General features: G+C 31.9%; 22 protein-coding genes, 6 long non-coding RNA genes and 1 other non-coding gene across 43 annotated transcripts; 8 read left to right on the top strand and 21 right to left on the bottom strand.

Annotated features, from left to right (window-relative positions):
• Positions 1 to 12,282: 12,282 nt before the first annotated feature.
• LOC126265751 (uncharacterized) lies at positions 12,283 to 20,606 on the bottom strand. The gene is made up of 3 exons (XR_007548226.1): positions 20,494 to 20,606; positions 14,311 to 14,526; positions 12,283 to 13,415 (listed from the first exon to the last, which is right to left on the bottom strand). It is a non-coding gene; the product is annotated as an uncharacterized LOC126265751 (long non-coding RNA).
• Positions 20,607 to 26,029: 5,423 nt separating this feature from the next.
• On the bottom strand, positions 26,030 to 43,778 carry LOC126265748 (uncharacterized). Of its 4 annotated transcripts, none has more exons than XR_007548221.1 (6): positions 43,716 to 43,778; positions 43,602 to 43,664; positions 39,021 to 39,217; positions 38,644 to 38,842; positions 36,230 to 38,588; positions 26,030 to 28,247 (listed from the first exon to the last, which is right to left on the bottom strand). It is a non-coding gene; the product is annotated as an uncharacterized LOC126265748 (long non-coding RNA). The 4 variants fall into 4 exon arrangements; XR_007548222.1 differs by having other exon boundaries at positions 26,030 to 28,445; positions 36,428 to 38,588; XR_007548219.1 differs by lacking the exon at positions 26,030 to 28,247 and having other exon boundaries at positions 36,083 to 38,588.
• A 163-nt stretch (positions 43,779 to 43,941) lies between these two features.
• Positions 43,942 to 45,382, bottom strand: LOC126265566 (E3 ubiquitin-protein ligase SIAH1A-like). The gene is made up of 2 exons (XM_049967406.1): positions 44,886 to 45,382; positions 43,942 to 43,987 (listed from the first exon to the last, which is right to left on the bottom strand). The coding sequence occupies exons 1-2, from the start codon at positions 45,380 to 45,382 to the stop codon at positions 43,942 to 43,944; spliced, it is 543 nt and encodes a 180-aa protein (XP_049823363.1).
• Positions 45,383 to 48,322: 2,940 nt separating this feature from the next.
• LOC109608206 (uncharacterized) lies at positions 48,323 to 51,455 on the top strand. 2 transcript variants are annotated; one of them, XR_002192275.2, is made up of 5 exons: positions 48,323 to 48,543; positions 48,596 to 48,677; positions 48,744 to 48,814; positions 50,394 to 50,579; positions 51,019 to 51,455. It is a non-coding gene; the product is annotated as an uncharacterized LOC109608206 (long non-coding RNA). The 2 variants fall into 2 exon arrangements; XR_007548218.1 differs by having other exon boundaries at positions 48,731 to 48,814.
• Positions 51,456 to 54,188: 2,733 nt separating this feature from the next.
• LOC109607458 (uncharacterized) lies at positions 54,189 to 55,466 on the bottom strand. The gene has a single exon (XM_049967404.1). The coding sequence runs from the start codon at positions 55,464 to 55,466 to the stop codon at positions 54,189 to 54,191; it is 1,278 nt and encodes a 425-aa protein (XP_049823361.1).
• A 4,386-nt stretch (positions 55,467 to 59,852) lies between these two features.
• On the top strand, positions 59,853 to 62,058 carry LOC126265564 (uncharacterized). The gene is made up of 3 exons (XM_049967401.1): positions 59,853 to 60,098; positions 60,912 to 61,507; positions 61,569 to 62,058. The coding sequence occupies exons 1-3, from the start codon at positions 59,853 to 59,855 to the stop codon at positions 62,056 to 62,058; spliced, it is 1,332 nt and encodes a 443-aa protein (XP_049823358.1).
• A 10,886-nt stretch (positions 62,059 to 72,944) lies between these two features.
• LOC109600325 (probable serine/threonine-protein kinase DDB_G0283337) lies at positions 72,945 to 75,881 on the top strand. Of its 3 annotated transcripts, XM_049967830.1 has the most exons (9): positions 72,945 to 73,182; positions 73,256 to 73,461; positions 73,524 to 73,606; positions 73,671 to 74,328; positions 74,392 to 74,685; positions 74,740 to 75,249; positions 75,300 to 75,463; positions 75,515 to 75,611; positions 75,664 to 75,881. In XM_049967830.1, exons 1-6 carry the CDS (start codon positions 73,073 to 73,075, stop codon positions 74,763 to 74,765), a joined length of 1,377 nt encoding a protein of 458 aa, XP_049823787.1. In that variant the 5' UTR covers positions 72,945 to 73,072; the 3' UTR covers positions 74,766 to 75,249; positions 75,300 to 75,463; positions 75,515 to 75,611; positions 75,664 to 75,881. The 3 variants fall into 3 exon arrangements, 1 of the variants encoding a protein (XP_049823787.1); XR_007548156.1 differs by having other exon boundaries at positions 73,524 to 73,553; positions 74,392 to 75,249; XR_007548155.1 differs by having other exon boundaries at positions 73,256 to 73,553; positions 74,392 to 75,249.
• LOC109600324 (uncharacterized MFS-type transporter C09D4.1) lies at positions 75,815 to 78,132 on the bottom strand. Its single transcript, XM_020016464.2, has 9 exons — positions 77,975 to 78,132; positions 77,511 to 77,691; positions 77,351 to 77,453; positions 77,062 to 77,290; positions 76,876 to 77,010; positions 76,621 to 76,826; positions 76,394 to 76,500; positions 76,233 to 76,343; positions 75,815 to 76,182 (listed from the first exon to the last, which is right to left on the bottom strand). Exons 2-9 carry the CDS (start codon positions 77,663 to 77,665, stop codon positions 75,894 to 75,896), a joined length of 1,335 nt encoding a protein of 444 aa, XP_019872023.1. The 5' UTR covers positions 77,666 to 77,691; positions 77,975 to 78,132; the 3' UTR covers positions 75,815 to 75,893.
• Positions 78,133 to 79,081: 949 nt separating this feature from the next.
• On the bottom strand, positions 79,082 to 87,607 carry LOC109600326 (uncharacterized). Its single transcript, XM_020016466.2, has 4 exons — positions 87,021 to 87,607; positions 85,768 to 85,996; positions 81,679 to 82,160; positions 79,082 to 79,734 (listed from the first exon to the last, which is right to left on the bottom strand). Exons 3-4 carry the CDS (start codon positions 82,105 to 82,107, stop codon positions 79,108 to 79,110), a joined length of 1,056 nt encoding a protein of 351 aa, XP_019872025.1. The 5' UTR covers positions 82,108 to 82,160; positions 85,768 to 85,996; positions 87,021 to 87,607; the 3' UTR covers positions 79,082 to 79,107.
• Positions 87,608 to 88,903: 1,296 nt separating this feature from the next.
• LOC109606134 (X-box-binding protein 1) lies at positions 88,904 to 91,096 on the bottom strand. Of its 2 annotated transcripts, XM_049967719.1 has the most exons (4): positions 90,803 to 91,096; positions 89,924 to 90,406; positions 89,717 to 89,761; positions 88,904 to 89,509 (listed from the first exon to the last, which is right to left on the bottom strand). In XM_049967719.1, exons 1-4 carry the CDS (start codon positions 90,940 to 90,942, stop codon positions 89,428 to 89,430), a joined length of 750 nt encoding a protein of 249 aa, XP_049823676.1. In that variant the 5' UTR covers positions 90,943 to 91,096; the 3' UTR covers positions 88,904 to 89,427. The 2 variants fall into 2 exon arrangements, with proteins under 2 accessions (XP_049823676.1, XP_019878263.1); XM_020022704.2 differs by lacking the exon at positions 89,717 to 89,761 and having other exon boundaries at positions 90,803 to 91,085.
• A 529-nt stretch (positions 91,097 to 91,625) lies between these two features.
• Positions 91,626 to 91,697, bottom strand: Trnac-gca (transfer RNA cysteine (anticodon GCA)). Its single transcript has one exon. It is a non-coding gene; the product is annotated as a tRNA-Cys (tRNA).
• A 195-nt stretch (positions 91,698 to 91,892) lies between these two features.
• Positions 91,893 to 93,440, top strand: LOC109606137 (uncharacterized). 2 transcript variants are annotated; one of them, XM_049967724.1, is made up of 4 exons: positions 91,893 to 92,354; positions 92,424 to 92,652; positions 92,710 to 93,123; positions 93,183 to 93,440. In XM_049967724.1, exons 1-4 carry the CDS (start codon positions 92,053 to 92,055, stop codon positions 93,330 to 93,332), a joined length of 1,095 nt encoding a protein of 364 aa, XP_049823681.1. In that variant the 5' UTR covers positions 91,893 to 92,052; the 3' UTR covers positions 93,333 to 93,440. The 2 variants fall into 2 exon arrangements, with proteins under 2 accessions (XP_049823681.1, XP_019878266.2); XM_020022707.2 differs by having other exon boundaries at positions 91,894 to 92,354; positions 92,406 to 92,652.
• A 40-nt stretch (positions 93,441 to 93,480) lies between these two features.
• Positions 93,481 to 94,923, bottom strand: LOC109600323 (probable nuclear transport factor 2). Of its 2 annotated transcripts, XM_020016462.2 has the most exons (5): positions 94,703 to 94,923; positions 94,577 to 94,648; positions 94,392 to 94,490; positions 94,209 to 94,335; positions 93,481 to 93,727 (listed from the first exon to the last, which is right to left on the bottom strand). In XM_020016462.2, exons 1-4 carry the CDS (start codon positions 94,808 to 94,810, stop codon positions 94,222 to 94,224), a joined length of 393 nt encoding a protein of 130 aa, XP_019872021.1. In that variant the 5' UTR covers positions 94,811 to 94,923; the 3' UTR covers positions 93,481 to 93,727; positions 94,209 to 94,221. The 2 variants fall into 2 exon arrangements, with proteins under 2 accessions (XP_019872021.1, XP_019872020.1); XM_020016461.2 differs by lacking the exon at positions 94,209 to 94,335 and having other exon boundaries at positions 94,703 to 94,919.
• Positions 94,924 to 95,375: 452 nt separating this feature from the next.
• On the bottom strand, positions 95,376 to 99,047 carry LOC109606142 (CD63 antigen-like). Its single transcript, XM_020022712.2, has 5 exons — positions 98,893 to 99,047; positions 97,567 to 97,755; positions 97,194 to 97,364; positions 96,030 to 96,257; positions 95,376 to 95,975 (listed from the first exon to the last, which is right to left on the bottom strand). The coding sequence occupies exons 1-5, from the start codon at positions 98,953 to 98,955 to the stop codon at positions 95,910 to 95,912; spliced, it is 717 nt and encodes a 238-aa protein (XP_019878271.1). The 5' UTR covers positions 98,956 to 99,047; the 3' UTR covers positions 95,376 to 95,909.
• An 8,446-nt stretch (positions 99,048 to 107,493) lies between these two features.
• LOC126265646 (tetraspanin-9-like) lies at positions 107,494 to 108,493 on the bottom strand. The gene is made up of 5 exons (XM_049967727.1): positions 108,431 to 108,493; positions 108,137 to 108,325; positions 107,904 to 108,083; positions 107,681 to 107,851; positions 107,494 to 107,623 (listed from the first exon to the last, which is right to left on the bottom strand). The coding sequence occupies exons 1-5, from the start codon at positions 108,491 to 108,493 to the stop codon at positions 107,558 to 107,560; spliced, it is 669 nt and encodes a 222-aa protein (XP_049823684.1). The 3' UTR covers positions 107,494 to 107,557.
• Positions 108,494 to 108,848: 355 nt separating this feature from the next.
• On the bottom strand, positions 108,849 to 109,992 carry LOC109600319 (23 kDa integral membrane protein). The gene is made up of 5 exons (XM_049967728.1): positions 109,873 to 109,992; positions 109,628 to 109,816; positions 109,408 to 109,569; positions 109,196 to 109,357; positions 108,849 to 109,138 (listed from the first exon to the last, which is right to left on the bottom strand). The coding sequence occupies exons 1-5, from the start codon at positions 109,933 to 109,935 to the stop codon at positions 109,073 to 109,075; spliced, it is 642 nt and encodes a 213-aa protein (XP_049823685.1). The 5' UTR covers positions 109,936 to 109,992; the 3' UTR covers positions 108,849 to 109,072.
• Positions 109,993 to 110,156: 164 nt separating this feature from the next.
• On the bottom strand, positions 110,157 to 112,672 carry LOC109608246 (CD63 antigen-like). The gene is made up of 5 exons (XM_020024659.2): positions 112,489 to 112,672; positions 111,922 to 112,110; positions 111,557 to 111,727; positions 110,508 to 110,741; positions 110,157 to 110,455 (listed from the first exon to the last, which is right to left on the bottom strand). The coding sequence occupies exons 1-5, from the start codon at positions 112,549 to 112,551 to the stop codon at positions 110,399 to 110,401; spliced, it is 714 nt and encodes a 237-aa protein (XP_019880218.1). The 5' UTR covers positions 112,552 to 112,672; the 3' UTR covers positions 110,157 to 110,398.
• Positions 112,673 to 113,332: 660 nt separating this feature from the next.
• Positions 113,333 to 114,927, bottom strand: LOC109600320 (transmembrane protein 120 homolog). The gene is made up of 2 exons (XM_020016457.2): positions 114,597 to 114,927; positions 113,333 to 114,539 (listed from the first exon to the last, which is right to left on the bottom strand). Exons 1-2 carry the CDS (start codon positions 114,692 to 114,694, stop codon positions 113,405 to 113,407), a joined length of 1,233 nt encoding a protein of 410 aa, XP_019872016.1. The 5' UTR covers positions 114,695 to 114,927; the 3' UTR covers positions 113,333 to 113,404.
• Positions 114,928 to 116,203: 1,276 nt separating this feature from the next.
• On the bottom strand, positions 116,204 to 119,823 carry LOC109600335 (extracellular superoxide dismutase [Cu-Zn] 3). Its single transcript, XM_020016475.2, has 7 exons — positions 119,607 to 119,823; positions 117,785 to 117,840; positions 117,527 to 117,730; positions 117,227 to 117,471; positions 116,865 to 117,069; positions 116,541 to 116,785; positions 116,204 to 116,399 (listed from the first exon to the last, which is right to left on the bottom strand). Exons 2-7 carry the CDS (start codon positions 117,833 to 117,835, stop codon positions 116,312 to 116,314), a joined length of 1,038 nt encoding a protein of 345 aa, XP_019872034.2. The 5' UTR covers positions 117,836 to 117,840; positions 119,607 to 119,823; the 3' UTR covers positions 116,204 to 116,311.
• Positions 119,824 to 120,979: 1,156 nt separating this feature from the next.
• LOC126265623 (superoxide dismutase [Cu-Zn]-like) lies at positions 120,980 to 122,733 on the bottom strand. Its single transcript, XM_049967668.1, has 3 exons — positions 122,527 to 122,733; positions 121,351 to 121,572; positions 120,980 to 121,295 (listed from the first exon to the last, which is right to left on the bottom strand). The coding sequence occupies exons 1-3, from the start codon at positions 122,731 to 122,733 to the stop codon at positions 121,035 to 121,037; spliced, it is 690 nt and encodes a 229-aa protein (XP_049823625.1). The 3' UTR covers positions 120,980 to 121,034.
• Positions 122,734 to 122,752: 19 nt separating this feature from the next.
• LOC109600334 (thyroid receptor-interacting protein 11) lies at positions 122,753 to 127,598 on the top strand. Of its 2 annotated transcripts, none has more exons than XM_020016474.2 (11): positions 122,753 to 122,830; positions 124,413 to 124,507; positions 124,570 to 124,682; positions 124,793 to 124,890; positions 124,945 to 125,750; positions 125,804 to 126,078; positions 126,133 to 126,346; positions 126,401 to 126,555; positions 126,608 to 126,851; positions 126,909 to 127,244; positions 127,296 to 127,598. In XM_020016474.2, the coding sequence occupies exons 2-11, from the start codon at positions 124,499 to 124,501 to the stop codon at positions 127,470 to 127,472; spliced, it is 2,427 nt and encodes an 808-aa protein (XP_019872033.2). In that variant the 5' UTR covers positions 122,753 to 122,830; positions 124,413 to 124,498; the 3' UTR covers positions 127,473 to 127,598. The 2 variants fall into 2 exon arrangements, with proteins under 2 accessions (XP_019872033.2, XP_019872032.2); XM_020016473.2 differs by having other exon boundaries at positions 124,742 to 124,890.
• Positions 127,599 to 127,801: 203 nt separating this feature from the next.
• Positions 127,802 to 128,485, top strand: LOC109600331 (uncharacterized). The gene is made up of 3 exons (XR_002191612.2): positions 127,802 to 128,083; positions 128,139 to 128,224; positions 128,280 to 128,485. It is a non-coding gene; the product is annotated as an uncharacterized LOC109600331 (long non-coding RNA).
• Positions 128,486 to 128,781: 296 nt separating this feature from the next.
• LOC109600322 (hydroxyacyl-coenzyme A dehydrogenase, mitochondrial) lies at positions 128,782 to 130,176 on the top strand. Its single transcript, XM_020016460.2, has 4 exons — positions 128,782 to 128,971; positions 129,208 to 129,535; positions 129,591 to 129,839; positions 129,895 to 130,176. Exons 1-4 carry the CDS (start codon positions 128,861 to 128,863, stop codon positions 130,131 to 130,133), a joined length of 927 nt encoding a protein of 308 aa, XP_019872019.1. The 5' UTR covers positions 128,782 to 128,860; the 3' UTR covers positions 130,134 to 130,176.
• A 340-nt stretch (positions 130,177 to 130,516) lies between these two features.
• LOC109600333 (COA8 family protein CG14806, mitochondrial) lies at positions 130,517 to 131,404 on the top strand. The gene is made up of 3 exons (XM_020016472.2): positions 130,517 to 130,692; positions 130,762 to 131,019; positions 131,074 to 131,404. Exons 1-3 carry the CDS (start codon positions 130,630 to 130,632, stop codon positions 131,284 to 131,286), a joined length of 534 nt encoding a protein of 177 aa, XP_019872031.1. The 5' UTR covers positions 130,517 to 130,629; the 3' UTR covers positions 131,287 to 131,404.
• Positions 131,350 to 133,128, bottom strand: LOC126265556 (uncharacterized). The gene is made up of 2 exons (XM_049967364.1): positions 132,838 to 133,128; positions 131,350 to 132,782 (listed from the first exon to the last, which is right to left on the bottom strand). Exons 1-2 carry the CDS (start codon positions 132,908 to 132,910, stop codon positions 131,452 to 131,454), a joined length of 1,404 nt encoding a protein of 467 aa, XP_049823321.1. The 5' UTR covers positions 132,911 to 133,128; the 3' UTR covers positions 131,350 to 131,451.
• Positions 133,129 to 133,269: 141 nt separating this feature from the next.
• On the bottom strand, positions 133,270 to 145,903 carry LOC109600318 (formin-2-like). 5 transcript variants are annotated; one of them, XM_049967359.1, is made up of 11 exons: positions 142,685 to 143,414; positions 141,529 to 141,809; positions 140,375 to 140,560; positions 137,477 to 137,652; positions 136,302 to 137,418; positions 135,517 to 135,543; positions 134,868 to 135,241; positions 134,204 to 134,413; positions 133,825 to 134,152; positions 133,475 to 133,772; positions 133,270 to 133,415 (listed from the first exon to the last, which is right to left on the bottom strand). In XM_049967359.1, the coding sequence occupies exons 1-11, from the start codon at positions 143,131 to 143,133 to the stop codon at positions 133,295 to 133,297; spliced, it is 3,567 nt and encodes a 1,188-aa protein (XP_049823316.1). In that variant the 5' UTR covers positions 143,134 to 143,414; the 3' UTR covers positions 133,270 to 133,294. The 5 variants fall into 5 exon arrangements, with proteins under 5 accessions (XP_049823316.1, XP_049823318.1, XP_049823319.1 ...); XM_049967361.1 differs by lacking the exon at positions 142,685 to 143,414 and adding an exon at positions 142,187 to 142,318; XM_049967362.1 differs by lacking the exons at positions 141,529 to 141,809; positions 142,685 to 143,414 and adding an exon at positions 145,785 to 145,903.
• Positions 145,904 to 147,798: 1,895 nt separating this feature from the next.
• On the bottom strand, positions 147,799 to 204,221 carry LOC109600332 (hemicentin-1). Its single transcript, XM_020016471.2, has 10 exons — positions 203,846 to 204,221; positions 160,138 to 160,312; positions 157,509 to 157,783; positions 154,028 to 154,210; positions 150,600 to 151,754; positions 149,543 to 150,111; positions 149,065 to 149,479; positions 148,627 to 148,998; positions 148,214 to 148,567; positions 147,799 to 148,145 (listed from the first exon to the last, which is right to left on the bottom strand). Exons 1-10 carry the CDS (start codon positions 203,895 to 203,897, stop codon positions 147,979 to 147,981), a joined length of 3,717 nt encoding a protein of 1,238 aa, XP_019872030.1. The 5' UTR covers positions 203,898 to 204,221; the 3' UTR covers positions 147,799 to 147,978.
• Positions 204,222 to 238,354: 34,133 nt separating this feature from the next.
• LOC126265558 (uncharacterized) lies at positions 238,355 to 269,232 on the bottom strand. Its single transcript, XR_007548043.1, has 3 exons — positions 268,322 to 269,232; positions 267,902 to 268,092; positions 238,355 to 238,415 (listed from the first exon to the last, which is right to left on the bottom strand). It is a non-coding gene; the product is annotated as an uncharacterized LOC126265558 (long non-coding RNA).
• Positions 265,743 to 267,743, bottom strand: LOC126265559 (uncharacterized). The gene is made up of 2 exons (XR_007548044.1): positions 266,544 to 267,743; positions 265,743 to 266,014 (listed from the first exon to the last, which is right to left on the bottom strand). It is a non-coding gene; the product is annotated as an uncharacterized LOC126265559 (long non-coding RNA).
• Positions 269,233 to 288,358: the final 19,126 nt, after the last annotated feature.

Genomic DNA, 288,358 nt, shown 5'->3' with positions numbered 1-288,358 from the left:
TTCGTTCTATTAGTTTTATAGAATACTTAAGATCTCTGTTCCAACTTTAATCTGTGTCAGTTTCATCACATTAAGATTGATTTAAACATGACAAAGACACAAAATTGTGAAGTGTGTAAAATTTCTAACAGAAAAATTGCTTTATTTTTCTTCTATTAGTGGTAAAAATTTCTTTTCTTAATATTTCATAATTTTTAATATTAAACGTTGTAGGTTATTATATTATGGTAGGTATGTTTTTTGGGAAGGATTTAGTTGTTTGTGTTATACATTTAAAAAGTATTCTACAACTTCTAACTTTGTTGCTTTAACAATATTAGGATATGTGAATAAAACTCTTTTTTTATTTAATATATTTATTGATATAGTCTATATACATTTACAATTATACTTCATTGTATTTAGAATAAACATATGTGAACGTTTTAAACTATTTCATAACTATAATAAAAATATAATTATTCTTTCGCTTGTTTTTTCCACATTCCCTAACATCCAAGCATTTTGGCCAAAAAAGCATATTTTTCTATTTTTATTAAAGCTGTAACGGAAACTAAATCAAATAAAACAATGCCCCCTTTTTTATACATTTTAATAGTTCATATTTTCAATTTAAAATACAATAATTTAATTGTTATTATGTTATAAAATCATAGAGAATGAATAATGAAATAATAAAATCATTTAATTTTAAAAACTATGAATTTTCAATTAATCAATTCATTTAATTTGTTTATTATAAATAGTTTGAAAAGATTTTTTATTGAATATGTAATTCAGAAATAAAATTTTTAGTAACTATATAACCAATAATTAATTGTTCTATATTGATTTTAATGAAATATATACAAATTCATTTTGATTATTAATTAAACTTTAGGTGATACCAAAACAATACTTGAATTGTTATTACATAAAAATCAATATCAAATTTTATGATATATATTTTATTTCTCTGTGCACAATATTATTTCTGAATTTACTTTAATTCACTACTTGTCAGATTTCAAATCTCAATCATGACATGAAATGTTATTTTAGTTTCTTCTGTTTAACTGTATATATTTTGGCAAAATAACAATTGTTATTATATCATAACAATCTTTTTAAAATTTAGAATTATTTTTTAAGTGACAACTTGTTTAGCCGTGTTCGGCACTTTTTGGTAGGGGAAAATATTAAGGGTTCGCGTCACCGACATGCTAATGACTGGCATGATAATTTTAATTCAAATTTCAAATTGTAATACTAGGTTCCAAGTTTTCACTTCTATCGACAGTCTCTATAACTATAACTGCCAATTTTTTTATAATTATCAATTGATGATATTAATCATCAAATATATTTATAAAATAAACATTTGAGTTTTATATATATTACATTTTTACAACCCAAAATGCTGCGAAAATTACAAATTACAAACTTTTCCATGATCCGATTGTACAAATTTTATTAATATATTTTCATAGGTAAACACACAACAAAAAACATAAAACCTGAACCAATGAAACAATTTTTTTCCATTTTCTTTTGCTGATAGATTTGTCCCTTAAAGTCCTGTTAAGTTCTTTAATGCGGAACATTTTTTACGTTTACCGGATTTCCTTTCAAACCCTTATTATATGCCAGGGTGTTGTCGCACCGTGGTTTCGAAGATTAAATGGACGGATTTTTTTATGTCTTATGTAGAATTATTAAATAAAATATTCTTAAATTAAATTAAATTAAACTAATTAAAAGACTTAATAAATTACCCTCACTTGAAATATTAGAGAATTGTTGAATGAATTGAAAACCGTTAATAAATGACTATATTTTTATTGAGTTAAAACATAATTTCTAATAATTGAAGTGTTTTATAATTTACGGAATTTATATGTTGGAACACATGTTTTGATTCTAGTAAAAAGGAAATATATAGTTTGTACCGCAGGTAGTACGGTACGCAATGTGCCGACCCTACAGGTAAAACGTGTTAAAAATTAAAAAACAAAATAATCACTTTTGCGGTAATGTTTATTTTGAATATTCATTAAAATAATTTATATGCGTCTTGAATCTTTATTAAAGGAATAACAGGCAATTTATAAGTTCGTAAATTATAGAGAAAAGGAGACAGATATATCAAATTGTATATTTATTTCAGGTGCACATCTAGCCTTGGGTTACTAAATATATATTAAATATATATATATATATATATATATATATATATATATATATATATTTATAACCTTAATAATTTGTTTGTTTCAGGTTGTTTAATTAATATTTTATTTCAGTGAATATTTGTATCTGATTGGGTTATATATATATATATATATATATATATATATATATATATATATATATTGTTTGTATTGTCGTTATGATATTATCTGTCGTCTGTCTCCTAACATCTTAAAAAATTCAATTTTTGGCGTATTTACATGTACTAGCGTTTTTTTTTTATTGCGTAAGGTCATTAGTAAAATATCTAGCGAAAATCTACCAAAGTAACAATTTCTGAAGCAAAGAGGATTGATTTTCCATTGTACTCTCTTTGTCAACTTAGATAAGTTGAAGGAGATAAGTGAGCAAAGCGAGTTCCTGTTGTAGGTCTTGAACAGCTTGAATATCTTCTAGTTTCGTTTGTTTCATTTTTTTTAAAAGAATGGCTACAGATAGAAACTCAATTCACTATCATGAAGATCCCAATACACCCATAAATTCCGATGATAATCCACCACACAGTTCAACTCATTTAAATCCTATAACAGAACCAAATGCAGATACAACAGCTGCTATCGAATCATTAAATGTATTTGTTTCGAAATTAAATATAGATAGATAGATGGCAGATAGAAGTACATCCAAGAGATAAGGAAAAGACAGCTTTTTCTGTTCCTTGGGGTCATTATAAATGTAATAGAATGCCATTTGGATTAGTCAATGCACCATCAACATGGCAAAGATTAATGTATTCTGTTCTGACTGGATTACATGGAACCCATTGTTTTGTATATCTCGATGATATAATTGTATTCTCCAAAAACAACATAAAAGAGCACATTGGAAAATTGCAGCTTGTTTTCGACAGACTACGAGATGCAGGATTGATATTAAATAGGGACAAATGAGAATTTTTGAAAACAGAAATTAAGTATCTTGGTCACATAATAACTAGTGCTGGATTTAAACCGGATCCAGAAAAAATTAATTGTGTTAAAAATTTTCCGGTACCGAAAAATGTCACTGAAATAAAATCATTTTTGGGATTGGCAGGGTATTATAGACGATTCATTAATAATTTCGCAGCCACAGCACTTCCATTAACTTCACTAACAAAAAAGGAAGTTAAATTCAACTGGACTCAACAACATCAAAAGGCTTTTGAATCTTTAAAGAATTGTTTAATTAAGGAACCGATACTACAGTATCCGGATCTTAAGAAGAAATTTATTTTATTGACAGACGCGTCACCTTTTGCATTGGGAGCTATTTTATGTCAAATGCATGATCGAAAAGAACTTCCAATTACATATGCTTCTAGACAAATGTCTAAGGCGGAATGTAATTATTCAACAACCGAGAGAGAATGTTTAGCATTACTTTGGGGAATAAAATATTTCAGAACATATTTATATGGAACAAAATTTGTAGTTTATTGTGATCATCAACCCCTTAAATCAACCCCTTAAAGATCCGAGCAATAGATTAATGCGGTGGTCATTAGCATTGTCTGAGTAACTTCACAATTGAATACAGACCAGGAAAAAAACATTTAAATGTCGACGCACTGTCAAGGATAAGAGTTCTTCGTAATATAAATACTAAAGAAATTTGGGAACCAGTATGGGATAGAGAACGGATTAAACAATATCAACATGAAGATCCTAAATTAAAATCAATTTTCCAGAAGATCAGGAAAAATCAACAAAAAGATTTTTATTACGATATTGATGGAGTACTATACAAAAGAAATGAAAATAATAGATTTGATGATCTGTTGGTTGTACCATCAATAATGATACCATCCATACTGAACATTTATCATGACTTACCTATTTCAGGACATGTTGGAATAGATAAGACAATTGACAGGATAAGAAAAAAGTTTTATTGGCCACAATTGATAAAAGATATCAATACGTATGTAAATGCATGTGTACCGTGTGCTAAAAGAAAAACTTCGTCACATTTAAAACCTACAATTTTGCAAAAATTTAGTATTCCCCCTAGACCGTTCTACAGAATAGCAATGGATGTTGTGGGACCTTTGCCTACTACATTTAAAGCTTTTCCAATGTCTGATTAGAAAGCAGACACAGTAGCAAGAACATTTGTGACGGGTGTTATTCTAAGACATGGAACACCTAGACAATTACTTATCGACTTAGGTGCCAATTTTACTTCAAAACTATTTGAAAAAGTCTGTGAAGTTTTACAAATTAAACATCTCAAAACGACGTCATATCGACCACAATGCAATGGAGCCCTAGAAAGATTTCATAGGACATTGAAGGATTTACTTTCTCATTACATCAGAGATGATCAGAAAGATTGGGATGATTGGTTACCATTTGCCCTTGCCTCTTATAGTTCCATGACACACACTGCCACAGGGGAAAGTCCATTTTATTTGTCATTTGGACGGGATATGGATTACCCGTACGATGAAATATTCAAACCTCTGCGAGTGAGGTATGATTACGATGACAACTATGTTTCAGAGTTTCTAGCTAGAATGAAAGTCGCGCACAGAAATGCCATGGAGAATATTAGTAAGAGTACTGAAAGAGCACATAATGTGTTTAATAAAAAAGCAGTAGAACATACATTTAAAGTTGGCGATAGAATATATGTGTATGATCCTTCAGATAAGGAAGGATTAAGTAGAACTAATGAAAAGATGGAAAGGACCTTACAGGATCACGGATCTTAAGGATGTTACGGCTCATATTCAAGAAATACATGGAAGAAAAACAGACAAAGTGCATGTGAATCGACTGAAGTTATGCCTAGCAAGAGAAGATAAGATAGATCAACTGGCTAATATTCCAAAGAAGACCAAGAAAAAAATGAATCTGATGATTTTTTCCTTTTAAAAAGTACTCATTCAATAAGTCATCCTAACATCAATAGTGATTGTCAATCATCTGATTCTTGTATCAAATCTCATTTTTCTAAGGTTTCTCGCAGTTCATTAATTACTGAAACCATGCGTAACTCGTCACAATCAAACCCAATCACAACCCAATCAGATATTTTAGGTAAATCCATCGAGACTGGAACGAGTGGAAGAACCATTAATGAAGAAAGTAGCCAACGGAATGCTCAAAGTCATGGGATGGTTACTAGAAGCAAAGGTTCTGTTCCAGATTTACCATGGGTGTCATCAAAAAGGATTTAGGTAAATGAGATACGAATAATTAATATTGTGTTTTAGATGGTTTTGTACATTTGGCTATTGATTACCCTCGCAAGGATTACCAGTGGAGACATTATAGCATATGATTGCCAGGACCAATCGACGGAATTAACGAAGGTCTCTCTAATAGACGTAAAACCATGTGTGGACCCAAAGAAAAATTCATTCGAGGAACCAAAACGAATTCAACTATTACAAAGGAGAAAATATACGTCCGTCCATGTGTACACGTGCCTCGTTGTAGTTAGACAAATAGTGCAACACTGCGGAATGTTTTCTCATACCCAGTATTGTTGACGAAGGATTTGGGAAACAAGTACATCTAGTTGGGCATGAAAACTGCATCAAGGCCCATTGTTTCCGTATACTGGACTTAATCGGGATTGGAGCAGGAGTTTTGTCACAACTGCTGTTAAACGGAACAACTGAAGTATCAGTCACTCTTCGAGGGAGTGATTGCATCAGTACCGAAAGAGGAGGACATTTTTTTGGAAAAACATCATCCAGCGATTCCAACCAATGAACCTCATGTCTACCCTCATCTGCCAGGACAACCATCCAAAAGACTGTGTAGTTAAGTGAATGATGTTGTGCATTAGTTTTAAGATTTTGTAAAATTATATAATAAGGTCGAGTTATACTTATTGTTTTGATAAAACCAATTCATTAACGTTGTCATTTAAAGAATTGCTTTTCTCTAAAGGGGGGAGTAATGTAATAAGAGCAAGAAAACCGTTAATAAATGACTTCGTGGGAGAATTTTTAGACCACCACTTTGTTTAGATTCTCACGAATTTTTTCATATTTTTATGGGTTTTCTTAAAACTAATCTTACATTTGGTAGTCGTAAAATACAAAATTTATTTTTTAAATTACTTATCTTAATCTAAACGTTCGTTGATTTTTTTAACACATATGTTCTTTTCGTACCCTTGTAACAGAGCTAGAAAACCGTTAATAAATGACTTCGTGGGAGAATTTTTAGACCACCACTTTGTTTAGATTCTTACGAATTTTTTCATATTTTTATGGGTTTTCTTAAAATTAATCTTACATTTGGTAATCGTAAAATAGTCGTAAAATACAAAATTTATTTTAAAAATTACTTATCTTAATCTAAACGTTCGTTGATTTTTTTTTAACACATGTGTTCTTTTCGAACCCTTATCTAGTGTCAGGGTGTGGTCGCACAGTGGGTTCGAAGTTTAAATAGTGATATTTCTATGTAGAACTTATTCAGTAATTAAATTAAATTAATTAAAGGAAAATGTAATAATTTACCCCAACAGGAAATTTTAGAAAATTGTAACTTTGTTCTTTTATTTTGTCTTATTTAAGTTAATGAATTGATTTTTAAAAAAGATTGAAAATGTTTGTAAGTACAATGGTTTTTCCTTATGCAAATAACATCAGAATTGTAATATTATTGAAACAATGAATTGTATTGTATTTTGAATTGCATTAAGGTTTTTTAGACCAAGTACATTATTATTATTTAGATTAGGGTTTCATATAGAAAAACTCTTAAATTAATTTGGCAACAATGTTGAGAAAAGGAACATTTGTTTAGTTCATCTGATTGGTTGAAGTAGGATCGTTGTTGGAGACATTCAGATTCTTAAGGGTCTTAAGTCACCACCTACTTCACCCCTTCCTAGAATCCGAGTTTATAAAACTCTGGGATTCATTTATTTCGGTAGATTTTTACCCGAATTTTTCAAGTGTCGAGATCGAAGTTCTTTTAGTTGTTTTTACTTACTGTTTGTCAAAGTTCAACCTTTTTGCCAAGAATTTAAGTAAATTTAAATTATTCAATTTTTTTTCTATTTATATTTATTTGTTTTTGTTTTTCTTATATTTATTTTGTTAATATAGTTAGGTTAATTAAAATTGAGTTTTAATTAATTCCGAACTAGAAATTAAAGAACAATAAAACAGTGAGTAGAAACTATCTAATATTTCGGTTTGGTGAAAGGTGTGAGTATTGAGTGTAATACATCACCTTAGTTGAAGAAGATCTGTTCAACAAAAACAAAGGTTAGTGATATTGAGATTAATTATGGAGTAAGAATTGTATAGTCTAACCTCATAAATATTTTGTGTAAAATTAAATCGCTCCCTTTAACCTGTTGTAACGAGTCTTTCAAAAAGACTTTGGTTATACCAACTGAATTATCATCGGTAACCCGTTACACCCTTATCTAGTATCAGGGTGTGGTCGCACAGTGGGTTCGAAGTTTAAATAGTGATATTTCTACGTAGAACTTATTCAGTAATTAAATTAAATTAATTAAAGGAAAATGTAATAATTAACCCCAACATGAAATTTTAGAGAATTGTAACTTTGTTCTTTTTTTGTCTTATTTAAGTTAATGAATTGATTTTTAAAAGATTGAAAATGTTTGTAAGTACAATGGTTTTTCCTTATACAAGCAACATCAGAATTGTAGTTGTATTGGAATAATGTATCGTATTGAATTATGAATTGCATAAGGTTTTTTAGACCAAGTACATGAAAGTTAGAGTAGGGACATGAAAGGGAAACATGTCGATCAATTTGGCAACAATGTTGTTCAGGACTGAAAAGTATGTTTTTAACAAACAACCCTATTGGTTGGAATAGAATCTCTGTAGGGGAGATTTCAGTACTTCGGTACCACCCTTTTCTCACCCCACTTAATTCTGAAATTATAAAACCTTAAGTTTCAGTAGTTTCAGTAGATTTTATTAGAAACTTTCAACACGGTATTTTCTGTCCGTTTACGTACAGTAATTACTTGTGATTGTTTTGTGTTTTACTTTGTGTGGTGCATACTTACGTAAGTCCTACTGTTTATTTCTCCTGTTAAGGTTTAAATTCAAATCAAACAGCCTTTTTGCCAAATTTCGATTAACGAAATTTATTCATTTACAATTAAACTTTTATTTGTTCTTTCCTTTCTCTTTATTTTCCTTGTTATATTTGTTGTTTATAAATAGATAGTTTATTTTTGTTAATTCGAGTTTTATTGCTATTTTCTATAAGTACATAAACAGTAAGACAAGTAAGTATATTTGCATTATCCGGGCTCGGTATGCGAACGTGAGTTTGTGTGTGTATATCATTTTACACAGTTCCCAGCTCACCAAGAAGTACAACAATAACAAAGGTTAGTGACACTATAGTTTAAACTATTATAAAAATGTATAGTCAGTCATGTGCAAAAATATAGGATAAAATCGCTCGCTTTTAACCTGAAGTAACAAGATCACAAAGTTAGAAGTAAGTTGAAGAATCAGTTTTGTTATACGTGTGGTCAAAAAGGTCATTATAGACTTAATTATCGTTTCAGTCACTGTAAAATGTGTATCAGTACAAGAATGTAAAAGATGTACATGTATAATTCAAGAAAATTGAAAGGAAAAACCAATAAATGAAAGAAGAATTAAGGGTTTGTAAAATTTAAGAAGAAACACTGAAAATTTCTATTTTCATAAGTGGTATTAAACGTAGCATTGTTTACAAAAAGAACTTTGATATTGTAATTCTCATTCATGAGCCATTACAGAAGAAGTGGGCAAAGATGAAAACAGAAGGAAGAGCCACATTTTTATTTTCTTTTTGCAGATAAACTCAAAGTTTAAAAGGATTTTAAAATATGTGTTCATAGAATAGAATTAATTATTGTATGTTTTAGTTATTTTGCCCACCAAGCTTTTAAGTGTTGAAAAAATCATCAGCATCGAGATGACGGATCTATCAACATCAATGATCCATTATCCCAAAATATCATTTCCAAGGATAAAAAGGAAGACCAGACGAGTTCAACAGGTTTAGAAGTGTAGAAATCCTGATACCATGGAAGGAAACAGAAGAAATTTATCTGGATGGTTGTTTCATGAGGGTCCCAGACAGACAGAAGAGGAGGAATATTTGGATTTCCTTAATTCCAAGAAGTTGTTTATGACTTGTGGTTACTGCTACACCACATTTTGTAAAACATTCAACTTTATTTTCTTCTGAAAATAGAATATATTTACAAAAATTTGCATATAAATTTTTATTGGGCTCAACGATACTAAAATATATACCTAAAATCCGCATATCTGAATTAAACGAAGTGAAATGTGACTTTGAAGGAAATAATAAAATAAATTTTATTATCACAGGATTCGATAGCTCCGATAATACTCGATTTGTGCATAAAACTTCCTCTTCTACAAAATTCTTACCAAGAATAAGGATATATTATTTTTTATTTTGCAAAGAATTAAAATTACGAAAAATGTTTACAGGAAAAAGATAAGTTTGGTCGAAACGCTTTGCATATTGCATTATCATAATTGCATTAAATAATTCATTACAGTTTCATGTAAATAAATTTTACTTAGACTTCACTATTCCAGAAAAAATATTAATTTAAAAAATTGTTAAGCACAGTGAAAAGTAAAAACATTAAATTTTCCGAAGACAACAGGAATAAATTCCCTTTAGATTACGAACACCTTTTCTTCTATTTCCCTCAATGTTTTCCATGGTCAAATGAAAGAAAAATAAACGAATTGTTAATTATTTCTGCGATTTGTGGTTATGGAACTATATATAAAAATATATTTGAATATAAATCATATATATTTTTTAATATTTTTAAAAAAAAATAAAATTTAATAACTTTATCAGAACCAAAGATTTTGAAAAAGAAGTATCAACTTCCTTAAATTTTAAGAATAAATACGAAAAGTATTCTCTTATAAATTTCTGTGCACGAAATGGAAGTCAAAAAATAGTAAAAATACTTTTAGAAAAGCAACTATTTAACATAAATGTATGTTACAACACAGAAATATCTAAATTAACTATTTTAGAAACATCTGTTGATGAATATCTTTCGTTAATTTCAATATTGATTAAGAATGGAGCTAAAGATATTTGTAAAAAAATCTGTGAAGAAAATATCCTACACAAGTTTGCCCCAAAAATCGGTTATGATTTCAACAATTTAATCATTTCAAATTTCCGTCGTTACACAATCAAAGTTTATATTAATGCCTCAAAATTGATGGAGCAACGCCTTTAATATTGGCAGTAAAATACGGACATTTAGAATCATCACAACTATATTAAACATAAACGTACTTAAAAAAAATACCTAAAAATGGATCAAATAAAATTAGTGAGACCGAAATGATTCAACAGATTTCAACACAAATCCACAAAAAAACAAAAGAGGACAAAATATTTGACAGTATTTAATTTATAATACAAATCTAAACAACGAAGCAATAAAAAATGTCACTAATGTTGTCCTTTTTTGATGATATTACAAATAAAATAGATGAGGTAGATGAAGATGGGGATTCCCTTTTGATGATTGCTGTTTGTCGGAAATGATTCAATAGAATTTAATATTTCATTTACTGAGCTCAAATTTACAATATAAATAAAATCGGCCAAAATAGTAAATTATTTAGGCTTTAATGTAAAACTACACAATGAAGGAATGAAAAATGTTAATGTTAACAAATGAGATAGATGGAAATTCAAATTCACCGTTAATGATTGTTGCTATTAAAGCTAGAAATGATTCAATAGATTTAATACAATATTTAATCGATCACGGGACACAAATTCATAAAATACTGTTTGAAAACATCCCTGCATAACTCATGCAACTATGGATAAGTCGTTAAAAATTTTATAGTGGAAATTTGTCACTATAGATTTCACACTTGAACGTGGGGTTTTAACAGTGTTGTTTATTTTATATAAAAATTCCAAACAATATCGTCCACAGAATCCAATGAATCATTATATCATTGTAAATATGCACTGTCATGTATTTACCCTCAAGTTGCTGAAGAAACAAGACTTATGTTCCGAAATGGTACGGCAAACAGAGGATAATCGAGTTTTGGTTCTATTTAGAGATTTATAACCGTGAGATTTACTATAAACCATCTGATAATTTAAGCAAAAATCTGTATATGTTGTTACAATATCTCAGTAAAATGCTATATTTAGAACTGGCATTTTTTGAGAAGCATTTCTGAGTTAGTCTACGAAAGCATAGTCCAGAGGAGCCGTCTTAGGGAGAAGCTCTTAAAAAAATATAATAATTACTGTTGCATTACAAATACCTCATGTTCAGGATATCGATGACACTCATCATGACATCGGTATGGAACCGAATTCGGTTGCAAACCTCTACTTCCTCCAAATTTCTTCATCGTTAATAAATGGATTGAAATGACACCAAGAATCCAGAAGACTGATCCGGCTTTTGTCCTTAGTTCCAACGAAGAAATGAGTGGCGTCACACCGATAAGTTCCAATGGTATATATACGAAAGAAGAGATGCAGATGTTCCAACAAACACTTTTATATTCAAACAAAATGAAGGCCAACACGATTGTAGGGAAAATTATTGGGAAGCAAACTTCAGACAGCTTCTACATGTCTATAATGTGTTTACGCCACATGAATTCAAGAATCTAGCCAGATCTGCAGCAGAAGAAGTCGGGGGATTTTTATCATGGATGGGAAATATATTTTCAACTTGTGGTTTCTGTTAAACCGCATTTTGCATAATATTCATTATAAATGTAATCCAAAAATTACATAGCCAGCGTGTTTTACCCAACTATAGGATTACGGTATCACAGCCACAACAGTGTTGTGAGTTGGTTCATCATCCGGACAAAAGTATCAACTTCCTTACACTTATTAACAAGGACACTCTACTTGTAGAAATTATATAAACTCTTTTTTTCTTTTTATCTGTTTAGAAGAGACGGATTTGAGTCAAATGAACACAGTCACCGTCCAAAATAAGAAGCTGGAAGGAAAAAAATAGAGTGTACGCATTGTCATCGTTACTTCAGGAGCTGGAAATGTATGGAAAATCATCTACGTATTAAGAAGAAAGCATGAGTGTGGTGAATTTTTTTGTAAAATCTGTAAAATACACCATTCGATTAATCAGCAGTGTTATATTCAGCCAACCACAAAGGAGGCCAACCTTACCGATTTATTATTCATCTTTTACAATTTGGAAACACGTGCTGTTCCAGTAGTTTAGATACAGATGTGGAATTCTGTGGAAAATACGGGGTAAGGACCCACGTAATTATCAACAACCGTATTGAAAATTTTATGAACTTTGTGCTGAATCAAAGGAAGGTTTTCAAAAGAGTGACTGTGATTGTGACGGCCCTTCCTTTTTCCACGTAGTCTTTTATACGAGGACGGAGAATGACTCGTAATTGGCTAAACATTATCTGTTAATGTAATACACAACAATAATCAGCGTTGGGAAACGTGGGAAAGTCACATCACTCCAAATTTTTTCAAAACAATCGGTCTTGTAACAAGACTGTCATGAAACTACTAAAGCACAAACTCATTTCTATTATCCATTCCAAAACAACTGGATGAGAGAAAATGATTGTTGATGTAAATGAGTCTAACACAGAAAAATTTGGAAAATACATTTCTCCATTAGATAATCACTCGTTAATATAAGAGAAGGCAATTTCAGTTATCAACAAATTTATCTTTGATCCAAAAACTGTAACAAAACTCTGAACAACTGTTGGAAACCACAACAATATTACATACTGTGAGACAACAATGTAGAATTGTAGATGTATATATTCTCTATTTAAAGAAAACACAATGTCGACGAAATTGTCAAACTTATCAGCACCAATGTTTTTGGTACAGCAGGTATTAACCTTTATAAGACAATTATGAAGTTCATGTGTTTAATATGATGTGAATTTTATGTGAATATGATGTGATGTGATCTCATGTGGTATGGTGTATTGTAATGTGGTGTGGTGTGATGTGAAAGAACATATTCTTTCCTTAATATCTCGACGACTGTTCATATAAAATTGCGGTGTGCAGTAATCAACACTTTAGAAAAATAAATAAATTTTTCTGTTAGGAACTGGAAGTATCTTCTTCATCGGTGGTAGATTTCGAGTTGCCCACTCACGTCTTTATTGGATGTTTTCGAATCAGCTGAAACATAGGTTAGATTAGACAAGTTAAAAGAGTAAGAGAAATCAATGGTTACTTTGGTAAATTTTATCGTTTACTTATATAAATCGATATAACTCTTGGTAAATCTCTTTAAATTAAAATTTAAAAAAAAATTAACATATGACATAAATAGTAAAAGACAATTATATTCTTGTTACATCTGTTTTTGAAATGAAAAAACATTAAACAAGAACTATTAATTATAATTAATTAAAAGATACCATTCAAGTATTTCTATTAAATTATAAGTTGAGGTGATAAATTATATTGATAACGGAATGGTGTTTCATTTTTAATAAAATCATATGAAGAAATTTATTGTTTTTTCATATTAGAGTCACACAATTAAAATACCTCGATATAATTTAAAAGTTACTTGTAAAAAATTATCATAATCTTTCCCAAATAACATTAAAAGAATAAATATCTGTAATTATAAACATACAAACAACATGTTTGTTTATGTTTATAAATTTTCTCTTATACTTTCTTTAATAAAAGTTTCCATATATTTTGTTAAAGTTCATCATTTCTAAAAATTTCATTCTACGTAAAAGTGTATCTTTACTAATTTTCATTGTGTAAGAAAGTTTATTCATTGTTTCAGAAATATTTAGTTATACTAAGTTAAATTACCAGAAAATTAGTTAATTTGAGATATATTATAAAATTCTCAAATAAATTAATGTGTATTTGTATTAATTTGTATAATGTGCAAAGTATTTTAGATTTTAGTGGTACATTTGAGAGGCTTAAGAAATGCCTAATAAAAAAATTAATAATTTTTTTAAAAAATGACCCACATTAAATGTGAAATTACAAGAATGCGACAACAATAAACGATAAACTAAGCATAAAATAAAAATATTCTTACCCATTTTAATTCGGTATATTATTCACTTCCATAACAAAAGAACCGAAACCGATGAGTTATCTGTTTTGCATTTCTTCTGAATGATATTCTATGTGATCTTGGATTCATTTTGTGTTGTTTTCTTACTATTTGATAGCGATCCACTCTTCATTATAACTGAGTTATAAAATGAAAGGTTTAGAAGGATTTCCATTTTAAATATCGCCATTGCACTCCCTGTATAAACAAAAATACAAAATTATTACATTTTTTACATATTTATTAGTACGTATTACACTGTTCATACTACTTTAAAATATGTGGTTTATAAATAATATCAGTATATTAATATATTTATACAAAATGATGTGTGTATATGAAATACGCCAGTTTAAATTATAAATGATATCATTTATTTCAATTTAAGTTTTTTTGCAATATATTCAATATTGATTAGAATAATTGCATAATAATTTTTAAAGAGATTACAACATAATTTATTGAGACTATTCTAAAAATATGTGTTTATTCGTTAAAATTTTATATATTTTAACTTTAGATAATTATTACTCATATTCTAGTTTATAAAATGTTGTTGACTGTTGTTCTTTCTTTTTTGGTAAAATAAATACGTATAATTTATAGAAAACATTAATAAAATAACATTTTATTATAATTTAAATATGTTGTTTGTTTTTTGTTAACTAAAACAACGTCAAACTAGTTACTTATTAATTTTCAGATAATATCAGTTAAATATTATTAGAAACATTATATGAAATAAATAAAGTAAAACTAATAGTTACACTTTCAGTTGTTTTTATAAAATATTTGTTGGCTAACAAGTAAAAATATAACTTTTATTTATTTTTTGGTAAAATAAATATGTACATTCTTCAAAATATTGAGTTACTTTTGTTGTACATGTACATAAATATTATAGTAATTTATGTTGTTAAAAAAATAAATATAAACAAAACGACTTAATCACCTAAAAATATTAAATTGTGTGAAAATATAAAAAATAAGAAAATTGATACTTCAATCTACTTTTGCATATAATAAGTTGATTGTATTAATAATTAGAATTAAATGTTATTATAAATATTCATTAGAATAATTGCATAATAATTTTTAAAGAGATTTACAACATAATTTATTGAGACTATTCTAAAAATATGTGTTTATTCATTAAAATTTTATATATTTTAAATTTAGCTAATTATTACTCATATTCTAGTTTATAAAATGTTGTTGACTGTTGTTCTTTCTTTTTGGTAAAATAAACATATAGAATTTATAGAAAACATTAATAAAATAGCATTTTGGATTTTATATTTAAATATATTGTTTGTTTTCTGTTAACTGAAACAGTGTTAGACTCGTTACTTGTTAAGTTTCAGATAGTATCAATTAAATATTATTAGAAACACTTTCTGAAATAAATAAAATAAGGCTAATAGTTACACTTTCAGTTGTTTTTATAAAATATTTGTTGGCTAACAAGTAAAAATATAACTTTTATTTATTTTTTGGTAAAATAAATATGTACATTCTTCAAAATATTGAGTTACTTTTGTTGTACATGTACATAAATATTATGGTAATTTATGTTGTTAAAAAAATAAATGCATGACGTAATCACGTAAAAATTCTTATTTCATGTTAATTCCAACTCTTGAAATATAAATATAGTTTTAAAGCAAATAGTGTTATCTAATAATACGTTAAATAAACATGAATTGGTACTATGACCAAACTGAGAGGAATAAACATTCATTCCATTGATATTTAAACATAATTTGTCTATTTGTAAAGTCAATTATAAATAAAATTTAATATATATTTATTAATATATCTGATCAGAAAGGATCAAATTTTTATGTACAAAATTTAATTTTATATAATGTATGAATTAAAATATTCTTGATTGTGTTTATAGTGAAAATATTTAAAAAATAAATTTTATAATTTGAAATTATATTTAAATATACTAAAACAATTCAATTTCCTTTATCTGTACAAACACCTGCTTTATCCATGTCTAGATATTTATGTAATGGGCATTGTATTATAGGTTATAATTGAACAAAACATAAGAGATCATTTATTAGGTTATATAATATACAATTCTTAAGAATAAATAAGAAATAAACTAGATACCCTCTAAAGAATGATTTGTTTCAGTCACCACTGTAATGAAAAATGATCAAAATAAAGTCCAAGACTATAAAATTAACACTAAAGAACATACCATAAACAACACAAGTGGTTAAATAATATTTTATGAGTAACAGAACTTAGTATTATAATTAAACAAAAATATGGTAGATAAAAATAACAGAAATTCTATTTATTATAGATGTGAACAGTCTAACCTCGCCTATTACTATAAATTGAATAAGTACTAAGTTACTATGCTGACAAACCTTTGAATTTGTTGACCTATTAGGTAATCTAAGATGTCGTCTGTTGGTATGAATTGGTTTTTTCACACACTCACAACTTTGTCTTAATAAAACGTGCACTATATTAATAAATCTGGTATGTTTCCACGATGTTCGTTCAAAGCTTCGATGGAATCTGTCGAAGTAACTGAAACTTGTGACCTTGAATAAGAGAAGGGACAAAGCGGTTTGTCCAATGAGAATGGAACGTTCGCACCCCACTCAACATAGTTGTCAGTTCGGGTAGTTTACGAATTAAATTTAATACAAAATTTTTGTTTTAATCATTTTTTGTTAATTATAAATATTTTATTATACAATAATCTTGATTTTTTTCTTCAAATGTATTATTTATATTATCATACCGCGGATCAATCAATATTTAAGTGAATTATAATAGTTTAAGGTTACTGTAAAAACACTAATTTATAGTAAATTATTTAATTTTTAATTAATTGATTAATATTAATAAACATGTTATTCTTAATTTAATTGAATTTACTAATTACTAATGGTACCTGTTTCTGTTACTGATTATAAATTTATTTTATAAGGCAAACAATAATATTGGAAACTCTTTTTTTAATATATTTAAATTTTTATAAAATTAGGTTCACATCAACAAAATGGGAGAGATTATTATTATTAATGCCATATCGCATTTTTTTACTTTGAACAAGTCATATTTTTTGTATAATTTCGAAGAAAAAAAAAGTTTTCTTCATTAATTTTGATTTACATAACTGTTTTTAACATATTTCAGTTTTACATTAAAAGTGAAATATATAATATTAATCAAGCACGTTAATAAATATTAAACAATATAACTATCTGATAAGTTAATTTGAACTGTGAAAAATATAACAATAGTTTTTTTTTTACTTATTATCATATTATTACTCGATATTCAATATAAATTCATTTAAAAGTAAATTTAAGAATTTCTATTAATATCTAATATACTAATTTTCAATTTTTACTGTAAATTTGTACTTTTTCAGAAACCTTTAACTAATTCAGTAGCTAGAAACACATTTTTTAAATATATTTAAATTATTATGTCGGATTTTTTTAATTTAGTTTCACATCGCATGATCCGTATCTAATTTCTTTTATTTGTTTGAGCATGATTAGAAATATGAAAAAAATATTAATCTGACTGATTAAATTGATTTTTGAAAAAAAAAATAGTTTATTATTATTATTATATGATTTATTATTATTTAACATTTAAAATAGATTTATAATCAGTACTAAGTAACAGAAATCATTAGAAAATTGAATTATTGAATTATGATTCATAAATATCAATCTAATACGTCAATTATATTTTTGGAACAAATTTATATTTTTTTTAATTTATTATTACTATTGTCATATTACTTGTTATTATTTGCAATTTAAAATAAATTTATAATCAGTACTAGATAACAGAAATAATTAGAAAATTCAATTAGAGTAAAATTAAGAATTACATTTTTATTAATATGACTCATAAATGTTACTCAATTAATTAAAAATTTTGTTAATATTTGAAGCATAAAATTAAATAATTTACTATAAATTTGTGTTTTTACAATAACCTTTAATTAATTCAATAGCTGGAAATACTTTTGTCTTTTTTAATATATTTAAATTATTATATCCGATCTTTTAAAATTAGGTTCACATCACAAGATCCGGATCTAATTTCTTTTTATTAGATTAAACACGTACAGATGTATTAATAAAAATCTTTGGAATAAATTTACATTTTTTTAATTTATTATTACTATTATTTGTTATTTTTGCCATTTAAAATAAATTTATAATTAGTACTAAGTAACAGAAATAATTAGACAATCCAATTAAAGTAAAATTATGAATTAAATAATAAGACCCTAAAGTTAATAAATATTAAACAATATAACAATTTGATAAGTTAATTTGAACTTTGGAAAATATAACAATAGTTTTTTTTACTTAATATTATTATTATTATATTGATTGATATTCAATATAAATTCATTTAAAAGTAAATTTAAGAATTTCTATTAATATCTACGCTAATTTTCAATTTTTACTATAAATTTGTATTTTTTCAGAAACCTTTAAGTAATTCAGTAGTTAGAAACACATTTTTTTAATATATTCAAATTATGTCGGATTGTTTTAAATTAATTGCACATTGCATGATCCGGATCTAATTTTTGTTATTTGTTTAAACACGATCAGAAATATGAACATAAATATTAATCAGACACCTTAAAATGATTTAAAAAAAAATAGTTTATTATTAATATTATTATATGATTTATTATTGTTTACCATTTAAAATAAATTTATAAACAAATTTATAATATGTAACAGAAATAATTAGAAAATGGAATTATTGAATCATAAATATCAATCTGATACGTTATTATATTTTTGGAATTTATATTTTTTTAATTTATTATTGCTATATTATTTGTTATTGTTTGCAATTTAAAATAAATTTATAATCAGTACTAGATAACAGAAATGATTAGAAAATTCAATTAGAGTAAAATTAAGAATTACATTGAATTGAAGCATAAAATTAAATAATTTACTATAAATTTGATGAATTCTGATCTTTTAAAATTAGGTTCACATCACAAGAATCGGATCCAATTTCTTTTTATTAGATTAAACACGTCCAGATGTATTAATAAAAATATCTTTGGAATAAATTTATATTTTTTTAATTTATTATTACTATTATTTGTTATTGTTTACCATTTAAAATAAATTTATAATTAATACTAGGTAACAGAAATAATTAGACGATCCAATTAAAGTAAAATTAAGAATTAAATAATTAATAGTAATTAACATTAATTACAATGTTAATTTTTTCTCAGTTAATTAAAATTCTGTTAATATTTGAAACTTAAAATTAAATTATTATTGTTTACCATTTAAAATAAATTTTTAATCATGTTCTTCAAAGAACTATTTATTGTCACGTTTCGGAGACCCCATAAAAGTCAACCCTCTGCTCCCACATAATGCACCAACAAACTACCCAAGTAGAATTTCAGGTAACTGTTTGTATACCACGATTTTAAAAGGAAAAATTTTATATAATAATTTTTTTTCCATATTGTTAAAAATTTCTACACCACTAAATCCTTTTTTAAACAAAGGTGCTCTTGATTTTTTTGGGTAACACAACTGTATTTCACAACACAACGAGTTTTAATACTTAAAGAATATTAAAGTAACCATTAAAACTGAAATATCTCATGTTAATCTATCTCCTTGTTAATTAATTAACAAACAAAATTGATCAAAATCACTTCTAAATTGTAATAATTAGACCAAACTTAAATAGCTTTGATAATCAAATTTATATGATCGAGAACGAAAACTTAATATATCATTTTTATTATAATTATTTCTAGAATGGCTTTTAAATCATCAATTTAAATTTTAATTGTAATAAACATACTAAAAGGTATTGAATACTATAATATACTTTAAATTTATGAAATATGCATAAAGTTATCTTACTTTTTTTATTTATTTATTAATTAAACTTACATATTTTAACAATTCAACAAATACGAAGTTTTTACTTATGTTAGATAGATAGACAAATAAATACTATTGAAGTATTTTAAAATAATTTTTTAAATATTAAATATTCACATTTGTTGATGCTCAATAGAATTTCTTGTATAAGTATATAAAAATGTTTGTTACCATTAAAATAAATATGACTTTTGTTAGTAAATGTCTAAAAGGGACTCACCTTAATTAGCCAGTTCGTGAAACGCAGTTTAACCCTTCTTTAAGGATACCCTGAAACATAAGACAACAAAATTACCCCCACAGAAATATGCGACAATTTTCTGTTAAAAATTCAAACAAAAGTGACTGTCATGAAACGTCGCGAGAAAAAAGTCAATAAAAAATGTCAAATACAATACTGGACAGACATGAAATTTTGTAATTTATTTATATAAAGTTCTCACTTAAATTGTTAAAATAATTTTATGTATAACGATCCAAATTTAATTAAATAATTTATGTTTCACTATTAATTATTAAAATAAAATTTTATTTATTAATTTTATTAGAAAAATAATATACAAAATTGTTAACAAATATATATTAATAGATAAAATCAAACAGACGTAACAACTGAAATTAGTAAAGTTGTGTGTTTAATAATTTTTTTTCAATTAAATTTACTTTCAACAAAAACATCTTTTAATTTTTTTTATGTAGACAAAATAAAATACTAAAATTAATTGAATGACTGAAATTATTAATTAAGTTAATAAAGTTTATTATATAATTTTAAATTCAAAGTAGTAAATTAAAAATAGTTTCTTAATTTAACTTTATATATAGGTAACAACCAATTTTAACATAAGGTCAAATTTTAGAACACCCAGAATTATTTTACATGAGAATCTGAGAATACAAGTCTATGTGCACCGGAAATTGTGGTACCTAAACCAAGTTTATTTGAGATGTTAAATTATTAAAAGGTCCACTTGCCCAGATGGCTTTCTGTAACGGGGACACATTGGTGACATTTGGGCACCAGATAAGAAAGGGACAGATGGTAACCTTTTTAGGTTGTATTTTTTATTAAATGTATACAATATATATTATATAAAAAAATTAGGGTGTTCCGGAATACCACATACTCACTTTTACATAATAAATCAATTTATCAAAAAAATATTTCTCTTTTCCTGATGGACTTTTATGTGAATCAAAGTAAATTAGGAAATAATATTGGACAAGTTATAAAATTTGGTATTAATTATTATATAATAACAATTTAAATTACCCCAATGGAATAAAATGGAATTAATAATCAAAATGAATTTGTATGTATTTAATTAAAATAAATTTGGTATAAGAAACAATTCTTTATTGGTTTTAAATTTCCTAAAAATTTAATTTACGAATTTTACATTCAATAAAAAATCTTTTCAATTTTTTATCTATACATAATAAACATAAAATTCATTAAGTTTTAATATTATTCTATTTTTCATTCTCTATAATTTTATATGATAAAAATTGAGACAGTTGAACAGAAGAAAATAACATTTCATTAAAACATTTTGAGTTAAGATAAGGCTTTCGCTATTACTAATGGCTGAGATCTTCAGAAGTCTGATTTGGTACGTGTCACTTTGACATTTGATTGACAACTAAATGATAACTTAGACAACTGATGTTCTTGAAATTTCATTATGATCATTGGCCGTTCTTATCTGTCGTACACAGTTACTTTTACATGTCAATTTATCAAAAAAAAATCTCGTTTTCCGTTGGACTTTTATGCAACAGTGAGTATGTGATAAAAATTTGTCGGATAAATTATGAAACTCGCTGTATAATATACTACATTACTATTTAATTCAATTACATTCTTCATATAAGAATTGAAGAACTTTAAAACACATCACTTTTAAGAAAAAACCTTTTTTTAATCCTAATTATTATTTCAGAAATCGACATCGAAGTGTTTTGGAATATCACTTTCTTTTTAAATACACAGCTACAAAGGAACTGTGTGTGTTATTTTTTAATATTATAACCAATTTATCAATATTATTTTATTTTGTTATGATGGAAAACATATTTGTGCATCTTCACCATTTCTATAATTGACTGATTTTTTATCACTTCATTTTAGTTTTTCGCTAATTTCAATATATTTTCAGGATAATTTGCATAATAATTTATTTATTTTCAATAAGATATTCAGTATATACTTTATTAGTCATACGAAATATTTATTACTATGTATCTCTGACTGACTACATACAGTAAATTATTGTTAATATTCAATATTATAATCATTTTTCGTATACAGTACATATTTTAAAGTAAAATTAAAATGCTTAACCTGTAATTTAAGTGACAATCGAATACACGACTTGGCTGTCTACTTTTATGAGAGGTGACTTAGACAACAATAATAAATGGTTACAATTCTTATAAAGAAAATAATAAATATTCTAAGGGTTCATCTATTAAAGGAACAAAGAAAAATATTTAAAAACTGCACCCTAAAGATAACATAAAATAAGGATAATATAAACTGTCCGCCTGGAGCCTAAATCTCATAAAAAATATCCCGAACCTTCCTAATTCCGTCGTCTTCCAAATTCTTCTGCCCCAGGTATCCATTTATAATTTGGGTAATGTAAAGGTTACATACAGCTTTTGTCACCATTGTTTAAGTCTCTTTATTTGTTCGGATTTGTATTTCTCCATTAATTGTCCAAGTTGTTAGTCAGATGTCAAAGAGGCACGAACCAGAACAAACATAGGCACTATTATTTATAAAAAATATTTCACACGTTGATAGTTCAGAGGTGTCGAAAATCATTTATTTTAAACTGAGCTATGATAGAAAACAAGTCAAATATAACAATTTCGCCTTCTTTAATGATCTTAAATATCAAATTGAGTTTAATAAAATATATACAAATTCATTTTGATTATCAATTCCAGTTTATGTGAAAACAAAATAAGAAATGAAGCCTTGGGGTAATTTAAATTGTTATTACATGATAATCAGTACCAAATATTATAATTTATTTTATTGAAATATTATTTTTGTGCCTCTTTTAAGCTATATATACTTTTGAAAACTAACAATTGTTATCATAACATAATAGAGAATGAAATAATAGAATAATAAAACCATTTAATATTAAAACTTTATGAATTTTAATAATTTCAAATAGTTATATTTGAATAATTTAAATTGATATTTCATAAAAATCAATACCAAATTTCCTGATTTATTTCTCTATGTCCAATACTATTTCTCAATATACTTTGATTCACTATTTGGCAGCTTTCAAATCTTAATTATAACAAAATTTTCAAAAATAAAATATTTTAATGAAATGTTATTTTCATTTTCTTATGTTGAACTGTACACAAATTAACAATTGCGATCATATCATAAATCATAGAGAATAAAATAATGAATAATTTATGCATTTTAATAATATCATTCATTCAATTAGTTTTATATGCTTATTATATACAGATAAAGAATTTGAAATCATTATTTTTTGGTAAAATATATGTAAAACCAACAACTAATTGATTTTAAATACCACATTGAGTTTAATGAAATATATACAAATTCATTTTGATTATTAATTTCAGTTTATGTGAAATCAAAATAAGAAATGAACTATTGGGGTAATTGGGACTTAGTTTATTGAAATATTATTCTTGTGCTTCTTTTAAGTTATATATAATTTTGTAAACTATCATATCATTGTTATCATAACATAATAGAGAATGAAATAATGGAATAATAAAACCACTTAATATTAAAACTTTATTAATTTTAATAATTTCAAATAGTTATATTTGAATAATTTAAATTGTTATTACATAAGAATCAATACCAAATTTTATGATATATTTCTCTATGCTCAATATTATTTCCCAATTTACTTTGATTCACTATTTGTCAATTTTCAAATTTCAACAATAACAAAATTTTCAAACAATACAAGATATTTTAATGAAATGTTGTTTTCGGTTTCAAGTTTTATATAGTAATAAAAGTTTCTAATAATTAATATTTAATTTGACCATTTATCTAGGGCCAAACGTTTCATATTTTAAAGATAATAATTAATAATTTGGGTATTCTTTAATAAAATATTAAAAAATAGCAAAATCTGCATAGCATCTGTTAAATATAAATTATATATTTTGATAACACAAATTGTTTCCCTTATCCTAAATCTTCAAATCAAAATAACAAACGAAATATCGAAATGCTTTCCAACAAATAGTTAAAACTAACTCTTCTAGAAGTTCTTCTAGTACTGATGTAGCAAAAGCCACAATTTTAGACACGAAGGCTAATAAGAACTTTATATAAAGATCGAGGATTCCAAAATCATTGTTTGAGTAACAATGGTTCAGCACAATCGAATCAAACTGTCCACTTGGCCGTTTGACTCGATTACGAAAGAAAACCTTCGAAAACAATCGAAACAATCGGGTAAACATTATTATTAAAAATGGCGAATGCGCCAGTTTGATCAATATCTTAACTTTAATAACTCTTTAACGGATATAAATTATTGAATTATTTAATAATTAATATTAATTATTGAAGTTTAATTTTTAAAATACCATGTAATATGGGTGTTGAAAATGAAAGAAATAAAAAAAAACTGTTGATTCATTCAACCATGTTCTTCATTCATTTCCTTTTTAGAAGCAGAGTTTATAAAAAATCTGACTTTTTATTGTTTTATCAGATTTTCCCTAATTTATATTTTCCTATTATCTATCTATAAATATATTCAGACTTTAAGGAAATTTGTGAAAGATGTGTATATTATGTGTTAAAAATTCAATGATCTACCCAAGAAAAGCTACGAAAGTTTAGGTATATTAAATTCAAGATATTAGGTAGAAATTTTATAATCGTACATCATTGGTAATTTAAGAAAAAGCATTTCACTTAATCTGTCCTCTCAAAACGATTTTAATGATTTAACGTTTATTGTATTAAAAATACCACAGGTAAAAAGTTCAAAGTTTGAACTACTCCCACCTAACTGATAATTCATGAAGAACTAAAAGAAAATTGTTAGTTTTTCTTATTTGTACATACACATACCATAGAATATAAAATTATGTATTAAAAGAGCTAATTATACTTTATTTCAAAAATAGAGAATGTACCCATTTATTCGTTAATTCATAGAGAACTAAAATATGAAATTATAATACAAGGTATTTAAATTGTTAGTTTTTCATATTTTACTTAAGAGAAATTTATAAATTGTAATTTTTTACATACCTTAGAAAATTTACTCCCAGACTATTACTATTTAATAATGGTAAATCCGTCCATTTATTTGGTATGTTGTAACCGAAACTGTGTTGTTTAATTGATTGTATTACTCTACAACTCCCTGCCTTTATAATTTTAATTTTTTATTTATAGTATTTGTAAATTAATAGTGAGTACATGAAAGATATTAGAAGGTAAACAAAGCACAATATTTAAATTCTTAACTTCCAACTTGTTAAAATGTAAAAAAAATAAATTGATCAATTACTAAAATTTTGTTGTTGTGTAAATATTGATTAGCATTGTTCGTTTTAAAAGAGAATGTCAAGACTGATGATACGGTTATTTTATGATTCAGAAGATAAAGAATAATTTAAATTATATATGGATCATTAAAGCATAAATGATCACAAATAAGAATCTATGAGCAATTTGAAATGTTAAAGCATAAATAAATAAAACAAAACAGAAATACTATGAACAATTTTATTTTTATTTTAAAATACTTTGTGTACAGTACATTTGACAACGGCAACAACGGCATTAAGTAGCCCAAATCGGGGCCCTAATTGAAGATGGCATATATTAAAAATATTTCTTTTATATTTAAAATAGCTTCTAGTTTCTTCTTGTAGGGTTGTATTAGATAGGATTTATCTATCATCTACTTCGGGGATGACCAAATGGGAGAGTGAATCAAATATTGTAATGGCCAAAACAAAAAAGTTGGAGGAACTACACAAAATAAAATTGATGATAAGCTCATGCTACTTTTTAACCAGCCATTTTCGGTGGTAGAAGATCATGGATTTCAATTGTTTGTACAGACACTTAATCCATCATACCGATTACCTAATAGAAAAACAAATTACAAGTACCGTACTTCCGGCTAAATATGAAAAAATATATAATAAAACTAAAGAAGCAATGAACAACGTAAATATAGTTACTCTTACAACTGATTGTTGGACATCATCTGCAACAGACAATCTTATGGGAGTTTTTGCACATTTTCTAAATAATAATGTAACTTAGAAATTAAACATGCAGTACTAGGATGCGAAGTTTTTGGTGAAAGACATACTAGTGTCAATCTTGCCAAGTTTATTAAAAATATTATTGAAGATTGGAATTTAAAAATTATAATTTTAATGATTATTTCAGGAAAAACACTCCTAATATTAATAGAGCAATAAAAGAAGAACTTCAGTTACAGCATTTTGGATGTTATGCACATACCTTGAACCTTATTGCTCAGAATTCTTTAAAATACGCTGAAAAAAATTAAAGGGATTATAGCATTTTTTAAAAGAAGTTCATCTGCCATGACACTATTTTTTAAACAGCAGAAACAATTAAATATGAACTAGCGAAGACTCATACAAAACGTACGTACCAAACTTGAAAATCCCATTAGTACCATTGGTAAAAGAACACCAACCAAACATAATGTGCCTCCAAGAAATTCATTTGCTGGAATCTAAGGAATATATATTAAAACATTTTAACGTATACAGTAAAAGCAGAACAAACCACAGAAGAGCAAATGGCGGTCAACCCATATTGAACGATGGACAAACTCTCATAGAAATGAGACTCCAAGAAGTGACCTTGACAGACCAGGAGACGAAACAATCGGTGAAACCACTAATGGACATTCAACTGGAGTGAGAGCTTCGCCTCGGGGAAACCATTAGTTGAGTACCTACCACCCAGGACAAAATGGCGTCGAAGAAGTAGGTCATTCTTACCCCGACAGTTGAATTGTATGCAGTTATGGCGTTAGGAAACCAAGAAATGAAACAGTCGGAGAAACCACTAATGGACATCCAATTGAAGTGGAAGCTTCGCCTCGGGGAAACCATTAGTTGAGCCTCATCCACAAGATGAAAACATACGGATACGGCGACAACCTAACAAAATTATAGCTCAATACACCGACGACACTGCACTTCTAACAAGCCACAGGAACACAGGAATTATCCAAAGACTCCTATAGACAGCCATGGAAGACACACTCAAATGGTGTCGCAAATGGAAAATCCAAATAAACCCAAAAAAGAAGATCACCAACCCCAGACAGCGTAATCATCGAAGGAAATAAGGTAGAATGGGCCAACGAGGCCAAATATTTAGGAATCCAACTGGACTCTAAGCTGACCAGGAAGAGGAACACCGAGGAACTCTGGAAGAAGACAAAAGTGGCCATAGGAAAACTATATCTATTATTATGTAGAAACAGTAAAACAGATGATGAAGTAACTGTTTGGTGGGATTTTAAAGGAATCGTTTTTTTGAGTTTTTACCGGATAAAACAACGATTAATTCGGACGTCTACTGTCATCAGCTGGACCAAATGATAGATTTCAACAGAAAAGGCCAGAACTAATAATGTTCCGGTCACTCAAAGATTTTTTGAGACGGTAAAACGTTCACCTCAAATGAGGTCAAAAACCACCTCGATCAGCAAAGACCAAAAATTTTATTTTTACCAGAAAGATGGCAAAAGGTGTTGGACCAGAACGGCTAATATATAATTTAATAAAGTATTCGTTTATTATACGAAAACTCAAGAAGAACACAAGGTACCATCGCTTGTGGAAATTGTAATGGTTTGTATTTTACTCCATTATGTTTTGCTAATTGTCTTATGAAAATTAAGACATTTAAAAAATCCCTCCTGAGGGTACCTTTGAAGATAGTACACGTTGTTGATCTGTTCCCTCACATAAACGACTTTCTCATAAATAACAATGAAATTGACATTTTATTTCTTTAAGAAAGCATTTAAATTTCGGAAAAACTGGGTTTGATAATTACAATAACCCTCGATTTGTACATAAAACATATGCTGAATTTTTATGTGCATACTATTTAACAGATACAACCTGATATTCTCGAAGTATTATTGACACTGGTGGATTTGTTAAAAGTGATAAAAGTATTCACAAAAAAAAAAAATAAATTAGGACGAAATATTTGACATCATTGAAGTTTAAATAGACTTCTTAAGAGCGGAAATATAGCTTTAACAACAATTTCTCCTCCCTATATATATACGGAATAAGGATAGAAGACAGTTGAAGATGGCTATGATTTAATCGAACACGGTGTGTATTTTTAAGAAAAATAAACGAGGGCAAAATATTTGGCACTACTTATGTACTTAAATCATCTCTGGATAAAGGTAAAATAAGTGGAATTGATGAAGATAAAAATGGAAATACACCATTAATGACTGCTATTAAAAAATCCACTAATGTAAGAAGTAATTTAGCAGATTTCACAAGAAAGATAAATTTGGGCAAAATATTTGGCATTACTTAAGCTAAAACTTGGAAAATCATTAGGAGTGGATGACTCAACAGTTTCCAAACGTTTGAAAGCATTAGGAATGAATTCGACAAGGCATTCATTTGCTGCCAGAAAGATGGGAAAAAGTAGTGTCTTGTGATGGGCTGTACTTTGAGTGACGTGTTGTGCACCACATTGCGTAAATAAAGCATTGATTTTCACAAAAAAAACAGCGAGAACTTATTCAAGCACCTTATATAATAGTATTTTTGGAATTCTAGGTTTTGCAGCTTCTGAACATATGTAGGAAAGGAGGAAAGCTGCATTAAACAGCAAAACAGAAACTACATGGCTCTACTACAAGCTCTGAAGCCACGCCCAACTTAGATTACTACGACAAAATTTAATCTGGTTGGGGAAAGTGCAATTACACAAGCTTGGATTTTGACGACTGATATATGCATTACGTATAATGCCCACAGGAGGTGGTTTCCTGATAGATTTGAAGGGTCAAGCATCTTCTTGGTTATCGAAAATCACCTATTCGGGGATTATATGAATAGAATTCAGATAAATTTTTGTGGTAATAACGACGACTGATCTAAATCTTCACACCAAAAGACGACAAACGCTGGTCCACCCATATTTAACCCGGCGAGAATGTGGTGGGGTGTATCATACCCCACAGAGTATTTGCACCGCTGTATTTTTTTATTTTTGAATGCGTCATTTTAGCGGCTTCGTGTAGCTGGAGGTAAGGTGTTGCGGGAGGGGATAGTGGCGTGATCGCAGTGTTGCGTCAGCCGGCGTCCAGGATAAACGTGCGCAAACGTCAGTGGGGCAAGTCACACCCCGCCACATAGCTTATGTTTCTTTTTCGTGACAAATTAAACAGGTATTTATTATGATTTTGTTGACTAAATTTGGCTTTTTTTTTTAGATTTTACGTAAAATATGGCATTGGAAAGTGAAGAAAGGCGGCTCACGTCGTTACTGTATGACGTATTGGAAAATTCTTCAGATGAGTCAAGCTCATCGGAAACATCAAATCATCTTAGTGAACACCAAGTAGAATCTGACACTCAAGATATTAGTAACGATCGTATTGAAAGCGAGAGCGAGTGGGATTCTGACGACAATATCCCTCTTTCGGTTCGGAAGGCACGTCGCTTATCTACGCAAGTCCATGCTCCTCACTGTAAATCTAAAGATGGCCAAATGTGGTATAAGCAAGCTTCACGAACGAATGTACGGACTCGTTCGGAAAACATAATTGTTGAACAGCCGGGAGTCAAAGGTGTAGCAAAAGATGCTAAAACTGAAATCGAATGCTGGCAACTTTTTTTACAGAAGAAATGAGATGTTCTATATTGATACACACAAATGAAGAAATTTTGAGGCGACAAGTAAATTGCAAAAATCCTACACAACTGTATTACATGAAAGAAACAACATCTACTGAACTTGAAGCATTCATTGGATTATTATACATTGCTGGTCTGAATAAATCAAGTCGTCAAAGTTTGAAAGATTTGTGGAGGACAGATGGTACAGGCGTAGATATATTTCGCACTACGATGTCATTGCAACGATTTTATTTTTTGCAAAATTGTATTCGCTTTGACAACAAATTGACGAGGGAGGAGCGAAAGAAAGTCGACAACATGACTCACATTAGAGTGCTCTTTAGCCAATTTGTACAGTGCTGCTTGCAATCCTATACACCTCATGAGTACATGACAATTGACGAGATGCTGTTGGCATTTAGAGGACGTTGTCCATTTCGTGTTTATATACCTAGTAAGCCCGCTAAGTATGGCATAAAAATTCAAGCACTTGTAGACGCTCGATCTTACTACATTATTAATTTAGAGGTCTATGCAGGGAAGCAGCCCGCAGGTATGTACGATGTCAGTAACAGCGCAAGTCCTGTAGTGGCGCATTCCGCGTAACAGGTGGCATGCACACGCGACCCCAAAAACTCGTATCTGTGGTAACGGTACTTCGTGCCCCCTTTTCTCCCCCACAGCTCAACTAATTACACACGAATAGACACACAGATAGAGCAAAAAGGACGCGTCAGCGCATTCCGCGTAACACGTGGCCTGCGCACGCGACCCCAAAAAACTCGTATCTGTGGTAACGGTACTTCGTGCCCCCTTTTCTCCCTCACAGCTCAACAAACGACACAAGGACAACACGTCGCCACAGAAAGAAACAGTGTGGCACAAGCCACACCCCAGTGAAAGTGAAAAAACAGTGCTCATAACCCCAAAAAAGTCCGCCACGTGGTTCAACCACGTGGCAACCTCAAACGTCAAACCGAGGCTAACCTCATTCTAAAACATGAGCAGCCTCAAAAAACTCTTTGCGCAAGCAGAAAAGACAAAAGCGGAAAGAAAGCTTGAGCGACAAATAGCCAAGCTGAGAAAAGAGTATGAGGAGGCTCTCGTCGATAAACAGAAGCAAATCGACGTACTCCTCGAAAAGGTCAAGGAGCTTCAAACAGCGCAACAGGAGGTGCAAAAAGCTCCAGCCAAACCAACCTGGGAAAACGTGGAAACCCAAAATAAGGACACCCCAAAGGCGACAACCTCTTCGTACGCCAAAGTGGCAGCCACGCCTGCATACCAGGTAAAAATTCCCCCAATTGTCATAGAAAATAGTGAAGACTGGAATAAAACCAGATCACTAATTAAAGATAATCAAATCGCAGTGGAGAAGGCCAAAAACATTGGCCAAACCACGAACATATATGTCAAGAGCGCGGAGGACTACAGGAAACTGACAAAAGTCCTCCAAAGCAAAGGCAAATCATTCTACTCCTACAGGCTCCCGGAGGAGAAACAAGTTTATGCAGTCGTCAGAGGACTGCCGACCAACGCAAACACTGAAGAAATTACAGACGACAGTATCTCTTCTAACAAAGACGTGTGTACAATTTTCTAAATCTTGTGGAACAAAAATTTTTGTTTGAGCACGTTCCGTTTGCATTGGACTTAACATACTCATTTTTTCTTTAAGTTTTGTGACAAAGGTTGCAGGATCTGCTGTGGTAGATGTTGGATTTAAAAATTCTCCTGGTAGCGTTATTGTTGCGCCAAGCAAGGCGTCGAAACCACCTCTGTCACAAGGATGACAAATAAGAAAACCCAAGCCCCAATGCCGCTGATCCTCGTTAAAGCGAGTAACACGCAAATCTTCAATGTAAACAGGCTCCTCGACCTTGTGGTTAAGGTCGAGGCTAAAAACAAAACCACAGCACCCAACCAATGCTACCGGTGCCAAAAATTCGGACACACCCAGTCCAAATGCACATTTCCGCAAAAATGCGTGAAATGCGCAGGCGACCACCCATCTAGCAACTGCAAGATGGAGGAAGAATCCGAGGGCAGAAATGCAAAATGCATTAACTGTGGCCAGACCGGACACCCGGCAAGCTACAGGGGTTGCCCGAAATACCCCCTCAATATGAGGAAAGCCACCCCAAAAGAAAAGGGGAACAGGAAAGCTTCAACTTCATCCCCCAAAGTCACACAAAAGAGAGGACAAGAACTTCTCAAGACTAAACAAACCAGGCAGCCCAGCCAGCCTAAAGAAAACGAACAGCTAGATATGGAAGCCAACGTAGCTGAAATAACAGAAGAGATTCTACCGGTTATCCAGAACGCAATCCGGCAAGCCCTGGCCATAAGACTCCGAAATGGAAAATAGGCCGGGACATCAAATGGACCAAATACCAGGAGCACATAAAAGAGAAAGCCACCAAGTTCTATGCACTAGGAGAAATGCATACGAACAGCCTAATCAGGTCAGCAGCAAACCCGGACCCGGAGGCAGAAAGAAGAATAAATCGGCACACACGCCACAGGAGACCGAAGGACATCCTCCAATAATGAGTAAGTATCCAGGTAAGGAATAATTAACCCAAACACAGTAGTTAGATCCAAATAAAATATCACAAAAGACAATAAAAAAGGTGGACAGCAGTCTGACACAAATTTTTGTGAAGTTACATCTAAGCAGTGTAAATTGTGATTTCGAAATTTCAAATCCATATGATTCCGATGGCTTAATTTTAAGTCAAATTTCGTATGGTATGTAAATTATTTATATTTAATCATTAAATTATATCAAAATAATTTTAGAAGATGGGGCAACTTGTACTACAAGCAGAGAAGTTTCCAAAGACCAACAGGAAACACCAACAGGAAGTGGTGTTGAATTATCCAGATGGAAACATACAGGTAATTTATTAATAAATTCATTGTTTTTGGGTAAATTTTAAATAAATTGTTTTTTCAGTTCCTGAAACTTCAAGAATAAAAAAAGAAGAGTGTTATCAAGTGTTAACAAATGAACAAATGAAGTTCATTGCACTGGAGAATGAAGATCTTCAAGGAATAAATAAAGTACGGTTGAGCGAGGCCAAGTACAGGTTGGAGGAGGCAAAGAGAAAAGCAGATGAGGTGCTCAATTTGGTGCAATCAGTATACCAATCTAATTCGGCTGGCGTGAACACTGAAACTTTTCAGATAAAAGTGACGATTATTAAGATGCCGGTGGGTATGGGGCGTGACCAGAAAACAAAATATAATAGTTTTGAAGAAGAATGTGCTGCAAGAAGAGGTATTATTGTTATAAAAAATTCTGATAACCTTTGCCTGCCACGGGCACTTGTAGTGTTAATCGCGAAACTGACTAGTGATCCGCAATTCGTACAGGTTCGCCGAGACATTGGAAAACTACAAGGAATACGAGCTATGGAACTCTGACAGAGAGCGGGTATTGATATTCCAGCGTAGGGTGCCGGGATTCAGGAGTTGCAAGCATTCCAGAGGGCTTTACCCAAATACAGAATTACAGTGTTCAAGTACGGTGCCGGTGGACGAGAGGTGATTTTTAAAGGACAAAGTGAAGGACCAACTCTTAATTTACTACTCCACAAAGGACACTACAACGCGATTGTATCGTTAACCTCTGCGTTTTCCTGCGATTACTACTGCGACGAATGTAATCTCCCATTCAATACACGCGTCAACCATCGTGGCAGTGGAATTTGTCTGTGCTGTCGTGAATCACCACGGTGCGAGTATGAGGAGAAAATAGAGTGTGCGGATTGTCATCGTCACTTCAGAAGCCGGAAATGTTTGGAAAATCATCTACGGATTAAGAAGACATCCAACGTATGTGCCGACTTGCGAATGTGTCACCCCAAAGGCAACAACCTCTTCGTACGCCAAAGTGGCAGCCACGCCTGCATACCAGGCAAAAATTCCCCCAATTGTCATAGAAAATAGTGAAGACTGGAATAAAACCAGGTCACTATTTAAAAATAATCAAATCGCAGTGGAGAAGGCCAAAACATTGGCCAAACCACGAAAATATATGTCAAGAGCGCGGAGGACTACAGGAAACTGACAAAAGTCCTCCAAAGCAAAGGCAAATCATTCTACTCCTACAGGCTCCCGGAGGAGAAACAAGTTTATGCAGTCGTCAGAGGACTGCCGACCAACGCAAACACTGAAGAAATTACAGACGACCTCGCCAAGCAAGGCGTCGAAACCACCTCTGTCACAAGGATGACAAATAAGAAAACCCAAGCCCCAATGCCGCTGATCCTCGTTAAAGCGAGTAACACGCAAATCTTCAATGTAAACAGGCTCCTCGACCTTGTGGTTAAGGTCGAGGCTAAAAACAAAACCACGGCACCCAGCCAATGCTACCGGTGCCAAAAATTCGGACACACCCAGTCCAAATGCACATTTCCGCAAAAATGCGTGAAATGCGCAGGCGACCACCCATCTAGCAACTGCAAGATGGAGAAAGAATCCGAGGGCAGAAATGCAAAATGCATTAACTGTGGCCAGACCGGACACCCGGCAAGCTACAGGGGTTGCCCGAAATACCCCCTCAATATGAGGAAAGCCACCCCAAAAGAAAAGGGGAACAGGAAAGCTTCAACTTCATCCCCCAAAGTCACACAAAAGAGAGGACAAGAACCTCTCATGACTAAACAAACCAGACAGCCCAGCCAGCCTAAAGAAAACGAACAGCTAGATATGGAAGCCAACGTAGCTGAAATAACAGAAGAGATTCTACCGGTTATCCAGAACGCAATCCGGCAAGCCCTGGCCATAAGACTCCGAAATGGAAAATAGGCCGGGACATCAAATGGACAAAATACCAGGACCACATCAGAGAGAAGGCCACGAAATTCTATACACTGGGAGAAACACACGGCAACATCCTAATCAGGACAGCTGCAAACCCGGACCCGGAGGCGGAAGGAAGGATTAACCGACAGACACGCCACAGGAGACTAAAGGACATCCTCAACTAACAAGTAAGTATACAGGTAAGGGTAATATAATATAATCTAACCATAAGCTATATTAGAAAATCAAATAATTCGCTTAAGACAATAAAGCCCTGTATCTGTATGCGAAGATACAGGAGTTGTGAGATGCAAATTGTACCCACCGGCGGCGGTACAAGAGCTGAACACAAAAACAGTAAGAAGGAATCAAGGTTTTAAAAAGATTACTAAAATCCGAAAAACCGACCCTTCAGAGAATATATCTCAAAGATATCGCGTAGGTGGTTTTAGGTTTAGTGGGTGTTCCTTCAGAACAGCCCCATACTACCCGATACACGGTATCGGGCGTGCTGGAGAAGCATTGTAATGGTTTGTATTTTACTCCATTATGTTTTGCTAATTGTCTTATGAAAATTAAGACATTTAAAAAATCCCTCCTGAGGGTACCTTTGAAGATCGTGATCTGTTTCCTCACATAAACGACTTTCTCATAAATAACAATGAAATTGACATTTTATTTCTTTAAGAAAGCATTTCAATTTCGGAATAACTGGGTTTCATAATTACAATAACCCTCGATTTGTACATAAAACATATGCTGAATTTTTATGTTCAAACTATTTAACAGATACAACCTGATATTCTCGAAGTATTATTGACACTGGTGGATTTGTTAAAAGTGATAAAAGTATTCACAACAGAAAAGGCCAAAATTAATAAACAGGATACACACCATATTCTCCAGACCTGGCACCATCAGATTATTTGTTCCGGTCACTCCAAGTTTTTTTGAGACGGTAAAACCTTCACCTCAAATGAGGTCAAAAACCACCTCGATCAGCAAAGACCAAAAATTATATTTTTACCAGAAAGATGGAAAAAGGTGTTGGACCAGAACGGCCAATATATAATTTAATAAAGTATTAGTTTATTATACGAAAACTCAAGAAAAACACAAAGTACCATCGCTTGTGGAAATTGTAATGTATTTTGCTCCATTATGTTTTGCTAATTGTCTTATGAAAATTAAGACATTTAAAAAATCCCTCCTGAGGGTACCTTTGAAGATAGTACACGTCGTTGATCTGTTTCCTCACATAAACGACTTTCTCATAAATAACAATGAAATTAACATTTTATTTCTTTAAGAAAGCATTTAAATTTCGAAATAACTGGGTTTGATAATTACAATAACCCTCGATTTGTACATAAAACATATGCTGAATTTTTATGTGCAAACTATTTAACAAATACAACCTGATATTCTCGAAGTATTATTGACACTGGTGGATTTGTTAAAAGTGATAAAAGTATTCACAAAAAAAAATAAATTAGGACGAAATATTTGACATCATTTAAGTTTAAATAGACTTCTTAAGAGCGGAAATATAGCTTTAACAACAATTTCTCCTCCCTATATATATACGGAATAAGGATAGAAGACAGTTGAAGATAGCTATGATTTAATCGAACACAGTGTGTATTTTTAAGAAAAATAAACGAGGGCAAAATATTTGGCACTACATATGTACTTAAATCATCTCTGGATAAAGGTAAAATAAGTGGAATTGATGAAGATAAAAATGGAAATACACCATTAATGACTGCTATTAAAAAATCCACTAATGTGAGAAGTGATTTAGCAGATTTCACAAGAAAGATAAATTTGGGCAAAATATTTGGCATTACTTAAGCTAAAACTTGGAAAATCATTAGGAGTGGATGACTCAATAGTTTCCAAACGTTTGAAAGCATTAGGAATGAATTCGACGAGGCATTCATTTGCTGCCAGAAAGATGGGAAAAAGTAGTGTCTTGTGATGGGCTGTACTTTGAGTGACGTGTTGTGCACCACATTGCGTAAATAAATTGATTTTCACAAAAAAAAAACAGCGAGAACTTATTCAAGCACCTTATATAATAGTATTTTTGGAATTCTAGGTTTTGCAGCTTCTGAACATATGTAGGAAAGGAGGAAAGCTGCATTAAACAGCAAAACAGAAACTGCATGGCTCTACTACAAGCTCTGAAGCCACGCCCAACTTAGATTACTACGACAAAATTTAATCTGGTTGGGGAAAGTGCAATTACACAAGCTTGGATTTTGACGACTGATATATGCATTACGGATAATGCCCACAGGAGGTGGTTTCCTGATAGATTTGAAGGATCAAGCATCTTCTTGGTTATCGAAAATCACCTATTCGGGGATTATATGAATAGAATTCAGATAAATTTTTGTGGTAATAACGACGACTGACCTAAATCTTCACACCAAAAGACGACAAACGCTGGTCCACCCATATTTAATAGTCTTTAGTTGCACCTTATTATCAATACCAGTATTTAACAGTTGCATTTGATTCTCGAATCACCAAAACTTTAAGTGAACTTGTGATTATTTATATAGACGATATAGAGTGGAAATCCTCCCACGAAGATATCGGATTAAAAATGGTAACAGTCTTAACTAACGAGTCGCTTTTGATAATTTTTGATCCAGTCCACTTGAGTTATACATAAGTGGAAGTTCAATCGGTTACGGACCAATCACTTGAAACACAAAAAGAGAAAGTCAAGAGATTAGTACTGATATTCACCATAGGAGGAACAGCATATAAGAATATTCTGAACATAGCTTCCATAGTACTTCTGGAAATATAGACTGAAAAATGAAGTATATCTTCATTCTGGAACACCCTTCTCTTATTTGGACGAGTATTGTTTTATAGATAACGATAAAAAATATTTGTCACGAAAGTGGTGATGTGTATATAACAATGAGCAACGTGAGAATACTCAAGATTCTCCAAATTGTTTCAAAATAATCGACCCTGTAAATAGGGGAACAGTTATTAACAACTAGGAAGACAATCATGAAGATATTAAAGCTCCAACTCAGTTCTATTATCTAATCCAAATCAACTGGATGACTGAAGGAAACAATTGTTGAGGTGAATCAGAGAAAAATTCGGAAAATACATTCCTCCCTTAGATAATCACTCGTTCCCATAAGAGAAAACATTTCAGTTATCAACAAATTGATTTTTAACTATAACAAATCTATGAACATCTCTTGTAAACCACAATAATGTTACAAATTTAAACTATTGAACAATATAAACTTTTACATGAACATATTATCTATTTAAAGACAACATAATTGTCAAACTTATCAGCACCAATGTTTTCAGTGCAGCAGGTATAAACCTTCATAAGACAATTATGAAATCATAATTTCGTATCTCTAAACGTAGACTAAAATATAAAGATGCTTATGATCTAAATCTCATGTGAATGTGATTGTAATGTGATTTGATGTGGTATCCTGTGGCGTGATGTTGTTTAAGGAGACTTCTTAATATGTCCTTTGGTCAATTACAGTTTGTAGAAGTTTTCTCTCTTATGTCACAAGGAACCTACAATGTTTAATATTAAATATTACGAATCATCATCAAGAAAAGAAAATTTTACCTCTTAAAAGAATAAGTTTTCCAACATCTTTTTTCGTTGACATGTCTATGATTATTAAACATATTAAATTGCGGCTTGCACCAACCAACCCTTTAGAAAAAGAAGCAATTTTTCTGTTAAAAACTGGATATATATTCTTCATAGGTCCTCGACTCCGAGTTGACAACTCACATCTTTCTTGGATACGTTTTCGAATCACCTGAAACATAGGTTAGATTAGACATATTAGAATATTTATTTTATATTTTATATTTTATATTTTATTTTTCCTTAGTATAACTTTTTTTAAAATATGTTATTTTGTAAAAATGATCCACATTAAATATGAAATTTTATACATTCATATATACATAATAAAAGATAAGAAATATTCTTACCTTTGTTAGTACGGTTCATATCCAAAATGAAGAAACCACGATTCTTTTCAAATTGTTCTGAATGATATTCTATGTGATCTTGGATTCAATCCATGCTGTCTCCTTATTTTTTGATAATGGTCCTCTCTTCATCATAATTGAGTTATAAAATGGTAGACTTAGAAGGATTTCCATTTTAAATATCGTCTTTACCTTCCCTATAAAAACAAAAGTAAAAAATTAATAAATTCTTCACATATTTATTAGTACTGTTCATATTTTTAAAAAACACGACAAAATAGGTGGTTTAAAAAAATTATCAGTACTATATTATAATAAACAAAGTTATGTATATTACAATAGATAATATAGAACATCCAAATAAAATAAATCAATTATTTCACCACTGGGCAAGTTTATAAAAAAATTTTAAAATACAAATAAAATCAAACAATTGTTATTTATTTCATTTTCAATGTCATTTTTGCGACATATTTGAAATTAAAAATATTTTTGAAGAAATATTTCTTTTAAATGATGTACCAATGAAGTCCCTTTTGCTCACTCAAAAATTTGGGGGTTGCATCTGCCAATCGAAGGTTTAATGTGGCTATAAAATTTTCCTTTGTTCTACCCTTTATAACCAACCAATTTTTAAAATTTGTAGCTTAGGGCTCTAAATATTAAATAATTAACATAAATTTTACAAAAAAGAAAAATTTGTTAAGTATTATATCACTTAAAATTTATTATTATAATATATATCAGCAAAAAAAAGGTGGGTAATATAAATTTAAACCGGGGGTCATCCAAATTTGGCAAAATAATATTATCAAACTAAATACTCATTGTTGAATACCTTTTCTTATAATATGAAGATTGTATTAACAATTAGGGACAAATATTATTAAAAATATTAAGCTTATTTATCAATATCTCTGATCGAAAAGAGTATTATAGGAATTGAAAAACTACAAAATATTTAAAAAATAAAATAGGAAACTCTATTTAAAAATTCTAAAACAATTCAATTTCAGCCAATCTTGTAACACTGGTTTATTCATTATTAATTTTGAGTAATATTGATTATACAAATTTTTAAACAATTCTTATGTGGTAAAATAAATACATCACCTACATATGTAGTAATACCCCCTTAACAGTGATTTATTTCAGTTTCATTATAATAAAAGCAATTATCAAAATATAATCCAAGAATAAGAAATTAAAAGCAAAGAACATACGATAACTAACGCTAAAATAGCTAAATAATATTTTACACAGGTATTAGATATGAACTGTTAAAAGTTTTTACTATAAATTGAATAGTAATGTAATAATATTACCTACTAACCTTTGAATTTATTGATCAAATCAATTTATTAATTTAAGATGGCACATGTTGGACCACGTGGTTTTTACACATTGACTCACATTGACAAACTAAAGGTACATTACACTAATGGTCTTGCTCCTTGTAAGTCTACGATTACTTTGGACAACCTTCCTTCTAAACTGCATCAGAAATAATGAAAATGGCCTCGAGTAAGGGTCCCTTACTAAGGGAAGATATAAAGCCATGCGCTGAACATAAAGATAAAGGGGGATAAAGCGGTCCGTCACAGACCGTCTGTGCCCAACCGTCTGCTTTCAGCCAATGAGAATTGAACTTGCGTCCCACACCACACGGTTGTCAGTTGGGACGGTTGGAAATTAAACTCAATTTACAAAATTAAATTTATAAATATGTGTTTTGCACTAATCTTTAACTAATTCAATTGATTTAAACATTTTTGTTTTTTATTTTATTTATATTGTTATTATATCGGTCAGAAATATTAAAAAATATATCAATCTGACATGTTAATATGATTTTTGGAAAATATAAAATTTTTTTTTTAATTATTACTATTATTATTATTACACAATTGTTTGTCAATTCATTATTAGACAATTAATGATTATTTTTTCTCAATTAATTATAAATTTTGGTAATATTTGAAACTTAAAATTAAATAATTTACTAATAAATTATGTTTTTACGGTAATTTTCAACTAATTCAATTGAATAATTAAATATTTGATTATAAATTTGTGTGTTTCTAGTAACATTTAACTAATTCAATTGATTTAAACACTTTTGTCCTTTTTCTGAACTCAAAATTGGGTTTCCATCTCAAGATCTGGATCTAAATTGTTTTATTTACTTAAACACCTTCAGATATATTAAAATATTTTATCCAATCTGATATGTTAATTTGATTTTTGGAAAAAACAGATAATTTTATTATTACTATTATTATATTATTTACTATTTAGAGTAGATTACCCTCAGCTTTACAGTCCCACAACCGACAAAAGGCCCAAGCAAAAATCCAGGTAAAATGTTTGCTTTGTCCATGTACAGCTACTTTTGTTTTGTTGCATTTTCTTTACTTTATCTCCTTACATTGTGTGAAAATATAGCAAAAAAGCACAGTAAAACTTTTTACTAAAATAATACTAAAGTAATAAATATGTCTCGATTTTATAAATATTATATACATTTTTATACTGCTCTAGCTCAAGATTTGATAATAACGATAAAAAATGTGTTAAGTTATTTATATAATAATACAAGATGTACAAAATTTGGGAGTAGTTAGAACACCTTCCATAATGAAGAAAATCTGAATAAATCTGTTTTCATTATCATTATTATTATCAATTTTTATATTTCTTCAGCCTCTTAAATTTGGATTTTAAATTTTTTTCATATTTCCGTAACATTTGGTCCAATTGTGTTTAAATTTGATACCTATTATCTTAAAATACATTCTTACAATTCAATGTCCAACTTTATCCATAAATGTACAGTAGAGTAGATTGGATTGCATATTTTTAAAACTATTCAGCTTTTCACATTCTTTACACAATTTGGAAGAAAACATTAATTATTAATTAATAATAATAACACAACAATACTTTTATGAATTTACTATTTATAAAAGCAATAAGAAGTTCACTAAATTATTTTCTTGTTGAAAATATATAAATTAATAGTTTAAATTAAAATTTTGCCACTTTCATTCCACTAATAAGAGCTGTTTATTACATAAATAAATATCGATTTGTCTATACCAACTTTATTATATCAAATTTTGGACATTTCTAATTGAATTGTTTTTTACTAAATTGTTATTTTAAAAAACTTTGTACCGATAATTTAGTAAGTATAATTATAGATTATGTTAGCATTGATTTTATCGTACCTTTAGGTGTCTTTAAACATAAAAAAATTTATCATCCAAACTATGTAATTTTACTGTACATAAAACTTTATGAAAATTGTCTTTAAAATGGGTAATTAAAATTTGGGAGCAGTTAGAACACGTCCAATGATGAAGAAAATTTTAATAATTTTCATTTTCTCTTGAAAATAATTTATACATTTTAAAATGGTTTATATTTTCAGTCTAAAATATTATAGTATGAAATAAATTTATTTATTATTATGTGTAAATAAAGCATTAAAAAGATTTTTTATTGAATGTAAAAATAAAGTAACAATTGTTATCGGTATGATAAATATATTCTTATCTATTGTAACTTGAATATGCAATGAATTGTGTTTTATTTTAGATAAAATTTATAGCATATGAGTCTCCCTAACATTGAAAGACAATCATATGTGAAACAATGGAATAATCAAACAGAGTGATCTATCAATTTATCCAGTCCACATAACAATTAAGAATTTGAACTGTTCAAAATTCAATTTCTAAAGTGTTTATTATTAATATCCAATTCAGGGACATGGTTACCAAGTTTTACTAACTGAATTTAACCATACACCTCTTTATAAGAGTAGAATATACATTTATTTGATATTTTTACACAAATTATCTAATTGACTGCCCAGTATGGTTGCTGGAAGATCTAAATTTTAAAAACAATTTATTGTCACAGATCTTGAATAAACTCTTCAGCAAATTCACCAATTAGTTGTGTGTTCCCTTTTTAGTGGTATTTGCATCTCTCGATTATTAAAGAAATATTAAATGCTAATAATACTTTAGTTCCTTATATTTTAAAAATGCTTTTATTTTGTAGAAATAACTACGACAACTTACTAATCAAGGTCTTAATAGTTTTATTTATTATAAAGTTTTATTTAAATATTTTTTATTTTTTTTGGTAATTGATAAGTGATAATAATTATTTATGATAATACTGTTTTTAAATGTTTCCTTTTAATTTATGTACTGTAAGTTGATGTTTGTCTGTTGTGTAATAAAGAATTATTATTATTATTTATACATGAATTAAATACAGCAATAAGTTTTGCAACATTGTAAAAATAATGTCAAATAATTAATCTTTTTTCTAATAACCATTTCATTTAAATGTAATTATTTAGACCTAATTTGAATTATAGAATAAACAACGAAAGAGGTATTAAAAAACATAATTAGCCAAAAGTGACAAATAATTTGCACAAAAAAGATAAAATATATAAGCCCAAAGGAAAACTTATCTACGATCAAAGATTAAATATATTTTCTCCTTAAACGTATATATTTAATCTTTGCTACGAACATAATTGTTTAAACACTGACTTACGTGTGGGTGTACAGTTTTTCATCATGTTTTTATCGTTTTCATGCTCATCCATTTCAGATATGCCTGCAACATAATGAAAATAAGTTTTTGAAAAAAGATAAAGAAGTTACTAACCTGTTATAACAAGAATATTATCAGATGGAATGACATAACAGTAAGCCGTTATTGACACATGGAGGTTATGATTGAATAAATCAGTATTCTGGGTTGCCTAAGTAGTGCATCAATATAATGCAAGAGGGGTACTAAGTAATGCTTTTATACTGAATTTTCTAGCCTTAGCCTTTAATTTCTAGAGCATGCAGGGCCAACGTACAAAAAACTGGGTAACATATGAAATCTAATCTTTCAAAGCGGTGGAACTATATTCATTCAATAATTTGGAACTAAATACTCCCAATTATATTGTCAATGCATTTGTGAAGCCCTTGACAGACGAATTCAGATGGATTACATTTATGCTGATTCTGTACTTCACCTCATATCATTACACTTTGAATCTTACCTCAAAGGAGGAAAAAACTATGTCTTTCTTTCCTTAAAGTGATATGTTCTGGAGTACCACAAAGATCCATCCTTGGTCCTCTTCTTTTCAACCTATTTATTTATGACGTGTTGTCTAAGTTAAATTGTCCTGCACTGGCCTATGCTGATGATGTCATAATATACAATAGTATCAAGGATTCCTGTGGCACTGATTTGTGTCTGGTACTGAATATAGATAAATGTTATTACATCGGCTTCTCTAAAAATACTCATTCTGATACAAGGAACTGTACTTGTAGAGTGTTAGGTCACTCTATATGTCTGGATCATACCCAAAGAAAAACACATCTGGAACAAACGACATGGTACCTATCCAAAAAGGGGAATACATCTAATAAAATTTGCTGACTTTATCAGTTATTATATCGACATTAGATGATTAGTATAAGATACACGTTGCCTTATCTATGTTTGTATTAACTCTAAGTGGCACGCTGGGTCTAATAAATCCTAATTAATTATGTTTGGTAATAATAAAATATATTAGATATAACTTAGATTAAATTCATTTTATTTGTAATATTAATACGATAAAAAAGTTTTCCATTATTTTTTAATTTGTTGAGCACATTAAGTGGAAACGACAGGCGATTATCCATATCAATTTTATGTATTGCAAACTCATTGAAGCTGGAACAAATCCCAGCCACACTCGTCTGTATGTCGTTCCCATTGAATGTGAACTCATAATTGTACGTTTTGTCTGAGGCAGATGTCAAAACATACACTCCTACATACAGCACATCCACATCTCCACAGAACGTCAACAAGAACAACGCCTCGTCGAATTTGATGATATCTCTCCAGCAACGCTCTGGAATTAAAATGGGCACCCAGTAACTCCTTGTTAAGTCATCCAACAAGCGATGGTTGTCCCTCGCATGTTGTTCCAGTTGCAAGAGCGAACCATGCCACGTGCACTCATACATAAGAGCAATAGGACAAGAAAACTGCTTCCTTACGCATTCAACCTCGTGCATATTTATCGCCGAACCCAAACTCTCAAATATACATCCCGACTCCGCATACTTACATGGGAAGTACAACAGTCGCTCCAGACGCAAATTACGAGCTCCCTGCTTGCAACCTCTGCACATGGGACATCGGTCGATCTTGTTGAAACATGAGCAGCAATATAAGTGGCCATTAGGACACATGTTCATTGGGGGCTGCATGTAGTTGAAGCAGATGGAGCATTCGAATTCGCAGATCAGATCGTAATTAATTTGGGACATGGTGATTAGTTATATCTTATATGTTTCCTTTGACTGATCGTTTGGGTCGCAGATACTGTTTCCCTTTAATATATACAAATTTGTCAACGTTTACCTATTTATCTCATTTAATTCTGGATTTTGTTAACCCTTCGGTAATAATTCTATTTATTGTGACCTGTTTCATGGCTTCATACAATGAATCTCATCAAATATTTACTACCTATCGTTAAAACTAAAATACTACCAAAAGTAGCTTCTGAACTAAGGGAGATTTTAGGAAATACTGACAAAAAGATTATGTTCCTTTACTAAAGCCATTTGATTTGATTACAACTATTATATTGTCTGGGAAGAAATATGTTATGTTGTCATCAATCATACCGCTTGTGCACAATCCTTAAACGTGTTAAAGACATTAGTAACAAATTAAGAAGTGACTTTCTCACAATTATTTGGAGGGCATTAAACTGTTAACTAAGACTAGACAGCATTTGTGTCTCAAGACAATGTAGAAAACGCTGAGAAGTGTCTAACAAAATAGGAGAGTCTGTTTGCTGGAGGTCCATGTTGAGAAGAAGTTGAAGCTGAGGGATTACCTTGATAATAAATAACCTAACTCCAATTTAGTCACTGATTCCCTACAGAGAAGACCATTTCGATGGTTAAGCAATACCTTGCATTGCCGAATGTACCAGGGTCCTTGAATCCAATTAATTTCTCGTTAATAAATAAAAATGTAGGTATATTTTCCAAAACAGGAACGATATCAAATTCCAGAAGGAACAGATTGCCCTACAAATTTAGGTCAGATAATTTTTTTTAATACAAATTTGTAGTATACATAGAACATAATAAATTTTATTCATTAGTAACTCTTACTTGATAACAACTTACTTTAAATCTTTGTAATAATAAATAATTTTTTCATATCCCTTTATTTTTATTATTTTATATTTATTTTATTTATTATGTTTCATTAAATATGAGTTAATATGTTAAAAACAATTAGGTAAAAATCAACAATTTTAAACCTTATTCTAATGATATTTCTAAGTAAAATAAGAAATTTTACCAGAAGTATAAAACATTGTTTTATTAAAATATTTTCTTAATTAATTAGTAATAGTAATTTTTTTACTGTTTAGATCATTGTTTAACTATTAGTGATAGTTCCTGGTGTAAGGTCCTTTAATGTTGCTTTTTTATACTAATTTGTTTCTTGATAATTTTATTTTTTATTAAAATTGTAACTAAAATTCCTGTTGGTGGGTATTTAGATATGTGGGATCAAAGACATATCAACATTTATTATCAATTGTCTTTAACGAAATATAATTTTTTTAAGAAATTTTATTAAATATCAATAAATGCTTATAACTATTTTATGCTAGGTTAATAATAATATTTTACATTTTGATCTGTTAACAGCTGTAACACAATCTCCTTAAATAAACTTAGTCGGCAATAAAGCCGTGTGTTTGTATAAGGGAAAGGGCATACAAATACATACCGGAAATCGATTTATGCTAGTGTCTAGACCAGCTTTATCACATTTGAAAGAGCATTGTGAATTATCAGCATTGATATTTAACTTTCTCAAGTTATTTAAATAACAGACATCTGAACTACAGGATTAATACATCTCAAAGCTATCTATATAAATAAAAGTGAGATATGGCAAGGTTACGAATATTATATATTCGTATTAAGTAAATTAATTAAATAATTAAGTTACTTTTAAAATCTATAGAACAACCATGTAATGGGATACTTCTGACTGTAACCAAAAACAAAGTATATTAACGACAATCCTCTAAAGTTACTGTATTTACATATTCTTTTAATTTTAAGGAAATCCAGATTAATTAATATTTTTTTAGGTACTTCAAATAATTCTTTTTATTATTTACAAGACAAATTAAATAAGTTTTCACACTTAAACGAAGTATAATTAAATCATTCCTTGTTGCCACTCATTCAAATATAAAGAATGAAGCATTTTTAACTTCAGTATAATCGAAAGAATACATTAAGATTAATATTATAAACATCCTATTAGCTAATTAGCTAAACTTGTTTTATATGTTATAATTGTGTAGTTTATTAAGTATGTTATATAAGTAAAGCTCCAATCAACAGATTTAACAAAATTTGATTTGTTTATAAAATATATTGTATTTTGAACATAATTTAACTTAGGAACTAAAATTGTAATGTAAAATAATGTATCACTATGTTATTAATAATAATTTTATAATCCATTCAGTTTCAAATCTGTGAGAAATTGAAATAATTAGATGTAATATTATTAAACAAACATTTCACACATTTATTGTTAGGTTTTTTTTTTGTAGTGGAAAATAATTACAAACAAAGTATAATTAAATCATTACTTGTTGCCACTCGATCAAATATAAAGAATGAAGCATTTTTAACTTCAATATAACCAAAAGAATACATTAAAATTAATATTATAAACATCCCATTAGCTAATTAGCTAAACTTATTTTATATAATTGTGCAGTTTATTAAGTATGTTATAATATATAAGTAAAGCTCCAATCAACAGATTTAACAAAACTTGATTGATTATAAAATATATTGTATTTTGAACATAATTTAACTTAGAAACTAAAATTCTAATGTAAAACATTATATCACTATATTATTAATAATAATTTTATAATCCTTTCAGTTTCAAATCTATGAGAAATTTTTCTTACTTATATTTAAGAGATGTGCTTTACCTTAAATATAAATGAAATCACATTAAACTTTGATAATTTAAATTAATATATGGCACACAATTAATTGTGTGATTGAATGTTATTAGAACTACATACAGATGAACTACTAAGAATTCACTAGACCTACAACATTAATTAAATATTTTTTAATAAATAAATACAATGTGTAGTGTATTTTTCTTAAGTTAGTGTATTAAAAAATAAACAAAAAATAGGTTTTCTATGAAAAATAAATAAGGTTGGCGACAATGCCAAACGAAATTCGCCATTCAACAATTTGCGCGCCATTTCTCAGTAAAGGTTATCATTTTTTAGTTTTGTTTTATAAAATAGTATTAATAAACGGTAAATAAAATTAGTGCTACACTTATTGGAGTAAATTGTCGAGCAGATGTAATGAATGATCTAAAAAATCTAATGAAACACTCATGGGTAAGTTTCAATAAATTAGGCGAAGAATTAATAAATAATTTGAATGTTTTAGGCCCTAAATCATTAGGTTTGAATAGTTTTGCCATAGGGTCTGTTGGTATTAATTGGGTTGGATGCAGCAGCTCTTTATACTGGTATTGGTATAAATAATGTCAATGTTGTTAAGATGATGAAATTATATTTGTAGGTTTTCTTTGAAGGAGTAGTACAATTTGTTCTTTGGTTTCAACTGTTAAACTGATAAACCATCGACAAGAGTAATAAAATCTGGGTATGAAAATTTATATTTATTATATTTCTTGTTTAAAAATTTTCCCATTGTAATAATATCTGTTTTTGTTCTATTTGTTTAAATGTCAAGTTTTCTCTTTAATTTTGAATCTTTCATGTCTTTCATAGCATATTTTTGTTAAATTTGTGTTGAATTTCTATCATATAATCTTTTTAACCATTTTATTATTATTATTATTGTTTATTTAGAAACAATACGATTGTTTTTCTCATGCATAGATTTCTGGAGACATAGATGAGAGCAGTGTTTTCAGACATCTAATAGTTTTTACCAATTTATTTATGATATTGTGCCATAATTTTTGTTCACTAATTTTAAATTATTATGTGAGAATTGTTGTTTAGAATTAAGTTGTTTCTTATGTCATTTTCTGTTAATTATTGAAGTATTTATTTAAATACTTATTTATATTGTTCATGAGAGAATGTTTAATGGAAACTGAAATTACTGTTTGGTGAAGATTTAGATGTGCAATGCTAGAAGGATCAAAGTAATCAATATTAAAAGTGAATCTATAAATCCAAAAATTCGAAACTAGATTAACTAAAATAATTTCTCACATTTTAATCTCTTATCATCTGTATCATAATGTCTCTTACGTAAATTGAGAGAGGTATATATCCATTGTTTATGAATATATATTTACACATGTAAGATAATTTTTTATAAAATTATATGTTATATAAATAATTCTACAATTTTTGAGTAAAAACTTCATTATTCATTATTCACCTAAATATTTTTAGATGCCTTTCTACATATTTATTTATAAAAATTTAAGTAGAGACAAAAGATCATAAAATTAAGTTTAATAATTTAATTAATTTTATTTTTATACCATTTCTTGTGAAATCTATAAACTAATCTCAATTTTTTATTAAAATGTTTTATTTACAGAATTAATATATATATATATATATATATATATATATATATATATATATATATATATATATATATATATATATATATTTTATATATAAATAATTCTACAATTTTGCAGCAAAGACTTCATATTTCATTAAAGTATTTACCTCAATATTTTTATAAACACTTTTTTAAATACTTTTTTTATATTTATAAAAATTTAAATAAACTTAATTAAAATAAATTTAATATTTTAAATAATTTTTTATCTTATTAGAAAATTTTTGTCTAATTTTAATATTTTTTATTAAAATATTTTATTTATAGATTTAAGATAATTTACAATATTACACAATTATATAAATAATTCTACAAGTTTGGAATTGACTGAATTGTTTTAGTAGAATAAAGCAGATTTTCCCATTTTATTCTTTAAATATTTTAAATACGACATACAGAATCAATAATATTTTATTTACTACTCTATGCAGAAGCATACACATTTTTTTATAAATATATTTTTTGTTGCTGAAATAGAAATATTAAGCCATGCATTACCTAGAGTTTGTTACTATTATTATTTTATACATAATAGACAAACTGTTGTTAAAAATAGTGAAATGCTTAATTGTTACAGTATTGTTACAATTGTAAACTATTGAAGTATTAACATTTATTTTTGTTTATACAGAATGATGACGATATTTAAAATGGAAGATCTAAGACTCAATTTTAATGAAGAGTGGACAGTCTGTAAAGAAGTAAGGAAACAACACATAATATATATAACATAACATAAAAGAATGAAAGAAGAAAGAAGAAATTCAAAACAATCGTATCTCGATATGGATATAAATCATTAACAGAACTAAGGAAGGTAAGAATATACAAAATGTTTAATTCATAAAAACTCTTATTTATGTGAAAATTAGTAATTAAATATTTTTTTGGATATTTCTGACCAGAACTATATCTTCATCGCCAAAATTTGTCAAAAGTCCTTTTTACTCATTGAAAGATATTATTTGGAATGAGATAATTGATGAATTTTGAAATAATATAAGGATCAAAAAAGAAATTATAAATGAATTGGTTTCTAATATGTTAAATTATATTTATAAACACTTAATTATACTATTATGATAATACACGATTTCTTTGTATATACGACATTTTTTTAATTAATTTATTTAACTTTGTCGTCTTTGAAAGGATGTATAACTAAATAATATTGATTATAACTATCTATGTGATAAAATTTAGTTTGTATTTTGATTTTTACTGGACTAACTGGCCTAATCTAATTTATGTTTTAGGTACTTCGAAATTATATTCAATAAAGGCGTCCAGATTTGCCAATTCAAATGTGAGATCTGTTGAAGTAGTTACAACAAAACAGATGCTTTATTTTAATTCTTTTGGACATTTCTAAACCATATGTAGACCGAATATCTTGTACCCAAAGATAAATTTTCCTCTCACTTTCTTACCAACATCTTTGGGCATTGTTTATTTATATGTATAGAAGTTTCTATACATATTCTATTCTATATAAAATTTTAGGTGTTTTTTTGGTAAAATCGATTGAATTGATCAAAAGACAAGGAGATAAAATACTAAGAAGACATCACATCACAGCCTTCTACACTCAGACAACTGAAATTGCGAATTTTGCTTATTAAATTTGTGTACATCGAATTACAATTGATAATTGTCTTATTAAGGTTTATAACCTACTGCATTTAAAAAATTAGTGTTGATAAATTTGACAATTTCTTTGAGGTTGTTGAAAGAATGTTCTTTTTCTATATTTTTTATTGGTTCTTTTGCAACTTGGACGTTTGTCTTAAAATGTTCATTTAATGTTAAACCTGCAGACTGATGTTGATTCATTAATTTGAGTTGGCCAATGGTTGTTTTTTCATTTCGTTGGATATTTCTGAGGTTCACTTTTATAATTAGATTACTTTTTGTGGATTGGTTGAAACATCACATTTACCTAATTCAACAAATATACTTGGGATGGTAAACTGTTGAGTTTGTCCGTTTGTCAAAATTCGGCATAAATGACTGAATATTTTTTTCTTATTTAGTTTTCTTGTGAATAATTGCACAATTTTCAAAGTTTTTTGAAGATTCCATTTTAATCCTATTCCGTAAGTTTTCCGTTATCAGAGATTTGAATTGATATATTTTCTTTAATTTTAGAAAAATTATAAATTTGTCAAGAAAATCAAAACTCACAGGATTTATTATTGTAATTTTGGATATAGAACATATTCAAAAACATAATTTCACGTATTAACCATAATAAAACATATATAAAAATATATTCTCTTTATCAAAATTAACTTTTGGATGGGAAAAATGTTGATAACATGTTTGACTTGCAGTGGAATACCTATCATAAACCTGAACGTTGAGTTTAGAGCATAATAGGATGTTGGAGTCTTTTATATTCTGTGGTAGTGTTCTGGTTTTATTCACCAACAAATCCTCTTCGTATGTTAGATGACTGGTGCAGCCACTGTTCACCACAAACTTACTGTCAAGTTGTCCAGTTTTAAAACATTCCTTTTCTACTTCGAGTAAATACACAGATTTCTTGTTTTGTGGTTTCTTCTTTTTTTTCCCGTAGCAGCTGTCTTCAGGATAATTTTTATTTCCACTGTGACCACATTCGCTGAACGTTTTTCCAAACCAATAATATTTTTCCTGGTGGTTATTCTTGTTGGATTCTTGACCCTTGTTTTGGTTTTCTCTTTTTATTATTGAACAGTCTTTTATAAAGTGCCCTGGCTTGTTGCATTTGTGACATTTTCCACCACTTTTACCTCTTTCTTGAAGGATGTTTTTCAATTATATAAAAAATAAAATATAAAATGTAAAATATAAAATATAAAATGTAAAATATAAAATATAAAATATAAAATATAAAATATAAAATATAAAATATAAAATATAAAATATAAAATATAAAATATAAAATATAAAATATAAAATATAAAATATAAAATATAAAATATAAAATATAAAATATAAAATATAAAATATAAAATATAAAATATAAAATATAAAATATAAAATATAAAATATAAAATATAAAATATAAAATATAAAATATAAAATATAAAATATAAAATATAAAATATAAAATATAAAATATAAAATATAAAATATAAAATATAAAATATAAATATAAAATATAAAATTTTCCCTGATATAATTTAAAATGCTCATAAACATTGAGATTTTTATTTGTTTCTCCATATAAATTCGTGGAGGTGTGATGGGAATAGATCTTCTGAGGTACCAAATTGGCAGCGGAGTTTTCTTTTCGTCCTCATCCACATATTTTCTATGTTTTGAGTGTGAATCAGTTGATTCTCGGAGTCACAAAGTTATTTTTGTATATAATCACTTCGTGGTGATAAATTCCTCCGCCAATTCGGTCGATATTTCATATGCCCTCCATCTATAGCCATTTTAAACTTATAAACAAAAAAAGGACTAGGATAAACAGATAAGGTTTCTGCAGTTCTGTCAGGAGCTTCCACCAAGAAGTAATGTCCATCATCAACGATGATATTTTCGATGAAAACATTTAGATTTATCGACTTCATCTATTTTGGACTCTTGAGCGTCTTCATTCCTGATGTTATCTGAATCATTTGAAAAAATCAGAAAATGAGCCACATATAATGGTCAAATGATTATTTTCCCTTTGGATATAAACACACCGTTCATTTTCTGACTTTTTAAACTTAAGATCTAAGAGGACCTCGTCAGGTTTTTTGTTCCATGCTCTGGATGATTGCTTTAAGCCATATACAGCTCTATTCAACTTACATACTTTATTCTCAGAGCCTGGGACAAGAAGTCTTTTTGAAAGACTCGTTACAACAGTTTACGCCATTGATCTTGGGGTTCTCTGCGTAGGAGAGGAAAAAAACAGTTTTAATGATTTGAAGCTTGACTGAGTGCTCCGTTTTACTGTTTCTGCATAGTAGTGGGTATAGTTTCGTTATAGCTGCTTTTCTTAACCTGATTTGTGTTCTGTTTATTTGATGAAGACAAAATACAAATTGTCGGTTTGAAGGATAAATCAACACTGAGTACAATATTCGTACCACGTTATATAGAGACCAATAAATACAAAAGACAAGATAAATTATGAATTATTTTTATTGAATTGAAGAGTTCATATAAGGACTGATAAAAAAATGAAACAAAAACTAAACTAAACGACTGTTTTCCAACAAAAACAAGAAAACTTTTGTAAAATTATTTATTTTTCAACACTCATCCTCGCTGTCAGACATGAGTCGCCTAACTCGTCTTCTCTTAATGGGCAAAATGTCTTCCTCACTTGGTTCTTCTTCTTCAGTTGGAGGATCTGAAGAACTGTTGTTTGTCACATAGATGACGGAATCAGTATTGTTGTATAAAACACGAGTATCCAACATCTCTAGATATTCGTACAACTTCAGGCGGGCCTGAACACCAGATATTGTTGCTGTTTCACTACATCGTTTACGCAATCCGCGGACCAGCCGGAGGCTTCCTGTTTAATTTTGATGAATTTATTCATCATTTTTGTGAATAAACCCAGCTGACCCGCCGCATGGTTGTATTGACGCGTTTCGTATGTCCACACTTCAAACACTTCCACAATCCTGTAGCCTTTTTCCAATGCTTTAAGAACTTCTGCAATTACCCATGTCCCAGTGAACAACCGTTCTTCCTCCGAATGGCAACACTCACGTTGTTGTGAACTTTCGCCACAGCTGTTGCAAAGGGCGAACATTAACTTTCCCTTCATCCTGACAGGGAGAACGGGGTGGTACAACTGCGTGGGTGGTAAAATTTTACATTTCACCATGTCATCTACGGTGGATAAATTAATGTCCTGGGCTGCAGATCCTACATGAATTGTGGGGTGTCCTAGAGGAAATCGGCCGTACTTGCACACGAAAGGGTACAACGAGCATACATCGATGTATTTGATGCGCTCACCCTCATTACATTTGTAGTATGTAACAGTGTTTCCGGTTCGTCCTCCATAAAAACCGTCACGAGGATTCAATGGTGATGTTTTCAACACGGGATGGTTTTCGACAAAATCACGCACTTCACAACTCTGTTTTAATAATGTGCGGAAACTACATTCCCACATTTCGATGACTTCAAATCCTAAGTTGCGAAGTCGAGCCGTTTTAATGGTGGTGGCCTCGTAACGATTTCGCATGGTATCCGTTTTACCTCCTCCAATCGATGTGTCTCGGTGAAATTTGAAACAGCTGGTGTATCCGTGGAAGTAACAACCGTGAAACTCGAATACCTGCCGCTGCTCCTCATTAAATCCGTCAACTTTGAGTCCTCCTTCTACTACGTGTTCTCGACCTGTACCGACGTGGCGTATGGTGATTCCTCGTACGTTCTCCTCCCACAATAACCATTGTAAAGCGATAACCGATTGATTATCAGCCAATCGGTAACCACCACGGGGAATAACGGCGATTGTATCAGCTTCCAGATAATTTCGAGCAAACACCTTATTACACACTGATGCTATTGTTGTTGCTTCGGTGAATGGACAAACCTTACACTCGTTAAGAAGCATCGACCTAAATGAAAGACAGGCTCTCATTAGTATTTCCACGTCCGACTTGTAATATGCGACGATTTCCTCCTGGAAATTAAAAACATCATTCTGATGCTCTTGATGCCAGTTTAAAAACGTACGTCGGTCCTCGAGCTTCATTTGATTCGGACCGTAAAATTCAGCAGATGGTAAAGGACCCACGTATTGCTAATTTTCCAGGGTATTAAACAAGTGTGGAAAATACCCCTTCTTAAAGTTTCCAGCAAGACCGAAAGCTTTAGGTAGCTTTGCCAGAGCCATTGGAAAATAAATCAGCGAGTCCAAAAATCGCACATTTCTCACCTCAGCCAAAATAATTTTTGTCCCCCGCATAATTAAGTTTGGCTTGATGTCTGTTTTGGTGAGAATATAGTTCAGGATGAACTGATGGTCGAATGCTTGCCCGTTATGCGCAATCACAGTCACTCTTTTGAAAATTTTCCTTTGATTCTGCACAAAGTTCATAAAATTTTCAATAGGGTTGTTGATAATTACGTGGGTCCTTAGGCCGCATTTTTCACAAAATTCCACTGCCGTATCTAAACAGTTGGAACAACACACTTTAAATACACACATAGTGGTTTCATGCACTGCACTGCCGTCGGTCTGAATGGTGTCCTATCGTGTTTCCAAATCGTAAAATATGAATAATAAATTAGTAAGGCAGGGTTCCTTTGTGTTTGGTTGAATATAACACTGTTGATTTATCTGATGGTCTTTTTTACAGATCTTACAAAAAATTTCACCACATTCATGCTTACGTTTTCCATCGACAATTTTAAAGCACCTTTGACACATTTGCAAGTCGGCACATACGTTGGATGTTTTCTTAATCCGTAGATGATTTTCCAAACATTTCCGGCTCCTGAAGTGGCGATGACAATCCGCACACTATTTTTTCCTCATCCTCTCACCGTGGTGATTCACGACAGCACGGACAAATTCCACTGCAACGCTGGTTGACGCGTGTATTGAAGGGAAGATTACATTCTTCGCAGTAGTAATCGCAGGAAAACGCAGAGGTTAACGATACAATCGCGTTGTAATGTCCTTTGTGGAGTAGTAAATTAAGGGTTGGTCCTTCACTTTGTCCTTTAAAAATCATCTCTCGTCCACTGGCACCGTACTTGAACACTGTAATTCTGTATTTGGGTAAAGCCCTCTGGAATGCTTGCAACTCCTGAATCCCGACACCCTCCGCGGGAATATCAACACCCGCTCTCTGACACAGTTCCACAGCTCGTATTCCTTGTAGTTGTCCAATGTCCCGGCGAACCTGTACGAATTGTGGATCACTAGTCAGTTTCGCGATTAACACTACAAGTGCCCGTGGCAGGCAAAGGTTATCAGAATTTTTTATAACAATAATACCTCTTCTTGCAGCACATTCTTCTTCGAAACTATTATATTTTGTTTTCTGGGCACGCCCCATACCCACCGGCATTTTAATAATCGTCACTTTTATCTGAAAAGTTTCAGTGTTCACGCCAGCCGAATTAGATTGGTATACTGATTGCACCAAATTGAGCACCTCATCTGCTTTTCTCTTTGCCTCCTCCAACCTGTACTTGGCCTCGCTCAATCGTAATTTATTTATTTCCTGAAGATCTTCATTCTCCAGTGCAATGAACTTCATTCGTTCATTTGTTAACACTTGATAACACTTTTCTTTTTTTATTCTTGACGTTTCAGGAACTGAAAATTTGTTTAAAATTTACCCAAAAACAATGAATTTATTAATAAATTACCTGTATGTTTCCATCTGGATAATTCAACACCACTTCCCGTTGGTGTTTCCTGTTGGTCTTTGGAAACTTCTCTGCTTGTAGTACAAGTTGCCCCATCTTCAATTTATTTAAAATTTACCCAAAAATAATGAATTTATTAATAAATTACCTGTATGTTTCCTACTGGATGATCCAACACCACTTCCTGTTGGTGTTTCACACTCCTTGGAAACTTCTCTACTCGAACTACAAGTTGCCCCATCTTCTAAAATTATTTTGATTTAATTTAAAGGCTTCTGCTTTCTCGTCGTCCTCATGAGCTATGCCATTTATGTCGTGGATCGGCGGGATCATGGTTTTTTCTCTTCTGAGGGCCTTCTGCATTTGCCATGCAGTTTGGTTTATTGTTTGCAGTTCGGCAAGTCTCTTGTCCCAGACATTTTGTCCGAATTCCTTGAGAGACGCCTTGAGGAGTCTACTGTGCTCGTTTAGGCTAACTCTGTCTTCTTCTCGGTGGCTTCTTGCATATCTTCTTCTCAGTCTCCGATTTTCGGTGATGAGGTTTCTGACGCATTGAGGGGTGTCGTAGAAATTCCGTTGGGTCCTTCTGTGTAAGGCGGTGTTGTTTCCGGCAGCCTCAAGGATTTGGTTTTGGAAGTTTTCTACTGCCTGGTCTATTTCGTCAGCTTCGTCGATTTTTGGGATTCTGCTCAGAGTCCTGTTAAGGTCTTGTTGGAAGTTTGTCCAGTTGGTTTTCATTTTGTATCTAGTGCTGTCCAGTTCTTCTCCTGTGCCTATTTTTACCAAAACCGGGTTGTGGTCGGAGGTGCCTTGGTTTAAGGTTTCCGTTTGTATTTCCTCTGAGAGGTTCTGCACGATAGCTATGTCCAGGACATCAGGTCGACCTGTGGTGTACGGGATGTATGTGGATTCCGTTGGTCCTATCACCCTTGCGCCCATAGCTTCAGTCCATTCGGCCAGTTGAGTTGATTGATGCAGTTGAGATCACCTACAATCAGATGGGGGGTATCCTGATCCAGTAATACCTGTAATTCCTCTCTGATGAGGGGGAGCTGTGGCGACTTGTACACGCTGGTGATGTTGATAGGTCCGTTTCTTGTGTGGATTTTAACTGTTACATTGTCAATGGAAATGTTTTGGCTGGTTCCCTGGAAACTATGGGGCATTTCTGGCTTGATTAGGATGGCCACTCCTCCGGCAGGCTGGTTACGGTCGAACCTGTATGTGTGGTAACCTGGAACAGCTATTTTGATGTTTGCGGTGCATTTGGTTTCTTGAAGGCATAGGATGTCTGGCGAGTTTTCCTTTTGGGGGTCCCTGGTATTTGTGGGCGATTCTTTTTTGTTCCCTTTTTCCTTGGGAATATCTTTTTTGATGTTTAAGGGGTATTTTGGGCATCCCCTGTAGCTTGCCGGGCGGCCGGTCTGCCCACAGTTGATGCATTTAGCATTTCTCCCCTCTTGCGTTTTTTCCATCTTGCATTCGTTTGATGGGTGTTCGCCTGCACATTTTACGCATTTTTGCGGGAATGTGCATCTGGACTGAGTGTGTCCAAACTTTTGGCACCGGTAGCACTGGGGCCGTTGACTTATTTTTTGACTCGACCTTTACCACTAGGTCGAAGAGTCTGTTTATTTGGAAGACTTCTTTGCTGTTCGTCTTGACTAGGAACATCGGCATTGGTTGTTGTGTCTTCATGTTCGTCATCCTGGTGACGGAGTGGGCGTCGATACCTTGCTTAGTCAGGTCATCTTTGATTTCTTCGGTTTCAGTATTTTTTGGCAGTCCTCCGATGACTGCGTAGATTTGCTTTTCCTCAGGGAGTCTGTACGTGTAGAATGACTTACCTTTGTTTTGTAAAACTCTGGTAAGTTTTCTGTAGTCCTCCGAATTTTGTACGTAAATTTTGGTGGTTTGGCCAATGTTTTTGGCTTTTGCCACCTTAATTTCATTTTCTTTCATTATGGTTCTGGTTTTATTCCAGTCCTCGTTGTTTTCCATCACAATTGGGGGAATTTTTGCGTGGTAGGCTGGCGAGGCTGTAACCTTGGCGTATGATGGAGACGCCACGCTTTGAATGTCATCTTTTGGGAGTGCCGAGTTGGTTAGGGTTGCGGGGGGTTGTACTCTTTGCGCCTCTTGTTGCGCTGCCTTGAGCTCATTCACCATCTTTATGAGCTCATCGATTTGTTTTTGTTTTTCTAAATCACACTAAACTCAGATAGCACTGAAATTAGTCAGTCTACAATTTTTATTTAATTCTTAAAATCATTGGCAATATGGCAGCCAGGACAAACTTGATTGAGGTGAGTTTTTAGCTTATTATATTATAACAAATTACTTATTAAACATATATTTTCTTATATAGGAAAATTGGGACGACGATTGCGGCGGCCCTTCCTTTTTTGACACCGATTTTTACACAAGGACGGAGAATCTGCCGATCATCCGGTATCCACCGTGGGGAAAGAAAGGCCTTTAGACGTCGCGAGGGTGAACGTCACCAAAGATTAAGGAGGGAGGCGGAAGCAGATGCGGCAGCGGAGGACGCAGAGGTGGTGGCAGCAGAGGCGGTGGCTAAGTCCTCGATGCAAAAAGACGAAATAAATAATATTTTATTTATTATTTATATTGTATTGAGGAAAAAAAAATTAATATTAAAAATATACGCTACAAATAATTTTTTTTTTCCAATTACCTCACTGTTTGGAAACATCGGTGATAAATATGATGTACAGAGTGCTGAAATTTCATTTCAATGTTACAATTACATCTACCATTTTATCAGTACTGTGATCCTGGTACGAAATTGAAAAAACGACTTGCGAGAGGTGATACAGGTATCAACGAGTTGGACAAAGCCTGTAAACGACACGACATTGCCTACGAGGAAAATAAATCGTTGCAGGACAGACACAAGGCAAACTTGGTTGTGGAAAACGAGGCGTGGAACCGTGTAAAATCCAAGAACGCTAATTTGGGTGAAAAAGCAGCCGCGTGGCTTGTAACAACGGGAATGAAAATAAAAAGGAAGCTCGGAATGGGCCATCGTACCAACACCAATCAAAAATTTCATTCAAGAAAGACATTGTCGACAAAATCGATAAAAAGGTTTTAAAATCGATCGACATAAAACCTGGTAGCAAGTCATTACGGAAATGCGGCGTAAGGACCCACGTAATTATCAACAACCCTATTGAAAATTTTATGAACTTTGTGCTGAATCAAAGGAAAATTTTCAAAAGAGTGACTGTGATTGCGCATCAGTTCATCCTGAACTATATTCTCACCAAAACAGACATCAAGCCAAACTTAGGTGGGAAATGTGCGATTTTTGGACTCGCTGAATTATTTTCCAATGGCTCTGGCAAAGCTACCTAAAGCTTTCGGTCTTGCTGGAAACTTTAAGAAGGGGTATTTTCCACACTTGTTTAATACCCTGGAAAATCAGCAATACGTGGGTCCTTTATCGTCTGCTGAATTTTACGGTCCGAATCAAATGAAACCCGAGGACCGACATACATTTTTAAACTGGCATCAAGAGCATCAGAATGATGTTTTTAATTTCCAGGAGGAAATCGTCGCATATTGCAAGTCGGACGTGGAAATACTAATGTGAGCCTGTCTTTCATTTAGGTCGATGCTTCTTAACGAGTGTAAGGTTTGATTCACCGAAGCAACAACAATAGCATCAGCGTGTAATAAGGTGTTTGCTCGAAACTATCTGGAAGCCGATACAATCGCCGTTATTCCCTGTGGTGGTTACCGACTGGCTGATAATCAATCGGTTGTCGCTTTACAATGGTTGTTGTGGGAGGAGAACGTACGAGGAATCACCATACACCACGCCGGTACATGTCCAGAACACATAGTAGGAGGAGGACTCAAACTTGACGGCTTTAATGAGGAGCAGCAACAGGTATTCGAGTTTCACGGTTGTTACTTCCACGGATGCACCAGCTGTTTCAAATTTCACCGAGACACATCGATTGGAGGAGGTAAAACGGATACCATGCGAAATCGTTACGAGGCCACCACCATTAAAACGGCTCGACTTCGCAACTTAGGATTTGAAGTCATCGAAATGTGGGAATGTAGCTTCCGCACATTATTAAAACAGAGTTGTGAAGTGCGTGATTTTGTGGAAAACTATCCCGTGTTGAAAACATCACCATTGAATCCTCGTGACGGTTTTTATGGAGGACGAACCGGAAACACTGTTACATACTACAAATGTAACGAGGGTGAGCGCATCAAATACATCGATGTATGCTCGTTGTACCCTTTTGTGTGCAAGTACGGCCGATTTCCTCTAGGACACCCCACAATTCATGTAGGATCTGCAGCCCAAGACATTGATTTATCCACCGTAGATGGCATGGTGAAATGTAAAATTTTACCACCCACGCAATTGTACCAATCCGTTCTCCCTGTCAGGATGAAGGAAAAAGTTAACGTTCGCTCTTTGCAACAGCTGTGGTGAAAGTTCACAACAACGTGAGTGTTGCCATACGGAGGAAGAGCGGTCGTTCACAAGGACATGGGTAATTGCAGAAGTACTTAAAGCAATGGAAGAAGGCTACAGGATTGTGGAAGTGTTTGAAGTGTGGACTTACGAAACGCGTCAGTACAACCATGCGGTGGGTCAGTTGGGTTTATTTACAGAAATGATGAATAAATTCATCAAAATTAAACAGGAAGCCTCCGGCTGGCCCGCGGATTGCGTAAACGATGTAGTCAAACAGCAACAATATCTGGTGGATTTTGAAGAAGCTGAAAAAGTGAAACTAACACCGGAACGCATCGAAAATAACCCTGATCTTCGATCCCTCGCCAAACTAATGCTGAATTCGTTCTGGGGAAAGTGTGGACAACGCGAAAACCAACCCCAAACAACCATCGTCAACGATCCTCAGGAATGCTTTGATCTCCTGCGCATCCGTCGAAGAATGTCAACAGTATAACTCCTGTTAATGAACAAACTGTTGTAATCAACTGGGAGTACGCCGACGAGGCTGTGGAATCTCTGCCCACTGTGAATGTGGTAATTGTTTGCTTTTGTTACAGCACAGGCCCGTTTGAAGTGGTACGAATATCTAGAGATGTTGGATACACGTGTTTTATACTACGATACCGATTCCGTTATCTATGTGTCAAACAACCTTTTTCCAGATCCCCCGACTAGAAAATTCATTGGGGATATGACCGATGAGTTGGAGGTATACGGTATCGGTTCCTACATCACGGAATTTGTTTCGGACGGACCGAAAAATTACGCATACTCGGTGTGGTCAACGACGAAGCAGTGTATCGAACATGTTTGTAAGGTGAAAGGGATCGCCTTAACATACAGCGCTTCTCAGTTTATTAATTTCGAGAAAATTAAACAAATGGTTCTGGAAAAAACAGATCCCATTCGTTTGACGTCGATGAACTTTGTGCGGACAAAAGATCATCGCGTAATAACCAAAGAGGAGACAAAAACATACAGAACGAATTCAACAAAGAAACTCTTCATGGATGACAACAGTTCTCGACCATTCGGATACAAGGTCCCTAGGAAGTGATTAATGGAAGTGATTAAGTGGAAATTAAAAATTAATATAATAATATAAAAAAGGTAACTTTGAATTATTAATATTATATAGATATAATATATATATATATATATATATATATATATATATATATATATATATATAAATAATTGTTCCTAAATATCCAATAAAATATTTACAAATTCAGTGTGATTGTTAATTCGCCTTTAAATTATTAATATATTATAATTAATATTACATTTTATACTTATTTCACTATGCTCAATATTATTTCCGAGTTTACTTTGATTCACTACTTGTTAACTTTCAGTCTCAATCATAACAAAATTTTCAAATAACACAAAATATTTTAATGAAATATTATTTTCTTCTGTTCAACTGTATATACTTTTTCTGTATACACTTTTTCAAAGACATAATTGTTATCAAATCATAGAATCATAGAGAATAAAATAATATAATAATACTAATAAAACTTTATGAATATATAATGTATAGATAAAAAAATTGAAAACATCTTTTACTATATAAATTAAATTTTTAGCAAATACAAAACCAACAAAGAATTGTTCTTTATACCAAATTCATAATTATTTTCCAAGTTTCAATTGTTATCAAATCATAAAGTCATAGAGAATGAAATAATGTAATAATAATATTAAAACCTTATGAATTTTAATAATTTCAATGATTCAATTCATTTTATATGTTTGTTATGTACAGATAAAAAAATTGAAAAGATTTTTTATTGATTGTAAAATTCACAAATTAAATTTTTAGTAAATACGAAACCAACAAAGAATTGTATCTTATACCAAATTTATTTTAATTAAATACATACAAATTCATTTTGATCATTAATTCTATTTTATTCCTTTGGGGTAATTTAAATTGTTATTACATAATAATTAATACCAAAGATTTCCTAATTTACTTTGATTCACATGAAAGTCCAACGAGGAAAGAGATATTTTCTTGTTAAATTGATTTATTATGTGACAGTGATTAAGTGGAGATTAGCATCTGTCTCTTGCTGTGGGGCCCAAATATGGTACCAATGTGTCCTTACTAAATACTTACTTACTAATTAATTGTGAATTGATATACTAGATGTTTCTAAAATAAATGGACATTTTGGGGGCACTTGGAACAAATGAAGAAATTACAGTCCCTCAAAATTAAATTTCAAAAATTGTTTTTTTTTTTTCATATCTCTGTAACATTTCGTCCCATCGAGTTTAAATTTGGTACGTGTTATCCTAAAATATATACCTTCAGTTTAATGTAATGAATTGTTTCCATATTATTTCAGTGGCGTAGACTCTGGGGGGGTCTCCCCTTTACTCGCCTTATTATCTACGCCACTGAATATTTTTTTAAACCATTGAGTTTTTCATATATTTTGCACAATTTTGAAAAAAAGATGTTCTTAATTAATTTTGATTAACACAGCCGTTTTTGAAATATTTTAGCTTCAATGTTACTAAAACTGAAATATAAAGGAAACCACTCAGACAAGTCATCCTTCCAAGAATTCAGCATCCCAGATAAATTTGGTTTAGGTACACATAGAATTGTATCGACTCAGATTCTCATGAAGAATATGGAAAGATATAAAAATGGATGTTCTAAAGTTTGACCTTATGATAAAATTGGTTATCTGTCGTAATATATAAAGTTATAATTTGTTTAACATATTTCATCTTTTGTCCATAATTATTAAAAAGTATTAAAATAATAAATAGTATAAGTTAATAAAACAAGTATATTTTATTATTTTTAATTTATTACTTTGAATTTAAAATTATATAATTGTTTATAATTATATAATTATATAACTGTTGAACTGATAAGACGTCAAAAAGTTTTATGCGATAACTATTATACGAATCTTTAATATAACAGACTGAATTGCTAACTAAAACATCACTTTTTAAAATGGTGAATGTGCCAATTTACTCTCGGGTATTAATTTAATAGCTAGTACGACTCAATCCCTTTAGTTCCAACTGTTGAACTGATAAGACGTCGAGAAGTTTTATGAGATAATTATTATACGATTCTTTTATATAACAGAATGAATTGCTAACTAAAACATCACTTTTTAAAATGGTGAAGTTTATTCTTGAGTTTTAATTTAATAGCTAGTACGATTCGATCTGTTTAATTTCAACTGTTGAACTGATGAGACGTCGAGAAGTTTTATGAGATAATTATTATACGATTCTTTAATATGACAGAATGAATTGCTTACTAAAACATCACTTTTTAAAATGGTGAAGGCTCCAGTTTGCTCTTGAATTTTAATTTAATAGTTAATACGATTCGATCTCTTTAATTTCATCTGTTGAACTGATAAGACGTCGAGAAGTTTTATGAGATAATTATTATACGATTCTTAAATATAACAGAATGAATTGCTAACTAAAACATCACTCTTTAAAATGGTGAAGGCGCCAGTTTACTCTCGAGTGTTAATTTAATAGCTGGTACGATTCGATCTCTTTAATTTCAACTGTTGAACAGATAAGACGTCGAGAAGTTTTATGAGATAATTATTATACGATTCTTTTATATAACAGAATGAATTGCTAACTAAAACATCACTTTTTAAAATGGTGAAGTTTATTCTTGAGTTTTAATTTAATAGCTAGTACGATTCGATCTCTTTAATTTCAACTGTTGAACTGATGAGACGTCGAGAAGTTTTATGAGATAATTATTATACGATTCTTTAATATGACAGAATGAATTGCTAACTAAAACATCACTCTTTAAAATGGTGAAGTTTATTCTTGAGTTTTAATTTAATAGCTAGTACGATTCGATCTGTTTAATTTCAACTGTTGAACTGATGAGACGTCGAGAAGTTTTATGAGATAATTATTATACGATTCTTTAATATGACAGAATGAATTGCTTACTAAAACATCACTTTTTAAAATGGTGAAGGCTCCAGTTTGCTCTTGAATTTTAATTTAATAGTTAATACGATTCGATCTCTTTAATTTCAACTGTTGAACTGATGAGACGTCGAGAAGTTTTATGAGATAATTATTATACGAATCTTAAATATAACAGAATGAATTGCTAACTAAAACATCACTCTTTAAAATGGTGAAGGCGCCAGTTTACTCTCGAGTGTTAATTTAATAGCTGGTACGATTCGATCTCTTTAATTTCAACTGTTGAACAGATAAGACGTCGAGAAGTTTTATGAGATAATTATTATACGATTCTTTTATATAACAGAATGAATTGCTAACTAAAACATCACTTTTTAAAATGGTGAAGTTTATTCTTGAGTTTTAATTTAATAGCTAGTACGATTCGATCTGTTTAATTTCAACTGTTGAACTGATGAGACGTCGAGAAGTTTTATGAGATAATTATTATACGATTCTTTAATATGACAGAATGAATTGCTTACTAAAACATCACTTTTTAAAATGGTGAAGGCTCCAGTTTGCTCTTGAATTTTAATTTAATAGTTAATACGATTCGATCTCTTTAATTTCAACTGTTAAACTGATAAGACGTTGAGAAGTTTTATGAGATAATTATTATACGAATCTTAAATATAACAGAATGAATTGCTAACTAAAACATCACTCTTTAAAATGGTGAAGGCGCCAGTTTACTCTCGAGTGTTAATTTAATAGCTGGTACGATTCGATCTCTTTAATTTCAACTGTTGAACAGATAAGACGTCGAGAAGTTTTATGAGATAATTATTATACGATTCTTTTATATAACAGAATGAATTGCTAACTAAAACATCACTTTTTAAAATGGTGAAGTTTATTCTTGAGTTTTAATTTAATAGCTAGTACGATTCGATCTCTTTAATTTCAACTGTTGAACTGATAAGACGTCGAGAAGTTTTATGAGATAATTATTATACGAATCTTAAATATAACAGAATGAATTGCTAACTAAAACATCACTCTTTAAAATGGTGAAGGCGCCAGTTTACTCTCGAGTGTTAATTTAATAGCTGGTACGATTCGATCTCTTTAATTTCAACTGTTGAACAGATAAGACGTCGAGAAGTTTTATGAGATAATTATTATACGATTCTTTTATATAACAGAATGAATTGCTAACTAAAACATCACTTTTTAAAATGGTGAAGTTTATTCTTGAGTTTTAATTTAATAGCTAGTACGATTCGATCTGTTTAATTTCAACTGTTGAACTGATGAGACGTCGAGAAGTTTTATGAGATAATTATTATACGATTCTTTAATATGACAGAATGAATTGCTTACTAAAACATCACTTTTTAAAATGGTGAAGGCTCCAGTTTGCTCTTGAATTTTAATTTAATAGTTAATACGATTCGATCTCTTTAATTTCAACTGTTAAACTGATAAGACGTTGAGAAGTTTTATGAGATAATTATTATACGAATCTTAAATATAACAGAATGAATTGCTAACTAAAACATCACTCTTTAAAATGGTGAAGGCGCCAGTTTACTCTCGAGTGTTAATTTAATAGCTGGTACGATTCGATCTCTTTAATTTCAACTGTTGAACAGATAAGACGTCGAGAAGTTTTATGAGATAATTATTATACGATTCTTTTATATAACAGAATGAATTGCTAACTAAAACATCACTTTTTAAAATGGTGAAGTTTATTCTTGAGTTTTAATTTAATAGCTAGTACGATTCGATCTCTTTAATTTCAACTGTTGAACTGATAAGACGTCGAGAAGTTTTATGAGATAATTATTATACGAATCTTAAATATAACAGAATGAATTGCTAACTAAAACATCACTCTTTAAAATGGTGAAGGCGCCAGTTTACTATCGAGTGTTAATTTAATAGCTGGTACGATTCGATCTCTTTAATTTCAACTGTTGAACAGATAAGACGTCGAGAAGTTTTATGAGATAATTATTATACGATTCTTTTATATAACAGAATGAATTGCTAACTAAAACATCACTTTTTAAAATGGTGAAGTTTATTCTTGAGTTTTAATTTAATAGCTAGTACGATTCGATCTCTTTAATTTCAACTGTTGAACTGATGAGACGTCGAGAAGTTTTATGAGATAATTATTATACGATTCTTTAATATGACAGAATGAAGGCGGGAATTTATTTTAAAAGTATACTTATCTTAATCTGAACGTTTGTTGATTTTTTAACACATGTGTTCTTTTCGAACCCTTATCGAGTGTCAGGGTGTGGTCGCACAATGGGTTCGAAGTTTAAATGGTGGTATTCCTACGTAGAACTAATTCATAAGATATTCAGTAATTAAATTAAATTAATTAAAGGAAAATTTATTAATTTGCCCCAACATGAAATATTAGAGAATTGCAACTTTGTTTTTTTATTTTTGTCTTAGTAAATTTAAGTTAATGAATTGATTTTTAAAGGATTGAAAATAGTACAATGGTTTTTCCTTATGCAAGCAACATCAGAATTGTAATTATATTTGAATAATGTACTGTATTGTATTATGAATTGCATTAAGGTTTTTTAGACCAAGTACATGAAAGTTAGAGTAGCATTACATAACAGGGAAACATGTCGATCAATTTGGCAACAATGTTGTTCACGACTGAAAAGTATGTTTTTAACAAAAAACCCTATTGGTTGGAATAGAATCTCTGTTGGGGAGATTTCAGTACTTCGGTACCACCCTTTTATCACCCCAATTAATTCTAAAATGATAAAACCTTAAGTTTCAGTAGTTTCAGCAGATTTTATTCGAAACTTTCATTACGGTATTTTCTGTCCGTTTACGTACAGTAATTACTTGTGATTGTTTTGTGTTTTTCTTTATGTGGTACATACTTACGTAAGTCCTACTGTTTATTTCATGTGTTAAGCTTTAATTTTTAAATCAAACAGCCTTTTTGCCAAATATCGATTAACAAAATTTTATTCATTTATATTAAACTTCTATTTGTTCTTTCTTTTCTCTTTATTTCCTTGTTATATTTTTTTGTTTATAAATAGATAGTTTATTTTTGTTAATTTGAGTTTTATTGCTATATTCTAAAAGTACATAAACAGTAAGACAAGTAAGTATATTTGAATTATCTGGGCTCGGTACGCGAACGCGAGTTTGTGTGTGTATTTTATCTTACACAGTTCCCAGCTCTACGTTCAAGATCACCAAGAAGTCGAAGTACAACAATAACAAAGGTTAGTGACACTATAATTTAAACTATTACAAAAAATGTGTAGTCAGTGAAGTACAAAATAAATATAGGATAAAATCGCTCCCTTTAACGAGTCTTTCAAAAAGACTGCAGGTACTATCATTCGAGTAGTATTTACCTACGTACCCGTTACAATCTAAAGAATCTAATGAATATAAAGAATCTAAAGAATCTAAAGAATCTAAAGAATCTAAAGAATCTAAAGAATCTAAAGAATCTAAAGAATCTAAAGAATCTAAAGAATCTAAAGAATCTAAAAAACCTAAAGAACCTAAAGAATCTAAAGAATCTAAAGAATCTAAAGAATCTAAAGAATCTAAAGAATCTAAAGAATTTAAAGAATTTAAAGAATCTAAAGAATCTAAAGAATTTAAAGAATCTAAAGAATCTAAAGAATCTAAAGAATCTAAAGAATCTAAAGAATCTAAAGAATCTAAAGAATCTAAAGAATCTAAAGAATCTAAAGAATCTAAAGAATCTAAAGAATCTAAAGGATCTAACGAATCTAAGGAATCTAAAGAATCTAAAGAATCTAAAGAATCTAAAATACCTGAAAGCGTATCACAAATACCTGAGAATACATCAGTAAATACCTGTCCGGACCACACCAGACAAACATCTGAGACCACTTCAGTAAATACACTACACAAGAACTATGACTTCACCAATAAAGGATGACGTGAGACCACATCGAAAAATATCTAAATCCTCACAAAATAATACCTGAAACCAAATATAATCAAACGAGAGCTCAATTATCTATAAACAAGTAATTATTATGAAAACAAACAATTGTTTATTTATAATACACTTCTAATATTCAATTTTACATTATACACAATGGTTTATTAAGCAATAGCAATGTTTATTTATTAATAATATACAACATAATCAATTTTACAATATATAATTGTTTATTAACCAATAACAATGACCATTATACAACAAATACATAACACTAATCCATGGTATCCAATCACCATGGTTTCTTGTGACATTATGTACACTATTTTTAAATTAGTATAAAAGATAAAATATTAAAATATATAATATTTATATATTTTCTATAATTTACTAAATTCAGAACAATCGCCCTATTTAACAGTTGACTAATGTAAATCACAGGTGAAGTTGCAGAATGCGTTACTCTAAGGAATATTTTTAGCGCATGCGTCAACTTGATTTGAAATCATCTGTTTCGGAGATTTTAGACAGCATAGTTGCCAGATTTCAGTTTTAACAAAATATCTAGAGAAAAATGTTATTATAAAAATCTCGACGCAATTTATTTTGTTTTTCGTATACGACTTATGTCATTTATGTAGTTGAATTCTAAAAAAGATAAAATTCTACTAATCATAGTTTATTAATTACTATATTAATTTTTTATTTACTCTATATTTCTTTCATAGTTTAATGTCTAATTAAATATATTCAGAAAATATTTAATAGTTTATAGATAAATTTGCAAAAGGGAATACTTTTTATAAAAAATAATACATTAATATAACAAAAAAATATATTTATATACTTTATAATAAAAAAACAAAATCAATTAGAATAAAAATAAAATTATTCTAAAAGATATTGCTCCCTAATACACATTAGTATGCTCATAAACAAGTTATATTTTTTAAATTTGTTTTCCTCCAAATAAACTCGTGGAGGTACGATGGAAATAAGGTTTCTAAGGTACCAAATTGGCGACGGAGTTTCCTTTTCGCCCTCATCCACATATTTTCCACGTTCTGCGTGTGAATTAAACGATTTTCAGGATTCACAAAATTATGTTCATGAATAATCACTTCATGGTGATATATTCCTCCGCCAATTTGATCGATATTTTCATATGCACTCCACCCATCAGACATAATTATTGTTCCTGGTAAGATGTACCTATTCCATTAAATAAAGTTATATTTTTATACTTATAAACAAAAAAAAAATAACTCAATTCGAAATTCTGGAAAAAATGTAAATATTATTTCTAACATGTACATGCTCTTACTTTCTAAAATAACATGCACAATTTCTACTAAATTCTAACAGTTCAAAAATATTTTTTACCTAGCATCCATCAAATACTTGCTTCTACTTTCCTAAATACGTCTCTCCAACCAACCTTTGAATTATAGCAGATAAGGTTTCTGCAGTTCTGTCAGGAACTTCCACCAAGAAGCAACGCCCAGAGCCACGCTCAATACCACCGAAAACCCATGCACCAGGCAACCACCGACCACGATGATATTTTCAATGAAAAAATTTCGATTCATCGATTTCTACTATCTTAGGCTCTTGAGCGTCTTCATCCCATCCACCTAAAACCTCAGGATTTCCTACCAGGTGTTGCTCGCAGAGTTCCCGACAGAACATAGACCAGTGTACCATTGTGTGGGTAGCCGCCATCCCTAGCCCCACTTCTCGTTTAACCACTTCATGTGGCATATCAAACGCCCAACAATAAATTATTTTTAACATTTTTTCTACTGATAAGTTGCTGTTGGAAAAAAATGATCCGCTTCTAATTGATGATGATTTTTCACACCCTTTGCAACGCCATATGTATCCATCTGTACACTTTTTTTTTTATGAATGACATGGCTAGATTGCAGTTGGCACATATACTCCTATTCTTAAGTATTCCGCGTCTAACACACCACTGTATTGCAAGCAATGGATTGCCAAAACTTAATCCAGCCAAATTGTACGATTCATTCAAATCTATACCAACTACTTCATTAGCCACAACAATACTAGTAGGAGCCTTTGACCTTCTCTGAACAGCCATAGTCTATTGCACTAAACTAACTCTAAAAAAATTAAATACTAGTGAATTTAAAATATAGTAAATTGGGAATACGTTAAAAAATAATAAAAATATATTTTTAATTAAATACAATACAATTATAAATATAGTAAAATATATTAACTAATTAATGATCTATATCAATAAATTAAGATTGTACTTACCAAAAAATATAAATATAATAATAATATAAATGTAATATTTTAAAAATATAGTACCCAAATAATTTATAAAGTAAAATAACTTAAAAAATTACTACAAATAAATTAAAAATGATCTTACCAAAGGAGTACAAATATAATGTTAATAATCCGTAATCTGTGTTAATAATGGAAATAATCTGTAAAGTAAAATATATTAAATGAGCATACCAATTAAGAATGTAATTACCAGAAGAATAAGGAAAATATATTGTTTTAAAAACACCACAGAAATATAACCTGTAAAGTAAAATAGTTTAATTAATGAGCAATAAAGATCAAATTAGAAGAAAGAATTTACTTACCAAAGAAATAAAAAATGTAATTCACAATAATAGTCTCAAAGAACACAAAACTTTCACAAAGAACAATTCGAATATTTTGACCGTTGCAAAGCGACAACACAGCACTACAAATTGTTCAAGAAGCGCGAAACCTGCGACTCACGACGCATGCGCTAGAAAATATTCCTTAGAGTAACGGATTCTGCAACTTTACCCAAATATTAAATTCATAATATTCAACGTACTGTCATTTTTCTTATTATATATGATAGGCAACCCAGATTTACGCCGTGTGTTTTCTAACTGTTATTGTTGATTATAATAATTACAGCAATTCTCAAACTTTTCTTTCTTCTTGTTCGACACTTATTCCATACATGTAATTATGTGAAAATATAAATTAACTTATGAATATAATTTGTTAATAATAATCCAATTTTAAATCTTAATAATGGGTATGCAACCTTTTACAATTCTTAACTTACATTCTTTTTTTATGGCGAACAAAAGAAATACACAACTCGTCAAACTAATAATTCTGCTTTTTATTTAACTGAACTAACTTACTGAACTGAGAATCTCAGTCATATCCTTGTCCGAACGCAACATCAATTCACACAAAATAATTTGATATTCTCATTTCTTCGGGTTTATTGGTCGACGATTCTTGCAATTATTTCCTTATTAGTCGTTAGTATCTTCAGAACTCTAACTTGGTTAATGTGATGTGTCTTCAACATCTGTCAAGATACGTCATTTTTCATTATACTCATCTCAAAACATAAAATTTATAATTTCGATACATCACTTTCGTCATTGTTTCTAATGAAAACATCAAATTATGAACATTTATTTGCTAAAGCATTTTTTTCAAAATCATGCTTTCTAAATCATGCAAACTAAAAGAAACACATCAATAATTAACAACATATTGGGCTATCATGTTTAATTACAATCAACAAAATCATCCTACAATCATTTATGGAGATAGGCATAATGTTGATTGCGGTGGCGTTGCATTCACTTTTGGAGCATGTCCGAATATTCAAATGTAAGTTTAATACAAAATCTCTTATTTGTTTTTACTTATATTTAACTTTCACGTATTATTTTAATTATTTTAGGCCCAAAGCTGCAACTATTTACCCTCCAGTAATACATGACCCAAATGCTCAACAGCAAGCTTTTCAAAATATTCATAAAGACTGTTTAGACTTGTTAAAAATAGGTTCATTTCTCAAAAATAATAAATGTGAATACAAACTAAATTACAATAAAAAATCATCAACTTCTGATTTGTTGGCGAGCTCGAGTCAAATACAGAAATCTGGTGGATATATTAATATATACAATTTTTATTAAAACTAACTAACTAACTGATATACATTTTAGAAGGCATGCCAGATTTTAAAAATATTTCAGGTATTTGCAAAATTGATGTATGTTTTGACAATATAAACTGCTCCGATTTTAACGTAATTAAAAAAACCTTTATCTTCTTCTACAAATTCAAATAATATTGATATTTAAACTTTTCAGCGAAGACGAATACCAAAGGTCAAAACGGAACAGATCAAAAATGACCACATATACGATGTATTAAATGAGGAAAAGCATCGTGATGAAAAATGTGTGAAATTTGCTGATGTTCAAATGAACACTGATTCAGATAAAAATACTTTAAAACTTTGTACATGTGACAGCGAAAATAAAGAAAGAAATGAAACTAAATTAAATATTTGTTGTTGCCAGAAACAAGAAAAATTTACAAATAAATTAGAAATTTTAAAGGCTGACAACAAATGTATGTTAATTAAGCACGCCATTAATGAGAATAATACTGAGTATGTGATACTTGAATCTTGTCATATGTGTTCTGGTCTAAATATAAAAATGTTAGACGACAAATTGAAAGAAAAATTAATTTGTTCTACTTGTGGTTGTTTCAAAATTAGCCAAACAGAACGGTTTCAAAAAGAAAACAACAACAGTAACAACAATAATACTGCTAATAATAATGATAAAAAAGATGAAGCGACTTGTTCTACTTGCGGTTGTTTGAAGATTTGTGAGCCAGACCAGAATCAAAGAGAGAACAACAATAACACCGACAATAACAACAACAGTAACATCAACAATAATAAAAATAATAATAATGGTAATAAGAAGGAAGAAGGCACGTTAACTGATTGTACAGGTTTAAAAAATCACCCATAAAATCTTCAAGAATTATATTTAATTATGGTGTATTTTAATTCAGATAAAAAGATGGTAAACCAAAGTACGTCTTATTCAGAATCAAGTGTTTCAAACAAGAATGATGACGACGAAGATGAATGTTGTTGCCATCAGAAAAGAAATAGAAGAAAAAAACAAAGAACTAGAGGTAGACCCAAAAAAAATAAAAAAAGTAAGAATAGATCCAGATCCAAGTTATGGTCCCGTAAAGCTGCGGATGAATGGGAAGATGTGGAAATGGCTAGTGGAAGCGAATCGGAAAACAGAGACAAAATGAACCGACAATTAATGAAAAATTCACAGAATTTCGATGAAAGTAATTGAAATATTAATGTTATTTTCTTAGTTGAAGCCCATTTGTTTTTTAAAGTGATATTGAAAATACATTATGGATAATGAAAATGTGATCGTTATTTGTTACATATGTGAGGAAACATTTATATTGGCAATGGCAAAGGCATTGCATATGTTATAATTAAACACTATACATTATTTTTTGCCAGACAATTCTGGAATTAGATAGATCAACCTTTAAATATCTCAGGAGTTGCATGCTTGGTAAAATAATAATAAAATACCTACCGTTTTCTAATCAAATAACTTATAAAATTACAAGAAACACAATTGTATTTATACAAATTATGTGTGACAATTTTGTCACTTCAATTCTATAAACAAATCTACATTAAATTAATTTTGACTTTTGACAAACATATTTTTCACAATGTCCTACGAAAAATTTACTACACCAAAATTTGAACAACTCGATCAAACCATTGATTTGTGGATATCTGATATAAATGAATGGGATAATCTTTTTTTACGTCAACATGAAGATTTAGATGATACAGAAAAGAAAATTTCATCAAATGATACTCAGGTAATACCCATTCCTACGTAAATCATTTACAAAATAGAGAATTGTTTTAGCTTTATACAATATGTGATCAAATAAATGCTCTAAAAATCTGTCAAAAACTGGTGGAAGATGACATTAAATATATTAAAAAAATTCAAACAATTTTGGATGAAAAAATATCAATACTGGAACAAATAGACAGGTGTTCTTGTGCAGACCTCTTTAGATTTAAATTGTAAGCTAAACATTACAAGAGTAATCAGTAAATGATTTATTATAATTTAAGATATTCCACTGCTGAGAAAATTTATGTCCAATTAAATAACTGCGACGAATTAATTAGCAAATATTGTGAAAAGAAAGACAACATGTCCTGTCAATATGTTAGTCTCACATGATACACATATTTATTAGTAACAATTTTTACTGTTGCAGTTCGAACCATTTGCACGTGCCATGGAAACTAATTTGAGTAAACTCGAAGATTTGGAAAAAAATATTTGCCATTTAGAAAAAAAAATAAACGAAACGGAAATGTTGAAGTATTACACATTACATAAACTTAAACTGAAAGAAAACAAATTGGTGTAGTGAATTTTCGTCTACGATCATTTATTTTGGGAATGTAAAAAGTGCTTGTGAAAAAGTTACAAATAAATAATAAATTACTGTTGCAAATTGGTTATTTCTTTGGCTAAATTTGCATCTCGTCTTCTTAAATTAGAAGACATTAACAAAACTAACAAGGACATAACAAATATCACAACAATACATGTCACTATGCTGTACATATACCCTATGCTGTCGAATAAAACTTCCATTATAAGGGTATTGATTATAGCAAATATATAAATTGATGCATTCAAAATGCAACAGCTGAGAGATTCGGGAATTGGATAGGACGCTTCTATGGAATATTCAAATCCTATCACTAGGGTGCTTGCCAAGAAAAACCTAAAACAGAAATTTTAACAAGGGAAAAGATCAATTTAATTTACTTCTACCCAAATCCTGGTATAGCAATGAACGTGCCAACCCTTGACTTGTTCTCAAACACCACCAATACGCAAATTAGGGAGATCGACGAAGCCAGAAGAGTTAGGAACGTAACTCTCCTAAAAAGTATTAATATAAATATTTATAAACGAGGCAAATTGAGATTTACTTGAATTGGTGAGTTTTGTCCAAGATGAGACCAAAGATAAGGCTTCCAATACATCCACCAGTTATAATGGCAATGGAGGCGATGATGCCGGCATCTCTTCCGTTTTTCTAAAACATTTCAAATTCTATTCAAGACGTACAGTTAAAAAATTTGGCAATTACTTCATTAATATTACTTACGTACATACATACGTGTATGATTTATAAATGTATATAATTAATACTTACAGGAAAGTATTCTGTATAAAGACTGTTAAGAACAATGCCAAAAGCGTTCCATAATCCGTTACTCATCCCAAAACAGATTATGATTATCAAGAAATCTTTGTTCCTAAGTAATTTCTTTAAAGACACCCATAGTTCCTTAAAGTTAAACTCTTGTGTCAAGTTTAATTGTGACAAGCTGGGCGGAACTTCTGGTTTTGACCTGAAAACTAACGTCATGTTTAGGATTGATGTGTAGTGAAGTCAGAATTGTTTTACATAAAATTACGATTCCTAATGTAACGCCTGAAAAAACTGCGTGGAAGATTAACATTGTCATTAGTCCGTTGGCGACTTCGTCGTCGGTACCATCTTTTACCATTAATGTTGGAAGTATGCTACCCAAAGCCGCTCCTACAATATTCAATAACTTATTCAAGGAGAATTTAATTGATTGGAGATTACCAAACTGTGTTCCTAAGATTGCCAGAGCACAAGCAGTGGACACTTCTTCTGCTCCGAACCACATTGCTGCAAACTTGGAAGGAATTGTTATCATGTAGACTTGGCCAATTGCACACAAACCCTGTCCAATTATTACTAAATAAAATTTATCCTTAGGAGTTGACAACAGCTTTACCAAATTACCCATTAGGGTGAGACTTGTACTTGTTATAGCCGTCACTTTCATGCTCTAAAAATTATTGATAACAGATTTACATTTGAAACACTTTGGGACATTTGAGATGCTTACGTATTTTTCTATTAAATAGCTTATGGGTAAAAATGCCAAAAGATACATTATAAAGAAAATTAATCCAGAAATGTCCACCGCAAAACTATCAACACCATAATATCTGAAATTAAGTCAAAATAAGAATGTTGTTAAGAAAAAAGAAGTAAGAAATACTTACTTAGTTATAATATCAGCTATAATGGAGTACTCCAAAAATTGTACAAAATTATTGATGGTAAATAAACAGAAAATACTTAACATCACCCATCGGTACTTGTAAACTTTAATTTCAGGAGATTCTGGAGCCAAATTGTCTCTTGATTCGGTTTCCATTATACTTTCAAATCTATCACCATATTCTAAAATAGAAATTATTTCTGTTTAAATACAAAAGAATGATTTAATCTGTGCAATAAAAATAAGGTAAACATAGATTTGACTTTGATAAGACTAATTATACACACTTGAGTGTTTTTCATCCATATCATAATAGATGATTATTATAAGTTTTCTTGACTTAATAATAAACCCATCATCCTTTGATAATACAACATTTAATTTTTATAATAAGTTTTAAAATAAGTGGATGAAAATTCCAAGGCAACCATGGTAGTGGATATGTGAAAGTGAAGATATACGTACCAATCTACATAAGTGAGTTCACAAGTTGATATTGACATTTATAAATCTGAGCCTCGTTGTGAATCACAATAACATTGAATTATTATTACCGAATTACACAGCGCACCGTTGGTCAACGTTTAATCATCATTTGTCGTACCATGACTGTTGTTCATTTCGTTTATTAAAACACCATCGGTTTAACAAGGTCACGATTTCATTTTAAATAATTCTACTTTTATGCAACTGCTTGCTTACCTTTTCGTTTAATTTTATCAGTAATGGTATTGCAAACATTTATGCGTTTTTAATTAATGATAACATTCCCGGAACTTATGTTAGATATAACGTTTTGTGAATCATGGTAAATTTTATTATTATGAAGGTTTAGTATAAAATTTCTCATGATATACAAATTAATTTGAAAATAAACATTATCTAGTGAATTTTAGAATTATGAACATTGTTTTAAATTAACCATAACGTTGTTTTTATATTATCAACAAATTATTAAGTTAATATTATTATTATTTCATAAATATAAAATTAATTTTTTATACTATATCTTATTATTTAAATGATTGAAAATATTGTGATTAGAAGCATTTAAAAATTTAAATAATTTAGTAATAAGATAAACTAATTCGAAATTGATATACCTCGATAATAATGTATATTTAAATATAATATAATGTTTACTTGGTTGCATAGTAATTGTGTCTGCAAAACTGAGTTTTAGTAAAAAGATTATAAAATTATTAAAATTGACTAGTGAAAATATATAAAGTAGATTTATAACATTATTATAGATTAAGTTAAAAATTGCCAAGGACTAAAACTATGATTACATAGTTTACAAAAATTTAATGCGAAGTTAAATTAAATCAAACCACAAAACCATAATATATAGATACAAGATTGACATAGTATTCATATCTCATGTATACACAAAAAACAAATAGGGAGATATTTAAATTTAAGAGAAGAATATTTAGTTTAGAAATATTATTATCCTGTTTTGTTTAAAGTATTTTACCTTTGTATATAATTTTATGTGACATAGAAATTCATATTGTATCATATCAAAAGCTTAATAAAATATATAAAAATTTATTTATTAATAATAAATAATAAAATAAACAATCAACAATTATTTACAAAAATCCGTGTCCTGCAACGGCAGCAGGAATGTATCCTTCGTCGCCGGCCTTGTTCCTCACGTAGAACCATCCCCTCAGCTGCGAGTTCAACAGAAACACCACATCCCCTTTGGCCACCGTCAAACCTTGGCTGTGACAATTCCCATCGTAATCGGTGACGATGACGAGCAGAGTCTGCCTGACACCCTTGCTCTTGGCACTGGCGGCCGCACGGAGGTACAATCGGTCCACACTCTTTTCACCGCAACTGCTGACCGCGTTCCTGGACCTGGACCTGCACCTGCTGCCGCCGCAATCCGACTTCGAGCTCAGTTTCTCCGTGTCCGTCATGTTGCCGGACGGCTTGGGGAACACGTCCGTGCTGATCTCCCAACAGGGCGCCGGTTTGTCGTCCTCCGGCGGCGGAATTATGCCCAACGGAAGACAAGCTGCGTAACTGATGTAGCCTTCTTCGGCGTGCGGCGTTTGGATGTACAACCAATGCTGGTTCTTGAACACCGCATTCACCACCATTCCGAGGGGCAGATAGATCTCCGCCTGGTACCCTCCGATCCTGGTCTGGTAGAGCACGCTGGGGAAGGCCAGCACCACGGGTATGTTGGCCGGCTTTTCCAGAGTTGCCTAAAAAATAACCTGTGTGTTAATATATAAATAAGAAAGGATTGACGAAATCTGCATACTGACATAAATAAATATACCTTGATCAGTAAGTAAATTTGTACAACGACCATTAAAGTAAGTTACGACTTTGGTAAGTGAAACCAATTAAGTGAAAACATACACATTCCTGCTGGTCGGATTTGGTTTGTTGCCCGATTTATTTTAATGAGTGTACGAGGAACTTGTTCATTACTTTTTGTTGCAAACTTCCAATTGGAAGTGATCTCAACAATGAGTAGAAATTGTTCCAAGACACACATATGTATAATTTTATGTTGACCGCAATCTATATTTTAAATCGCAATGAATTTAATCAGCATCTCTCGGTCCATACATCAGACATGGAGGAGTGCTGATTGATTTTTGCGTTTCGCCTGAAAAACCATAATAATAAGGATAATTGAGTGGATTACCGAGTCGCACGGTACGACGGTACGAGTAAGAGCAGAGGGAGGAAGGCGGGGGAGAAGGAGGAGGCAAGACAGACATAAAGATTGGGAATTCGTTTATAGTGTGAGAACACTAGAGCGAAAACGAGACGCGGCAGTAATTTCGGGGTCGATATCCACCCACTATTGGATAATTATGGTGTTCCGATTATCTTCATATCCATCTAAATTACATATTGGACGGCAATTAGGCGGTAACGTTCTTATAAACGTTTTTATTATTAACTGCGCCTTTAATTATATGTGTGTGTGTGTTCATTTGTTTTTTCTATTTGTGTAGACAACATTAAATTTGGTGAAAACTTTCCAGGGTCACATCTTCGCCTTTCCAAACATTTCACATCGCCTCAATTAATTAAATGATTAGGCTGCTCTTAATTCGACGGTTCTCACAATCTGAATCAGTCGGATTATCCCGCACCGCATAACCAATTCTGGAACTTAACGATTGAATCAACGTTTAATGGTGCAACTCTGAAAAATGAAATCGATAATAACCATTCAATATCCTGGTAGAATTAATCTGTGCGACTCGATTGGCCGATTAACATTCTGGTCGATCGAAAAAGAGGTAAAAATTTCGCTGTTGATAATTGTCGTCTATTGAAATTTATCCTTAAATTCAAACAACGTAATTACAGTCCTGCGAGGCTATTACGAACACGATAAACTAATTTAAACGTGTTTCAATAACAACTCGGTCCGATGGTGAAGCCGCAGTTTTCCGAGTCTAATCATCTATGAAATTCTAGTAATTTACCGAATCAGCCGACAATTTGCCCAGACATTGTGCCCACGGACATTCTCATAATGCACTGCCAACGATGTGGCAGTGGCTTGGGCAAATAGACATAGACACCATATACTCTTCTTTAATTGTTCCGTCGTATCGGGACTCTAACAAGAATCAACAGTTTGCATTAATACATAATAAAATAGATATTCATAGGAGTGGTAATTGGTGAACAATTAAAATCAGTTAATTTTAAAATATTTAAAAAATAACGCATCTAGGATCTATTTAATATTCTCCACAATGATTTTAAATATTTTTTTTAATTTCATATTATATATTTTATATATAATTTATAAACCGTATAAGGCAATCATGAATAATCCATTAAGAAATCTTGTACGGTGTACCATTATTCATTTCGTTTCATTCGAACAATTTAAATTACTTTACATTAAAATCATCGTCGTTTGCAATATTAAATAATCCTTGATATTTTACATAAATAATAATTTTCTCCAAGTTGTAAATTTGAGTGTTTGTTGACCTATCATGATAGTTTAACGGCGCGTGTGTGGACGTAAGGAATGATAATTCCTTCTAAACATTTAGATTATACCATTAAGGCATTTGAATGACACGTTATGTTTTTACAACTTTCCCAAGTATGTATAAAGACGTTTAACAAGACCCACAACAGGAATTCACAGAAGAAACACTGACCTTGGTCAAGAAGGAATCAATGTCGGGAATATCGTAACCGAACTGTTGAACGTCATCGTTCCAGTTCTTAATCTTCGGACTCCTCCTTCTGTGCTTGTGTTTATCTCTGGTCCTGTCAGCCCTCAAGTTGGGCTCCGATCTCGTTCGCTCCGGACTGTTCTGACTCTTGATGACTTTACACTTCGCCTCGTTCAAGTTTGTGTTCTTGATCTTGTTGCTGATCTGCGTCCTGTTGACGTTATTTAAAGTCTGCACGTTGTTCGCAACGTCGATCTGATGGGAGTTCTGGTTTCTGCGTTTCGTTCGATACTGGAACTTGATGGGCTGTTCCGGATTGGGAGTTCTGGTCGTTTCCGGTCGGTGCAAAATCTTGAAGGGTAACTTTAACTTGTAAAAACTGCCACCCAAATGGGATGGCGTCTGACCCATATCATCTGTCTACATGTCCACGTTGGTACACAACATTTGCATCAACAGTCATTCTGCAAAACAAAAACACTGCGTCACTATTTCTCTCCTGCAAATAGGTTATTAATATTAACAGGCAAGGAATGCAGGAGGCTGATTTAGAGACAAGTCGTTGGGTATCTGGCTCCACTTAGGAATAATTAAGTAATTTTACGAGCAGCTTCCACAACTGAAACAGCCATAGAACAGTCAACACGTTAATAAATTACGGCGTTAAAGTCCATTTAATACCATCGCTAATTGATAAATGGTTTTTTGTCAAAGCGACGGTGGAAAAGCATACGTGAACATGAATCAGGAATGGTCTAGTTACGCCATGACGAAACTCGGCTGTGCATGATTTTATGGACTGCGTTCCATTTCAGATTAATTAATGGGTCCTTGGCAAATGATAAGAATCGGTAATGTCCTATCGTTATTTCTAATAATGCCCAATTTAACATTTGATACATTTGATGTAACAAATATTTGTGCACCTCAATTGATTGAGTCAAAAATTCTATAAAATATAATTTTATTATTCTGCTTTAAATAATATTTTAAATGATATTTCATATTATGACCTTTTAAATTATTTTTTTTTATTAAATTAATTTATATTTTTTAATATAATTAAAATTATATATAATGAAAGAGGTTTTAAGGAAAAGAATCCTTTAAGGTAGATAATAAAATGGTATTTGGAGATATTCATTAAAATTAGTCGTATAATGCATTTCTTATTGTTGGATGTGCTGCAACTGCTGTGTTACGACGAATATGTCTTTATATGGCACATCAGAGAGTAATGTCTCATTTATAAGCCGAATACATACGAACAGGCTTATGGTAGAAAAATACTTGTCCCAGCGCAGAAATTACACTAAAAGGATGTGCAATTCCCCGACCGACAATTAAACACGCAGATTTTCATTTTCAGCAGGAATATTCGTGCTGATTCTTAATAATTCCCCTTTTAACAAATCTTTCTCTCAACATCGCCGTCGTATACTTTAATTTAACTGACTATATTTCATAATTATTTGACGAAATGTACTTTTGTATAAAAACGATAATAAAGACAAAGATAACGGTTAATATTAAGAGAATTACTAAAAAAATTACTAAAATATACACTACTTTTTTTAACGATTCATTCCTGACAGTAACTTATTGATATTCAGTTTTTATTGCCACAGTTAACAGCAATTTAGATTCCTTTTATTAGTGTTTAATATTAAAAAAAAAGAGAAAGATAAAAGTTCGGCAATTAAAGGTTTATTGCTTATTAATAAATTATTAAAACCGTGTTAAATAAACATAGTTTTCGGCTCTTTATGATAATAATTTCTAATTTAGTTTTATGGTCAATAAAACAGTCTCTACATATTTCACAATAATTATTTTGATTAACAATTTCCAATTAATGTTGATGATTAATAAAAAACTAATCATTTTTTTAAATATAAACAAATGTGAGAATTTAGAAAAACAGCATAAATCATCGTTTAACGTTTATCGTCGTTGTGTTTTGTTGGGACCGTAAATTCAGCGGACTTTTATCATACGTATTGATAATTTTATGTAAATAATCGTAACACCCACAAAGACACGTTTACAGCGAAGGATTTCAAAAACCCGCTGTTTCAATAAAGAAATATTACGTGGTTCCGATATACGATTCATAAATATTTATCTCAGTTATCTGAAATAGTTGCGGAGATGCTAAAGAACATTTTACCTTTGGAGGCGGACTTCTAATTATGGAACCATATGGTTTATTAAAAAGAAATGAACACAGACATTTGTCGCAATGTTGTTGGACGCCCTGTACAACGTTTGCAGTCCGGAATGAATAATCTTTTATTTAGCCTCGTTGATTATTCACCGATTAAATACGGTAAATGTAGTATTGATTTTATTTTGTTTGGCTTCAATTATTTCATCAGACCGATAAACGTATTTCTTCCTATTGGAATAACGTGACATAGTTTTTAATTAGTTGCAAATTATACACGCTTCACTTCGCAGTTAGGCAAGTTTAAAAGGCAGGATGCTGTTTTTTGCGCCGACCGAGATAATTCATTTCTCGATGTCTTCTGAACTATGTAATATCTGCACGAGCGGCATTTTATGTTTGTTTGTTGCCATTTTAATAATAATATACGAATGGATTTCCGTTTATTCCACTTCTCGAGTAAATTATGTTCATTTATTTCCACATTGTCACCATTTTCTTGCTTTTTGTCTAAAGGAAATGATGTGGAATTCAACATTTTTCAACAGGTGATGTATTTTATTAAAAACCACGTACATTTATATCAATTAACTTCGATCCCATCACGTCCCAACGATAATAAAACAATGTTACACGATTTACATATAAATTTGCTTTGGATTAAATACAATTTAAAAAGGTAAAATTAAAACCATTACAGATTCTGTAATAAAAACACCGCTACAACAATTTACTTTTTTACAACCAATAAATTTAAAATATTTTAATGGGAGATAATCTGTGACATTTACAGTCAAATCGTGAATAAATAGAATAAAAAGAAAAGCCAAATAAATTTATATTTTCTTTGGACGCACACTGAAATATATCGTGGCAATTCATTAAAATCTTTTTCTCTCAGCCATATATAGAGAAGAAAAAATGCATGAAAGGATGGAACGTAATAATGCAAATAAATGTCAAAGAAAAACCATTAATTATTTCCATTGGTTCTATGAAGCAATAAAATAGAAAAGTTCATTGCTGACGACAGAAAAACAGAGCTGGAAGTCCATTCATTTTAAGAAGCAGACAGACAATCGTGGGCACCTTCAGTTTGGTGGACCACCCCGTACAAGCATTTCTATTTAGATTCACTCATCTCATCGCTGTTATCGATTAAGATTAGCAGTAAACGGCGTTCACAGTTGGCGAATCGCGAACAAACAAAAAGAACCATCAAGTCGCATACATTAACGAAACTGCCTCAACATATAAGTAATACAATTCTTGTTTTACACATTGAATTTAATTAGCTTGTACAGATGTTGCGGTTAATTAGGAATGCAAATAACAAAGAAACTTATCTGACAAATATAAAAGATCGCAGTTAGATAGTTCATTAAATCATTAAACAAGTTAGTTTATAAGACGGACATTGTCTTTGTCCATTTTAATTCCACCGAGGAATTTTGGGACGCACACTTTAATTAGAGGCCCATTGTGACACACGTAAATGATTAATCAATACTAAATTAACTATTATTGTCTAAACATTATATTTTATACTTATCATTTCAATCAAATATTTAAATAAAAATTTAAAATGAAATAAATAAATGTATTTATTGAAACATTACCAAGAATTGATAGATTTTAAGAAACTGCAAAATTACACATTAAAATAAAATTAACATTAATTTATTTTCAAAAATTTAGTGTGACAAATATATACACCAATATTATCTAACAACAACAAAACTATGATTTAGTTTTGAATAAAAACTATTTATTTCTTTTAAATATAATTAAAACTACTTATTATTTCAATATAAAGAAACAGTTTAATTCTTTTTAATCATAAGAATCATGAGAACTCACTAAATTAGTAATATTAATATAAACAATTAAGGAAGAACATTTACCTGGTAAAAATACGAAGAGGATCCTGAGTATTTATCCTGAACAGTCACACTCACAAACACCGGCGGAATCGTGTCGGTCACGTGGAAGATCCGGACGGCGTGGAGCTCATTTAGAGAATGTTGCCGAAGAACCATAACACACGATGTCCGACCGTCGAGACTCAGCGTCCGCCCCATTCTCTTCGACGCCGACCGGAACATCGAGACTCATTCAGGAACTGTCTCGTTACTAAAATTAACATCAGTTTTCTTTAATTCTTAATTCAATATAATATATACATAAATGAAAAACATTTAAAAATAAATTCTATCTGCCTGTTTCTGTAAATTTGTTATTTAATTTACACATACAGTTATAGATATAGAATTTCTGCATAAAATATACGCAAAAGTGAAGATATTTAATATATTTGTGCTTTGTTTTTAAAATGAACCAGCTAAATCTTCTGTACATGTGTATTTCTTAAAATTAAATTCAGAAATCAACTAATTAATTCAACCATTGACAACAACATAATGATCAGTCTGATATAATATTGTGTGACAGTTTGCCATGCAAGTTTGTCCAGTAATTAATTAATCTAAATTATGTTTTATCTCTGATTGGTTAATATGGTAAATTGACGGTAATCTATTAAAAACGCAATAGATATACATTATCTTCGATTTATTGATTTTATTCTGACATTTATGTACCACACATATATTAATATAAACCACCAGCTGCCAATAACAGGAAACATTATATCTTAATTGTAATCGTATTTGAATAATACGTTTTGTTTTATCTACAGACCTTTTTACTATTCCAAGATTAGTATAGCTGTAGAGAAATATCCCATTCGTTTCCATAAAGACGCCCTTAAAATATTTCAATAGTGGTGGAATGTCTATTTAGTCAAAAATAGTCCTTTGTAAAAGAGAACCCAACTTTTGACAGGTAAACAATGGACGAAATCCTAAAGAAGCAATAAAATTCTGAATGAACCACACTGTGTCATTTTGAATGGCATTTTTTACAAAAGAAACAATTCGTTAATACAAATTTTTTATGAATGTTCATTTGGCATTCAAGAAAAAATTATAATTGTGTAAAACAGTTGTTTATATTATACAGTTGTGTTGTCATTACACATTCTTGATAGTAATTAAAGCATTCCCAGAGTGTTAAGAATAATTTAATGGGAAGTTATGTGACAGGTGTTAGTTAGTACGTTATTGCTGATTTCCTGAAACGAGAGATCCCAATTTACCTTTTAATTTAGTCAACCATAAATAGGAACACACGTGTAATAATAACGAACCGTGCAAAACAAATGCATGTACGGGTTCCGTGGACGTGGAACCACCCTCGAGACGTGCGCAAGGGATCGGAGAGAGTGGACGTTTCTTTCTCATCGGTGGGGGTCGTAGGTCAGACCAGACGGTGCTCGGTGCACTCACGACGGACCCGCCTCCTGCACGCACTCGCCCGTGGACCGGGCATTAACATTCTTTTCAACCCTAAAAATAGATGGAACACGCCAGCTGAATTTCGTCCGGTCGCAGGCTAACGACGTAATTTATGGGGCCGGAGCGGAGGATCATTACGCCCCGTTTTCGCGAAACTCGATGCCCGACGATAAGGTTCCACTATTCCAAAAACCACTAATTAAATTTAATAATTAGCTTTGGCACTGGTACCACTTCAGCGTTGTGTAATTCATAAATAACTTCTACTGTAGAACATTTCTTTAATTTAATTAACAGTATTCTATCTCAATTATTTTTTACATGAATAATTGATAAAATACACTAAATGCCATATAATTATTGTATATCATGTATTGGTATCATTTGAAATTACAAAAGTTATGAACCCTTATTGTGTGTGATTAAAAAATTAATTACAGAATGTAGTAACCCTATTCTGAATGCGTAGAACTGTATAATCAATGAAGACCATAAATAATAAACACAAATAAATTTACAAATAAGATTTACAAACTAAAAAAATATACTCTACATTAAATCGAATCGAAGAAACGCAGATGATTTGGAACACTGACAATCAAAAATAATAGAATTTATTTAATTCATTAATTCTTTCCATCAAAAACTTTATGATGATCTCAAAAATTGAAAGATGTAGATTTATTTTCTTAAGATTCTAGTAAATGATATATAGAAGATTTAAATCATGCCCAGGCACATACCTTTCCAAAGTTATTAATTTGTTATACATCAAATTATAAATTTTCCTTTCAAATATGATATACTGCACATTCAGTCACGATTCAGTAGTATTATTATTGACAGAGAGGGATTCTGAAATTTTAACTCCAAGCTGCTGAAACTTATCTAAAAATAAGTACATACAACTACATTTTGTACAAATATCAAAACCTGTAATTTAAATAACATATTTTTCTCTATTAAATTTTGTCGTTAAATTAATTCCTTTTTTTCTTTTTTAATATCAGAAATACTATCACTCATATTAACACGTGTCAAAGAATAAATCACAAGTACTTATTATTTGAACAAAAAAAAAATGCGAGTTTAATATTCATAACCAGCATAGAGATTCATGTAAACCCACACCTGGTTTTCGAAATTGATCTCGACAGGATCCGTTGTTATTTGCTATCTCCGCCGGCGCTGAAATTGTAGGTGTACGAACAAGAAATTGCATTTAATTCCTACGAAATATTTCACATGATTATTCGACGGCGCATCATCGAACACACTCGTATATTACGTCGGACATTACACGCTGTAAATTACTAATCTTCGGCGTTAACATCTGTCGATTTTTTTCGTACCGTATCTCTATAATACCGGTGCTAAGATGTGATGTATCGATCTAAGAGGATATTCATGAGTTATGTTACCAAAATTATAACAGTACTTTTTACATGTAGTTAATGTTATTTTTAAAATTGAGTTGTGGAAAGTTTTCGTGCCGACGATTTTATCACATTGGTATTTGCTTGCCACCTCCCACGTATCGTACATGATGAGAGGATATTATGCAGATAACATCAAATTACTGGGTAATTTCTTTTCATGTGCTATAACCAAGTGATCACTGTACGAGAGCTATAACAAAAAATGACCATGTGTTAACTAATCACAATAATAAGAAGACAGTGTGTGCTGCTCAATACATTTAATGCAATCCTTAATGTACAAATACAAAAATTAAATAACTTAACTTAGGAATAAGTATATTCTAGTCTACATGTGTGAAAACTGATTAAGCTAACGTGGGAAATAATTCCGATATGCTCTTGTCCCAGATATCATCGTCTTCGCTGTTGTGTGGTGATCCGTGCGATTCGTATCCGGATTCCGAAGAGGAACTGTCGAAATCGCCGCACTCGGACGTTACGACCTCCACCTCGGCGTCTTCGGTGGTATACAGAACAAGAGAATTGGTATTTTCGTCGTACGTGTAGTACACAACTTCGTTATTATCTGTAAGTGTAGCAGTTACGTTAGCTGGATCAATCGTGATGATGTTTGCTGGTGCCTCCTCATGTACTTCTTTGGGAACAATCTTTTTGTATTTGTTTGTGGATGATTTACGTTTCTTGGGTGTTGGTTCATCCTGCGGTCTTGCACTGTAGTTGTGATGGAGCAGCAAGTATTTGGAAATTTCTTCCACCGTGGACTCTTTTACCTGACTTCCACAGGATTCCAATTCTTCTGATGCCTGCCCCACCACTTGGTTGTTACTAGTTGATTCATGTACTGTTCCCTAGAAAATTTCAAAAGATTAATTAGTGATGTTGAGTAATGCTCAGAGTTAGTGTCGACAATTAGACGTGGACATGGTGAAACATAGATTAGCCTCATTAAAAATAACTTTTGTTATACGAATTTCTATGGACACTTCACACGAGTCTATTAAGCTAACGGTGATGATCTGTACAAGTACAAAAACAGTGCAAATATAAAATTTCACCTTGTTTCGATACGCAAATTGGCTTTATTAATGTCATCAACACATCTAAAATAAAGAAAAATTCATTTGTGTCTGCTAAGTCTACTCGTATCCACTTGATTCTATTAGTCAGTGTGAGTACAATCTAAACAATTAATTGGGACTCTACTCCCAATTAACGTTATCTAAAAAATCCACACTCCAAAACGGCATAGAATAGAAACTTACTTGAGCATCTGTTTTTTCAGCAGCAGCTTCCAGGTCTCTGGCGATGTCTTGGAGGAGAGATTGCGTGAGTTGTTCAAGGGAAGCAATGTCGACATCGTTGTCGAGTTCGTCGAGCAGATCCGGTAGAGAAGGCAGAGCAGCCCCATCCTGAGCCAGGCCCTGGTCTCCCGCCTGCTCAGAGCCGCTGCTGAATGCGTGGCCGTTCCTCGCGGCCGAAGGAGGGACACGGTCGATCCACTCTCGGCCTCGCATTCACCAGTCAAACGGTTCTGAGCTGTGCAGTTGACGCATGGCGTTCTCAGTCTGTTGTGCAGCTCTGCGTTTTCTTCCGCGAGCCGTTGGTTCGCTTCCTTTAGACGCTCGCACTCCTCCAGGATGGCCTCGTTCTTCGCGAACAGCTCCTGGAGCGCCGCCTCCATTTGTTCCATCTTTGCTTTCTTGCGATCGCGAGATGTCTGGGCGGCCACCCTATTCTTTAGTTTCCTGAAACAACAAATGTTCTATATAAGTTCTCCACGATATCCAACTTAATCGTTGTGTCATGTTAAATTTGAAAAGGACGAAATTAAAGCTAGATTAAACTCTGTTTACTCTTGGGCAATGTTTAAACAAAGTCATATACAATGTTTAGAAGATTGTGTCAACTACAAAAAATATTAGTAATTAAGAACAAAGAAAGTAGCAATAAACCAACCTTTTCCTAACTTTTTCCATTTTTTTTAAATCAAATAATATATTAAAATTCACTGTTTCAAAACATTGAATTAATAACTGAAGAAAATCAATATAGATGTCAGTTATCTATTACTTATTCATCATTGCCTTGAACTGTGGGATTTACCCAAATGACTAAACTAAAACTAACATGTTTCTACTTACTTTCTTTGTATTTTTTCTTCCCATGATAGATGATCCAGTCGCCTTTTTTTAGACTTTGTCGGCATGTCAATGTTTTGATCAATAACGTTAAAGTTATTGTTAATATTCAAAAATTTCAATATTGATGGCACCGCTGTCATCTTATTCCTCTTCTTTTTAATATTGATCTTGTAATACAAACTGTTTGAATAGTTCACTTAAAATACACACGTTTCAGCGGTCACCATCAAATTGTAACTAACACAGAACTTCCCTCCCAATTTTACACAACGACAAACTAAATGTTTCTGATGCAATATGCGTCGAGAATCTTTCCATTCTGCGTCACGAGACTGAAGTGTATGTGGTTAAAAGTGATTGGTTGAATATTTACATTCGAGTATTTTCAACCAATCATTGACGAAATATAAAGCGGAATGTTTAAATGGTCGATATTGATCAGTTTACATGATATAAACAAAAAGAATGTTGCGTAAAATTGTAGTGTTTTGAATCGGCACTGTTGTGACTCATCGCTTATGATGCAATTGAGGATTTTTATTTGTTGTTTACTTGGATTCAATATTATCAATAAATGTACTTCTATTAATGCACTTACTTAAAAAATAATTATATAATTGTATGGATTTACATTATAAATTACATGGACATATTTAATAAAATTAAAATTATTATAATTTAATATAATAAATAAAATCTTAAATAAATAAATTAATATCTCTATTTTTAAAATTACGAATATAAAATGGTAAATCATTTTATTTTAATAATAATGTAAACTTTTTTATTATGTTAAAATTTAAAATAATAAAAAAAAGTAGCTAGGGGACACCCGGGTTTGAACCGGGGACCTCTCGATCTGCAGTCGAATGCTCTACCACTGAGCTATATCCCCTACACTAAATTATTTATTTATTTGAATATTTAACTTGAAATATTGAACTAAATTTATATTTTTAAAATTTATAATTGTTAACTGAAATTAAAATTGTAATATATATATTTGATACTAAATATACATATCAAATAGTGGCACATTATTTACGAATAATTAGCTCATAACTTCACATGAATGTTTGACAGATAAAAATAACCTAAATAGTGACAGACATTGTTTATTTAATATGCAACAATACACAATTCTTCAGTTGTAATTGAATATTGTTCTATATGCTGAATGACAACTACACAAAAATGACTAATAAATGTTAGAACGCTAATAAAATAACTTTGAAGACCCAATTCTAGTCATGAGTGGAGATATTCAACACTTGTCTGTGTTCCTTTACATTTTATGCTTTGAAATCGTAATAATCAACTCCAAAACATCGTACGTATGGCGTTTAAGCGAAGACAAAACTAAAATTGTTGAGGTCAAATTGTACGAGCAGGATGTAGGGTTTGGTGGTGGTCCAACAAGACTTGACATTTATCCAGAGGACGATCCACTGTTTCAAATATTAGTATCGACTGAACATGACGGCAAGCATTGGATTAAAAAGGCACCAGATACGTATTATTGCACAAACTGTCATCAAATAAAAAATGAAAGGTAGGAAGAAATAAAATAGTTTTGAATCAAATGTTTTGATGTTGTTTTAAGATCAACCATAACAAACAGTTCCAGTTCAGATTACTTAATAAATAATGTTGATGAAGATCCTTTGGACTGTGGCAAACCTGTTAATTTCACATTTTATGATACATTAGTGGGGGTTCTGAACAGGAAAAGACATCCACATATACCCGAACCACAAGCAATACAAATTTTCAATGTTAAGACTAAAAACAAACAGCCTGACTTAGATGTAGACTCTTTAGAGAAGAAACTGAGAAAAGCCAGAAAAGAGGTACAATTATTTAGTTGTTGTGATTGAACTTAATATGTAATAATTTGTTTATTCCAGAAACCAAAGTCTGTGCAGCTGTACAACCAGATCGGTCAGTTCTGGCGCATTAAAGGTGACACGGAAAAGGCAATCGAATGCTTCAGACGAGCGTTGGCCGTATCCCCGCACAATTCTGACGTGCTCCTGAACCTGGCCCGGGTCCTGTTCGCCCTGCAGTATCTGGACGACGCCATTTACCTGACGAGGAGGTCGTTGGAGGTGCTCAATTCGGTCAAGGGTGCGTGGCAACAGTACTTCACTCTCGGGGAGATCTTCAAAGCGTACGGACACTATCAGGAGGCGATGGTGCATCTGAGGCACACGCTCGAGCTGAAGCCCGGGTTCGAGCCGGCTCTGGTGGCTTTGCGGGAAATGGAAAACATGCCCGCGTCCACCGTGCACGTCTATACTTTAGTCATAATCGCCTGTTTGGTAATACGATCAACAGAAGTTCAATAAGAGTATGGCTAATACTGTTTTTTTATGGACAGGTCCTTGGTGTTCTTTTGGCAATCGTCTCTTCAAAAGAGGGAGCGGAAGACTGTGAAGTTAGGACGCACCATCGGCATTTCAACAAGGCGATAGCGATGCGATCTCTTAGATTCAGCGTGCCGCAGAAGCGCAAGAAGGGCACGTCGTAAACGTTTTTTAATTTCGCCGTGTACTGCTGCAACTGTTTATTTGTACCTGTTGTAATTGCTCATTTTATAATTTTAATTTATTGAATAAATTATATTACTGTGAATCTACATTACATGGCTTTTTTTTTGATGACAATGATACACCGAATTTGGAAAATAGGATTTAATTTAAACATAAAGAACAAGCATTAAAGAGGTGAGACATAGCGTTACAAAAACGGCATTTCTTAGATTTTGTATTATAATTATGTATATATAAAACGATGGATGAAGATGTAAATTTAGGCTGTATCATGAATTCCCAATCTGAATATGTCGTGTTGGACGTAAAATGAACTTCCTAGAGGTTTCAAACAAAACACTTGGGAGAATGCATGTGGTGGATCTTCATCAGCCTGAAAGACACAAACGATTTAATTAAAACAACAAAACAATTGTATTTTGGAGTTTTATTTAAGCAATAATTGTGTGGAAACAACAATTTGCAAGAATTTTATACTTTTTGTGTGCCATATAAGGTTAAAAACAGTGTGCAGTTTTTTAGTATTTTAATATTTGAATAAAAGTATTTGTCACAAGTGTAAATTGTGTACACTTTATGTATTTGTTAAGAGAACAAAAGTTGAAATGTAGAGGAAATTATCATAAAAATGCAAACAATTATTAAATGAATCACTATTATTAAATAGTAATAAGTAATAAACATGTAAATATGTTAAATATAGTAGGTTTGCCACTTGTTTTGGGAAGAAATTAAAATTAGTGCATTGCAAAAACATTAGTAATCACATGCCATTAAAGGTACAAAAAAATCAACATAAAAAATCAAGAAACATCAAGCTCAATAAGTAATGTTAGCATTAACATTATACATACTGGCATTGATGGGCTAAATTGTGTCGTGTAGCACAAGTCTAAAAATGTCGTGCTGCACAAAGAAACTTCCTTCAATCGGTTTTAAAACAAATGTTTGTACATAAGCATGTGGTAAATCTTCATCTGTCTGGTAACATTATAAATTAGACAGAGGATAAATATAATTGAACTAAAATTGCTTACCTGTAATCTACCTAATACATTAATTAAAACACCACCATCGAACATTGGTTGGGAATCTACTGCTGTTATTATTCTATTAATTTTTTGAAAGGACAAGCTCTGAAACGAAGATTATTCAATTGTTGTTTATATCTTTTAAATAAATGCGATAAGATAAACCACAAATAAATGGTCTTGACACTTACATTTAGTTTTTCCATAATTTTCACAGAGCCTTGTAATTGAGTGCCTTCAAAAGTCATAAACGAACTTTCTATCTGTAATAAAGGAACGATCAAGAAGTGAAGCACTTTTTTTAAAATCGTACTCACATTATACATGTTGACCAGGTTAGCCCGTTGAGTGGGATCATCGAATAAGGCGTAATATTGCTGTACAAAACCTTTACCGATCGCTTCGTATTGCGGATTTAGAGCCATTTTTTTCCTATTTATTTAATACCTATTTGTTGTAGGCAATTTTCGCAAGGTTGGAAAATTTAACCCCCAAAAAACGGCAAACCGTCTCACAACAGTGTCGCCAACCTCGACGGAATGAGGTTGGCGTTTATTTAATATCCCTACGCGCGAACTTTAAATTTAACTATACAGGATGTTACATTTTGCTAATTATGTAAATAATAAATAGATAATAATTTAGATTCGATTTTATGTAATAAATAATTTTAATTATAAATTAATATTAATAAATGACTTGAGAACATGTAAAGATTAATTTCTTTAAAGTGTTCAGTTTTGTTATTTTTGCCTGATTTTTAATCATTTCAAAGGGTTAACTGAAATGAATTTAAATAGAAATTAAATTTAGTAATGCTGTAGTATATAAAATTGTATTAAAATACTTAAGTACAGTTTATTAAATTTGTTATGAACATAATGAATATTCTATAAAACTTTGTATATATAGAAGTTGTTATGTTTAATATTTAATTGATCGATATTTATTACAAAGTGTTTATAATGTGTAATATAAACTAATCACAACTAATTTAATACCACACTTTATTTATCTACGTTTACAACATTATATTTTTTACTATGACATACATCACGATATACATTATGGAGTATATAGAGTGAATTGATTTAAAAATCTATATTGTCAATTTATAAATTATAATTATAGCTCGAATACAATTTGTTATTTTTTTAGTCATACTGTTTAAAGCTTAAATAAACTATTTCAAAAACATGATTATGATAACATACATCATTAAGGCAATAATAAGATTAGCTGAATGAAAAGGGGTTATATGTATGTACATATTTGTGATTTGAGACAAAATAAACAATTATTATTTACATCAATAATTACAAACACCTCTATATCAGAATTTCAGAATATCAGAAACCTGAAACTACAAAACATTGGTATTGCTTGATATATTGTTAACAGAAACTGTTGCTTTCGATAGTTAATTTAATAGTTAATTCGCCTTCATTAAAGAATAGACGTCCGATGTTAATAAACAAAAATATTTTTCCTTTGCTCGTAAATGTCAACCACTGCTTTAGTCGCTCATTTGTCACCTCCTTCCTTTTTTATTGTGTAGGCCAACCAACAGGCCAGGATGATACCGATAATCTGGAAGGAAAGGTGGAATAAACCAAAGGCTAAAGACTAAAGTGTTGATGTTACCTCGATGAAAGCGATACCGATTCCAACTCCAATTACAACTTTGGTGTTGGAGTGGATCTTCATTTCCAGTTTGTCGAAGCAACCGACAGAATGGACGAAGCTGCCCGCTCCGTTATTTTGACAGTAGTCGGAGACTTGTCCTTTTATCTCGTGATTTGAGTGGCAACAGGACAACGGCAACCTTTGTCCTTGCCAGTCGGAAATGCCGCTCACGCCGCAACATTTGAACTGAAAAATATCATTTGCGTGTTTAGTTCTGTTTAACATGAACAATGTTAATTTTAAAAGGTGAACGAACTGCAATTTATCTTGATGGTAAGAAATGGTAGCACGAAAAATAAACTTCACATTTGTATTTCCACTACTTTGAAATAATCTTTCAATTTTATTTCGTCAAATATTCATGCTGTGCTCATGAAAAGTACAAATAACAGTTCAGAAGTGACCGAGATAAGAAAATTGTCTTCTGTTGTGTAAATATTGATCATAAATACCTATTTTCTATAGGAATATTTTCAATGATAATTTATTTTCTCTTTGATTAGGATTAAAATATTAAATAAATAATAATAAGAGTTAAGTAAATTTTCGGAAAAACTAATGGTAAATGTTTTCAGTTACAATACGTTAAATAAAGTGACTGTTTGATTATAAAAGGTCATGCTTAGTTGAAATATTGATCCTTTCTGCAAACACGAATACATTAAAAACAACAAGTCGTCGAGTTATTAAAATAAAAGCTTTGTGTTGGGAAAACCATCGCAGGAAATTAACAATCATGTATTTAAGCTAGAGTTTGTTTTTTAGGTAGGAGTGAGTTTATTAACAAGTTCATTTTGGTCGATGTCGCCTCTGTTACTCAGAATGTTTATGGAAAAATAAACGCGTCAATAATCAATCAGGCGCCTCGAAATTGAAGTGCAATTTACGGGAATCATTAATATTTAATGGTAAATCATTGTTGTGTTTGGGGTTGTGGGGTTATTATGGTTCTATTCTTTTTATGACCACAACTTTACACCCACATTTTCTATTTTCTTTGGTAAAAGGAGATTTTCTTTAAATAATTTATGAGATAGAATTTATTGTTCCGGTGCAAAATTCCTGAAAAGTCAGTGACCCTCATATTACACGAAATGAATATTTTTGCGTGCTAATTTTTACCTTCTTGTGGACGTTGTCCCACGCGATTTTCTCGACGTCGTTCTCGGAATAATTTGCCATCGATTGTTTGAGGGTGTTCTTGAAGGTGTCCTGGAAATCGGTTTGATAAACGGCCGAAGCGATTCCACATGCCAATTCGATGATGAAGATGATGAGGAGGAGGACTGCAAACTGATAAAAGAATTCGATACGTGAACATGAAAATAGTCTATCGTATCGTGGTATCTGTTGAGGGTAGTTAATACCCGTGTATACTTATTCCCTAATGAACTATCGATTTAACCAGTTTTTTGACCTGAATACCGCCCCAACAAAAGAAAGGCAAACGATTCCCTCGTGGGAAAGTATCGGAAAGTTGTAGTGGAACACTCACCGCCATCAGCAGGTTGTACGACTCACGGATGGCACCGAAACAGCCCAGGAATGCGACGATGAAGACTATCGCTCCTGCCACGATGAGTACAATGGGGGGACCAAGTAGTTCGTTGTCTGCGAAGTGGTTGAAATCTGCCACGTCCGACAGAACCACTGCTCCTGCGATTATCAACCCTATTCCAGATATCTGTTAAATAAATTTAAGACAACAAATTACATTTATTCATTATATTCTCCTGCCTTATAAGAATTTTGTGTATGCATTTTTAGAAAGTTGTTAAAAAAGACAAAAATTGATGGAATAATTTAAAATGTTTTTAAGATTTATGCACAATTTAAAATGCTACATTCATTATGTTAAAAGGGTAATCCTGTTACCAAATGATTTTTCCTGCAATTTTTGTATTCCAAGTTTCATTCTTTTATTACATGATTTATTCAATCATAAATATTTCTAAAACTAAATTAAAAGTAAATATTTATTACTAAAAATATGTTTTATTGATTTACAGTGTTTAGAAATTATTTTTTAGTCGTTCATTTTAGTTGTGTCTTGGAGGAACTTTTTTGTTTATTGTATTTATTAAGAAGTAAGTTTATAACAGTTTTAGAGAATTTTAAAATCGTGTAAAACAACTGTTTTTTAAATTAAAGTTCCAAAACATTTAAATGGTTTATCCATTTTGTTAGAATTATTGATAATAAGATTTAAATAACATATTCAATATTTTTAATTAAATAAAAGTAATGTATTAACAATGAAATGTTCTAAATAGAAAAATGTATGAACCATTTCTATAAATAGATGGTTTTGGCCATTATGTGATTATATCATCTAATAAATTGGTAAATTTGTGGAATATACCACGAAATGTTATTGCAATGATGTAATGCAACAACAATAATTATTTTATGTAACTATAACATAACTAATTTGTTTATACTGTAAAATGTAATAGGATAAATATTCAAAAGTATTCTAGATTCAACAAATGAAATCATTATCAATCAAAAAAAAAAAAAAAAAACAAAAGTAAGAAAATAAAACTATTTTGAAATGTAAATTAAGATGTGTCATTTATAAATATTAAATTACACGTTTGCTTTTGTTAATACGCTTGTTTATCTGTTAATAAATAATTAATTTACTACACTATACTATATAAAAATTGTAATTTGAGTGAAAATGTTAAAGGTGTTAAACTAAAAGTAAATCACGTCAATAAAGAGTGAAATGAGAATAAATGAACCATAATGCGAAGGATATAAAATATAAATATAAATATAAAACACGAAACGATTGAACAGAGCAAATGAGTGTTACCGCAAAAATCAAATTGAAGATGAAGAGCAGATATTTGATGAAGCTCATGCCGCAGGTCTCCATTTTCGAGGGACGGAAAGCGCCGCTGGAACTCGCGTCACTTCACTAAAATGCCAACTTAAACTGAAGGGTAATGTGCGTCCATGGTCCTGGGACCTACTTTCGGACAATCCCCATTGGCGCTTCACACATACACACATACACACGTTTTGTTGCTATAGAAGCGTTCAACTTTAATTAAAACACGCACTGCACACATCGTTTCAACACTTTTGGGACATTTCATTTCTTCCATTTTTCATTCTTTTTTTGCCTATTCGAAATATTTACATTTTTAATTTTTTAGACGTATAAATCTCCTTTAAAATGTCATTTAAATAAAATGTCTAACAATTTTATCTATATAGAAAATATATATCAAAACTGTTTTTAAAGAATAACGAAGATTCACTGATTTCCAAATTATTTATTTTTTCATTTCATCATTCATTCATCAAATATATTCTATTTTGAAAAATTTGTAAAATTAGAAGTTCTTCTAATTTTCTAAATTGTTTTTCGAAGGGTTAAAAAATTTCTAAATAATTGTATATAGTAATACAAATATTCAAATATTTTTCTTTAATTATGTGTTTTAAATTAATAATTAAATACGTGTGAAAAAATATAATAGTTGTTGTTTGTTTCAAATTGGGACATAGGGTCAACTACCATAAATACCACCACCATTACCACTATCCTTTAAATAAAGCCAACAAATTTACCGGTACCGATGAACTTTACATGTTTTTTGTGTCGTGACATTTGGGCATAAATAACCCACGAGTAAGGCTCGTTTCGGGTCCATCGTTTCGGTTCTGAAATGTTTTCATAAAACGTGCGTATTAATTAATCTAATTTGTGCACACCTAATTATGTTAAATGCATTACGGGGTGTGGAAAATAATTGGGTTAAAACGGGCCGTTATCCCCTAATATTATTCATTTAAAACACTTGCTTAGATAAATCAATTTAATTAAATTAAATTATGTTTACACATCACACAGAATATTTATAAATGTGTTTGTTCTTTTCTTTTAATTCCATTTCTTTTCTTTTTAATACTATCGACACATAAAGGGCACATCCCGTTCCGATAATCTGTAATTAAAGAGAACAGTAATTGATCTTTGATTAATTGATTTACTGACATACCTTCGATGCGAGTTAAATAAGTATATCTAACAGTTTAGATAAAACTTTATTTTCTACAATTTACACTGTTCAATATAGATGCTTTATGTACAATAATTTCTGCTAGACTGCCATCCATCCCCTTGGATGGGCCTATTTAAAATAGGGAATGTTTACGTTAACCCCATTAAGGGATACTCTTAATAAGTGGGCGAAAACATTCCCATGCCTAAACCACGAAGAGATAAGATAACTAACTATATACAAAACTATATCTAACATAAACACTAATATAAACACTAATACATTTAACTCCTCCCTTCTTAGAGAGGGCCTTAGAAGGAAAGAAAAAAAAAATATTATTATTATCTTATTTAAACATATATACATACATACATATATATATAAATATATATATATATTTTTTTTTTTTTTTTAAGGGCCGTACATAATAATATTTACAACAATACATACATAATAATACCTATACAATAATATACTAATAATACATAATACATTACAATTATACTGTTATGCGCTGCCTAGAACTCATGTATTGGTCGAAGGAACAGGGAATACAATTCTTGAATTAGAGTAGTATAAATCTACTAGGAATATAATAAATACTGTATTATACTGTAATATTTATGTGTTTGTTTTTTTTTTATATATATATATTTTAACTGTTCGATTAACATGAATTTTAGGTAGTCTGGGAAGAGTATTTTTAAATTATTCGGTATATTTGAGATTTGCATTAGAATGGTATCGGTTAGACAGTGGTCTTCTTAGGTTGTTTTTGTTATAATTTGTATTGACTGTTTGTATTTTTTGTGTTAAATTTTTATTTACTACATAGGGTTTGAACTTGTTGGCAAGCTTGTTCCTGTGGTCAGTTTTGTGATAGACTATTGTACCAGGTGTATACTCCAGTGGTTCGTGTCTATTTTTATTAATATTGGTAATGTTCTTTGTTTTATCGGTAATTAATTTTTCTTTGATGTTTTTATATATTTCTTGAGTTAATTCTTTATGTTTGAGAATATAATTATTCATCATTTTTTTGTTAATGTCAATGTCGAAAGGTGAGTTCGTTTTAAGGTGGCCGTTAATTAGATCGCTCGGTTTGTGTTTTGTTGCTGAATGGATGCTGTTATTATAACCTAGTATGGCTAATGGCATTAGGTCTATGATGCTTTGGTCTTTTTCTTTTGTTTTTAATATTCGTAGGTGTTCAATTAGACTAGAGTGTAATCGTTCGATAGGACCATTTGAGGTGTGTGTGTGTGGGGTTGTGAAATGTATTTTAATTTGATGAAGATCCGTAAATTCTTTGAAAACTGTATTTTTAAATTCTGTGCCATTATCGCAGATAATAATTGATGGTGAATTATGATGGCTCATGAAAATAATAAGGGCTTTAATTATATTTATTCCGTTTGGGGAAGTTACCGGGTATGCTTGAGCATATTTTGAAAATGAGTCTACTATCGTCAAAAATTTTTGTGTGTTTGCTGAAAATATATCGATATGTACAATTTCGAATGGGTGAGACGGCGTAGGTGAAACATTGAGGATTTGTTTAGGGGGGTTTCGGTCGTATTTTAATGTTTGACAAATTTGACAGTTGTTTATGTACATTGAAATTGTATTAGTCATATTAGGCCAATAATACCGGTTTCGCAGTTGCATTGTTGTTTCATTGATACCCCGATGGTTTGTTTTACCTTCGTGGTATTTTTGAATAATGTGTGTTTGTTCATGATCATCTTCGACGTCTTGTAAGATTTCGTTACAAATGACTAACTTAAGAGCAGAATTTCTGAAGTTAGATTGTAGTGTACAATTTAATAGATTGAAGTACTCTTTTTGATTTATTAAAATTGCAAAGGTTTTGTTACTGGTCGTAAATTCTTTAAATATTTTTATTATATCTTGCTCAAAATTTATTTTTGTAACTTCGATGGTTGTTCGATTTTTGTTGTCAAATAGTTTTTTCAAGACAGGTTTCTTTGGGTTTTGTAACACTACGTTGATAATAATTTGATCTTTGAACATATTTAAGGGCTTTTCTGAAATTGGGATATTTAAAATAGGATTCTCTAAGCTCGTGTGGACGGTTGCATTATCGTTAATTTCTAAATTGTCTTTTGGTTGAGCATTTTCTAGTGTTTCTAGGATTTCGTCTAGGTCTTCGACATCTGACATTTCGGGGGCATTTGCCAGAATAGATTCTAGTTCTGCCATTGGATCAAGTTCGTTATTGTGCATATTACATTCGGTTATTTTTATTCTGGAGAGTGCATCAGCATTAGTGTTCGATGAACCTTTTTTGTATATAATTTCGTAATTATATTCATCCAATTTAAGACGCCAACGGGTGAGTCGTGAATTAGGATCTTTGACTGAAAATAACCAATGTAATGGTTTATGATCCGAAAAAATTTTAAATTTTTGACCATACAGGTAAGGGCGGAAGTACTTTGTTGCCCAAACTATTGCCAACAATTCGCGCTCAATGGAGCTATAATTACATTCAGCTTCGTTAAGGGTTCTGGACGCATATGCAATGGGTTTATCTTTGCCAGGCTCTCCTTGTGACAGAACGGCGCCTATTGCGAAATTGCTCGCGTCTGTTGTCAAATTGAAGGTTTTTGTGAAATCTGGATATTGAAGGATTGGGTCGTTCATTAACAGTTCTTTACAATTATTAAAACAATTTATGTATTCCGGTGTTAAAGTGATTTTTGCATTTTTCTTTAATAGTTTGGTCATTGGTTTGGTCAAATGTGCGTTGGGAATGAAGCGCCTGTAGTAACCTAAAAGTCCAAGGAAGCTTTTTATTTCTTTACTAGTTTTGGGAATTGGAAATTTTTTTATTGCGATTATTTTGTCTGGATTTGGTTTAATACCTTCTTTTGTAATTATATGCCCTAAGAATGATGTTTCTTTTTTTAAGAATTCGCATTTGTCTAGTTGAATTTGAAAGTGTGCCTTGCGTAGCTTACCGAACACGAGTTCAAGATTGTTAATGTGTTCTTGAAGGGAGTTTGAGAAAACGATAATATCGTCTAGGTACACAAGACAGATTTTTCCAATCAATTCTCTCAGGATATTGTCCATAACTCGTTGGAAAGTCGCCGGGGCGTTCTTTAGACCGAAAGGCATGCGGACGTATTCGTAATGGCCGTTTTCGGCATTAAAAGCCGTTTTTTGTACATCGTCAGGGTGCATTTCGATTTGATGGAAACCGCTGGCTAAATCTAGAGTGGAGAAATAATTACAACGTCCTAGTTTGTCCAGGACATCAGTTATGTTTGGTATTGGATATTTATCGTCTATTGTTTTTTCATTTAATTTGCGATAATCCACAACTATTCGCCATTTTTTCTTTCCGGAAGCGTCTGATTTTTTAGGTACTACCCAAATAGGGGCGGACCAAGGAGAGTGGCTAGGACGGATTATGCCCTGTTCTAACATATTGTTAATTTGATTCTTTACCTCCTCGCGATGTACGAAGGGATATCTGTATGTTTTAGTAAAAACAGGTATTTCGTCTGTAGTACGAATCCTATGTGTAATTTGATTGCTGAAGGTTAGACTATCATCTGGTTTAAAGAAGACGTCTTTATATTTTCTGCATAGTTTGATAATTTCTTTTTTTTCTTCTGAATTTAGATGATCAGTCCTAATAACTTCGGAAATATTTCTTAATTTAGTTTCTTTTGCTGTTATATGAAAATTATACAGCTCGAAATTATTGTCTGCTTTGTAGGCTTTTAGCGGGTAAAGTAAGGAAAAATTAATTTCGTCATCTGATACATTTGAAATTTCTATAAGTGCTTTACCATTTTTAGCTGTCGTTAATATTTCAGGAATTTTGCAATTTTGAATTGTTTGTTTTGGAATTAATATATTACCTTCGGAGATTGTTGTAGGCACTTGTAATGTTATTGTGGTGTTACCGGGAATAAGTTTTTGAATTAATATGTTATTACTAGTCTGTAGATAGAGAATTTTATTATTTGAATTTGGGGTGCTTAGAATGTTATTAGGAATATCTAGTTTTATTTGTAGGATATGCATATTATCTACTCCTATTAGACCGTCAAAAATTTCGTGAAATTTAAATAAATGAAATGTTATCACCTCATTACTATTAAATTCTGGAAATGCCTTTATTTGCATGACCTCGTCGTGTTTGGATGATGCAAATGCTGTTGTAACAATAAATGGTTCTTTGATTATTTTGTGAGGGTAATGTTTATGAGCGATTAAAGGATTAAGAAAAGATTTTGTAGAGCCTGTGTCGATAAGTAATTTTAATTGAGGGTTTTTTATTTGGATGTAAGGAAGTTTTTTTCCGTTGGGATTTGTGTGGAATTCAATTACTTTGTCGGTTTTGAATATTGGTCGTCCCGAAAATTTTCATAATAAGGACTCTCTTCGTTAAATTCGTAAGTAGTCTCGTTTTGATTGGTTTTAGTGTCGACTGGATTATTGTTTTCTAAGTTATAGAGCTCTTCAAACTGAAATTTAGGTGACTGATTTTGACGAGAATTGATTGTTTTGGCTCTAACGTGGGATACACCACTCATTGGTGTAGGGTGTTGGGTTCTGTTTTGTTTAGTTCGAAAATTTACAGGGTTACGGGGAAAGTTTTGTTGTCTGTTGGGGACGCCTTGACCATGCTGGCGATTTTGGGAACCTTGGGAAAAATTTTGATTGAGTGGTCTATTATAATTTCTTTGGTTTTGGGAACCTTGGGAAAAATTTTGATTGGGTGATCTATTATAATTTGTTTGAACTTGAGAAGCATAGTAATTGAATTTTTCTTCGCTTTTTACGAATTCAAGAGCTTCTAACATATTTCTTGGACTTTTTACCCTTAACATTGAGGCTAATATAGTTGGTTTTACATTTGCTTGGAATACCGTTAGGGCGCTTTGGTTAAAATGTTCTAATTTCATGTGTCGCATTTCTGGATTCGGTTCATTTAGGGTTACATAATTATTAAAAATATTGCATAATTCGTAAATTTTATTGTAATAATCCGAAGCGGTTTCGCTGCGGCTTTGCCGTAACTGGTGAAGATCGTACAACAAACTATGCTCATTTCTAATATCACCAAAGTGTCTAATCAATTCCGTTCTAATTTGTGTAATCGAAGTTGCGTTTGAGTTTTCAATAACTGCGAGGGCTGGGCCTCGTAGTTTATTAGTAATAGAAGCGGTGATGTAGTCGTTTATTAAACTTTCGGGGTCCTTAATATCATAAAATTTGTTAACTACTTTTTCCAGTCTCCCAATAAAAAATCGAAGTTTGGACGAATCACCATCAAAGGTAGGAATGGTATCCATCATGTCTTTAATTGTAATTTGAGCCATTTTGATTTACTTGTTTGTTTTTACTAGTTAATAAATTTAATTTTGAAATTAATATCGAGTTCTAGCAGTTTTTAGTACTCTAATTCTGAATTGCTTCAATTTCAATTCTTTAAAATGTTAATGGGAAAACATGAGTTACTTACATAAAATTTATAATTTTATCCCCGTTGCGTGGACTTCTCCTCGATGGACGTAGTTCAGCGTGTGGGATGGTTTAATTTGTGGTTTCCTTCTGGTTTCTCCGCGATGGACGTAACTAGTTGGGAGTTCCACTTGTTTGATTTCCTGAATCTCTTCTTACTGGTTTCTCCACGATGGACTTAACTCAGTTGGATTCTCGTAGATTCTTCTTGTTGTGTTGCATCTATGTGTTGCTCTGGATTTCCTCGATGGATGGTCCTCGGCTGATTGTGTTTAATTGTAGTATTTGTTCCTTAGATTTTCCTTAATGGATGCTTCTTCGGAATGTGGTTCTTTCACTTCCAAACGATTGAAATCGACGTGATAGTTTCACTGAAGTGAACCGTACGACTGCGCCAGTTAAATAAGTATATCTAACAGTTTAGATAAAACTTTATTTTCTACAATTTACACTGTTCAATATAGATGCTTTATGTACAATAATTTCTGCTAGACTGCCATCCATCCCCTTGGATGGGCCTATTTAAAATAGGGAATGTTTACGTTAACCCCATTAAGGGATACTCTTAATAAGTGGGCGAAAACATTCCCATGCCTAAACCACGAAGAGATAAGATAACTAACTATATACAAAACTATATCTAACATAAACACTAATATAAACACTAATACATTTAACTTGCGGCAAGACCAAAAGAACAACCAATCAACAGATCTATAAATATTCCCACCATGGTTTGTAATTTATTTACACATCCCTTCTCGTATAACTTATTTTTTGATAAACAACTTTCAGGAATTGATTCGTAATCAGATGGTCCATTAACACCACAACATTTCAACTAAGACAGCATCTTTTAAAAATATTGTTGTATGAAATTAAAACATAAATACTTGTTGTTGCATATCGTTCCATTTATTTATGTCATCTCCAATGGCAAATGATTTATTTAAAGCGTCTTCAACATCTTTTTCGTAGCTATCTTTATATTTTAAAGCTAACGATCCAGCTACTATTTCGAACACCATAATCACGATAAGGAATCCTATGTACTATAAATTTATATAATTGTATAAAAATATGAATGAGAATGAGGAAATATGAATCACCAATCTCAGCATGAAAATGGACTGTCGTTTCGATCCACAACATCCAAAAAGGGAAGTAAGCACCATCACAACTCCTGCTGTAATTGCTACGTAACATGATGAATATATTTCATCCCTTACAACTTGTAGATCAGTGTAATCAATTAAATATTCAACTGTCAAATATCCAGTAAATAATAAAACTGCTCCATAAAACTAAAAAGTGTTATAAATAAGGAGTAATTACAAAATATACCCCTCATGAAGTTCAAAGATGAAATGAAAAGCATGAAAATCTTTCATATTAATCAGACTGATTCTAATATTATATTCATTATTATTTTAATTTGAAATTGTGATTACTTACGAATGAGAAAAAATTATAAAAAGATAATAACCATTTAACACATCCATAGCCATAACTCATCTTTTCTCAATTTTGGTTGGATTTAGTTTTCTACAGATGTATGTTCATTCTAATACTTAAATCAGTTTATATCTAAGAAAATCACGAGATTATTTATACCTAGTTTATAAATCACACTCTTGGCCCTTATCGATCTTTAATCAATAAAATAAAACAAGTTATCAAGTATGTTTAACTACAAACTTATTAAGAAAAAATCATAATCAAATAAAAGGACACATAATTCCATAGACGAATCATCTAATTCCAATAAATTGAAAATATGTAACAACATTATTAATGATTAATCTTAATTTAAGAATAATTTTTGTCATACTTGAAACTAAAATCATGTCCAATCGAGGCATCATTGTATGAAGAAATCTTCATTTTTTATTAAAATTATTTATTCAAAAATATATGTTCAAAAATAATATCACATTTCGAGTTTAGAGTGGCTGATTTCTTTCAATATCCATAATATTCACGGCTTATTCCAACATCCAAACACACTGCCAATATTATGCCCAAAATCTGCAAAGCAAAATATTTGATAATGATAAAATAATTGATTTAAATAAAAGTACATACTTCTATGGAAAGTAATCCAAAAGCGAGTCCGATAAGTGTCTTTGTGTGTTCACCAACAAAATCAGTAAGGGCAGAAAAACAACCGACAGTGTTTGAACCGCAGCTTTCCGGAATTTTAGTTTGAGCCATCGTTATCCAATCACGTGGTCCTCCAACTCCGCAACATGATAACTAGAAAAAGAAAACCGTCAGAAATTTTCTAACAAGAAGCCATTTCGCCCACCTCGTCCTGCATCGCATCCCACGACTGTTTCACCCATTCCGAGTCATCAGAATCTCGGATCAAATTCATAGTGTCAATCATTTCATTTCGAATTGCATTCTCAAAATCGCCAAAGTATACCGCAGCTAAACATCCGAAAGCTAATTCTAGGATTATTATTACAAACAAACAGGCTGAAAACTGACAATTTTAATTATGTAATATAATTTTTCTGTTGGTAAAGATTCGCTTACAGTCTTTAAAAGACATCTGGATTCCCTCCAAGATCCGTAACAACCAAAGAACGAAACAACCACAATTACTGCTCCCGTTGTTATTAATATGATCGGAGCTGATATTATCTGGTTTTCTAAAAAATCTTCGTAATCTTTCAAGGACACCAGTATCCAAGAACCCAAACCTATAAATGTGAGTCCAATCAACTGAAAAGAATATAAAGGTTTACTATTCAAATTAAGAAGTTTATAAAAGGAAAATAAATTTAATTTAGTTTTTTTTTTGTATTAAACATTAAAGTATTTACTTACTAAAGACAACAAATTGAAGATCCACAAAATTAATTTGGCAAAATAGAGGGAGCACTTCTTCATTTTTTAACGTATCCAGACCTGCACTTGATGAAATCTAATTACTTATCTTTGGTTACTGTTATCTTATCCACCGTTTTGATATTATATTTTCTTGGTACGTCTTTATCTTTTGTAAATTTGTATGACACACTATCCATAGATAAAATTCTTTATATTAAGAAATTTATTGATTGCATGTGTTGTAAAATTTTATTATGGATATAGTCATAAATTAAATAATTTATATAAAGTACTGAAAAACTGATGACTTAATTCATGATTTGAATATAAATAAATCAAAACTAAAATTAATATAGTACTTATTGTTATAACAGTATACAAAAAGTCATATAGGTTTCAAAAATATTCAAAAAACTTCAAATTCAATAATTATTTATTATTTATTAAAAAAATATCATATTTATATGATTGGTATAAAAATAGGGAAAATTTAAAATAATCTCAATTAAAAAATTGAAATAGTTATCACGTATCAAAGATTAAAAGTTTATTGTTTTGCTCTGAAGGACTGATCAGGGTTCACTTGATAAATTTTTGTGCTTTAATTTACTTATTTGTGGTTCTACTTCATGTTACTATTTAATATGTTTGATGCTTCTTCCTTATGCCAGTGATTAGGCAACTTGCAAAAATGATTCCAAGTACCTAAAATTAAAGAACATTTTTGTTGATTCATCGTTTTAATGAATTCATGATACTCACTTTTATTGCTAAAAGCCCAAAAGCAATACCTATGAGAAGTTTTGCATTGTCAGCAACCAAATCTTCTAATTTTTCAAGACAACCTTGTTTATAATCTTTACAACTCTCCGGTTTTGGAATGACTTTCCAGTCACTTGGACCATGTATACCACAACATTCGAACTGTAAAAATCATTTGGTTGAGGAATTAGAAATGTTTATTTAAAACTTACATTTTCTTGCAAAGCATCCCAAGCATCTAGATCTTCTTCTCCTTTGTCCAATGATTTTTGCAGTGCCTTCTGAAGAGCGTCTTTGAAATCTTCATTGTAAATGGCTGCGAGACATCCAACTGTCACCGCCAATACTGTCACCACAACAAGAGCGAAGATGTACTGAAAATATGAAAATGTATGTCTTAACTACTATCAAGTGGTTACAGTATTTAATTACGGTTTTCAAAAGACACGTCGATTGCCGTTTGGCTCCACAACATCCGCAAAACGAAACCAAAAATATCACGCATCCAGTGACCAATAAAATTATGGGTGCTGAGATAATTTTGTCTTCCAAAAAGGTTTTATAATCGCCCAAGCTCACCGTCACGTACGAACCTATTCCAATGAAAATCAAACCAACAATCTGAAAATCAAAAATCGATGAACGCAACTGAAATCAACTTGACCACTTTTACTAACACAAAACACCAAATTGACAATGAAAGTCACCAGTTTAATCAAATTAAAACTACAGGTCATCATTTTGAATGCAAAACCTTTGAAAATCGATTCAAGCAAAACGTTGATGTTGAGTGAGAAAAAAATAATTGATATTATATTGGTCACAACATCCTTTTATCGGCGATTAACTTATCTGATAAAACATAATGTGAGAAACTATTGACTTGGGATACAAGTACTATGGTAAATTTATTATTTATTATTGTGTGATGTATTTTTCAAGTAAAAATGAAAACAAAACGTCATATTTAGATATAACTTTTATTTAAATTTATATAAGCTAACATGTATATTAAAGTATTTAATTATTACTAACATTTAATAAATAAATTATTACTTTCTATAAAATAGTAAAATATGTACAATATAAAATTTGGTAACAATTAAAAAACTAATAACTAAAGAGAATTATTGCAATAAATAAATATTTGTATTTTTTGTACTGATGTTAAATTAAAAAAAAGAAAATAAATTAGGCGTATTCTCATTCCTTATTTTTGACTGCCGAAGCCAACCAACAAGCCAAAATTATGCCGATTATCTGTAAAACAACAAATCAGATTTATATGTAAAGACAAGGACCATTTTGGTACCTCGATGAAAGCGATTCCGATTCCTACGCCGATGAGAACTTTGGAAGCCTTGTCCGCCTTCATCTGCAGCTCGTCGAAGCAGCCGTACGAGTAGAGGAAGTCGTCTCCTGCTAGCGCATTCCTGCAGTGGACCGCAGTCGGTGGTTCCGCCCCTTCTCTGGGCGCGTGGCAGCAGGACAGTGGACGTTTGTCCTTCGGCCAGTCGTTTGGTCCGTCTACGCCGCAACATTCCAGCTACAAAACAATTTGTTTGCTATTTTATCAATTTAAATTTTGATTCTCTCTTTATTAGTAAAAACTTGTTATTCTTTAAAATTAAAAAATCATATTTTATTCTATTGTAATTCTGAAGAAGTCCTGAATATCTTAATGTGTGTTTACTCAACTTAACATATCAATTCTTAAAAATAATAAAATGATAAATTTAAAATATTAATGGTATGTTGAGTGGATTCATCGAAATAGATAATTAAATATAATACCCATTTATGATTCACCTTAATAAAAATATATTTTTTGTTATTCTAATCAATTAATCAGTAATCATGATAATTATATACTGATAAACAGAGTATTTTTTTATTTTAATTACTACATAATACAAATTACTGCAAATATGTTCGGTGAATGATAAGAAAACAGTTGAATATTTTTGAATAAACCATGAACCGATGTTTCTTTTTCCTTTTATGTTGTATGCGTGTTCTGATGTAATTAACTGATTTGCTATCGACGGTCTTTGCTGAAAATCGGGTCAAGTAAATGCGATTCACGAATCTTTCCCACCTAGTATGAAGAAAACAACACACACACCCACATAATCAAATTATTATTGTTCAAAGAACATTGTCAAGAGTGGACTGTAAAGTTTACTTTTATGTTCTATTGGGCTGACCAAAAGTAATTCATTTACTCTTATTATAATCCATATCAAGAGAGTATATATACAACCCAGATTACACGCACACTAACATTTAAACGAGGCAGATAAACTTATACTTAAACTAATATTAATTATTATTTAGTAAATACATATAAAATCAAATTACCTTTGATTGTAAATTATCCCAAGCTATCCTGTCAGATTTGCTGACTTCGTAATTGTCCATGGATTTGCTCATCAAGTCCTTAATTCCAGTGTGGAACTGGCTCTTATAAACAGCTGCAGCTATTCCCACTGCCAATTCTATTACGAAAATTATCAACAGGCACAATGCAAACTGGAACACCAAATATATAATTTATTTAAAACTGTGTCATTTGAATGGGAGTTAGTTTTGAGGAGTACAATTATTATTGATTATTGATTCAATTATTCTTTAATTTACTTAAGATTATAGTAATTAGTGATTTAATAGTTATAAGTCGATCTGCAGTTTGCTGCAACACAATCAGTAAGTCCGTTTCAACTTACCGCCATCAACATGTAATAAGACTCCCTGATCGCTCCGTAGCAACCGAGGGACGCGACCAGGAACACGATGCATCCTGCCACAATCAGGACGACAGGAGGCGCAAGGACCTTGCCCTCCATGAAGTGACTGTATTCCCCGACATCTGCGAGGACCAGGGATCCTGCTACTATCAATCCAACTCCTGATATCTAAGAGGGAATACAATTTTTATGCTTAGCACAAGATGTTAATTTGATTCTACTAAAAATGTATTGGATTCATTATGTTTAATGAAAAAAATCAGTCATTTATTTCAACAATTCAATGATAATTAACCAAAAATAACACAATATTATTTATAGATACTGCATTAATTATCTTTCTTATTTTTCAACTGATAATATATATAAAAATGTTATTTTTCTTTTTTATCAAATATAAACTAGAGTTTAAAATAATAAAATTAGATAAATATTTTTTTATTTTCAACAATCTTTAATGATGTTTATTGAATAGCCATAATTAAAAAGTCATTTATCCACGTGTTCTTTTTGTGGTCAATAATGTATTAATTTAAATGGACTTACGGCAAAAACCAAATTAAAAAGAAACAAGAGATACTTGATCAAACTGAGTTCGCACGTCTTCATTTTCAACCACCAGTCCGCAGGACTTTGCACCAACTATTCGAATCATAGTCCTTAAGGAGCGTATCTCGGATGTAATTAACCTTTAGGATGAAAATCCGCATGGCCATTGGTCAGTTTTGTTTGTACTTACCGATCGCCTGGCAACTCCGCGAATTCTGACGATCGCCTATTTTTTACCACCCCCTTTTGTGGAGACTTCCAGATCTTATCGTCTTCTTCTAAGAAATTGCCAACGCCGATTCGTTGCGGTGCAAGAATTAAAATAAGCTCTGACCAGTTTGATTGATGCCCATTTGTGGGGTTGAAAGGGGTTACTCACATGCGGGGGAAGCAATCCTTCATTTTCAAGGACTTGCCTGGGAATTATTATTTAGTTATTCGTTGTAATGTTTGTCATTGATAAAATTTTCCATTGTACGTTTGTTGAAGTTTGGACTTGGGATTGGAGTGCATCGATGAGTACAAAAGATGAGTAACTCTACTCCACTATTGTTGAGATAGATGAGTGTAACGTCCGAATGATAATTTACTGATAAAGTGACAGTTTTATACGAGGAATAAGTTTATGTAAATTAAATAAATCTGTCCTTGACCTTGATATCATTTTCTGCTAAGGAATTTACTAAACTGTTTACAATGATTATTTATGTTAGTCAGCGACTAGACTTGTTTCTTTTCTGCTGTCGTTTAATAATAATTCATAACTAATTGCAGTTTAATATTTCAATATCAAAAACTTACCACATGTTTTAATAATAAATATTTTAATAAAACAAAAATAGCATAAATAAACTTTTATTATCTAAAAATATATCACAAATAAACGTTATTGATGCAATAACTAATTAAAAACCTATTTTTTGGTACCATTAAAGTTACTTACAGAAGGAATAGAGGGAAAGTTAATTCTCAATCGATACTGATCAATCATTTTCTTCTTTAATTTGTCAGGTACCACCATAATTGTGGTGGCTGTATTTCCCACACAAAGCACCACAAAGAGTACTATCAGTGCAGGCACATGCCAAGTGTATGGGTGGTACAAGCACAATCTGAACAAAGTCACTGCGTTGATGAACTGAACGATGTAGACGACGAAAAGGAATGGAAGTAAAAAGGACAGCCCTCTCCACATCCAAGAATGAAAGCCTTCGATTGTGATGTCCATGTCTTTCCTTTTTCCAAGGGCTTTCAAACGGTACAACTGCCCACTTTGATATTTGAATTGCAGATACTGAACTATGCAGCTGTAGATGGTGTAAAGGAAGAACTGGTACCTGAATTCGTGCCAAATAGTATTGTCAGGCCAAATTAATAGAATTCCTGAAGTCACGATGGATATAACGTGATGTATTCTCCACCAGCCCTTAATCCTCGAACCGTTCACCTTCAGGATGCTTTCTCGAATGGTCAAAGTACAATAGTACCATACCAAGAAAAAGAAATAGGCTAATTCCAACGGTCTAAAATGTACCTGCAGATTTATCAACACCACTACGAAGCAAATTATGTGTGATATAAGCTTGAACTTTTCGTATTCATCCTTGTATCTAATTTTGGCATCTTTATTCAAAAAGGACACGTCTATGTTACCCAACACCACTCGGAGATACTTCCCTCCCGTCCTGGGCAACGTTGATTCGATGTGCTGCAAATCAACTTCACGTTTTAGGATGTCGTTCTTCAACTTTTCCACTTTCTCCAAATGCTCATTGTTGTTCCGCGGTTTCCGTTCCAATTCCCTCAGATATTTAGAGATGACACCGATCCTGTACCTTTGATGGGCGATTTTCTTCAAACAGTTCTCTTGCACAGCACTCAAGGCGGCCAATTGCGACAGATACGCCTCGTTTTGCTTCTCCAATTGTTTGTAGTCATCAGCGAGTTCGCTCCACTCGTCGAACACGTCCATTTTGACGGATGCACTGCTTCTAATGAACGCGGACGTGGACACCCATGTGTCCCAAGTGATCGTGATAACGATAAGACTGCGACAATCGTTGTGACTGATTTATACGGTTTGTAAACTTTGAACTGGGCTTTACCTTGTATTTTGACTGTGCACTAAGGTCGACCGAATACCCTCGTTTTGTGTGCTGCTAATTTTCACATCCGTGACGTCACGCCGGTGAAATTGAAGCATCAATGAAGCAGTTATACACGCTGGATTTATTTAGAGTGACATACGTTCCTGCGACGAACTGATGTCCAGCAGTTTAAACTCATTTTGAAAAGCAACAAGTACAAAGTATTTTTCAACGATCATCGACTAAAATCCAAGGCAAAATCACAATTAAATAAGTATTATTAGGTAATAAGCAACTTGATGACCTTAATAGCAGGACCAATACTTTCTAGTCTAGACCTATATGATATTTTTTTCTATGTTAGGTGTGTTTATAAATGAAATATGTTATACAAAAGAAGTAGAAATATATAAATCTTGATTGTAAATTATTACAATTTGTATTACTTCAGAATTAATGATGAAATACGATATTAAGATTAGTAATATTAATTAAATAGATGAGTACTTAACCTATTTTGTTGTTCTTGATAGTTAATTATACTTTTAAAAGATAATATTGATATAATTATAGAGTATTTTTATAGCATAAATATCAAACTTAATATATATTATTTAATAATTTTTTATCTTATATTGTAATTATAACTAACTGTGTCATTTTTTTAAAATAATTTGATTTAAGCCACATAAAATTAAAATTTCGTAAGAAATAAATAATGCAACAAATTGGCTAAAATCGAAGTCGTGTTAAGTTGTGATAAAAATAGATAAATATTGAATTGTCAGTAATGTTGTTTATCAAAAGTTTGTGTCAATTACAGTTATAGGCTTAGGTGAATTTACATACACACAAACATATCGATTTGTATATATAACTAGTTTAGGAGAGGTTAACAAACTATTGTTCCACGATTTGACCTTTCACAAAATTATTGTTAGAACAATGAATAAATTTTCAGTGTGGGGCTCAAACACGCCAACCATAAAAAATAGTCTGGAGTCATTAACCAATATTTTCAGAATATAGTATATTTTATAAAATTAATAAAATTAAAATATTAAAAATTAGATAATTAAGGAAACACCAAAAAGAAACAAGAAGTAAAAATAGTAAAATGTATTAATTAAAATGATAAATTGAATGAATTTATTATAATTATTTTTGACATTTTTATTATTTAAAATAATTTTTGTAAGTAATGTTAATTATTATTTAAAAATATAGTGGATTATGATTCTGAATTTGACTTTATTATTTCTCACAGTTTTAAATATAATCATTTCTATTAGTTCTAACAATACTCGCAGTTATTGATTAATAAACTGCCTGCAATATTTATTACTCATTGATGCGTACTAATTTCATCATCAAATACGACAGAAATCGATTGTATAACTTAACGTTAATAAAACACTATTTACATTTTCCTTTTGACTAAAGGAATTGTCGTTTCTCAAACGTCTTGACTATTTTTAGAAGTGACTGAATCATTAAGGCTAACATGCAAACAAATTCTATCATATTGATTTTGCTTTAAATTTTTACCAACAACGAAATAGCCATCGTAAAAGTTTTAACGTTTAAACGCTTCGTACGCAAAGGACAACGACATAAATGGAAACTTAACTACAACAATTTATTACGTCAAATAAATAAATACATACGTAGAAAGCAGGAAAAATAAATTATCACTCATATTATACAAATAATACTAAATTATGATAAACAACTCAAGGAGAAATAAGAAGGTGCATCACTGCGATTAAAATGAGCATGAATCCTAAGTTCGTCCCCAGCTTATTTGCAGAATTACCTTGTCTGTAACAGAACATAAAAATTTATGTACAAATTGAAGATTATAAAACTTTCTCAACTAATTCATTATTATATTAACAATTTTTCGTAGTTTTTCGATAGAGTGATCCTTCAGTGAAGTAGGATTTACAAAAAAATATTTACTGAATGATCCCGCATGCAATTTTGAGGCCAGCATGTCCGGTCGTTTTGGAATCCTCAAATCCGCCAAGACCGAGATCGTCAGCGTCGGCGTGAATGGCGACGGCACGATTAAGGACGCTGTTTGCACCCGAAAGGGAAATCAGTTTGTCGTTAATCTTGAACCTGGCCACCCCTTTGTCGTCGGCTTCGATGTTTCCCAAGTCACCCACGTGGCGATCTTCGTCTTCAGGAGCACCATGGTTTTTCTAAATAACATAATTAATATTTACCAACAGAACTTTTGTAATTTTTAACTGCCCTAAGGGGCTTTTATGTAACTAGTACCTTGTTAGGATTAAAATGAGCCCCAACAGCTTGACAATTGTCGGACAGATCTCCCTTTTCATGGATATGGAACCCGTGTAGTCCTGGAGCCAATCCAGTAATTATTCCTTCAACTTCAACAGTGTCGTCACTGTACTGAGTAAAAGTGACATCACCTTTTATGTCCCCAGAATCGATTGGCGCATTCGCCACTGACCGTGCAACTCTGTGGGGTACATTCATTTTATTATTAATCCTAATGTGCCTCAAAATTTAATTAACAAAACAAACAAAAAGCCACTTTCAATTTATTACGTAAGGGTTGCGTTTCAAAACTTTATTCGTCCAAAACAAAAACAACAGAACATAGATAAAATATTTACACAATAATTCCGCATGCGACTCTGAGTCCAGCGTGTCCAGTGGTTTTGGAATCGTCGAAACCACCGAGTCCCAGATCGTCTGGATCGGCATGGATGACAATGGCGCGACCGATGATGTTGTTGGTTCCAGAAAGAGCGATCAATTTGTCGGTAATATTGACTTTGGCAGTTCCGTTGTCGTCGGCTTCGATGTTGCCCAAATCACCCACGTGGCGATCTTCGTCTTCCGGAGCGCCGTGGTTTTTCTAAAGCCAATGACGGTTGTTTAAAATGCTGTTAAATCTTGTTGACAATTATTACCTTTTCAGGATTGAAGTGACCTCCGGCACCCGTACAATTTTTGGACAGATCTCCTTTTTCGTGCACGTGGAAGCCGTGTTTACCTGTCGTCAATCCGAAGATCGTTCCTTCGATGGTAAGAGTGTTATCCGTATTTTGGAATATTTTCAGTTCTCCTTTCACATTGTCGGAGGCAATTTTGACCACGGCAGTCTTTGGTGCGTCCTAAAAATATCCCTACAATAACATTTGACTGAGGGGAACGAAAGGGTGACTTACCTCGGAGCAAACCATCGCCCACAAGGCGAGGAAGACGACAAACTTGATCATTGCGTCTGAAAGTACAACAGAATGGAACTGATAAAGAAATGTCAGCGACAACGTTACGTAAAGTGAAACTGCAATTATGCGTCGTTCAACGTTGACGGCTGAATTGTTTATAAACAAATGATGTGGGGAATTTAAATACAGCTCTTTCAGTCTTTCAAGGTGACCATCTTTATCTCACCGGTTTGCTGGTTCATGATGTTTAACAAGGCGATAATGATAAATAATTGCTTTAGTAACTCAATGAAACTGTCCTTGTGTTGAATCCAAAAAATCTTATCTTTGATTTGGCATATTTATGTTTAATTTTAATTGAATGATTATAAATAATAATCTGCATTGCATGTTTTTAAAATGGAATGACTGAAGAAAGTGACCAACTGGTTATTGTCTGTGTTACAAAATTAATTTAAATGATTTAAACTCGTTCTCAAGTTTCATTATGTAATTATCATTAAGTCATTCGATTAGTGTTAATTTCATTATAAATAACAAAAATTATAAATAATTAATTATCTTTTAAATACCTATACCACTAATCTTAATCACTGCTAAAACATCCATCCAAGCACGTCCAATCAACGTGGCAACAATTAGTTTTTATCCAACACATTAAATAATAACTAAAAAGGTCAGTTTTTATTCCCAAGAATAATCAAACAACAGCAATTAGGAAGCTATTGTCTTTGAATAATAATCTGCAATTAAGTTAAATTGATCAATGGCGTACCATATTTTAATTTAGATTTAAATTTATTTTAAATTAATTTTGATATATCTACAATTTATATAAATATTTAAAAATAAATTTTAGTTTGTAAATACACATACATAAATATAGTTTCTAATACGATAAGCAAATTTGCAGTCTAGACATAAAATAATTAATGTCAATGACGAGAGTATTTTCTAATTTCACAATTACATAAAATCAAAGGAACAATAGACACAAATGAACATTTCTTGTCAGAATATTGTACAGAAAAATCAACATCTGAAGTAGAAAACGATTGTAATTCAGAAATTATGGAATGGAATTAAACTGGTCGTTGAATTACATATTATATTGTCAATTTTATAAGTTTTAAATGGATATAAATTATATTAAAAGTTTCTCGAAGAAATTAATGTATTCTGTAGATCATTACAATGCAAATTATTATAGATTCACAGAATAATCAGTTATAGGTATTTCCATTATTTTCGACATTTCGAAATAAACACTTAACCACAATATGCAAATCCTTGTACAAGAATTGTTTTATAAGCAAAGCAAAAATCAATACTAAAGAGGATTAAGACATAATCAGCTTTGGCGCACTATTAAATATGAATAATGGCAACATCCTACATATTTAAATAATAAAAACGTATAAATTCAAAGCCATTGTATCAATTTAGCATCTCTGAGATCAACCATGTAATTTCCATTGCGTCATTTCTCTTTAAGGTTTGTTCGCATGATGAATTTAAGTTCTTTTATCGGTGTGGCTATTACTTATTTTTATAGACATGGGTGACTTTCATTTTCACGTGTCTAATTCAGTTAATAAAACTACTTGCACAAATCATGGGCGTACTCACATATCAACAATTCCAATTGTCTTACCATAAAACTTTTTCAAAATGAAAACAAAATTTTTATTTAAAAAAAAAAATGATCTCATTTTATTTTCAAATTAGTTTTACATCAAAATTAATTTTGATTAAAGTATTTACTTCAGAATTGTAATTAAAAAAGAAATAGTCAATTAAATTAAAGCATGATACTCACATCAATAAGTAGTAATAAAAAATAGAGGAATGACTGGAGTGAAACGAACCACCACACACTTGTTCACAATTGTAACTAATAATTTTAAAGGTTATCCAATTTGATTTGGTCTAGTTTCAGGTGAAGGATACCACCAGTATAAGGTGCTCTGCGTTAATTATAGAGTTTTATAGTGTCGCTGTGTTATCTTGTAAGATATTGGACAGAACCTTGACTAACGTGTGGTATCAAAACACAGATAACATACAAACACAAGACAGTCATTTTCATTTGAGTCATTGACAGATTTGCATACAACCAAAAGCATAATTAAATGTAAATAAATAAATAAATAAATACTCTTTCGGTATGAGTAATTTTATGGAAACTTTTAATGATAAATTTGTATGATCTCACTGTATTCTACCAATATTAATTTATTAAAAACAAATAATTTAATATAATTCTTAATGTAATTAATAAAATTCAATGATTTTTTATAATAATGGTAAATATGTATCAAAAACTATGTATATTATTCATTTTAAATATATCATAATATAAGTTTCTTTATTTTTTTACTAAAAAGAACAAAAACAAAAAAAGTAAGTCACAAAAATGGTAATTATTCAAATCTGAATTTATTATAATTATATTATTTTATTTCTTTATTTGTGTAAATTCTCATTTATTTTGATTTGAAAATTCTTGTATTTTTTAATATTTTTTTTATTACATAAAAATTTAAAACAGATCATGAGATTTACTTTTTAAAATCCGATTCTAAAAATAAATTAACATCCAATAAATGTGAAGTGTTACTTGTGAAGTAAATGTTGACGATAAATCAAAGTTATCTATATACGTGAGGAAAATAGTTGTTGTTAATTATATTATGACAAAAATTTTGATCAACTGATACAAAGATTAATAATTCTTATTATTAACTACGAAAAACAAATTTTAAATCTCTGTAAAATCTTATAAAAGTAGCTATTGTTAGGATTTTTATTTTTAGAATGATAATATAATATAATATAAACTAACATAATATACAAAATTATAATTTTATTAATAAATTGATCTAAAATCTCTTATGTAAAATATTTATCTAGGTGAAAATTTAAATAATATACAACAATTTTAGCCACAATTAATATTTAAAGAATTTAATCAAAATTATCTTTTTACGTGGGGTAGATTATTTTTAAAATATTTTAATTTAAACTAAGGAAATATGTATCCACATATGTAGTACCTCCATATCTATAATAGGTGTGTGATTATTAAGATAAGACAATGTTGTGTGATTATTTGTGCCGAATACCAATTGGTAATTGCCAATTTATTATTTACAAAACTGAAACTAATTCCTTCTTCAATCACAACAGACACAACATTATATACAATTTATTCCAGTTTCACGATACATCAACAGTCCGAAATGACTCAATTAAGATAAGCAATGACACCACAAGCAATGGGGTTCCCCGAGTCGCCGGTGCTCAAGCTGACGGCGGTTCCACTCCTGCCCAAATCATCAGGATTCTCGGTGATGACCACGGCACGTCCTATGATACTCCTGGACCCGCCAATCAGCGACATCAGTCGATCGACGAATTCGAACTCGGCTCTGCCCTCCCCGTTGGCCTCTAGGTTCCCCATGTCACCCACGTGACGTACAAAATCCAACCTGTCGCCGTGTTGAAGCTGCAACCACGGGGATGATGATTATAACATATAGTTACACTCGAATTTTACTTACCAGAAAGGGGTTGAAGTGAGGCCCAAGTTTGGAGCACCCCTCCCTGAGGTCGCCGGCTTGGTGGATGTGGAAGCCGTGCTTCCCTTCGGACAGACCGGTTATGTTGCCTCTGACGTAAACCGGACCCGCTGGAGGGTGTTTCTGGGTGAAGAACACCTCGCCGGTCACCGAGGAATCACCCTCGCTGCTGATAAGGGCGATCGCCGACAGATGTCTTTGGGCCTATGTTTAATCACCATTATAATATTAAAATTATAATTAACCTTAAGGAAAATATTATTTGCCACCTTTGTTCACATATTAATTATTGAAGTAACGAGTAATTTATGTGTTGCGATACTTTTAATATGAATAATTACGCGAAAATTATAGTGTTGATTGCTGTAACCTCAAAGAAATGAGCAACTTTGCTAATGAATAAATTAATGAATAGTTTTAATGGAGGTCGTCGTCGGAGAACACAAGGTTATCTATTTTTTTGAAAAATGGTGGATGCGCCGGTGTTACTTATACATTGTTTTGAGAACATATTGTTTTTGTGTTTTTATTTTTGATACAACAATTAATTTTAATCGTACAATAACATTTCAATTACATTTTATACATACATAATTTCTATTAAATATGTTATTAAATTATATTGTTTATATTAAATGTAATAAATATTATTTTGTTAACTAAATATTTTCAAGTGTTTCACAATTTAGAATTTTAATTAAAACAAATTCACTAATAAATAATTTATGATGGATATTGATTATGATAACAATTATCTTAATAAAAAATATAAATCAAATTTTATTTTTCTTTTTTAATTGAAATTTGTATTGTTAAAAATTGTTCATTGTTCAACTAAACATAAATCACAGTTTATGTTAAATTTAATATTCTATTAAGTATTTGTGTACTTATTTAACTTAATTAACTATTTCTTATTTATACCCAAGAAAAGGTTAATTAAAATATTTTGATAAAAGTTAAATGATCTATTAAATTAAAAATGTATCAATTTTTGTTTTAATACAGATAAAATTGTAAAAACAATAAAAATTTCATATTTTAAAAGACAATAAACGATGAATTTTGAAAAAAAGTAAATTTTCTTTCAATTCATTCAGTAATCAATTATTTTTGTAGTCGAATATTAAATGCAATAATAACTAATACAGGACTTACATATTGGTAAGGTTCGGCGTAAACTTCGTACAACTCACTTTGATAGTTCTCAACAGCCGGATAGTTTTTGATGATTAACGGTCTTCCGGGCGCGATTTGGGACGCCGGAAACAAATTGTTCGCCGCCACATTGTCGCCCAAATCCTGCGCCCCGACCGAAAGCAGCACCGCCCAAACGAAGAACGACACTCGGTGCATTTTCAACATTTCCACCGCTTCGCCGATTGATAACTGACGCACTTTTTCAATTTTCGATGTCGGTGTAGGCAGAGCAGACGTTGGCAAATTGACGCCGTCGGATTAGGTAAGCCGAATATAAATACTGATCATGATCATGAGTCTTTCGTGACACGCGGAATACACTGCTTCGACTTGTTGGACATTGGAGGAATTTATCGGTCGTAAGCGAAGCCTCGAGGTTGAATACATCTTCCGCACGTGACTTTGTACTTGTACATCTTTCCATTTAATTTCAATTCTGTTCCATTATCTTCATATTATTCTTATTTGACAGTTAAGTAATTAATTAATGACCAAAATGAAAATTGAAAAGAAAAGAAGTTTCCAATAGTATTCATTTTTTAATTAAATAATTGATAACTATAAAATATTTTAGGGAAAATAGAAAAATATGATTGTAACATAATGTATGTAGAAATGTTCAAAACGATGATCATTATTCAAAGTTAACGATATATAAAAATTAGGACAGATTAAACAAAAATATCTAACTAATAGAATGAAGGACAACAGTTGTAACATATAGTTAATTGAAATTCTATGCAGAAATGTTAAATATTTGCAAAAACATGCAATAAGAACATTACTTATTCACATATAAATAAATGACCTTTGACAAATTGTGTTGTATGAAGAAATTTGCTTTCAATCTTTTATTCATTGTCGGCCCAACGATTTTTCTTCACTCTCAAATGTCTTATAAACAATGTGTAATTTAATTACTTTTAAATGAGTATCAGACAATACTTTGTAGTCAATCCGAATAAATTACATGGTGCAAAAAATATGTAGAATTAAATGAGCAAAACATTACAACACAAAAAATCGAGGTGGTGAGGTCACTATTCAAAATACCATCACCATTATTAACCTCCGTAAGTTCCGTAAAGTTCATTGACTAAACATCCAAAAAATTCATGTACGTCTGTACAATTTAATGTTATCGACGAATACGATAAATTTTCGCATTTCATAACGATTCGTTTGTAAATAACAAAAACAAATCCTTGAAGTTTTCATTTAATTAAACGTTCACAATTACAAATTAATTTAATGACAGATTCGCAACCATCAATTTTTTACTTCCCGTCCAAACCCGAAGAAGGTAATGGAAATTGTTAATGCACCACACCATTCTTACAAAATCATTTTCTCTTTTCAACCTTAATTCATTTCATCGATGACTCTCTTTTAAATGTATGAAATGTTTTGTTCTTGAAATATGTAAAGAATCAACCTTGAATTGTTACAAGCATTTTTTTCTTCTTTTTAATGATTCAAGTGTTAACATCATCGGAAGATACTAAGAACACGAATAGCAATAATTTAATTAGATAAACAACAAATGCACATTTTTATGCTAAATACAAATTCGATTGATCAAATTAAAAAACAAAACAAGGAAATTATAACTAAATTAGAATCGTTGGTGTGTCTAATTATGTTTCATTAAATCAATCAATAATTTAAGGCCATTAAACGTGAGTAATTTTTGTTTATTAAGTTATAAAATGAATCACAAAATTTTTATAATAATTGATTGATTATTTAGTTGTTTGAAACAGCTGGAAATACCACGATTAAATTATAAGTACCCGCCAAAACTTGTGACATGTTTTCTCTTATGTCAAGTTTGACAATTTCAGTCGCACGTATTGGACGCTAAAGCCAATATAACTCACGATGAAGGAACTACATCTGGTACATTAGATAAATTGGATTTTCCTAAATTATGTGTACAGTAAGATACAAAAGATCATTGTTATGTTAAATGTCGATTCGACGTGTCCTATTTCGTTTCAGGATATAGATAAAATAATAAAGGAAGTGGAAAATGAAATAAATGAGCTAACAATGTCAACATCTTTGCAACGAATGAAACATACCTGTGATCCCGGAGACTGTTCATGTTTAAAGTAAGATTCCTTGTCTTCCCTTTCCTCGTACTTGTTCCCTTCACCTGAACAATTTTTAGTTCACCAAACGTAACCACCAACACTAAAAAAAGCCTTTATATTAATTTAAGAAACGAAAACCGCAAACCAAAAGAATTCAAACGAGACATAATCGATCAAAGAGGTGAAAAAATGTCTCAAAATGTCAATAATAAATTTTGTATTAGAGGTAATTTCGTTCACTTCCATTGAACTCACATTGATGGTTTCGTCGACGTTTCAGGTAGTTCTGCAATCGGAAAATGTAATAGTATGTTATCGCCTGTATCCAAGAAAATGTCACCAGCGAGGAAGGTGTCGAAAAAGTCACCTTCCATGACCAAAAAGGATTCGGCCATGATAGATTTGCCAAAAAATCCCAAACGTAAATATACCACAGTGACCAAAAGCAAACTGTTATCGAAGCAAAATTTGGAATTTTTCAATCCGGACAACTCCATCAATTCTGAACTGGATAACTCTAAAAGAAGCAGCCAACAAGATGAGTTCGTAACTGATTCTCAAGCACTCGTACAAAAAACACTTATCGAACAGCTGAACAAACAAGTAACATCCCTCAAAACCGAAAACGAACAACTAGAAGAAAAGTACAATAATAAAGAAACGGAATACCAAAACGTGGTGAAAGACTTGAAGAAACTGAACGGCCTGCTCAACATCTACGACGAAAAGGTCGGCCTGCTACACGAAAAAGCCCTAATATCCTCCAACGTAATGAACTACAGCAAAGACAAATTCGCCAAGTGCATCCAGGAAAAAGACAGGCAAATCTCCCAAATAATGGAGTCGATGAAACAGCTAGAAACTGATATTACTGAGAAAAGTACGCTCGTCGCAGAACTGACTAAAAAATGTCAAGAGTTGGAGGAGTTTCGCCACACCTCAGAATATCAAATCAATGCGGAATGTGAGGCTCTGAAAAACTCCAACGAGGCCTACGCCAAATGCGTGCAAGAACTACAAAGCAAACTAAACGAAACGTACGACGAAAATCAACAACTTAAAACCAAAATCAAGGAATACACCAAAGTAACAATTATATATTAAATAAACCAAACGTCACCACAACATTTTACTTGCAGGAAATCAAATCTCTGGAAGGAAGCTTGTTGGAAAAGTGTAATTGTCTTAATAAGTACGAACCGGAGTTGGAGAAGTTGAGGGAGAACGAGACACGTTTATCGGAAGAAGTGTTGTATCTCACCAAGAGAATTGGAGACGTGGAAGCTGAAAAGTTGGAAAAAGAAGTGACCAGTCAGTGTGAGTATAATCGTCTCAAACGCGATTACGACGCACTGAACAAAAAGTATAAGGAGTTGCTGTCAAAGTACCAACAATACGAGGAATGTGCCAAAAAGTAAGCAATTATTATTAGTGTTCCAACTTTAAATCAATGTTTAAATGTTTTGAGGTGTGAGAAATTGGAACGACAGTGTGCAAAAGTAAACAGCACCATGGCTGAAAAAGAGAATACTTTCCAAAACGAAAGAATGGAACTAAAAAATCTAGTAGATCAACTTACGGGCATTGTCGAACAAAACAAACACACTCTACTTCATCTGACCGAAGTCAACAAGCAGCAAGAGAATCGACTGAAGACTCAAGACGAAACACTTCAAATTAAGGTGGATCCAATCCGTTTATATTTGATTCAGGTTTACTAATGTTACAAATTATAGGAGAAACGTATTCTGGAAGCGGAAAGCGATGTTGAAATGATGAGGAAGAGGAGCGGCGAACTTGAAAAGGAAATGGAGGAACTGAGGAAGACTTTAACTTTGGGAAATGGCGACCTCCAATGCAACGACATGAGATTAAGAATTATGGAACTGATGTATACTCCTATTTTTGATACTTTTTTAACTTTACCTAAAGATCCTTTTTAGGGATAAGCTTTCACAACAAGATGACACATTGAATGAAAGAAACAAAGTAATCGAAGACCAAATAAAGACAATTGAAAACTTGCAAAAGAGAATTAAGGAACATAGTACTGAAAGCAAAAAATCGATGGAAATTGCCAACGCATCAGTGGCAGAAATCTATGATTTGAACGAAGAATTAAGGAAAAACAAACGACAATTGGAAATAGAAACTAAAGAACGAATGGAATTGATAGACAAGTTAAAGGTAAGACATCTTCGTAAGTAGTATTTATGATTGTATGTAATGACCAATTGGTTATAGAAAATCGAACATCAGAAAAACAAATTGTCATATGAGATGGAACAATTGGAGGGTTTTATAAAAGACAACAGAGACATACTGTCCAAAACCAACCCAATTCACATAGACGAGTTGCAATTACAATTAAACTCTTTACAAAGAGAATGGGAAACGGAGAAGCTGATTCTGCATAAAGAAAAAATGCAGGCTACGAATGCAGCCAAGTTTGCGACTCAGAGATTAGTAGAGACGGTGTCAGATTTTCAGCAGCAAATCTGCGCACAGAAAAGAGTTCAGGCAATGTTGACGAACATGTTGCACAAAAAGGAAGAGCAACTGATGCTTGTAACGTCCAAGGTAACTATTCCTGCAAAATAATGTTATTTCCATAACCATGTTTCGGTTTAGATGTCTTCGATTAACGCGATTACGGCCGAAAATCCGGAAATACCGTTGCAGGAGATTTTCCAATGTCCTGGACAAGCGTGCAACAGCGCGAGCAATTCCACGTCGTTTTATTCATCAGGAGCAACGTTGCAAAACAACCCCAACAATTTGAAACTCAAAAATTGTCTATACAGATAAATTTGAACATTTTTGGCATATTGTGTAATTACAAAATTAGTCCTCTTGTAAGGAAAAGTAAATTTAATATACTGTTCTATATTTAGGTTTATTTACAAGAAATTTTAATAAACAATTTTTAACTGACTTTAGTCTTTTCATGTCTAATATTGTCCATTAAACTTTTAATCCAATCACTAAGAAAAGGTTTTATCTGAAACAAATTTGTGTTCAAAACAAATTAATTAAAAGGTACTATGATATCTGTGGTTGTTGTTGTTTAAACAAAACTATAAACAATTGACAAAAGAAACAAAAGAAAAAAACAAAAAATTTCATAAGGTATCCAATCAACAAATTTTGTTAGTTATTCACAATCATCAATTTTTGCTTGCACGCACGTAATCCAGACACAGCTCATTTCAAAAATGGCAGACTGCAATAAAAATTTTTGTGTGAAATGCGAAGAGAACATCAAAGGACAGGCCGACGACAAGATCATAAAATGCAACACCGACTCTTGCAACGGTTGCATGCACTACAACTGTAGCGAATACAATGCAACCGAATTGAACTTTCTCGAGTCCAACAAGAACAACGTTAAGTGGTTCTGCGATGGATGCACCAAAGACGTAAGTTTCTTTCCAACTTGAGTAAAAGCAAAAATCTTGGTAATTTATATTACAGAAACTCCAAGAATAACGGCCGCTCATAAATCTTATTAAATCATTTTTATCATCAATCTTTTATCTACCATTAACAAAATCCAAAGTGTAAGTATGATTATTTTATTGATATTTGGTAATAAGATTTCCTTTTTTATTTTAGAGTGATTCTTTACCATTCTAAATGTGTCTGATTACTTATTTTTTTATTCCACTTTATAAATAGTTATGTATTGTATATATTGACCCTTAAATTGACCAAGTAATGTATTTTTATAATTTTTTTTATATATTTTTAGTATTTTATATTGACCGTTATTAACAATGTATTTTTGTAGATAAATTCTCAATAAACGTTGTCAGTTACAATGTGCTTTCTTAAGTCATAGATGAATTTTGCATTTTTTCTGACCTTTGATATTATTTGTTGTCTTAAAAACATTATAAATTGTACTTTGTCTCTCACTGATAACAGTGACGGATTTATATTGATATTAAAATTCAGTTTTTTATTCAAATTTTTAAGTATTTATAAAGATTATTTCTTTGTTTTTATTAAAAAAAATGGCAATAACTAAAAACCAGTAAATAGTAAATTTAAAATAGTATTGTACTCACATTAAGGCAATGTAAATTTGAATATTTTTAAGCTACGCTGACGCTGATAGATAATCTACTGTTATCAGCCTATATATACCGTTTTTGTTTATTTATATTTTTACCATTGAGTTCGCAACCGGCAAGATGACATCCATGGGAGTGATTAAACGTGGATTCTCCACTTCCACTGTCAAAAATACAATTAAAAATGTAACAGTTATTGGGGGAGGCTTAATGGGTTCAGGAATTGCACAGGTAATTAACAAAAAATATTAATACATTTGTTTACTCGTATGTAAAAGTACAAAGTCCAATCGTCCTTGCTATGTTAGAAAATTGTTTCAATCTATTAAGTTTCTGAAACATTTTGTAAATCCTCATTGTCTTTTTCAAATTAAATCTCTATATAAATATTAGTTATTAGTCCAAATTAAATAAATTTCTGAAAATATACAAAATTACTCTTTTAAACTAATCACATTAGCAATAAGGTTGCAGCACAAGCAGGAAACAACGTAACACTGGTAGAAATCAACCAGGAGCAATTAAACAAAGCTTCGAAAATCATCAGCGGAAGTTTGGCCAGAGTTGCTAAAAAATTGTTCAATGGCGAGGAAGCTAAAATGAAAAACTTCGTGGACGAAACCCAATCTAAAATAAAATCATCCACAAATGTCGACGAATCAGTTCAAAATACCGATCTAGTGTTGGAAGCCATTGTGGAGAATTTGGAGATTAAACAAAAATTGTTTAAACACCTGGACGAAATTGCTCCACAAAAAACGATTTTTGCTTCAAATACCAGTTCATTATCCATTGGTATGAGTCAAAAACACACTAGTTAGTATCGTCAATTATTGCGTCAAATCTTTAGGTGAAATAGCATCGTTAACGAATCGTAAAGATCGATTCGGAGGACTCCATTTCTTCAATCCCGTACCAGTGATGAAACTATTGGAAGTGGTGAGAATTCCTGAGACCTCCGAGGAAACTTACCAGACGTTGATGGCTTGGGGGAAGAGCATTGGAAAGACATGCATAACATGCAAAGACACTCCTGGTTTTGTAGTCAACAGACTATTAGTCCCATATGTTGCTGAAGCTATAAGAATGATGGAGCGAGGTTAGTATTATACATTTTTATTAATGAACAAGTTAATTAATTTATTTGTTATTAGGAGACGCATCCCCTGAGGACATTGATACTGCTATGAAACTTGGAGCTGGATATCCTATGGGTCCAATTGAGTTGTCTGATTATACAGGACATGATACATCCTACTTTATAATGAAAGGTTGGCAAGAAAAATTCCCAGACAATCCTCTTTTTAAAGTACCCAAATCCCAGGAGAAACTAGTTAAAGAAGGAAAATTGGGTAGGAAGACTGGGGAAGGATATTATAAATACAAATTGTAACTTATTCTATTAATTAATAATGTTCTTTCTATACTAAATGTTATAGATTTGTTATGATTGTTTAATTAATAAAAAACACTTATTATATGTTAAATTTATTTATTCTTTACACATTTATATTATGAATAGCATCGTTTTATTTTAGTTTAGTTTTAAAACGAAGTGAAAAAGTATTTAAAATTGGATGAATATTGGAACAAATGAACAACGATTAAAAATTCGTCTTAAATTTTGAATATTTTTACTTTTAATGGTAATTTTATTTACATATTTAGTCAATAAATTGTCTTAAAAGTAAAAAAAATTACTTGCCGAGTTAATTAAAAAAATCTATTAATGTAATGTTGGTTGTATATAAATCAGGCGTAATAAAATATGTTGGGTGACATTCTCGGCGTTTTTGACAGTTCTTTCTAACCTTTTCTAGGATAGTTTCCTAACAAGGTTCCAAAATAATGTACAATTAAAAATATCAAGTAAGACACATCCACCCATAATGGTACTTACCTCATTTATTAAGTTTCTACCTAATAAACCTAGTCAACAATTAGTAAATCACGTAAGTATAAATTACGTAACATTATAGGTTATATTGCACGTTCTGTTTTCAAATAAAACTTATTTATAGGTAATAAAACGAACTGCCAGAACAACCCCTCAAGCAGTATTATTGGAAAAAGCCCTCGAAGATCCTGTAATCGTAATAGACGAACAAGATGATGTAGACATCATTGGACCACCAGATCCAGTTTCCAACCTCCGTCCAATTATTAGAAAAAGATTATTGAATGAAACTGCTTTGCAACACAAATTACGAACGCTACAAGATGCTACACAGGCATGGAATCAAGAATTTTGGGCAAGACACAACACAAACTTTATCAAAGTAATAAATTGTTATTGTTTATTATTATTTTTGGTATATTATGTAATGTTTTAGGAACGCCAAGAATATATTAATAAACATCAAGTTGAGGGAGAGGAGAAAAAGCAGTTAACAGCTGATGAAATGAGCGATTTCTATAAAACATTTTTAGACAAAAATTGGCATAATCATGTCAAGTATAATTTAGAATGGTATAGAAGAAATTTTACCCTATTGTTCTTAGCACTACGTGTTAGTATAGAAAAAAGTGTAAATAAAACATTTTAATTCAATTTCTATAATGATCAAGTACAATCAGGCTTTGTAAGACCGTTTAAGCCAAAACTCAGGTTAAAATTCACCAATTGTTATTTATTGTTTAAATAAATCACTTTTACAAAAACAACTTTTTTATTTATTTTAATAATTAACAGTGATCAATCAATCATTTATTTACTTTGCACAAAGTTTGCATTTTATCACTTTCCTCTTTTTAGTCCTTAACTGATTTTTTATTTTACACTTACATTTTACATTGGATTCCTTTTTCTGTTTTTTATTAGGACTTTCTTGTTCTGCTTTCCTCAATAAATTGTTACTATTTCTCTTCTTTTTCTTTATTTTAGTTTCTTGTGACAAATCAACTTCCATTTTAGTAACTTTTTTAACCTGTTTTTGTTTTGCTGGTGATATATTTTCTCCATCAGATGAATTTTTCTTTTTCTTCTTGGGTCTAGATTGTTGATTTTTTAATTCAATTCCTATCTTTCTTTTATTTGTTGTTGTTGATTTGGATTCTTCTATTGTATTTTGTATAACTTCAATTTCAGATGTATCTGATATGGCTAATAATTCTTCACCTGCGTCAGTATCATCCAATATTATTTCCACAGGAGTATCTTTGTTTTGTGCTTCTGTATTAGATTTGTCTGTTTGCATACTTTCTTCAGCCAAATCAATAACTTCTCCAACATCGTCATCAACAAATCCTCTTAAAACAGTCACATCCATCTTTTTTTTAACTTTTTTTACAATATCGGCTGCAGTTAGTTGGACCTCATCATCTTTATCATCATCATCATCTTTAATGTCTATATATTCTTTGCAAAATTCCACATCATCATCATCCTCGTCAACCAAATCAAAGAATTTTATCGACAGAAGTTCATCATCAATCTCAATAATTTTAACTTCCTCATCAATCCAATCTACATTCAACCAATGTCTTAAATCTTTTGGAAGAATATAATCTTGTGGCAGAAAATTATTGCTACTTGTGTTATGCAATTTATTTCTGAATGGTATAATTTTATCATAAATGTTACAAGTGAACTTAGCCATATATCTGGCTATAACATACACTCTAGAAACCATAGAAAACGAAAGTAGTGTGATCATCCAAAAGTTTCCAGTGTGCAGTTTTTGTTGTAACAAGTCTGCAGCTATTTTACTAGTCTCCACAATTCGAACCAGCAGCTTGGACAATCCTTGCAATCTCACTAAAATATAATCTAACATATCTCTAGTGGGTAAATAACTAACTTTTTTTGCAGGTCCAGGAATTAATTGAAGGAAATAATTTATGTGGTTGGACAAGTTCATTTTGAAAAATATCTCCAAGCACTTGCTTACTTTTTCCATGTACTTAAAATCCTTGTGCATTCTAAACTTCAGTTTCATTCTGTATATTGTTGTTGAGAGAAGTGCTGCCTCTGTATATAATATGTAACAGGACGAGTAAAACTCTTTGGCATCTTCGAAACTTTGTCTCAGTCTAACAATATCTAAAAAGCAATAGGAATAAAAATGTCTTAATGTATTAATGATTAAAAGAAATACCAATGTTTTCTGTGATACATTTCACACTGTTAATTGGTGGTGACATTAAATTTCGAACGTTCCACACGGACATGTTTGTTTATTTTGTTCAGAACCACTAATAAAAAAGAAATTAGTTTTCTTTAGATATATTATAACAACTTTCCACATTGGCAAAGGAGCTTGTGTGGTTGTATGATTTTCTAGGTTATGTATGGTATTTTTCAACATGTTTTATATAATTGATAGTTAGGCAACTACGAATACTCATTTTCTTATTTTTGATTCAAGGAGACTATTTTTAAAACTTTTGTCATTTTTGTCACTTGGTCCAATGCTAAAAAGATGTTATTTGTTAAAAATATTTAAAAGTGTTTAATTAAATTAACATACATATCTGGGTTGTACCCAGGTGATGTTTAGGTATTGTGATAAATCAATAAAAATCGATAATCTTATGAAAAATAATTTATTTAATTTAATTAATCTTTTGTTTGGCTTGATATCGCTTGATTTTTGCCTTTAAACCATTCTCCCTTTCTTTGATTGTTTTTATTTCCGATAATCTTTCGTTTTCCTTCTTTTTTATTTCTTGAATTCTAAAACAAGATGACATTACTGATGGCAATCACAAACAATTATTAATAAATTAGCGCACCTTTCCTTTTCTAAACGAATAAGTTCATTCTTAAAAATATCTTTGAAGTCAACACAAAACGGCAACCATAACTCAAAGAAGGAATTGGGTGGATACGATTCCAGCGTTCCAGTTTTAGGCTTAAATAAATAGAATTTCATTGTTTTAATGAACTCTTGTTGACAATCTTCCAAGTTTTCGAACTCCGCCGCTAAATGTTTCTTCGAGTTCTCCAGGAAGTTTGTCATTTTATCTTTGAAGGGTTGCAGGTTCTCCTCCGTGGAAGCTTGTATTACCTTTTCCGTACATCTTTCACAATCTACAAAGGAAAACTATTACAAACACCGAAGCAAAATCGATGAGTTTTGTACCTTTCAATTGTTTTTGTAACTTGTGCAGGTCCTGCTTTAATTCGTCAAAATTAACGGACGCAGCCCTTCTAATATCACCGGGTTCCGGTACCGGCAGGGACAGGTTAGGTTCAAACGGAGTTTCGATTTTTTTTAAATAGATTCTGATCACATAGTGCAATAAAGTTACTTTGGAGTCTTTGTTCGATTTCACGTCCCTGATTTTGGGAAGAATCTCCAGTCCGAAACCATCCGCTTGACCTCTGGTCATGTTGCCTCCGTTCATATAGTTACCCAGGGTTAGGATTATCGCCAGTACTTCTTTTAGTTCTTTGCTCTTTACTAAATACTGAAATTACAATTTAAATACAGCTTAAAAACAACATGGATAGATGAGTACCTCGCAGGCTGTTCGCAGATTCGTCAACGTGTGACTAATGGTGCTTATTGAATCTTCAAATTCCACCTGGAACATCAGACATGAAATCCTTTCGGCGAAATTTGATATTTCCGAGAGCTCGTAGAGGAATTGCTCCGGCTTGTCTAAGGGAATCTCCGGCTTTGTGGCCAAATGATCTTTGATCATCGAAAGTTCCTCCGAGTTGGCACGCTAAAAACAAACACAACAACATTGAGTTCAGTTATAAAACCAAAAGAAAGTTGCATCAATGCAACGTCAGATGAAAAAGAAAACATTTGTCAAGCCTAATCTTAAAATTAATCTATTTCATTTGACTAAATCTCGGATATTTCTCGTGAAGTTAAATCACCGATTTCTCCACATGCAAGAGTCTAATTATAATAAGTAATATTAATTGCAGGGATTGCAGTCGCGCCGTTATTTGCACAAACGGCATAAACCAAATTTAATGCAGCTCAGTCGTAAATTGCACAAAAGGATAATTTCCCCGGTGCCGATTTATATATATTTCGCCGCGCTATATTCGAGTCTTAAAGTTTATGGATGGCGAACAAGGTACGACCGTTAATTCTGCCATATATAATTACGTTGGGGCTGATCCAGTTTTACAATAGAACCGAATAAATGCATAAATTAGGCTCACCACTTCATAAATTTGTTGTAACGCCTCCAGACTAACGATGGACGTGTCAAAGTTGTAGACTGCGTTTTCGATCTCCTGGAAATCGACGTGCAGACTTTGTGCCAGGATTCCAACATTTTGGGACCGTTTGCTGTCCAGCAGTTTGACCGCTTCCACCTTGGTCTTCTTCACTTCTTTCTTAACAGTGGGCGTCCTGACGATCACTTGACGTGAAAATAAATCCGTAAATTCGTGGAGGTCTTCGAGAGGCAGTTCGTCGATTTGGGTCCACAGAGCTGACGACGGTTCTTCTGCAGCAGTATTTTGAGCCACGATTCTGGTCCAGTACAACGGTTTCATTGGTACTGAGGGGTTGATCGGGGTTTTTCTTAAAGCTGGAAGAGTATGAGGGATTACGACTGGGAAACCTATTGTAGTTTCTTGCGAATGAAGCATACATGTGTTTAGAAAATGGGAACATCCGTTTTGTACGTAAAATATTTTGATAATGATTGTTGGAAAGCTGATGAACGAATGGAAATAGAAAGAAAATAAGTACAAAATGGATATTTCGCATATATTATGATAATAACAAAAATGCAAAAAAGCACCACCCCAATGTGGATCAAAGCTAAACCAGATGAAGTTTGTTGCGTAGTAAAATTCTTACCTAAGGGTACCGGAAACGTTGGAGCCACTACACAAACATAAAGAAGGAAAGGTGCATTCTCAGTACTACAACTCAATAAAATATAAAAATTGGTGAACAAAATAATCTGTGACAATGACAATTTTAAATGCTCATGGTCTGTCACGATATAAAAAATAGTAAGGGGTGATACATTTCGAACGTTTTTACTATAAATAACACACGATAAAAATGCTTTATCTCCGTACACAGCGAAGCGGTAAATTCGGCTCATTTAAAATTGCACCGCACAATTGCACAGAGATTGCAACATTGTATAATATATTCCCGGTCGTACAACAGCTGTGTAATCCTCTCCGGTAGCTGAAATAACAATGTGTTCAGTCTAATCCTTATTTTAAACAATACGATCTCGCTTTGTGTGCGATTCTTGCTGCAAAAACCGGGTCGTGTTTTTATTTTGCAAATGTTACCACTTTGTCGGGAATGAGTATTTCCTTCCTCCGCTAAATGAAACGTTCCGCGTTGAGCTTTATAATTGAGTAGTGCAGTCAGGATAAAACATTATCTCTCCGGATTGGATACGAAGGGCTTTGTTTCTTTCCACCGTGAGCATTCAAAATTTAACATTTACATGAGATGATTTAAATCTTTTGGTTTAGAAAATGTGATTTATCTCTGTGTGATTTTGTAACTAACTAATTACAATAGTTGGCAATCATTTTTTCTAAAGCAAAACCAAGACATGGCACAAGTTAAACGTCACAATTAAATCTTTATAACCATATTTGTTTATAACCACGTACCTGCTTTCTGCGGGTTCCATCCTCCAGCTGGCGGCGCAGGCAGAGGAGTAGGTCCTCCCAAAGGTGGGGGCGGAGGTGGCGGACCTCCGCCCATCATTGGAGGTGGTGGCGGCATTCCAGGTATCGGCGGGGGAGGCGGACCTCCCATTCCAGGCATAGGAGGAGGTGGGGGGCCACTCATACCGGGCATGGGAGGTGGTGGAGGACCACCCATGCCGGGCATAGGAGGAGGTGGAGGACCATTCATACTGGGCATAGGAGGAGGAGGAGGGCCACTCATGCCGGGCATAGGAGGAGGTGGAGGGCCAGCCATACCTGGCAAAGGAGGAGGTGGAGGTGGAGCACCCATGCCGGGCATAGGAGGGGGTGGAGGTCCGCATGCATCCGGCATTGGAGGCGGAGGTGGACCACACATTCCAGACAGAGAAGGAGGTGGTGGTGGTGGTGGTGTTGCCATTGGAGGAGGTGATGATACGATTGTGATAGGCATTGGGGGAGGTGGTGGTGCGATTGTTGGAAGTGTAGGAGAAGGAATTGTCTCAGAATTGGTAATTTTCGTTTTGTCTTGGGCAGAATCGCCTTCATTATTGTCTATCATTGATCCCACGTCTTTACATTGTTTTATGTCTGTTTGTACATCAACATCTCTACGACTCGTTTCCTCTTCAACTGTTTGTACTTCAACAGATTTCATCTGAACGATGGTTTGCACTTCGACGTTCACTCCAACACCATCAGCTCTGTCTTCTTTGGTCGCTTCATTAATCTTACCTTTAGTATCACAGATCGTTTTCGCCTCCTCAACAGGAGACGCGAAATCCTTCCTGGCATTGTCGGTCAGTGCCTGGATTTCGACCAAGGTGCGGTACTTGTCCAGCTCCTGGTTGAGGCGCTTCACCTCCTCCTCAAGAGCTAAGAATTCGACGTCGCGGACTGTGCCCTTGAGCTCCGACGCCGCCCGAAATTCGAGATGGTCGAGCAATTCCGATTGGCCCGTCGGTGAGATGAATACATCCGAGTCGGAGGTGGGTGGCCACGAGACCATGCTGAGGCGACCTGGTGTTTGGGGCATCGAAACCGGCGTCTCCGCATGGGTCCAGTAGTACATACAATCTGGCTGGAATTGGTTCACTTGTGTAGCACGAAAGAACAAGTTCTTGTAAAAGTATTCTTACCTTGAATATATTCGATATTTCGACGTTCTTGTCTGGAATCTGTCGGAGGACACCCGCCGCCAGGAGGTGCGTGCAGAATTGGACAGCCAGAATCTTTAAGTCGGAACCGCTCAGGAACTCATTGAGGTAGGCTTTGTCGTTCACCTCAGAAAGATACCAATTCACCAACTGATGACCTGTAACGTTGAAGCTACATAATATCATTATATCAATAAACGTCAGTGAAATTGACAAATTCATAAAATAATTATTATTTTATGCCACGAAAATTTAGAACTAACCGCAGGAGGAAGCGTTGTTTGAGATTCAAAAAAAAAAACAACAACAAACAGACGTGTCAAAGTTTGAAACGACACCGCAGCTCCAACACCATCACCATGATAACACTGGTTAAACCGCCGAACGCGATGACGGAAGAGCGAATGAGTGTAAGTGAATTCTGAGGATGCATGGCCCGCTGGTTACGTTATTTAGTAAATTCAAAAAGCATATCTAACTAGGCTTCACCTTGCCTGCAGTTCCGTGTTGTGATTCCGGCGCTTCGGCCCGAACGGATGACGATCAACCATTGCGACCGTCTTTTTTTCTAAATGCCCATTTTATGTGTCTAATGGTTTTTTATTGGGCGAGTTTCCGTTTTGTCTGCGAAGAACGGGGTAATCAGTACCGGCATAATGAATTGGGGCTAATTGATTTATGCTAATAGATGTAAAGCAATTTCGGTGCCTCGCATAATTACAATGTAAATTTTAATCGATGTTAAACGGCACTTACTGCGATAGGAAACGAACGACCACTTGCAATCTATTTTACTCCGGGCAGCAGGATGGCAACGATTAATTCAAACTAAAAAAGTGTTGCCAAGAATATTTCAAGTTTGGCGCAAAAGCACCACAACAAAGAACAAATTTGTTTCAATTTATATGATAATTTAAACCTCGTTTGTGGTGATTACATTGTCCTCAAACTTATCAACAGTTTATACAAATGAAGACGATTATTTTGTGGGGGACAAACTGAAGACCATCAAAATTGAATTATTTATTCTATATTAATTAGAAATGTTTTATTGTGTAATTGTATTATTGTATCGATGTTTTTCAATGGATAAATAAATCCGCTGATTGGATTGTGTTAATGCAGAATTTGTATAAAATACATTTAATTTATTACACAACAAATCATCACAGGATTTGATTTTAAAACAAACAAAATTTAATTACATAATATTTATTTGTAGTACTTTGTTGTAGTTTAAAGTTATTTGCACATTTTGAATTCATATAATGTTTCCGTATAATGGATATTTTCATTAATTAAACTAAACCATTTGGTAATGAATGTACAAACGTGATTTAAATAAATTACAACCATATAAATAAACAAAGCAGGTCAAAGATTAAACAATTAAATTTATGTAATTACAGTTATAGTTATACACAAGTAATGTTCCTCCCTTTCAAATATTTAATTCAGTTCCTCAAATCGGAATAATCTGCTTCAACTAATTACTGTTTGTGTAATAATTTTCACTTTTATTCAATTTTGCAACGGTGCGTTCCCTTTAACTAACCAATCAAAGTAAAAGTCTGCAATTAACTTAAACAATGATTGCACCGAATTATTACCTAAGAAAACGACTATAACATTATGCTTTGTGTTACAATTTCATTAAAATTATATTTAAATTGTTCATGTTTCCAATTATTTAATTGACATTTTTTGTATTTAACTCTGTACTTTTCGATGGAAACAAAATGTGAAAATAAAACTCAACAAATAAATTTTACCTAATTACATTTTAATTTAATATTTTTTTTATATATTTTAATGCTAAATCTTCGTGTGATGAGTTTTTTGTTTCATTATATTTTTGCCATTTGAGTAATGACTTATTAATTATTTAAATTAGCCATTTTAATTTATGAAAGACTTTTGTCAGTTCCTCTTTTTGGAAACGGAAAATAATTTTAATTAATTTTAATATGTACACATTTGTGCAGAGCACAAACTACTTAGTTTAATTAATGAAAATATCCATTATTCAGGAACAACGTATGAATACAAAATGTGCAAATAGCTAAAACGCAACGATGCCATAACAAATAAATATTATATAATTAAAGTTTGTTTATTTGTAGAAATATGAAATGCTGCGATGATTTGTTGTACAATAAATTGGTACGAATTTCGCAGTAACTCAATCCAATCAACAGATTAATTCATCAATTGGAAATTGGAGGAAATACAATTTTGTACATTTTGATTTAAATACGATTATTTTCAAATTAACGAGTTTTAAGAGTTTAACTTTGAACTCAGGTTTTTTAATTGGATAAAATGAACAAACATTTTATTCCAATGTCTGACTAATTGTTTGTCCCCGAATAAAAAGTACTCTTCTAAAACAACTCGGCCCAATTGAAGGCAGCAGTCCCGACGACAACACAAACAAATAAAATGACAAAAGGCCAAAGCTGAAGAGACGACGGTGCGCGGTTTTCGTGGAAATTGGCGCCAAGACTTAGCACCGGGAGATAATTGGATTTTCTCCGGTGTTGGGTCGCGACTTCAGCTTTACTTTTGCAAATTATAACAGTCGCTGTTTACCGTGGGCAAATGTTTATTCAAATTTATACGGAGCAGCGTTTCAACTTGCTATTTCCCCACATTAGATTTCGATTGTTTAATTTAGAATTTCGTATTAAATATAACTAAAATCAATTAATCATTATTATCTGTCGGTTATCAAATATAAACTTGTTTAAATCCCATCCAATAAATATTATATCAAGATGGGGGAATCTTTTTTGCGGGATTATCTGATGTCAGAGACAGATGACAATACGTAACTGCATCGGACAGTTTCGTAATCATAGAGGACATCTGAGCACTCACCTTCGAACTTTTCGTATAACTGAAAGTCCAACTTCTCCGGCACAAACTTCGGCTTGGAAACTTTCGATTCCAACTCCGCTTTGCTTAGTGTGAGGGGTGCGAGTTTCTTCAACACGGGGGTGTCCGTCGATACTGACTTGCAGGGCTCCGCAGGCACTGACATGTGTCTCTTGTACTCCGGTTGTCCTGCGAACCAAATTAATTGTTACTCCTCTTTTATTATGCTCAGGCTTCAGATTCGGTACCATGGCACGTGATTTTACATTTACACTTATACATTTTAAAATCAACAACGTTTATTAAGACGTATTTTCAAATATTTCGAACGGACACATTTAAAATTAGGTTATGGAAATGTTTTTGAAACATATTTGACCAATGTTTGGTGCTGGTTTACACAAAAACTAATTTATATACAGCCTGTTTGCAAATAAGCCATACAAATGAATCATTACTAAGATATAATTGTTTTAAATTAACAATTAAACAAAAGAGAGATTATTTTAAATCATATTTGACCAAATTAAATATATAATAAAGTAATTATTGGCATTTTTCGATAATTAATCCATTAAGTTCCTATAAATAAAATTATTTATTAAGGAAAAACTAATTCGATGTATTTGTTACCTTATGACCAGTAAAATAATTTAGCCAAAACATTTCCAAGTTTTTATTCCCATTTGACTTTTAATATTTCACATCATCTGATGCTAAATTCTACAAATATACTGCATTCAATCATATGAATGATATAAATATATTCATCTCATTGTTACTTATATCTAAGATAAGATATCTAAAGATTAATTGGCGCCTAATTAATTATACATATTTTCGGTTAAAACTTTTGGAATTGATGGATTTTATTGTTTATTGTATAAGTAACTCACCATGTTATGAAACCATTAAAACCACTTTCAAACTAAACTAAATAAAAACATACTTTTTAAATCTTTTTGGTCGTCATTTATCTAAAACAGTGCAATAAATTGATAAGGACGACAACAGATTAGCATCGTAAACTTGTAACACATCAATAAACAGACTGTGATCGACGCACGAAACAAACCCCTTCTAAAAATATCGTGCAACAATCATTGCCAGATAGACCCCCGTCATTTCCATGTCGTCTGCACCACATGTTTACCTACCGTTAGACAAACTAACGTCAGACATCCTCTTAACCATTTTCGCAACCTTCTGTCCATCATCCTCGTCCTTGTGCGACCTCCGTTTGAGGGTGCCATCGTCACGGCTCAGACTCTCCGCCACTGAAACTTCATCATTGCTCACCACTTCAACGTTATCACTGACGAAACATTCGCGTGGGTCACTGTCCAGGCTTATCTGACTGGTCCTGGACACACCAAGTTTGCTCAATTTTTTCGTGCGCTCTTCCTCATGCCGTGCACGATATTCGTTCAGTTTGAAACTGGAAGGAAGCTCGATTCAGAAACCTGTTCCAGACACTTCAACTTGCAGGGTGCTTAATTTGTATAGATCAGTTGCAGGATGGATAATTTACCTTCCACCACTAGATAGATTAGAGGGCTCGAAAACTTTTCACCCCAAGCCTTTCATTAGGCACTGGATCGAAATTAAGCACCTTGAAGTCCATCGGTTCAGTTAATTAATTAGCAAATCCGGTCTTAGCCGGTTCAACAAAATTACAACCCAACACGATACAATCAATTATGTCGGCGAGTCTCTAATTAAATTGATGCTTGGAGTATCGGGGAAAAATCTGTTTGTAGGTTAAACTGTCAAATGCAATAGATTAGTGCTAATACTCAATATTTGGATATTTACATTTTTAAACAGACATGGATTAGGCAGAACATGACATGATTCTCAATGGTACACACATGACTGGAATTTTTTGGATCCTATCCTGCCCCACAAATTTACATTTTTCTGTAAAAGTGACGTTTTAGACAAAAATCAAATCATGTATAAGACGTCGAGAAAACTACAGGAAATTTACTAAAAACAGATTCAAGTTCTAAATTAAAGAGAATTATTTTGCTATTATTGATGAAATATTTAAGAAATCTACAAGACAAGAAATTACAATCAATATAGTTCTAAAATGTTCTGCCAGGAAAGTACTTATTGGTACTAAAAGTTTGGTCAAAAAAGGATAATGATTTAATGATGAAGAACTAGATACCAATGAAGACCAATTCTACCAACAAGAGTACAATTTACCTGTACCTCTTCTCCCTTCCTCTCAGTCCCATTCTGTACTCAACCAAAAAAGTGTTGCTTTACATGAAAAACCCAAGAAAGGCAACCAACAAAATTTACCTGTTCAGCGTCAAATTGTGCAAGAAATTGTCCTGTACCGTGTTCGGCACCTCCACATCCAAAATGCTCTCCTCGCTCTGATAGCACTCGTTGTGCTCCGCATTGAAACCCACAGGTGTCAGTGGGTCGGTGAAGTTGGAGTCGGAGCTGGACGAGACGGCGCTGGGCGGCGAGATTTCGGCCTCAGCGCCGTCCCCGCTCGTCCTGTTGACCGCCCGCCAAGAGTCGGTCACCAGGACCTCGGGATGTTTGATTGTCGGTGCCGGAGACTTTTTAACCGGCCTTTCGGACGCATGTTCTTCTACGTCGCTCTCTTCCGGCACGACACCCGTGAACTGGAGTTCGTCTTTCGATTTTTTCGCCTTGCCCAACTTTATTTTGCCTTTTATCTTGCCCGGGGACTTGCCCGTTTTGGGCTGTTTGGCGTCTCCCGTTTGTAGATTGCCCATTGTTGTATTATTACATTAACACTAATTAACTGTGAGCGTATTTGACTATATATAATACGATTAATATATAAACTACATCTTAAACATCAACAACAACAACAACATCAACGGTAAACTTCACAGAACAGCAACAATCACTGTCGACTCTCACATGTCTGTGCAAACTGAGCTGCACCAGTTTAATACTGTTTAAAACATCGAGTCGTCGTGGTCGTCCGACAATACACATCCTCTTCCACTTATATTATCCGATTTATCACATTTTCAACATAAATACAGGTCAATTCCTGCGAACACGACAAGCCAGCAGGAACTGTCGGCGTTTGCGCGGAACCGGCCGCATCGATTTTCTCGTAGGGGGTTTGTTTTGGCAAAGATTCTAACCCCAAACCGGTGGCGGAATTCCAGCCGGCTTTTGATGATCAATGGCCATAAATATATTTCGATTGTGTCGACCGAATTACGTCCGAGGTCAGGGGTCGATATACGATAATGCGGTGTGCCTTTACTACATTGTGTATCGTTCGGTTTGTGTATTTGAAAGTGAAAGTTATCGCAGTGCTTAATAACGAACGTGGAAATTAACTTTTGGGGGTTTTCACGTCGAATTACTCGATTTTATGGGGAGGTTAAAGAACCCAGTTAACATGTATTAATTTTAAGGTACTAAAACTAGTAGTACTGTACGTGAATAAATTTAACAGCGTCGAGCGTGGGATCTTTAAAGAGGATGAGATAAATCATGTGATGTGCATGACTGTTCATCATAAGCGATAACAAAAAATTAATAATTCCCGTTTAATGTATTTCCACACATTTGATCACGCCAAAGTTTGTTGTTGTACAAATATGGAATTAGTAATACTTGATATTATTTATCTTTTACAAATTGTTTATAACAATGCCTAAAGAATTGAAAATGTTGAGATTTATGTACTTGATACAATGTCTAAAGTGTATCACTTTGATACAATGAAGCTGTAAATCAAAAAGTTTATTACAGACACGTTAAAATGCAGAAATTATCTAAGGTAATCGTTTCTCCATTAACATGGAGAAGAACCATCGTTTAATGGGAATAAAGACTCTCCTCTAACTACGCTCCTCTTAAACGTCAATGATTTATGCTTTCAGTCTGGAACTTTTGTACAACTGCCATTAATAAGTTGGTCGTGAATTACACGGAATCGGATTTCAATTTTGAACCAACCTTTTCTCTATTATTCTTTAAACTTTAAACATCTTGTTAGATACTGACGTAATTAATGATCTTGTTTGGAACTAATGAGTAAAGTATGTTTTCTTTAGATATTCCTAATTTAAGAAATCAGGATGCTACACCATACTTTATTCATCCTTAAAGCTTTGATATATCTTTTCTTCATTCACCCATCTAGCTTTTCTAGGAAAAAAAATCAAATGACTGATGAGTAAATAAAATATAACAAAATGTATTTATATTTTAAAAGTTAGAACTTGTTAATCAATGATATTGAAAATCCCAGTCAGGAAAATATATCAGGAAATCTATCAGTTAGTTACTGAAATTTCTGAGGTAAATACATGCTGCCCATGTTGTATTTTAACACAAATTAATAATTCAATTCCCTGAACGGTGTGGTCCATTTTGTGTGGGGAAGTTTTGTAGATTTATATTTTATACAATAATCCGGTTTAGAATGCGCATAGCTAAATCGTTATATAAAATGTTAAATCCTCTCCAATTTAAACTTCACTTTGGGCAAGGCTTAAGAGGGTCAGCAAAAATGAAGCTGCAAAACTTGTGCGAATAATAACTTCGTAAATGGAAACGTGTTTACAAATTGCCTTATTTTGCAATACAATTTATATTAATATGATAATTTTTAAGTCCTCTTTTATGGCCAATTTCACTATTTCAATATTAATTTTTATCCTCCGTTATCCCGGGGGGTGGTACTAATTATACCACTTTTTATACCCCCGAGGAATGTATGAATATTAGTTCTAATATCATCAGATAAGTAAATGAAATTTAATGTAATTTTATAGTTCATTTAATTTTTATGTTTCAGTTTATATGATTATTTTCTGATAAAAGTAATTTGTTTTGCAATGTGTCTCGTAATGTATGACTCCACAAATATTAATGAACATGACAAAATTGTACAACAAACTGTATATTTACAGGAATGATATCATTCAATAATAACATTTTCAAATTTATTAAAAATACGTCTTCGTTCGATTATTCAATATGAATATAATTAATACATTTAAATCATTAAAGATAAGATAATCTATAAATAAACGAACTATCAATCACTTGACATGTCTTATTTTAGCTACAAACTCTTAAAAATTTATAGTAAATTAATTAATTAATTTAAAATTGGCAGACAATGGACATTGTCATGGAAGAAAATAATCTTGGCTTATCATTTTATTAAGTTCTTAATTAATTATTCATTCATATTAATATCAGTTATTTCTGTAACTGTAAAAGTTGTTCTCATGTTATCTACATGAGTTGTTTTAGACCTTTAAAAGCAAACCAAAATTTACGTCAGACAATCCCACAAACTGGGATGATTATGAAAACATTGGGGCAACAACTTTACTACGTAGACCGTTGGAAAACGTTTAAAGACGATATTTACACTCACCCTTACCACGAACATAATAATCCAAAGTTCCCATCAGACTCCTAAATGGTGCAAAAGCCATTTTCTTCGAGGCACTCGCGCATAATACAACAATAAAACTCTAGTTTACACGACCACTAAATTTTGGCGGCATTATTTTTTAATAATTTCGTTTCTTTTTTCGTGCGCGATACCTGACTATGGGCATTAAATAAACGAGTTTAATGTACGTGGGTTTAAAGTGCATAATGGTAATTGGCAATGAAAAAATTGTTTTTCATTAACAATTAAACTACGCAGTATGGGAATGAAACGACCACCTTTATTATCTTTATTAATTTATGTGATATTATGTATTAATTGTTTCTCTTCTTTTTTACATTTATGAGTATATGTAAGTTAACTGTAATAATATTAATATTTTAATGTTTTATGTATGTTATATTTATCGATAGAAAACTGTAACTGAAAATATATATTTTTAATAAATTGATATAATAATTAATATTAGTTATACAGCAGAACTGATATTTGTATTGTATAACAAAATATTTATTAACAAAGATAAACATTAATAAAACTTTTGACAATATGTTACAAAATTAGTAGAACAAATATTATACTTTGATTAATATTTATATATTGTCATTAAACATTTCATTATGGAATAATTATTGGGAAATATAAAAATATTTCGCCTCATATTTAATATTATTACGTTCAAATAATTATACCTTTATATTATAATATATATTTTATTTTAAATTTACATATTATAGTTGTGAGTGAATAATAGCTTTAACTGAGGGGGAAAGAAAATTAGTCCTGAAATCATTTCAAAAAATAATTAAAAATAATTGTAAAGTTGTTAATATTTTATTATTATTATTATTATACTTACCTTTAATTGCTTCAAATCTAAAATAATAAACAAATATACAAATTCTTAAATAGACGTTTATTTACAAAAATTAATAATACAAATAAAAGACATAATATTTATTTACAACATTAAAATTTCTTGTTTTAGTTTAATCCTACGTCTTACATTTACAAATAATAGTCTTTGTATGTTATTTACAAAAATAATATACACTTAATCATTCGAGATAAAAAAATCGATACATCATAAAAAATTATAAAAACTGCATTTAAAAATCTTTTGAGATCACTTCGAAAAACAGTTTTGAGCTAAATAAAATAAAAATAACACTGTTAAAATGTACAAAGAGATTTAAATTAATTAATAATCTAACGCGTCCGTCCTATTTGGTTTATACATTTTTAATGATAAAATTGTATAAAAAATAGAATAATTTTAAAAAGTAGTCTTTGCACATTTCTTTAAACATTCTATGGGGAAAGGATATGAGTATATGATAAAAACATGTAAAATTAAGTACAATTAGACAAAATATATAACAGAGTTCGTCGATCATGTTACTTTTCTTTGGCACACTTAAGTAGAAAACGGAGTTGTTTACACAAATCGTACACCTCAAAGTCCTTAAAGCCCACTGTAAGGTTGTCTAATAAATTCGAAGAGATATTCATCAGAGGAAACGGTTTCCGCCACGTAAAATTATTTCCGGATAAGTAAAAACACATAAAACTTGTGTGTGTTTAATACATGTAATAACATTTTGTGCTTCGCAGTGCAATATGTCTGTTAAATCAGCGCAAATTCACGGGAAATAACGTGGCGAACGGCGTGTTTCCTGCATGTAAAAGAACTCCAGTTATGTTGCGAGTCGTACACGGCGGATCTCGCTTCGATCCGGCTTGTGCGAGCCGCACGACGAAAAGTAATATAATCAAAATCTTTTGCTTAAATAATAAAACAAATTACAACAATAGTGCACAACAAATACTTATTGCAATGATAATCACATTTTATTAAAATTGTCAAATTTGCCAAGTCCACGGCTAAATAATGGCAAAACATCGCTCGTCACAACAAAATAAAATGGCATTATTACACACATCATGAGACACTCATACAGTGATCAATGAGACTTGATTGATTAATTAATTAATTAATAAACAAAAAAAAAAAAGTGTGAGGTTCAGGTACTTAAGAAGATAAGAATTTTGGATTTGCGTGGATTGTTAATCAAAAAAAAAAAAGGGAAATCGATGAACGGCAAACGGGCGATTTAGAAACGGGGGTGAGAGAGAATTAGCACATCGATACTTTCGAAAGTTCGTTCGTCGTACGTTTTCAGACGATTATCTCGCGGATCACGCGCCTTGTTCGCGAGTTCGGCGTCGAGTACCCACTCTCCAAGCTCTCCTCGTAGCTCAGCGACATGTGTTGCGGCGGCTTCTCGTCCTCCATTTGTTCCAAGTACGGATCCGGCAAGCCACTGACATCATGGTAAGGGGAATCTGGAGCAATCACAACAATTATGATTATAATAGTGAGATAATAGGCACTCGAACAAGTATCAACTCACCGATATGTTGCTCAATGCGCTTCTTGGGTTTATGTACAGCCGCGTAGGGATCACTACAGTAGTCTTGTCTGGACGGATTGTTGCTGTTTCTCATGTAGTCATCACCGTGGTTGCTCTGGGTAGTGATATGTGGATACGGGGCGTAATCATCAACGGCGCCGTAACCTCCGTGCGTGATCGGGTCGTAGCCGTACGAATTCTGCCTGTCCACGTTCATGTGGTGGGGTTGCAGCTGGTTGTTGGAGTTCGTCGAGGCTGCGGCCATCTTCATCTGCCACAACGAGTCTTGCGAGTTGACGCTGCCGCCGTTGTTCGAGTTGGAGTAGCTGTTCTCCAAGTAACCCATGTTAGCCCCTGAAAACAATCGAAAATACGTTTATTTCATGTTGTTGTTATTATTAACCATCACTTACAGTCTCCATTTTGTCTTGGTTGCATGTCTTGGTTGGCCACGTGGTAGCCGTAGCCGTTTTGGGTGGCGTAAACAGTCTTTTGATCCTCCATGGCCAGGGCCAAGTCTAGAGAGTGCTCCAGAGCTTTATTGTCCATGCCAGTCGAAGGGTAATAGGGAGGGGGTGCTTGATTTTGCTGAGGCACAATCGTAGGCCGGACCGAATCCATTTCGTAGTCCTTGGCTTGTTGCGACTTCTTCGATTGGTTCCTCTTGCACCTGCAGAAAATCAACAGCAGTCCCACGAACAGCAGGAACACTATGCAGGAAATAATGATGGCGATGAGAGTCGGAGTAGTCAAAGCAGATGCCTCACGGATGTGTGCATAACCCACTGTAAATGGCAACAACAAATAAACATTACTATTAGTTGGTTAGTTCAATTTAATTGATGACTTACGTTCGGCTTCAACGAACTCCCCACACAGATCGTGGTGCGTCCTGAGGCAAAGTTTCACCCTGAGTCTCGGGTTGTAGTCGTCGTTAACGCCAATCGGCTCGTCCACAAGAGATCGTCCTCCGGAGCGTCTGTTTTCGATTTCATCCAAATTCTTCTCCTTGTAGGTGGGGGTGATGCCCGAAACTTGAAGGGGCAGGGTGTCGATGACTTGCCAGGCGGTGATCGGATGATTTTCGTTGGCAACTGATTCAACTATGGCAATCAATGGCAAGCAGGTTGCTGGCACGTTTATGGCGAGGGTGTGCGACGCTCTGTTGTAAGAAACTCTTTGCGGAAGCGGTATTCTATCTACACGCGTTGTCACTTTGATTTCCTGGGAATTGTCGCTGTTTCCTTTTGTGTTCAAAGCTTTCACCTAAAGCGACAAGTTAAAAAATTAATATCGTGTGCAAATCGACTGATTTTTTAGACGACTTACCTTGAATAGATAGCTTTGGTGCTGTTCCAAGTGAGAAACGTTGCAGGGCACGTTCTGTTGACAGTCCACTTCTGACCAGTCGGCCGATTTGGTGACGGTTCCGCAACCATCAACGACGATATCGTCGTCACTTGAAATCTTTTTATAAGAGACGAAGTATTTAGTGTTGAAAATGCCCCCGTTAAATCCAGGTTCCCACCCCAGAGTGACAAAATTGTGTCCCGTGTGCAAAGAAACCAATTTCGTCGGCTTCTCCGGTGGGCCCTTGGGTTGCAATTTAATTTTCGTTTCGATCGTACCCAGATTATTAACGATTTCGCATTTGTAATCGCCGTAATCTTGTTTCTTGATGTTGGAGATTTTCAAGGTGCTCGTATAGACGTCGTTGTCGTCCACGGTGGTTTGAACGATGTAATGTCCTTCGGAAGAGGAGTGCAAAGGGGCACCGTTATTTCCAAAGAACCACTTGAATTCTGGTTTTGGGTAAGCTTGCACTCGACACACGACCTCGGCCGTCTCGGACATGTCGTAGGCCACTTTGTTGTATTGGTGCAGCACGATCGGTTCATCTGAAATTGATATTGCGGCTCAGTTTTAAAGTTTCAGCAAGTGACAAAAGATTAATGTATTAACCAATAAAGTAGATTGCTTCCACTATCCAATGCTATTAGTCGGAATTGAGCCATCAATAGGTCCATTTAAATGAAATTCTGTGATAAATTATTCAGACGTCGAATGCAAGAAATATTGTGGTTTAAAAGAAATCGATCTGTTAACTTGATACGTTTACGCTCTGGTTACCGGAGACCAATCATTATAATCCTGAAACCACCACCACCACCATCATTAACCTATACCACAGTAAAAAAGGCATTTATGAACTTGTGTTTAAGTTTTTTTAAGTCGAGTAATTACCTAGTTGTTCATCGGTGTTTTTATATAAAATAATAAGTTTCCTGTAGTCGTTTTTGTTGGCGTAAAATTGCCTTACAATTAGCATGCAACAAGAAACGAGAAGAAGGAGATGCTCCACTGATTCGTACGATCGGATACTTACGTTCGATTTTGAGGTGCATGGTGCTCTCGGATCGTTTGACTTCGTTCTCGAAAGAACAGGCGTAGACGCCCCTGTCGCTGGGCAGCAGCTCGTTCCCGTTGGGCCTGGCCTTACCGCTGAACTTTAGCACGCTCTGTGCGGTCACGGCGCCGTTGCTGCTCTCCGTGAACTCCGTCTTCACCTCATACATATTCGCGTCGGCGGTCAGCTCCTCGTCGTCCTTCAGCCACCTAACCATCGGTCGCGGTTTTCCCTTGGCGTTGCACGCCACCGAGAAGTCCCTGTCGCCGACACGTTTCGTCTCCAACGGCTTGAGTTTCAGTTTGAAACTGGGCGGTTGGTGCACTTCCAAGTTGACCGAGGCCATTTCGCCGGGTCCCAACTCGTTTGTGGCCTGGCAATTGTAGACGCCCTCCGTGCCCAAATTGGCGTTGGCGATCGTGTATTTAGTGCCGGTCGCCAGGATGGTGTTCTGACCGTCGGAGCCGATCCTGAACCAGCGGTATTGCGGTAGCGGCCAGCCCGGCGGAGTTGCGGTGCAAGTCAGCGTCACGGCCGATCCCTCCGTAGCCACAGGCTTGTCCGGCATTATCCGCGCTTTGCCCGGCTTATGGCGTATCAGCAGGGCGATCGACACGTTTCCGATCTTCTCCGTTCGCCGCATCGGCAGCGTGCTGGGGCTGATTATGTTCACTGCCCGACATATGTACGTGCCCGCGTTCTCGGCCGTCACATGGCTGAGCCGCAGAGTGTCTCCGACTTGTCGGAAGTCGGGCTTCCCATCCTTAACCCACTCTATTATCATCGGGCTGGGGTTGGACGTGACGTTACACTTAATATAGACACTCTCTCCTTCTTCGGCTTCTTTCGTTTTGGCCTCCAGCGTCACGATGGGGCCGTACAGCACATCTAATGTGATTTCCTTCTCTCCAACTTTGCCAAGTCCGTTGTCGGCGCTGCAGGAGTACTTGCCGGCGTCCTGCACACTAACTCGGTGGATGACGTGGTTGTTGGTGCTGGTTAAAAAGCGGCCGTTCTTCGTCCACCTGACGCTGGAAACTTTCGGCTTTGAATCGACGGTACACTGCAACGTGGCTGACGAGTCCCTTTCTACTCTCAGAGGGTTTTCAGGTCCCACGTCCACGCGAGGGAAATCTGAAATTAAACGAATACATTACAGTAAATGATGGCACATCACCAGTTTTCACTTGTGGCTTGCACCGGGATAAATCCGGCGAGTCCGGATTTACGTTGAGCAGGAAGAATGTGGTTTGTAATTCTAATTATGCTTTTGATGGCCTTTCAAGTGCAGCTTTTATTACATCTTTGTTGAGAAAATGAGAGGCTGTGGGATAAATATTTTACTCTACTCAGCACATTATTGAGTTTTGAATACTTTCATCAATAATTAAAAAAACAAAGAGTCGGAAGGAAAAAGGACTTGCATTAGCTAAGATTTATTTAGTATTTTGTAAGGCTGTGCAGGAAAGTTGTTGTTTCATAAAAGAGAGTCGTGCCACGGGAACATTTAAAATAATTCTTCGTAGTTGCTTGTAAATGGGAGACCATAAAAATAATGACCAACTTACGTTCGTTTCCGCTTAGTTTTTTTAGAATTCCCTTCAATAGGTCATTCGTAGAATGTGCGGAGCAATATTAAGTTTGTTGCAGGAAGTTGATCCCAGAACAATTAGGATTTTTCCGCCGTCAGAAAGGAAAATGAAACTTTGTTGAATGATTAACAGAATATTTAATCCGGCTGGAAATCTGCCAGACCCTGCTAAATTACTTTTATATTAAAACCTAATTTTAATCCAACTACACACTAATTAGGATATCCAATATTCGGTAAATCATCCCGTATGTATCCGTTATCAAACACAAAGTTGGATTGTAATTGGCCGATACAGAAACAGGCGCATTTAATTGCATTCGATAATTACAAACCGGTGCTGCTGTGGTGGTCCATTTTTCTAAACTTCCATCTGCTAAAACGACATTTTTACTGATGCTTTATAAGTTAATAAAGGAGCTGCCGAAATAAATTCTTTTCCTCACTCAATTTAAAAAATTCACCATTTAATTCGTTGTGTAAATACAGTTCAATAAAAAAGTGATGGCAGAAAATGGAACCGGGCCGGATTTATAATTGCACAGTCGGCTTACAAATTGATAGTTTAATTCAAAATTTAAATATCGTCGTAAAATTGGGACGGAACGTTAACGACGTCCCTTCACGTGAACGCAGGAAATTCGCTTTGTTTCACTGCTGAAATAGATGTAAATATGTGTAAAGTACACCGTGTTTGTTAGTTCAGGAATTACGACCATAACTTCGATATTAGAACCGTTTGAATATTTAGGACTCTAGTTATGGAAACTTTGGAAAAAGTGAACAAAAATTAGAGTTCTGAATTGTAAATGAGCTTTCCAAACTTCATAAAATTTTGCTAGTGATAAGATTTTCAGGTACTTTCTTTTCAAAATAAATCTACATTTGAATTTGTATTAAAGATGATTAGTACCTTAACAAAATATTAGTATGGTAAATATTTAGAGTATATTTAGGGTGCGATGAAAACTTTAATTGATTGTAACTTTCTAATTTCGTTTTAAATAGCTGAAACATGTGTGAGAAAGATGTGTTAACACTGTTGGAAGTCCACACGAAAAAACCGACTCGGGAGCCACATCCAGTTAATTTGAGTAAACGGGAGCACCGTTATAAATTGTGCATGTTTAATTCGGCATGTTTGCACACGTGCTCTGCAAACGGTTTCGCGTAACCCTCCAAGTTTGGGGCTTATCGAATCGCCGACCGAATTACGTCGCATTCCATCCCATCTCCGAACACAGAAAAGGCGTTTTATGAATTTCCAAACGTAAACAACGGCGGACACGTGTTTCCGGTCCCAGCCTCGATTATTTACAAGGATTTGCCAGATGTCCGTGTTCGGGGCACATCAGCAACGCGCTGCGAAAAGAGTTTTGTTTCCGACACCGATACAGTAAACATTCGTCACTGTTTATTGGTTTAGGCGGCCTATTTGCGAATCATGCACTAATAAATGCTGCAAAGCTGTTTTCATTGCTGGCCGTAAATGAGTGATTTGTTGATAGCCACCCAATCGATTAGGCGGCATAAAAATACACTTTTTCCTGCTGCTACAAAACCTTTTGTCCTAAGCCTTTTGTTCTGCGCCAACTTGTTCGATTAATCACGTCCGACTGTGCTGCGAGATGTTTTAAATCCATTTTTGCCCGTGATTAATTAAACAGCCCCAAATAAAAACAGGTAACTAACAACTGAAAACCACATTTTCAAAATTACAGCACCACTATTAAAATTACATGTACTGTTAAGTGCACTTTGCACCTCCTAAATCCTAAATAATTAAACGTAAAGCTGGAAAGATTGAATAACTTACAGTTGACGCTGAGGGAGACGGTGGAGATCATCTTCTTGTCCTCAGGTAGGGCCCTGTTCCACACCTCGCACCTGAACACGGCGTCGTCGTCCTCCTTGGACGGCATTATGGAGAGGGTGGCGGTGGTGGGTTGGTCTCTCGAGCCGCCGTTCTTGAGGGCCGCCTCTAAAGGATACATCGAACCTGCGGGAAGAGAGGAAAACGTGACACACGAGTGGCTAATTGATCTGAGAAACGGCGAAGCGTTTCGTCAGCCTAAAACTGGAACGAATATGCATAAATATTGCTTCACGGTTAATTGCAGCGAATGCAATTGTTGGTTGGCGTTACAATTAGATTTTATCTACACACCTATTAAGAAATACAAGCAGCAGTGGATGGGCCAGCATAACAATGCAAATTTGAACGATTAATTTAATAAACAGGAAATCAATAAATTAATTAACACGAAAGTCTCGAAACTGAATGTGAGAAATATGGTAAAATTGCTTTTATTTCGCAGTTACTTGCTGCACTAAAAAAAACACAAAAAACGAATTAATCGCTGAAATTTTAATGTTGCAGAAAGTAGAAATGCAAAAATTCCAATCTATATGTAAATGAACTATCAATATTTACATTTTATTTTTTAGCTGGAGTGAAATTAAGTGCGAAACATTCATTTTTTCCGGTCGGTACTTAGGTACGATACAACACGAGCAAACGTGGCCCGTTTTGTTTGAGCGAACTCGTTTCCACCGACCCAACTAGTCCACAATTTCACCGAGCCAAGTTCTCACAGAAACTGTTCGACGGAAGTCGCTTGTTTTAAATATCTCCTAGGAAATGACTAACATCAAGCCGTGCAGCAATTAATTCTTCTTTGCGATCTCGTTACTCATTTGAATTCAATCGCCGATCCATTTTTTCCATCAACAATTCCCGCTGGATTTAATTAAAAGTGCTCCTTCGCCGACCGAAATCGGGAGACAATTCCTCGGTCATTTTTAATCCGGTCGGTGTTTGTTTGACCGGAAAGGTGATGATAATCGGGGAATTACTGAAATTATGACGTTTTCTTCGTTGGAGCTTCGGATTAAAGTGTTTCATTAATATTTAATTCCTTTCACAGTTCTTCGCACGTTTCTGGTTTTGAAAAGCGAGGGTCAGAAAAAACTGGTGAATATTTTATTAAGTGTGTGTATATATAAAGCGACGGTTTGATGCCATAACATAATATCCTTAAAAATTCCTATTTTTTTGACAAGGGTCGGTTTTTCTGTCGACGTTCCTGCAACGAGCTGTCACGTCGGGTTTCAACGGCAACTGGTAAATTTATCAGGCCCGCCTCCAGTCAATTATTGTCTGGAAGAAGGAAGAGAATAATACATGTTGCGTCAAAAAGTGTGCGGAGTGCACAACACAAACGGACGGACGAATTAGTCTTTGAAAATTGGCCATATCTTATCCGTCTTTTTCCGCTCCAAAACAAAGTTGCTGCTGGCTGCGTTGAAACCGTCGGAATGCTCGTTGACCCGACATTCTGACCGTATCTATCCTCCAACAACAATTAAGCCGTTCCGAAGTAAATTTGGCAGCTATTGTTCCACCGAAATCGGGGACGATTAAACGGGATCACATGTGGCATTCAGGTTAATTGAAAAAAGATTTTACACGCCCATTACACACACCGCCGTCGTTTATTTCTGCCTCCCGTTCATCGTTTCGGGGGATTGTTCGTGATCGTAAATTAAAAACCGATGCGATTTGGCGTTTTCCAGCGCAAACAATTTATTTGTCCCTCAAAAGCGGGATTCGATGTTAAGAACGTTTCAGCAACTGTACTCCACTTCCGAAACTAAAATACTAAAATGTAGCGTCAAACGCATCGTTGGCAAGTTTCAATTAATTCCCCTTTGTCCCAATCGAATTCCGTTTAATTAAATTTATACTCAAAAAACGTTGCTACACAGAGGATTAGTCTCACTCCGATTTTAATAAAAACGAATTAATTAGACGGTCGCCAATTAAAACCCAAACATTTCGAACACGTCAAAATTTAATTATAAACACTTTCGCAGCAACACATTTTGCGAAATGTATCACGTCCCGTTCGCATAACACATCCGGGCATCAGATGTTCCGTTTCCAATAACTTTTGTTTCAAAGTTCAATTTGTCAGAAGAGATAAGTCATGCAAAAAAAAATTAACGGCGACATCCGTGACTGCGACACGATGTGCAGCGGAATATGACAAAGCCTTTTATTTTGCAGTTTCTGTTTTTCTTTTCCTGCTGTGTAGGCGAAATGAACAACGTGTGACGTGGATAAAGTATTTGAATTTGGCGCCCTTTTATGAACTCCAGGGGATGCTTTAAGATTTATTTATCCTTGTTACACATTAACAAAATGTTTTTAAATTTGGCTCACCAACACAAAATAAGCCGATAATCAACCATTCGAATTAATTAAGGTAATAATTTATGCGTATCACAGAGCTAATTGGTTTTAAATATTAATTGCGTTGATAATCCGGAGCCCTGTTAGTTTTTCGATCATACGGCGTTTCCCACGGTGTATATAAAATATTGATTACGGTCCAGTCAATTTGCATGCTTTTCCCGAGACAAATAAGAAGTAAGTGACGTCCATTTAGTATCACCTCCAATTATTTATTTACAATTTTTCTCTAATGTTTACATCCTGCTGAGCTTTAATGGTAATCTACCTTCTTTTGTCTGGTGCATTATCCGTGACTCACACGGCGGCATTAGAGGCACAAATGACTTTATAATTTGCCACGCAGATAGAAAAAGAAGCTTGTGAAATGTTTCCCATATTAGGCAATTTTTAGAAATCGTTTCGCTTTGATATGTCATAAATGCATGAATAAATTTTTTAGAAGACGCTCATAAAAATGGTGTGCAACCCAATTCGCCATGCATTGCTAAACAAAGTTAAGTAATTCGTAATTTATGCATAACACAGCAATATTGCTTGTGTTGTTCTAAGTAAACACAAACAGAAATGTGTAACAGTAAAGCATAAATTTGTGTAATGTTGCACTTTAGGTGATTAATTGACTGTACTTTGCAGGAACTGATGGCAAAAATGGTGCTCATCTTGTTCCTGCATAGGTGTGCCAGGGACAGTTAAACTTGGTAAGCTTCGAACGTGATTTAATGGAACATCAATCAGCCACATCGATTATTATAATTTGATATTTAACCAGAATTGTACATCAAATATTTTAACGTGTCAATATTTAATCGTTAAACACAACACATGCACCTACAGTATTTGTGGCAATCATCATTATCTCCCCCTCCCAACTTTAGATTCCAATTATATTGATGTTTTTATTAATTTTTTACATTTTTTCCCCATAACTGAAACAAATTTAAATCAATTATTGCCTTTCAAATGTTTGTTTTTCATTCATTACAACATGACACACATATTCGTTCCAATTTTGATAAGTTTTTGAGCATGAAGAACTCACCTTCCCTGTACCACTTGACCTGGGGATCGGGCGAGCCGCCGACGCTGCTGCACGTCAGCTCCTGCCTCTTGCCCTCGGTGGCGGTGACGTGGGAGCTGGGCGCGATCTGCGGCTCCTGCGGCGCCGTGAGCACCGTCAGCGTGTACCGTTGCACGTGCAGATTGGTACCGGAGCCGGCCATCTTGACTTTGCACTCGAAACGGCCGTTGTCGCGGTCGTAGCTGGCGTTCGAGATCAGCAGGTCGTAGACGCCCTTCTCCGGCTGGTAGTTGAGCCTGGAACAAGATGGGACGTTCAGTTTGACAATGCCGTAAATTTATCCGAGGTAATTACACTAAAATCCCGCCACACAATTATAAAGCAATTCCGTGGCATGCAGCGACGAACGTGAGGGCCAATTATTAAGGCAAGAACTGGTGTTGCTTCGTAAATACGTCGGCAAAAAGTGTCACGTAAAACTCTCGACTCTAATTATGATTTTAAAATGTAATTTATCATTCACTGCTCCGGTTGGGGAACTCTTTCCTCCGTTTAACGTGTTTTACGGTTATTTTAAACGTTCACAATCAACAGAACAAACCCGATTATCGAATATTTGGCGTCGGGCTTCGTCAGCAGACAACCAATAAGGCAATAAGCCAATAAGGTTAGGAGTGTGCGTTTTTTTTATTAAAAATATCGTTGCGGGTAGTCTTTTGTAGAACATATCACGTACCGTATTGTGTCTGATGAATGGCTGAGGACGTGACAGTCATACAATACAACGCCACTACCGGAAGATTCAATGAGCAACATTTTCAATACGGACGGTAGTTCACGGAGTGCATTAACGCCATCTGTACACACACACACACCTTTGGTAAACCTTCAAAAAGGGGACGGCCACTTTAAAAGTTAGTTAACCACTTTTGGCATATTTTTCTTTTCGACTTCAACTTCAGAATTATTTTACGTGTTCGGTGCGAGAGTGCACTTTTTCTTCGAATCTCCTGACCCATTTAAATTGCTAATTAAATACTTTTAATTAATTAGAGTGTATAATAAAGTTAATGTTTATTTATTACTCCTTCCGACAAAATGTATTGAATATTCAAATCCGGCCTAAAACTAATTAAAAAGACAACCTATTAAATGTCTCTTATTTAATATGAAAACTTTCAGTCGAATTACAGACGAAATTTGATTAAAGAACTTTTCTTGACAACCAAAATATTTCAACTTTGTACCCGTGGAATTATTTATTAATTTCGTATAAATCGGATCATGTTGCACAAACACGACTATATATATTAATTATCGTCAAGCTAATTACATCGAAAACAATAATTAATATTAATTCAATCAGATAATATATAATATAATAATATTCGTTCAGAAAAAAAGGGGTAAACTGGCAAAGACAATAATTACTGTTAAGTCTGTTGAGTCCACAACTCATTATAACTTTCTGGGCTGAAAAATTGGCAATTATCCTCAGAAATCCCGAAGGCGGAAGAACAATTCTTTGAAATGCAAGTAACCGAATTTCAATTTATTAGTTCTAATTAAAATACGGGCGTCGGAGTTTGTCAAGTCATTATCTGTGGGGAGGAACGCAGCATCGCGTGGGTGGAACTTGTGCAAACAATAATTAACGTTGACTAATATTTTTGTAATTAAAAAAAAGGTTGGGAAATGTTTCGCTCCGGTCGACAATGACTTCAGGATGTTGGGCTTGCTAAATTTTTAATATTTACCAACAAAGTTTAAAAATATACAAAAATTATAAGTACTTTTTAAATAAGAATAATTTTATTTCCGAACAAAACTCTTCAATAGTTTAATGTTGGGATAATTAGGACCCCTTTAATAATTCCTAATGTACTTAATATTATTCAAAGTTAATTAAACAGTCGATTTGGCAACAAATGTATTATTCTTTGTGTAACTAAACTTTTACGTTTAGTTAATTTTATATAATAATTATTAAAATTCAAAAAAATATTTGTACCCAATAAGTTATAAAGGCTTTCTTGATGCTAGAAACTATTTTTTTTTTGTTTGTCCTTATATCATAAAAAACGTAAAATAAATAAGCGAGAAGAAATTAATATAGAAACCTGTATCATTCTACTTGTGTTATTATTAGAAAGATGGCAGTGCGAACGTAATTTAATTCGGTAATATAAATATATTATTAAAGGAATATTTTAAACAATTAATTAAAATAGTAAAATTACAACAATATAAAATTAATATTATAATTATAGATAATTTATGTTATTTTTAACAATTATTTGGAATTGATTTTGGGCTATGTTTCTTAATAAAAATAACAATATATTTATACCATTTTAAAAAAATGTAAAAAAATAAAATTTACAAAATTTTGTTTATATTTGTTAAATAAAATGTTAAATATATTTTGTAAACATACAAATTGGTAAAAAAACAAAATCAAATATTAGAAGAATTTCTTATAAAAATTTAATATTAAAAAGTTATTGACTAAACATTGAAGTGTATTTAGAGTTTATAAAAAAAGGAATTAAATTTCTTTTCAAAGCATTAAAAAAATTGATTGAGTTTCTATTTTCAGGTATGATGATCTATAAATAAGTTATAATGGGTGTTTGTGTTTGTCACTTACTTGTAGTTGTTGTCCAACGGGACATTTCCTATGGCGACACTGTCGTGGGTTTCTTTATTGTGTTTCGTCCAATAAAAGAGCGTTTTTTCGGCCGTCGGAGAGAATCTACACTCCAACGTGACGTCCTCTTTTTCTCTCGTATCTCTGCTCACATCGTCGGCTCTCGTTGAAACACCTGAAAAGTAATATAAAACAACCGTCACTTTTTTGCTCATATTCTTTTGTTCATAGATTCTTTGGATTAGTGAAGTTTTAACAACATTTTTGTCAGTCGGGATTAAATTTATAATTAATTTCAACAGTTTCAAAATACGTTTTTTGTTGCTCAAATAAATAAATATTTAAAAAAATATATAAAAACCGTCACATTTTAAATAAAATAAAATTTTTACCGTTTATATCAACAATCAGGGGTTGAGGATTTGATAAACGCACTGTTTTAACTGAACGCAATTATTTTATGGTCGAAAAGTTTTCATTTAATTGTGAGTGTGACTATAATAAAAGAGATAAAACTCGATTCATTAAATCATAAATTCAAAATAAAAAGTTAAATGAAAGTGCAGATGTTCAATTCCAGCAATAACAATTTAATAACCAAACCCACAAAAAGAGAACTACACGATCCCCCGAAAAAAATAGACGTATAAAACACGAGCCCGTCTCATTTTTTTGCGTCAACGCATTCATCATGTGTCTAGCGCAGCTTTTTTACATTCGACGTTGTTACTTGGTGCGTCCATTCTTGTGCCACGACGACTCGAAGAGAGTTCAAGGTGAGTCTTAATCGATCGTGCATCGATTTACGTAAGGAGAAAAGTGAGGAGCTGATGTCTTTGGAGGCACGCGTCGGTGCTGCGGTCGGAGACTCATCCGTGCGTCCAACATCGCCGTCGCCACACGTGACCATCAACCAAAAACAAACCGAAGTGTCGAACAATAATTTGCGGAAATGAGTCCGCCGCTTCGCCCACTTAATATTCCGAGTGGCTTCGCTGAAATTTGCAAACTTCAGCATTGACTATCTAAACTTTCTTAATTTCCTTGTGTTTTAATATAATTTAGAATGTTTATTGCCCGCTTTTCATGTAAGCAATAAGTTGTTGGATAAACTGGGCACTAATTGAATGATACCCAAAACTTCTTTTCCCTCAAACTTCCTTTCGAATTATGCTAAACTAATCCCGAGTACGGGAAGCTTTTTTCACTTCAAGTTGAGCAAACAAATTCTTTAATTTCTTCCTAATTGGTGAAGGTATCCAATTAAATGTTAATTGAACTGAATTAGCAGGAATTGATGGTAACCTTAACATAGGCTTTTATGTATTTAATAGAGAAGGAGAGGTTTTAATTAAAATGAAGATATTTTACTTCTTTTTTAATATATGTCAAAGGTTTTAAAAACTAATTGACTTAAATTGACAAAACGTTAGTTGAGTGGAAAGAAGAGGAAGAGAAAAAGTTCAATATTAAATAAGTTGAGTAATAATTTAATGATTCTCGAATTACTTTTGGAGCAAAGTTGCTTTGAAATTATGTGAAATTAGTTTGAATAAAGACCGGAAACAATTAGTAAACAAACACACGTTATCAGTGGGAAGTTGTCGCCCCGATCGGCAACAAATTAAGACGATAAAGTCACCCCCGACGTCTCGTGCCTTATTTATATTTTTATTGCTCCGGATCGGGGTGGATTTCCGTGCCATTCCCGCATAGACTTCGCAAATAAACCCGGATTTTTATGTCGGTGCGTAACGATTTATCGCCGGCCGAAAATATTTTTTAAGATGCCCCCCTTAAAATCGTGCAGTGGGTCACGCGAAAATCCTGCAAGGAACCATGTGTTATGGAATTTCGCCGTCTCGTGGTTTTTATCAACGTGTGCTCAGATATTTATCAGGTCCGTTTTCGTGATGCTCCCATAGACTATCTGTGTTCGAGCAACACGAACTTTATGACGACACGAACATGTAAATTGTCTTAATACACGATGTATATACAATTTTCCCTTTTTTATTTTATGCTTTTTTGTGTTTCTCCCATAAATGAGCTCGTAAGTTCAGTTTGTTGTTTCGTTGGAGCAGCTTTTTATTGTACACCGTAGGTAAAGATAAATTGTGGCGTCCTCCTGCAAGTAATGTTATATTCGTAGAAGGCAATAACGCTAGAAATACGTTTTGCTGACGAAAAAAACGTTCGTTAAACGAGTTCTACTGGTTTATTTTAATGTTGTGCATGTTCTTTGAACTCTGATACGTTTCGCATCGGGGACGTCGATCGTAAATAAACCAGCACGCTTTACCTGTTCCTCTTCGTCACTTCCAACGTAAAGGAGTCGAAACTGTTCTTCATTAAATTGACTTTGCTTCAACACGAACCTATTGTTTGGGCGAGAAAAAGTGGAAGACAACAAGAGACTTCAATTACTGATATTCACACCAGATTTACGTGATTGTTCTTTCTGTTGATCAATCGTAAATAAACAAGTAAGCTTTGTCTTTTTGTGTGTCACACCTTTTAATGATAATTAAGGCGCAGAGTCGGCGAAGAAAAAAAAACATATTCCTCTTTGAATATTTTATCAGGTGGCGTGGCAAAGAAGAGGTCCTCTTTTTAGTCGTTGTGTTTACCCGTTTAAAACTTTTTGTGTTACCTGGCGCCTTTAGATTGTATCATTAACGTCAATATGGCCAACGGTTTTTAGCTGGGCTCGCTGCGAATCTTCCTTCCTTCCTTCCTGACTCGTTCTACTTAAAAACCTGCTTTAATTTATAATTATAATTAGTCAAAGCACTTCACCCTTTCGGAGGCGACAGGGATGAAACTTATGATTTTTTTTTTTTATTAAATTTGCACCAGACTTGGGAGCCAATTTATATCAAAGTTTGCAGGTAAAAAATGATTATTCATGAGCCAAAGGCGAATCAATTAGTATCGTAATTCATTTTTTATTTAATTAAAATTAAAGTACTCCACGAAATGGGCAAGTCAACACGTTTGCCATTTTTGGGGAACTACATTAACTCCATGCAACTCCCAAGTGAAGCGAAGACAGAGGTAGAAATCCCCTCGTTAGGACGGTGGGTTCAATTCGAGTGCTTAGTGTTTATCCAGTTTAAAAGTAAACTAATTGGGTATGGCGATCAGGCCCATACATGTAAATTACATAAGCTGAGGGCCCGACGGAATACCAATACGTCAGGAGAACGATGGGAACGCGGAGGATATGCAGATCGGGTACGCAGCGCAGCCAAAGGTGTATTAACCATTCAGAAGTTGAGCGTAATTCCGAAAACTGTGCACACACATCCAAATTACACAGGTGTTTACTATTCATGCGGGCGAAACGTAAAGTGATCCGCAATGAAATGGATGAAATTCGAAAACAGTTGTTTAAGGATCGTTATATAAAATATGGACTTGCCCGGAATTCCGAAGCGACGCTTGATATTCCGGTCGTCGTCCTTCGCGTCATGCGAAAGATTTAAACGGGGGATAATCTATTTCATCTCTGTCGATGTTTGTGGATTAGCACCAAATTGAAGGGAATTGAAACACACCATCAATTCACCTCCACTTCGGAGGCATTTTAAAAACTTAGGGCTGGATCTTATTAGATGAGGAGAAGAAAGATATATTTAACTAATTAAAATGTAAAGATTTTTTCCAGCCCAAATTATAAACCAATCTAGCAACGAACAGGTAAAGTTATTATCCATAATTTGGTCCCGGGACAATGCACATTCCCAATGGACATAATAAGGGTAATTTTAACTCAATTAAATTATAATAGAACGGAAGGACAAATCTCGAATGTTGATTTTCTGTGAGCCATTGTTGGTTTTGTGTCGATTGTAAGAAGGAAATATCAAATACTGTGCGGGTATTATATCACGAAATTGGTACGTAATGTTATTATTGCACTGCTGCAGCATTTCTCCTCTGCATTAAGGTGAAAGGAGCTCTGTTTACTTAAAGACTTTCAAAACCACAGTAAACTGTAACACGACAATGAATTTTATACCAACAGAGAAGAAATGACCTCCAGCTCAGCCTTATCAGGCTAATCAAGTGCCATAATTTTTATGACGGGCCCAAATAATATATTTCGGGCGCGTTCAATTAAAAAACGGCCCCGAAGACATTCTAATGATGACGAAGACGTCGATAAGAGTCGTTAAAGAAGCGGAGAAGCGGAGGAACGGGCCAGTGGCCCCGACACAAGGCGAAGAACGTGGTTGCCACGTTTCCCATGTCGGGACGCCATATGTGGAACTAATGATGCTGTTTGTTTATTGTGTTTTCAGCCGAGATGGGGTTACGGCACCGCTCCAGCCTCCTGCAGATGTGCCTGCACTGGCTGCTTTAATTCGCCTTTTTCCTGCAAATGTGTTACGTGCTATTCGAAATTAAATTATTCGACCGATTTTAATTCCTTCAACACATTAACACTAAATATTTCATGGTATTTGGAATTTATTTTTACAGTAATACGATGAATGAGGTCGAAAATTTATTGGGAATTAAATCCTGACACAATTAAAATTGTAAATTATGGCGGATTTGTTTAGTACATTATAATTTAGTATAATGACATTATAAATGGACTTATTAAAGAGGATTTTAAGCATTTTTTAGAAAGTTATTAATTAAGGCACCTTCTATGCAAATATTAATCTTTTATTTAAGACAATAAATAACAAAATGGAGATACTACAAATTGTAAAATATATGCAAAAACGACACAAACAACAGTTAGAAAGTCACAACTTCAGAAATATCAGGTGACCGCAAACCACATGAATATTAACATTAGTAAAAGCGACATCTTAAACATGTAAATGAGACTGCTGGAAAGTATCTAATTAATTATAATTATTCTCATCAAGTCTCTCCTATGGGATAAATCAAAGAAAACAAGAGATTACATGAAACTTCTATTCACATTCAACAAAGAATGAAATAAAATTAAGAAGAAAAAAGTATTTTAATAAAGTTTACTGAACTTGAATGATTAAAGAAATGTAATTTATATTACACACTAAAAAGTTAAAAAAGTATTAACAAAAGAGCAATTTAATTGGATTCAGTGAATCAAATTAGATAGCAGGAATTTAATTAATCTTTTCTTTACGTATATTTTATAAATTTTTATTGTTTCAAAGCTTTAAATATGTATTGTTAATTTTAATTTAACGTTTTGGCACATTTTTAGTTCAATATAAGAAAATAAAACACTCTTTTATATCCTAAAAATAGCTATTTTTCAAAATTTAAAATTAAATCAACATCTATGTTATAAAATAGTTATTGTTAGTATATAAAATTGTTTAAATATGTTCTTAATAATAATTTTATTTCTTTATTAGTTTTCTGTCAACATTGATCAAACGTTTGGAAATTTTGACCGTTGAGGAATAATAAAATAAATTATCAGATTAAAAAGCAGCAACATCTCCATAAATAAACAACGAATCAATCGGCCGAAATCACATTCTCCCATACATTAAAGCCCACAATTTGAACGGGTAAATTTCCATGGAGCAACCGTCGTCGTACCATCACCGCGGCAACGCCGAAGACCACAACGCCCGACCGAGAAAGAAACCCGCCTCTTCGGCGAACGGGTCTCCGCACACGAACCGGTTCCGTAGACGGTAAAAACTTGCTTTGCGACGTTGCCGTAGATGCGGCGAGGTCAAGCGAACACCTGCCGCTCTTTCGACGGCCCATCTGACGCGGTGGGCCTTTTAAATGGTCCCGGCATCTGTTGCGGCCGTCCAACGCCGAATTCGGAGTTCAACAGCTTCAATCAAAACCTTTTTGGGACCACATTTCAACTGTTTCATCCACTTTGGACCATCTTGAAAATGAGACGAATGAAGGAACTTTAGCTGAGTATAGAAAATTAAAAGGAGAAGAAATTGCGACTGAATTTACAGGAGTGAATTTCTCGTCGCATATTTAATCATCGTTATTTATCATTCCGAGTTGTTAGGCAAATACACAGACTGCAACAATAAAAATTGTCGTTTAGTTCGCCAAGAAGTTTCAGCCGCAACTTTTGAATTTATTCCAATAACACTGCGACTGCAAAAGTTTCCGCAATAAAAACTAAACTTAATACGGATGGTGCCATAAACGCTGTTGATTTCTCCAAAGTAATTTCTTGGCTTTATTAAGCCGTTCTGTGGATTCGTTTCTATTTTTATTTTATTGATAAATAGACTGACTGAAGCAATTTTAAAAACTTCTCCGACGTCAAAAATGAAACGAATAAAATGGAGTGTTGACAAACAACTCATAAAGGACAATTTGTTACACATTCAAAGATATTATTAAATTCCCCACTCCCTCTTTCTTATTGCTTTTAACCACTCATTTCATTTTGGGCTTCGATCGGGTGATGGATAAACGAAGTTTGTACATTTCATTATAATTGAGCCATTACAGTTTAGTTAGTTCCACGACACTGAAACATTAATTCTTTAGGTTTTAATTAGGACAACTTTCACGACCCTCAAAAACCAGTGAAACTTCTGACCTTGTCAAACTTTTGTATTGTCGTTGCCAGAACAAATATTTGTCACTTGAACGAGGGAAAATTACGTGAAAACTCTTCACATCTTCATCAGCCAGTCAAAGGGGACCACACCGAAGCAATTATTACTGCTTTTTTAGCCTCAACGTTTTGATTGCATCCATGACTGGCACTAAACTTCAGTGTTGTTTACTTGAAAACGATTTTTATTGTGCACCTGTACACAATTCAATTACACGACTTCATCTTCTCGTCGAAGCCCACGACCGTTCCGAACCTGTTCTCCGATTGACATCGATTCGGGCGACCCAGAAAGAAATTCAGTTTTTTCCTTAAGGCTTCATCAAAACACGAATTTATTAATAATAATTGATGATGTGCTTCCTGGTGGCTTTGTCGGGTTTCTCGACCTGCAAAATGCTCGCATGATCTTCTGACCTACTAATAATAATGTTCAATGTTGAATGTCCGCCAAATCAGATTATGACACGTCCTATAAATCGGTTTGTATCGACCGTTGTGCAATGAAGCAATTGCTTTCGGATTGCATGTTTATAACAATCTAATAATTGCGGCGTAATTATAAAAACGACAATATTCAATAAGTGTTGGCTCAGCTAATTGAGTCGTAACTGTGGAGACTATTATTCGAAATTATGGCAGGAAAACAATGTAAAACAGCCACAATTAGAAATGAGATCCGTCGCGTACGAAGCTTATGATTTCAGAGCCCGCATGAAAAACAGGTTTTTAAAAATATCTTCACGTACTTCAAGCGAAGAACATGGATATTCTTTTCAGTTAGCACGCACAGGGGATAAAAAGAATACGTAATTGTTAGAAACTTTAGCCGTGAATACTAATATCCTTCCACGACTATCAATTGCTGCCATTTGCCAGGATAATCATGGTCTTTGATGGGCAACTGCTTCTGGTAAATTACTGCCTCATCGAAGGTCAGGAATTATGAAAAAAATGCTCTATAATCATTATTCGATAAATCCCACTTGAAATTACTAAAAAATCATTGATTAGACTGAGTCTAAATAACCATTTCATGACGATGAAAGTAACTAGACAAATTAAAGTAAGTTAGATTAGCTTATTAAAGTACAGAATGCGAATAATGTTATTATTTCTTTTTAACAATACTGCCTCATCGAAGGTCAGGAATTATGAAAAAAATGCTCTATAATCATTATTCGATAAATCCCACTTGAAATTACTAAAAAATCATTGATTAGACTGAGTCTAAATAACCATTTCATGACGATGAAAGTAACTAGACAAATTAAAGTAAGTTAGATTAGCTTATTAAAGTACAGAATGCGAATAATGTTATTATTTCTTTTTAACAATACTGCCTCATCGAAGGTCAGGAATTATGAAAAAAATGCTCTATAATCATTATTCGATAAATCCCACTTAAAATTACTAAAAAATCATTGATTAGACTGAGTCTAAATAACCATTTCATGACGATGAAAGTAACTAGACAAATTAAAGTAAGTTAGATTAGCTTATTAAAGTACAGAATGCGAATAATGTTATTATTTCTTTTTAACAATACTGCCTCATCGAAGGTCAGGAATTATGAAAAAAATGCTCTATAATCATTATTCGATAAATCTCACTTGAAATTACTAAAAAATCATTGATTAGACTGAGTCTAAATAACCATTTCATGACGATGAAAGTAACTAGACAAATTAAAGTAAGTTAGATTAGCTTATTAAAGTACAGAATGCGAATAATGTTATTATTTCTTTTTAACAATACTGCCTCATCGAAGGTCAGGAATTATGAAAAAAATGCTCTATAATCATTATTCGATAAATCCCACTTGAAATTACTAAAAAATCATTGATTAGACTGAGTCTAAATAACCATTTCATGACGATGAAAGTAACTAGACAAATTAAAGTAAGTTAGATTAGCTTATTAAAGTACAGAATGCGAATAATGTTATTATTTCTTTTTAACAATACTGCCTCATCGAAGGTCAGGAATTATGAAAAAAATGCTCTATAATCATTATTCGATAAATCCCACTTAAAATTACTAAAAAATCATTGATTAGACTGAGTCTAAATAACCATTTCATGACGATGAAAGTAACTAGACAAATTAAAGTAAGTTAGATTAGCTTATTAAAGTACAGAATGCGAATAATGTTATTATTTCTTTTTAACAATACTGCCTCATCGAAGGTCAGGAATTATGAAAAAAATGCTCTATAATCATTATTCGATAAATCTCACTTGAAATTACTAAAAAATCATTGATTAGACTGAGTCTAAATAACCATTTCATGACGATGAAAGTAACTAGACAAATTAAAGTAAGTTAGATTAGCTTATTAAAGTACAGAATGCGAATAATGTTATTATTTCTTTTTAACAATACTGCCTCATCGAAGGTCAGGAATTATGAAAAAAATGCTCTATAATCATTATTCGATAAATCCCACTTGAAATTACTAAAAAATCATTGATTAGACTGAGTCTAAATAACCATTTCATGACGATGAAAGTAACTAGACAAATTAAAGTAAGTTAGATTAGCTTATTAAAGTACAGAATGCGAATAATGTTATTATTTCTTTTTAACAATACTGCCTCATCGAAGGTCAGGAATTATGAAAAAAATGCTCTATAATCATTATTCGATAAATCCCACTTGAAATTACTAAAAAATCATTGATTAGACTGAGTCTAAATAACCATTTCATGACGATGAAAGTAACTAGACAAATTAAAGTAAGTTAGATTAGCTTATTAAAGTACAGAATGCGAATAATGTTATTATTTCTTTTTAACAATACTGCCTCATCGAAGGTCAGGAATTATGAAAAAAATGCTCTATAATCATTATTCGATAAATCCCACTTGAAATTACTAAAAAATCATTGATTAGACTGAGTCTAAATAACCATTTCATGACGATGAAAGTAACTAGACAAATTAAAGTAAGTTAGATTAGCTTATTAAAGTACAGAATGCGAATAATGTTATTATTTCTTTTTAACAATACTGCCTCATCGAAGGTCAGGAATTATGAAAAAAATGCTCTATAATCATTATTCGATAAATCTCACTTGAAATTACTAAAAAATCATTGATTAGACTAAGTCTAAATAACCATTTCATGACGATGAAAGTAACTAGACAAATTAAAGTAAGTTAGATTAGCTTATTAAAGTACAGAATGCGAATAATGTTATTATTTCTTTTTAACAGGTGTTTACGCATTCCAATTTTGTTGTAATTAGTAACATAATACGAAGGCTGTTGCGAAATCAAAGTGAATGTTTATTGTGCAGTAATCAATTATCGATTTGAAGAAACTGGCACCTTTGCCAGTAACGTTGCAACCAATTAAATCTTTCACGTTTCGGTCCAGTTTTATCGTGATCAGATGAAAATGGAACTGAAATTAAACGACAGTGCGGTTCGCCATTATTATCTTAATTAAAACCGATTGTGTATTCTGTCAACGAAAATAGAATAATATAATGTGCTGCGCCGAATAATATCGAATTTCTATTCTAATTAATGTAAGGCACAATTGTGCATTCCGTTACAAAAATCGATGGGCTTTAATTAAACCGAGATTATGTTATTTTTCAAGTGTCGGTGAATGGATTGGAGATGAGATGCACTCATCAATAAATCAGCCAGATTGAATGGTATTGTGGTTTCCGTGTTCGGTCCGTAAATCACTTCTGATTTAAAATGAATTAACAAAAGGACACGAACCAAAGGGACAACGTGTACACTCAAAACAACTCGAATTGATTTATCTGCCGTATTCACCGACACATACGTGGATGCTGCAGCAAAATCTGCGACTTTTTAATACTCAAATAAAAGTAAATCGTGGAAACGGAACGAGTGAGCGAGTGTCGTTTTCCCACCGACCCTGTTTCGGGCTCGGGACGTGTGACACTACACGTTACTACAACAATTCCACGTCTAAGACGCGTATCATTTTTATAAAAATTTTATGGGCTCGCTCCATATTCCGCAGACCGTAACGTTAAAAATTTACTGGCGATTATAATGCATGTTACAATTTTACACAATAGGGCCGCACAATGTTGCACACTAAAGCGTCTGCTTTTATTAACGCCTATCGTTTGTTGGTCGGACGAACTGATACTGAAAAAACTGCGCAATCTGATCCAATATAGTTCGGGATCAGACGTTATTTAAATAATAAGAACAAGGTTAAACCGCAGGAGTTGTATCGGAGGCATAAACAAGCCGAAAGTTTGATTTATGTGCGGTCCCGGAATAAAAGTCGTGACTGGGAGATTGCTGATTGTATCTGGAGTGGGTGGTCAATGCTGATAAGGCGGTGCAGCACACACAAAATCCATTTATACCCGAATAGACTGGATCCCGCAAAAAATGGAACAAAAGATCGTGGAGGAGGAATCGAAAATGGAACTCCATCGTTTTTTCTTCGGTTCGGCGTCGATTATTTAATTGGATCAGGACCGAGAGGGACTTTTGTCTCGTTCAATTAACCAAATACGCTTCGGATTTGCATTTGTTACAATTCCTCAATATCCTGCTGCGTTTTCTGCCGTTTTATAGAATATTTTAGTCTGAAAGAACAACTTCCTTGATGGTTGTGGATGTTTTATGATTGTTCCTCCAATTACAAGTTCCAGCGTTAACAATCGAGAAAATAGCATGGCAATTTTAGAACAGTTATTGTAACGATTCCCAGACGAAAAATAAAAGGCAACGAAAACAAATCAGGAAAGCCACTAATACTCAGCATTAGTGGGAAACCGTCTGTAAAACTTTATGCATTTCCCGCCCGTTATTTTTATTGGTAATCTTATTTTAATCTATCCCCATATTGCGGTGGAAATTCCATGATTAGTAAGGATCCAATCATAACAATAATTGTGCGTCCAATTAAATGTGACAACATCAATTAATCAATCGCATTTAAATGCCGGTGGCGGTGGTGTGTTTATATTTATGCACCATCAGATAAACCATCTTTGAGGCACGAGCCGTAAATGTATTAAATTTTCCAGCCAATCAATCAACGAACACATCGAGGAAAAAGAGTTTTCAAATGGATTTATGTACGCACTCCCATTGTCAATAACGCCCCAGTTATGGACGGGTTTATTTATTCATTAATCTTACCCGAAACGAGGATGAGGAACAACGACAACCGTTGCTTGTGGTACTTACCTAAAAAAGGAAAACGTCCATTAATAAATAAATCAAGTTCGTGTCGCCATATTTAAATAAACCGATGTTACAACTTCGACAGATCTAATCGGGGAACGTGCCTTTTAGAAAAAGCCAACATCAATTAATTCTAATTCAGGAACGAGTGCGAAAAGTTATCAGGCACGATTTACAATGCGATAATTGCAGGTCGAAATTAACTTTTATGAAAATGCAAAACGTAATTTTATTATTGGCTAATCTCGAAAGTTTAAAAGGCTCGCGTGTAACGGTTTACTTTGAATATTAATCCCGGCCAAGATGTATGAACTTCCATTTGCATATAAATTTTTTATTGGCTCTTAAAGTCTCTCGTTAGACTAATTGAACCGGTCAAACGTGGGGACTGCGATTGCTTCGTCGTTGTTAATATTCATCACCGTCTGACTTTTTCGCTCAAATTAACAAATTAATTTGTTCATGGTTCACGGCAATTGGCTTATTTTTCCTTAGATTGACATTTTGAGCCAAGTAAAGGGTACACTCAATTGACATTTAACATTCAAGGGACAGAGACTGCACTAATAACTCACCGGTCTGCACAAATTCCATTTTTATAAAATTCAAGTGTGAACAATAATGTAATAAATATTTATACTTAAACAGCAGGTCACATTAATTTTTACGGCTCAAACCTTCTATTACGATAAAAGCTTTTTCCTGTTAGAATTTAAAAATTTGCATTTAATTTACCGTATGTGCAAGTATTATGTTTTGAGTTATGATCTGATAAAGTCAACATGATTTATTTTCTGTTTCTTGCCACTGGCACTTTTTAAAACCGTTCTTCACTTGTACTGCCCATTTCCACTTTAAAATAACCATTTTATAATAAAAATCATAACAATAAAATACCAATTCAACTTACTGATTGAGTAATGGCTTCATTATTCAACTGAAGGAATGAACACTTTAAATAATTCTACTTTCATGAAGGAATGATAGATAATCTGATTAAGATGGAATGAGGTGACAATTATTATAAATGTTTATTACATTTTTTTAAATTCAACGTTCAAAAATTATAAAAAGTTTCGAAGGTGACAGATCGATTAAACAATGTTCCAATTACTCAACTAAAGAAATAAGTACGTTAAACATTGTTAAAATACATTTTTAATTAAACACATTTTATAATAAAAATCATAACAATAAAATACCAATTTAACTTACTGATTAAGTAATGGCTTCATTATTCAACTGAAGGATTGAACACTTTAAATAATTCTACTTTCATGAAGGAATGATAGATAATCTGATTAAAATGGAATGAGGTGACAATTATTATAAATGTTTATTACATTTTTTTAAATTCAACGTTCAAAAATTATAAAAAGTTTCGAAGGTGACAGATCGATTAAACAATGTTCCAATTACTCAACTAAAGAAATAAGTACGTTAAACATTGTTAAAATACATTTTTAATTAAACACATTTTATAATAAAAATCATAACAATAAAATACCAATTTAACTTACTGATTAAGTAATGGCTTCATTATTCAACTGAAGGATTGAACACTTTAAATAATTCTACTTTCATGAAGGAATGATAGATAATCTGATTAAGATGGAATGAGGTGACAATTATTATAAATGTTTATTACATTTTTTTTAAATTCAACGTTCAAAAATTATAAAAAGTTTCAAAGGTGACAGATCGATTAAACAATGTTCCAATTACTCAACTAAAGAAATAAGTACGTTAAACATTGTTAAAATACATTTTTAGTTAAACACATTTTATAATAAAAATCATAACAATAAAATACCAATTTAACTTACTGATTAAGTAATGGCTTCATTATTCAACTGAAGGATTGAACACTTTAAATAATTCTACTTTCATGAAGGAATGATAGACAATCTGATTAAGATGGAATGAGGTGACAATTATTATAAATGTTTATTACATTTTTTTAAATTCAACGTTCAAAAATTATAAAAAGTTTTGAAGGTGACAGATCGATTAAACAATGTTCCAATTACTCAACTAAAAAAATAAGTACATTAAACATTGTTAAAATACATTTTTAATTAAACACATTTTATAATAAAAATCATAACAATAAAATACCAATTTAACTTACTGATTAAGTAATGGCTTCATTATTCAACTGAAGGATTGAACACTTTAAATAATTCTACTTTCATGAAGGAATGATAGATAATCTGATTAAGATGGAATGAGGTGACAATTATTATAAATGTTTATTACATTTTTTTTAAATTCAACGTTCAAAAATTATAAAAAGTTTCAAAGGTGACAGATCGATTAAACAATGTTCCAATTACTCAACTAAAGAAATAAGTACGTTAAACATTGTTAAAATACATTTTTAGTTAAACACATTTTATAATAAAAATCATAACAATAAAATACCAATTTAACTTACTGATTAAGTAATGGCTTCATTATTCAACTGAAGGATTGAACACTTTAAATAATTCTACTTTCATGAAGGAATGATAGATAATCTGATTAAGATGGAATGAGGTGACAATTATTATAAATGTTTATTACATTTTTTTTAAATTCAACGTTCAAAAATTATAAAAAGTTTCAAAGGTGACAGATCGATTAAACAATGTTCCAATTACTCAACTAAAGAAATAAGTACGTTAAACATTGTTAAAATACATTTTTAGTTAAACACATTTTATAATAAAAATCATAACAATAAAATACCAATTTAACTTACTGATTAAGTAATGGCTTCATTATTCAACTGAAGGATTGAACACTTTAAATAATTCTACTTTCATGAAGGAATGATAGACAATCTGATTAAGATGGAATGAGGTGACAATTATTATAAATGTTTATTACATTTTTTTAAATTCAACGTTCAAAAATTATAAAAAGTTTTGAAGGTGACAGATCGATTAAACAATGTTCCAATTACTCAACTAAAAAAATAAGTACGTTAAACATTGTTAAAATACATTTTTAGTTAAACACATTTTATAATAAAAATCATAACAATAAAACACCAATTTAACTTACTGATTAAGTAATGGCTTCATTATTCAACTGAAGGATTGAACACTTTAAATAATTCTACTTTCATGAAGGAATGATAGATAATCTGATTAAGATGGAATGAGGTGACAATTATTATAAATGTTTATTACATTTTTTTAAATTCAACGTTCAAAAATTATAAAAAGTTTCGAAGGTGACAGATCGATTAAACAATGTTCCAATTACTCAACTAAAGAAATAAGTACGTTAAACATTGTTAAAATACATTTTTAGTTAAACACATTTTATAATAAAAATCATAACAATAAAATACCAATTTAACTTACTGATTAAGTAATGGCTTCATTATTCAACTGAAGGATTGAACACTTTAAATAATTCTACTTTCATGAAGGAATGATAGATAATCTGATTAAGATGGAATGAGGTGACAATTATTATAAATGTTTATTACATTTTTTTTAAATTCAACGTTCAAAAATTATAAAAAGTTTCAAAGGTGACAGATCGATTAAACAATGTTCCAATTACTCAACTAAAGAAATAAGTACGTTAAACATTGTTAAAATACATTTTTAGTTAAACACATTTTATAATAAAAATCATAACAATAAAATACCAATTTAACTTACTGATTAAGTATTGGCTTCATTATTCAACTGAAGGATTGAACACTTTAAATAATTCTACTTTCATGAAGGAATGATAGACAATCTGATTAAGATGGAATGAGGTGACAATTATTATAAATGTTTATTACATTTTTTTAAATTCAACGTTCAAAAATTATAAAAAGTTTTGAAGGTGACAGATCGATTAAACAATGTTCCAATTACTCAACTAAAAAAATAAGTACGTTAAACATTGTTAAAATACATTTTTAGTTAAACACATTTTATAATAAAAATCATAACAATAAAACACCAATTTAACTTACTGATTAAGTAATGGCTTCATTATTCAACTGAAGGATTGAACACTTTAAATAATTCTACTTTCATGAAGGAATGATAGACAATCTGATTAAGATGGAATGAGGTGACAATTATTATAAATGTTTCTTACATTTTTTTAAATTCAACGTTCAAAAATTATAAAAAGTTTTGAAGGTGACAGATCGATTAAATAATGTTCCAATTACTTAACTAAAGAAACATTATTAATACACATTTTTAGTTGATATAGTCCACTGAAATATGATTTCAATTCCAATATCAGTTGAATAATGTTTTGATTCCTCATCTGAAGAATTTGTTAGGAAACTTATTGTGGTTTTTTTACGTATGTGGAACATTATCTATTGCATGCACATTCCGAGGGACTTACGCGTCGCGAAAACGTTGCCAGATCTGATTTATCGGGCCGGCGTTGATAGTATTAATTACATAATTAATGCCCCAGACAGTTGCCGTGTCACTGAAAAATTTACGACTGACTTACACGCGAATTCTGATTTAGCATTTCGACATCGATTTTTATTTTTTATTCTCACCTATTATTATTATTATTATTGCGGGAGAAGGGAGCCAACTACCCCGACGGGCATTATTAGCTGCGGGGGCCGGAATTGTCACTGCCGACTTCCGGAATTGAATTACGGTGTGTGCTTTGCAATTCAATGGTTTTCCTGCCTGGGGCCCTTTAAATTTTAAAATTTTTCATTGTGAAGACGTTTTTTAAGTGGATAATTAACTTGGAGAGCCGGAATTAAATTGTAGTTGAGCATATATCGATGATTTGTGGAAGTTGGGTGTGTATTTTTAGTACAGTCGTTCTTTTAAAGCCGGTAAAAAGTGGAGTAATTCCCTTGTGCACACATAATATATATCCATCCTTTCAATTAAACTAATTAAGGTTTAAGCTTAATTGAGGCAGATATCGTATATCTTTGGCAAATATAAACGCACTGCTCCGGAGGAGTCATTACCTGCCTCCGTGCAAATAAGCCGAATGGTAATTAATTGGATTTTTTACAATGCCCAATATCCATCCAGACTCGATGTTTTTTATTCTACTTTCGTTCGTTACGATTACTAATTGAGTTAGGCAATATTAAACTCGTGCCAATGCTTCGTTACTTTGTTGCTTTGTTGCTTCGTTGTTTTGTCATCCCCACATTCCAGTTTTTATTTCGGCGAAAAAATATTGCGCACGGATGAAAAACCGTGTTCCCATAGATCCAAAGCGGCGAAATAAATTGCGGAGCGTCCGCTTAGGTGCGCCAACTTTTTCCACCGAATCGCGGCCAAATTAGCATCTTAACACACAGAAAAAGTTGCCCCAACGAAATCAGAAAAGTTTTTAATTTATTCGACGAATTAGCCTCTGATTTCTATCATTTGTCGGTAATCGTTTACACGGTCCGACGGAGTTTGCGATTCCCTTCAGACTTTCAGCACAACTCCGAAGGATTTTGAATTTACAACTGAGCGGACACATAAATTTATTAATTTATTAAACAAACTGTGTCCAATTAAAAAACGTTTTCCTTCCTCCTTTTGCGTTCTGAATTCGTCGAACAATAAATAAATATCAGCTAATTGTTTATAAGTGTGGGTGTGCCATTAATTTACAACTCGACTTACAACACCGTTTGAAATCCGACTTGTGCCTTTGCCAGAGTGGAAACAAAATGAGTTTATTAGGGATAAATCATACGTTTTATAAGAACAACAAGAAATCCGACACCGTTTCATAACGAGTTTATTGTACCACCCACGCCTTTCTAATGCCGAAACGATTTGCATTAGTCAAAGGTATAATTTATGGTATTTACGTTTCTTGGTACCGATTGTGAAATCGACCGAAATTATTAAAACGTTACGGGGCAACAGGAAATGCCATTACGATGCTGATTTCATCTCACTTTATTAATCTGCATCACTAAACAGTTCGTTGGAATTCAACGTTTTCGCCTCGAACAAAGACAATTAACTCGGGGCAACAATTTTGAGTCCCTAGTACATATTTTTTTCTTAATTGGAGGCTTTAATTGTTTATCAAAAGTTAATTAGCTAACTGTGTCGATATTTCCGAGTGAAAATGCCGAAGAGAAATTCGGCGACGGTTGATTTAATAATTATTTACGCTCTCGAATCTCAACAACAAAACTGTAAGACACTCTGGAATTACCATTTGATAAATCGAACGGACTACTCACACTGCGAGGCCCCCCGCTTTGGGGAACACCTACGTGCCACAGACCCATCAGAAAGATGACCAACTGATATGGCGTACACAAATTATTTGTATTGTGTCTAGGTTTTATTGTTCGCGTAAAATTTCTGCCGCGTCACTTTTATTATTGCGTCTAATGTAAATTTTATGTCCCTTTATCTCGTGGATTTATTTACAAGTTCCACTTGGGCGAGACGCCGTCGCGAGATGTATACGAGGCTTATTCGTGAGTTTTACCTGGATTTTATGCACGCAGGGAGGCAAATTCCGCTGGAAAATCGAACAAAACCGTTCCTATATTTTGCCTAGGAACACTCCAGCAATATTGTCCCGGAATTACTGCACAATCATTTGTTTTTCAAATAAAAGGAAACTGTCGGAAACAAATGTGTATTTTCTACATACGTCAACTAATCTGTGATGTATGGTTCCATCGATTTCAAATAAAATACAATACTATCTTTAATGATTATAATTTACAGGAATGATTACAGAAATAGCACAATTTTTAAAATTAAAAATCTTGTGGCAATTTAATCCACTTACACACATATACAATAAAGACAAGATTTGTAAAATATAAACAAATAGAAATGTTTTATTTGAAATTTTCTTTTGAAAAAGTTATTTATATCTATTTTAACAGCATATTATATTTGAGAATTTTGACAATTGGCGCCCAACTTTATTTATTTTGGAGAAAAAAATTGCTTTTAGTTAATAAAATTGATGTTTTATGACCAAATTTATAAAATATAAACAATTAAGAATGTTCTGTTTGAAATTTTCTTTTGAAATAGTTAAATTTATTCATTTTAAAACATTTTATATTTGAAAAATTTGAAAATTGGCGCCCAACTTTATTTATTTTGGAGAAAAAATTTACTTTTAATTAATAAAATTGATGTTTTATGACCAAATTTATAAAATATAAACAATTAAAAATGTTCTGTTTGAAATTTTCTTTTGAAATAGTTAAATTTATCCATTTTAAAATATTTTATATTTAAAAATTGGCGCCCAACTTAATTTATTTTGGAAAAATTTATTTTTAGTTAAAAAAAAAAGATGTTTTATAAGCAAGTTTTTAAAATATAAACAATTGAAAATGTTCTGTTTGAAATTTTTTTTTGAAACAGTTAAATTTATCCATTTTAAAACATTTTATATTTGAAAATTTTGAAAATTGGCGCCCAACTTTATTCATTTTATAGAAAAAAGTTACTTTTGGTTAATAAAATGAATGTTCTATGGTCAGATTTATAAAATCTAAATTATTAAATGTTTTGTTTGAAGTTTTCTTTTGAAAAAGTTAAACATATCTATTTTATCATTATATTGTATTTGAGAATTTTAAAAATTGGCGCCCAACTTTATTTATTTTGGAGAAAAAAGTTACTTTTAGTTAAAAAAATTAATGTTTTATGATCAAATTTATAATATAAAAGCCCTTAAAAATGTTCTGTTTGAAATTTTCTTTTGAAATAGTTAAATTTATCCATTTTAAAACATTTTATATTTAAAAATTGGTGCCCAACTTAATTTATTTTGGAAAAATTTATTTTTAGTTAAAAAAAAATGATGTTTTATAAGCAAGTTTTTAAAATATAAACAATTGAAAATGTTCTGTTTGAAATTTTTTTTTTTGAAACAGTTAAATTTATCCATTTTAAAACATTTTATATTTGAAAATTTTGAAAATTGGCGCCCAACTTTATTCATTTTATAGAAAAAAGTTACTTTTGGTTAATAAAATGAATATTCTATGGTCAGATTTATAAAATCTAAATTATTAAATGTTTTGTTTGAAGTTTTCTTTTGAAAAAGTTAAACATATCTATTTTATCAATATATTGTATTTGAGAATTTTAAAAATTGGCGCCCAACTTTATTTTGGAGAAAAAAGTTACTTTTAGTTAAAAAAATTAATGTTTTATGATCAAATTTATAATATAAAAGCCCTTAAAAATGTTCTGTTTGAAATTTTCTTTTGAAATAGTTAAATTTATCCATTTTAAAACATTTTATATTTAAAAATTGGTGCCCAACTTAATTTATTTTGGAAAAATTTATTTTTAGTTAAAAAAAATGATGTTTTATAAGCAAGTTTTTAAAATATAAACAATTGAAAATGTTCTGTTTGAAATTTTTTTTTGAAACAGTTAAATTTATCCATTTTAAAACATTTTATATTTGAAAATTTTGAAAATTGGCGCCCAACTTTTATTCATTTTATAGAAAAAAGTTACTTTTGGTTAATAAAATGAATATTCTATGGTCAGATTTATAAAATCTAAATTATTAAATGTTTTGTTTGAAGTTTTCTTTTGAAAAAGTTAAACATATCTATTTTATCATTATATTGTATTTGAGAATTTTAAAAATTGGCGTCCAACTTTATTTATTTTGGAGAAAAAAGTTACTTTTGGTTAATAAAATGAATATTCTATGGTCAGATTTATAAAATCTAAATTATTAAATGTTTTGTTTGAAATTTTCTTTTGAAAAAGTTAAACATATATATTTTATCAATATATTGTATTTGAGAATTTTAAAAATTGGCGCCCAACTTTATTTATATTGGAGAAAAAAAGTTACTTTTAATTGATAATTAAAGTTTTATAGTTAAATTTATAAAATTTTAAACGATTAAAAATGTTTTGTTTAAAATTGTCTTTTGAAATAGTTAAATTTATCCATTTTAACAAATTTGGGAATTTTAAAAATTGGCGCCCAACTTATATATTTATTATATTTGTTTTAAACTTGTAATTTAAACTAAAATTAAAACCATTAAATTTGTAAACTAATCACTCAAATTGCGAATTTTTTTAGTCCATCAAAAAGGTGGTTCACTGCTTTATGACCACGTAAAACAAGTATAACTTCAAGGTAATCATAAAATATTAAATAAGTTCTACTACACTGATTATATACATAAAACATTTCTCAAATATATGAACAACGACAAAATGTCGGCTTCTGGTAGAAGAATATTTTGCGCAACAATATTATAAATATAGTCCGGATGCGATAAAAGTTAAAAGCATCTTGTTGGTGTAATTGCGGCCGTCCACTCCAAAGCTCTCAGGGAAAATTGAAAATAATCCTACTTAAGACGAGTGGCAGCAGCCATTCATCAATCCGAAACCTAAATCACGAGATGATACACATTAAATCGGCTCTAATTGAATCCCGATGCAATAAATAAGAGCAAAGCGGGAATCTAAATTGCCGGTTTTCATGGCCGGGCTTCCACTTAAATGTACGGTATGCGGCGTTCGGACGTATAATTAAAAGGACAACTCGTCATTTTTTACGAAAACACGTTCCAGATAGTGCGGCGTAAATTACAACCAGTTCCAGAGGCTCAATTACGGAACCGCGGATGTCAATAGAGTTTCGAGGAGGTTCGCGGCCCGTTCCGCCGTCGGGGTCTCCGCAAACAGCGCGTACCCGGCCCAATTTGGCAAACCGCACACGCGTTTGTTCGTGTGCCCCGATTGCGACACCGATAATCGCCTAAAAGCGCCTTCGTAATCCTTTGTTAGATCGCGTCCGAAAAATCGAGGGAGAGAGTCGCCGCTGTAAACTGTATCAGTCTTGATTCGTTGGCATTCTCTCCGGCCACCACACCCAACCGAGAAACCAGTCGGCGGAAAGCAGTATTGCCGCAGCAACCTTGTGCCGTTCCGCCATCGAACTTTCTTCCGTTGACCCACCTCGTTAATTACGATCGGTGGTAGAGGCGCTTGCCAGCTTCTGGTTGCCACTCCGCAGCCACACCAACTTCAACGAACCCATAAGACGTAAGGAGAAACAAATCTGGAAGATGGAACGACAAAAGGAACCAATGTTTGACGACCCTTTGTCTCAAAGAAGACAACAATCACCTTTCATAGTCGATTCCATTGAAAAGTACATGATCAAAGAAGAAGGGAAACAACAGAACGAATCTCTGAAACGAGTTTGATAAGTTAACTTACAAATGGACAAGTTCAGCATTGAGATTTACCTAATTAAATTAGAATTTCAATCGAAATCTAAAACAAATATAATTTCCGATTGTTCCACAGTCAACGTTTGTGTATATTAATTAATTAACTAATCTGTAAACAACAGAACAATCAACAACAAGTTTTGGTTCGGTGTAAACTACTGAATTATTATTGGCATCGATTCCACTTTGTGACGAATCTAACGTTTTAATAGAGTGCCCATTTTTTCTCCTGAGCCATATTGAGCCAGACGATCATCAATCCTGACCATTTGTCCTGAAACAAAAGCCATCCAGGCATCGTAGACGAAAACAAATTAACCGCAACATGTTACGTCACAAACACATTCCCATCGGTCTGTGCCGATTCGAGTTTCCTCCCAAATCGTCCGCGATAAATCAGCATGAACCACACGTAAAAATATGGCGTCGTCCGTTTCATTAAAATTCCGTCCGGTTAATTAAACGCAGCAACCCATCTTAGTCGTCGAAAGAAAGGACGGGGAGAAAAAACAAAAAGCCATCGAGATGCCTCCTCGGAATTCGTTACTCTGCGGACCCTCTCTCGACAAGATCAAGTGGGCCATTGAAGCCGATCGTAGAAACTCACAAAAAAAAAGGTGTTTAAAGTTCGACCGTTCGACTCTCTCTCTGCGGATTCAAAGTTATTTACAACCCTCTCGGAATGCAGTGGCGCACCTCCGATCCCTTTTTTCTCCCTTCGTGGGGAAACATTTATATTTCACGGATTAATGTTGGCAAAAAATGCTCCTTGTCTTACCAACCAGCAAAAATGGACCTCGTTGGTACTTACCTAAAAATAACAAAACAGTTGTTAGTAAAATTAATCATAGTTACCGCCAGGATGTTCGGGAGAGTGCCACTGGTCCCCACAGAAGGAAAATAAAAATAAAGACCCGATCATAATAAAGAGAAGTGAAGGACGGGATGCAGGGGCCCTTATGCCTAGGTAAGAATCTTTTGTTGTAACTACGCCCTCAGAATTGGCTTTTGTGTCGGTCACATGGGCCGTAAAAGTGGCCTACGCGTACGCTATCTGCCCATATCTACCTGCGCCCACACAAACACACAAACCCTCCCAACGTCCACATTCAAAATTCGCAGGTAAAACATCATTTCAGCCGGGCACTAAAAATAATATTAAAACGGATTCGGGCTGTAAAAATGCGCCAACCAAAATAATGCCATATAATAATTTCTGTGCCAGTTTACGACCTCCCCGTAAAAACTATGAAATGATAAAACAACGTGTCCCACAAAGATAGATAGAATAATTACGGCAACTACCTTTAAATGTGTCGGATAAGATAGAGGTGGCATTAATATTGAATTAACATTTAGATACAACTTTTAATTTGTCGTGACTAATGAATTATTGGTCTCCAGATAATTAATGGCTCCCACGGTCAGGACAATAAATTCACTTCCATCTTGTTTAAAGTTAACTGGACGACTCGTTTAGTTGATTAATTTTTAATATTAGTGCCCGAACATGCGTGATAAGAAGGAATGTCGTGATGGAATCGAAAAAACTACTTTTTCGACTATTACTATCAATATCATGTCTTAGTTTACTGTTCTCATTTGTAATCATGGTAAATTTTGACCTGAAAGAGGTCACCAATTTCTAAGAATGGTTCCTAACATGGAATATTAAGTGTGAGTGTCTTAAGACTTACTTATTTTCTGAAGAGTATTTTAATTTTAATATTTAAAAATCATACACTTCATTTTCTAATAGTTTATTGATTATTTTAACCATGTTTCTCACTATTAGGTGATCTGATGATCGAGCCACACCATTATTTACTCTAAAATCTGCACCACTTTTAAATTATTCTAAATTGAAGAAGGTTTAACTGATAAAAAATGTCAATGTCTCAGATTGTGTCTTCAGAAGTAGAAAGCAAGATAGTGTTACAATCGACAGCATTGAAGCCTTCAAAAGTAACCGTCCACTTCATGTGGAATTTGCCAATGCTCTTGTGGCATTTCAGTCGTTTTTATGACGGATGTAAATAATGAAGCGTTCGAATAAAGCCTCCACAAAGACACAGAGTCGAGTATCAAAACGCTGAAACGAAATTTACGGTACGATCATAATTTTATTACGCCGTTAAACAGGAACCGATAAATTCTCGTTGACCCTCCAAACACTTTGGGTTGAAAATGTTTAAAAAAATTACCCTTTGTGTATCATAAAAATAACACATCAACATGGGACAGCACGTGATGTATATCATTCAGCTAATGGAGTCGAACGAACGTTTATGCCCCAACATTTACATCCCTCCATTGCCACATAATAAGCCTTTGTAATGGGCACAGGTAGGGCGCGACTTTTCGCTAACCCGCAGATAAATTTTATCTAATTAACCGGAATCACTCATTAGTTAACATATAAAGATATACTTGGCGGCGAATTACACAGCCAACGTGCTCCCCGAGGGGCTGTTTGTAAATACTAATGGGGGCGTAATGATACGTTCAATTTCGGTACATTAGATCCTATCGTAACGAACAATTAGCAACTTAACTCGATATTATTCCAACAGGATCTGTATAGTGTTACATCCAGGTTAATTACGACCGTCACCGCCGTCTCTTGACATTATCTTTCTTACGTGACGATAATCACCGTCCTCCGAAACAATCGAAATCTCGAAATCAGTCACTCACACGAACCACCAACAAAGCGGAACCAAATCAACTTCCCACAAAACGTCCTAATTAAGGCCACCCCTGTTTCTATTTAGAAAAACATGGACGTTCAATTTTGCCATCCAATAAAACGTTCAGTAACAGTCGCTTAAATTTTAATTAAAGACCGATTGTGAACGATCACGCCGCAATCGATGGATCTGAGGCGGTGTTCGACGAAATCCCCACAATTAAAGCAATTCAAAGGATTCAGACGATTCGGAAGATAACGTTGTATTGAAGTTTTTAATTATGGAGATGGAGGTGCAAAGTTTAATACATTTATGTCGCATTTAAATAATGAACAGAATTAGAATGGGTTCCACCTGTTGTAAAGGGAAGTGCCAACTTTATGGAACTACAATTGGCTGAATATATTCAGACGTTCAAAGTTTGGGAACTGCGGTTATTAGACCGCAGTCTCGGCGAATCGGGGCTAATATTTCGAAATATGTGAATAAAGGAAAAACTAATTAAAACTATCGAGATTTACGGCGCAAGTTGGACAATGCGCTTTCATCCCTTTTGCAGTATCAATCAAAATCCTCAAGAAAAAACTCAAGTCGTAAAACAACTGAAATCAAAGGTAACTTTCTCTGCTCAACTTTATTTTTACGTCTCGTACCTGTGTGTACGGATCCATTAGTTTAATGCCCCAAGTTTCTCTCTCTGCGAACGCTAAAAAATTATCAAACTCGCCACTTTTTAATGCCCCCAATACAATTTCTCTTCTTTCCGTTTCATTCTAATAATAGAATACTTTATGTGTGCGCCTTTCAGGTCGTGAAAGAAGCCACACAGTCGTGGCAAAGGGAATAAAACCGTTATGTAAAACTAAGAGAGACACAGGAGAAAAATGTGCAATTAGTATTAACGATTTCAATAAAACCACTTTGAAGTGCACCTCCCCATTCAGCGGGATACATTGTGCGTCCGTCCTCAAACGTATGTCTGAACTTGTCCGGAGCCACACCGTTATATAAAATTAGTCGTGGTGCGGAGGCAGTGATGGAGGATAATTAGGTGAAACGGGTGGATGATGTGTTTCCTGACTGGGAAAAAAATTTATTTATCCCGGCTTAATGAGGCCGGCAAAATAAACAATTGCCGGAGTTTTTTCCTTTTATTTTAAGTACACATAAACATAATTAATTTTTTTGACGAAGGAAAATATTTACTCTTTTTTAAGGTTGTAGGAGTAACAAAGGAGTGTGTGACAGACATTGGTGAATGTTTCCAGATAAAACTCATCCCATCTTGTTCATTCATTGTTCCACCATCAGGAATAATAAAGTTGCCTCATTGTACGGTGCCGTAAACTGTATCTCCTCCCGTGGGTTAAAAACGATAATTATATTTTGTCTCGCCTGATATACTTAACGAAGACGGTTATAATGGTAAATCTTTATAAAGTCGAGCACGAAATGGGCGCCCTAATGAATTTTGTGCTTAAAACTTGAAGCAATTCCTCTGCCAACTTGACGCAAAGATAAGAGTGCCGTCATTAAAAATGGATGTGTTTATTCGTTGCCCAAAAAAACTTATTAAATTACACTCCCGCGTTATTCGAAAAGTTCCTTTATTTGTTTATCCTGTTGTGCGCCTTCCGCGGAAATAAAATTAAAATGCATAATTACATTAGTCGAAAAAATAACGAAAACATTTTATCCTTGTTAACTCTCCTTGTTCTTTATTCGCCTGACTTGTAATATGAATAAATATCTAACTTTTTTCCTGCCGGCCGCAAACTTAAAGGGGAACATAAATCCAGAGGAACTCGTCCTGTATCTAATTATGCTCCGATTTTAAACTACCTCACCTATTAACCAACGGCCAAACTTTTAACGATGTTGTTAAAAATTTATACACTTAAATATTTTATTCGATCTGCGAAAAACCATTTTTTTTTTTTTTTGTTTTGATCAGAGGCGTAAATATTTTTATTAGTTATTTCGGGTTTACGGCATAATAATTCAATTAAAAGGTCGGACCGAACGGATTATAAAAGTGAATTAAACGCGTCATAAAAATCGACAGCACCCCGCCCACCCCCTCGATGGGCCGTTATTTATTTGGCATTCTTAATTAAATTTGCGCCCCGGATACATTTTGAGTGCATCCAATTTCCAAGTTGCTCGTTGCACTTTAGTGTATTAATATAACTTGATGTATTAAGTTATGATTAGTTGGTTGTGATGTGGAGTTTGTGACGTCGGCGAAGCCCGAACTTCCGTAGTGCGACATTTTTTTAAGCCCCCGGAGGCGCTTATTAGGAAATGGTCCGCGAACGACTAAACAGCAGACAACAATGGGGGAGGGAAACGTTGGAGTGGCTGTGTGAGAAGTGACGAACGGGACCGTAACCATTGTTAAACAGCCGGAAATTTATCAGCCGTCTAAACGACCGCGAACGTCGGAGGAGGCGGCGGTTTCTTCCCGACAATGATCCACTTGTTTATGTGTGACTCATTATCCAGGATTAAAAGTCGAAACGTGTTGCGATACGCTTCGAGGGACGCACCACATTCAAATCGAGGGTTCCAACCGGCGAATCGTCGACGCCTTTTCTTTTCTTTTCTTTTAACCGTTTAAATTGAAGGTGACTCACTCTAAGAGCTTCATCTTTCCTTTGAGCTTCTTTCAAGAAGATCATAGTGAAAGCAGCATCAGTAATTTATCAGTTTAAATCCTTAAGAATGAACTGAATTTTTGACACTTTGTGGTTTCAAGACATTATTTTCTATTTTTAGTTATAATTTGTTAAATTGAATAATCACAAATTGATTAACGTTTGAAGATTATATCGGTTTAACCAAGAATAATGTTTTAAGGTACAATTCTTGAATCAATACGAAGGTTGAACCTTTGAAACCTTATTGCTTCTCAATGACACCAAATTGATGAAGAATATTTGACTGTTGGTGACTTTGTTTAACCCTCTACATGTGTCATTGTTGATGTTTATGTTTCTCCAGCACCAAACATTGATGTAAAGTTGCGAAGAGTCGACGAAATTAAAGTCTTAACTGTTCACTTATGTGAAATCTTCGCCGACTTGTCCATTATCCATTGTTTGACTGACAATAGTATTTGTATGGTAAGTTCCCGATACATTATAACTCCGTCATTATTAGACCACTGACAACATTTATTAAACACGCTGACGAAACAGACGGGCATTGTCTCCGTGTTTGATGTCCTTTGTATCTGGTAATTGTCCATTGTATCGGAAAGAGGTGGTGGGAAAAGTCGGACATGTTTTCGGACTCTTCGTCCCCGTCAATGCATCAATATTGTGGACGGATTGCGTTATTCCTGGGCCGGATAATTGTGCCGTATCAGCACCAACATGTGTGTGATACGTGACACCCGTCCCCCGAACGAAACCAGTGACGGGGCTGTTTTTCAAACACTTCAGTTAAGTAACGACAGAGGGAAGAACGCTTCAAGTGTTTGAGACTTTGAATGTTCTAAACAGATAATTGGTCGTCGGCCGTGAACGTCCGGAGCTTCCAACTTTCGAATCTACTTAACCGAACGCCGAACTATAATTAGGCATTACCGCCATAGTTTCGGACGCATCCACGGAAGGGAGGAACATTTTTAAAGTTGCTTCGTTGATAAACATTTGCGAATTATTCAAACGCAATTCCCGTTTGATCATCGACGGCCGAACCAATTAACGGCGACTTTTTTGACGTCCCACCATTAAATGCGTCCCAGTGTTTTTAGTCCATTAAAGTTGATGTTAATTTAGCGGTGATGGTCGGTCATTTTGCAAAACACATTCACGTGTGTCGGTGCGATGCGGTTTTCCGAATTTATTTGCCTCCAAATTGACTATTAAAATAAACCGAACGGCCAGATAACTTTTAATTGACTCCTAAAAGCGTAATGAATCTATGTGGTGGTTAATTTGTTGCGAAGGAATAACTTTGTCAACCGTAATGGTACAATTGAACGTTTTCAATTAACTCTTTCATTGTGATCTCGTTGGCGTGACTCGAGTACTGCCATTGTTGCTCTGCGGGAACTGTAAGATTGTGGGAATCTTTACAACAATAACAACTTAATTTGGCATAATGAGCGTAAACTTTCATAACCTTAATTAATGAGAGAGGACGCGGAGAAAAACTAAAAGTAATGGATTAGATTTTGATAGTCGGAGAGAGAAGACGGAGTCATTAACGAGTCGGATCCGGATAAACCCAAGCAACTCTTTGTTTTATTGTGGCTGGCAACTCCCGACCCTGCAGGTCTTATCTTTCCCAGGGTAAATTATGTTTTACACTACGTGAGACTTTTATCACAAAGGACCTTAAGGATTGTGTTTTTATGCGGCGTCGGCCGAGAGAAAGGGAGTGAGAGAGATCAGTTCATACGGCTCATTAGATGGCAAAGCGTTTTCTGCAGGAAAACAGCAGTTTAAAAAAGAATTATTGTCGGGGGACGGCGACAAATTCTCCTCTTTTCAATGAAACATAATCCATGTGCGAAACGCCCAGACTGTGGGTGGTTTGTGTGTGGGGAGACGGCCAAATTGCATTTATCTATGGCGAAGGGGGACTCATCTATACAACAACTATTTTCTAATGTAGCAATAATAGATCAATAACCGTTTATTGGGGGAAGTTTTCACATACAATATCCGAAGCAATTATCCGTCTAATGAAACTGGGGGAATAAAAATAATATACTTTAAATAAAGTAAGGGATGTGACGGAGCATTTCAGCCAAATTGCAGCCAACTGAATTGGAAGGAAATCTGTAAAATGTGAGAGGAGAAATTGAGAAAATTCGAATGTATCAATTTCTTTCAAAACCACCGACTTTATATGGTCGGGTGTTACTTGATTAAACAGGATTATCCTTGCCTGATTGGCATACAGTTTTATTAATGGTGAAAGACTTATTGCCTCACACATAATTGAAGTAAAAATGCTCTTTTCTGTAGAGAGAACGTCACAGTTACTGATGCATAAAATTAACAACGAAAAGTAAATAGTTTGTTGTACGTCAAAAAATGACAAACCATTTATTCTAAAGAATAAAAGCAGCTCCGACTAAATTATTCAGCGATGGCAACGGTCGTTTTTTCCTTAATGAGCCGCCTTGTTAGTTTTACGTGAAACAAAACGCGGGATTAAACTAAACAAAATATTCGTCATTAGTCAGAAAATGTGGCAGTTAGTTTTGTATGTGGACGATAATTCCGTGTAAGTGGCGGTAATTTGGCGGCGATGGTGTCGACACGAATTACTGCTCTTCATGGGATTCAAATTGTCGTTACAACTTGTAATTGTCAAAACAGTTTACGTACTTTTGCCTCCGCTAATTACGGAACTAATGACTCCATTTGGGATGCTGCACACGAGTGTGAGAATTCTTTGTCGATATCCGAAATAAAAACTCGCTCATTATTCCCGGAAACAAATGAAGTGTTGAAAGATATGCGAGTGCAGCCCTCTCCGGGTTAGTTCGGTGGTGGGTAAATAAACACCGAACTGTTTATCAGCGAAGGACTTATCTTATTTATAGTTGGTCTGATTGTGGTGAGGCGAAGTGAAGAATTTGTTGTTGGCTTAGGTGTTAAATCGTCGGACGATAAGAAGGTGTGACTTTATATCGAGGTTTAAAATAGAACCGGCTTCATTTACATTTCATTTGTTATTATAATAATATATTGCTCATTTTAAACATGCAGATTTAAATATAGTCGTTTAATTATCCGCAACTTGATTAAGATAAATATGCAGAGCATATTAAATAGTGCAGAGCTCGTTGTACAAACAAACCACCATATTACACATCTAAATCCATCATATTGATGAGTGGAGTGTCGTAAACAACGTTCCCCATACCTGGACTCCAATTATAAACAATCTTATGGACTTTCGGCAAGGATGGCTAAAATTAGATTGGCGCAATCCATCCAGCATCCATTTAGTGGCGTTTTAATACATCTTCGGAACGATCATAATAAAATGTACAGTTAAGGTCAACGGCGAACGCCGAACTCGGTCTCCACGTCTCTGCGTCTCCACCACGTTTCCATGTGTGGCATCGAATGTGTCGTTTGCGTCAATCATTCGACCTGCACATGTGTCCTGTGTCTCGGTTTTCGTTCGGGCCGCTCTTTTTTCCAGACCGGATGCACAATTAAAAGACGAAAAAGTGTTTTCCAAACGAATTTCGCTCGACGCCCTTTGATCTTCTAATTGCACTCTTGAATACCTTAAATTGCCTGCTGGCCGCCATTTTTTTTTTTTCGCCGCCTGATTTCCCTTTTTAGGCCAAAGTCGCATTTAATGTACAATAAATGGGGTGGAGGGTCTTCAAAATGTGGAGATAAATTGTCTTTTTATTTCATTCACAAATAACAACAACATTAATATTAAATAAACTGGAATTAATTTGAAAGTTTAAAATTGTTTAATTAATCTGTCATTAATATTATATGTGCTTTACAAATGAAATAAAAGGGATACAATTTTAAGGAATTAATTCGGGGGGGTCTCAGAACAAATCCGTCGGTGGGACAAAAAGAGGTTAAACCTTCGGAAATTTAGTTGGGAATGCAAACGGCATCGCGAATGTAAATTTCGTCATGAAAACGTCATTAAAGCTCGTTGCTCCAAGTAATAGAGGAAGTTTTGCGCCGGGGCGAATTTAATAAAAGAAACCGTAATGTGGCGGCCGAAAAATTTATGAATTGAGCCCCATTCACACACGAAGACACGCGAGCCTTGGAGGATTTCGACTAATGAAGCCGGAGTCGCAGGAAAAAGAAAAGCACTCCAATTGTTTTGGCAGTGAGTTAAATTGTTTTGCCCCCCCCCCGTCAGTCGGGACAATTTAAATTCTGATAGGAAATACATCTAAACATTTCTCAATGGAAATATAAAAAGGGAAAAGTTTGCGTCCCGACTTGCCGGGGGCGGCGCAGATAGCGGTCGTCAAAATTAGATTTTAAATCGAAATGCTCAGATAAGTATGTTTGTGATTTCCATTTTAAGTTTATACGAATTTTATCTATAATCGAGAAAGTGGAACTGCACAACACAAAGTCGGACGAGATTCAATTTTTCCCCGACTTGAGTACGAAGTTTGTATCAATTTATCGTTTAATGCAAGACATGAGACTTTATGCATTTCTACCTTTTATTTGCACTCGTATCGATGCACCGATCCGATCTGATTTCAACTTTTTAATTGACTTCATTTTCATTTCCTGTATAAGCTCATAAAATGCTTACTTACAGTAGTATAGTTTAAACAAACATAAATAAACAGATGCGGTTACAACTGTAACTGTGACGACCGATGTAAATTTATGCAGCGTTTTAAATTTCGCCATTGTAGACATATTTTTCAAGATGCACAATTCATTATAATAAATCTCTCCGCCATTTAAACCGTTTAAAAGAATACGTCCTTTTTAATTTCACTTAGTTCGTCATAATTCAAGTGAAATGGAGACGATTTTTAAGTAGGCTAAACTTTAAACGTAATTTATGTCTAGTTTTGAATAAAACCTCCGGAGATTTCGCAGGATTATTCGCAGTATTACATTTGTGAACAGTAATTATATTTAGGTCCAACTCTGGAGACACCACTGATTGTTATTGATTGACTGATTCAATAATTAAATGATCAATTAAGACAATGAAATCCGGTGTTTATCCTGAATAAACGGTGTGTATTTTTAATTCAAAACATATCAGGATTAGCAGGAGGCACAAGGTGGTAATTATGCACACAAATTTTGGAAAGCAATAAAGTGAATATGAAGATGTTGTGAAAAACTTGTCTGAATATTAATCATATTAAATTTTAAACATGATCCCGAATAACTTAAGATTGCTTTACGGGATACTTCCAAGACGAAACTTTAATTATTTGGTGTAGTGGAAATTTGCAGAGCCCTTAAAATGCATATTTTACGTGTTTTTCCAAGACTCACCTCATAGTTTTATGAAAGTTGAAATTAAAATGCAGCCGCCCAACTTTACGAACAAATGGGTCCACCATTTTTCAACTATTTATTGGTTAATTTCATTTTGTTTACGTGCCAAACTTTTTGACCTCTTAAATCAATTCACTCAAAACTTGAACAATATTGATTCAATAACTCGGAGCCAGACAAACAATGATTACATTCATTTTAAATCTTTTCAAAATTAACTTTTACAGCAGGATATATTGATACTCCGGATTATTCGTTGGACTTCACTGATTAAACACAAATAGGAAATAGTTGAAAAATCAATGAAATATCACTAAAAATGTTTGGATACCTTGTTCTTGTAATGACCGAATTTAAGACTGAAAAGAAGTCCATTTATTGATAAAACTCGTGCACAGAAACGCATTCGGAAGTTGATTTTCGTCCCTTTAAATTCGGCATGGAAATCCGACGATGTTATTAAGCTGCGTCGTGCCCGCGGTTATCCGAACCGCTACGTGACCGTTGAGTAGGGCATCGCCGGAGCCGTGCCCTCCTTACCGGCATCCTGCCTCACCTACGGCTCCCGAAAGCGGACCGAAACAAGAATTCATGTGTTATTAAAAACGTTTGGCGCCCGAAGCGACCGATTCTCGACTGTTTTTTCAATATTTTGGGGCGATCGGCCCATAAATTAGGCGGACGGTCCTACAATCGTTTGGCCTACAATCGGGAGAAGAATGTCTGTTGATGACTCTAATAAGTCGATTTGTTTGTTCAGACAATGACCATTTAAAAAGTATTTGGTAACGTCATAAGTTAATCAAAAAATAATTAAGCAAATATCTTTAATGAGTAAATATTTTAATTTTAAAATTTAAAAATATTAATTTACTCATTTTATAAACATTTTAGAAAATTATACAGTTCATAAATGATTTTAAAGAACGATAATTCTGTGATTGATTTGAAATTTAATAGAAACCACTTTCAATCACCCTAATTACTTTAACTACCCCTAAATGGTATCATTTCTTGTAAACGTTTATGTCGCATTTTATTAATGACTCGTGTAAATATTGTTTTTAAATACAAATTGCTTTTTAAAGGTATTGATTGTCCCTTTAGTCCTCAATTCAAAATTTATAAACAAGCTTGAAATTATCAATAATTTGAGTTTTAAAGAGTAACAAAGGTAAAAAATTCAATAATCGATCGAAACAACCATAAATCAGTCCGTCATTAAATTTATGAGGGTAAAACTTAATTAAAATTTGTCAGATCCTCCGAAGATATCGGTGTCGAAAACAGAAAATCCATTTTCCTCGTCATTACTTCGGACTGGTCCGCATTGGGAAGCTGCGAACAGCCCAACAACCCCATTACCGTAGATCTTATCAATGCGTGCGTAAATGTTGACCGATCCACGCGTAACTCACCCCCCTTTGCACCCTCCAAAAAGCGGATCAACGAAATTCTGTTTACACCAACTTTTGTTCGGTGTCAACGTATTTTTTTTTTTTTTTGGGGCAACGACGAAAGAATCATAATTAAATGGATTTTTTATTAAGTTCGTTACGTTTGTGCTTTTGACGATTACGCGGATTATTCCGGGCCGGAGCTGCTCATCTTTTTTCCTTTATTAATGTATTCTCGACTTTTAAATGGGGGGGGGCGTAATTAGGGATGTTTAATTAGTTGGCAAATGGAAAATAAACGTTGTGCGTTGAAAGAATAAATTGGGAATTAATAATTAATTATAAAAGCATGTTTTTTTCTTCTTTCCTACAATATAATAATTATTTTTTTACTTTATTTTTAGCAAATATTTTATATTAAAATGATTTTTATGTATTGATCCTTGAAAAATATGTATTTGGGCAGTAACTAGTGAAGGAATATTCATCTCGATGGAATATCAAATTGAATGTCAACAACCAAATCTAATATAAAAGTCTGAGAGCAATTCGTTCGTCCGAACACGATATTCTCAGATACATTTCATATAAAGCTGAATTGAAATGCGATCTCGATCTCCCATTAAGCATCTATGACTGAAATAATTGGACATTTCCGTCTGTCCCACTAAAATTTTACTTAAGAACTCAACAAACAATTTAACATAACTTTGCTGGTACGAGAAATATGCCTCTTTGAACCTTAATTAAACGTGTAAAATTTCAAAATCAGATTGTGTTATAAATTGCGTGAAATAACTTCGGTGCATCTCTGCAGATAAAACGCTGAAAACACATACGTGGCGGTGTTTATCCGTTTCGCAATTTCCGTTTGGTTCATTTAAAAGGCTGAAACAACGCTTTTGACAAACTTTATGCCCCGATAAGTGAGTTTTCTTTTGTTTGTGCCGCCACTATGGAATATGGGGTGTTTAAAATTCAACCGGCAATCGCTGCGAACAAATAAAACAAAATCAAAGTTACTTTTAAAGATCCAGTTTCGAGATTTGGCCCTCCCACGAACATCATCAAAGAATTTGGACCGGGGGGGAAGTTTTTTTTTTTGGTGATTTACGATTTCATGAACCTCCCGGATAAAATCCGGGTATTTATAACTAAGATTTACAAACAATTCTGTATTAATTACGTTTTTAGCCGGACACTCCATTTAGGAAAGTGGTTTCTGTTTGTTTGCAACATTTCCTTACAATAAACATGTTTTATTATAAAAGCAGCAAAGTATTTATAACAATGGGTGAGGTAAAAGTATTAGTTACGCAATCGTGTTCAATTAACTTTCCAAGATAAATTACAATTAAATTTTATAACTGTCGTAGAAAGTTTCGGTGCTGCAATTAAAGCTGATCTACATTCAAAATAGTGAAACCAACTTCGTCAACAGTTTCACGCCAGTTAACCGAATTTATTGGGACCCTCTGCACCATCATTTCAAGTAAAATTATTCATTTTAAAAGTATTAAGTCTCCTGTTGTGGCCATTTGAATGATTGGAACGGAATGAGAGCCGTTTCTAAATAATTCCGTGAATAGATGCACTGATGTGCGTCCTTTGAGATGCCAGTCTGCATTTTTGTGGCACTTCGCAAGGCCCCGAGTTACCTGTGTCCCTTTTCTATTCTTAGCCCCAACCGCCGTTCCTAGAAATACTCGTGTAGTCCGCCATGAACAGGTAATCCACCGCAACACTGAAACGTCACACGCATTACCATAAAAAGGAAGAAACATGGGCAGCAATCAGCGCAAAATAATGGTCGGGAATCGTTGATCCGAGATTTTGGCGTGTTTTGTAATCTGGACGGCGTAATTGTTATTCGGGAAACAAATGAAACGTAACCGGTGTTTCTAACTGATCACGAACTTTCGAACTGCCGATAATATGCAAATCTATATTTGAATTGGGACTGCAACAACTGCAACAACTACGGCCGCGTACTCAAACAAAGAATCGACGTTCGCTCTATTTCTGCATTCCGCATTGTTGTCCGAAGTATATGGTCCGAATAAAGCGTAAACATAACATGTTAATTGGGAAGGAGTGTTGCGCAAACAGTTTTAGCTCTGCAACATAAATAATACCGTCGACGAACTCTGCGATAAAACCTTCGAGTTAAATTATCTTTTAAGACGTTGTTGTGGCAACGTCGGTACATTTATAGAATTGTCACTTCACGTAGAACACGGTGAAAGTACATTTTTCATGGGAAAAATCTGATCCAATGGATCTAATCTCGTCGTTTTCTATTTTGCTCCAGTTTAGTTCAAACAGGAGTGATTCCAGTTTAATTGCTCAGATTTGTTTTTGGTTTAATCACCGATCGGATGGACATTATTTAACTAATTGCTCAAGTTGCTTTTCGCCCATTTAAACGTCGATTGGGGCCAATTGTAGAAATTAAATAGTTCACTGAAAGCCATTTGACAATTGTTTCACAAAATTATTTAAAGAAATTGATTTATTTTAATAAATTTTACCCTGTTATCAATCATTTTAGGTCACACTATATATCCAATAACAATTAAATAATGACATTAATCATTTTGTGAGTTAGTATGAAGATATATCTCACTATTTTCTACTTTTTTCATCAATAGAAAAGTATAAAGTTAAAATCTTGAAAAATAATATATCCTGTCAATCATATTTGATCTCTGTGTATGTTTCACTTACCTCAATGCCTTCAATACCTTTCTTGTTCAACATAGATAGATAGATGTTATTTTTCTCATTTTCTGTGGGCAATATATTCATGATAAATTGGCAAAGGCAGGTGTGGCCAGGCATTAATCAGTTTTACCTGACCGAGGAAGAAAAGATCAAAGAATGTTTCCCTTTTGCAGGTCCCACAATGGGGCGACTTTCAGTGGCGATTTACCTGAACTATTATAAAGTAATTCCGCATAAAAGAAATTTTCGTGCTTCCCTCCATTAAATGCCTTACAAATATAGACATGCACGGCTGTTTTGTATAATAAATAAATCATTTAGCAATTTTCAAAGGGTGCCTTTACTTTTTCGCCTCTAATTAACCTTTGGTTACCTCACTCTGTCTGGATATGGATACTCACCTGAAACAAACGTACAAGTTATCATACACATAATAATAATAATAATAAAATGAACGTTGAACGTTTCGGCAGATGTTCCCCACACCAAATCTAATCTAAATATTTATCCGGTGGAAAAAAGCAGAATGCAACGGTCCCTCCGTTAAATGCACCAAATAAACACATATCAATTAAAAAATGATATACAAAAGAGCAGAAATAAAAATAAACTCCCTTTGTGTGTCTGAGTTAACGTGTACAAGTTGGGCCCGACATATTTATTGTAATTGCAGCATGTGTTGCAGCCTACCGCGTTATTTATAACAACACAACAAACACAATAAAACTCCCGAAGCAGCTTGCGCCTCTTCTTAATGCAGCAACTCACAAGAATCTCCCGATAAATTAAAGGACGTCTCAGACAATTTGTTAAAGCAGGATTGGAGAAAGGCTCAGACGCCAACAGTTATTAATTTATAATTTATCATCAATCGATTTCCTTAATTTTGTTTTAATCACGCTTTGATTGATCCTCAGAAAAGGACGCCCACAGTGTCCCGAACGGCGCCACTTTCAACATTTGCATTTCTTTGTCCAGTTATAAATAAGCGGGGGAATGTGTCTCCGGCGTTACATGGTTATATAAAGATATTATCTCGTCCACTGGCAAGATTTACCACGTCTGGACCATAAACAATGGCTTTATTAATATTCCCTGCAATCCCTTTTGTTGAATCTATACAAAAGCTGTGAGTTAGTTAGTCAGGATTAAAATCGGAAGCGAATTGATAAATGTAAAAAATCAGCTTAACTTAAAAATTATTGCTTTATTAATTAAGAGCTTTGGAAGAATAAACAGTGGTAATTGGCTTATTCGTTCCTGCATGGCAAAAGTGTCGTCATCTTATCGCCTTTTCTGACCTTCGACAGTCTGGTTGTTCCGCACGACACTCTAATGCCACAGGTTCGGGCTCAACGACGAGACCGTTAAAACGGGGGGAGATTCCGTGACGAGTCCCCTCGTTAAGTGTTTCCCCCGATCGCTCTAAATAGTTTTAATTGTCGCACGATTAATTCAATTAAATCGACATGAACAAAAATCCCCATTTCCGCTGCGTAATTGAATAAAAGAGTTGCTGTAGCAAAGGAACGATCGATGAGTGGAAGAAAGTGCAAAAATCAATTATGGATGGATCAGTTTACTTTTCCATTTCGTCTCGGTCTAATTTTTCAGTCGTCGCAGACAAATGGCGGACCATTTTTCAGGATCTGCTTAATGCAGTGGACGCAACAGATGATTCTGCGTTCAATTTTATGCAGAAACTTACTCAAATTATTGTTGGTGACGGATTAATCATAATCAATGCAATAACAAAGCTTTGAGGATACTTAATGCAGCATTTGGAGATAAAACAACAACATTATGTTTTACAGAGTGATTGCAGCCAAAAACACACGGATGACTGAACTAATAATTGACAAAGAGATTCATTGAATCAAACAATTTGCAGAGATACAATGTTTTGTTCTGTTGTGTGGCATTTAATTGGTCCACACACAGTTGCACGACATTCTTGCGTTGTACCAACCAACCAACAGACCGACCTCGATTCCGTTTTCTCCACAGATGATTAATCAGATTTCGAGAAATGTTATGACTGACTCAGTTTATTGAATAACGAAGTAAAGTAAGTGGAGCCAAAACCCTAATTAAGACATTGAAATTCGCACCTTGAAGAGGCTTATTTCAATTCCAACTTTCCACTTTTCGGCCTTATTAAATTTAACAAGTCTCCATGTCTGTATCATTCAATTAAGACGTCCGCGATTTATTTAATTCTCCGCTTTCCACAATCGCAAACGTCCCGAGGGTGTCCCGAGGAAAAAATTAATTGACGACCAAGTGTTGAAAAATTGCCACTTTCTCCCGAAATTCGGCCATTTCCATCAAAGGCAATTAATGCGAAAACAAAGTGGAACGCAAACAAAAATTTAATTTATATTATTTGCGTTGAATATAGACAGAGAGAGAGGAAACAAGATGAATTTTGTATAATTCAATTTACATTGGATTTTTATAGAAAAAAACAATTTGAATGTTTGATTTATTTTTTTCGTGTCGGATTTGTGTATGGTATCAACATTTGTGTTTTCCCACTCAATTTCTGCCGATTGTTTTACCAATTCTCTGTTTCGTGTGTGCCACACTTTATTTATCTTTTTGCAATTGCCTCAATAATTGTTATCTATTGTTCCCTCCCGCTTCATTTTATATTTCATTCCGTTTCAATTATTTTTTTTTATTACTACTGCATTAAAAACATATCATGATTGATAATATTTTGTGCATTTGTTTATACTTTTCCATTACATTGTTAAGGTTTCAATTACTTTACAATAAAAAATTTGAATATATATATTTTTATGTAAAATGAACAATATTTTAATTGAAATTATTCAATATTTTTTTCAATTTTTGTCGAATTGTTAAAGTTTCAATAAATTTTAAATTAAAATTTAAACAAAAATCAATAAATTTCAATAATGTTTCACATTCAAATTAATATATATGTTAGCTTACGTCATCACCTTCACCGATGGACCGATGCGACGTGCTCACATCTATTTAGACTAGTTTTGTTTTATAAGCAAATCTGAAGTATTTGTTTACATTTAATATTCGGGGCAGTTCTTAAGAAAGAACCAGGCAGTCAAGCTTTAGATGTCGAGGGTTAAAGTACGTTTGTTGTAATAAAGCGTATTATTGTGAATTTAGTGTTTTAATCAAACTAAAAAGACAGATTAACAGTCGCTAATCTATCATCAGAAGTGGGATAAAGGATATCTTCTCGTGAATTATTTCCGGAAGAAAGGACCTAAAATTTTTTTTTTTTTTTGTGTTTCTTTGTGAACAAACAATGGCAGACAATAGTGAAAAACACAAACGCGCAGTGAGTCCGAACGTTGTGAACATTACCAAAAGTGCATCGGAGAGAGATTAGTAGCAAGAAAGTAACAACAGATTCCAAAAACAAAACATGGAAATTTTATCGACAATGGCCAACGCCCAAACTACTCAAGCAACATTGAAGATGGCTGCGCAGAAGGTTTAAGTGTGGCTGCAGCGCAGTTTCGACTTGTAAGATTTAGAAATTGCATTTGAGGAATATGATTTGAATTTGTCAGGAATGGACGAGTGGGTTACGAAAGAAATAAAAGAACAACCGAATGCCGTTTGATCTCATAAACTCTTCATCAAATTATCAGAGCGCCATCGTTAAAGCCCTTGGACCACTTAAAGACGATATTACGTTTGTTTATGTTGATGATGTGTTGTGCCCTGCTCGACCCATTCAAGAATGTCTTAAGAACTTAAGAAAGGACATTGACGCCCTTAAATATGCAAAAATGTAACTTTTTCCAAACATCTGTGAAATATTTAGGTGTGATCGAAAAAGAACTGGCTGGATATTTCAGACATCTTGTGAAAAACTTTACAACTTTAACAGCACCGATATCTGCATTGTTACGTGAGGGAAAATCTTTTGAATGGACATGTAAATGTGAAAATGTACGATTGACTTCTTATCCGATTTTCAACATTTTTGATCTGGAATTGTCAACCGAACTACATACAGAAGCAAGTTCGTTAGGATTAGATGTCGCTATTAGCTGTAGAATAGAGGAAAGTTGAAACCAAAGTATCACGGACCCTTTGAGGTAACGCATTGTTTACCTAATGAGAGGTACGCACTCCGAAGGATTGGCAGCCGAGGTAGAACTACAATAGCTGCGCATGAACAGTTACGAACCTGGCCAGATACAGAAATTCTATAAGGTATGATGGATATAGATTTATTTAATAAGATTGTGAATGTGTGTAAAGGTCCCTGCTTAGTAGGCTGTTTAAGGTCCCTGTGTATCAGGCTATATGTGAAGGTCCCTGCTTAGTAGGCTATGATTAAGGTCCCTGCTCGGCAGGCTATTTTTAAGGTCCCTGCGTCGCAGGCTATGTTTGAGGTCCCTACTTTGCAGGCTATGTTTAAGGTCCCTACTTTGCAGGCTATGTTTAAAGGTCCCTGCTCGGCAGGCTATTTTTAAGGTCCCTGCTCTGCAGGCTTAGATTGTTGTGTTCTGGGTCTGTGAGACAAGCGGGTAATAGACCTGGTAGTGGTTGAACCGCCTCTGAGCTCCTGGCTAGAATATGGTATCTTTTGATAGCACTTGAGAGTCATGGGTGTAACAGACCTATTGATGGTTGAGCCGCCTCTGAGCTTCTAGTGATTGTTAACTGTGCCGCATAACAGTCTATTTTGTTAAATGAAATAAGGTTTAGACTTAGTTCTTCGAATATATTTTGAGCTTGTACTGCTGCTGTTATAATGTTTACAGATTACCGGTGTCAGGTGAATCTTTGCAGAACTGAGGAAGGTGCGAGGACGCCCCACATGTCAGGAAGGCCGTGTTAGCTTACGTCATCACCTTCACCGATGGACCGATGCGACGTGCTCACATCTATTTAGACTAGTTTTGTTTCATAAGCAAATCTGAAGTATTTGTTTACATTTAATAATCGGGGCAGTTCTTAAGAAAGAACCAGGCAGTCAAGCTTTAGATGTCGAGGGTTAAACTACGTTTGTTGTAATAAAGCGTATTATTGTGAATTTAGTGTTTTAATCAAACTAAAAAGACAGATTAACAGTCGCTAATCTATTTATTTAATAAGATTGATGTGTGAATGTGTGTAAAGGTCCCTGCTTAGTAGGCTGTTTAAGGTCCCTGTGTATCAGGCTATATGTGAAGGTCCCTGCTTAGTAGGCTATGATTAAGGTCCCTGCTCGGCAGGCTATTTTTAAGGTCCCTGCGTCGCAGGCTATGTTTGAGGTCCCTACTTTGCAGGCTATGTTTAAGGTCCCTACTTTGCAGGCTATGTTTAAAGGTCCCTGCTCGGCAGGCTATTTTTAAGGTCCCTGCTCTGCAGGCTTAGATTGTTGTGTTCTGGGTCTGTGAGACAAGCGGGTAATAGACCTGGTAGTGGTTGAACCGCCTCTGAGCTCCTGGCTAGAATATGGTATCTTTTGATAGCACTTGAGAGTCATGGGTGTAACAGACCTGTTGATGGTTGAGCCGCCTCTGAGCTTCTAGTGGTTGTTAACTGTGCCACATAACAGTCTATTTTGTTAAATGAAATAAGGTTTAGACTTAGTTCTTCGAATATATTTTGAGCTTGTACTGCTGTTATAATGTTTACAGATTACCGGTGTCAGGTGAATCTTTGCAAAACTGTGGAAGGGTCGAGGACGCCCCACATGTCAGGAAGGCCGTGTTAGCTTACGTCATCACCTTCACCGATGGACCGATGCGACGTGCTCACATCTATTTAGACTAGTTTTGTTTTATAAGCAAATCTGAAGTATTTGTTTACATTTAATATTCGGGGCAGTTCTTAAGAAAGAACCAGGCAGTCAAGCTTTAGATGTCGAGGGTTAAAGTACGTTTGTTGTAATAAAGCGTATTATTGTGAATTTAGTGTTTTAATCAAACTAAAAAGACAGATTAACAGTCGCTAATCTATCATATATATATATATATATATATATATATATATATATATATATATATATATATATATATATATATTATATTTCAACTAAAAAATTCCATACATTTAAATTTATTAATTAAAAATATATTTTTATATAAAACACATTTTTCAATTTTTTGTTGTATTTATTTGAAATTAATTAATGATTAAGGAATTATTTAATTATTAAATTTTAAGCATTTAAATTAAAGCTGTCCATACACCTAAATCATATTTTCAATTTAAAATCTCAATTAAAGCTTTCCATACACTTAAACCATTATTTATTTTAATTTGTCTTTTTTTTTAATTAAAAAGTGAATTCCATATATTTAAATCGTATGTAATATATTTCTATTTGTTTAAGTTTTTATTATATAAATAAAATTTCAATAATTGATTATTTACTTTTAATATATATATATATTAATTAATATTCGTTTACATATTAAAACATTTTATATTTTACCATACATTTTTTTATTTTTTGTGTTTGTTTAAATATTTTTTCCATTAAAAATTTTAATATTTAAATTAAAGCATCCCATACACATACACATATAGTATTAAATTATTTTTTCAATTTGCTTCACTTTTTTAAATCATTAACTTTTCAGTTAAAAATTTATTTTTTTATAATAAAGTTTAAATATTTTAATCAAAACTTTTCGTATAAATGAATACAATTTAATTCATTTCCATCTTTTGTTTTATTGGCACAGTTTCAATAATTTTTAAATTTTAATTAAAACTTCCCATACACTTTAAATACCTTTTCAATTAAAAACTGGATTTTTATAATATTTTAATTAAAATCGTTCATAAATATAAATATAAAATAGATATTTTATTGTAGTACAGAAATAGGGCGACAATAATTGAATTCCGGGAGTGACAATTAATCGAATAATCCGGCCGGTTGCGAAACGAAAGAAGCCGCACAAGTGCGAAATCCAATAGCAATTTTTTTCCACTTACATAGCAATCCGAGAGTAAACAAATAACGCATGAGTCGCTGCGAATCCATCATGTTCGTTATCGGGCAAAAACAGTTCGTTGTGGTCGTTGAAGTTTCCAATAGCACAAATTCAAATCCTCATCATTCGGAGGTAGGGGGAGGGGGTTCGTAACAGTTAACGGGCACTCAGAGGGAGAGTCACACACCAAATAGCGGGAAGCAAAACCAACACACACTCATCAAAACATTTTATCGCATCGGGTCGCACATCTAATCCCTGAACTGATCACTGAACAATGCACATCGTCCCTCTGTAAAAGTGCGGAGCGGAGCGCGTCGCAAACTTTCGCGTGTGAAAAGAGCGCGCGTCACTATTGCAACAACCCTCACTGACCGAACGCATCGACGGTGTGCGGAGGAATGAGCGCTAAACGCGCTCGTTCGGGATTTCGGCCGCGGCGCGGCGCTGTCCGACTCAGTTCGGCTCGTTCCGGCAACACCGGAGAGACGAGTTGACACCTCGAGAAGGTAGGACCGTTGACAAAGACAGAAGAACAATCAACAAGCAACTGTCGGTTTGGTGCTTGCGAAACGGATGCATAAACAGAGAGAAACGGAGTTCCTTCTTCCTCCGCACGGCGGCTCGCCGGACCGCGGACGGACGATTTTTTCCTCCGGTTCCCGCTCTGCCGAACAAATGTGCCGAAACCGTTCGATTATTAAGCGGCGGCGACTCGTACCGGAGACAGATTTTCACCCCGGACTGTTTCTGCAGTGAGACGGCGGCCCGTGACGGGATTTGCTCCGCTTTCGGTGCCGTCTTGTCGCAATCGCCGTTTCAAATTGCATGATCGCCGTTTGCCTTAAATGCGGTTTTAAAATACATATTTGTTTTAGCAAACGATGCGGCTTGTGGCGTTGCCAACCGCCAGCCCATTATAGTTCGTTAGCGATCCCATAATTAGTTACTGACTGAAATGGCCGGTTCACATGCTGTACAACGTGTTTTTCCCGCTCAAAATGTTAATATCAAATTAATTGGGCCGCTCCAAACTCCAAACAAACTTAAAACTGTTGTTACCTTTCCATTTACAACCTTTCAACTCTTCCACTTCTTTAAATAAACGAATTAAAACACTCAAATGGTGTTTGCTTTGTTAAACCTTCTTAACTCATCAGAAATCATTTCCATCCATCAAATGAGTCTTAAATTTTCCCAATCAATAAAAGTAAACAAGTGAAGTCAGTCATACAAATGGCAAAATTGACAATAAATCAGTTAATCAATTGGACATTATACTCAATTAATTCTTAATTTTCAATCAATTAAGCCCTTTTACTACGTTAAATAAGTGAAATAAATTATTAGACATTAAAATTTTTGAAAAATAATCTAAATTAAAAATAGATTGAACAAATGACTTTGTATAATAAAATCAGCCAAGCTGAAATTGAAAAAGACCAAAATGGTTACAAAGACAAATATTAAATTGAAATTATTTTTTGTCACAAACCGTAATTAAATATACGAAATTGTGTCTCGAAGCTATTTGCACAAGGACCACGTAAAACTTAGTTCAAGCTTTCGGTGAAAATACAAGAACATTTAAATAAAGTCAAATAATGAAAGTCTTTAATAACTCTAGTGATGCATGTAAAAAATGGGGGAGGCCAGAAAGGATTTGTAAGATCAAGGCGTTTTTAGTTGATTTGAAATCTTAAAAAGTACTTTGAAGTCAATTTGTAGTGGATCATTTTCTATATCGAAATGTATTTGATTGAACTCAATCCCACAACTACAGCTCAAAGGGAATTCCATAAATCTTGTTAATTAATATTACATATAAATCCATAGTAGAAAAAACCGATGAAAAAAAAGGTAGTAAACATATGTCGGACTGGGGGAAGGGTCTGGAGTGTAGTAACATCCACCCTAATCTGACGTCAAACACAAGTTTACTCGTACAAAAGATGGGGGGACGTATAAATTCAAGGAATGAAGAAGTTTCAAGAGGCAGGAATTTGATTACTTCCAATTTTTAATGGGAAAATGTTTATTATAATTATGTTCATTGAAATTTACCTTTTGAAGTCAATTTGAAATTATTATTAGCAACAGAATTGGAATGGTCTGAAATTTACAATAATGGAAGGTTCATTTATGACCACAACTGATACATTGATGTTTAATTGAATATATGCATCACGAGTTCTATGCATGCATTGTACTTAACTTACTGTGATCAATATATCCATAGTTTAGTGTGGGTATTACAATATATTGTATCTTGTCAAATGTGTGTAATATCAAAGCAACAGTTTAATATTTAGTGTGGCAAATTTAAAACGAAATGAAAACACAGTCCAGGTGCCCAGTGATAAACTCAGTCGACAGAGGGGCACACATGGTGGGTGGAGTGGTACCGGTTCTTTGTGTCGTGGCGTTGATTTAGCCACAGTGGCACTGCCAGTATTAGATTTCTCGTTGGGCTGCGTCGGTTTGTTTTCGAATGACTTAATTTCGACGTTAAACTGGTCGGAGTCGATGAATGCAACAATATGGCCCAAATTGTTGGGTTAACTGTATTACTCGAATTGTGGCTCGAACGGAACACATATGGGGAAACTAAAAGTGAACTTGCAGAGTTCGTTTCACCCGAGAGTCAACGGTGCAAATAGACTTGTTGTTATCGTCGAACACAAAATATCCGTTAAATTGATTCTACAAAGTGCGTAAAATCGCATTAACGTCGTAACTTAATACTCGTCGAATTTATGTACTTCCAGGCGGCCATAAAACCTGAAACAGACCCATAAAATCGGGTCGAACTAAATAATTATGTATCGAGTTACTGGTGCAGCCTTCGACGCCGCATTAGTGCAATATTTTCTTTTCACTTAGTTGTTTTAATGATTTTTACGTTAGTCAGTCTAAAAGAAAATTGATTAAAGTTTAAAGCCATTCGTGTCCTGTTTTAGAGTCATTATTTATTCCCAAAGTTATTGTCAGTCAGTCAGTTGGTGGTCCGAAATGAAAGGACTCTGTTTGACTTCGTGTTACATCATCCCGGATGACGAACACTTTTTCGACACTCTTTGATACAATTTGCTTTGATGGAATATTAATTGGTGGGGAAAAGTTCTTTGAGAAGACACCAAAGAAAGAATACATCTTCCGTATAACACTATTTGAAGGTATTCATTTTTTTAAAACGAATTTGCTTTGTAATTTAGATTCATTTGGTATCATCACAGGAGGGACAATATTATTAAAATAATAATTAACTGTTCTCTAAAAACAATAAAATGTTGGTGGCAATTTAAAAGTCTTCAACCTCATACAAAGGCTTTTAAAAAATTTTAGTCACATAAGAGCTGAACACAACACAAGATTAGAATATAAAATAATACTTTTGAAAACTAAAATCCAATAACAATGTACAAAGACTGTAATGCTAAATAAAAAAATGTATTATCAAAAAATTGGAATTAATTAGAAATTAATAGTAAAAATAGCAGAAATAAAAAGTCCTTTAAATATGACATACTTTTCATATTTTATTGTTATACAATTAATAAATTCTTTGAGCATTAAAAAAAACTCAAAAACGAAATAAGTTACTTTCTTCTAACAGTTACTTTAATTTATAAGATCTTAATTATGTAAGGGTAGAAAATAATGAGAGAAAATGAACTGGTTTAATAAAAAGAAAGAAGGAAAAAAATGTTAATATTAGAAAATAAATTATATTTAACTGTTGTGAGTAAACTTATACCTCAAGATGTTAACATAAGGGTTACAGACGATGTGTTGCTCATTATAGCAACATGTTTTATCTACAAATAAAGGTTGTTTTATTGTATTTTATAAAAAACTAATAAAAGTTTGGTATAAAAACTATTCTAATTTTATCGTTTACTGTTAAAAATGTAATTACAACTTTAATAATTGAAATATTAATATTTATACTTATTTATTTAAAGATGTTTCGATGTTTCAAGACAGTGAGATGTTGACTCCCATAATGGAGGAAACTTAGTGACTTGAATTTACTTTGGTCATTTAGAATTAGTACTGCAAATAATTAAGTACTTTACATTCCAACAGTGTGTCTTCATCTTAAGTGAAAACATTTACACTCTTAATTAAAAAGGATACTTTAATTTCCCTTAATTATTCTGAAAATAATTTCTTTATTATATGTTATAGGTCACTGTAGGGTATGGTATCATAGAAAATTTATTATTGAATAAAATACAAACGTAATGACCCGAAAGTTGGATAATTTTTTAATCAGCTCCATTTTAATTATGCACATTACTTAATTAAATGTAATTTAAACGTAGTGGTAAATTATTCACTTGGTCCGTATTGAATTTTATCCAAACAAAAACAATAAATGACCATATTTAATTTGGCAGTCCGTTCCTGTTTGGTGAAATAATTTAATTATTAAATATTTAACAATTCGGTTTGAAAATAATTGTAAATACATAACAGACCGGCGGTAAATAATTAATTGGCCTTAATTAAACATAAATTTTTTGGAGGATCAAAAGCAATTATACTATATTAATATTTTCACAGTGTTTTATCCACATTAAACTGCCGCCATGAAAATTGCACTGTGTAAACTGAAATTGATTTAATTATGTCGCAAAAAATCAGTTTATAAATTATACAACTGTGAAATAATTCAGAGCATTCAATAAAATGTACACACGTATAAATTTATTTTTCCGGTTCGTATAAATTCAAATTGCCCCCATATCTAACGTTCCACGTTTATTACATACCAATTAACACTTTAATCCTGAACCGTCGCCAACCGACGGTCGAAATGCAAAAAGTACTGATAAATTGACAGTTATTTTGGAAAACGCCCGATCTGATTTGTTTGACCAATTCAACGGGTGTTTTTAAAAGGCAATATCCATTATTTATTGTACGGGACGTTTTGTTTGTCGGGTCACAATTAGTCGCTCTTTTATGGAGCACGAATGACCGTCATGTCCTGAAGATTAATAAATTTTATTTATTGGCCGGATTATTGGCTCGTGACACTAACGAAACCCTTTTTCACCTCCGTCGCGGCTCAATATCGAACGCATCGTTCAAATTTACCGCTGTTTTGCTGAAATTAATCGCTGAGTTGGTGACCCTGTTTCTAAATTGAATGAATAGACTATAGGTTTATCAAGAACCATTATCCTTCATTGACCTATAGTCTATTCAATTTAGTAAATATTTAAACCATTATAACATTTGTTTTATTTTAGAAATATTTGTATCTCAAATATTTTATATCAAAACTAATAAAAACAGTCAATAAAGTTCCATAAAAGATTCCTCTTGATGAAGAAAAATAGGCCACAATAAAAATTCATTAAATAAATTAATAGTTGAGTAAAAACAAAACGTCGGCGACTCCACTAATTTAAAATAATCTGATTGTCCGAATGAAATGCCATGTCTGGTCGCATTAAATCAAAAAATATTTACAACCGTAACTATCTTCCCGTCTCTAATTTTATTACATATTAGATTAAATTTATGTTGTAAGACGGTTTTTTCGCGTTGACGTTATCGGCCTTAACGAAACATGTATGTCTGACAAATTTGTATCAGTCTCGAAGGGTTAATCGAGACCACGACAGCAAAAAAATACTCAACGATGACGCCGTAAATATGTGATCGATGCTTTTCATAATTGATTACCGAAAAAAGGAAAGGAACAAATGTGGGTGCATAAATATAAAAGAAACCCCGGTCGGGATTAATTAAGAAAAATGATTCGCCAAGTAATAAATTAAGGCAATTAATCTCGTTTGTTAAGGTCGCGTAATAACGCCACCCCCGGATCGGGGGTGCGATTTGTATAGATACACATGGATTTATTGAACTCTAAATAACAATTTGCGTCAGCTGTTATAGACGACTACGAATATTTAATACACATAATTTAATAACTGTATCGCAACTATGAATTAGTGCCGCAATAATTCGGGGCTGCGTCCTCAGTGTGGTCGGGGGGTGCAACACGTTTTTCTTCTAAACAATTTCTTGTGAGAACAAAAATAGAGTTGTATAATCCCCAAATGATCGAGAGCATGCAGGAATAAATAAGTCAGAATTGGCCTTATCTACGGGGGAAAGACATAATAATAAAAAAGCCGTTTAATCTGTGCCGTATCTTTTGCTTAAACCAATTTCGCTTTAGCAGGTTTTATAATAGCAACGGTATTACAGATTCGGATAAAGATATTAAATAGGATTCAAGGAAACAGTTAAACGGAATAGACCACATACGGATCCGGAGCCGGAGCCGGAGCTGAGCTAAATGCGGACGGTGGATGGGGTGGATGGGGTGGATAACAGACGCAATAACGCATAAAGCTGTGAAAGAATGATGCTAATTAAAACCTATAAAAAGTTATTCGCCCTCAGGTACATTCGTTTTACCTTAATCCTTTACGTTCTATCCGACTGTTCATTCGATACATTTTTTAAACGATTTCCACGACAAAATTGTGACCATTTTGTCTCTGAGCAACTGAAACATATAAACGGTGGAAACATAAAATTTCAATTACAGCCATTCACAAGTCGGTAAGTTGAAGGGCGTCAAAAATTCGGAGGCATTAATCCTGAGTAATTTAAAATGCACACGTATTACGGGAGGTAATCACATTTGAAGGTGTAATCCGCACAATGCGGCGAAAATGAAATAAAGAAAGTTCCCGGCACATCGTTTCGGTAACTACCCACGTACCACATTCGGAGTAAGTTAAATTTACGTATTACACACGATGTAAATGTGGCACAATGTAACTGAATACGAAATAAATTCATCGCAAGATGCGATCCGGAATTTTGAGCCGCAGCCCCACCAAAAATTAAACAACAAACGTAATTACACGAGAGTGCCGAAATCTCTGTTAAGCCTAAAACGTGTCGTTTTTAATTAATGAGCCCGATGAGGTGCTGCGAACTACGCGAATTCATTATTTAATCAACGACTTGTTTTCCCTCTCTTCGAATCTCATAATTGGCTGTGTTAAATTGTCACGCAACAAATCAAATAATGATTTTTTTCTCGTCTGTGCGTGGAGGAATGCTGCGACGAATACCAAAGTACCTCATGGTGTACACTTTTCAAGAGTTCTGTTAAATTAAAGATGTAACGAAGAGTTGTACTGCTTCACACCAATTCTAATCCTTTGAATGTGAAGACAAAGAAATCATTTTACGAAACTATAGATAAAAACAAGGAACTTTCTACTCATCAATTAATTTTTGTGACCAACATCAGTCTTAGAAATATGTAAACTCAATAAAATCTGAACTATTTTACTGATAAATTGTCTCTTTTTAACTGATAAAAATATTAATTTCATATTTTCTTCTATGAAAATTGCCAAAATTAGAAGAATATTTTTGATATTAATATATATTAATTAATAAGTGATGAGTTGGAATAATAAATAAGCAATGAAGGTTCTTATGTGAAACAAAGTGGAAATTTCAGATACAATGGCATAAATTTTGATAAAAAGATTCATTGGTTTGAATATTGCAGCGTGGAATTTTTGATGACAAAAGCAAAATCAACACAGTGGAGAAGAGTGGAATGAATGGATGAAATGTTGCATGTTGTCAGTGGAATGGCGCAAAAACAATTGGCATTTTTAAACTGCGAAAAGCGTCACAACATATGCCCGACAAATGAAAGTATCACGTAAAAATTGAGCCCAAACAAATCGAAGCAGGACACACACACGCATCGAACGGCTGAGCAGGATTCCAAATATTCACGTCATCCGATGAATGCGTTTGTGTTTAATGTCTTTACGTGTAATTAAATCTAAATTTAACCGGTCGAAAGGGCCAGACTGCGGCCAGACTCTCCATACTTATAGTACGAGTATTTAATTGTTATTGCCGTTGTTTTAGAATGTTGCCTGTTTGGTGGTCAAGTCAGGTACCTCCGTAAAGCCAATAAACCATTCCGGGTCGAAAATCTTAATGAATATTTATGAATCAGTGTATGACATCCATTAAGGATTCGTCTCGTCCGGACAATCTGAAATATTTTGCGTGTCAACTCTTTTTAACTGAATCCGCTTCCGGACTTTTCATTTAACCCAATGTTCTTGCTGAATTCCGGTACGTTGTCATTTATTAAAAACATACCCTCGTTGTTTCACTCAAATGTGAAGCGTGTCTGTGTCTGATTTGACGAATTCCATCCATTAATCTGATCTGATGTTACAGCATGTTTCAAATTGTTGTCCTTATATCAAAATCTATTTACAGTTTGAGTGTCCTTTCAGCACAAAACCTGCTGACCAATAAAAGGAACAAAGGTTGTTTTGCACTAATAAAAGCCGTTTAATTTTCACAAGCCCCAACGAGATTAGCCATATAATTACATACATTACAGCAGCCAATTACTGCGGAGAAATGCGTTTTAGGAAATGGAGCCTTTCTATCTCCGACTAATGTAGCCAAACCACCATTAAAACTGCTCAACGTATGCCATAACTAAACATTTCAATTGCGAATGGTGCACCATTACGAATTTCATAACACATTAGTTGATTTACTTTTATTAGCTGCAGCAGTAAATCGGACTTTTCCTAACTAAATAAGGTATTGATGGTGGGTATAAATTAGATTAAGTCTGAACTATCAAAATATTTCCTTTGTTGTTGTTGTTCCGGCGCATATTACCTCCTGCAGAATGCAGAATGCAGTAATTGCAGTATACAATTTTTAATTTGTGATTTTAAATCCGGGCTTTTATAATTCCAGGCCACACTCAAAGGTTATTTTAATTAAAATGTTGGCTATTATATACTGTTTATGAACAACAAAAATAAAAGGTTTTACTTGCAGGAAAATTGAATAGTGCCGCGTTTCAAGGCCTCCATTGTTTCGTGTTTTATTAAAAAACCAAAAACTAAAAAAATATGGACATTCATATGTAGCTCAGGATAATGTTGAAAGGGCTTTATTTATATTTACATTAAAAATTAGCAGATAAACGGATGAGTAAATAGGTTCGGTTTGTAAAATAAACATATGCATAATATGCAAATAATTGGCGCACGTTTATTTGGGATATTGTTCATTTTTACTATCCACTCAGTTGGACACAGATGATTGATCATTTCTGTGAAAAATTAATTATGATGGCGAATTGAAGACGTCAATGTAATTACAATATAATTGGGAAGACAACGTTAGTCAGTCACTTAGTTAATGTTTTTAAAAATTAGAAACTTACCTTCCACAATCGAATTGTCTAATGTCCTTTCGTAAGATATACGAAAAATTGAAAATATAGATCCAAGTAATTATAGAAAAGTGAACTGCATGTTTGTAACATTATTTTTTATAAAATAAATGTAATAAATAATAAAAACACTAACCTTGTCTCCATAGTTGTGACGTCAGTTGCTCCATCGGAGAGTCTGAAAGAAGAAAAACAATGAGATTAATAAAAAATTTGAAGCAAAAAGTTTTTTAAAATTTGACAGAGTAACCACATGTTCATGTTAATTAGATTTCAATTTAAAATAAAAATGTTTAATGATAAAAGAATATTAAATTACATTTGGTAACTCAATCGGCGTTTCATTAAACTTGCCCGGATTAATTTGAGCACTATTTTTCAGCTTCAGCTTTTTCACAATTTAAAATTTTTGTGTACAACCCTATTTTGGGCGTGCACAAACCCATCATTAAAGCCCGTTAATTAGTAGTCGGGGTTAAAAAGATAAAAACAATTTTTGTGACGTTCTATCAGCAGTAATAAAAACCGTGATAATTCGATCGAAACTAGGACGTGTCAACAGCAGCAACGCGTCACGTGGAGGGTGGGTTTTCCCACAGGACGCCTATTTCGGGACGCTTTGAATAAAACATTTACTATATTACGGCATTAAATAAATTTCCGAATGATTCCGGACTTTGCTGATTAAATTTAAAAGTCGGCGTTTATGCGGCGCAGCAAATCAGGAATTTGTTGCTAACGACGGTCTGAATAAACATTTTTTTTACGCCCTAAATAAGAAATTGGAATCTTTATCTCGCAGACGATCACCAACATGGATTAACGGGAACGGCAAGGTTCAAGGATCGTCTTCAGATTTATTATGCGCCACTTAATCAACGGGACGAGATAAAAAAATTATGCTGTCTTCCAAATTTATTGTTTACCATTTATATATAATATTCCTCTTCTTTCCACGTGAAAACCTGACCCATTATGTCGTCTAAAGTTTCAAAATTAAATCCTACACAACTTGTTCAAGTCCCCTTAGTCATACAACGTAATTGATCATTAAGAATGAAATTACTGAAGATAATTCAATCGAAGAGGAGGAAACGTGGATTGTGGGAGTGTGAAAAATGCGGACGCTGAAACTAATTGAACAAATCGAAGCTCCATTTGTCAGTAAGTCGGTTACTCACACGTTGGCGGCGTAACGCCGATTATTTTTCTGGATGCCGGAACGGCACTTTAAATTGCACCACGTCTCTTCTTTGCCGTAATTGATCGACCAATATAATTGTTTGGCAACTCATTAACGGCCCACTATCCAATCTCTTACACATATAAACGTTGCGAAGCTGTTGAGCTGTTGATCTGTGAGTTGGAGCAATTGTTAGATGGTCTTGGAAGTCGAAAACATCCTCCTCTCTTTTATTTGAGCAAAAGCATTAATTGAAGTAATACATTCCGATATAAAAGCTCTCGTTTTAATAATCCGCATTATCTCCCGACGACTTTTAAGTCGAAAGCCCTCCGTCCTAATAGCCGGAATATTATGCTCTATTATAATTTAATTCCGATTTTTCTAACATGATTACTTTCGCAGCCGCCCCACTAACGGAACAAAACGGTTCCTATTTTAATGATGCGATAAATTCGCCCGTAAAAAATTCTTATTCCTTCTACTTTAGCCGGGAAAAATTTGTTGCTGTAGGACGCATTAAACGGAGCAATTTGAATTTAAAAGTTATCACAAAGCTTTGTACAAATTTATTTAAGCTCCACTCTTGTAAAAATATCGCTATATCTAGTTTCCGGTTGTTCCTTTTGCCCATTATTCGCCTGCTAATAATTTCAGTGGAATGTTTGTTTAATAATTTGCCCTCTCTTTACTTTTTTAATTGTTCTCGTGTACTGAGGGTGTACATCATCTTTTACGAATCAACTGTGTTACCACAACAAGAATATTGTTGTTACAAAGGAACAAAGCATTAACAAGTAAAAATGACACAACCACAAACATTCCCCGTTTAAAGTCTAAAAATAAATCTGCGGTGCTGTATAAATTATAATTTCATGACAATTATACAATAATTTTTGCCTGATTGTATTCAATTATTTTAACTGCGGCTTCAAACAGAAAAATGAGATTTAAACGCTGAAAAAAATTATAATCATACAAATTGTGTGTTGAAAAAAACAATTTGTGTGTTAATTTATAAGCAACATTTGTCAAATTAAGTTTTCCATGAACGTGTACATCCATTTTTCATGGACTAAATAATTATTGACATCCATGATAATTTATAACGTCAAACATTCATTTAAATAACAATATTTTTTCATGTAGAATTGATAAAACAACTCAACATTAATAAATAAAAAGAACACACAAATATTTTTAATTAAAAAATGTAAAACTAAATATTTTGTGGCAGTCGTGAATAAGTTATGATTTATGTTTGGAATAAAAAATGATGTGCATTTTTAAATAATTTTTATGTGCTTCAGCCACACAATTGTGATAATCAAATCAAGAGGGTACATTTTGAAAATGCAAATTATTTATTAAATTACTTTTTTGATAATTTTACACAATGCACTCGACTCGACAAGATAATTAACAGCATTCGAAATGAAATCGATTTCCTTTATTACAATTTTTCGATTATAACCAACAACGCAATATTGTTCGTTTGGTTATTATTTTTTACAATGGTCTCAATTATTGATTGCTGTTTCAATTTTTGTTCATAATTGAAAAATTCGTTAAAATACCTTCGATAAATATTCCACTTTCTGTGTCCCACATACATTAAATAAAATTAAAATTTAAATAGAGAAATATATTAATCCTATTTAAAATGTAAAACTATTAATCTCTCAATGTTGTGACGTCAGTAGCTTCGTTAAGGGTTTGCGCATGCGCTTTCCATGTTAAATAACATAAGTATCGTATTTTGGGCTCACCATTGAGATTTAAATGATAAATCTAAAATAATGCATAAATTGATTTTTTTGATAAAGCTGACGCACAGCCACCCTCAAGATAAAAGTGTTTAATTTTTATTCCAAGCTCGTAAAGATAATTGTGCTGTTTAATAATAATTTTGCCTTTACATATTGATGAGTTAATCTCCTTTTATAAATATTAAAAACTTATTTGTATTCATTGACTCACAGTCAACTTTTAAAAGGGAAGTTGTTAAACAAAGCGAAATAAGTTGCGACTAAATAAAAATGGTACATTCGCTTTTTGCCGTAAATTTTACAATAGTCATAAATTTTAAATTTTCATTGACATCTAAAATAATTTATGACGTAAAGCAAGAATTGGGGGCTGCAAAATAAAAATATTTATTTAGGTTTGCTCTGTGAATATTACATGACAACGAAATAACTAAATTACAAATGTAAAAATAAATATTTCGTTGTGGTCATAAATAAAATATAATTTCCTGACAATTACGCCTGATTTAATTGGACATTTTTAAATGGAAAAAAAGTTTTCATATTTTGGCCGGATAAAAAACAATTTGCGTAATTTTTTAAACAGTTCAATTACTTTATGCTGTAACCAAAAAAATTAAATTACTGTGCCACATTTTGTTACACAATTTCCAATTTTTCACTTTTATTTTTTCATGAAATCCTGCTAAAATATATTTGTGTTCGTAAAATAAAATTAATCAGAAACAAAATTAGATTATGTTGTGGATCAATTCAAACTGTGATAAAAAATTCATTAGAAAAATTTCAAAATTAGTAGATTGACTATTGTCTGACTTATTGAGTATTTCTAGTCATTATTTTCGGCTAAATTACTCAGCAGTAATCCAGATAACAGTCACTGAAAATTAGATTAAGCATTTTGTTGCTTTAATCAGTTTCAGTCAAGACTGTTAGAAACCATTGAACATACTTTTGAATGGTAAAGTTTTGTTGACTATTAATTAAACCGTTTGTGAACGTAAATATTAAAGTTTCCAAATTATTTAATTTAATTTAATTCAACTCGATGAGAAGTGTTCAAAGATAAGCAGGAATTGAACACACGTCAGGAACTAATGAGACCAATAATGGCGGAATAATAAGCTTTTAAATAACCCTTTGGTGGCGCCCTAAGAGACAAACTTCCTAATCACGCAGGTAGCTGGAGGGAAGAACTAAATTAAGGTGGTGCTTTATAGAGTGAAAACAGTTTCTGCTATTGCGAATATGTGCCAACAATTATTGTTATGGGGGGTTTCCACCGTAAACAATTTCCTCACAAAGGGGATCGAGAAGTCGGTCGTTGAGTCGCCTGAAATGCTGAAACGTCACTTACCTGAGCCACACCAATTTATTTTTTACCATCCCCGCCCGTTAGACACGTCTATTAGAGATGTTAATCGAAGTTATTAAAAGGTTGCTTCGTTAATTTAAAATTAAATTGCTTTTGTCGAAGGTGCAGGGTTGTTATTAAGTTCGAGCACATTGTTACCGACTAAGTGGAACAACTTAAAAAAATCCATTAATAGGCTGATTGATTGTGTGTGTGTGTGCACTTAAACGCATTTCACCTAAATTATTATTTTATTAATTCAACAAATTTTTCTAATAATTTCGATTTAGGAAAACAATTTGGCTTTTACATTGAATTGATCCATAAACATCGGATAAGGTGGTTGAACAAAGGTCGTTCCAAGTTAATCCATTCGTAACACGTGCTCAAAAATTATTAACAATTCACAGAGTGCCGTAATTGCAGATCCTTTTGAAAAAGTACTAATTCATTTGGAAACGTCGTGTCACGGAAAAAAATTGTTGTCACCATCTGAAAGGAGTTAATCTGTAGACTTGTTTGTTCTGAACTCACGACAGACGACAGACATTTTAATATCGTCGTCGAAATATTAAATTTAGTTTATTACAGGGCTTAACCGATCAACTCGGACTGTTTCAAACAACGACACATTTAATGACGACTGTTAAAAACGGATTAGGACGGATCAAACTGTCACCAAACTTAATGTTGTCCATTTAATTAATATATTCACGTTACTCAGGGATTTTTTTAACACCCCGTGTATGCACAACCACTTAAAGAAGTACACAAGTCGAGGCGTAAATTTGAAATTATTTGGTGAAAAAGCTGGCTGGCGAGTAACGCAGATTTAAATGCGGCAATTTGCTTTTTCCACACACACCTCAAGTCGGCGGAAAGTTGAAGGGAGTTCCCGAACTCGGGGCGGGTAATGAAATGAAAGGGTGGCCATTGTGGGGAGCAAGTTTCGCGAAGAATTTAACTTTTATTATATTTTTGACAAGTGCTAATATGAAGGCATGTGAAGTGAGCTCGTCGCCGGATAACTTTTATATTTTCGCTGTACCGAAGACGTGTGCGGAAAACGGATTTAACCGGAAAAAATCGCATTTCGAGTTCCTCCGCGCCGGTTATGAAATATCAAATTTAACTCTTCGCCTTCTTGTCGTCCGAACTTTTCACTCGGTGACGAATGGCCCGAATTAAAACTATAACTCAAGAAGGAGCACACCATTACTTGAGATACTATTGTTTCTATTTGCATCATTAAAAATTAAAGCAAAGCAAACGAGATTCACAAATAATGTTCACATCAAGTTCAAATAATAAGTAAATAAATAAATAACTGGCTTTGGTAAAATTTATGTGAATAAATTGAACAATGGCCGTGTTGACATAAATATTTGTTGTGTGTACGAATAACATTTCCCCCATATATAAATTATATCCATTTTGTGTCAATTGGAATTTTATCTTTCTGTTGAAATTTATATAAAATTAAGAAGTTAATTTAATCTATTGTTGGCTTTAAATTGTCTAATAGAAATGTTTAATAATTTAATGGTAGAAATTTCAAGTTTTAGAATTGCAACAAATGTGTATAAACTTTTCAAATAAAATGAAATTCTAATCCAAACTATTAAACTACTTTACTCCAACATGAGCTAATTAATTCATATTATGAGGTTGGTCAATTTTAACTGAATTAATATCATAAATTATTCAAATAATAAAGTTTTTGTAATTGAATTTTACCTCTTTATTTTATTTATTAATTAAAATTAATAAATTAACCTGTAATTTCTTATTTTCCTTGGACTGAAGTCTGAAAATTATAAAGCCCACCTAAATCATGTAAATTTTGAGTATTTGAATTGAATTGATATAATAATTTTGACCATTTCAGAAAAAAATTATCAATAAATCTAAAGAAGAATTAAGAAGTTAATTTAATCTATTGTTGGCTTTAAATTGTCTAATAGAAATGTTTAATAATTTAATGGTAGAAATTTCAAGTTTTAGAATTGCAATAAATGTGTCTAAACTTTTCAAATAAAATGAAATTCTAATCCAAACTATTAAACTACTTTACTCCAACATGAGCTAATTAATTCATATTATGAGGTTGGTCAATTTTAACTGAATTAATATCATAAATTATTCAAATAATAAAGTTTTTGTAATTGAATTTTACCTCTTTATTTTATTTATTAATTAAAATTAATAAATTAACCTGTAATTTCTTATTTTCCTTGGACTGAAGTCTGAAAATTATAAAGCCCACCTAAATCATGTAAATTTTAAGTATTTGAATTGAATTGATATAATAATTTTGACCATTTCAGAAAAAAATTATCAATAAATCTAAAGAAGAATTAAGAAGTTAATTTAATCTATTGTTGGCTTTAAATTGTCTAATAGAAATGTTTAATAATTTAATGGTAGAAATTTCAAGTTTTAGAATTGCAACAAATGTGTATAAACTTTTCAAATAAAATGAAATTCTAATCCAAACTATTAAACTACTTTACTCCAACATGAGCTAATTAATTCATATTATGAGGTTGGTCAATTTTAACTGAATTAATATCATAAATTATTCAAATAATAAAGTTTTTGTAATTGAATTTTACCTCTTTATTTTATTTATTAATTAAAATTAATAAATTAACCTGTAATTTCTTATTTTCCTTGGACTGAAGTCTGAAAATTATAAAGCCCACCTAAATCATGTAAATTTTGAGTATTTGAATTGAATTGATATAATAATTTTGACCATTTCAGAAAAAAATTATCAATAAATCTAAAGAAGAATTAAGAAGTTAATTTAATCTATTGTTGGCTTTAAATTGTCTAATAGAAATGTTTAATAATTTAATGGTAGAAATTTCAAGTTTTAGAATTGCAATAAATGTGTCTAAACTTTTCAAATAAAATGAAATTCTAATCCAAACTATTAAACTACTTTACTCCAACATGAGCTAATTAATTCATATTATGAGGTTGGTCAATTTTAACTGAATTAATATCATAAATTATTCAAATAATAAAGTTTTTGTAATTGAATTTTACCTCTTTATTTTATTTATTAATTAAAATTAATAAATTAACCTGTAATTTCTTATTTTCCTTGGACTGAAGTCTGAAAATTATAAAGCCCACCTAAATCATGTAAATTTTAAGTATTTGAATTGAATTGATATAATAATTTTGACCATTTCAGAAAAAAATTATCAATAAATCTAAAGAAGAATTAAGAAGTTAATTTAATCTATTGTTGGCTTTAAATTGTCTAATAGAAATGTTTAATAATTTAATGGTAGAAATTTCAAGTTTTAGAATTGCAACAAATGTGTATAAACTTTTCAAATAAAATGAAATTCTAATCCAAACTATTAAACTACTTTACTCCAACATGAGCTAATTAATTCATATTATGAGGTTGGTCAATTTTAACTGAATTAATATCATAAATTATTCAAATAATAAAGTTTTTGTAATTGAATTTTACCTCTTTATTTTATTTATTAATTAAAATTAATAAATTAACCTGTAATTTCTTATTTTTCTTGGACTGAAGTCTGAAAATTATAAAGCCCACCTAAATCATGTAAATTTTGAGTATTTGAATTGAATTGATATAATAATTTTGACCATTTCAGAAAAAAATTATCAATAAATCTAAAGAAGAATTAAGAAGTTAATTTAATCTATTGTTGGCTTTAAATTGTCTAATAGAAATGTTTAATAATTTAATGGTAGAAATTTCAAGTTTTAGAATTGCAACAAATGTGTATAAACTTTTCAAATAAAATGAAATTCTAATCCAAACTATTAAACTACTTTACTCCAACATGAGCTAATTAATTCATATTATGAGGTTGGTCAATTTTAACTGAATTAATATCATAAATTATTCAAATAATAAAGTTTTTGTAATTGAATTTTACCTCTTTATTTTATTTATTAATTAAAATTAATAAATTAACCTGTAATTTCTTATTTTCCTTGGACTGAAGTCTGAAAATTATAAAGCCCACCTAAATCATGTAAATTTTGAGTATTTGAATTGAATTGATATAATAATTTTGACCATTTCAGAAAAAAATTATCAATAAATCTAAAGAAGAATTAAGAAGTTAATTTAATCTATTGTTGGCTTTAAATTGTCTAATAGAAATGTTTAATAATTTAATGGTAGAAATTTCAAGTTTTAGAATTGCAACAAATGTGTATAAACTTTTCAAATAAAATGAAATTCTAATCCAAACTATTAAACTACTTTACTCCAACATGAGCTAATTAATTCATATTATAAGGTTGGTCAATTTTAACTGAATTAATATCATAAATTATTCAAATAATAAAGTTTTTGTAATTGAATTTTACCTCTTTATTTTATTTATTAATTAAAATTAATAAATTAACCTGTAATTTCTTATTTTCCTTGGACTGAAGTCTGAAAATTATAAAGCCCACCTAAATCATGTAAATTTTGAGTATTTTAATTGAATTGATATAATAATTTTGATCATTTCAGAAAAAAATTATCAATAAATCTAAAGAAGAATTAAGAAGTTAATTTAATCTATTGTTGGCTTTAAATTGTCTAATAGAAATGTTTAATAATTTAATGGTAGAAATTTCAAGTTTTAGAATTGCAACAAATGTGTATAAACTTTTCAAATAAAATGAAATTCTAATCCAAACTATTAAACTACTTTACTCCAACATGAGCTAATTAATTCATATTATGAGGTTGGTCAATTTTAACTGAATTAATATCATAAATTATTCAAATAATAAAGTTTTTGTAATTGAATTTTACCTCTTTATTTTATTTATTAATTAAAATTAATAAATTAACCTGTAATTTCTTATTTTCCTTGGACTGAAGTCTGAAAATTATAAAGCCCACCTAAATCATGTAAATTTTGAGTATTTGAATTGAATTGATATAATAATTTTGACCATTTCAGAAAAAAATTATCAATAAATCTAAAGAAGAATTAAGAAGTTAATTTAATCTATTGTTGGCTTTAAATTGTCTAATAGAAATGTTTAATAATTTAATGGTAGAAATTTCAAGTTTTAGAATTGCAACAAATGTGTATAAACTTTTCAAATAAAATGAAATTCTAATTCAAACTATTAAACTACTTTACTCCAACATGAGCTAATTAATTCATATTATCAGGTTGGTCAATTTTAACTGAATTAATATCATAAATTATTCAAATAATAAAGTTTTTGTAATTGAATTTTACCTCTTTATTTTATTTATTAATTAAAATTAATAAATTAACCTGTAATTTCTTATTTTCCTTGGACTGAAGTCTGAAAATTATAAAGCCCACCTAAATCATGTAAATTTTGAGTATTTGAATTGAATTGATATAATAATTTTGACCATTTCAGAAAAAAATTATCAATAAATCTAAAGAAGAATTAAGAAGTTAATTTAATCTATTGTTGGCTTTAAATTGTCTAATAGAAATGTTTAATAATTTAATGGTAGAAATTTCAAGTTTTAGAATTGCAATAAATGTGTCTAAACTTTTCAAATAAAATGAAATTCTAATCCAAACTATTAAACTACTTTACTCCAACATGAGCTAATTAATTCATATTATGAGGTTGGTCAATTTTAACTGAATTAATATCATAAATTATTCAAATAATAAAGTTTTTGTAATTGAATTTTACCTCTTTATTTTATTTATTAATTAAAATTAATAAATTAACCTGTAATTTCTTATTTTCCTTGGACTGAAGTCTGAAAATTATAAAGCCCACCTAAATCATGTAAATTTTGAGTATTTGAATTGAATTGATATAATAATTTTGACCATTTCAGAAAAAAATTATCAATAAATCTAAAGAAGAATTAAGAAGTTAATTTAATCTATTGTTGGCTTTAAATTGTCTAATAGAAATGTTTAATAATTTAATGGTAGAAATTTCAAGTTTTAGAATTGCAATAAATGTGTCTAAACTTTTCAAATAAAATGAAATTCTAATCCAAACTATTAAACTACTTTACTCCAACATGAGCTAATTAATTCATATTATGAGGTTGGTCAATTTTAACTGAATTAATATCATAAATTATTCAAATAATAAAGTTTTTGTAATTGAATTTTACCTCTTTATTTTATTTATTAATTAAAATTAATAAATTAACCTGTAATTTCTTATTTTCCTTGGACTGAAGTCTGAAAATTATAAAGCCCACCTAAATCATGTAAATTTTGAGTATTTGAATTGAATTGATATAATAATTTTGACCATTTCAGAAAAAAATTATCAATAAATCTAAAGAAGAATTAAGAAGTTAATTTAATCTATTGTTGGCTTTAAATTGTCTAATAGAAATGTTTAATAATTTAATGGTAGAAATTTCAAGTTTTAGAATTGCAACAAATGTGTATAAACTTTTCAAATAAAATGAAATTCTAATCCAAACTATTAAACTACTTTACTCCAACATGAGCTAATTAATTCATATTATGAGGTTGGTCAATTTTAACTGAATTAATATCATAAATTATTCAAATAATAAAGTTTTTGTAATTGAATTTTACCTCTTTATTTTATTTATTAATTAAAATTAATAAATTAACCTGTAATTTCTTATTTTCCTTGGACTGAAGTCTGAAAATTATAAAGCCCACCTAAATCATGTAAATTTTGAGTATTTGAATTGAATTGATATAATAATTTTGACCATTTCAGAAAAAAATTATCAATAAATCTAAAGAAGAATTAAGAAGTTAATTTAATCTATTGTTGGCTTTAAATTGTCTAATAGAAATGTTTAATAATTTAATGGTAGAAATTTCAAGTTTTAGAATTGCAACAAATGTGTATAAACTTTTCAAATAAAATGAAATTCTAATCCAAACTATTAAACTACTTTACTCCAACATGAGCTAATTAATTCATATTATGAGGTTGGTCAATTTTAACTGAATTAATATCATAAATTATTCAAATAATAAAGTTTTTGTAATTGAATTTTACCTCTTTATTTTATTTATTAATTAAAATTAATAAATTAACCTGTAATTTCTTATTTTTCTTGGACTGAAGTCTGAAAATTATAAAGCCCACCTAAATCATGTAAATTTTGAGTATTTGAATTGAATTGATATAATAATTTTGACCATTTCAGAAAAAAATTATCAATAAATCTAAAGAAGAATTAAGAAGTTAATTTAATCTATTGTTGGCTTTAAATTGTCTAATAGAAATGTTTAATAATTTAATGGTAGAAATTTCAAGTTTTAGAATTGCAACAAATGTGTATAAACTTTTCAAATAAAATGAAATTCTAATCCAAACTATTAAACTACTTTACTCCAACATGAGCTAATTAATTCATATTATGAGGTTGGTCAATTTTAACTGAATTAATATCATAAATTATTCAAATAATAAAGTTTTTGTAATTGAATTTTACCTCTTTATTTTATTTATTAATTAAAATTAATAAATTAACCTGTAATTTCTTATTTTCCTTGGACTGAAGTCTGAAAATTATAAAGCCCACCTAAATCATGTAAATTTTGAGTATTTGAATTGAATTGATATAATAATTTTGACCATTTCAGAAAAAAATTATCAATAAATCTAAAGAAGAATTAAGAAGTTAATTTAATCTATTGTTGGCTTTAAATTGTCTAATAGAAATGTTTAATAATTTAATGGTAGAAATTTCAAGTTTTAGAATTGCAACAAATGTGTATAAACTTTTCAAATAAAATGAAATTCTAATCCAAACTATTAAACTACTTTACTCCAACATGAGCTAATTAATTCATATTATGAGGTTGGTCAATTTTAACTGAATTAATATCATAAATTATTCAAATAATAAAGTTTTTGTAATTGAATTTTACCTCTTTATTTTATTTATTAATTAAAATTAATAAATTAACCTGTAATTTCTTATTTTTCTTGGACTGAAGTCTGAAAATTATAAAGCCCACCTAAATCATGTAAATTTTGAGTATTTGAATTGAATTGATATAATAATTTTGACCATTTCAGAAAAAAATTATCAATAAATCTAAAGAAGAATTAAGAAGTTAATTTAATCTATTGTTGGCTTTAAATTGTCTAATAGAAATGTTTAATAATTTAATGGTAGAAATTTCAAGTTTTAGAATTGCAACAAATGTGTATAAACTTTTCAAATAAAATGAAATTCTAATCCAAACTATTAAACTACTTTACTCCAACATGAGCTAATTAATTCATATTATGAGGTTGGTCAATTTTAACTGAATTAATATCATAAATTATTCAAATAATAAAGTTTTTGTAATTGAATTTTACCTCTTTATTTTATTTATTAATTAAAATTAATAAATTAACCTGTAATTTCTTATTTTCCTTGGACTGAAGTCTGAAAATTATAAAGCCCACCTAAATCATGTAAATTTTGAGTATTTGAATTGAATTGATATAATAATTTTGACCATTTCAGAAAAAAATTATCAATAAATCTAAAGAAGAATTAAGAAGTTAATTTAATCTATTGTTGGCTTTAAATTGTCTAATAGAAATGTTTAATAATTTAATGGTAGAAATTTCAAGTTTTAGAATTGCAACAAATGTGTATAAACTTTTCAAATAAAATGAAATTCTAATCCAAACTATTAAACTACTTTACTCCAACATGAGCTAATTAATTCATATTATGAGGTTGGTCAATTTTAACTGAATTAATATCATAAATTATTCAAATAATAAAGTTTTTGTAATTGAATTTTACCTCTTTATTTTATTTATTAATTAAAATTAATAAATTAACCTGTAATTTCTTATTTTCCTTGGACTGAAGTCTGAAAATTATAAAGCCCACCTAAATCATGTAAATTTTGAGTATTTGAATTGAATTGATATAATAATTTTGACCATTTCAGAAAAAAATTATCAATAAATCTAAAGAAGAATTAAGAAGTTAATTTAATCTATTGTTGGCTTTAAATTGTCTAATAGAAATGTTTAATAATTTAATGGTAGAAATTTCAAGTTTTAGAATTGCAACAAATGTGTATAAACTTTTCAAATAAAATGAAATTCTAATCCAAACTATTAAACTACTTTACTCCAACATGAGCTAATTAATTCATATTATGAGGTTGGTCAATTTTAACTGAATTAATATCATAAATTATTCAAATAATAAAGTTTTTGTAATTGAATTTTACCTCTTTATTTTATTTATTAATTAAAATTAATAAATTAACCTGTAATTTCTTATTTTTCTTGGACTGAAGTCTGAAAATTATAAAGCCCACCTAAATCATGTAAATTTTGAGTATTTGAATTGAATTGATATAATAATTTTGACCATTTCAGAAAAAAATTATCAATAAATCTAAAGAAGAATTAAGAAGTTAATTTAATCTATTGTTGGCTTTAAATTGTCTAATAGAAATGTTTAATAATTTAATGGTAGAAATTTCAAGTTTTAGAATTGCAACAAATGTGTATAAACTTTTCAAATAAAATGAAATTCTAATCCAAACTATTAAACTACTTTACTCCAACATGAGCTAATTAATTCATATTATGAGGTTGGTCAATTTTAACTGAATTAATATCATAAATTATTCAAATAATAAAGTTTTTGTAATTGAATTTTACCTCTTTATTTTATTTATTAATTAAAATTAATAAATTAACCTGTAATTTCTTATTTTCCTTGGACTGAAGTCTGAAAATTATAAAGCCCACCTAAATCATGTAAATTTTGAGTATTTGAATTGAATTGATATAATAATTTTGACCATTTCAGAAAAAAATTATCAATAAATCTAAAGAAGAATTAAGAAGTTAATTTAATCTATTGTTGGCTTTAAATTGTCTAATAGAAATGTTTAATAATTTAATGGTAGAAATTTCAAGTTTTAGAATTGCAACAAATGTGTATAAACTTTTCAAATAAAATGAAATTCTAATCCAAACTATTAAACTACTTTACTCCAACATGAGCTAATTAATTCATATTATGAGGTTGGTCAATTTTAACTGAATTAACATCATAAATTATTCAAATAATAAAGTTTTTGTAATTGAATTTTACCTCTTTATTTTATTTATTAATTAAAATTAATAAATTAACCTGTAATTTCTTATTTTTCTTGGACTGATATCTGAAAATTATAAAGCCCACCTAAATCATGTAAATTTTGAGTATTTTAATTGAATTGATATAATAATTTTGACCATTTCAGAAAAAAATTATCAATAAATCTAAAGAAGAATTAAGAAGTTAATTTAATCTATTGTTGGCTTTAAATTGTCTAATAGAAATGTTTAATAATTTAATGGTAGAAATTTCAAGTTTTAGAATTGCAACAAATGTGTATAAACTTTTCAAATAAAATGAAATTCTAATCCAAACTATTAAACTACTTTACTCCAACATGAGCTAATTAATTCATATTATGAGGTTGGTCAATTTTAACTGAATTAATATCATAAATTATTCAAATAATAAAGTTTTTGTAATTGAATTTTACCTCTTTATTTTATTTATTAATAATATTAAAAAAAAATGAATTAACCTGTAATTTCTTACTTTTCTTGGACTGAAGTCTGTCTCTGTTTGTGTATTTGAATTGAATTGATACAATAATTTTGACCATTTCAGAAAAAAAGTATCAATAAATTTAAATAACTTTTTCTCTGATATAATAATTTCATTCTGTACAACGTGGAATTTTATCTGACTTTATTCTGTTATTTTATACGTATAAATGTTTAATTTAATTTTATACAATTTTAAATAAAAATACCTAAAATTTGAATAAATAAAATAAAAAATGTACACTATAAATGTTAAACATTATACATCGTTTAAACTGAATGATAATAAATTTAATAAAAACATCTATTTGTCTTTTATTTTAAATACTAAATAATCACTAAAACATCGAGTAGATATTCAACAGATATTAATTTACTATTTAATTAGTTGTTTCGTTACAATTTTGATTTACATTTATGTTAATGTTATAACACATATTTGCAATGACAAAGTTAACATTATTAAATGGAGACCATGAAAGCTTTTATAATTTAAAATTTAAACTTTAAACATATTAGGCCGGTTAATTATAATAAAATTAAATGCAAATACATTTAAACAATATCAAAGTTAAATATGTTGTCATGAATCTATTTATGCTGCAGAATAATCCGTCCTGATTTGTATTAAATTACATTAAACAAAAATTGAACAAAACACATCATATCGAACATAAAAAGTGATCAATATTTAAAAAAAAGTGAACAGAAGAAAAGAATGACGAGTTGAAAAGTGTCTATTCGGTGTAGTTTGAAATTTAATCTTCATATTAAAGTTTGAAATTAAATTTAAGGAATGTGTGCAATATTTCCCAGTTACGGTACGAAATTTATTCATTTATTTTATACTTTGGTTCGTCATAAATTTTATATTCAGATGTATGTTTAATTTGATAACAAAAATATGCAATATAAATATTTAAGCTGCACTATTTAATATAAATATTTCAAAGCTAAACTTTGACTAAAATATTGTTTTATTCTCTACAAAGCTTTGCCATTTAAAAACCTTCGGTTATTTCAAATTCCACACTTCGTATTTAGTCTTAAAATTTAATCAGATGAATTTACAAGAATAATTTTGGAGAATTAAAACCCTGACAGTGTTATTGTATCGTTACAAATACAAATTATAACATTATTTTTAGTACATTTAGTCTGTATTTTGCTTAATTATTGAAACCGAAACGCTTTAATATTAAAATTGAACAATATTAATGATAAATTAACAAAACACCACAAGTTATGAACTAGTTAATACAATAATGAATTTTAATTCAATTATTAATGTATAAAACTAAATTAAATTTTTTACAAATTTAATTAATTTCATTACATCAATTTATTATATCGGATTTAATTTATTTTAATAATTAATAATTATTAATATGGCTGTTTGATTTTGACATTTGGCTGTGTGTGGAATATTCATGATAAATTAATTAAACAATCGAGGTTATTGCCTATAAATTATGTTGAACCGAGAGTGAACGTGTAAGACAATCGAATCGAATTTAATTAAAGTATGGCAAAAGGATAAATTTTTATTTGTTGGTCGCAACCGCCGCGGATTAACTCGGGGAATACGGCATTAGGGGAAATAATAAAAGTAACTGAGTAACGGAGAGAAGTGAATTTGGCCGACTACTGTAAACTTTTAACCTGCCGTCTTATGAAATATAAAGTTAATACAGTCCATGTAGTCGACCCATTACATTACGTTGGAACATTTTCTGCTCTATTTCATTCCATTTCGACCAAATAATATTGCACTTTTATCTCGTGCATTGTTGCAACAAATCCTCTATCTATGTATGTCGTAAATCTGTTTCAGTCAATCTATGAAAATATTCAGTACTATAAAATAGAACTATTATTTCCAGACAAATTTATAAGTAATATCAGTTTTTTCAATAAAGCTACTGACGTCACAAGCCTATAGTCAGGACAAATTTAAAGTTTAAAAATGTCAATCACTAAATCTACCCTGTTTTTAAGTAAAAATTGGTATATAAATTATTTGAATGTTAATTAATTAAAAGTCTCAATTTACTCTTTTGTTTCATCACATTAAAAGAGTTACAAAGGATTATCGTTCAGTTGATACCCACGATAAATCTCTTTTAGAAAATGAATTTAATTTAGATACATTAATAATGTTAAAGTCAACTCTCGTTTACTCTTAATAAACAAATAAAGGGTTCCAAGAAATTTTTAGTATTTTGAGCACGTTGAGGTAATCCAAAAACCAATAAACATATTTTCCAAAGTCAATTATGTAGCTTCGTGTTATGGTCGTAAGAAGGAATGCGTCAGAAAGGAGTCTGATTGAAAGGAAATTAAAAAATGTAAATTCTTGGAAATCCGATATAGGGCTACTCGATAACATTGTGTCGTCGTCGATAAGGAAATGAAAACCGTTCGGGGAGGGAAACCGCCACTTACCGCCCGAATATAAAGTGATCCCTCAATTTCGGCTCTCGAACGCGAATTAAAATACACAACGCGGAGTTTGCGGTGCGGCCTTTGGTCTGTACGTGGATAAATCATCGTTTCGTACGCGGGGTAAGTAAAGTTTCTGTGCGGCGTGCGGCGTTGTGGTTTTTCAAAGTTTTATCTGAATGTCGTGCACAAAGTTCACTTTATAAACGTCCGCCGACGGTCGGAGCACATATTCATTTAAATGATAATGTCACACCTAAATGTCCCGCTGTATTAATTTTATTAATGCGCGCAATTTATGCCCAAAACAAATTTGTCAAAAATAATAAAAAAGGGCCACACACGCGTCCCGTATAATTTACCAACTTTATTCCGGCAATCGATACTTTGGCTCACTTGTTAAGTATGTATTTCCAACAGTCCGGTAATTATATCTGACCCATGAATATTTAATCAATCCTTTTGAGACGTTTACCTCAAAGGACGAATAAAAAATTAAACTACTTCATACCCACTTTAGTATGCGACAAATAAAACCTACTTAACTGACTATTGACGCTTAATGAGTTCAACAAATCGTAATAGTTGGGCTTAATTCAATTTTTTTATTGTTTCAGCCATTTTTTTGTTATTGCAGCTGAAATGTTTCCCGTTAATTTTTACAATTTTTAGCATTGTTGAATTTACATGTGCGTATTTACTAAAACTGAGTTTATCAGATTTTTTATGTTGTGTACCAATTTTAGAATTGTTTTTCAATAAATATATTTTTGCATTCAATTTTAGATTATTCCTTATTACGATTTTTATATGTTATGTATACACTCTTATCTGTTTTTTAACATTCAATAAGTCATTACTTCAATATTTAATGATTGGAGCACTTTATATTATTCATTATGAATTATTAAACTAAAAAATGTTTAAGAATTTAGACTCATAATTAATGTATTACTTTTTCCCCCTCAATAAAATGTACATAAAACTTAGTTTCGAATTAAGATTGTTCGATTCATTATTCAAAGTATCATTTCCAGTTAATTTGGGATACAATCGCCTTATACAACTAGAAATAATAAAAAGCGGTCAAATCATTTATTCATCAATCGTACACGCGCTTAAATTCAATTATTCTATAAATAAGTATTATTGTAACAAGTAAACTATAGATTATCGAATACTTCGTACCCACCTATTTAATTTTACCGCACTCAACTGAAAACAGATTAAGGAACTTTACTGTATTATGTATGTATGTTTAAAAAAGGCAGCAAAAGTTAATTATAGTTGCGTGAATACTTTAACAATTTGCTACATAGTCTAAATAAAAAGTTGCATGCCATTTTAAAGTAATCTCGAAATATGTTAAGGATTTATGGAGTAACATAACAAAATCCCCATTTCTAAGCAGTGCAATTAGGCGGAGGTTTTCGCCAAACAGAAAGACTGGATATTATATTTATAGACCGACCCCACTATCGATTCAACCCTTCACGTTTGACGCACCGTACGAAACAATCGGTGGACTCTCCGATAAGGAATTGCATTTTATTTATGTGTTCTTTTATACAAATTCACAGTCGAAGGTGCAAAAACGAATATGTATGTTCTTTTGTGTTTCGAAATCTAATTTTTACACGTTTCCATTCGAGCCTCGTGTACATTTTTATCCCTTTTTGTTGGGGCTTAATTAAGTCAGTTCAAGTTTAAAATCTTATTGGCCCAAAGAACGGAGTGGAACATAAATCCACTATAAAGGTGCAAAGAATATAGTAGTAATATTATTTATGTACAGTTTCATAAAATAGCCATTTTAAGTACCTCGTCAATTTACATTTTAAAATGACTGTTTGATAATGTAAATTTAGTAAGAGCAACTGTACAATGTATACATATTTATTTACATATACATAAACATAGTTAATGGTTATAAAACGTGTTACGTGTGCACATAAAAATCGTTATAGAAGATTAAAACATTTTTATTTAATCTTAACTTGTGTTACGTTCAATATCCAACAAACGATATTCATAACCACGAAACGCTTCTGCAACACAACCAATAATGGACTGTTATATTGCAATATCATGTTAAAGGTGTCGATTATGTATTATCTCTTTATTTGTCCATAAAACGTAAGTACATAAGACAAAGATGGTGATAACTCTCGTTATAGAACTTTAATATGTTTATAAATATTTATTTGTGTCAAAATCATATAATAATCTCCTTTTTTTTACTGAAATAAACTGAAAAAATAAAAATTCTTTTATTCAAATGACAATTTAAAAGCTATATATTGAATTATTTTCAAGTAAAACACATTAATATTAAACATATGAATATATTTTGTTACGTTGCATTTATTAAGCATAAAACAATTCCAGGATGGCACAAAGGAGGGCGGAGAGAGAACCCACAAAGCGTCTTGTGCATCACCTTCGCTGCAGGTTTACTGAATATGAATTAGACGAGTGCTTTTGTGATAATTTGCAATGCACCAGTAACACTTTGGTCGTCAAAATTAACAAACTTAACTTTTAACATTACACTTGATGTTAACACGACCAACTTGTTATTGTACAACAGCTCCACAAAGCTTCAAATACCTCCTGGAAGACTCCATTATATTGAATTTAGCTCAACTGTTTCGTTGTTCCTTCAAAATGGACAAAATGGATTCCGGGAAATTGTCAACGCCGTACGTTTTCTTGCCACAAAAGTCGTTACAGCAATTGTCCGGATTCGGTTAATGGTGAGAAATGGTACCCACGTTTTTATTTCGACTTGGCTTACGTAATGTCGTGACTGTTCACACAGTTAATAAATTGGGTATAGTTAAAAACCAATTTGAAGTTGGAACTGGTTTGTTTTGTGCGCACCATAATGCAATAATCGATTCGCCCCCGACAAGAATAAACAAGTGGGTTGTTGCAGCAGGTGACCCGTTAGAAATGTCCAATAATTAAATTAAACAACACCGATATCGTAACTATTTAAATCCCTGCTCTAATTGAGTACATTCAGCAGGAACTGAACGAGAAATGTTATTAAGACAGGAGAGAAACGCGGCGGAGATTTCATTACCTCAGATCATAATTTTTATGAAACTACGTTGTCTGCATGCAAGTTTGGATTTAGGGAAAAAACAAGGAATACATACATGCAGAAAAATAAATGGGCGGCGCACGTCGCCCCGCTCTATTGTCAGTGATTTTATTTACATCTTTAATTAAATAGTTTACCTTAACGAAACTGTTGTGTCGAAATAAAGCAGATTTGTATGCTCACTCCGTCTTCATCTCTCTCCGTCTTCGGATAATTCAACAACTTTTTAAATTTTCTTATGAAACTGCTTTAATAAATTGCCGACGTTTCATTACCTGAACAATCCTCACAATTAATAATTTGAGATTATTACTCTATGCTAATTAAATTGAAAATTAATAAAACAACATTTTATTAAATTAAAATTATTTCCTTCCCTGAATATTATGAGTTGAAATAATATTAATTAAAAATAGATATATCAATCATTTATTCAAAACCTATTACAATTCATTTAAATCTACAAATTATTAAGGTTTAATGTTGTTTTAAAATAATAATTTATATTTCAAAAAATAAATTATAATCTATATTTAAATGTATATGATACGTGTTAAACTTAAAAACTAAAGAAATTCATTCATTTTACTAAATGTTATTTCAACAAACCAGGACAGAACATTATAAATATCCTTTTCATTGTACGAAACTTCTATTTATTAGTTTAATTTGTTTTGTTTCTCTTAATGAACAATAAAATTTAGAGTAACTTGTGATGTTTATTTTAGTTGTACATAATTTACGAACATTATTGATTGAATAGTCCAAGTAAACTAAAATACTAAAATTGAACGAATCGCCTGAAGCATCATCTACATAATTACCGATAGAACGGAACGGAACAGAAAGAAGACGTACAAATTACAATATCGTCTCTGTCAAGTTAGTGGAAGCTGAGAGACTTCTTGTCGGCGACTGGTAAATATTGCAACGAAAATTGACAACAAAGTATTTCGTAATAAATCCGTCTACCTTTGTACTTTTCAACTGTTTTCAGTCGGCTCACACTTCCTGACTCACTCTTTTTGCTTCACTTTCCACGTGAACGTAAACCTTCAATTCAATTATTAACGACAAAGAAATTATACGTGTAATTATGTTTTTATTATTTGAGAACGTCTCCCTAAATAATGCCATAAATGTGTGACATACGTTTATTTTCTGCGCTTTATAGTTTGTTTTATTGGCGTCCAATAAATATAAAAATGATTTATTAAATTTATGCAGCCCAAGTTCCACATATATATATATATATATAAATAAAATGGATTATGACTTATAATAAGTTTATATCGGTCACGTGAATTGTTTTATTAATCCCCCCCCCCAAAGAAATATACGTCGTAATTTACGATTTTTCCAGTTGAAGATAAAAATAATTACGACACAAGATTTTGTTAATAAATTCAGCTCCATTCGACGTTGTTCACAATTTAATTTATCGTGCAGTTCATACACGTAGTCGGGGGAGAATTTACGCCTCGGCAAACATAAAATCCGAAGCGATAAAAAAATGCAGGAAGCAAACACAACGAAATTTTGCATTAAGGACTTTAAAAGTGAACAACGTACACGTATTTCGTATGAGATTTTATGTAAAAAAAAAATGCTGCCCGACTTTGTAAAGCCGGTGCACGCATATCGTTTATTGCCTCTGATATTTAAGGTAAATATTCAGCAGGAATATTACTCGAACAGTCACGCGACGATTTTTCGACAACTATTTTATTGGCGCACGTATCAAAGACATCTTTTATAATTTTAAACGTTTCTATATACATAATTATGGTCTGGCACACATTTGATCAGCCCAAAATTGCTGAAAATTGGGGTGTTTGGACTGTATTTATGACCCTAATGACTTACAAGTTGTATTACTAAATCAATATATAAACACCGATTTACAAATATTATAATCACATCAAAGAGTTTTATTATAATCACAATGTCATGCTATAATTTAAAATATTTATTTAAAACAACTACATAATGTATTGTTTGTTATTACACCCTTCTAAAATAATTTAAACAACAGTGACTATTGATTTCTTTATATACCACAACTAAACTAACATAATATATTTCCCATCAGGATTTTGGGCCACCCCAGTACAACCATAGTGAAGCCATTTTAAAACAACATCTCTGTTAGGACTGTCAAAAATCGCATTATTTATTTATGTGGTAATAATTAAGGGGTCAAGTGTGGATACGTTACAAAGCAAACCGAACCTCACCGAAGGCTATTGAACGTTTCGCTTTTAATTAGACCCCGACAACCATGATACCCCGATAAAACTACCATACCTGTTAAATTTTAATTACTAATTTAATTAGTTTACAACACAAATATTTACTAGTAGGAGAGCTTCACTATGTTTTCGAGGAAACTTGTTGCTCGTGTAACAAATAATTGGGGCTCAATGTAATCAATTGTTTCTTGGGGGGACTTTTAACAACGTTAATAACTTACTTGTATGTATTTTTTAAATTGTAAAATGGTATAATATTGTCGAAATGAACGTTTAATCCGACTGAATGTTGAGAAAGACATCATACACGACTGAGACAGTAAAAGTCTTTAGTCTGTAGTGGGAGGATTCTTTTCTGAACATTTAGTTGATTTAGAGTTGTTCGATCAGTATATTGATTAACAAGACCGTCAAAAGTTGAGCTGAACATTGGAATACCTTTTGAAAACTTGATATAAAGTTATATCTTTTGTAAGAACCTAATGAGTCTATAATTAATCATCTTCTTCATAACTTTATTTAATAACAGGATAGAAAAATAGGCCGATAATTATGTCTACTTGTCTAAATTTAGAGGTTGTTAGAATTATGGTTTATTCATCGTGATTTTGGAGCAGAACTTGTTAATTTATAGAAATAATTACTAAAAAGTTGTTTATTGTGGCTGAAATTTTAAAATGAGAGGCCAAATGAATTATTTAAATGAAAGGCAGAGTGAAAAATGCGAATTCCATGTCAAAAGACTGTAAAGTCCTCCGTAAAATCCCCTAAATAATGTTTATAGAAGTACACTTGGATCGACCCTTGTTGGATGCTAAGTCAAAATAAACTCCCCCGTTAATACGCTTAATGTATATTTCTAATCAACCCTTTCGGCAAATGGCAAAAACTAACGTTTGTCAGTGCGGCGAAGGCGGCAAATTCGGCCGATTCTCCACTCACTCAATTGATTTATTGCGAGGCGGATTACCCGTTTCAAAGCCATTTTCCTGTGTACCAAATTAATATTTATGACGCATTTCACCGTTTCAACTCGAATTAATGGCTAATAGCTCTGATTTCATTACGCACTTTGTCCGTAAATTATCACGGCCCATTTATTTTCGGAACTTTCCAACATCTTTGTCACACATTCTTTGCCACTTTTATTAGTTAATACCTCAAAAATCGATGAAGTAGGGCAAAGCGGATGAAATCTCCGTCGACATAGTTCATCGACACACCGTACAAAGTGCGGGCATAAAATATTTAAGGGTCGCTCACTTATGCAGGCCCGTTTCTATGAAAACTGCACAAATCTATCACAATATCGGCTTCTGGAGTTTACGACATCCCACTTCGATTTGTACTGCTTAAGCGGTGTGCTTTGGCGTTTACTTACTTTTATGTTACGCCGACCCCCTCGAAATGCGAGGGGTAAATCGTCACGCCACTTGAGCTTTGCATTTTTCCTACAAAGTGGGACGTTAGATTATCATAAACCCAACCTCGAAATATCCTAGTGATGCCACGTGAAAACTAAAAATATATTTAAAATTAAATCAACCAACATTATAGTCGAAAATTGAAGCACAAAGTGTTGAGATAAAGCATTTACGAGGCAGTTATTTATGCATGTTTGTTTCTCCAATGAAAGCCAACACTTGACAATTTCAGATTTACGACTTGCAATCTTGATGGATGATTATTTTAACTACGTATTAAGTTAAAATTTCCGAGAGAAGAAGCACCTTTATCGATTCCCTCACCGATCCCAAAGAAGTCCATCAAAACAGTGTTGTCTGAAGTTTACAGTGCACAGACTCATCGGGACTGGTTAAGGATTCTGCATTGGCCTTTAGTCGCACCCTTAAATGCGGCGGCATAAATCGGCACGCCACTTGGGCTTTACAGTTTTGGCATGGATCCGAACGAACAAAGTGGAACATTAAATTAACATATATCCAACCGCAAATATGCATATGTGGAGGTAATATAAAGCAGCATTAAATATAACTCAGGTTCGCTCTACGCAAATTAGCGAAGGTGGAAACAGGGTCAGTCGGATTGACATCAACTTTAACGTTCCGTATTTTGTTTCAGAGGATTTACAATTTTACTCTTTTGCTCACAACTTTCATCATGTTCATCACGAATGAGCATCGTGGTCTCTTCACAGAAAGACACTACTTTGTTTTCTACCAAAAGATAAACAATTAAAAAAATTAATTTTGTGTTGAGGAGATTTATATAAAATACATAAAACAAACATAAAACATAAAATATAAAACATAATTACATTATTAATTAAATAGGCAACAAAAAATATTATACATTTTTTCTTTAGAAACAAATTTTAATAATCACAATGAAAATGTAAGATATTTCTGAACTCATTGATGTGTTGTATGAAGAATTGATGGTAAAAATTAGGGACCAGGTAGAATATGTCAATCAATCAATCAATCAATCAATAAAGATGTAAATATTATTAATGGGATTAACGTCAATCAGCTATAACCATTTTTTGTATTAGTGATAAAAAATAGTATTATTAAGTATTTTTTTCTGGTATCCATCCTGAGAAAGGTGTAACATCTTTCTGAAGACTCCTGTTTACTGAAACCAATAAATTAGGGCCATTTAGTATTAAGAAACAAATAAATCAACAAAAATTTATGTGAAATATATTGTTGTGTTGAAATAGTATAAATCAGATTGTCTTAGTTTTTATTAAATGAATTATATTAAAGATGGGTCACCATGTTCATCATCAATAATCAATATTCTGTGGTGATAAAAAGATTTTCTGAAATTGAATTTATCATATTTGTTAAAACTTCTCTTTAAAACTGATGAAAATTATCAACACAATGAGAAATAAAGACGTTTCCTGACTTGTCCATTTGAACCGACACAGCTAAAACCGTTTGAACATAAACATGGCAAAATTAGAAGTGAACGCCCATCCAAAATAATATTTGTAAGTGCATTTGTTCTATCCCACCCACATATGATTTCCATATGAAAGTGTGTCTGCCGCAATTTGCATAGAGAATGCAGCCCATTTCGGATGCCACAATCCAATCTATTTACTGACACGCCATTATTATTTAAACAACATCTAAATTGACACTTCTTCATTGTGCTCTGATGGTAATTTTTGACGAGGCAAATCCTCGAAATGATTTCGAACGTGGAAAAATGGTTTCTCAGCAGTGTTTCTTGGTGATTGCGCCAACTACTGATTTATACACATAAGGGGTGGCACGCACCAGACCAGTATCTGCGTATTTTATCTCTCTAATCTCTCAAGACAGCTGCAAGCTGTCGGGTAATTTTAAATACATGGATCTTCCACACAAAAATAAATTAAATCTGTAGTAACAAAAAATGGGGGAGTCAAATTTATGCTTTACACATAAAATTGTAAATAATGGGGGAGGCTGCATCTAATTGCTTTAAGGTGTGCTAATTCACTCACAAATGCACAAAGAAAATAATTAGCTAAACGAGTTAATAAACATCACAAATCGATTTGTTGGCAAAAAAGCCAAATTGACGTTTATTCGAAGCTCATTGTTATGAATACAAAATAAAGTGCTTTTGTGATCGGGAGGTCCTATATAAAATCAAAGAGTTCATTGAATGTTAAACAGATAGGCCAGTGACATAGTCAAAGGGAATCGCAGCCGATTGAAAATCAATTACCTTTATGAATTTTAAATTGAATTTTGTTTACTTTGAAGGTGGGCTTACAACGGATAAAATTAATATCAATTTTTTCAAAGGAGCGGGTCTTGTTTTAATTTGCCTCACTCAAACATTTATGCTGATGATGAACACTCCATGTTTTTATATACAAGTTGGTCAAAATTATTTATTTTATTATTTTAGACGAGGAAATAGTTGAATCATTAAAGCTAGCTTTGAATATTAGTTAATAAATTCCTCCATAAAAGCAATTATAGTTAACATTAGCGTGAAATGGTGTAATAACAGTGACGTAAATAATTAAGAAGGCGAAATAAATTCGTGGGTGTTGTTCGTGCATTATATATTTACCATTTTCTGGCCACATAATCTGTATTGTAGTAAAGGAACACCATTCGCATGGCGGATAATGGTCCACTATAAAATTATATAAACTCTTAGATAGTCGGGTGTACGGTGCGCCGTTCCCGTCCTTGTTCAGGCAGTTAAGGATTATATTTAAGACGATCGTTAAGAACAATACCCGTCGTTAATGCATCATTTAAGTGGTGCTCAGAGCCTGTCAAATATACGAACGTTATAAAACCGTACAGTATATCATAAAATATACATAGATCGAGTGGAAAAAGCTGCGGAGCAATTAATATGGTCGAAGCACAAAGCAACCACTGCTGTTTATAGGCATTTGTAAAAAAGTGCACTTGCCTTTAATTCAAGCAACACGTCTCCGTTATTATTCAGGCAACGTTCCACGTCCTCAAAGCAAATACTTTTTTATATGCTAACGCAGCCAGTTCATTCAAAATTAACAATGAAAGGATGTAATTCTGCTTACAAGAGGAGAAAAAACTGAGCACGTGATTATTTTCACTTCATTACGTTTGGTGACAGTGCTTTTAAAGATTTTCGTGTCGGCGACCCATTAAGTGGCGGCGGACATTTTATTCCCTCCAATTATATGGCTGCGGTCACCGCGGAAATCGTGCCGTTCAAATTTACAATGCGATTTGGCTAAAATGCACTCGTAAAATCTGAGTTATCGCCCATAAAAATCTCCATTCATAAACCGCCCTCAAACATCTCAATTGCGCAAATTACATTTAAGTTTTTGCCGACGAAGCACTGATCAATCAAGTGTCATTAGTTGGTGTGTTGCAAAGACTGACAAAACTGCTCCACAACAAAAGTAATAATTTCCTACTTACGACAAAGAGAATGCTCCAACTTTGACCGTTTCCCATCTTCTGAAGGATTTAGGTTTCAGATGTAATGGTCAATTTAAATCCCTTTCTGCTTTCTTATTCCCCTTTACGTTGCATGACGTTCGCAATCGCAGAAACTTTGATTTGTTGCCTCCAGGCAGGATATGCACTCGTTGTTTTTTTTAATATTTTAATAGCTGAGCTGAATTGTTCGGCTTACTTTGATGAGTTTCGCAAACAACAACACCCACGAACAAAACTTAATAAATTAAGAGCCAATAACTTAAAGTTGTAGTTCTGACGTTAGATTAGAAAACTTCCACCCAACCACATATGCAACTTAAGAAAACTTCAATATTTATTAGTGTACTACGAAACTTATTTACGAGAGTTTCCGATTAAAAAATTTAATGAGATAACACCCCCCATAACTTCCTTACGATAAGATTGTACTGTGTGATTCAAGGCAAAGAAAAAACATCAAATTAATTAGATGGCTTGTTTAGAATTCAGTGACCAATTACACGAAGGGACCATCAGATTATAATGATTAAGCCAGATGAAACGTTGGAGGATGAATCATACTTGAAAGTTACTACGACACTAACTTTAAAGTGGCCACACTTGAATCTGAAACTTTTTTGCTTCTCAAATGGAAAGAATATCAAAGGAACAATGTTGCTCTAATTAAAATTTTGTCTGGTTTGTTGTTGCCTCCAAAATCATTACTGAATTTACTTACTGAAGTAAGTTTTAGTAAAATTTAGCCAATAAATTAAAAGACAATTTAACAGATAGCATCAAGTTTAGAAACAAACTAAAAGTTGAAGACTTCCCGAAGTGCAAATATTAAAAATTCAGTTCACATAGAATAATCAAATTTCTCAACATCAAAGACATTCGCTTTATGAAACTTGGAATTACCATATTGCATTTAACTGCACTTTAAACTTTAACCCCACGATTATATTTGGAAGAAGTGACATCTTGCCACGATTGGACAATCCTGTGTTTTATTTACGACACCCTTCTTTCCACGATGGGGGAGAGAGAATAATATAGTGAACGAAATCCCCTACAGTCGCCTTTTGAGGATAATGTACCTTTCCGGATTGATGCGTCCGCACAATATTATGGAGTTAATTGGAGGAAGTGGTCTTAGATGAACCCATTAATTCTCGGGTTTGCTGCCTCATTTTTATCTTAGGGGGGCGAATAAAAGTCACTCTCCGATGAGGATTTTGCTCAAGCTCACAGACAATTCGATGAAATAAACCGGCGACACGTTAAATTCATCATATTGACGTACCTTATTGAGAACCCACTTACGTAAAATATATCGGGAGTCGGGAATATTTACAGTCGCTTAAAATTCAGCAGAAGCCACGACAAAGGGAATAAAAAATTAAAACCGACAGGACCCCATAAAAATACGCCGTTCCAATTTGAAAATTATATGCTAAATTTGTGTCTGAGGCGTTAACCTGCACAGTGAAACAATCTCGGGTGGGAGATCTGCGAACCGGGGCGGATTTTCATATCAAAAAATTTATGGTCGAATCAGTCGGAATATGCAGAAATAAAAAAGGTCAGTCTTTATGGAGTTCCGCGACATTCATGAGACGTTCCCCAGTTGGACGCGGACCATGGTTTCGATAAATGCACCGTCAGATATTGGTCGGGATTTAGGGAGTTTCGGCTCTAAAGTAATTTATGTGATCAACCGTTTCAGCTTTTATGCCTTCCTTACCTTTATATATGATGTAAAATGTTTGATTATAATTTCCTAAGACTTGTACATTTTAAACTATCCAATTTGTATGGTAAATAATAAGTTTATTCTATAGAATTTTTAGGTATCTTCTATATTGTATCGTAAATATCATATGGAATGTCACAATATGTAAATTTCAGAACTCTCTTAATTCCACGACACAAAAACGTAATTTTTGAAAGTTAGGTGAAGTTAAAAGTGGTCCAAAGTTTATAAATAATATATCGAAACTTTGAGAACTTTTTGAAGCCGTTAAAAATTCAACAAGTTGTATATAAATTGTGAAGTTTCAATGTCAAATTCGTTTAGTTTTTGAGTGATATTGTGAAAGAAACTAATTGTGCTTCTGGGAAGTTTGCCGATGGAACCACGTAGGAATGAACAACAGTCGCAACGACAAAAGACCGCTGATAAAAATCTGGGCAGCCCAACAACGGCCGTACGCAGAGACAGAAACGGATCGTGATACGCACACAATAACAAAGTGGTCCCCGTCCCTTTAATCGCACCGGTCGTGTGCTCCTGTGCCGCAATTGACGTAATAAAATCAAAATGAAAACATCCCCCTGCATATTTTTTACGGACGGAATTACAACAACTCAGCTCAGCTGTCGGTGGTGGATTATTGTAGCACGCGCAGCCCAAATGTCGACCCTCAGGATTGTTATTATGGGGTAGGTTAGGAAAGGGAGGCGACGCCGGTGCGTGTGCCGAGACCAAGGTCGCCACATCGGGCCCTTTCGGCAACTGCACACTTCTTCAGTCATCGCTAAAAAACTGATAATAATATCGGTTACGTCGAAAACACTTTTCAAAGAGTTTGACAGGTCGTGTATATTTGAGACTTGATTAAATTTAATCCGGGAACGTTCGACGTCGAACGGCTTATCGCTTCCGGAAAAAGCCGGATTAAACAATAAATCATAAACCCATGTGCAGATTGATGGGCCGTTATTTGCATTCCTACTTCTAAATACGGCGGCACATTTAATATCGATTAAACGCCAAGTGAAACGAGATGCGTATCGGTGGAATTTTGTCTGGAATAATTCCCGTCTCGAATTCTTGCACGTATCAATCCCCTCGACGGTTTGTGCACGACATTTGCTTCGATTCCGTCGAATTCATCATTAATACGGGGGGATTCAAAATCTCCACTCGCCCGAGTGAACATATGGTATTAAAATTTGCTGAAATATTAGAGGGGAGGTTTCTCTCTTATTATTACACAAATGGCCTGTCAAGAATTAAATCATTACCATATTTTGTTTAATGTAAGCTTAGAACTCTCTTCATTCCACACAAATATACTTATTTAGTATCAAAATGTTCAATTATTATTAATTTAATTGATTTATATAATTTTTTATAGAATCCATGAAGTAAGTATTTCAGACTGTCTAATTTGTTTATAATTTTGCTTATAATGTTTCATAATTGTATTCAAAATATTTAAATGTTTATTCAAAATTGTTCATGAAGTTTTTTTGATGTGTTAATTGTATACAGAACTATTTAAATTGATATTATTATATACAAAACTGATTATAATGCTTTTTAACAGTTTTAATTATATAATAGACTTAAGATTTTATTTTTTTTTTTTTCTACATTTTTAGATAAAAGTAGAGAAGCTGTCTAATTTATAGTTTAATAAAGTGTTTATACAATTATTAATTATATATGTAAAGGTTTTAAATTGTCTTAATTATTGAATAACTTTCTGAAAAATGTATAATATATAAAGTTTCAAATTGAAATATTTATAGAATACATATATTAAATTGGATGTGGGACTTCTTAAATGTGTTTGTCATAAAATTTGAAGCTGTTAATTGTATACAAAATTCTACAGGAATTATGAAAGGTATTAACATTCACATTTTTACATTCTCCCCTATAAATTTTAATAGTAGAACATATTATTTAATTTGTCATTCTTTAATAGTGACTTAAGAAGTATTAACACGTTAACGATGTGCATAAATTGAGTTTTTGTCATATCTTCAATTAGCATTCGCACGTTAAACATTATTAACAGATTTAATTAATGGCAAAAATGTTTTCCTCTGACAAATGATTATTAAATACTCCCTTATCACGATGGCTCCGATAACATACACTAAGAATGACATATAGCACAGCGTAAATCACGACAGATACAGAAACAAACATTTATTCATTTCCCGTCTGTTCTTTACACCTTATGCAGTGTTGCTACAATCGAAGGGAAACGATAAAATCTATGCATAAAAATACAATGGAAACACAATAAATCTTGGCCACAATACAAATAAAAAAAAATAATCCTGCGACACGCATAAAATATTAAATTATAACTTGTTTGAAAATATTTTAAATATTGTTTCATCCAATTTATCGTAAGTAAGACTTTGAAGGATGAATAAAGTGGTTTAAAAATTGATCGAAACATTAATTCATATAATAGTGTTTATTTAATTTCACGGAGTATATTTTATTGCACAGATTTCAGTAACAGAACAACGTGTACAGATGATATTGATCTCCAGATATGTCCCGATTCATTTATATTTCACGGAGGCCGATGCCGAAATATCTCTGTTTAAATTTTAAGCCGGATAAATCATTGATTGCCCCATTTCGGGGATTATGATAATTTATTTTTAAAATAATGTTAATTCAGCTAACGTACGGGGTTGTAATCTTCAGTCTGGGGGGTAGATATGATCTTATTGAGGAGAAAGTTTAAGTAATGGTACATTATATCAAAAATAAATAGTTGATAAAAAAGGGTGGTGGTTATCTGAGGCACCGCAATGAATATTTTTTAAGTAAAACATCTTGGAGTGGAGTCGGGAGATTCCTCCGGTTCCGGCACGTCATTGAGTGGGTCGTATTCCTGTCGTTCTTTTGGTGGGACAGTATTGATCGCATTTCGGAATGTTTAATAGTTAATGGGCAGAATTTTCAGGGTTTAACTTTATGAATATTCAGTGTCATATATTGCATTAAATATGCGAAACTTTGTACTGATATTACACATAAAGTTCGCCATATACATTTATCCAACAAAGCATTTCAAGTCAACTTTTTGAAATAATGTGTGCTAATGAGGTTTCTGTTAGTTTTTATCTACTTCTCCATTCTACTGGCAATGTTTTCCGGGGGATTATGTTGCGCATCACTTCGCCCGGCTTATTTTGTTTATTAAAATGGGATTACACTAAAATAAGACTTTATTCATTGCAATTCCTGCAACATTTACAATTTCTTTTAAAAACTCATTCCACATCAAATAAAATATTAAGTGTGTGCAACAAAATTTTATGAGGTATAAAGTGTAAACGCAACAATGTATGTATAAAGGAACATCCACTTCTTTTTTAAAATTAATGGACTCTGTGATAACATTAAAAATTGTTCACATAAATTAATTTGAATTTAATGTATATGTGTTGGAGTGTTTAACTGAAATGGCAAAGTACGTGTTCCGCAAAGGGTTGTAGATGGTAATCGGAATGAACGCCCACCATCATTCAATCCAGCTAGATTTCCTTTCAAATAAATTATTTCGTCTCGCCATTAATAATGGAAATGGCAGTGGAACAACTTTTCTGCCCGATAAACGTGTTATCAAAATTTCTTTTCCTTCGAAGGACGTTGTTAGTCCAGGCGATGGCCTTGAAGGATATGATTAAATTTTCATTGGACTGTTCTTAAATTATAATTATTGAAATTACAGTAGTTCAGCAAATCTTAAATTATTCAAATAATAATTGAAAAATTTACACAATAAATGATTAAACTGGATGAAATAGAAATAGGGGATGAGGATTCCCATCACAAAAAGTGTCGCAACAAATTTAGGTTTGGGTAATTTAACTAAACGACGTGGCCTGAAATAATATAAACAATTTTCTTGCAAGTTTCGGCTCCCATAAATAGTACATAAAAATGTTATCACCTCCTAATGGCTCCGATGCAATTCCGTCCGGCCATTTAAGATAAAGGATAACCGTATGTGGGGATGGAACGTGGCGTTTTTAAACTTGGAACGCACGGCCCAATTCCCATTTAAAATTACGCCACATCGGTACATAAACATATAATTTACGAGGCGGATTCAAACGTTTTTGCCAAACGATAAATTCGAGAGACGCTTAAGTAATGTTTCAGGAGCCGCAAAGTCCGTTGACAGCTGAAAACTACCGTCCTTTGACGTACGTCGAAAGTCGCCTGAAAATGAAATATATTCGCAGTTTTAATCTTTTCCGTGTGCAGTAAAATTAGCGGTCGCCAGTCACGTACTTGTGTCCCTTTTATCTTAATTACCGTTGTGGAGGTACGGCGGACTGGCCCCCGCGTCGCCGCCCCCGACATGCCGCACGGACGCTCGTATATCTGGGCGGGGGGTGATTTTTGGGGTGTCGCAAAATTCGCGCACTGGGGAACGAAAATAATGACGTATGGAAACGCGATTGGATTGTGAAGACTTCCTGAATTAATCCTCTTGACAGTCCATGTAAAATTAAATGGTTCTTTATTTTAATATTAAATTTTAAAAATGCATATAGATAAAATAATATGAGAATGGATACCATTTAAAATATTTAATAAATCCTTTACGTTTTGCACTAAACTAATACATACATAAATAAATTATTGCTAAATATGAAATAAAATAAATGTATTACGTTAAAATTATATTATCATTTCATTTTAAAATTGCTCCAAATGTAATTATAATATATAAAATTTATCTTTGCACACATAAACCAGATTTATGTATGGAGATATTCCATTTACCACATATATTATTTTTAATATATCTTTATTTAATATTTTCATTAACATTAGTTCTTTTTCAAAACTTAATTAATATTTAAAACATGTATATAAAGAAGATTTCAAATGTGAAAGTCACAATTTATGAGTAACTGCAGTTAAAAAATATTGTCTATGTTTACAAATACTTTTTGTAATCACAATTTATTTCAATAAATGTTTTATATGTTTATTTTACTGAAGAAAATTATTTTGTACCCTGTTATAATCTTAAAATGATCCTCTATATCAATTTAAGTTCAGTAATAACACTTGTTAATTTGAGTATTTATATATTTTATGTGTATAAAAGGTAAAATATATATTTATTATTCCCAAATGATACATATTCTATTTAATTTTGTTAAACATTTCGTAGTTACGTCGAGTAATAATGCTGTAAACATTGTTAACTCTAAAATTTGTATACAAAACCTAAACATATAATTTAAGGTTTCCTATTTATTTTATTGTAGAGTTCAGTTGCTTTGTAAACAGTATTATTTAAAGCTTATTTTAATATTCACATGTTGCACATAAATGTGCAGCCTGATTTTATAATTACCATATTATTCATTTTACTCTATTTCTTAAAATGAAAGTCATCTTTATTTTATATAATTTTATGAAGCATTTCGTAGTTATTTGATCGTCCAGTCCAGCTATAAAGCTTGTAACAAAATGGTGTGTAAACGTAAACATTTACAAACCCAAACATGTTATGATTAAAAGTTTATTTCCACCCTTACACAAACGTAAACGCTTTACACCCCCATTCTATCAATCGTGTTCATTCGTTTTAGTCTGTGTAACAAAACGTGAGTCATGAAGCTCATAATTCCTTTTATTATTATATCACATCATATCATATCAAATAATATTCAGCCATCCCGTGCACAAAGCCCAATAAAACACTGACTGACCACGTGTGAAATTTAATCCAATATTAAATGTTAAAAAGTACATCAAAGGGTGAAACAATACAGTTCAGCTTCATTGTAATACGTCTTAATGTTACTCATGTACACCCTCACCCAAAACCCTTCTCTGTAATGATCGCCATTGGGGAAGGCTGTACAGTGCAATTAATTAAAAGTACTGCACTGAAGAGGGATGCTTGAATGGGAATTTTTAATGCAATATTTAATAAAGGCTTCGAACTACAACATGTGTTGGGCTTCGATGATTCGACACATTTCACTGCAGACTAATAATATTTGTCACTATTGATCAATTTTACATTTTGAAACACATTTCAGTCCGATTTTTTATATTTTAATTATAGGAAAACACACAAATTTATAATTATTGGCGAATATAAGTAATTAAACATGAATCTTCTCTGTTTGACTCCAGTAAAGTAAAAATACGGTTTACAATCAGCAAAAATAAAATTATCTTCGGAGTGTTGATAAATAAAATCAAATAAAACGTTTCACAGACTTTAGTAAAAGTGTAATAATAGAAATAAACCTTTTTTGTATAAAACTGAGAGGGAATTACACCCTAAATACAATATGGTACGTATGTTCTCATTTTACAAAAGGATGTCTTGTTTAAAGCGTCAAAGGAGCTAAATAAAATGTAGTGTGTTCCCTCCGACAGAATATTAATATGAGGAATATGAAATTTGAATATTGCTCCGCTTAATTTGGGGCCCCTTTCGTCTATCGTTCGGTTAAAATGAGAACTAAAATAATATGTTTTCAAATATTGTTGGGGGCAACTTGGGAAGATGCACTTTAATAAAATGCAGTGCAATATTATGCACTGTGATGCTGTGTTGTACATTAATTAAAACTTCCATTTGAATGTCTGTAAAGGGGCAACGTCAACGAAAATTTACTTTAAATGTAAATATCATTAACATTTGGGGCAATTTTGAAAAATTAATATAGTCATTTTTATTTTTAATTCATTAATAATTGTGGAATATTTATCTTGTGTTTTATTTTTAGTTTTTTAATTAAGAGGAAATGAGTTTTTATCAATAATTACAAAAATAATTCGCAGATAAAAAGAATGAATGATGTGATGGACGAATATAATATAGAATTGAATGTCGTGCATCCATTTAATGTGATTATTGTAATATTGAGAAGTTTGATTGATATTTCCGTTATAATCGAAATAAAATTTGAAATTGCCTGTCACGGAATCCATCTATCTATCTATCTATCTATTTATCTATCAAATAATTTGCCTCATATCATAATATCTAGTCAAAATCGAATTAAATTAAAACGTATATTTTCCAGGTTGTAACCGGGATTAAAACAATCAAATTTCATTAAATCAGCCAACGTTAAAACAAAACAACAACAACAACAACAGTCAATTTAGTAAAATTCAGTAAAATTATGAGTAATTGTGAATTTGCCAATGGAAAGTAATAAGATCGGCTTTCTATTTTGCATTTTCAGCCCGCACAAGAAGTAATTACAGTGTTCCACACAAAAATAACCGACACCATAATTAGTTAGCATGTTGCTGCAGTACCATGCCATGCCTGAATTGATTACTTCTCTCTCCACTCTTTACCACACATTGCTTTTCGACAGATTTATTAATACATTTTCCATTTCTTACACGAACAACTCACCAATATTTTAATTATTAACAGTTCAGAGTAAATTAATTGACAATGTAACTTAATTAAGTATTAAATTTAAAAGTTTTTGCTTCACTTCTGTTTTATTTGGGTGTTACATTTTATTAAGCTTCCTTTTATGGAAATATTTATGAAATTAGTTTTCCAACATGAAAAGAAATGATAAAATTATTGTTTTAATCAAAATTAAATGTGCATTTTAAAGTAGAATGCAGTTTAAAATTAAATTTATCTCAGCAACGTTAAGTAAAGTACAAAAATTTATTAATTAATCCTGTAAAAGTATACAGTTTTAGTTTAATGAAATCAAATGATTTCCTTTGAGTAACCTGCACTTTAAAATAAACAATCTAGGTGGTAATAAAATGATAATTTGTTACTGAGCAGTTCAAAAGCGGCATAAATTTGAGTGTATTTGAACGGCGTCCCACATTCACGCAGGACCATCCAATATCTTAAGTTAATAAGAGGGAAATACATATGGATCATCGGCAAAGAAAATACGACTTCTCGTCCCCAAACTGGCATATTTATCGTTTGCATTTTCATTCTGGCCGAGGCCGTGCTGCATAATTCATAAACATCGACTTGAACCCGGTTAAGTGAAGTAACCCCCGAACGGGGCGGCACATCTACACAGCAAAAAGCAGCAAGAATTGAAACATAATTGCGAGAAATGCATACAAGGGTGTATGTGTCGATTAGAGCCTCGTCGCGTGGGCCACATATTCATAATGCGGTAATAAAATCATGGTGTGGAGTTCGTGAGCCCATAAATCAAAACAAGCACGTATTAGGGAGAGTAATGTGCGGCAAAATGTTCTATTAATTTAAATATGTATGACCCGGCTTTTTGCCCGATCGACGCGAATTCAACATTTCCCTATAATATCTATGGTAAACGCTTCTCAATTACTTTCCATTCATGGTCCTATAAAGTGAGTAACTGGTTACAGGTCAGAACAAATAAATTCGTTGGACCTTTTATATTTTATCTTCACTTTAATTAAGTTTTCCTTGATTAATGCATATCTATTCCAAGAATTTTCAGTATAACAACAACTGAAAGAATTTCTCTCATTTCTTTTTTATTCAACATTCGTTCATTATTTATTAATCACATGCTTTAATCGGCCTCAGACTACATAAAAGTATAATTTTATTGTTACTGTTAAGAAATATTATTATAAATTATTTTATTTTAGTTTTCTAGATTTAAATTTCAGTTGTATCATTACAGAAATAAATATTAAAAGAGGTAATTCAGTTTATATTTAATTTATATATTTTTACAAATTTGAGTTAATAAAAGTTTGACTGTTTTCCAACTATAAAAATATATATAAGACTCACTCTAATAAGTATGAAAACGAAGTAATTACGTCAAAAAGTTTAAAAAACTAAAGTCATTCTACTTCCAACAATGTTTCATCTTCTAGACTTAAATTTCAGTGATACATCATGGCAGAAACAAATCTTGAGACATTTGTTACAAATAACTTCAGTTTATGCTATATTCCTTTATATATTCTTATAAATTTCAACTGATACATGTTAGAATGGTTCCCTGTCATAAAAATATGTGTAAAATTTAAATTAATAATTACTAATTTAATAATTTTATTAAATTAATAGTAATGGGAAATATTTTTGTAACCAATTAGTATTTTAACAGAATTCCATGAAATTTGATTGAAGGAAGTTGATCATTATTAAGATTTATAATGTGAAAAATCTGTTAATTTTTAAATAGATTAAATGAGAGCAATTTGGTATAACATTTGCAACGTTAATTTGTTGATTGCCTCAAAATTAATAATAGACGTGTGATTCGAGTTAATTAGTCGCATGAAAATTTAAAATAGTAATTTCTATTAAAATGGATTGTTTAGGGGCTTAAATAAACAGCACCGACAGTCCGTATAAATTTCTATTTATCGACAGTTCACAATGGTCCATTTTCAATGAATAGATACAATACTATTGATCGTTTTCTTTTCAGCTGAATTTCTATCGACTGCTGACCTAAACGTTTACCGGATCCTCGTTCAACGCAGAGTAATAATAAAAACAGTCATGCATCAAATCTTTATGCCTGAGATAAAGACGAAAAAATTAACGTGTGTACTTCTATTTTCGTCTGGAGGTATTTTTAGGCATCATTTGTTCGAGCTCATTTAAAATGATGAATGCCATTATCGGCTTGCTTAATTTGGTAGTTTTTGTCAAAGAGCCCAAAATAATAATTTATCTCCTTAATGAGATTACAACTAGTGATGGACTAATGACGGATTCCTCAGCAGTGCCAACGAAGAATTTCATTCAATTTGCTGCAGACGCTGTAAGATTTGTTGTTCTAACTAAAATATATGGCAAGTGGTCCGCTTTTTGTGTTGCAAACGATGATTAATTGCAGTTCGGACTTTCAGTCGGTGCCACCAGTTCAAATATAACTAATTGGAAGGAGCAGCGAGAAATTATTTTGATATATCGTCCCTTAATCCGGACGTATTAATGAGTGGCGCGTGGGAAAATTAATTAATAAAATATAGTCGTGGCCCAGTTTTATTTCATTTTCGTCCGCTGCACAAGTATATAAATTGTTTAGGCACTGACAACCGTACATTCACTCCGGACCATCCATAATTGTTATAAATCAGCATTTTTTCATATTTTTTGCCGCACCTATTGTTGGCGACTCTTTGCGAACGGCCCTCGAAGTCCGCAGCGTATGTCGGATTATACGGAATTTATTTATGAAACAGAACGGGGCCTCTCCTCCCCATCCACCCCTTTTTTGTCCACGCGTTATACAATGTTAGATGTGCACTATGAGATACTAAAATCGGGATTACCTGTATTTACGGCCCTTTTTATGGGGCCAGTCGTAAAACATGCACAAGGAGCCTTTATTAAAGGCTGACAAAACAATAAGATGCCCGAATTATTAAACCGATCACCGTTATGACGACGTAAATCAATTGATTCGGCGTGTTTTTGCGTTTGGCACCTGTTGGACGGGGCATATGGCTTCGGGATTGACCAACTGTCAGATTTATCAAGTCTTTCTTCGATAAGGAACAGCTGAACCTAGACACGTGCCCCAACACCAAAATTTTACCTACACTTCTGCACCGTGGTAAAAAATTAACAATGGAAACTATTCTTGGAGTCTAAAAAATTAATAAAACATCCAAGAGGGTGCAACTCCATATACAAATATAGTATTTGGGTTTAAAGCTGTTTAAAATTGGTTTACAGATCATGTTGGATTAAAAAATATGGAATTAAACTATTACAAAGTTCTTAAATAACAGTAATACCCTCATTAAAGATATTTAAGCCTGTTCTAAATTGATGGTAAATACTAAACTGATTTATTAGACATTTTGTTGTATTAATTTTATTTTTTTTTTTTTTTGTCCTTCAGATCTATATATACTCTCAACAAACAATTTCTAAAATAATAAAATGGATGATTAACTAACTAATAATAAAAATATAAAGTAACCCAATTTGTTAGTCCGTTTTTGTGTTAACGAACAAAAGGACGAGTGATTTGAATTATGAATTAGGGATGCAACAAATTCGGGCAATAATCCCATCACCTCACCACCGCCGCCAAGTGTAATTAGTAAAAACGTTTGGTGTCGAAACGTGGCGGGTTAATTTAGATACGTACCAACGTGGGTGGGTGGAAGTTGTTGGATTCGTGTTGTTTGAAGTGCGGTGACAAAATAATTACACAATTTTTAATTATGATAATTGACTTTGAATGTCCCATCAAATAAACAAATGAGGATAAATTAACTTTGTGGATTTAAGAGTCGCATCCACGTCCGAGTTATTTATGTGTTTTACATTGTTAATCTTGTTTTTGCACAAAAGGAATTTACTTCACCACCACCTACATTAAATTAGTTCGTTCTTTGTTTTGTGTGGATTATTGTCGATTCGGATGCGCCTCAACTGAACGTGGATTTGCACTTGTCATGGGCCGGTAAAAATTTCAGCAACCTCGCTTACGTATGCACACCCATCTCCAGTTAATCCGAGAGAAGCGGAGAGGCAGGTGGGCAAGCGAGCCGGTTTTTGAGCCTCCACGTCCCAAAGCGGTCCTCAAGAACGGGCCGGGAACACGTGGCTCACAACCATTTTAATTTGGGTTAAATCTAAGTGGATGACAGCCATATGCAAAGATTACGCAGCGTTTTTTCCTCTCATCCTCATCGGAAATTAAGCATCAAAGGCACTTCGGATCTTCCATTTGCTTAAATTGGCTTAATGAGCTTAAAGATAAAATGAACGGTTCCTCGAAAATATGAGGAAACGAAATAAATAAATCTCCTTCGTTCCTTCGGTATTATCCCGCCATCTTTTCATTTCACATTCATTAAATTTCAACGAGCTTATAACTTACGTTCAATGTACAGAATAGAACAGTTTGATGGAGGACCGACCCTCCTATTTATATTACAAATATTATTTATTTAAACCGGATTGTTCTCTATTTACTAACAAGATAATTGAAGGAAATGTGAAAAGCATGTTCTGGTTTGTTTCTGTCTCATTATTAACATAAAACGAGGAGATGAATTTTATAATTCATCAAGTGTTCCCTGTCACCGTCTTTATCCACTCACTATTCGCTTATTATTATTGACATGCTATCAATACATATCTATTTTATATTTTATTTACAACTTGAGCAGTCTTTTCAAATAATATTTTATCTTCCATGAAAGAAAAGCAGTCGGAACAAAATAAAACAATACTTTTATACAATTTAATCAGACAATTTTACCAGATAAAATAAAATTTACGATAAATATTATTGAAAAGTTCCTTTTATTATTCAAGTTGGTTAATTTGAATATTTCATCATCTTTATTAGTCATTAAGCTGTATATTCAGATTATGTAAAAAGTTTACTTCAATACACGTAAGTAAAAGCTATTGTTTCATAATCATTAAACTTTTGTAACCCTGGAAAAAATATTATATAATATATTTAGGGAAACATTTTAGTCTAAATTGATTATATTTGTAAAACAAAGGGTTCTAGTTAACTATGTAATAAACAATTGCTTTGTGTGTTCAATTTTCAACAAGTTTTGCCGTAGTTGAAGTACGGCTTTAAAGTTTAATAATTAAATAAATTATTCACGTTTGATTAGGCCACACATTCTGTCATCCCTCATTAGATTATAGTTAATAAACAATAGTGATCCGGAGTATAAAGCCTTGGTAAACGTATTACGAACAATTCCAACTCGAAACTGGTGAACTGCTGAACTGGTGAACCGTACTGTGGCGGAACGCGAATTGTGATGTATTTCAATATTCCCATTTAAAGATAATTACGGTTCCAATAAAGTGCACGGCGCAAACGAAAATTGACGTCTGACAAAACACGAACGGGGTCGACACTGTAATTTATATTTCGCAGTTCGACTGCGGCCTACTAGGTTACATATTTTACCATAATTTAACACACCCCCGTACGGAATCCGTCTGAATACGGGACTAATGTGCTTAATATGCATTTTCACATTCGCCGGATTTCAGCGGGATATCGGCGTATCGGATGCTAATACGTATTTGCTTGAGCATTTATATAAGCGTTATTAGTCTGTAGTGCAGTAAATAACCGGAATTGCACTCGATGTGGACCCATAATCTATGCTAATCTCTTCTGATCTGGACAGATTATCAAATTTACACGTGGCGTCTAATTGCTCACCCTCACTTCAACAGCCCACTTTTATTTTCCTCCCTCACTTAGTAAAAATTGTTTTGTAACTTTATTCAAATAACTTTTATGTCCACTGAAAAACTACCAGTTATTAATTACGTCCTTAGACGGAGCTTCATTTTTCAGCCATATTTAAATTGTATACCTAACTGAACTTTCCTCGTAACTAAACTACAGAACACGACTGAAAGTTATACCAACATGCCCACAGTATCTAGTTAGCTAACCTTTACAGACAAAAAGAAAAACAAAACAGGAGAATTTAATTTTTAATATATAAGAATAATATTGATTTTCAGCTGTAAACTGTGCCAAATTAGTCTTAATTTTCGACGTGTGTACTTAAAAATTAATGTTTTATTAGAATATAAGGCAAAACTAAAATTTTACTGTCGTCTATTTTATATTAAAAACAGTTTAGGCAGTTAAATATTATTTTACAAGATGAAAACAACGTTTAATTAAGACACAGCAGAAGTTTTTGTTCAAAAATTTGATTAATTTTATGTTTAGACAACAATAAATCCTATAAAATATGATGTATTTATTGCATACCCTGTATAACTATTTCCAATTACATTTATAATAAAAAATAGATTGAATTTGGCAGCGTGTATATTCAAGGGCAGTTAAGTAAATAGCGGTCCTTTCGTCAAAGGGCTCCATTCTATCCCGTAATCGATCAAACAACTAGTAATTTTATAGGGTGCAAAATTGAGTTGTCCTCCCCTATTATTGTAACGTTATCATGAAGCTTTGGCAGACTGGCATAATAATTCATTTTTCTGTGCCTTTCAAAGACGTTTGCTTTGTTCTTAACGTCCGATACAAATTCGATATTAAGTTTCGCAGAAAAATACAGAGGACCCCATCGTCCGTTATTTCCCTCCAATAACTGCTAAACAAGCAAAACAAAATATTCCGTAAAAAGATGCAAAATGCAGTTATCACGTCTTAATTAGCGGAGCTCATTAAATTTATTTCAATGGACGAAACGTGAAACTGATTTTCCAAGCACTAAATTAATTTCATGTATTTCATATTTCCACGAGTAAATGTAATAAAATAATCCCCCCATTCACATGTTCAATGAAACCCATATAAGAACATTTATTCAGTTCTGTGTCTGTCAGTTTTTTCAATGAAAGCGGCGGAATTAACTGTTAAATTAAAAACGTCAATGATATTTTTACAAATTACAAATGAAAACAATTTATCTCTGATCTGTGAACATTGTGCTGTACAATTATTTTATGCTTAATATCGAAACTAGTGCAATTGTCACACACACAAACATCTTTTGAAAAGTAATCTCGTCCGTTGTTATTTGCCAAATCCCCGTCCGGAGTTTCCTCAGCAGGAAAAAAGGACAATAATAGTTGGTTGTCACTGATTGATTGTCATATATCTGATAGAATCCTGCGGGTCAAACAGTTTGGCACGCAGCAAGTAGCAGAGTAACCATCCCAGTCATCATTCATCCCAAATAATTTGATAACGCTCCGCTCTTTGAAGATATAATAACATATCTGGCGTTGCCTCCGGCCATAACGGCGAACTAATCGGTCCCTTTGCAAAAACGAGGTTCGGAGCCTTCAAATCTAAACAAGCGCCACTCCAACATTCAAAGCCAGATAATGACCAATTTATCAACTCGTACAAGGAACTGTCACAGCTGGTCATAAGCTGTGACTAGTTGTTTTAATTCCACACTCGACTAATGATGAAATTAATTCGGAACTTGGTTAAAGTCTTCAATAGTGCCACAAAGAAAAATCCACAATGGAAACTCATACCCACCGCTGTATTAACATATCTAACTCGGAGCGATATAATTAAACATGGTTTCTTGTTCTTTAAATGTTTGTTGCTCCAGCTTCACCGTCTTTAATTAAATTCTCTGCAGCAGTGAACAAACAGGAAACTACTTCATACGAAACTGTGCCTGATTTATTTCATTTCGTTCCTCCACCCTTAACGTGTGTTAACCAAATAATCAATGATTCAAAAAACGAAATAAAATGCTGTATGTGTATGGAAAAGTGGGTTGCGGAGTATCGAACAGAGTTATTTGGCAGAAATACACACTGACATGGAGGCATTCAGGTCAGATGACTGCACGTTAATACCCGGAGTGTACAAAGCGCATTTTCAGGCTAAATATTTTAAAATGGATCCCTGAATAATGCATCCGACTAAATATAAATTGTTATAGTGGAGCCAATTGACAATTTTCAAACGGGGAATTGTTTAAATTTCATGCTGGAAACTTTCCTGAATATTTTCCATTGTTTCAGCAACTTGTTTATTATTAAGATGTCCTGAAAGTTTCACTTAAAATTGGAATTTTCTAAAGCATATAATTTATTTTTAATAAAGCACAGTCAAATGTTTTATTTTGTCTAAAGGACCAGAAACATCAACATAAAATGTAAATTAATCGATTCTATTCCAATTTTTTAGTCCCATATACAGTGGTGACCAAAAAACAAAATTTAAAATTAAACGTTTTCCCAATATTTCATAAAAGGATTTGTTTCAATTTTCAATGATGATCTAATAATTCTATTAAATACTTATGATAAATGTTTTAAGACACCAACAACATCTTTCACAAATTGTCAGTGAACAGTTTATGTTTCATGGAACGACACCTATTTATTAATAATGCCAAAATTAGCAGCAGGAGCAACAAAAAGCCCGTCCTGCAATCACCATTAAGTTGAACCCCGACACCATTGGAGGCTGTGGGGCAGCACACGCGGCCCGGTCCGTTCCTAAGCGCCGAAATGATCCTCCGCCGATTATCCCGCGGCCAATTATTCCGTTTTTATCGCCTGCATGCCGTAAATTACGGCCTGGCACGGCTCAATTTATTTAATGCATAGGTGTTGTCTAGGCGTAGGCCCTGAGGTACGAAACCTCAGTTGCATGCGAGGCTGTGGATGTGCCTGATTTGAATACGGCCGCAATCTCGGTCTGATTTGCGGTCAGCTCAGAATTATCTTCATTTTTTTTTTTTTGTTTTATTTTTACTTGGTAATCACTGCACAAACGACAGATTTTGGGGCTTTCAGCCCAGTAATCAATAAAACTCATTAAAAAGACATTATATCAGTATAAAATGTATTAATAACAGGATTACAAAATATCTTTTTTATTACTTATGTATTTTGTTGTTGAAAAAAAAACAATTACTTTTGTTTCAGCAGTGTATATAGTCAGAAATGTTCCAAATTTCAAAATTTTTTACACAATTTAAATGTATTTTTATTATTAATATCAGAATAAATGAATTATTATGTCAGATTATAAATTTAATTTTTTAATAATTTTAATTTTTTGTAAATAATTTTAATAAAATAGCATTAAGCTCAAAAATTTTAAAACAAATATAGTATTGTTAATATTTTGTTGGATACCTTTGTTGGTTATAGCCATAATTCACCTGAATTTGATATTTTTTAATAAATGTTTGTGATTTTTTTATTATAGATTTTTATATTATTTGTTTATTTATTTAGAATTTTTTATCCTTTAATAACCGAATTTAACATAAAATAGAATACATAAATTCAAAAATAAAACAAGTATAAAGCTAAAATATGTTTTGCTTTTAATTAAAAAAGTTGTATTGTATTTTTAATTAAATAGGATATTATAATTAATATTTGTGTCACATTATAAATTTTATTTTTAATAGGTTAACAAATATTTTATTTATGGTTTTATACAATAATTCATTTTTACCTAAACCAAAATAATTTCTATTTAAATGTATATATTTATTTAATTATTAAAACGTAATTGTTAAATGATGTTTAGTGCTTCTATCGAGATATTATATTGTACCATAATTTTTCAATTGGACTACTTTAACCTGTACTGACCAATTTTTAACATAAACTGATATTTAATATGTAAATATTGTTAAAAAATATGGCTATGAATTCTTCTATACATATCACCTTTTCCTCAATAAAATTAATATTTGTAATATTTTGTTGTAATATATATATTTATTTATTTAATCTTTTATGTCAGTATTAATCAATTGGATAAAATAATCAATATTTTTTATATTAAAACATAATATAAAATAATTATATTTTAATTAGTAATAAATACAATAGTTTGCTTAAAATTTATAAACTTAAATTATAATTACGGCACATAAGTTAAGTATAAATTTAATTATTGATCAGAATTTGGTCCATTGACAGTTCGAATGTCGCCATAAAAGGTATTGATTGAACCAGTCGGACGTGCTGTTTCAATTTTGTTGGTTAAAACGCAATTAACTAATCAATTTACACATGAATGTCATGTTAGGACGAATGCCACTTTTTCCACAAAGATATTAACCCCAAATCAAATCCGATACGCCGATTTAAATATTTATTTCGACCCCTGCATAATTAATTATCAATTTGCGGTCGAACGATTCGACGGTTTAGGCCCGAAATTATGTACTAAAGTACTTTAGTGAAGGTTTAAAGCAAAACAAAAATCCAATGATCTATAAAACGTATTTTCACAGTCTGTTTGAGCCCAATTTAAATCCTCTCCAACCGGAATAATAAAATCCCCTGACAATGAATTTGTGTAAAAAATTTCAACATTATCTGTTATTTAATAGCCATTGATTTTAGTTGGGCAAATCTTGAATAATTCATGTGCAACTTGTTGTCTTTGTTAAAAATTCAAGTAAAATGAGTAAGTCTAACAACCGGAATCCGGATCTGGGGCATAATTTATGTATAGTGTAAGTGTCAAAGTGGCATGATCGATTAAAATTAATATCTGCACCAACCACAACTAATTTATGGGCGATATATTGCACGAACCCAATTTAATTTAGGCAACTCAACTCCAGGTGACACGTCAGACTCCACAGCTTTCGTTGTTGTTGCATTCTTATCGATTGTCGGGCCCAAACCGCCCAATTAAGACGGCTAATAACCAATTTGGGATGTACAAAACACAAACGCATACTCTTTAACTCAGTTACTCAATTGAGGGAGCGTGGACCGACTGATTGGTCACAAAGCGTCGAAGTATTTTTTGTTTCGGACGAAATCTATCGATTATGGTGATGGCCTCATTAAACGGAAGCTGTAGCCAACCCCGTTGGGTAAGACAAATTATTTCCGCCAGTAGATTTACTAGCAAAATTTTAAAGGCGTTAATGACTCCCCAACGATCTATTTTAGTACGAGACTAAAGGGCATTTGCTCGAAGGCCGAATTCGGGAACGTGTCGCAATTAGGGGACGCCTCCTTTGCGTGGATTACGTGACGGGGCCTTTCTTTGGGATTGTTCTAAATTTAAAATTTGCGACTTGAACGTTGTCTAAACTGCGATATGAATAATTCGACCATTGAATCGAGTTAGTTCGGTATTTAACAGGTCGTTAAGCTGCTCTTACAAACACGCATTCATCTGGAACATTGAAATTTCGGATGATCCAGATTCGGTCGTAATTAATTCCTTCCCGTTCCCGGCCGTTCGAAAAAGATGCTGAATAAGGTTCATTAATATGCCATTCAAACTAATTTTTACGTTGGAAAGAAGTGGACGTTGGTCAGTGAAAGCATGAATAACTGATGATGGCCGACCCAAAAGGTGAAGAAGATTGACAAAAAGGTCCAATTTAAAATGGGCCGTCCATTTAAAAACGCCTAACCTAACCTGAATAGTTAACGCGTCCCGATAGTGTTTCCTGATTCGTTAAATATGCATCCAATTAACGGCGGAATAACCTTTATCAATTGATCCGCGGCGTCGCTAAAATAATCATCGGGTGACAGTCGGATTGAGGGAAGGCAAAGCCGTTTTTAATGAGTTCAATCAGCGTTTGAATTCGGTGCAGAAGTGCAGATTGCGGCCGCAATGTTTGCTTGCGAGGTCGTTGCCTCTTTGCCTTCTTGCCTTACCTTAACCGATGCGAACTTGGAACAAAAACCAACACACGATGTACGCCTTCTTGTAATGCGTTCTGACCTTTCGTTACTCCGTACGACCAACTTGTTTATTGGCCTCTGAAATGCATTCATAAACTGAAGTTTTCTGAGACAATTTAACAAGTTTAAAGTAGTAAAAGTTGAAAAAGTCAATCAATATTCAATATTTATTCAAAGATACATCGTCGAAAAAGTTGCGTCGCCCCATTATCGTATAATGAATTTGTCGGACCTTTTAAATTGCTCCCAAAACTCTCGACTCCAACGAGGATCCCGTCCTGTCTCGCCCCATCGTGACGATATTAAATTTACAATGGTAGTTAGCCAAACATTTCCCTTCTACGTTTGCAAACGAGTTTCTTATCGAACTAATAGAATTGAGCACTTAATCATTTCGCCGTCGCAGTAGTTACTCAATTCCACATTGACCCGGGCACCGTCTTCTTTTTATCCGTTCGCCCCGAAAAGACCGAATTACGATAAATCTAAATCCGGTAATTCATTACGTTCCGTCTGCAGACTGAATAATCATCCGGATCGTACGGTACCGCCGTTTTGATGCCGCCCGATAATCCGACGTTTAACATTTGTAAGGGTAGCAATCTCCAAACAGTATTAATATCCTACACGATCTTTATTGACTCACCATTTTTATTTTCGTGTCGACTCTGTGCAAATGGATTTATTGCTTCGGCTTAATCAAACGAATCTTTCAGTTTTTACATTCAAAATTAGTTTAAATGACTCTTCATTTACTTGAATCAATTTTTATTCTTATAATAAACTGTAGAAATTATTTGTTTTTTGCCACTGTTTCCTAAATTAAGACAAATTTAAGTGTATAAATATATACTTTGTCCTGTAACTAATTTATTTGTTAAGCTTTTGCCTTATCAATAAAAAACAATATCTAGAAATAGAAACAGTACTTGGATATTGGCTGCTGAGTCTGTTTTAACCAATGGTTTATAAACAACGGCAATTAATCAGAAATATTGAAAATTGTGAACAGAGGATAAAGCCACATTATTAATAGTGAGCTGCGTAATAATATCACCTAAATTTTAACAACATATCAACGGTGGGTTTCAAATTACAATTATCGTTTCCCTAATAGGTTTTTGATTGATGTCCAAACAAAAAACTATTTTATATTGATAATTATGTGTTCATTTATGAAGATGAATGATAAAACATTATTATTAGTATTATTCGAAAATAAGCGTAGGATAATTCCACATATTAGATAAGTATAATGTGTTTTTTAGAGGAGCTTAATTACAGATAACAAAAAATAATATGTGTAATAAAAACATACATTTTTTATAAAATTTTAGCGAAAAATTCCCAATTATTCAGTGACGAATAAAAATGTGGAATTTTTTCAATATTATTTGTTTTATTTGGACAAATTTCTACTTCTATTATTGTTGTACACGAAATAAATTACTTTTTTTACAAATTTGATTTTTATTTATCAAAATGTATAAATAAAAATCACATAAATATTTTTTTATTTTATTCCTTTATGTATAATAATTTTTCACGGAGAAACAAAAGTATAGTAATATTATATTCCACTAATTTTTTTTGTTACATATCACATTAAAATTTAAAGATATCACAATTAATATTTAAAATTAAATAACGTGTATTTCAAAGATATACTGTAAAATAAATATATCAAACTTTTCTAAGGTAAATTACTAAATCAACAATAAAAATTATTTTTTCTAGTAAGAGAATATTGTTAAAACTTATTAGGAATAACCTAAAAATTAAAATTCTATTTTTTTATACCACTTCTACAAGTTTGTAGTTGAGCACTTTGTGATAGAGGTTCGCGTCACCGACATGTTAATGAATGGCGCATGCGCAGTGTGCTGTGGGTGTTCGCGTCACTGACATGTTTCTAGCAATAATTTGAATAATAAAAAACCATATAAACAAGCACAAAATTATTGCTCGGAATTGCTTTAGCATGAAAGAAATTCTGGACAGATAAAAATAGAAACAAGACGAGATTTACAGCGTGAGTTCAGTTTTTGTATAATGGGCTGCCATCGGCGGTCTGTTGTTCGTTAGAGCGTCCATATCCAGTCGGGCACTTCGTAATTATGATCATAATCCAAATATAGGTTTAGAAAAAGGCAGCACTTCTTTACTTATTAGGCAATTTGTAGAACTGGTTTAACATCTGTCCCGAGCGTGCACCTCAGACAACAGCCTCTGAAACAACGGCGGACTGAAGGAATATCAAATTAGAAAGTCGGGAACACAGGAACACGTGTACGAGACAATCCGACAACGTCCTCCGGATCGGCCAAAATAAATTGCGTGCAAATTAATCAGGTGCACTTAAACCACTAATCCGGAGCATTAGAACAGATAAATGTGTAATTATAATGATTTACTGATGATCACTTTAATAACTGGACTGGTTTCACTCCGACGATTTGTATCGGCGCACTTTTCATCTCATTCAATTAACATTCCTCAGTGCTGCAACAACCGAAAGTGATTATTTTAATTAAACCATCGCTAATTTAGAGGACCGGTTTGCGGCCGGAGACCGAAGCAATGCACCTGCCGTCCAAAAATGAGGGAAATCAATAAAAAGTTAGAAGAGGTGGCGCATAACTGTTGTTCATATTTTATTCGGGAGGAAAAAAGTTCCAATTAATTTTTCTTGATAAAATCAATCTGAATGGGCCGCGTTGTTTCGCAACTTAAAATGCACCGAACACGGAACTTTTTTAATTACGGCCCGTTTTATTTTTCTGCCGCCGTCCTAAATTGTTTATTAATTGGCAATTGCGGCAGTCCGATACGAATCTTTCGCATTTTGTAATTGAATTAGTCGAATGGCGTTGTGGAAAACGGAGAGCGTGTGTTTAAAAATATATTAGCGCCTTATAAAAAGATATCGTAAAAGTGTCGGTTCCGATTTCGTCCTGCTGAATAACATTCGCGTGATTTCCATTCGCAACGGCACTAATTGTGTTACTCATTCAAAAACATTTTTCTGTTTATTCGTAAAACATTACGATAAATAAAATTAATTTATCAATTTATTGTCTCTAATGGCTTAATGAAGTATATAATTTATAACAATTTTAATGTTGTTTGTTTGATGCATACAAAATTTAAATAAATAAATCTATTATCGATTTGTAATTATGAAATTCGTTGTTTTATCTAATTAAATTCGTTTGATATCATTATCATTACAATCATTTTAACTGTCCTTCATATATTTTTACTATTTCATTACTGACTTTACAAAAACTATTATTTTTTTAATTATAATTTATTTTAATATTATAGAATTACTAATAAATTTTTCATTCGTGTTTGTAATGACTAAAAAGTGAAATATAAAATGTGTATTTATTTTCACTATTATTACTTGCTGTTATTTGTTATTTTTCTAAACTTTATTATTGAATTTTTACACTACTAATAATTACACCATTATTTTCTACAATTATTTATATGTATCTAATATTTTTACCATTATTATCCTATTTATTTTAATATTAAAAGTTTACTAGTTAGTTATGTTTAAATTTATGATATTATCACATTCATTTTATTCATTATTATAAAATATTTATATATTTTTTTATTAATGTTTATATAGTGGTGAAATAGCACAAAATAAAAGAATTTAATTTGTCCACTCAATATTAAAATATATTTCATTATTTTATACACTCAATTCTTTTTTTACACGATTTTTTTTTTACTTTTTTGTGTTATGTTTTAAAAACAACGTAAATATTACCCATAACAGTAAAAACATTAGACATTATCTAATCTAATTCAAATAGTACAGCTATTTTAAAACATTTTAATAAGTTGCTATAATTATGGCCACTACTGTATATCAAAATATCAAAATATTAAAATATCTATCAGTTGGCAACCGTGAATCAACAGAGTACGGACACGCATGCGCGTACTTTAATTTTTGTCATTTAATTTAGATTATACTATTAAATATATATTATACTGTTTGTGTTTAAAACTACTAAATTCCATTTTAAATATATTATTAAATTATATATGATAGATTAGCGACTGTTAATCTGTCTTTTTAGTTTGATTAAAACACTAAATTCACAATAATACGCTTTATTACAACAAACGTAGTTTAACCCTCGACATCTAAAGCTTGACTGCTCGGTTCTTTCTTAAGAACTGCCCCGATTATTAAATGTAAACAAATACTTCAGATTTGCTTATGAAACAAAACTAGTCTAAATAGATGTGAGCACGTCGCATCGGTCCATCGGTGAAGGTGATGACGTAAGCTAACACGGCCTTCCTGACATGTGGGGCGTCCTCGCACCTTCCACAGTTTTGCAAAGATTCACCTGACACCGGTAATCTGTAAACATTATAACAGCAGTACAAGCTCAAAATATATTCGAAGAACTAAGTCTAAACCTTATTTCATTTAACAAAATAGACTGTTATGTGGCACAGTTAACAACCACTAGAAGCTCAGAGGCGGCTCAACCATCAACAGGTCTGTTACACCCATGACTCTCAAGTGCTATCAAAAGATACCATATTCTAGCCAGGAGCTCAGAGGCGGTTCAACCACTACCAGGTCTATTACCCGCTTGTCTCACAGACACAGAACACAACAATCTAAGCCTGCAGAGCAGGGACCTTAAAAATAGCCTGCCGAGCAGGGACCTTTAAACATAGCCTGCAAAGTAGGGACCTTAAACATAGCCTGCGACGCAGGGACCTTAAAAATAGCCTGCCGAGCAGGGACCTTAATCATAGCCTACTAAGCAGGGACCTTCACATATAGCCTGATACACAGGGACCTTAAACAGCCTACTAAGCAGGGACCTTTACACACATTCACACATCAATCTTATTAAATAAATCTATATCCATCATACCTTATAGAATTTCTGTATCTGGCCAGGTTCGTAACTGTTCATGCGCTGCTATTGTAGTTCTACCTCGGCTGCCAATCCTTCGGAGTGCGTACCTCTCATTAGGTTAACAATGCGTTATCTCAAAGGGTCCGTGATACTTTTGTTTCAACTTTCTTCTATTCGACAGCTAACAGCGACATCTAATCCTAACGAACTTGCTTCTGTATGTAGTTCGGTTGACAATTCCAGATCAAAAATGTTGAAAATCGGATAAGAAGTCAATCGTACATTTTCACATTTACATGTCCATTCAAAAGATTTTCCCTCACGTAACAGTGCAGATATCGGTGCTGTTAAAGTTGCAAAGTTTTTCACAAGATGTCTAAAATATACAGCCAGTCCTTTTTCGATCACACCTAAATATTTCACAGATGTTTAGAAAAAGTTACATTTTTGTATATTTAAGGGCGTCAATGTCCTTTCTTAAATTCTTAAGACATTCTTGAATGGGTCGAGCAGGGCACAACACATCATCAACATAAACAAACGTAATATCGTCTTTAAGTGGTCCAAGGGCTTTAACGATGGCGCTCTGATAATCTGATGGAGAGTTTATGAGATCAAACGGCATTCGGTTGTTCTTTTATTTATTTCGTAACCCACTCGTCCATTCCTGACAAATTCAAGTCATATTCCTCAAATGCAATTTCTAAATCTTACAAGTCGAAACTGCGCTGCAGCCACACTTAAACCTTCTGCGCAGTCATCTTCAATGTTGCTTGAGTAGTTTGGGCGTTGGCCATTGTCGATAAAATTTCCATGTTTTGTTTTTGGAATCTGTTGTTACTTTCTTGCTGCTAGTCTCTCTCCGATGCACTTTCGGTAATGTTCACAACGTTCGGACTCACTGCGCGTTTGTGTTTTTCACTATTGTCTGTTCGTTCACAAAGAAACACAAAAAAAAAAAAAAAAAAAATATTTTTTTTAGGTCCTTTCTTCCGGAAATAATTCACGAGAAGATATCCTTTATCCCACTTCTGATGATAGATTAGCGACTGTTAATCTGTCTTTTTAGTTTGATTAAAACACTAAATTCACAATAATACGCTTTATTACAACAAACGTAGTTTAACCCTCGACATCTAAAGCTTGACTGCTCGGTTCTTTCTTAAGAACTGCCCCGATTATTAAATGTAAACAAATACTTCAGATTTGCTTATGAAACAAAACTAGTCTAAATAGATGTGAGCACGTCGCATCGGTCCATCGGTGAAGGTGATGACGTAAGCTAACATATATAATTGTTAACTTTTATGTTTCGCAATAAAGTGAATGAATAAAACACACTCAATACATCTTAAATTTTTATAAAATCTTACCTTAAAATCAGCCAGATCAGTTGAAGACACAGGACACAGTTAATACAAAGTCAACACAATAAAAATTTCGTAAAATTTGCCGACGAATCGAGTAAAAACCGCGGACGCGTCCCTCTCTTCTCAGAATCCCTTAAAAGTGCACTCGGTAACTGTCGATCGATAAAACTGCAGGAAACCGGTTTTTTTGATTTCTAGAACAATATATGCACGTGTCATTATACAAATACGGTAAGTACAATTAATTTGAACTATGTTAGGTACTAAAAATATTATTATTAAATTAACCACTTAGTCAATTAACTGCATAAATATGTGATATTAAATTAGCAATTTAAACGACAAACAAGAGTAAATACTAATATTACGAATGTGTCTCACAAAGTAATAATTAAATTAATAAACCATCTTAATGGTACATACCTGAGCAAAACGCAGCTCATTACTGTGATGTCCGCAGACGCCTTAACACGGTGCACATAATCTAACAATCGAATTTCTTCCAATTTTTCACGAAAACCTTCAATAAAAACCGCACGTATCACTCGAAGGGGCCCCAAAACACTTCGTGGACCATTTACAATGTTAAATCAATTAAAATATACCGTAAAAACCGGCGAAAAACTGAAATAAACGGAGACGCGTCGCTCCCCCCACTCTTTACCGTCAAATCGCGCGCGTTAATTCGCATGTTCACCACCGTCGTCAAGCAGAAACGTGGGGATTCCCGGAAACTATAAGTCAATGACCCACTTTTTTATTTAGTTGCATTTTAATAGGGACGCGTTGTAGTTACGCCGATTAGGTTATGTTTGGTACAAGTGAAAACAAGGATTTTGGTAAAGTTGCAGAATCGGTCACTCTAGGGAATATTTGTAGCGCATGCGTCAACTGGATTTGAAATCGTCTGTTTCGGAGATTTTAGACAGCATAGTTGCCAGATTTCATTTTTAACGAAATATGTAGAGAAATGATTTTTAGAAAAATATATATGTAATTTATTATGTTTTTCATGTATGACTTATATTATTTATGTGGTTGAATTCGAAAAGAGATAAAATTCAAATCACTTTATTAATTAGTATATTCATTTTTTATTTACTCTATATTTCTTTGGTAGTTTAACTATCTAATTAAAAGTTCTTTATTAAATAATTAGGTAAATTTTCAAAGGTAAATTAGGTAAATTTACAACATTAATATAAAATTAACAAAAAAGATATATTTATATATTTTATAATAAAAAACAAAATCAATTAAAACAAAAAAATCTATTCCACTGGATATACTCCCTAATACAATTTAAAATGCTCATAAACATATTATGATTTTTAAATTTAATTCTCCATATGAATTCGTGAAGGTACGACGGAAACAGATCTTCCGAGGAACAGTCATGGTCTATGTAACTCGAAAAAAATTGTTCAATGCAAATATAGTATAAATTGATTAATAAATTGGAATAAATTAAAAAATAATAAAAATTAAAAACATTTTTAATTAAATACAATACAATTATCTATATAGTAAAATATATTAATTAATTAACGACCCGTATCAATAAATTAAGATTGTACAAAAAAAATAATAAATGCAGCACACAAATAATCTATAAAGTAAGATAACTTAAAATATGACTGCTAACAAATTAAAAATAATCTTACTAAAGGAATAAAAGTAAAATATTTTAAAAATGAGAAAGATCTATAAAGTAAAATATATTAAATGAGCATACAAATAAATTAAGAAAGTAATTAGCAGAAGAATAGGAATAATATATTGTTTTTAAAAACGCCATGAGAATATAATCTGTAAAGTATAATATTTTAATAATGAGCAATAATCATCAAATTAGAAGAAATAATATACTTACCAAAAAAATAAAAAGTATAATACATACACAACAACACAACAATAATTCAACCATAAAAAATGATTTGGATATTTTGACCGTTGCAAACCGACAACACTGCACTTCAAAATGTTCAAGAGGCGCGAAATCAGCGCCTCACGACGCATGCGCTAGATAATGTTCCTTAGAGTGACCGATTCTGCAACTTTACCAGGATTTTTACTAAAAGGTAAGATTGACTAGCTAAATACAAACATTAATTAGTTATGACAACAACAATAGAAATATTAAATATTTATTTTGTAGTAAAAATATTCAATTAATTTTAAATACACGTTTGTTGTACATTCCAAAATCTAATATATTTTATTGATGACAAGAGGTCTTATTAGAGTTCAAATTTGTGAATTATGAACTTATCACTACAAAAAACTATTCAGTATCATGTTGTTTAAGTATATATTCATTGTTACTTGTAATTATTTTTCATTTTTATCTTCTTACACTGTTTTTAATTTATGTTTATTATAGTGTTTGTTAAATATTTCACTAAACAAACACTGTTCATTTAATTTAACTAGTCTGTTTGTTATTTTTATAATTATCGATTATTTTAATGAAGCAATATAGTTGTATACACATATTTTACATAATAATAAAAAAAATATTACAATTTCTATAATTCTAGTACATTTATTTTTCATAATTATTGATTTTTAATTTATGGTTTTATTTCAGGTTGACAATTACTGCGGTTTCTTGTTATTTCTTTTTTACATTTATTGTGTGTTTTAAAAAGTAAATCAATGATTAATTACCTCATTTATATTTAAATTTTCTTTATTTCACATTAATTATTGTAATTTCATCGTTATGGGTTAACCAAAATAAAAATTGAAATATAAAATAACCAACGTATTATGTATACTTCTATGAGAATAGTATAAAAGCTTTTTACTAAAAGTTAATGTGGAAAATTTTACGTACAAAGCAATTATTATGCTTTATGAGCATTATTAACATTTATTTCATTTGTATAAATAGCTCAAAGCTTGTTAAATATTACTCTGCATTATTATTAGCAGTTTTCATTTAAATTTTTATATTTCATTACGAATAAATTAGTTTCTTAATATTACAAGTAGTTGAACAAGTTGGAGAAAAGTTGAATAGTGTGTTTGTGATTAATAATTGAGCACAATTCAATTAGTTGTGTGCATTTCTAATTGGACTACAGCATAATTACAAATATAATGTTATTTGAAGTAAACAAAACGAAGAATAAAGAACTACTACATCAGCAACAATGGAGCACCATAATTTAATGAATAAAAATTAATTAGTAATGGAATGAATGATGAATATTCGCTTTATAATAAAGTAGTTAATATGCATATTCGTGTAAATAATGAAAATTTTCAGCTTCAGCGTGTGCATGACATTTAAAAATGCCGAATATGCGAACGAATGTATGAATATCAAATGTGTACGTTTGCAGACCATCAAAACAAATTGTAAATAGTGAACAAACGAATTTATCGTCTACAATGTCGTATGAACGGTTTGATTTTTCACAAAAATATACCCACCCAAACTACTGCCACATAATTATTCCACCTATATCAATTTTTACATGGATTTTTGCCTTTTTTATTTTGTTTTACTAAAATATATATTATTTAATTTTGTATTGACATTTCAACAACAATATTTATTTATTAACTCATTTTAAATTAATTTCCCTTATTGTTTATTCATTTATTTTTCATTTTATTTTACACAACTTTCATTATTAATTTATAACTAGTTTTATTTTATTAGATTTTACATTTTATTCAACTGTTTGTACTTTTTTATGATGGTCTTTAACATAAAATAAGTTTAAAAATATAATCTTACATCAATTTATTCATATCACTTTCTAAATTTTGACTACCTGTTTTATTAATATAATAAATCTTAACCTAACTTTGTTCCATAGTGGGCGGGACTTTTACTATCTCTGTCGTGCATGATGTCTCTTTCAAGATTCAAGCAGAGTAAACACTTTTTAATCGGTATATACAGTAGGAAAAGCGTTTACTCTATTTGAATCTTGAAAGAGACATTACGTGTGAGAGAAACAGATACACTTAAGGTTTTTATATAATGTTTCGTTTTATTGAGACAGTATTAAGTGGAAATTTGTGAAAATTTAATAATAAAAATGTAATTTAATGTAATATAAAAAATAGTTTTGGAATGGACATAACAAAACAAATTATACGAATATCCAATAATAAACGTAACAGTAAATAGGCATAATAAATCGAAAAGTGGAACGTTTACAGTATTGAAAAGCATTAAATAATATGTTCAATCAGTATTTAATTTCGTATTATATAATTATATATGGAACCGTAAAATGTTCCGGTGAAATTCAATTAACGAATTCTATTTTGCACTCGTTTATTTGTAAGCGCAGTCATTCGATTATAAATTGCATTCAATTTAGAAATTCATTATTCAATCGGCTTCAACGAAATTTATTTGTTAAGAATTTGGAAAAATTGAACGAATTTTACGTCTAGCACCACCGCAACATGTTTTCAGCCCCCTTTCCTCGACCTAACCTCACCACTATTCAGTTAAGAACCGTTCAAAGTGATTTCAGTTAATCAAAGTTAAATTAAAATATTCACACAGTTTAATAAAAGTCGGCATTAAAGATATTACGCAAAAGTTTCCTTTTAATAAGTTTTAATAGCCAATCGGGAGGTTTTTATGTCCCAAGATTTAGTGTAAATAAAACATAATCGTACTTTGCTAAGTTGTTTTCTGCCTTTCACCCACATTAACTATGTAGATGAGGCCAAATACTAAAATGTATTAATTTGGCTGATTAAATTTTATGGCGAATTTTATAATAAATGAAAAATTAATTAAACTTTGGAATTTCGGACGGAGTTCGAGATAAAAAGAATTAATTTGAAATTATAATTCGGTGTGGCCACTCAGCTTAAAACGAAATTACGAAGGCCGCAAAAATCCGACGGATTTATTTGCATAAAAAAATAAAATTTTTAATCACCATTTTCTACACACATATGTTTGTATTTATATTTCTTTACTGTAATTTATAAATGTTTCAGATATATAAACTTTACTTATGTAAAACTACAGTGTGGCCCATTTGAAAGAGGGACGTTTCTATAAAATCCGTATTTTTCATTCAATTTTAACGAACTATGACGACTTTTTTTAACTGTAACCGTAAAAAATATGTAGTTATAGACAAAATGGTCCATAATTAAAATTTACTGAGTAATTTTTCAGGTATGAAAATTGAACAAATCATTCTAACAAATTTTTTAGAGTAAATCTAACTATTCTTTTAGATTGAGCACTCCCTTAAATTGATATACAGTACAAAGAGAGTTTGATTCATCTGAATCAGAAAGAGACATCGTGTGCAATAGAGACAGTAAATCTCCCACTATGGGACAGACTTCTTCTGTCTCTGTCATACATGATGTCTCTCTCTAAATTCAAACGGTTCAAACGCTTTCCTTACTGTATACCATTTAATAAAAAATATAACAATTTAATGGAAAAATTAAAACACAATTCTTATGAATTTATTGTTAATAAACTATGAAAAAAAAACTGTCAGGATTAACACAAAAGGACAAAATTATAATAAATTTACAAAATATTTAAATAATTTTAAATTTAATTAATAAAAATTAAAGTTAGATTAAAATTCCAATTTTTATCGTAATTATTAAAGTAAAATAAATATTTGCAGAAGGTGTAATTGAATTTTAATAATCATTCATAGTGACAGCGGCATTTAAAGTTTATGGCTGTAATTTATTATCATGGTATATCAAATTATTAAGGGCTTTATGCATAAAAGCAATTTCAGTGATCAACTATGCAAGGCACGTATTAAAATTAAAAATATAGTTAAAAAGGCCGTAAATGAAGTTGTATAATGAATAAGGGGTGTAATAATTATTATTTGACGCCGCGTGGTTGTTCTTTCAGTCGGCACATAAAACATAATTAGGGTGAGTGGATTAAAAGTTTGCAGTCTCTTTAATATTGTTCTTAATATGCATTGCAATATTGTGCTCTTTTAATAAGGTTTTGCCTCGCCATAATTAGCGCAGCACATTGTTTATAAAACGGAATTTCCTTCGCACATCATGTTTTATCTGAAATGGAAAAGTTGTTTTCAACAATATGTTTATTATGCAGCAGTGCAGTGCGGCGGTGGCGGAGCCGCTGTTAAACTTTGCTCCACAATGAGAGCTAAAAAAATTGATTTGAAAACGTGAGCGGAGAATGGAATGGCGCCGAATGTTTGTGTGAATGTGCCCGAAGGAGGAAGTTTAGCGGTGACGAACTTATCTGCCATCAACAAAACAAATCAATTGAGTTATGTTGTCCGCAAAACTTACCGAATCCGATTACCGGACCTAAAAAAACGGGATCACAACTCAGCCAGTCCGGTCCGGTCTCAACTCGTTGACACGTTGACTCAATTAAACGGTCGTAAAATTGTTGCACGTAACACTCCCCCCTTTCACAATAATTACATATCTGATTGAAACATGAGGAAGGAAAATGCGATCTAAATTCCGTGAAATACGATGTGCTTTGTTGTTTGTAAGTTTGACGTGGCTGCCCCGTTCGCCAAACTAATGGCCTTCCCTCCTCTCATGTGCACATGCAAAATACGCCTTATCTAAATTATAAACTTAACATAATAATTCATTTAAATTTACCTTCCTGAATTTTGCACTCGGTGGAAAAAGTATTTTTAAGGCCCGATAAGCGGGGCTCTTTGTTGGTTTTAATTATTATTAAATGCAATTTATGAATTCGCATGCCGGATTTATTGTGCCCTGACACGAGCCTTTCAATCCGGACGATCGACTTGTCCGACTTACGAACGGCCTTATTAGCTCAACTCCATTATCTTCCTAATCATTCCTAAATAAATATAGATAAACAGACATTTCTATAATAAAACAACCAAATTTAAACTTCAAAAATAGGTAAAAAATACAGTCTCATAAATTTAAATTTAAAAAATTATCTTTCCCCATTTTACATAATTAAAACGAAACAATATTATATTGGAGTAGAATTCTGATCAAACCTTCTTTGATCTTCCCTATCTAATCCTGCCCATAAATGTATAAGAAAATGGGGGGGATGAATAAAGCAAACTCTGTAAGATACATTTCTAATTGGTGGACACGATCCCCCAGTTCCCCATCGAACGTTCATATTTGTACAACTGTCGTTGTTTGCCCATTTTTTCCCTTCGACTGCACTTTAATCTCGAAATTAGAAATTATTTTCGATCCGGGGATTCCGCAGCTAAGTAGTGAAGCTGTTTTCCCAATTAATTAATTTAACACCCAGGGAAAACCAACAACATACACACACGTGTAACATTAATGGGAAATCGTTTTTGTATACGTAAAATGGTGCATCTGAAGGGGTGGTGCCCATTAATTAGGCCGCCCCCGTCTCGTCTAACACTGAATTTGTAAATTGAAGCAATGGTCCTGAGCAACTATGGGTTTAATTAGATGCACACGACGAAAAAATGTAACGGGACACCGTTGCAAACTAAATAACAGGACTGGATTTTAGCTAATTATGTCGAAGGTTTGATTACAACATAGTTGGGGTATTGATTTGTGCAAGTGCAGGGTTAAAAATTCCCCTTGGGCTGTTTTTATTAGGTATCGGGAAAGATATTAATCAGAAAGCCTGGAGACACGCTAGAACAAAAAATTGATTGGTTCGTAATTGGTTGTTACGGTTAGCTTATCAAACAATCATTGAGTTTCTAATTACGAGGCAATTACAAAGTTAAGATCAAAAATCAGGTGTGATATATTGTCGAATTAATTAATCATTTATTTTTAATTAGAGCCAAAGCTTTCAAACGTTTTACGCCGACACTAATTTCATTTACGAACTTTGCACCAAGAAATTTCCTGCGATTTACTGATTTCAGATTGAACGGTGTGTTATTTAACAGGACCATAATGAACCACATTACCCACAACCACAGATTTCATTTGTTTTATCATGTAATAATTATCCTATTTCTTAGTTTCAAACCTAAAATAAAGCAAATTTGCTTTATTAATTTGTTCATATTAAAACATAAGTAAAAATTTACATAAAATAAATTTATTAGTCAAATGTTAAGAGACACATATTATGTTATTCACTCCACAGCTTAAAATGGGACTCTTATAATAATAATAAAAGATCTAAAGCACTTTCTTGTTATTAAAGAGTTGAAATTACTCTTTAATTCAAAGTTTAAATTTAGTCTTTCTTAATTAGAATAAAGCCTTTATGAGCCTCTTCTCTTTAATTATTATTAATTTGTTTAAGTCAAAGCTTAAAATTTCACACCTCAAACAATTCTTATTTAATTTAAATGGATAGATATTATCCTATTTCTTAGTTTCAAACCTAAAATAAAGCAAATTTGCTTTATTAATTTGTTCATATTAAAACATAAGTAAAAATTTACATAAAATAAATTTATTAGTCAAATGTTAAGAGATACGCATTATGTTATTCACTCCACAGCTTAAAATGGGACTCTTATAATTAATAAAAGATCTAAAGCACTTTCTTGTTATTAAAGAGTTGAAATTACTCTTTAATTCAAAGTTTAAATTTAGTCTTTCTTAATTAGAATAAAGCCTTTTTGAGCCTTTTCTCTTTAATTATTATTAATTTGTTTAAGTCAAAGCTTAAAATTTCACACCTCAAACAATTCTTATTTAATTTAAATGGATAGATATTATCCTATTTCTTAGTTTCAAACATAAAATAAAGCAAATTTGCTTTATTAATTTGTTCATATTAAAACATAAGTAAAAATTTACATAAAATAAATTTATTAGTCAAATGTTAAGAGACACACATTATGTTATTCACTCCACAGCTTAAAATGGGACTCTTATAATTAATAAAAGATCTAAAGCACTTTCTTGTTATTAAAGAGTTGAAATTACTCTTTAATTCAAAGTTTAAATTTAGTCTTTCTTAATTAGAATAAAGCCTTTATGAGCCTCTTCTCTTTAATTATTATTAATTTGTTTAAGTCAAAGCTTAAAATTTCACACCTCAAACAATTCTTATTTAATTTAAATGGATAGATATTATCCTATTTCTTAGTTTCAAACCTAAAATAAAGCAAATTTGCTTTATTAATTTGTTCATATTAAAACATAAGTAAAAATTTACATAAAATAAATTTATTAGTCAAATGTTAAGAGACACATATTATGTTATTCACTCCACAGCTTAAAATGGGACTCTTATAATAATAATAAAAGATCTAAAGCACTTTCTTGTTATTAAAGAGTTGAAATTGCTCTTTAATTCAAAGTTTAAATTTAGTCTTTCTTAATTAGAATAAAGCCTTTATGAGCCTCTTCTCTTTAATTATTATTAATTTGTTTAAGTCAAAGCTTAAAATTTCACACCTCAAACAATTCTTATTTAATTTAAATGGATAGATATTATCCTATTTCTTAGTTTCAAACCTAAAATAAAGCAAATTTGCTTTATTAATTTGTTCATATTAAAACATAAGTAAAAATTTACATAAAATAAATTTATTAGTCAAATGTTAAGAGACACACATTATGTTATTCACTCCACAGCTTAAAATGGGACTCTTATAATTAATAAAAGATCTAAAGCACTTTCTTGTTATTAAAGAGTTGAAATTGCTCTTTAATTCAAAGTTTAAATTTAGTCTTTCTTAATTAGAATAAAGCCTTTTTGAGCCTCTTCTCTTTAATTATTATTAATTTGTTTAAGTCAAAGCTTAAAATTTCACACCTCAAACAATTCTTATTTAATTTAAATGGATAAATATTATCCTATTTCTTAGTTTCAAACCTAAAATAAAGCAAATTTGCTTTATTAATTTGTTCATATTAAAACATAAGTAAAAATTTACATAAAATAAATTTATTAGTCAAATGTTAAGAGACACACATTATGTTATTCACTCCACAGCTTAAAATGGGACTCTTATAATAATAATAAAAGATCTAAAGCACTTTCTTGTTATTAAAGAGTTGAAATTGCTCTTTAATTCAAAGTTTAAATTTAGTCTTTCTTAATTAGAATAAAGTCTTTATGAGCCTCTTCTCTTTAATTATTATTAATTTGTTTAAGTCAAAGCTTAAAATTTCACACCTCAAACAATTCTTATTTAATTTAAATGGATAGATATTATCCTATTTCTTAGTTTCAAACCTAAAATAAAGCAAATTTGCTTTATTAATTTGTTCATATTAAAACATAAGTAAAAATTTACATAAAATAAATTTATTAGTCAAATGTTAAGAGACACATATTATGTTATTCACTCCACAGCTTAAAATGGGACTCTTATAATAATAATAAAAGATCTAAAGCACTTTCTTGTTATTAAAGAGTTGAAATTGCTCTTTAATTCAAAGTTTAAATTTAGTCTTTCTTAATTAGAATAAAGCCTTTTTGAGCCTCTTCTCTTTAATTATTATTAATTTGTTTAAGTCAAAGCTTAAAATTTCACACCTCAAACAATTCTTATTTAATTTAAATGGATAAATATTATCCTATTTCTTAGTTTCAAACCTAAAATAAAGCAAATTTGCTTTATTAATTTGTTCATATTAAAACATAAGTAAAAATTTACATAAAATAAATTTATTAGTCAAATGTTAAGAGACACACATTATGTTATTCACTCCACAGCTTAAAATGGGACTCTTATAATAATAATAAAAGATCTAAAGCACTTTCTTGTTATTAAAGAGTTGAAATTGCTCTTTAATTCAAAGTTTAAATTTAGTCTTTCTTAATTAGAATAAAGTCTTTATGAGCCTCTTCTCTTTAATTATTATTAATTTGTTTAAGTCAAAGCTTAAAATTTCACACCTCAAACAATTCTTATTTAATTTAAATGGATAGATATTATCCTATTTCTTAGTTTCAAACCTAAAATAAAGCAAATTTGCTTTATTAATTTGTTCATATTAAAACATAAGTAAAAATTTACATAAAATAAATTTATTAGTCAAATGTTAAGAGACACACATTATGTTATTCACTCCACAGCTTAAAATGGGACTCTTATAATTAATAAAAGATCTAAAGCACTTTCTTGTTATTAAAGAGTTGAAATTACTCTTTAATTCAAAGTTTAAATTTAGTCTTTCTTAATTAGAATAAAGCCTTTATGAGCCTCTTCTCTTTAATTATTATTAATTTGTTTAAGTCAAAGCTTAAAATTTCACACCTCAAACAATTCTTATTTAATTTAAATGGATAGATATTATCCTATTTCTTAGTTTCAAACCTAAAATAAAGCAAATTTGCTTTATTAATTTGTTCATATTAAAACATAAGTAAAAATTTACATAAAATAAATTTATTAGTCAAATGTTAAGAGACACACATTATGTTATTCACTCCACAGCTTAAAATGGGACTCTTATAATAATAATAAAAGATCTAAAGCACTTTCTTGTTATTAAAGAGTTGAAATTGCTCTTTAATTCAAAGTTTAAATTTAGTCTTTCTTAATTAGAATAAAGTCTTTATGAGCCTCTTCTCTTTAATTATTATTAATTTGTTTAAGTCAAAGCTTAAAATTTCACACCTCAAACAATTCTTATTTAATTTAAATGGATAGATAATAAAAGTGATTCCTTTTTTTAATTAAACGGTTTCTTATCCAATTTTGTCAGTATTTAAAACTTACAATTGAATTTTAACAATAAATATAAGAGTAAAATTCTTTTTAAGGCTTTCATGTTATTAATAACATAAATTTTCGTTGAAAAATGTCAAATGTCTTTAAGTTTTAAGGATTGTGTATCAATATAAAACAACTCTAGATTTTCATTATGTTAAATAATATATAATCACAGTTAATTGTCCATACTCATTAAAAAGTAACATTTTATTTTCTTATTTAAAGACAAAAAAGTCATAAAAGATACAACTTACCAGTTTAATCAAATCTGTCAATATAAAACATAAAAGTACAATATTTATTTAATAAAACAATTTTGAAAGAAGACTCACCTTAATTTTTTTGTAGATAAGAAGTTATAAGTATACAATTTGATTATTAAAAGGTTCATTGTCGTTAAGAAGATTAAATCTGTTGAAGTGACCTCATAAAATTATCATTAAACGTAGATAAAATGGCAAAATTAAAAAGTTTTTAGCAAACATTAAGAGATGTTAAAATAGTAATAACAATGAGTTTTTTGCAGGAGAAGCAACATAATCCGAAATCGATTTGGAGCTGAAGGCGGCCGAATCCATCACAACGACCTTCCAGTTAATTATGGCATTAAAACCATCGACTCCGATTAATGCGAGGCAAGCAGATATTTAAAGGCAAGTACCATATTCCGGCTGATTGGATTTCGTCTGCAGAAATGATCGAACATTCATGGCTCCGATTATGTCACAATAAATAATAGAATGGGAACGAGTCTGAGTCCCGTTCGAGCTGTGTATGTGTACAGAAGCAATTAAGAACCGCAATTCTAATACGTAAAGTCTCTGAATTAACAATGGCACAGCGATGTTGACAATGACATATTAGAGTGTTCGTAATTCGACTAAAATGAATTTACGGTGTCCTTATCGTGATTAAATGGTATCGGTTTAAATATAAATTAATATGTGATTTGCTCCATCCTGCTGCTGCTGCTGCTGCTGCTGTTACTGCTGTGCTGCTTTTCGTTTGTCATTTATTAAACCCTGACAAATTCCCCATACAATGCAATACATTGTCATTTTAGATGGATCTTGAATTAATTAACTCGATTTAAAGGCTATCGCATGTGTTTGCTCAATTATGGACTACCTGATGATTTCAACAAACATTAAACACCATAAATAAATAATTCAAATCAACAATTTTGATTAATTATGTAGACCAATGATCTAAATAATTATTAAGATTATTATACGTACTGTGATACCTTTGTAATTGTGGTAAATAATACTCTAAATACTTTGTTTATTTAAATAACAATAATACAGATCAACAACATAATAATCAAATAACTAACACGGTCTTCTCTCTGTGAGAGTCGCCATCTGAATGACTCGTCTTCAGCTTGTTACGTAACTCAACATTCATTATCGAAAAAAAAGTTAATTTTATAAATTTCTCATATTTCAGCATTATCATAAAGGATTTAGATTAGGATATGTCAATTTGGATCAATTGTTTCTATTAATAAAACCTTAGAAATGTTGGAATAATATAATTAAAAAAGTATAAAATAAATTGAACAAAAAGGCAATTTAAATTGTCAATTTTAAGCACACATAAATTTGAATTGATCGCTTCCGTTAGGTGTACATTAATTTTAGTGGATAGAATATGAAATGTTAATTTAATTTTTGATTGTCGAGTAGGATGAGCGAGATTAAAATTATCTGTCTCTCGCACGACTAGGGATTTAAAATTGACAAAGAATTTATAATATTTTCCCAACGATCGATATTCCGGTACAATTGAAAAGTGTTCATCGACACGTTAAATACATTAATGAACAGATAGTGCCTCCACATTTTTAATTTAAACAGTAATTAATTAATTAAAGATAATCTCTGTGTTGTCTGTTATTTTAGTGTCATGTACTTTAATTTAGCAAAATAAACACAAACTTCTTTCTAAAAATATACAAACAAAGTTAAATAATTAGTACGGTGACCTTATTCTCCCTCTGAGAGAATATAAAGCTGCATACACACACAATCGTTAAGCTGTGAGCAAATAAACTTGTCCGACTGTTTCTCCAAATATACTACAAAAACAACCCTAAAAGAAATACATTCCTTCTCGTCCTTATTAAAAAGTATAAATCTGAACAAATAAAAGATAAGTTTTTAATCTCTTTACGTCTTTAAATTTATATAAAAGCTAAAAATTGAGCTTTTATGAAATAATTAGGAGTTACTTATTTTTAAATTGAATTTTACTTGTACTAAGTTTAAAATTTAACTTTCAGAACATAAAAATCATTTTATTTGAAGTACAAGAAAATCATGTTTCATTAAAAAGAGTAAATGAGAGATGTCCCCCATTATTAAAGCTTTAAGTGAGATTTTTATCATTACTTTTGAATTATGCCGAGTAAGTTTTCGGTTTTTGAGTTAGTTAGTTTTAGTTGTGACGCCGGGCAGGAACTAAGAAACAAATGCATAATTGATTCGACTTCCCTCATTGTACAACAAAGAAATCCGGTCCCCCGAGACAATGGCAAGTGAAGGCAACAATGCCCCCCACGCAAGCGGTAAATTCAAAGCAAATAGACTTACAAGATATTATTTTGAATGGTGTTCATGCTGATAATAAGCGAAATGTGCTTTGTCACCAAGAAAACACGAAAGGAAGTGCTCCCCGTGGCTAGATTACCGCGTGGAAAGTTCTTTATTATAATGTTTTATGTGTTTCACTCACAAATCGTTTAAATTACACGGCCTCCGCTTTTAGCTACGCAAATTGCCGGATTTATTCGCCCAACCAGGACTAATATTGTTTTCAATCGTAATTAACATTTTTAAATTGGAAAAAAACCAATTACGCCTTTTATGACGCTGTAAAGGTTACAAGATTCGCGTGCGTCAAACCTAAATTAGTTTACACATTTAAGAATGTTTCAATTAAACCTGTCCGTTTCGATTCTGGATGATTTCATCAAAAAAATTAAATTCGTGTATCTGTATTTGAATAGATTTTGAATTTTAGGCGTTCAAATCGGGGAGATTTCGACGAGTTTTGATAATTAAATTTGTATTTTACGAAGGTTCAACGTATAAGTTTAATTAATTTTTGTTGATTTACGGGAAATTAAATTCAATTTGGCTTTGTTGATTTATGAGAATGAAACAAACATAAAATTGAGAAAAAGTATCTTGATTTATTCCACGTTGGCAAATAAGACACAATGAAGACTCAATAAATTGAAAAATAAAGCACTTCAGTGATAATATTGTTGTAGTACTTAATGAGGGTTGAATGGCAATGAAAATAATAAAGATTTGCTCGTAAAACGTTGTACCTGTTGGAACGAGTGCGTAGGAAATTGGATACAACCCCCTTTATGAATAAGTAAACCGTACACACGGGGTGGTATCACTTTGCCCGGCACCCAAAACAATGTGGGGCGACGACAAAGGGCTTTGGCAATTTGGCTTTGTTGATTTATGAGAATGAAAAAATTTAAATGTTTTAACAAATAAAACAAACATAAAATTGAGAAAAGTATCTTGATTTATTCCACGTTGGCAAATAAGACACAATGAAAACTCAATAAATTGAAAAATAAAGCACTTCAGTGATAATATTGTTGTAGTACTTAATGAGGGTTGAATGGCAATGAAAATAATAAAGATTTGCTCGTAAAACGTTGTACCTGTTGGAACGAGTGCGTAGGAAATTGGATACAACCCCCTTTATGAATAAGTAAACCGTACACACGGGGTGGTATCACTTTGCCCGGCACCCAAAACAATGTGGGGCGACGACAAAGGGCTTTGGCAATTTGGCTTTGTTGATTTATGAGAATGAAAAAATTTAAATGTTTTAACAAATAAAACAAACATAAAATTGAGAAAAGTGTCTTGATTTATTCCACGTTGGCAAATAAGACACAATGAAGACTCAATAAATTGAAAAATAAAGCACTTCAGTGATAATATTGTTGTAGTACTTAATGAGGGTTGAATGGCAATGAAAATAATAAAGATTTGCTCGTAAAACGTTGTACCTGTTGGAACGAGTGCGTAGGAAATTGGATACAACCCCCTTTATGAATAAGTAAACCGTACACACGGGGTGGTATCACTTTGCCCGGCACCCAAAACAATGTGGGGCGACGACAAAGGGGCACGCTTTATTCCGGAGATAATATTATATTATAATCCAGCCGAATAGTGAATATAGATTTCGCAATAGCTTAGACGCAGCCAGAACAAAGCCACTTGAAATATTAGAAGCGGCCCATGATGGTCCGTGTGTGGTGTTGAGGGAAGGCCCGGATATATAAAGGGCCGCCTTCTGAATGGTTAATTTCGTCGGCAACTAACTTAATTTCCGCATTATATAAAACCAAGTGTACGTACAATTTCTAAACGGTTTCGAACCTAATTTACTTCTGCCGTGCCGTGTTATGATCGGTTAATTTGCAGCCTCCCTACGTAATAAATTTACCCGCGTGTGCCGTAATTTAAGTTGATTTATCGCGTTTTAATGCCGACTCAAAGACAAACAAGAATTGCTTTGTGTGGTGTATCACGGCGATCAGAAAGTGGTGAGTTCATGAATTTGTCTGCGTTGACCCGAAAAGCCCTTTTTATTTGATTTGGATCGTTTTCATATTTTATTTATCGGATCGAGTATATTTCATCTAAATAGTCCTCTTGACGTATATGTCTTGTAGCATTTTATATTTATACGAAGCAATATATCGGGATGCTACGTTTTATTAGCACATTATTATCAACTCAATTTTATTAGGTAAATTGAATAGCTGCAACGTCGGACGAATTTGCTCGTATTCAACTCAATTTGCGCAAAATAAACCAGTGAAAAAGTTGTGCTTTAACGCCATAAACGTGGCGTCGCCTCCCTTATGTGTGCCTCCACAATTTCGTCTTTTCGAAATAAACATCACTTCAATTGGGCAACTTCATTGTGGGTATTAGGAAACTTATCCCTCCGTATTATCTTAATCAATCCCGCTAAAGTGTTTAAAGTCTTCGACATGTTGTTGCAACAATAACTTGAAACCCGGAAACTTCCCTTAAAAGACACACTGCTATGTTCTGTCGTTTCTGTCGTTTCTCTCGTTCCTGTTGTTTTGTTCTTCTCAGCTTCCATTGTCGGGAAACTTTTGTTTATCCAGAATATCGAATAATCTCCACATTAAAATGTATTTCATAACGTTACTCGAAAGTAACTTTTTAATGAGACTCGGACTTCTTTTGTAGTAGTTGTAAGTACGCCACTGGCTGAGGATAATAAAATACTTATACTTGCAAAATCCCATAACCGAATAATCAGCCCAAACATCTGCCTTATGTTGCCACTTATAGATGTTTATCATCGATTTCATTTGAATTTAAATCCTTTCATGCATAAACTCACAGAAACGACTTCGATTTTTAAACGAGCCATTTACTAATTTATATGCTTCAAGTATATTCATGTAACAAAATTTAAATACGCTGTTTGTAACAAAACATCCCAAATTTGATACAGAATTCAAAACTCTTAATATAAAAAAGTAACAAAATAATTATTGAAATATTTAATGTAAATTTTACTTAGTTGTTTGTATTTGCCTTTTCTTTCAAGAAAATTTAAATTTTAGCTGTGATCTTTAATAATTTATTTTCCTAATTAATTAATTCATAATAAAAATCTATTCTATCTAACTATTTTTATACTTAAGTTCAAAGATTTTTAATTTTAATATTTGTATATTAATAAAAAATATTATTTTTTGTCATTTTAATATAAAAAACTTAACCGAAAAAAAATTTATTAAACTATATTTATAATGTTGTATTTAAATTTTAGATAGATATTTGTATTTGTCTTTATTTTGACAAGAAAACTAAAATTAAAAAGATCTTTAATAATTTAATTAATTTATAATTGAATATATTTATTTATTTATAATAAAAATTTATCCTAAATTTAACTAAAATATTAGTAATATAATTTAATAATAAAATAATTATTTTAATAATATAAAAATTTAATTTAGTATAATAATGTTTAATTTAATTTAATATAAAGATATTAATTGAAAAGTAATTTATTAAAATATATTTTATTCAAATTTTAAGTAAATTTTTTTGTATTTGTCTTTAATTTTACAAAAAAAAATTAAAATTAAAAAGATTTTTAATTGACTTATTTATTATTTATAATGAATAAAACTAAAAAATAAGAGTATGTAGTTTAAAATAAAAAAAATATATATATAATAATATAAATTGATTAAAAATAAAAAAAATATTTTAATATTAAAAAAAAACATAAAATATTTAATTTAAAATTTAAAAAAATAAAATATATAAATTAGATTAAAAAAATATATTATTTAATTTAAATTTTAAAACTCATATATTAGTAATATAATTTAATAATAAAATAATTATTTTAATAATATAAAAATTTAATTTAGTATAATAATGTTTAATTTAATTTAATATAAAGATATTAATTGAAAAGTAATTTATTAAAATATATTTTATTCAAATTTTAAGTAAATTTTTTTGTATTTGTCTTTAATTTTACAAAAAAAAAATAAAATTAAAAAGATTTTTAATTGACTTATTTATTATTTATAATGAATAAAACTAAAAAATAAGAGTATGTAGTTTAAAATAAAAAAATATATATATAATAATATAAATTGATTAAAAATAAAAAAAATATTTTAATATTAAAAAAAAAAAACATAAAATATTTAATTTAAAATTTAAAAAAATAAAATATATAAATTAGATTAAAAAAATATATTATTTAATTTAAATTTTAAAACTCATATATTAGTAATATAATTTAATAATAAAATAATTATTTTAATAATATAAAAATTTAATTTAGTATAATAATGTTTAATTTAATTTAATATAAAGATATTAATTGAAAAGTAATTTATTAAAATATATTTTATTCAAATTTTAAGTAAATTTTTTTGTATTTGTCTTTAATTTTACAAAAAAAAATTAAAATTAAAAAGATTTTTAATTGACTTATTTATTATTTATAATGAATAAAACTAAAAAATAAGAGTACGTAGTTTAAAATAAAAAAATATATATATAATAATATAAATTGATTAAAAATAAAAAAAATATTTTAATATTAAAAAAAAAAACATAAAATATTTAATTTAAAATTTAAAAAAATAAAATATATAAATTAGATTAAAAAAATATATTATTTAATTTAAATTTTAAAACTCATATATTAGTAATATAATTTAATAATAAAATAATTATTTTAATAATATAAAAATTTAATTTAGTATAATAATGTTTAATTTAATTTAATATAAAGATATTAATTGAAAAGTAATTTATTAAAATATATTTTATTCAAATTTTAAGTAAATTTTTTTATATTTGTCTTTAATTTTACAAAAAAAATTAAAATTAAAAAGATTTTTAATTGACTTATTTATTATTTATAATGAATAAAACTAAAAAATAAGAGTATGTAGTTTAAAATAAAAAAATATATATATAATAATATAAATTGATTAAAAATAAAAAAAATATTTTAATATTAAAAAAAAAACATAAAATATTTAATTTAAAATTTAAAAAAATAAAATATCTAAATTAGATTAAAAAAATATATTATTTAATTTAAATTTTAAAACTCACTTTTCAAAAAAAGTACTCTTTAATTATATTAAATTACCCATGATTAAAATTTTAATTACTTCAAATTGTATATTATTTCTTTGACCTCCAAAATTGAAACAAAAATTAAATAAATTATTAGTTATTTTTTCAATTTTTAGAAATTTTTAATTTCTTTTAAATCCATATTAATTAAATAATATCAGTAGAAACAATTTGTCGATTATCCATAAAAAAGTGAAATATCTATCAGTTTCCATAGATATTTTAGAGAGTCTTAAAAGTATTTAATCAGGTTTTTGGACAATGACGAATAAAAATAATAACAATATTTTGTATGAGACTGTCATATTCATGGACAAAGTGCAGTTAATACGAGTCGTATCGAATATATAGAGGCCAGGTCGTATTTCGGCATATTTTATCACGGCACTACTGCATTATTTTAATTTATTGCGCCAATTCGGGAACGTTGCCAATAGAGACACCGTTCACACTCCACAACTAACTCAACGGCGACCGTATGTTGGGCCGGGAAGAAAGAACTACGGCCCATCGATTATTTTTAGGCATCCTCCGACAGACAATGCAATCGTTACTCCGCATTTAATTCGGTTAACGTGCCCTCCGGACCAGTTCGATGTTGCGAAATCAAAAGCGAAGGAAGGAACCACCCCCGCGACTTTGTCTTCCGCACGATATTTGTAATTGCGGTGCGGGGAAGCCGGGCCCGGGGCCACGATATCCTATTACTAAACGTAAATGCTGCGATGCGCTCGCAACCCCCCCAAATTTTACTAAAATTCAACCCCTGATGCACCTTCCACTACTTTTCACGAGACAAAACATTTTGAATTGTTATGTTCCAACAATAAATGTTGTTCATAATTGATAAATTATTCTAAATTCTCATTAGTTTTCATAAAATATTTGATGATCATCGTTTTTTAAGGGTCACTTTTGTGCATTTTCAATTAATATTTTGTGAGACACCTCCTCTCTTTGACCTTTGTTGTTCCTAATTGGTATTTACACAAAAGCTGAATCGTAACAATTGAAGACTTCCTCAGCCATAATCCTCATTAAGTTACGTTCCCACCTTTACAAAATTTCAACGGTGATTTGAACTGAGATATCGAAAATCATATTTACATGAAACT

The sequence above is a fragment of the Aethina tumida genome, chromosome 5 (genome assembly GCF_024364675.1).
Source record: "Aethina tumida isolate Nest 87 chromosome 5, icAetTumi1.1, whole genome shotgun sequence".
NCBI lineage: Eukaryota > Metazoa > Arthropoda > Insecta > Coleoptera > Nitidulidae > Aethina > Aethina tumida.
This window is presented reverse-complemented; position numbering and strand designations above follow the sequence as displayed.

Excerpts from the sequence above, each read along its gene's own strand:
- LOC126265566 (XM_049967406.1), bottom strand. The coding sequence starts at position 45,382 with ATGTCCCAAATTAATTACGATCTGATCTGCGAATTCGAATGCTCCATC. Across the intron at positions 43,988-44,885 it reads TGTGGAGATGTGGATGTGCT|TTCCAAATTATTGAATGAAT; the intron begins GTATGTAGGAGT and ends GGGAGTATTTAG.
- LOC109607458 (XM_049967404.1), bottom strand. The coding sequence starts at position 55,466 with ATGAAGCTCGAGGACCGACGTACGTTTTTAAACTGGCATCAAGAGCAT.
- LOC126265564 (XM_049967401.1), top strand. The coding sequence starts at position 59,853 with ATGTTACAATTACATCTACCATTTTATCAGTACTGTGATCCTGGTACG. Across the intron at positions 60,099-60,911 it reads AAAAAGCAGCCGCGTGGCTT|GAGAACGTACGAGGAATCAC; the intron begins GTAACAACGGGA and ends TTGTTGTGGGAG. Across the intron at positions 61,508-61,568 it reads ATTTTACCACCCACGCAATT|CTGTGGTGAAAGTTCACAAC; the intron begins GTACCAATCCGT and ends TCTTTGCAACAG.
- LOC109600325 (XM_049967830.1), top strand. The coding sequence starts at position 73,073 with ATGTTTAATTACAATCAACAAAATCATCCTACAATCATTTATGGAGAT. Across the intron at positions 73,462-73,523 it reads GAGTCAAATACAGAAATCTG|AAGGCATGCCAGATTTTAAA; the intron begins GTGGATATATTA and ends TATACATTTTAG. Across the intron at positions 74,329-74,391 it reads CACGTTAACTGATTGTACAG|ATAAAAAGATGGTAAACCAA; the intron begins GTTTAAAAAATC and ends ATTTTAATTCAG.
- LOC109600324 (XM_020016464.2), bottom strand. The coding sequence starts at position 77,665 with ATGGAAACCGAATCAAGAGACAATTTGGCTCCAGAATCTCCTGAAATT. Across the intron at positions 76,501-76,620 it reads TTTATACAGAATACTTTCCT|AAAAACGGAAGAGATGCCGG; the intron begins GTAAGTATTAAT and ends GAAATGTTTTAG. Across the intron at positions 76,344-76,393 it reads GACAAAACTCACCAATTCAA|GAGAGTTACGTTCCTAACTC; the intron begins GTAAATCTCAAT and ends AATACTTTTTAG.
- LOC109600326 (XM_020016466.2), bottom strand. The coding sequence starts at position 82,107 with ATGGGTCAGACGCCATCCCATTTGGGTGGCAGTTTTTACAAGTTAAAG. Across the intron at positions 79,735-81,678 it reads TTGATTCCTTCTTGACCAAG|GCAACTCTGGAAAAGCCGGC; the intron begins GTCAGTGTTTCT and ends GTTATTTTTTAG.
- LOC109606134 (XM_049967719.1), bottom strand. The coding sequence starts at position 90,942 with ATGACAGCGGTGCCATCAATATTGAAATTTTTGAATATTAACAATAAC. Across the intron at positions 90,407-90,802 it reads GAAGAAAAAATACAAAGAAA|GAAACTAAAGAATAGGGTGG; the intron begins GTAAGTAGAAAC and ends TTGTTGTTTCAG. Across the intron at positions 89,510-89,716 it reads AATTTGCGTATCGAAACAAG|GGAACAGTACATGAATCAAC; the intron begins GTGAAATTTTAT and ends GAAATTTTCTAG.
- LOC109606137 (XM_020022707.2), top strand. The coding sequence starts at position 92,053 with ATGAGTGGAGATATTCAACACTTGTCTGTGTTCCTTTACATTTTATGC. Across the intron at positions 92,653-92,709 it reads TGAGAAAAGCCAGAAAAGAG|AAACCAAAGTCTGTGCAGCT; the intron begins GTACAATTATTT and ends TGTTTATTCCAG. Across the intron at positions 93,124-93,182 it reads TAGTCATAATCGCCTGTTTG|GTCCTTGGTGTTCTTTTGGC; the intron begins GTAATACGATCA and ends TTTTATGGACAG.
- LOC109600323 (XM_020016462.2), bottom strand. The coding sequence starts at position 94,810 with ATGGCTCTAAATCCGCAATACGAAGCGATCGGTAAAGGTTTTGTACAG. Across the intron at positions 94,491-94,576 it reads AAATTATGGAAAAACTAAAT|AGCTTGTCCTTTCAAAAAAT; the intron begins GTAAGTGTCAAG and ends TCTTCGTTTCAG. Across the intron at positions 94,336-94,391 it reads ATGTATTAGGTAGATTACAG|ACAGATGAAGATTTACCACA; the intron begins GTAAGCAATTTT and ends TAATGTTACCAG.
- LOC109606142 (XM_020022712.2), bottom strand. The coding sequence starts at position 98,955 with ATGGAGACCTGCGGCATGAGCTTCATCAAATATCTGCTCTTCATCTTC. Across the intron at positions 96,258-97,193 it reads GGGACAACGTCCACAAGAAG|TTCAAATGTTGCGGCGTGAG; the intron begins GTAAAAATTAGC and ends GATATTTTTCAG. Across the intron at positions 95,976-96,029 it reads TCGGTATCGCTTTCATCGAG|ATTATCGGTATCATCCTGGC; the intron begins GTAACATCAACA and ends CTTTCCTTCCAG.
- LOC126265646 (XM_049967727.1), bottom strand. The coding sequence starts at position 108,493 with ATGAAGAAGTGCTCCCTCTATTTTGCCAAATTAATTTTGTGGATCTTC. Across the intron at positions 108,084-108,136 it reads CCAGATGTCTTTTAAAGACT|TTTTCAGCCTGTTTGTTTGT; the intron begins GTAAGCGAATCT and ends TAAAATTGTCAG. Across the intron at positions 107,852-107,903 it reads GGGATGCGATGCAGGACGAG|TTATCATGTTGCGGAGTTGG; the intron begins GTGGGCGAAATG and ends TTCTTTTTCTAG.
- LOC109600319 (XM_049967728.1), bottom strand. The coding sequence starts at position 109,935 with ATGATGACCTGTAGTTTTAATTTGATTAAACTGGTGACTTTCATTGTC. Across the intron at positions 109,570-109,627 it reads CGACGTGTCTTTTGAAAACC|TACATCTTCGCTCTTGTTGT; the intron begins GTAATTAAATAC and ends TCATATTTTCAG. Across the intron at positions 109,139-109,195 it reads TTGGGCTTTTAGCAATAAAA|GTACTTGGAATCATTTTTGC; the intron begins GTGAGTATCATG and ends CTTTAATTTTAG.
- LOC109608246 (XM_020024659.2), bottom strand. The coding sequence starts at position 112,551 with ATGAAGACGTGCGAACTCAGTTTGATCAAGTATCTCTTGTTTCTTTTT. Across the intron at positions 111,728-111,921 it reads CTTATTACATGTTGATGGCG|TTTGCATTGTGCCTGTTGAT; the intron begins GTAAGTTGAAAC and ends TTGGTGTTCCAG. Across the intron at positions 110,456-110,507 it reads TCGGAATCGCTTTCATCGAG|ATAATCGGCATAATTTTGGC; the intron begins GTACCAAAATGG and ends GTTGTTTTACAG.
- LOC109600320 (XM_020016457.2), bottom strand. The coding sequence starts at position 114,694 with ATGCTTCAATTTCACCGGCGTGACGTCACGGATGTGAAAATTAGCAGC. Across the intron at positions 114,540-114,596 it reads GTGCACAGTCAAAATACAAG|TCTTATCGTTATCACGATCA; the intron begins GTAAAGCCCAGT and ends CGATTGTCGCAG.
- LOC109600335 (XM_020016475.2), bottom strand. The coding sequence starts at position 117,835 with ATGATCAAGTTTGTCGTCTTCCTCGCCTTGTGGGCGATGGTTTGCTCC. Across the intron at positions 117,731-117,784 it reads GGGCGATGGTTTGCTCCGAG|GACGCACCAAAGACTGCCGT; the intron begins GTAAGTCACCCT and ends GGATATTTTTAG. Across the intron at positions 116,786-116,864 it reads CTCATTTTAATCCTAACAAG|AAAAACCATGGTGCTCCTGA; the intron begins GTACTAGTTACA and ends TATGTTATTTAG.
- LOC126265623 (XM_049967668.1), bottom strand. The coding sequence starts at position 122,733 with ATGTTGAAAATGCACCGAGTGTCGTTCTTCGTTTGGGCGGTGCTGCTT. Across the intron at positions 121,573-122,526 it reads ACGCCGAACCTTACCAATAT|GCCCAAAGACATCTGTCGGC; the intron begins GTAAGTCCTGTA and ends GATTAAACATAG. Across the intron at positions 121,296-121,350 it reads CTCACTTCAACCCCTTTCTG|CTTCAACACGGCGACAGGTT; the intron begins GTAAGTAAAATT and ends CCGTGGTTGCAG.
- LOC109600334 (XM_020016473.2), top strand. Across the intron at positions 124,683-124,741 it reads GGAGACTGTTCATGTTTAAA|TTCACCAAACGTAACCACCA; the intron begins GTAAGATTCCTT and ends AACAATTTTTAG. Across the intron at positions 126,079-126,132 it reads TACGAGGAATGTGCCAAAAA|GTGTGAGAAATTGGAACGAC; the intron begins GTAAGCAATTAT and ends AAATGTTTTGAG.
- LOC109600322 (XM_020016460.2), top strand. The coding sequence starts at position 128,861 with ATGACATCCATGGGAGTGATTAAACGTGGATTCTCCACTTCCACTGTC. Across the intron at positions 128,972-129,207 it reads TGGGTTCAGGAATTGCACAG|GTTGCAGCACAAGCAGGAAA; the intron begins GTAATTAACAAA and ends ATTAGCAATAAG. Across the intron at positions 129,536-129,590 it reads TACCAGTTCATTATCCATTG|GTGAAATAGCATCGTTAACG; the intron begins GTATGAGTCAAA and ends TCAAATCTTTAG.
- LOC109600333 (XM_020016472.2), top strand. The coding sequence starts at position 130,630 with ATGGTACTTACCTCATTTATTAAGTTTCTACCTAATAAACCTAGTCAA. Across the intron at positions 130,693-130,761 it reads GTCAACAATTAGTAAATCAC|GTAATAAAACGAACTGCCAG; the intron begins GTAAGTATAAAT and ends ACTTATTTATAG. Across the intron at positions 131,020-131,073 it reads ACAACACAAACTTTATCAAA|GAACGCCAAGAATATATTAA; the intron begins GTAATAAATTGT and ends GTAATGTTTTAG.
- LOC126265556 (XM_049967364.1), bottom strand. The coding sequence starts at position 132,910 with ATGTCCGTGTGGAACGTTCGAAATTTAATGTCACCACCAATTAACAGT. Across the intron at positions 132,783-132,837 it reads ATGTATCACAGAAAACATTG|ATATTGTTAGACTGAGACAA; the intron begins GTATTTCTTTTA and ends ATTGCTTTTTAG.
- LOC109600318 (XM_049967359.1), bottom strand. The coding sequence starts at position 143,133 with ATGGGCAATCTACAAACGGGAGACGCCAAACAGCCCAAAACGGGCAAG. Across the intron at positions 135,544-136,301 it reads ATGGAACCCGCAGAAAGCAG|TGGCTCCAACGTTTCCGGTA; the intron begins GTACGTGGTTAT and ends ATGTTTGTGTAG. Across the intron at positions 135,242-135,516 it reads AACGTTTCCGGTACCCTTAG|CTTTAAGAAAAACCCCGATC; the intron begins GTAAGAATTTTA and ends ATACTCTTCCAG.
- LOC109600332 (XM_020016471.2), bottom strand. The coding sequence starts at position 203,897 with ATGATGGATTCGCAGCGACTCATGCGTTATTTGTTTACTCTCGGATTG. Across the intron at positions 154,211-157,508 it reads GGTCAAGTGGTACAGGGAAG|GTTCGATGTATCCTTTAGAG; the intron begins GTGAGTTCTTCA and ends CTCTTCCCGCAG. Across the intron at positions 149,480-149,542 it reads ACCAAAGCTATCTATTCAAG|GTGAAAGCTTTGAACACAAA; the intron begins GTAAGTCGTCTA and ends TTGTCGCTTTAG.